Genomic DNA, 278,466 nt, shown 5'->3' with positions numbered 1-278,466 from the left:
CAGTGGGCAGGCTGAGACTGGAGTCCGGGGCTAGACTGTGGTGCGGGGCTCTCTCCACAGCAGGTGCTGCTCTAAGGGGAGGTGGAGACAGGCCCCTCTCTTCCAGCGAGAGGATGAGTGTGGGGCCGGCGAGGCTGCCATGACTAAGGGGAGACCCCGGTGGGATATGGCAGTACCTGCTTGTTGGAGGCAGCAGGGGAGGGTGGGAGGGGAGTGGGTGATGTCCATCTTGAGACTTCACGGGGAAAGCTCAAGTGGATGCTTGATGCCCTGGTAAGGACAGTTCCTCTGAGAGGGAAAAGGGGTTCTCTTTTGAGCTGGGAAGGTCAGTTTCAGTGATCTAAAGCCTATTGTCCTTCCTTTCTCAACTCAGAGACAAAGGGGAAAAAGAGAAGTACTGTGAATGAGGACAAAATAGAAAGAGCCAATGAGACCCACTTATCATACTCAGGACTACAAACTCCTGGAACTGTTGCTTGGGGTGGCGGGGTGGGCAGTGGTCAAAGCCTTTGGCAAGAAGAAATGTCCCACTTAATTCTCAAGGAAATAGGGACCAGGCCTATTGATTGGAGAGACTTGAGAGGGAGGAAGGTCTGATTTAAAATTTTCCTCTAGAAACATATATTTAACCTTAGTGTCTTTGGTTTTAAAAGGGCATTCTGACTTCTGGGAAGAACATAGCTGAATGGGAAGGACGTGAACACCAGAGAAATCCCTGCCGCTGGGACCTGGCTGTGGAGGGCAATAAGCTGAGTTCCTCCTGGGGTCTGTCCTGGAGAAATGAGAGGGGCAACTGAATGAAACATCCTGGAGGCGCAGGCTTGTCCTCCTCCTAAGGCCGGAGAGAGAACGGGAGGCCGGGGAGATGGAGAGCTGGCTACAGAAACACTAAGGAGGTGGGAAATGGCTTTCTGGGCCTAGGGGGCATCTTGAGTAAGAAAGCATGACTTACATTTACTACTTTGAAAAGGCATCAAACTGAAAACAGGAGGGAGAAAACAAACTCACATATCTGGATACGTGAAATGAACTGTCATAGCGTGGGCCTGGTGAGCTGAATGTGCACATGGCCCTAATTACCCAAACAGGACCCAAGGGGAAGGGAGTGTGGGCCCTCACCTGCCATGGAGGAGGAGAGGAGAACAGGGAGACGAGAGGGGCTCACCTGCGGGCAGGCGAGGGGGGCCGCAGCGGCACCAGCACAAAGCCCATGCTCTGCAGATACTGCACGTACTGCTGCAGGAAGGCCAAGCTCAGCTCCTTCAACCAAGGCTCCTCCCGGGCGCCCAGCGGAGGCCCGTCCGAGGAGTCGCAGTTGGCAGGGGATTCTCGACTTCCAGAGGCCGACTCAGGGCGATGGCGCCGCTGTGGGAGTGGAGGTTAAGAGAGACTCTACCCGCCGGCAACCACCCTATCAGGGGTGAAGGAAGAGAGGTCCTCCTGGAGAAATCCAGAGTCTGGAGCCTCACCTGTCCCTCCAGGGGCCCCGAGGTCTCTGCGGGCCCATGCAGCCAGGCTGCAGGGTCAAAGAGCAGGGCCGTCGCACAGTAATGCACCAGGCGGGATGACTGTTTCAGGGTCTCCAGCTCCCCAGCCTGGAGAAATAGAGTGAGCGCTGGGCGGGGGGCCAGGGCAAGGGTCACGGGGCGGTCCGGAGGACGTGGGCGGGGCACTCACACTGATGGGCATGCTGGCTGGGGCAGAGCGCTGCTGCCACGTGACAAACAGGTTCTCCATCTTCATCTGGCGCTCCAGCTCTAGGGGTTGGAGGCTTTTACTGGCAGACCCCAGGAGCAGCCACCCCTCTTCCTGCCGGGCTCCACAGCTGGCCCTGCCTGCCGCCCGGCCCAGCACACTCACCTCTGCGCTCTGCCATCTTGATCTCCAGGAACTGTTGTCCATGGTAGGTGACGGGATCGGGCGGTCTGGGCACAGGGCCGAGGGAGGAGGTGGGGCGGGCGGCCGTGATATCCCGCAGGGCCTCATCGAAGGGGAATGTGTCCAGGGGAAGGGGGCCCCCGCCCCGCGAGGACCCACTCAGCCGGCCCTGCTCACGGCTCAGCGGGGGACTTGCACTCCGGATGAGGGTCTCTGCTTCTACGGTCGGCAGCAGGAATGGGTTTGGCTCCTGAGAGAGACGAAGTCTCACAATGGGTCCAGGGCCTCTGCCCTCAGACCTCCTCTCCTACCCCGTGGCTGCCTCTCTGACTCGCCCTCCCTGCGACCTCTGCTCTCAGTCTGTCCCCTCTCCTGTTTCCGGACGGCAGCTTCCTTTAGCTGACCACCCAGGAGAGGAGGGGCCCAGACGGCAGGCACCTTTTCATCCCGCACTGGGAAGTCCAACTGGCCGTAGTGGTGGAAGAGCCCCAGCTTCTGGCTGAGGAGGCAGAAGATGAGGTGGGCGCGTGCGTTCTGCCACTGCACGAGGCGAACCAGAGCACGGCCCAAGGCTGCGCCCAGGTCTGGAGCCCAGTTGTAGGTCAGTAGCTGGAGCTGGAAGTCAGGGCTCAGCGTCAGTGGGATCACAGAGCCCCTCCTACCACCCAGCCCCTGGCCCCACGCCTACCTTTTTGTCCACGACCTCTAGCAGCAGGAACCTCTGCCGGGGAGCATTTCGCCCCATGCTCCCGTCACCTCCCGGCTCAAAGCGCTGCATGGCTTTGGCAGCTATGGGGTCAAGGGACAAAATGAAGGTCTTGGGACTGATCCCTCTCAATCCCTCACTGACCCCCAGAGGGTCAGAGGCTACAGGATCAGTCATTCTGAGACCCCCCCCACCCCTACTGCAGGCTGTGGCCTCACCCTGCTGGGTGGGTCTCCTCCACTGTGAGAAGTTCCTGCCCAGAAGCAGCAGGTGCCGCTCAGCTGCCGGGCGGGGCGGTGGGCCCAGCTGTCCAAGGGAACACGGACTGAAGAGCTCTGGCTCAGGAGTCCTAGTGGGAGGGAGGGACAGACAGAAAGCAGACCATCCACGGCCCCATTCCCTGGCCATCGCCTCTCCCACCTCAGCTTCCGTGAGATCCCAAACTCACAAATGTTGCTCAAAGATGCGGACACTGGTGTCGCCAGCCATTGAGGTGACCAGAGTGGTGAACTCAGACAGGACGGATGGGAGGAGGAAGCGGGACACCATGTGAGTGGAGCTCCTGGACACCGAGGCGCATCCTGGATCCCGGGCACAGAGGTTGTGGTGGGGCTTGGGGCTGGGGGCTGGGGACTGGGCCACAGGCTCGGGGGTGGGAGAAGGGTCTCACCAATCTGAACCATGAACTCCATCCAGCGCTGAGCAACACGAGCAAACACAGGCTGCAGGGTGCCCGCCTCACCCTCTTCCAGCTGTGTGGTCCTCCGTCTGAAGACACAGCAGGAGTAAGAGCCTCGCACCCACACACAAGACCTGCGTGGTCACACGCACTCAACAACCCCTGTGACCTCACAGCACATTTGCCATGACAACACACATACCTTTGTCTCTGGGCCCCAGACTCTGGGCCCGCTGCCCGCTCAGTCCCACCCGGAGTCCGAACGCTTTCCGTTTTGTGACGCCTCCGGCCCCGAGTGTCTTCTGGCCGATCCAGGACAATGTCGTCAGTTGTTTTGGGGGAACCCAAGTCCCCACATTCTGTTTTACTCTGGGGGCAATGCAGTGAATGAGGAGGGGCTACTGGGAAGGGGAATGTGGTGGAGGATGGAGGCACCCAAGAATAGTTACAAGAACCCAGAAGAGCTGGAGGCTAACCGAGCAGCCTTGAGCAGGCTACTCAACTTTCCAGATCCTCAGTGGCCTCGCTAGTAACAGGCCTGCTGAAATCTTGCAGGCTGTGAGGATCTGACAAGGAAAGTGGAAATGAAAACATTTAAGCTGAGGCTATCTGTGTATAAGTGGGAACGTGCCATGTTCTGTATACTCCTGTCTAAGGGACAGAGCTCTGAGGCAGGGCCTCCAGGGAGTAGAGAGGGGAGACAGGAGGCAGGCAAGAAGGCAGAGGTCAACCTCACTACCTCCCTTTATTCCATTACCAGCATATCCCAGAAGCTACGCCGGCCAGCTTTGCTGGGGGGAGTCACAGGTTCGCCAGGGCCAGGGCTGGGGGGAAAGGTGCTGGCTCGGCCTGCAGGGCTCTTGGTGTCCAGCGACCCACTCCTGAGACTCCCTGTGAGCAGCAGGCATTACAGACTCTTGTCACTGACCGTCAACCCTCTTTCAGACAACCCAGCCAGCCCCAAGACTGGTAAGAGACAGACATGCCATTTACTTACTCTACCTGTTCCTGCAACCCAGCCAGCCCCAAGACTGGTAAGAGACAGATATGTATTTACATACTATACCTGTTTTTGAATGGCAGGGTGTGTGTGTGTGTGTGTGTGTATGTGTGTGTGTGTGTGTGTATGGAGTTCCTGGTTGTGTGTGTGTGTGTGTGTGTGTGTATGGAGTTCCTGGTTGTGTGTGTGTGTGTGTGTGTGTGTGTGTATGGAGTTCCTGGTTGTGTGTGTGTGTGTGTGTGTGTATGGAGTTCCTGGTTGTGTGTGTGTGTGTGTGTGTGTGTGTGTATGGAGTTCCTGGTCGTGTGTGTGTGTAGGGAGTTCCTGGTGGTGAGTGTGTGTAGGGAGTTCCTGGTCGTCTGTGTGTGTGTGTGTGTGTAGGGAGTTCCTGGTTGTGTATGTGTGTGTAGGGAGTTCCTGGTCGTGTGTGTGTGTAGGGAGTTCCTGGTGGTGAGTGTGTGTGTGTGTGTGTGTATGGAGTTCCTGGTTGTGTGTGTGTGTGTGTGTATGGAGTTCCTGGTTGTGTGTGTGTGTATGGAGTTCCTGGTTGTGTGTGTGTGTGTGTGTGTGTGTATGGAGTTCCTGGTCGTGTGTGTGTGTAGGGAGTTCCTGGTGGTGAGTGTGTGTAGGGAGTTCCTGGTCGTGTGTGTGTGTGTGTGTGTGTGTGTGTGTGTGCAGGGAGTTCCTGGGTGTGTGTGTGTAGGGAGTTCCTGGTTGTGTGTGTATGTAGGGAGTTCCTGGTCGTGTGTGTGTAGGGAGTTCCTGGTCGTGTGTGTGTGTAGGGAGTTCCTGGTCGTGAGTGTGTGTGTGTGTGTGTGTGTGTGTGTGTGTAGGGAGTTCCTGGTGGTGAGTGTGTGTAGGAGTTCCTGGTCCTGTGTGTAGGGAGTTCCTGTGAGTGTGTGTGTGTGTGTGTGTGTGTGTGTGTGTGTGTGCAGGGAGTTCCTGGTCGTGTGTGTGTGTAGGGAGTTCCTGGTCGTGTGTGTGTAGGGAGTTCCTGGTCGTGAGTGTGTGTGTGTGTGTGTGTGTGTGCAAGGAGTTCCTGGTCGTGTGTGTGTGTAGGGAGTTCCTGGTCCTGTGTGTGTAGGGAGTTCCTGGTCGTGAGTGTGTGTGTGTGTGTGTGTGTGTGTGTGTGTGTGTGTGTGTGTGCAGGGAGTTCCTGGTCGTGTGTGTGTGTAGGGAGTTCCTGGTCGTGTGTGTGTGTAGGGAGTTCCTGGTCATGTGTGTGTGTAGGGAGTTCCTGGTCGTGAGTGTGTGTAGGGAGTTCCTGGTCGTGTGTGTGTGTAGGGAGTTCCTGGTCGTGTGTGTGTGTAGGGAGTTCCTGGTCGTGAGTGTGTGTAGGGAGTTCCTGGTCATGTGTGTGTGTAGGGAGTTCCTGGTCGTGAGTGTGTGCAGGGAGTTCCTGGTCGTGTGTGTGTGTAGGGAGTTCCTGGTTGTGTGTGTATGTAGGGAGTTCCTGGTCCTGTGTGTGTGTAGGGAGTTCCTGGTTGTGAGTGTGTGTAGGGAGTTCCTGGTGACAGACCCCCAATCTCAGCGAGTGACAGCCGCACACAGGCACTTCCATCAGGTGTGTCACCGTGCTGATGCAGAGAAGGTGATGGACAGCCGAGAATGTGTATCTTAGATGCAGCCTCCGCCACATCTCCCCAGACTCTCCTTGCACCCTGACCTGGAACACCATCTCACCTGGATCTCTGGGGTTCTCCCCTCAGCCCTGGCCCTGGCGAACCTGTGACTCCCCACAGCAGGACTCCATGTACCTGCGGATGTATCCTCTGTACACAGCGGCGCTGGCAGCAGCCAGAGCTCCATGATGGCATCCGCCAGGGCCTGGCGAGCTGCTGTTCGGAGCTTCTCCTCCAGCTGCACAATGCTGATGTTGCCCTTTTCCCACACATCCAGTCGAAGCCGTGGGGCCCCGCTTGGAGCTGGAAGAACAGGGGCCACTTGAGTGTGTCCCTGGTTTCCACAGCATTAAATGAACACCCCCTCCTCTGACCAAGCCGCCCCACCTGAAGAACTGCCCGGCAGGACTGGGCAGCGAGTGACTTGAGTCAGCTGCTCGAACTCTTCCTGCTGCAGTGGGTCTGGGGGCCCCGGAGAAGAAGTGGGCCACGATGCCAGCGAGATGGGGGCTCCCTCCTCATCCATGAAAGCTAGAGTGATGCAGGCGACCCCTGGGTAGAAATCCAAAAGGAAAGCTCAGCTCTGCGACTTCTGGGCCCTGCCCTCCCCACCCCCCACCCAGCTTCGGGACAGGAACAGGCTTTCCCACACCCCGTGGCACCACGGGCCCAGGGGCTGCGCTGTACCTTTGCCCCCAGTGCCCTGTCCTCCAGGCTTGTTGTACAAGTAGATGTCCAAGTCGGGGAGGCCACCCTGCGGCGGGAGTGGATGCTGCGGAGAGAAGAGCCTCTGAGCACTAAGACCAGGCAGATGGACACAGGCTTCAGGGAACAGGTATCCACGGGGAGAGTGGGGAACAGGCACACGCAAGAGCAAAGGGAGACACAGGTAGGTGTTACGGGCCGGGTGTACAGAGGTCCACGGGCGCACAAAGGTACCCGGGTGGGGATCTGCAGAAAACAGCTACTTCAGCAAGCATGCACGCAAGTGTGGACGGGGCGTGCAGCCTCACCTGGAAGTGGTTCCGGCTGTTGCTGTCCGTGTACTTGGGGGAGTGCAGGAAGATGAGTAGGTTCTGCCGCAGGTACCAGGCCAGGGCGGGAAGCCAGGGCCGGCAGCAGGGTGGCAGGCCCAGCTGCAGCACCTCTGAGGGCAGACTCCCTGGGGGCTGGATGAACTGCAGAGAGGGAAGGAAGGGGAGTCAGAGCTGAAGAAAGAGGTTCTGGCTGCGACTGTCCCGGCGGCTGCGGTGGAGTCACGCAGGGAGCCTGGGAGGGAGCTGACCTCCACGTCAGCTGGCGTCAGCTTGCAGTTCCGCACGAGCATGACCGTGATGACGTCTAGTGTGGCCTCATCCAGGCGCCGACGCAGAACCCGTACGAGCTCATCCGTGATCTCAGGACCTGGACACGGCCACGGTGGGGAGGTGGAGACACTGGCAGAAGATCCAGCCACCCCATCTCATCCCTTAACCCCAGACTCAAACAGGCTGCCATACATCAGAAGCTGCCAGCACTAATTTCTAGTTCTGCCAAGCTACTCAGCGTTTGACAGGCGAGTCTTACCTCTCAAAGCCTCGGTGCCCCCCTCAATACAGTGGGAATAATAATAGCATCTATCTCATCAGTAACATTCTTAGCCCAAGGCTAGTATACATTTATTGAGCCATAAATAAATGAGCCAGTTGCCTACTGGATACCTTGGGTTCAGTGTATCCCAAACCCGCCCCAGTATCTGGCCAATGGGACCACCATCTATCCACATATTCAGTCAGTTTAGACGTCTGGCTGCATTTTAGCCAGCTATAGGTCCTACCCTTCAACATCCCAGGAGCCTGTCCTTTCCCACCCAGCTCCTGCTCGAGAGATGCCCGGAGCTAGTGTAAGAAGTCCCAGACAACTGTGGAACCACATCTGGCCACTCCCCTCACCTGCCTGCCCCACGCCATGCACCAGCAGCTGGATATGTCTGTCCACTTGGCCCACAGGACGAGCAGCATCGGAACTGCGGCTGGACGCCATGTCCAGGGGAGAACGAGGACCCTGCAGGGACACTGTGGTCAGGGCCTGGCTCCAGGGAGCAAAGTCTGCAGGAGCACGGGGCAATCGGGGAGTGGGGGATACATGCCGAGGCTTCCTCGGAACAGATGGGCTCCTGGCTTCGGGACAGAGCAAGGGACGGGGGCAGGGCATCACTGTCCCATGGCCGCTCACTGCAGGACGTCTCCAGGAGCCTGGGAGAGAGTGGCACGGGAGGGCTTTGGACCACAGCTCCTCCACTGCCCCAGGCTGTAGCCCGGCTTCCCAGGACCCACATACCGCAGGTAGTACACAGCTTTTGTTGCTCGCTCCTGATAAACAAACATGTTCTTCCGGTTCACCACAGAGAAGGCATTAAGCACAGAGCGTAGGGCCTGGATGGCTGTAGGGGGAACCTGGGCTTAGAAAACTCTTTTCTCCAGATTCCCCACCCCCACCCCTGACCCTGCTACACTCCACCTGCCCTCTCATGCCAATCACATACCCCGAGAGACGCCCATGCTGGGTCCCATTTTGAGGCGTGAGTGGACTCGAATCACGGTTCCCCATACGACGTCACAGGAGAAATGGCCAGGGACAAACTGCATCGTGGCGGCCAGGTACCCTCGGGGCCCACAGCTCTCATCGGCAGCATAATCTGGGGGACGGGAGATGGTGGATCAGAAACAGGACACAGCCCTCTGCCCTCAGACTTCTCACCTGTGAACTGGCCTACCTGTCCTCAACCCACGACTCCTCTGGCCGATCGCTCTGTGGGGGGAAAGACGGTCACTTTGGGTATTAAGATAAGCTCTTAGGAAGACAGGTCATAGCACAGAGGTTTTCAGAACTATCTCAGGAAGACATGGAGAAGGAGCTAAGAAGAGGTATCAGGAAAGGCAAAGCATAGTCCTGGGGATGCTGCCAGGACACTCTGAGCCTGTCGGAATCTAATATAGAACATATCCTACTCATGTACTCATTGGGCAGTGCAATAATAATACACACCCCACTAAAACAGAACGTGTGTGACTGCTCACATACCCCTACGGCAGGGGCGACACTACGCCCTTTGCTCTGGAGGACAGCTAGCCCAGAAAACCCGAAGGGTTGGGTGGCTCTTTGCAAGACTGTGGCTGCAGCCCACGGCCTTGACCGACCCCTTCCAGGTTGATGAGGAACCTTCCAGTAGGTCAAGGTGGCAATCTGGTTTCCCACAGAAGCTGCTCTAAGATGTGAGCAGCGTACAGGACACCCAGGGGGCTGCACAGTCTGGACTGGAATGCTGGTTACTAAGGGTTTCAGCGAAACCATATGGAAAGACTAAAATGAGGAAGGGCTGGGTCTGGGCTCCGACTAGTCTCACATCCTGGGCTGCTGGGAGCCACTGGGAAGGAGTGCTTGGCGGTTGCAGCTCATACTCAATTTGCAGAAGATGTCTTCTAAACCCTGGGAAGTCCATCAATTACGGGGATTCTGCTTTGATATGGAACACATCCCAGGACGTGCTGAGAGACGCGCTCTCCCGTAGCTGTTAGCAACATTTGTCTACAGACTTGCCAAGCATGTTAAAGATAAGGAGTGATCTGACATGACTTTTAGAACTGAGGGAAAACGGCAAAGGAATGGCACAATCTGGCTTTTTCCTGTGAGCTGGGGTGAGAGGTCATGAGGAATAAGAGAAGGGAGCAGAAGTGTGGAGATTTTGATTCCCATCTCAAGTAGATGATCATGTGTTTTCTAACCCCAAAGGTTTCTGTGCCTGCCTGTCCGGAGGGACAGCCAATCAGAGGGAAAATCCTATGGGCACTCAGGTTCCACCCCTCCGGGCTTCTCGCCTGTGACCTGGCCTACTTGTCCACCATCCCCTGCCCTTTCCTTGGCCCCAGCCATCACCCAGCAGGGGCGAGATGGTCATTTCAGAAAACAAGGCAGGGCCAGTAGAGCATGCCCTTAGGAAGACAGGTCACAGCGGCGCCTGCTCCATGTCCCTTCTCTCCTGTATTCTTCAACGGTGCCCCCTCTGCTGGCTCTTTCCCATGGAACAGAAACATGTTCAAGTCTCCACCTTATTTTAAATTCCTGCCTTGCCTCCCACCTTCCTTTAGTTTCTGCCGGATCTATTTGCTTCTCCCTTCATTGCCAGGCGACTTGAAAGAGGAGTGCCTCCCGGCTCCTCCAGCTTAATATCCTTTCATGTTTCCACTTCCTCTGGTTTCCTACTCCTGTCTCCACTGAAAGCACTTTCACTAGCCACTGATGACCCCGTGGCAGCCAAACCTGGTGATCCTTTTCGGTCCTCTTCTCCACTGTATTACCTGGCACTGAGGACCAAGTAATGGTGAGTGACTCGGTCCTCCCCCAGCTTCTCAGCAGTCTTCGGTAAAGGAAGGCTCCTGAGTGGGACTCACCATCGCTGGGCAGTGGTACCCGCTGACGGGAGTGGAAGGGGGTCTCGCTACGCCACAGGTCTTCTTCGCTCTCAGCCACCAGAAGAGAGTTGCACACATGACTGTCGTGCAGGTCCTGAAGAAGCAGCCGCTGAGAGAAGAAGGAACCAGCTCTCAGGGAACTGAAATACTCCCGCATACACTGCTGGTGGTGGTGGAGGGGGTGATCAAAGGCTAGAGAGAATGCCCATTATCACTGGGGGTCGGAGGTCAAAAAGAGCATCAGTAATCACTGGGAGCTCAGAGATGGTGTCTGACAGTCACTGGGCTCTGGGTGCTACAGCCAGTGAGGGACATCTGTCCCTCCTCTTTGCCAGAATCTGTTTACTGCCCTTCAGATCTCAGCTTAAAAATCTCTTCTTCCCAGCTTTCCCTGACACTGCAGATGGTCAGATCCCTGTTAAGTGTTCTCACAGTCTCTGCTTTTCCTCTGCAGAAGCCTTCACAATTGCAGCGGAAATAATTTGTGTGCTTTAGTGGTTTCATATCCATCTCTCCCCATTTGACATAAGCTTCCCTCTGTCTTAATTCATTATCTCATCCCTAATGCTAGCTGAGTGCAATGAGAGGGAGCATCTCACAGTCACTGGAAGGGAATGAGAGAGTAACCCACTCTGGGGGTGGGTTGGGAGAGCTCCTCAGGTTGTAAGGACACTGGGGAGTAATAGCATCCCAGTAACTAAGGGTCAAAGAAAATGTCCAAGTTGGATCAACAGCCTCCGAAAGTCAAGTTCCTAGAAACTCCTTCCTTATCTGGGCTGCATCCCATGCCTGGAGAGCCCTGCCCCTTACCTGGTTGACCTCCCTGCAGATCTCCCCAACTCGCCTCACCAGGAGCTGCTGCAGGTGGCGACACTCGGTGCCTGGCCCCCCATCCTCCCGAATCAGGCTCCTGGGGAGGATACATCAGACACAGAATTGCAGTGGGGCAGGAGAGGCGGGAGGGGGTCATGGGAGGAAGGACCAAGAGGAGGGAAAGGAAGGAGGACTGGACAAGGGGAAGTAAACATGAAGGGAACTAGGAAAGATGGAATTCTCAACAGCAATTCTGGAAGTCTGGGCTCCAGGCTGGCCTCACAGCCTCCACGTAGGTACCACCTGAGGTTTCCCTCATGCAGTTCACCTCTTCTTTATCCTCCGATCTTCTTTGTCAGAATGGTGGGCCTCCCTTCTCTTAACATGCCCACCCCCATGATTAGAGATGCCTAAGTATGACGCTGCTGCTTACTAACTGGGACCTTGAGCAAGCATAATATAGCCTATGTGTGCTGGAGTTTCTTCATTCTGACCATAAGGATAATAACACTTCGCAGGTATGTTACAGATCAAATGAGTGATCCATATAACAAGCAGCACAGTGCCTGCCACATGGCAAGTACTTGTTAAATACTACCTATTATCCCTTATTTTTATATGCCTACAGCTCCTGAGCTGCTGTGAACTATAGATTCTCTTAATGCTTGGCTAGGAGCCAAAATCCTCATCAGCTTTTCAACTCCATTAGAAGAGCGGAGTGATACGCTTTGTTACAACCTGTGGGAAGTGGTCAGGAGCCCCCAACCTCAGAGCACAAGTCAGATCCCTACCCAAAACCTGAGTCCCAAGTCTAGCCTTCTAACAACACTGAAGAGGGGAGTTGTGGGACCAGGGAGAGGCTAACGTCGGCGTCAGGGTGCAGGCCCAGCTTTTCCTTACCTCGCATGTGCGTACACTTCCACACGGTCCTGCAGCACCCGGACAATGAGCCAGAAGTCAGGCAGGCAGGGTCCAGGGAGGCCTACGAGCGAAGGCTGTGGAGGTGGAGGCCCAGGCGGGGTCCGCAACATGAAAGGGGGCTTCTCACCTGGGGTCTCACTGGGACCCTCACTGTCTGAGCCACTGCTGCCACCATCGTAACCTGTGTCAAACATGCTCAAGTTCGACCTTACCCTTAGGCTCATGTGAGCCCCAAATGCATCAGCTTGGTGGGCCCCCCTGGGTTAGTCCCTACTGATGGACCTGCCCAGACCTTTCACTATGCGGCCCTGAGTCCACTTCCCATCAGCTTGGTCTTCCCTGCTCTGCTCCAACTTACCTAGGTGGTCCGAGTCCACACTGCCCTGACTGGACATGAGACTGAGTCCCCGGCTGGGCCCAGGCTGGCTCCCTGGGAAGAGAAGGGAAAGCCTGGAGCCTCTCTCAATCCTGCCAAGGACGCTTTCTGAACATGGGTGCAGGGCCAGGGAGGTGCAAGTCCTCTCTTACCTCCTTGGGGCAGGTTGGGCAGACTGATGAGCAGGGGGCTCTGAGAATCCTCTGGGGAGCCAGGGGCTTGGGGGCTGGCTGTCAGGGCCTGAGGGTCAGGAGGTCAGGTTGGAGCACAGCCCCATACTTCCACCACCACCCGCTCCTTTCGCAGGTCAGCCCAGGCAAGACTCACCTCCCCTTCAAGGCCTTCAGCCCTGTCCTCCTGGCTGCGCCAAGCCCAGGCCGGGGAAGTCCCAAGCTCCCTGTGGGACCCACCTGGCTGTTGGCCCACTGCCACAAAGAAGAAGCCACTGTCAGGGTCCTCAAGAAGAACGTGACCAGGGAGGTGGAGGCGGCGGAACTCCTAGGGAGCAGGAGCCAGGCAGAGGTTAGGCAGGAGCAGCTCTCCCTACTGGTGGGCCCCACACTTCCTCATCAGACCCCTCACAAGTAGCCGGTGAAGCACAAGCTAGCATCCCCGTTGTTATGAAAAGGCTCAGTGACTCGCCCAAGACTCAACAGGCCCGGGGGCAAGGGTGAGCTGCCAGGCATGGGGTCAGAGTCAGACCACAGGGTGAGGAGGTGGACTCCAACCGAGAGAGGGCCTTCTGGTTCTATCCATGCAGCCTGGGGAAGGACGGGCCCCAGGGTGACCAGGGAGCGTCTCGAGGGCAGCATACCTCCTTAAACTGTGTGAGAGAACGCTCTGGCCCAAACACAAAACTCAGGGGCAGCGTTTGGCGCAGGCAGGTGGAGCGTCCGGGTGAGCTGTGGATGTGGGCGGCTGCGCGGTGCAGGGCCGGGCTCTGGGGGATGCCCCCTCTTCGGAGCGCCCCCACCATCTCATCCTCCAGCAGCCAGCGGATCTACAGTCAGAGAGCGATGCAGGGAGTGGTGAGGGGCACCCCCCACGCCGACTGGGGCATCACTGTACTCCTCTATCAGAAGACACTGGAAGAGACTCTGCCTCACAGACTGGGACAGGCCTCACTGGACCCCAGAATAAAGGGGGTGTCTTATGTCACCATCTGATGGAAAGGGTGTCAGTTACAGTGCTGAGGGGTGGTTACTTAGGCTGGGGGAGGGAAGGCCCTCACCTCACTCATGGTCGTCTCAACAGCCAGTCTGTGGGGTGTGGCCAAATTAGACAGTCCTGGGTGCCTAATTGGAAGAAAGGTTTACATACTGGTTTCCAGAGGACAAAAACCAATGGGGAGCAAGGAAGTCTAAGAGGGAGATAGGAAATACCTGTCTTCTCCTGGAGGTGGAAGTGGGGGCCCCAGCCCATCATCGGATGGCTGCCCTGGGGACCGTGGGAAGGACGCACTGCTTTCAGAAGTTGACCTAAACAGAACAGGAGCAAAGATCAAAGGTCAGCACCTATCATCCTCCCAAGGCCTCCTCCGCAATCCTTTCTTGGAATCCTTAAGGTACCTTTGGTCCCCAGGCACCCCTAAACTCCTTAATGGTTCCCATTAAGGATCCCAAGGCCCCAGATCCCCCACCAAACTTGCTGCCACACCGGTGGTGCTGAGGATCTGAGGTCGGGGGAAGCTCCACTTCCAGGGGCAAGGTCAGCACAAAGACGTCCAGAGTGACACTGAGGTCCCGCAGAGCAACTCGGCCTCCAATAGGGGGGCCCTCCAGGCTAGAAAGCACCTGGCCTGGGAGAGGGGGGAGGTTAGGGGTCACTGGAGCCCTGGGACAAGCACAGATTCCAAGTGTCTAGGGCTAAAGAGTTATACCCAGAGGCTCTCTCCCACCCCCAGACAGGCAGGCAGGCTGGACCAGGTCCTATGGCCCTCCCCTGGGGATCTCTAGACTCACCCAGGCAGGTGGGCAGGCTGCACACAGGTACTGAGCTGTGCTGGCCACGCAGCCGCACGGAGCACGTGAGGTGCAGGAAGAGCGGCGGTAGGTCATGCGCCAGGCTCTCAGGCCCCGTGGGGGAGTCGCCCCCCAGGATACTGAAGGAGTCTTCGTCCGGGTTCACGGTGTCTGCATCTGACAGCGAGGCACAGTCCAGCCCAGCAGGCCCCAGGTCTGGTTCACGGCTCTCGCGGTACTCCACTTCCAGCTCTGGGTCACTCTCGGTGACCACGCAGCAGGCAGATGCGTCTCCTGGAGACACATGTCACGTGGTCAACAGGAGAGGCTGGCGGCGGAGGCCCTGGATGCTGGCTGGAAGCAGCCTTTACCTCGTACCCACTGGCCTATGTACCTTCCTCTCCCATGAGCTCAGCCTCTGAAAACTCCAAGTCACTGACTTTTCTGTCGACTGTGTCCCGGGGGCCCTCATCCTGGGCAAGAGAAAGGGACAGCTTGACCTGAGGTGGGGCCTCAGGGGACCAAGCATCAGGGATCAGGAGGATCTGGGTGGGCCAAGCAGGCTTTCAGGGGCTACAGGCTGTGGGGAGGGAGGGAGGGAGGTAAGGGAGATGGCCGCTCACCTCACGCCTGCTGGATGGAGGGCAATAGAAGAAGTAGTGGGGGTTGGAGGGCACGGTGCGGAAGTGGAGACTGCTGATCTCCAGGAACTTCTCCTGTTTGGGGTTAGAAGGCTACGATGTCAGCTGCTATTTGGCTGAGCCTACACACCCCCAACCATGAGGGACCACTGCCCAGCCAGGGCTCTGTCTCTCTGCCCTCACCTGGATGAGGCTGTGAAGAGCATCATGGGCCTCTCCTCTGAGCTGGCAGACATCTGTCAGAGAGATCTCAGGCCCGGGTCTGGATGCCCAGGGACACGGGTGCTCTGAAACTCAGGCTCGCTTAGGTCCTCGGTCTCTATGCTGAGCAGGGTGGGGGGTAGTGAAGTGTTAGGAAGCATTGCGTCCTAGAGGAGCCTGCTTCCCAAGTGGAAGCAGCACACGATGGTCTGCCTCCGCCTCTCAGAAGGGTGCTGAGCACAGGACACTCGCAGGAGAGGGCGGGAGAACCCACCCACCCGTCTCCGCTCTAACCGCCATATTGCTTGGTGGCTGGACATTTCTGTGCAACAGAGTGAGTAAGGCTGATTCCTGGCTTTCAGCAGGTGGAGGGAGAGGTCATTCATCGTGGAAGAGAGACCCAGGTGGAGAAGCAAGGTTTGGTGGGAAAAGTGCACTCATCTGGGGGGCATGAAAGGTGGGGGATGCAGACCTCCAGAGAGGGAACTGGGCACCACCAGTGTACTCAGCCCTCTGCTCCTTCCGTTCCCCCAGTGCTGACCCCTGCAGACACCAGACACACAGCTGTCTGCCTGCCTGCCTCTCTCACTCAACAGTTTCTGTCTGAGACTCAGCAGTTTAGGGGATTATCACTACAATCTGGATGTCCTCGGACAAGCTTCTGCTTTCTCTGATGGCCACTGGCAACTCCCCACCACTAACCTAGCTCAACACTCCACACCAAAACAGGAAAGCTGGGAGAACCAGGAGAGTAAGACGGGGAGACTGCTGCCCATGTTGAATGGGAGACAGAAGCCTGGGCAGGAGGTGGGAAACCAGTGACCAAGCATGCCTGGTCGCTTCCCCAGGGCAAGAGGCCCCGGGCTATAGGGGCTTCGTCTGTGTGCCCCCTTATACATCATTCAAGAACCATCCCAACCTGGACTCAGAAGCCAGGACAGCTCGTTCCCGAGGCTCGGGGCCCTCCTCCATGCTGCTGCTGAAGAGCCCTGGGCTGAGAGGACCAGGGCTTGGGGGTGCATGAGGCAAACCCCGAGTGTGGCCACACAGCGCGAGCAGAAAGGGGGTGATGTCTATTTCCTGCAGCAGCTCCTCACAGGCATCCACTGCTATCAGCAGGTCCTGCGAGGTCACGCTCTGTGCTTGCTGCAAGCTCCGGAACAGCCCTGGGGGAAGCAGAAGGGGCCACGAGGTCAAGCTCTGCGAGGACCTCTCCAGTCCCCATGGCCGTCATCTGCAAAGTGGGCTCCTCCTTGCCGCGGCGTCACGCTCACCGCGGACGTAGCATCGCTGTGCGTGCTCCTGTAGCAAGGCACAGTGGCTGGCTGCCCCCTTGTGCCTGGGCTCCATCCAGGCTGAGGAGAGGGAAGGCTGGTCGAGGAACTGAGTCCTAGGAAGGGAAGGAAAGAGAGGGCTTGGCCAGCTCCCCTCAGTGACAGCCCACACTCAACCATCCCCACCTTCCAGTGGATTGTCCCTAGGTCCCTACCAAAGGCAGTAACGGCCCAGAGACTTCAGCTGATGCACTGAAGGAAGTCTAGCACTGGGCAGGCAGGACATGGCCAAGAAGCTGAGCTCCTGACACTGATCATCAACTTGTGTGTCTCTCCCCTTGAGCCATGGCTGGGGGCCGTGGTTGGCTGGGGGCGGGGAAAGGACCCAGGTCAACACAGAGGGCACTCACCGGAAGACGAGATCTCGGGGTGGCTGAGGGGGCTGCATGCCAATCATCTGCTCCCTCAATGCTTCCAGAGAACAGCTATAGATGTAGACAGGACACCGGGTCCGGGGCCCATCTGCACCCTCTGTCTGTGAAGCCTGGCGCCCAGGGTAAGCTGGTACGTCCTGACGGAAGGGTGGGCTCAGCTCTCCTGGATTCTGGGCACTGTCTGTGGGCAAGAGGTAGCCCATGGCATCCAGCCCTCTGTTCCCGTTCCCGCTGCTGCTTAGCTGACTTAAGAGTCAGCAGACTTACCACTGGCTGGGGTGACACTGAGGGTGGGGACCTGGGACTTTGTCACCGTTACCCCAGTTCCCGCCAGATCTTTCGGGCTGGGGGCCCCGTTCCAATCTTCAAACTTAGGCCTCATCTCCTCTTGAGGGGGTCCCTCTAGGCCATATGAAGCCAGATGTAGGACATCTGCAGAAGAAAAGTGAGACATAACTCAGAGCCGCCTGGCGGGCCAGTGAGGGAGCTGAGGGGATGCGTGGGAGAGGTCAACAGTCAGTACCTGAGAAGGTCGCGGGGAGGAAAGTCAGAAAAACATGCTGGGGGGTCACAAGCCTTGCATAGCAGCGCCACTGAGGGGGCTGGGCAGAGCTGACGGGCCCGGGAGTTTCAGGAGGGCCTGGACTCTGTACAAGAGAAGCAAAATCAGAGCCGCCTGAAGGGACCACCCAGTGCCCACTTCCTTCCTCTGCCCGAGACTCCACGCTCAGGGACAGCTTGCAACACTGGCGACCAAGAGGAACGACGGCACCCTGTCAGTGGCGGGCGGCACTGAGCCTGCCCAGACTTAGAAAGCTGGGGAGGAACATGTGGGGACGGCAGGAGGTCACCATGATGAAAGGCCTGATGCACCAGTGCTGACCAGGTTGGGAAGACCGGGGTCTCCGATGGCCTGGGCGCTGCTGCCTGCTTGATCCTTTAGGATCCCAGGGTCCCCCACTGGTGGCCCCTCTGGACCTACAATGAAGGTAGAGGTGGATGGGAGAGCAGAGCTCTGAGATGCAGGAAACGGGAGGCCAGAACCCAGCCGGGAACCGCTCTGTAGAGTCTGGTGCCTGGAAAGAGGCGGGGGCTCACCTGGACTGTGGCGGGTCCGCCGAAGCACCTCGCGCAGGAAGGCCGCCTGGTCGGCGGCGGGCAGCGGGAGCTCCCGGTCACTCAGCTCCTGGCCCAGGCAGCCATGCAGCAGGCACAGCACCATGTCATTGGCGGGACAGGGCCCCTCGGCAGGAGGGACGCCCTCTGGCTCTGCCCAACACACACTCCACTCAGCACCCAGGGCCTCCTGCTGCCCAGCGCCCCCGGCTCCGCCCCGGCCAGCCCGGCCCTCCTGCAGCCGCCGCCCCTGACACCCTCTGCTCCTTCGCAGACTCATCTGCTTTCTGTGCTCTAATACCCCTTGGCTGGCCGGCTCTCTAGGCACAAGGTTCACCCACCTCTGGAAAGCAGGAGGAAGAACATCTGGAGCTGCTGGCACTGAGGCAACAGTCCCATGAGGTCAAAACGGAAAGGGATCTCGTGGACGCAGGCGTCTCTTCCCTGGTCCAATCCTGGGAGGGCAGTGAGGGTGGGGGAGACGAGTGCAGGGAGGCCTGGAGTTCCCGTCTGCAGCTGGCTTCTCCCCACTCCTCCCCTGCTCCTGCCCAGAGGCCCCTCCCCACTGACCGGCAGAGACCCTTGGCTCCAGGGGCAGGGGACTCCACTCCTTGCTCTGGCAGAGCTGTATCAGGTACTCGAAGCTCAGCATGGAGCCTATGCAGGCAGCGTCCCGAGGGTGGAGCTAGGGGAGGAGTAGCAGAGGGCAGGGGTGAACCCCAGCTTCCAGCTCTCAAGGAAGCCCCACCAACACAGACATTCAGAACACAGAGACTGAGAGGGACCAGGAAGCCATCAGGCTGTGCTACTCCCAGGGGACTAGGGAGCGGTGGGGTCCTCCGAGGCCACTCACAGCTCGAGGGATCTCACAGTACGTCAAGTCCTGGAGGTGCCTCCAGCTCTCAGGGCCGGGTCCCACCCGTCCATGCTGTGGCTCCACCCACACCTCGGTGACCAGGTTGAGTTCCGAGTCCCCCTCCAGGGCCTCCACCTCCACATCGTTGTCATCATCTGTTGAGAAGCTAAAGGAGGAAGGACTCTAAGCCTGGAAGAAAGGAGAGTCCAACCCACCACCACCTGGTCAGGAGTTGGTCCACAGAGGGTGGGAAGGCCAGGGCTCACGGGACAGCCACAATTCACACACGGCCTTCTGTCACTGTATCTGCCCCATGAAGCGTCTAAAGACAGTATCCCCTGCCCTGACTTTCAAGGTTGGGAGACAGACCTTCAGGGCGCAGTAGGGGGAAGGGGAACTGGAGCAAAGTGGCTCCGGGGGTCGGGCCTCACCTGTCCTTGGTGGAGGTTGAATGAGGCGGGAAGAGGATGTACTGGACCACGCACGTGTGCCTCTCCTCGGCCGCAGCCTGCCCCGGGGGCTCGTTCTGAGACAGGAGGGGAGAGTTTAGACCCACCCCCGCCCTGGCCTTCAGAACTTTAGGCCCCTCGCCACACTCCTGGGATTGGCCTCAGGCCACAGGGTCCCAGTGAGGCAGTGTTTCCATCAGCGCCGAACCCGCTCAGAGGTGAGTAGCCCTGAGATGACGATGGACCTTGGTGGGATGTGAGGGATGGCACGTACCTGAATCGGGAGCTCCAGGACCATGGTGATGATGCCTTCCCCACTGCAGGCGAAATGGAACCCTTCCGAGAGCCGAACTCTGAGGCCCCAGAGAAGCAGCAGTGGGATGGGATGAGATGGGGAGAGACATTCAGCATACAACCCTGGCTTCTGATGCCACTTAAGACGCCCACTTTCCAGTGGCCATCCAGGCAGACTTGTCTGCTGGTGGCCCTGTTCAAACCACTGGTCCTTTAGGGGCAGCAGGTCCAATGAGAACTAGGGGCCAAAGTCACCAAGTTGTGGGGAAAGATGGTGGGCAGGGGAGCAGCGTGCCAGCTCTGTGCTGGCTCTTCTGCAGAGCTGGGGCCTCAGAGATGAGGGCAGAGAGAGGGACCATGTCTGGCTTAGGCTTTCTGCCAGCATCCAAGCCCAGCATTGATGCTTGCTCCCTCCCTGCCCCCCGTGGCCCGGTAGGTTGAGTGACGTACTCAGTGAGGATGGAAAGGAGCTGGGCGATGGCGCTGAGCGGCAGCGCAGGGGCCAGTCCTGACGGGACGCTCCAGAGCCAGCGCTGGTGGTACAGGTAGCGGGACAGTGATGCCAGGCTAGAAGAGGCTGAGCGGCCCGACACCAAGGGCAGTGGCCCCGGTGGCTCCAGGGTCAGCAAGAAGGGTGCCCGGTAGTCCAGGGGCAGCTTCTCATACCTGGGCAACAAGGGCAATTCCCAATTGACCTCTACTCATGCCCAGCTCATGTTCCTGGCCTGTCCTCACCCTCTCTACCAACCTGATGAGCAGCTTGTCCAGTGGCTTATGCAGGACCACAAGGCAGGGCCGGTCAGACAGGGCCTGCTGTGGCCCCAGCGTTGGGGGGGACTTGGAGGGAGAGTTGCCTCCACCGGTGCCCCCCAGCCCTTTTCGTTTCACCTTGGGTGTTGGCTCCTTGCTTTGAACCCGGTGGGGGAAACGCAGGCGCAGGATTTCTTCCCGCAAGTCCGACACAATCTGAGGGGAAACTGTGATCACAACCTCCTGCTCCCATCTGCTATGGACATGCAGAAGGGGTCCACAGACGAGGCGGGAGAGCCTGGGGCCGCATGGCTTATTGGTCTGGGGGGCTCCTCCTTCGACTGGCCCCAGGAGTACTGGGGAGAAGGAGCCTGTTGACACTCTAGGGCTTGTGGGTCGGAGAGTGAGCTGGGGCCCCGCTCACCTTGTGCCGAGCCTGTGCTGGTGTGCCGATGAGGAAACCCAGGCGGAGCACCATGCACGGGGCCTTGGAGATGATGCGGACCATGTAGAAGGAGGAGGGGGGCTGGTCTGGGGCACTGGGGAGAAATGGAGGGTCCGTGAGCAGCCCTCGGCTGGGAGAAGATGGGTTTAGGAGGAAGGAGGGAGAGGGTCTGGGGTGAGAGGAAGAGACACGGGATGGGGGGAGGAGGGGACATCACCACGCCCACCTGGAGAGCAGCTTCACATAGGAATAGCCCTCAACTAGCACGAAGCTGCTCCAGTCACGGAGCAGGGAGGTCAGCGAGGAGTGCGAGATCCTGCACTGGACGGTGCTGTATCGGCCGTTGCTGCCCGGGGTGTGCAGGTGCTTGGGGATGGGCCTGGGGAGAGGGTGTGCGGTGAGGTCAGCCGGCCCGGCCCCAGGCTGGGGGAGGGGGACAGGCTGCTACTTCTCTCTTCCAGGCCCTGTCTGAGGGTCTGGAGGCTCAAGAGCAGGAGGGCTAGGACAGCTGGAGCTTTCCTTGGCCAAGTCAGTACGGGCTCATCCACTGCCTCCCTTCCCCATCACTCCGCGTCCCTCCCGTGCCCCGCTCCTCCACCCCAGCTGTGGCCCGACCAGGGATACCCACGTGTCGTGCTCCAGGACGAGCACCAGGCGATGCATGTGCAGCCAGCGCTGCCACGAGTTCGCATCCATGGACAGCACCGGCTTCCAGTAGGCAGCAAACTGGGCATGGGAGGAGTCGGAGCCACTGTGCTGAAGCGACAGCACCTGGGGCACGAAGAGGTCATGAATGACCTCTGCAGGGCATCAGAGCCTGGGGTGGCGGGGGGGGTCAGAGGCAGCAGTGGTGTAGGGCTAAAGGAACCTTCAGCCCCACCTGGGACAGAGGCAGAAACTGCTTCCAATAGGAAGGCTAGGTCAGGGGCCCCCAGCCTCTAGAATCTCATGCCTAAGGGTCTGAGCTGGAAATGTTGAAATAATAGTAAGAAATAAAACGCGCAATAAATGTAGTGCACTTGAATCATTCCAAAACGACTCCCTCAAACCCCAGTCTGTGGAAAAATTGTCCCACAAAACCAGTCCCTGGTGCCAGAAAGGTTGGGGACCACTGGCTAGATTAAGACAAATGGGCCCAGGGACAGGCAGTGTGGCCTCTTAAAGCTGAATCCAGACACAGGATGGAACTTCCATCACTGACTTTGGGGGAAAGCCTCTGAGTGATGGCAGGACCTCAGGAAGAGGGTATGATTCATACCCTCATGAGGGTAGAATAAGCCCCCAGCCCCTCAGTGCTAGGCTGACAGCTGGGGCCAAGTGTGGAGAAGGCAAAAGACAAACGGAGCCACAGTCCTTGAGAAGCACAGCAGTCGTGGTTGGCGGGAAGTGCGGGGCAGGCTGGAGGGAGCGTGTGGAGATGGCGAAAGGGCTTGTAGCTGGCTGGGAGACCACTTCTGAGGCATTCTGCTACTCTTGACCCTGGACTCCAGTGATCCGTGGAGGGTCAGCTTTCTCTAGAGACTCTTTCCTCCCCTGGGGCGGGGGGTGGGGGTGGGGAGGAGGGGGCTCTGACGGCTAAAGTTCAGGGTCCTGGTTTGGGGGCCTCAGATTTGAGAGGTGAGGAAAATGAACGTGGTTCTGGGCTCCAGAGGGAGAGCACAGGACAGGGAGAACACGTGTCAGGGCCCCCTCACCGGGGTGGTGGAGCCAGGTGGGATGTAGAAGAGAGGCACTCCACTCTTGGTGCTGTCGGGCAGCGTGAAGTGTTCCGGGACGGAGGAGAAGGACTGCAGGTGGGCGAGCATCTGGTCCGTCTGGTTAATGCTGCACAGCAAGGGCCACCCTGAGCCTCCCCGGCCTCTGGGGAGTCAGGGGAGGGGAGCCCCGGGCACGTGGGAGTCTGGACACAAGCCCGAGTGCTCAGGGTGACTCTCTCCAGCCCCGCTTTCACACCTCCGCCCCTCCACACAGTGAGTGGGGCCTCCGTCACTGAGCGGCGACCCTGCTTACCTCTGCAGCGTGTTCCAGAACCGCCGGATAACGTGGGTCCGATACAGCGAGCGAATGGGTTGTCTCAGCGCGCAGGACACGTCATGCAGGATGTCATAACCGCCTTCCATTGTCACTTCCACCCGGGTGCCTCGAGGGCCCTCAGGCTCCAGGGGCCAGGGTGCAGTAGCCACGTACTCAATGCGCATGTTGTGTTTCCACAGCAGCACCAGCTTCACCTCCAGCTGGGACCCACCTTCAGGGGAAGCAGGAGGGGAGGAGGGCCTGGGACTGGGTCCTGTCCGCAACCTCCACCTACAGCATGCAACTCTAGCCTGGCCAAAGGTTCCAAGCCTGGTTCCACAGAGTGCAGGCCAAGAGCCCGCCAACAGACACAAACTGAAGTTCGCAGGCAAAATCTGAAAACAAGCTAAGTCCAGGACACTACACCACTCTCAGCTGACTCACCTGGAACAGAAGGAGATGAAACTGGGAAGCTAAATGCGAAGAGAAGCCCAGCTCAACTGACAGGCAGAGTCTGCCACGCATGGTACACGGGGGTCTCCTGCTCTGTTTAGACATGTGGGATACAGCAGGGCCTAGACCTTACCTTTGGCCAGTGTGACCTCTCGGACGCTGTAGCCCTCTCGAAGCCGCACAGACACGGTGCTGACCAAGTCAGCGGGAACCTCCTTCTCAGTGTGCTTTTTCCGGCGCAGGGCCAAGGCAGGGTTGCTGCTTGCGGAGACCAGGTGCTCATTAAACAGGCGGTGCTGAGAGCCTAGGGGCCGAGGGGAGGGGCAGGGGACAGTGTTAACTGTCAGCTGATGGAGGAGAACAGGGTGAAGTCACCAGCCCAGTTACACTGCCCGGGGACTCGAGCCCTAGACAGATCCCTGTATCATCTCTGGGTCCACACTAGGATCCCCCGGTTCCCACACCTGCCCCAGTCTGCCCCTCACCGCAGTAATATTCAGGGTTCAGGGCTTCCCCGCTGCGCAGGAAGGAGTAGAGGAGAAATGCCCGGTGGTAGACAGTCAGACCCAGGTTGCCTGGTTCGGGCTCAGGACAAGTGGACAGGTAGGAGCCGAATGTTGCCATGGCGATAAACTTCATCAATTCCACGTTGGGTACGTGGCCAAAACTGCAGTCATAAGAGTAAACTCCTCCCACCTGAAGAAAGTGAGCAAGTAGAGACCTAGCTCCAGGAGAGGCAACGGAGAAGGTGGTGCAAGAAGAGACTGGGCTGGGTGGCAGCTCCCATCCCTGGCCCGCACAGCGGCAGCTTTCCTTCCCTGAGCCCTTCTGTCTGAAGCCAACGCCAGCTGGCCACACCCCTCTCACCCCACATCAAATACCAGCCTGACCCCATTCACTAAGATTTTGGCCAATGGCTCACCAAATTCCTATCATCATCTTAAGACTGCAGTGTCTGACAGGGTGCTTCTCAAACTTCAGGGTGCACACAAAGCACCTGAGGTCTGGGGTGGGAGCCTGAGATTTTGCATTTCTAACAAGCTCCCTGGCAATGCCAAGGCTGCTGGTCTGTGGACCGTAGTTTGAGCACTAAACCTATAGATCAGAGACTAGCAAACCACATACAACCTGCAGTCAACTCTAGTCTAGCATCTATTTTTGTAAATAAACTTTTATTGGAACACAGCACGCCCATTCATCTTCCTACTGTCCATGCCTGCTTTCAGGCTACGAGAGCACAGCTGAGTAGCTGGGACAACCATACGGCCCACAAAGCTGAAATGCTTACTACTTGGTCCTTTGCAGGTATACTCTAGAATTTAGTAGTCCCCAGCCTTTTTGGCACCAGCGACCAATTTCATGGAAGATGATTATCCCATGAACCAGGGTTGAGGGGGATGGTTTCAGGATGATTCAACTGTATTACATTTACTGTGCAAGTTATTTCTATTATTATTATTATTCCATCAGCTCTACCTCAGATCATCAGGCTTTAGGGATCAGAGATGGGGACACCTACAGATGGTTCATTCAATTTCCTGGCCACTCAGCTCCTTAACCCTCATCTCCAGGAACTTTATTCCACTCACCTGCCCCCTAGCTACACACTGGCCCCTGGCTTCACCTGGAACTACTTCCTCTTTGTGAACTCAATTGCCACATCCCTGATTACACATAACTCTGTCCCATTTTTAAGTTCCTTTCATCCTCCTCCTCCTGCTGCTCTCTGATCCCATTAAGACTCCCAGGCCTTGAACCTTTGCTCTTTTCAAATCTATCCACGTCCTCCTGGGCCTCTTTTTACAACCTAGCCTGGACCACATGTTCAAACAACTTCTTATGCAACATTCTTAACTCCCAGGCCCTCCTCACCATTTTTCTGCTTCCACCTGGAAACCCCAACTAAGATCACAAGCTCTATACCCAGATCCCAAATGAGATCTTCAGTTCAGTTCAGTCTCTCAGTCGTGTCCGACTCTTTGCAACACCATGAATCGCAGCACGCCAGGCCTCCCTGTCCATCACCAACTCCCAGAGTTCACCCAAACTCATGTTCATCAAGTTGGTGATGCCATCCAGCCATCTCATCCTCTGTCGTCCCCTTCTTCTCCTGCCCCCAATCCCTCCCAGCATCAGGGTCTTTTCCAATGAGTCAACTCTTCGCATGAGGTGGCCAAAGTATTGGAGTTTCAGCCTCAGCATCAGTCCTTCCAATGAACACCCGGGATGGCCTCCTTTAGGATGGACTGGTTGGATCCCAAATGGAAGAAAAACTGCACAGTTGTGTAGGGTGGCGCCACACCAAAACGTATGACACCCAATGCAGCTGGTCCTTCAGGCTGGTCTTCAGCGTCATTCCTCCTCCTCAGCTCTGCCTCCCTCTCTCACAGCACATGTCTTCACTTCTATCCTAGTCTCAGAGAAGCAAGGACACTCTTCTGCTCCAAGAATCCCTCAATTTATTTTTTGAGCCACCTCCCTCCTGTTAATTTAGGAACTTCAGCTTCCTTTCCTTTATTTTCAAACTCTGCTCCACCATGGCCCTTTGGAAACATGAAGTCTCTAGCTTAAAACACAAATCAGAACAGCCCTCTCTTTCCACACTGTCCTCCCCTCAGGCTGCCGTTCTCTCTCTCGAGCACGCTTGCTCCTCCCTTGTTCTGAACAACCAGATTCCACATGTCCCTTGTCTCTACATCCTTCCCTTCTATCCACTCTTCCACACACTGCAATCATTTCTCTCACCGCCTCTTGACTGTAGTAGCCTCGAAAAAAATTTCCATAACCTCCTAATTGCCAAACCCAAAGGGCACTTTTCATTCCTCATTGTACAAGATCTCTCTATTGCCTCATGCTGTGAAGTACTCCTTTTTCCCCCCAAACCCTGAAATTCTTGACACCAGAGCCTTCTGGTTTTTGTCTGATTATTTCCTCTTCATTCTTTGCTGGGCCCCCTCTCTATGAACGGTCTTAGCCCCCAGGTTCTTTGGGGACGCTTATCTATTCTCAAATGCCGTGTGTAGGCTGCCCAAATCCTAACTCCCTCTCAGTTAGTGTGGACTCCTGAGTGTCTGAGCTACATGTCCGACTGCTAACGGCTACGAATAGCAGTCATTCACTATGCAATTCTGCACTATGCTAAACCCTTCAAATGCATCACCTCACCCACTGAGGAAGGTACTGTTACAATCTCCGTTTACAAATGAATCCACCCAAGAAGTGAAATGATGTGTCCACATCACACAGCCAGTAAGTGGAGCCAGGATTCCGGCCAGGCATGCCTGACTCCAAAGGTGACACAGAGCCCCCTGGAACAATGTGCACACGCCTGGCCTCATCGTACTGTCCGCACTCTACCCCAGCTGCTGCTCTGTTGACTCTGCTGGCTCCCAGTCATCAGTGAAGTCAGAAACTTGGAGACACCCTTAGCCCCTCTTTCTTGTTCACCCCTCCCCCCTCGCTAATCATAAGTCATGTTGATGCCGCCCCTTCATTTCCTTAATGCTAACCCCCATTCTCTCTTACCCTGAATTCCCCTAGTTTAAGTCCTGATCCTCTCACCTGACCACTGCAATTAACAGCCTCCTCGCCTCCACTCTTGTCCCTCCCCCAGCAATGAGTGACATTTATAAAACATAAACCCAGTAAGTGACTTTCGTTCCCTCTATCAGCATCACCCACACAATTATGCTGGAACTCCTCTAACACAGCAGAAGCGCCTTTCCATGCTCTGGCCTATGCCTACCCTCTAGCCTCACTTTCCACAGCTCTCTGCCTTCTATCCTATAGCCTGTCAATCCAAACTGGCTGCAGGTCCCTGAATATATGCACTCCCTCCTCTGCTTAAGCTAGTTTGAGCTGGGTTTTCTGACCCTTGCAACTGCAACAGGAATAACTAATCTAATGAGGGAGGTGGGACTGGAACTGACTGCCAGACAGCAAATTCTGGATTCTTCTTACTATAACATGCTGTCTTTCACATCCTAAGGAAAGAACAAAGATGAGAATCCTCTCCCACCAATTTACTATCCTGTTCTAGACATGATGCTCCCTCCCCATCCCCCCCATCCCTCCAGAACTATGCTATTGGCTTTACCTGGGAAACCACTGCCTACAAGAAAGTAACCAGCGACATTCCACCTGGTAAGGTGTGATACTTTCCAATCCTCCTTCCCAGAAAGTCCTTACCTGCACAAAAGAACAGGCCACAGTGCCACTGCGAAGCTGGTTCAGCAGCGTCTCACAGACAGCAACATCGGGGACGCTGGTCACTCCATCCGTGATCACAATGATACCTGGAGCAGGAAGCATCAGACTCAGACCTGGGGTCCCTCCAGATCAGAGTCACAGGGAGGCGCCGAAGGGACAGGACCTCAGTGTCCACCAACCACTGTGTTTTATAATCCTCTAATACCTTTCCTTCTCCCCTTCCCTCCTGCTCCAACCTCTTGAGAGCTGGGTCCCAAACTCCTCCCAAGAGGTGATCTTGGAGCTCTGTTCCTTCCCACCAGGGTCCCTGCTGGTTGTCAGAGCTGGGGGTACTCGAGATACACACTACTGAACACTTACCTTTCACAAACAAGGAAACAGACGCACTTCCCTGCGGCCCACCAATCCTTTGGAACTTCTATCTTTGCTGATAATACCACCCACCCTTCCTGTATCCCCCTTTCCCCAATCTCACCAACATTCCTCCTACTGACCTGCACTGGAGTTGGAGGGCAGCAGCTGCAGTGCCAGGATGCCCTGACGAATCATACTGACCAGTCCAAGATCAGCTGTCACCATGGAAACGCCCACTTTCCGGCCTGAGGGCTCCCCTGAGTCTGGGGACTGGTCCTCGGTCTGGCCCAAGTTACAGAAAAGACTGAATGGGACAGATGGCGCTGCCACCCCATCCACAGCAAAGCCAGAATTGATAGTCTAGCATTGCCCAGGCCAGACAGGCCTAATCCCATGAGCCCTCCAGTTCCCCCACTGTGTGGCCAAGTCCTGACTGTGCTCCTTCCCCGGCTGTGTGCTTGGAGGCTGATCCTCAGATGAGCAGGGCGTCCAGCACCAGGTGAAGCACCTCACTGGCCTGGAGCAGGCCTTCCCCACCTTTTGCCAGTAAGGCCCCCTTTACGTATTCTTCCATTGCCATTACGATATATATTAATACATCAATCAGATTAAGTCTTCAGACACACAGACCTGCCATCTGCCTGGCTACTTCTCAGATATCTAAAAGAACAAGAGAGTGCACTGTGGTGAACCCAAGCAGCTTTATCCCAGATTATACAAAATAGTGGAAATCAAAGTCACCCATGATCACCTTCTCAGATCCACTGGGGGAGAAGATTCAGGACTGAAAAAACACAAGCAAACAGCCTCCACATTTTCTCCCAGCAGCAGTGTGTGTCTTGGGGAGTCTAATAAGCCCTCTTCCAACAGGGACCTGCTGTGTGCACTCACTGGCACTTCTTTCCTTGGCGCCCTCTGCCCCTGGCTTTTAGCCCTTTTTTCCTGCTGTCTCTTCCCTCTATGACATTTGGCTTGTCCTTCCTCTGTCCCTTAACAGCTCTTCCTTCTAAGTGGCCTCTACCTGCTTTCTCTCCCACATACCTGGTTCTGGGGGTCATACTGCTGCTGTAGCATGGTGGCCACCTTATCCTCAAAGAGACAGAGCTGCGCATACACCTGCTGCAAGAACACCTCCTGCTGGGAAGGGTCCAAAAGGCAGCCCTGGACCAGCACCTGAGAAGCACAAGGGCAAGAGCGAGACATGAAGGGCAGGGGGACGCCGGGCAGTACCCCTCTGGCCTCCCTATTTATTTGCCATACTGGGCTGCCCCAAGCTCGCGCATGTGGGCGCCACTAACGTCTTCCAGTTTCCTCCATCTTGGCCTCCAGGACATCGTCTACAAGCTGCCCTATCTGGCCAGGAATTTGACTCATACTTTCTTATTCTTGTTGATTTCCAAGCATTGCACACCAAGCTGCTCTGGATCTTTTCTATTTCTTAAGCTTAGAATCTTATTCCCCCAATGAGTGTTCCTTCCTTCTCTTTACCCTTAGCAGATAACTCCCACCCACCATTTTCACAGAGAAAGGAAACCAGTCAACAGGAACTCCCCACTCACCCTAACCTTCAGGGTGACTACTCTCTGACCCACCGAAAACGCCCTCAGCATTTGCCAGGCATTTGGATCTACCTGTGTTCTTGTTCTTCCTTTCAGGCTCCGAAGAAGATTCCTCTTCCTCTTTTTTCTCCCCAAAGCTAATATCTCCATCTAATCTTGGATCTTTTGTCTAACATCTTGGTTCTCTCTCCATGGGGTTTCCTTCCTTCTACTTTCAACGTGAGTAAGTTCTCCCATCCTAAAAATTTGATACAGACCTGGCAGCCCCTGTGGTGGCCTTGGGATCTCTCCTCTCTCCCTGTTCTCATCAGACTCCTACAATCTGCCCACTTCTCCCCAACCCCTGCCCTCCCACCCAACAGCTACTGCTTCACTCTCCATTCAGAACTGGGCCAGTGCGTGGGGACAGCCAGAAGAGGGCAGAGCGGGACTTAGGACGACTAAAGGCCTGACTGAGGAGAGGAAGACTGGGAACTGGGGCTGTGAAAAGATGAGCAAAATGTTCAGAGCTGTATTGTTCAGAAGAGTGAAAACTGAGTCAACCTAAGGATCCAACAACAAAAGTCTGGCTAAATATATAATGACAAAAACACGATAAAATATTAAGAGAGGCAGTCATTTAAAACTGCGCTTTCCAAAAATATTTAGTGATGTGGAAAAAATGCCCATATCATATGTTAAAAAAGCAGGGGTACCACTGGGTGTTTGGAATAAGCCTGATATTTCTTCTGTCTCTGGACTGAGTAGAGGTGATGAGGGAAATAAACGCATACTCAAAGAGAAGAAAGACATTCCATAACATGTCAAAAATAGCTATTTCTGAGAGGTTTATTATGAGCAAGTTCTGTAGGTTTTTAAAAAAAATATTTTATATATTTTCCAAATCTCCTTCAAAGGGCATATAGTATAAACGTGACAACTTTTTGTTTTGAAAAACAGCAGGATGCATCTTGAGGAAGTTGCCTCACTTCTTAGCTGACTTAGTAACAAGTGGCCCTGGAGGCTTACCTAAGCTCTCAGTCCTCATCTTCTCCACAGTGGTTGTCCTTGTTCAGAACTCACCTCCTCTGCCATGCTGCAATAATCTTCCGCCTGTTCTCCCTAGTCCAGAATTTGCCTGCAATTCTTCTCATTGGCCACAAACAAGTGTCATCTTCCTAATGTACACATCTGATCCTGTCACTGACATTCCAAACCTCCAAGAGTTCTCTACTACCTGTGACTAATAATTTCAGTAGCTAACATTTGCACGTTTTCTGTGTGACAGGCATTGTTTTATTAACAAATGCTTGATATGTATTAATTCAGTAACCATGCAATATTGGTGACATCCCCATTTTGGAGAAAAGACCCAGATGCACAGAGAGGTTAAGTAACTTGCATAAGAACACATAGCTGGGAAGGGGTACAGCCAGGAAGCACATGAGGCATCTGCAGATACAGATGCTCTTTACCACCAAACTCCCCTGTAGAATAAAGTGCAAGTTCTTAGCCATGACATCCAAGGCGTTTCCTAATTCTGCCCCCGCTTCTCTCTCTAGTCTCCCCTTTACCACCCTCCTAACCCTCCCATCACTCAATCTTCATTGTGGCCAGCTGAGTAACATGTGGCTCCCTAGAACCCCAGTGACTGACAGCACAGTTTCACAGCTCTATGTCTTTGCTTCTGCTGGCCCCTCTGCCTGGAAAGCCCATTTCCTCTGTTTTCAATAATTAACATCAATTCATCCTTCAAGACTCAGTTCAAATGTCTTGGTCCAAAAGTCTCTCCTGCTGCTACTCCAGGCTGGCTGGGTGCTCCCACAGCACCTGAGTCATAACTTATCAGTGCCCTTATCACTTTCAACTGAAATGATCTCTTTCAATATCTGTCTACCCCACTAAGCTCTCAACCCCTCCCAGTAGGACAGGAACAGGGTCTGATTCATCTAGGACCTAGCCCAGGCCTGGCATCGATTGGGCTTCACTAAGTGTTTATCAAAGTGAACCAAGTGTTGAGTGATTACCTAACATCTAAACTTTTCTCACCTTGACCATGAGTACCTGCAAAGCCTGATCTCTGCCTGGGGATGTAGTCCACCACCAACAGTCCTAACACCAGCACTAGGAGAATACTTTAATCCTGGGTAGAGGGCTGGGACCCAGGCATGTACCCAATGCCATATGCATATTTCAGCTCCTCAGATGCTGTTTCTTGCATCCTCCTCTCTCAAAGCCAGTTTGATAGCTAAGCTGACAATGCAGCCATCAGGAACAGTTTCAGGGTAAGCCCCTACCAATGAGTTAAGGGTGGTTACAAGCAGATGAGGGGAAACTGGGCCAATACTTATCTAAGCCCAAAACAGATATTCCAGTAACAGACTTGGCCATTCTCCAAAAGGAGTGCCTTCTGATAGCCTGTCTGGGTGTCTGATAAGCCTGTAATTATCTGTATGGTCAGCATTAACACCCGACAGCTCGCAGGGCTCAGAAGAAAAATGACCCTCCTCTCTCCTTGGAAGAAATTATGTTTCTGGGTCTTTGTTATATTTCAAAACCACAAAACTGTGCCAAAAGACCATCTCCTAGAGGCAGTGCAAGGAGTTAGGACAGTATCAAGTCTTCCGATGGAACTAAAAGGGGCAGGGGAGAGAAGAGACGTCCAGGAGCAGAACCAGAGGCTGACAGGAGCCATGAGAGAGGCATTTGTCCAGTCAGTGCCAACGCACCTGATGCTTGTGGGAAGGCCCTTTAAGGCCAGAGCAACAGACACTTTTAAAGAGGAGAGAGACTTGCAGAGATGACTAGGAATAGGTTTGAGGAGGGCTGGGGACTTTGGGCATGGAGAGTAGAGACAGGATAAGGACTTGGTCAGTGGACTACCCAAAATGAGGTCTGAGGATACAGACATGGAGAGAGGATGCAATACCTGATGGGACTGCAGGCCAATGATGGAGGAGTAGGCCTGGATAGTGACGTAGATCTCAGGCTGGAAGTCGATACAAGATCCAGGCACTCGGAAGGGCCGGAGCAGCCCGCCTAGGCAGCGGGAGAGGGCATGGAAAACTTCATCAAACAAGATCTCCCCTGTGGAATCATCCTGAGGGCAATGCAAAGAAAGGTCTCTCAAGGGTAACCAAACACAGCCCTGAGCAGAAGGCAGATATAAGCAGCTTCTGGGGTTGAGATTCTTAAGGTTGATCATACCCCCCAACACAGTGCACAGATGGGACGGGCTCTGTCTTCAAACACCCACCATTCCTTCACACACCTGTCTCCTTTTCACCGTGGTACCACTGTGGGATCATTCTTCACTTATCTCAGGCTACCTCTTCTTACTTCTCACTTCCTACCCAATCCTTTCTTCCCACTGCCTCCCCTCAACCAGCCCCTTACCACAATGCCGGTAGATGGGCTGAGGTCCAGCTCAATGACAAACCGATACTGCCAGGCCAGGAAGGTGACCCGGGTGGATGGTACAAGGAGGAAGGGCCTGGGGACCACCGGCTCATCTGGCTGCCACCCAGGAGGCAGGACACTGAGGACTTCCAGCTCCTGCTCAGACTGAAGCTGATGATGGAGAGAAGAGGGAAGAGTCAGGGAAGTCGCCCCTTTCTCTCCAGGACCTGACTTTCAGACCCAAAATGACACACCACTGGCTCAACCTCCCGCAACCCAACCAAGTACTTCTCCAAGCTGGAAAAATGACTAGACAAAATTTCCCCTGTGAAATTTTGTGGGCAAGGTCACTTGCCCCTCCTCGAATTGGACCCCTCAAGAGTTAGTCTCCCCTCCTGTTTCCAGCAGTCTCCTAAAAAAAAACCAGATCCTCGGGGTCAGCCCTCACGTTGCGCATGCTTCTGGGCCTCACCAGCGTCTCTTGGGGTGTGGCCTGCACAGTCTGGTGCAGGTGATTGAGGAACCAAGCCAGGCGAACATTTCGGGAGATTCGATAATCCTTTTTCATCAACAGGAACACCTGCCCAGCTTCTTCCACCTAGAGATAAAGAGATATTTTAAAAGTCTATAAAAACTCACTAGTCCCAGGGACTTCCCTGGTGGTACAGCAGCTAAGACTCCATGCTCCCCAAGCAGGCGGCCTGGGTCTGATCCCTGGTCAGGAAACTAGGGGCTTGCCAGGTGGCTCCATGGGTAAAGAATCTGCCTGCAATGCAGGAGACACAGGTTTGATCCCTGGGTCAGGAAGATCCCCTGGAGGAGGACATTGCAACCCTCTCCAGTATCCTTGCTGGGAGAATCCCATGGACAGAGGAGCCTGGTGGGCTACGGTTCATGGGGTCACAAAGAATTGGGCATGACTGAAGTGACTCAGCATGCACGCAGGGAACTGGATCCCATGTGTCTCAACTAAGGGTTCACATGCTGCAACTAAAGATTCGTGTGGCCACAACTGAGACCTGGCACAGCCAAATAAGTATTTTTTTAAAATCCACTAGTTGCCAGTACATATAGATCACAGTGCAAGTAACTTGTCCAAAAAGCTCGGAATCCATTACCGAGAGGCGAGGCAGCAGAGGTGAAATGGTTACCCCCACTTCAGTGCAATGGGCTTCCCAAGGATTCAATTCTCATCTCTTGGTTCCCATTTCTCCTCTAAAGACATCTATGCAGATCAAGTGACCTTTGTACACTTCAATGGATATGTGAGTTTCTCCTATAAACTCTAAGTTCTTTGAGGGCAGGGATTGCATCTTGCTCTATTTTTGTGTCCCTGTGCTTAGCAAATCGCTTAAAACAGAACAGACACTCAATAATGCCCGGCAGTTCCTCCTACTAAGTCTTGACAACAGCAGGGAGTGAGAGCTCTTCACTGGGTGAATGGCAAGCCTACTGAAGACCTCAAAGCCCAACTTCTGTGGGTCACAGTCTCCCTCCCCATCCTTCTCAGCTGTCAACGCTCCAGTTCCTTCCTTCCGTTGCCTCACAGGCAGTCAGTTCAACTGTGTCCTAACGACCATCTGTTCCGTTGCCTGTGTCCTCACCTGTCGCGACAAAAGCCCAGCCAACTCTTGACTTAGGATGAATTTAACTTTCTTCCTTATCCACACATACACTGCACCGGCTGTACACTCTGATGGAAAGAAGCTTCCCACCTTGCCAGTGGTGCCACTTCTAGAGAACGTCACCAATCATCTCACCTTTTCCTGCTCAGCAACCCTTCCTTAGTCCCCTCAGGTTTTACAATCTGCCTACTCCCGTGGTCCCAGCAGATGAACCTGCCTACAGTTTTGCAGAGAAATAAGGGTCAGCTGGCCTGAACTCTTCAATGTTTCCTCAAGATTAACCCTTATCAGTAACATCCTTTACTCCCTTACTCTTGCCTCAGATGAAAAGCTTACTCTCCTCTCCTACTTAGACAAACTGCAAATTTCTCTTCCCATGTTCCTAGTGAGGGGGGAAATGCCAGGCTACGAGGAAGTGAGCAGAAGTCAGTGATATCCTGTTGAGAAATGGGATGTTGAAATGAAGATTTTTTTTTTCTCCAATAATGGGGAAATACCCATGGAGAAGAGATGGAAAAAGTCCTGGAAAAGCAATAATGATGGATATCTGATGCTGGAGAAGAGTTTGGAGAGCAGAGATGCAACGACTAATGATGAAGAAAGACCTTTCTCTCCAAGACAGAAGGCAAGCATAAAGAGATACAGAAGCAACGGATACACGTACAAGTATATGGCTGAGTGCTTTCACTGTTCACCTGGAATTACCACAACATTTTTAATCAGCTATATCCCAATACAAAATAAAAAGTTTAAAGTTTGGGGAAAGAGATACAGAAAGGGACGCTGGAAAATGGCAGGGATGAGAGTAGGAGTAGGAAGAGGGAAGAAACACATATTTATTGAGTACCTAAAATACATTCAATAGAACACTGGAGAGGTTAAGTATAAGAACTTCAGATTCGGACAGCCTGGGTTTGAATCCCAATTCAGCCTCCTATTAGCAGTGAGATTGTGGAAAAGGTACTTAACCTATATAAGTCTTAGTGTCCTCATCTATAAAATGAAGATAGTACTGGTATTAGATTTACCAGCACCAATCCTAATACCAATTGAATTGCGCTGTTCTGCGGATGAAGGAAAACTATGTCTATGAAGTCGTCAGCAGAGTGCGTGGCACTTAGTTAGAACACAATAGAAGTTAACTACTACAGATTATGACCAGGCTCAACACTAGGCCCTTTACCTACGTAACCACATTCAGTCTTCACACAAAACATTTAACAGAAGTTAAGTGGAGATCCAAAAAAGTTAGGCGGCTTAGCAGAATTTGTAGTTCAGTTCAGTCGTTCAGTCGTGTCCACCTCTTTGCGACCCCATGGGCTGCAGCATGCCAGGCTTCCCTGTCCATCACCAACTCCCGGAGCTTGCTCAAACTCCCGTCCATCAAGTCAGTGATGCCATCCAACCATCTCATTCTCTGTCGTCCCCTTCTCCTCCTGCCTTCAATCTTTCCAAGCATCAGGGTCTCTTCCAATGAGTCAGTTCTTCGCATCAGGTGGCCAAAGTATTGGAGTTTCAGCATCAGTCCTTCCAATGAATATTCAGAATTTTCTTTAGGGTTGACTGGTTGGATCTCCTTGCAGTCCAAGGGACTTTCAAGAGTCTTCTCCAGCACCACAGTTCAAAAGCATCAATTCTTCGGTGCTCAGCTTTCTTTATAGTCCAACTCTCACATCCATATATGACTACTGGAAAAACCCTAGCTTTGACTTTTGTCAGACCTTTGTCAGCAAAGTAATGTCTCTGCTTTTTAGTATGCTGTATAGGTTGGTCATAGCTTTTCTTCCAAGGAGCAAGCATCTTTTAATTTCATGGCTATGGTCACCATCTGCAGTGATTTTGGAACCCCAAAAAAGTAGTCTCTCACTGTTTCCATTGTTTCCCCATCTATTTGCCATAAAGTGATGGGACCGGATGCCATGATCTTAGTTTTTTGAATGTTGAGCTTCAAGCTAGCTTTTTGACTTTCATTAAGAGGCTCTTTAGATCTTCTTTGCTTTCTGCCATAAGGGTGGTGTCATCTGCATATCTGAGGTTATTGACATTTCTCCTGGCAATCTTGATTCCAGCTTGTGCTTTACCCAGCCCAGCATTTTGCATTATGTACTCTGCATATAAGTTAAATAAGCAGGGTGACAACATACAGCCTTGACATACTCCTTTCCCTATTTGAAACCAGTCTGCTGTTCCATGCCCAGTTCTAACTGTTGCTTCTTGACCTGCATACAGATTTCTCAGGAGGGAGGTCAGGTGGTCTGCTATTCCCATCTCTTTCAGAATTTTCCACAGTTTGTTGTGATCCACACAGTCAAAGGCTTTGGCATAGTCAATAAAGCAGATGTTTTTCTACAACTCTCTTGCTTTTTCAATGATCCAATGGATGTTGGCAATTTGATCTCTGGTTCCTCTGCTTTTCCTAAATCCACCCTGAACATCTGGAAGTTCATGGTTCACATACTATTGAAGCTTGGCTTGGAGAATTTTGAGCATTACTTTGCTAGCATGTGAGATGAGCGCAATTGTGCAGTAGTTTGAACATTCTTTGGCATTGCCTTTCTTTGGAATTGGAATGAAAACTGATCTTTTCCAGTCCTGTGGCCGTTGCTAAGTTTTCCAAATTTGCTGGCATATTGAGTGCAGCACTTTCACAGCATCATCTTCTAGGATTTGAAATAGCTCAGCTGGAATTCCATCACCTCCACTAGCTTTGTTCATAGTGATGCTTTCTAAGGCCCACTTGACTTCACATTCCAGGATGTCTGGCTCTAGGTCAGTGATCACACCATCATGATTATCTGGGTCATGAAGATCTTTTTTGTACAGTTCTTCTGTGTATTCTTGCCACCTCTCTTAATATCTTCTGCTTCTGTTAAGTACACACCATTTCTGTCCTTTACTGTGCCCATCTTTGCATGAAATGTTCCCTTGGTATCTAATTTTCTTGAAGAGATCTCTAGTCTTTCCCATTCTATTGTTTTCCCCTACTTCTTTGCATTGATCACTGAGCAAGGCTTTCTTATCTCTCCTTGCTATTCTTTGGAACTCTGCATTCAGGTGGGTATTGGGTATATCTTTCCTGTTCTTTGCCTTTAGCTTCTCTTCTTTTCTCAGCTATTTGTAAGGCCTCTTCAGACAACCATTTTGCCTTTTTGCATTTCTTTTCCTTGGGGATGGTCTTGATCATTGCCTTCTGTACAATGTCATGAATTTCCATCCATAGTTCCTCAGGCACTCTATCAGATCTAATCCCTTGAATCTATTTGTCACCTCCACTGTATAATTGTAAGTGATTTGATTTAGGTCATACCTGAATGGTCTAGTGGTCTAGAATTTGTAGGCACAGGGTCAGAAGTCAAGCCCATGCCTGATGAGCTGAAAGCCCATCTACTGAGCTTAACATATGGATCAAACTGGGGCTTAGGAGCAGAAAAGTTTTAAAATGTTTACAAGAAGGAACATGATGGAGGTTTATAAAGGATGCTGTGACATAATTCAAAAAGACAATTTAAACATCAATGTGATGCGATTCAGTATTACTCTGTGTTGTCTCTATACTGTCTAAAATCACACTTTGGGAAATACCACTGTTATACTGTTATCCTGCATGGGCCTGAGGTAGGCCCTGGCTAGGAGTCTGGATTTTATCTAAGAATTAGGTCAAGCTACCTAAATCTTTTTTCAGCAGGGCAGTATTATTGTATCTGAATTTAAAAGAATCCCCCCCTGGCTACCACAGGATTTAGAAAGCTCTCCTAATAACCAGGGGAGATGACAATGGCCTACAGCACAGCTACTCAAAGTAGCCATTCTGTGAGTGTTTGAGCCTGTTCCCTGCTGAGACAAGGAGCTGTACTAGAATGTAAAACCACCACTGCCTTTCACTGACGGTCTTGGGAAAAGTCAGTTGAACTAACCTTTAAGACAAGTGAGCTCAGTTGCACTTTAAGGAATCTTTATATTAAGATGGACAAGAACTGATGATTAATCAAAGTAGGGAAGAGAAGTGAAGTCGCTCAGTGTCTCCAACTCTTTGTGACTCCATGGACTGTAGCCCGCCAGGCTCCTCCATCCATGGGATACTCTAGGCAAGAGTATTGCAGTGGGTTGCCATTTCCTTCTACAGGAGACCTTCCCAATCTAAGAGTCGAACTCAGGTCTCCCACACTGTGGGCAGACTCTTTTATCGTCTGAGTCACCAGGGAAGTCCAAAGTAACCAAAAAAAAAAAAAAAAAAAGGTGTCAAGGATGCTTAAGGTAACACCACAAAAACCAGTAGGTTGCAGGATGATTTCTGGTAGCTAGAGAAATCAGGTATAGTTATTTCCTATCATTTCTAACCATCATTCCCCTCAGAAGGTCCCATCAAATCGAATGCTCTTATTGCCAAACTCTTAAAAAGGCAAACGGGGTCTAATTGGATTGAAAGGAAATAGCGGCAATTACATGCCCTCTTTCTCTGATCCCTGGTCTCAGAATGAGTTACTTTTACAAACTAGGCAACCTCTCCCTCTGGATTGGCTGTGTGGCCTTAGTGACCTCTCTTGTATACATGTTGACTGTGCCATGGTTCTTATCTTGAAAAAGGCTGGGTTGGGTTCAGAATTATCAGAATAAGAAGGATATCCCAGTTCAGCAGCCCTTTCTGTTTATCACTCTATCCCCGGAGTCTGGTGCACGGCCTGGCAATAGGATGCGCTATACAATTTTGCTGAGTAAGTGAATTCACTCTATGGTCTAAGCAAAGCAAATGCAACATTTAAAACCAATCATAGGCAGTACAACTCTTCTCAAGGTGAGGTCATCATAACACTAGTCTCCATGCTATTTTCCTTTTGTTCTTCTTTGGTGCCTGAGTAAAGATATTTTTTTTTTAAAATGCCAGTTTGTTTCAGCTGTGCAAGGAAATAGCCAGGAAAGGGTTTTGTGGCCCATACTGGGCCAGGGTTAAAGGAGGGAGAGCACAGGTCTATGTGTCAGCACCATAAGGAGAGTTGGGGACACCTGGTCACTTCATCTTCTAGGACTAAAATCTTGGCCACTCTGGGCTTAATAAACGAACCTTTCTTTCCATGATTCCCTGTACTGTTTGGTATCTTGTTAGGCATTCGCAAAGTGGCCTGGATTTCTTCATAGCACCCACCAGAGTTAATACTGAAAAATTTGTAAAAAATACTTTTAAATGTTGATTTCCCCAACAAGTGTAGACACCCCGGGGAGGCGGGGCTGTCTACATTGTATTGTTCTTTGCTGTCTCTCTGGCAACCAGCACAGTGCCAAGACACTAAGGGATGGAATATTTGTTGAATGAATGTATGAATGAGAGAAATACCTCCGACAAGTTATATTCACTCTCTTCTCTGTTTTAAGCTATGTTCTTAGTATCTTACCAGTGATTCCAAATTTTTCACCTTTATCAACATCTGGCTTTTGCTATTTAAGAACTCCTATCCTTCCTCATCTGCTTTGTCGAAAAACTACTGTTTGGATTTTTCCTTTGCCTCCATGAAAGTTGTTTTTACCAAGTTTTTTTTCCCCCCTACTAGTATGTTCTTTATTGATATTATGTTCTTCTGTACAATTCTGGAATGGGGGGGGGGTGGTTCTGGTGTAGACTCTTAATAGATTTGTTTTAGATGCAATGACAGTATTGACAGCTGAGACTCTGGCCTTGACCCTTAGTTTCCTCCTCTATAAAATATCATCACCTATCCCAACGATGGGTGAAAGCACATTGTAAAGTTAAAAGTGCCACATAAATGCATGTGTTAATGGTAACAAGGTGCTGCTGCTTTGAGTCTGGAGGAAGTCCTGCACAGCCACTCACTTCAGCTTTTTGTGCTCACCCTCACTTGGTTGGCAGAATTAGAAATTTCTTCACACTGAGCCAGAATCTGTCTTCTTGATATTACATTGACCTGCTCTGGAAATCTGCTCTCTTGAAAATACGTAAATCACTTTGGGTTTTACCTCCTGAGGCCATAGAGGGAAAATCTGACCCTCTGCCAAAGGAGAATCTATCAGATATCTGATGATGGTTCTGAGTCTTTGCTGCTCCACAATAATCATCTCCAGGTTCCTTAAGTGCATCTCTAACAGCATGGTTTGAGTTTCCTATTTTATATCTTAGATCACAAGCCCATGAACGAACTCTGGCTGGTCTACTTTTCAACTCAAAATGTGGACGCCAAAATGGAGTACAAGACCCAGGTGAAGGCACAGATTCAGAGTACCCCACATTCTACTTACTTTGCGGAAAGCTTTACCATGCTGTTGACCCAAGAGATCTCTATGACTTCCTTGCTTCTGCTGCTTAGACACATCCCCTATTCTGTCCTAATGCCGCTGGCTTTTTTTGGACACACACAATTATTCAATTTGTCCTATTACATTGGATAAACCCAGCCTATTATTCTATTGTGAAGCTTAGGCTGCTGTTTTGTCTTCTAGTAAATCTCTTTACAGCTAAATTTCCCTGCTGATTCAATCATGATGCCATCAAGTCCTTATCCAAGTCCAAAGAGGACAAAGGTAAGGTGAGTATGCATCCATCTGTCACTCAACAAATTTATGGAGAGTCTGCTATGTGCCAACATGGGGCTAGGTCCTAAGGATACGATGGAAAGCAAAAATTGGCATTCTCTGCTCTCACAGAATTTACCCTATAATGAAAAAAAAAACCAGTTAGATAATCACTCTAATTATTATATTAATACAAACTAGGTGTGCCTAAGGATAAGAATGTGGTTTTATGAGAGCATGTAACAAAGTAACCTGACTCAGAGGTGGGTCTTAAGAGAAAGTGACTCTGAAGGTTGAACAGAGTTGACTAAGTGAGGAGGAAAAGGGGGATACAGCAGATGGAGGGTACAGACAAGCATTGTCCCATTAGAAGACTTTCTTCAGACTATTTGTTAGTAAGCTGCTTAATTCGAGTACTGTGTAGCTTCCGTTTCTCCACCTTGTTTCAAAGGTTATTTTGAATGACGGACTAACTCTTCAAGGCCAAACTGAAGTCTAGTTCATTAATCGGTTCTTACAGAATCCACACTCTTGAAACCAGGAACATTTCCTAACTCGAGCCTTCTTGCAACATTCCCCCTTGTATGTATCCTTCAAAGTCAACAACTACATTTTCACAAACATCAGCTCTAAGTTTTCTTCACTTTCAAGATGCAATTTATCGAAACCAAAAGATTCAAGAATTCATTCAGGCAGCTAGAGTGGTATTTTTCCAAGTGTGATCCAAGGACCCAGTGGCATCAGAACCACCTGAGGTGCTTGTTAAACTGCAGACACCTGGGCACCACCTGCGACCACATGAATTAAGAGGTGAGAAGGCTCAGGAGTCTACACTTCATGAGCTCCCCCAAGTCACTCTTCCACTGCACTGGTTGAGAATTCCTGAGTTAGCTGTGTTCTCACAGCACTGACACTCACGTGGAGATTTAATCCCTGATACTGAATCCTCCTGCGGAGAAGGCAATGGCACCCACTCCAGTACTTTTGCCTGGAAAATCCCATGGATGGAGGAGCCTGGTAGGCTGCAGTCCATGGGATCGCTAAGAATCGGACAGGACTGAGCGACTTCGCTTTCACTTTTCACTTTCATGCATTGGAGAAGGAAATGGCAACCCACTCCAGTGTTCTTGCCTGGAGAATCCCAGGGACGGGGAGCCTGGTGGCTGCTGTCTATGGGGTCACACAGAGTCGGACACGACTGAAGTGACTTAGCATAGCATAGCATAGCACTGAATCCTCCTGAGTTTGAAGTACATTGGAGTTGTCTGGCAAAAAGAAAGCAGGGTTTTGAAGGCAGAGACCTGGATTCAAATACGCTCTACTACTTGGTATCCAACTGAGCTTGGACAAGTCAGTTTTTCCAGGCCTCAGTTTCTTCTGTAATATGTGAATAAGAATGTCTATTTCAGAAGGATGCTGTGGCAATTAACCAGGAGAATAAGACAATGACAGAGAAAGCCTATCATTCTGGAACATTCATTGACAGCAAGCTGAATAAGATATGAGGCATGTGCTGCACACTATGTACGCCAGCATGAAGGAAACCATGTCCATCTCATTAATTTGTTTTTTGTTTGTTGCCCCTGTCCCTTGGTGGTTAAGGTATAAATTATTCTTGAAGCCTTTTCCAACCCTGAGCTGTTTTCTGTTAACAGAGTTCCACAAGAATTTTCACCTGCCCTTGAACCACTGTACATATGCCAAAGTCTGAACCTCAAGCATGGCTTCAACCTGGATCTTCTTCACCAGTCTTATCTCTCACCCACCTCCCCCTGAGTCTGAGCACCTAAGATCACACACTGGTTCCACTGCTTATTAGAATAAGGCCTTGGTGAAGTTACTTAAACTCTCTGTGCCTGAGTTTCCTCACCTGTGAAAGAGGGATAATAACTGTGCCGATTTCACCGGGATTTCCCAAGTATTAGATGGTAACTCAGGAAGCACTTGTGTTAGCTATTCTGTCACCGAGCCCACATGAGCAGCTGCTTCCTCTAAGTTCTCTGAAGGCTCACAGCTCCTCCTTCTCTGCTGCTGCTGCTAAGTCGCTTCAGTCGTGTCCGACTCTGTGCGACCCCACAGACGGCAGCCCACCAGGCTCCCCCGTCCCTGGGATTCTCCAGGCAAGAACACTGGAGTGGGTTGCCATTTCCTTCTCCAGTGATGCATGAAAGTGAAAAGTGAAAGTGAAGTCGCTCAGTTGTGTCCGACTCTTGGCAACCCCATGGACTGCAGCCTACCAGGCTCCTCCATCCATGGGATTCTCCAGGCAAGAGTACTGGAGTGGGTTGCCATTGCCTTTTCCTCCTCCTTCCCTCCAGACTGTCAATTTCCCTTTGCCTGCAATGTATTCCGCCTCTCCTCACTGCCACCCTCCACTCCTCCATGCTTAAATGTCATTCCTCTGAGAAGGCTGTAGGATCCACCCACTTCACTTAACAACTAGGTTAAGAACCCTTGTTAAACATTCACTCGCTCTGTACTTTTCCTTTGAGGCACTTATTATCATAATCCAATGTTTGTTCACCCCATTAAAATAGGGAGTGTCTTACACTGCTTCCTATCCACCCTGATACTTAGCACAATTCCAAGTCCATAACAGCACACATCATTTAAGTATCTGAGGAATGATGACGTCTTAAATCTGACTAGGCTCAATCTTTCTCTCTTGGGATTATAATAACCTCTGTCAGTCACTTTTCTGCCAAGGGGCAGAACTCTTCATTCCCTTTACTTTCTGGGGTAAGATTTTCAGAAATGCAAATCAAGGATTTAACAAATGGACTTGTGGCTGAGTGAGACTGCCAGGAACGTGTGTTGATTCAAGTTATTTTAGGTTTGCATTGCTCAGTACGGTAGCCATTACCGTCTGTGGCTACTGAGCACTTGCGATACTGCTAGCACAAAGTGCCATATGCTTAAATGTAAAATACACTCTGGATTTTAAAGACTTGGTACAAAAGAACATTAAATATCTTGTAATTTTTAATATTCATCACATGTTGAAATGACACTATTTTGGAAATATGGGGTTAAAGAAAATATATTATTATAAATTAATTTTACCTATTTTTTTTAACCTCTTTAAGCAGCTACCAGAAAACTGGCATATACGGCCTGCCTTGGGTTTCCATTGGATAATGCTGTTTTAGACTATATGCATGAAAGGTCTGTTGTATTTCACAACATCCCTCCATGTCTTCTCATTTTAATCCACAAAACATGCTTCAAATCCCTTGAGTATTCCTCAGTAATGGTATTTCTGATGCATAGGCTACTCCACCAGCCCTGTGAGCACATTTGATCCTTTTTAATAGGGTAGTTTCCTATAGTTGTATTTAATCTTGGGTCTCATCACATCAAATCCTAATACTGGAGACTTACCATCCTGTGGCCACTTTCTTTTTGCACTGTAAACATTACGGCTAAGAACACAAGATCTACAAGAGACCACCTGTTTTGGAGTCCTGGCTCTGCCACTTACTAGCTGTGCAACTTTGTTATTCTTAAAATCTCTGTGCCTCAGTTTCCTCAACTAAAAAATGGGGATAACAGTGTCTACTTCGTAGGGTTGAGAGTACTCTTTGACACTGGTAAAGCGCTAAGATGGTGTCTGGCACACAGTAAGCATTCAATAGGTAAGGACTCATTTCATGATTATACACCTCTCACCTTTCCCATCCACTCACATGTTCTCCTGTAACATTGGGTACCTCTCCTAGTGATGTTTTCTTTCCAAATCTGACATTTTACACTTCTAATTCCAAAGCTCTGCTACTCCCCAGCTCAGAGTAGCACTTGGGTAAGGTACTTCACTTCTCTTGATTTTTAGTTTGTCTGTAAATGAAAATGGCTATTGTCATCTTCCTTGCACAAGTCTGAACCACACAATGTATACAAAAGTTCCTTGCATGGTCCTTCCTACTTAATGGATGCTTCATTTGCATTTTCCGATTTGAAACGTGTGATCCTCACAACAGACCAGAAGATAGGTATTTTACAAAGAAGAAAACAGGATCAGGGAAGTCAAGATTTGCCCAAAGTTGCACAGATAGCTACAGGGCAGCGCCAATACTAGAACGAGGTTTCACTCTGAATCCAACGTTTTTTCATGAAATCTAAGCTGCTCTCCAAAAGCGTGAGCGCTGCTGCTGCTGCTGCTAAGTCGCTGCAGTCGTGTCCGACTCCGTGCGACCCCAGAGACAGCAACCCACTAGGCTCCTCTGTCCCTGGGATTCCGCTAGAACCTAATTAATTTATGCTGTTTATGGCATTCCAATAATATTTGAAAGATGCAGCAACCGGCAAACCTGTCCACTGAAACTGCAACAGAAGATCAAAATACAGATTTTCTGAATGCCATTACGAGGTCAAAGAACCCAAGAGCCGTAGAGTTGAGAGTCGTGGATTAAATTTCGGCAAACAAAACTGAGCCACGAGTTCCTCCTCTAGCACCCGCAAGGAAAGTAGGGGTGAGGAAATGCTACTGTTGGGCCTTCAGGAGGGCCAGGCGGCCCCCAGACCCGGAGGAGGCCACGGCCACGCCTGGCCGCCGGACCCTCCCCCTCGGATCTCCAGGCCCAGCGCTGCGCCCGCCCGCCCCTCACCTCCGGCTCCGGGCGCTCCGAGGCCATCACACAGCCCTCCCGCGCCGGCCCGGGCCAGAGACGATGCTCCGCTCCTGACCCCTGACCCGGAGGTCTCGCGACTGGCGGGGCCGGAAGTAAGTGGGAGGGTCGAGTTCTGGCTTTCTAATTGGCTGACTTGGGAACCGGAAGAGGAAGTGATTGACACCGCCCCCCCGCCGCCGCAATGCAGGTGAGGACCGGTTTGGAGCTAGTGACCGCTAACTAGCTTTGGGTAACGAGACAGAAAGTGGGCTGGCCGAGGAGAGAGTGAGGAGTTAGGGCTGAGAGGACGGGGTCGAGACCGCGACTGTGAGATAAGGGGACGCGCGATGGGGGCGAGGACCTTTAGAGAGGGATGGGGTGGAGCCCGGCTGACAGGAGACAGAAACTGCAGTTAAGTTGGGACGGAGAAGGCAGCACTGTCTTGCTAGGGTGTGGAAAAGGATCAAGTTGTAATTTGGGAAGGTGCAGTCCAAGAAAGATGGCTGAAGAAAGAGGTGGATTGGGCTCGGGCTCAGGCCCCAGCCTAGGCTGTTGGATGTCGACAGAACAGAGAATCTGTAATTGGAGAGAAGCCCGGGGGTGGAAGGAATTGTGGGACCGTGGTGGCCAGAAGCCAGACTAGATAATGTGAGACCGTGGGTGGAACCCGGCTCCTGTCCTGCACGTTCGGGGTTTTGCAGTTTTGCTTCATTCTTCCTAGTGTGTACCCCTAGTAGTTAAAGGGTGAAATGAGATAAAACTGGAGATCGTAGACGTAAAGGAAATGCCATGAAGACCCCTCCGCTTTTAATATAGTTTGCCTAGTGCTTAGGGGCCTGTGCAGCTTTGTTGTTGTTTTGTTTCGGTTTTCATTTGTCACTGTTTGTTGCACAAGAGTAGTTGTCAGTACATCAGTGGCACCCCACTCCAGTACTCTTTGTCTGGAAAATCCCATGGACCGAGGAGCCTAGTAGGCTGCAGTCCATGGGGTCGCCAAGAGTCGGACACGACTGAGCGACTTCACTTTGACTTCTCACTTTCATGCATTGGAGAAGGAAATGGCAACCCACTCCAGTGTTCTTGCCTGGAGAATCCCAGGGACGGGGGAGCCCGGTGGGCTACCATCTATGGGGTCGCACAGAGTCAGACACGACTGAAGTGACTTAGCAGCAGCAGCAGCAAGCTTGAGAAAGGGGCACAGGAATATTGGTACAGCAATAAAGTGAGTGCAGGTTGATTTAGCAAGGAAGAGGTTGAAACAGCAAATGCTGAGGGAAGAGGAAGGTGGGGGTGGCAGAGGTGGTGACCGTGGCAGTATTCAGAGGAGCCTTCCTGTGTAGGTAGGTTTTCAGAGATTATGTCATTGCCAAGGAGAGCCAGGTTCACAAGGCAGGTTCTAGAACAGAGGACGCCAGAGGATGTATGCTGCTGAGGTGTCCCAAACATAATAAATCCCAGGTATTACATCTGGTGAAAATTGTCCAATGAGGGAGAACAGAGAAAAACCAAGCCTAATATAGGGAAACAGTCACGCCTGGATTAAAAGCAATGAGAGGAAGGAATCAGTAGGTAAGAGGAATTGCAGTCAGATGAATGGGTTTAAAGGTCTAAGGGTTGATGCTATCTGTGATCCTAACACCAAATACAGTAAACAACCTGACTCTCCCTGTGCCAATGAGATTCTGTGTCACTGTACTGGTGTTGCACACTGTCACCCTGGCTTTTCAGCCTTCTTCTATATGCATCATCCTTACACTTATCTGAGTAACCAACCTATTACTGTTGGCTCAGAGGGAGGAAAAACAGCTTGAGGCATCATTAGACGCACTGCTGAGTCAAGTGGCTGATCTGAAGAACTCACTGGGGAGTTTCATTTACAAGCTGGAGAACGAGTATGACCGGCTGACCTGGTAAGAGTTGCCAGGGCAAGCTGGGGAGGGCTCCATGGGTGGGCTAGGCCCCCTGCTGGATAGGGTATCTCCAGCATGTATCACTTTGCCAACATCTTTTGATTTAGAAAGAGCTGGGTTTCCCAACATTTAACACTGAAGTTGGCCTTGGGCCCCAATTGTATGGGAAGTAGAGAAATGCCCAATTTCTCAACCCAGGTTCTTTCTAGCTTTTGATTCTCCCTGTTTGACTTCTCCAGGATGAGGTCCTCCTGCAGTGGGTCCTCCCACTGCAGTATTCATACTGGATTTCTTGCATGGGTGTTGCCAAGTCTTTTAGGTCCAATCTACTCAGAAAGTTTGGATCTGGAAAGGGATCTTTTACCCAGTTTCTGAAGTTCTAGTGATTAATAGTGTAGCCATCATTCCTATTTTGCCATTGTCCAGGGATAAGTTCTAAGACGCACTGTGGGTTCCCGAAACTATGATAATACTGAATCCTTTTCTGTATATACTGTGGGTTTTTTCTTTTTTTTCCTATACTACTTGTGTGGGTAGCGTATACAATATGGATATGCTGGACAAAGGGATGATCAACATCCCGGGTGGGACAGAGTGGGATGAAGCAAGATCTCATCACGCTCCTCAGAACACCTCCCAGTTTAAAAACATGGATTGTTTATTTCCTGGATTTATCATTTAATATTTTTGGACTGTGGTTGACCACAGGTAGATGAAACCTCAGAAAGTGAAACTTAGGATAAGTGGGGACTGCTATAATAACCTGTCTTTTTTCTGCATCTGTGTCAGAAATTCAAAGTGTATCCCTCTTTTTAACCCCATAATCCCTGTGAGCCAGTCTAGTTCTTGCCCAGGCCAGTGTAGGGCTGTGAGTGTTTTGGGGGTAAGTCTGGTTATTCCTAGTCCAAGGGACCCTTTTGAGGCTCCTTTACCAGGAACATTCTGACATCTTCTTACCACCACCAGGCCATCTGTCCTGGACAGCTTTGCCTTGCTTTCTGGACAGCTGAACACTCTGAACAAGGTCTTGAAGCATGAAAAGACACCACTGTTCCGCAACCAAGTCATCATCCCTCTGGTGTTGTCCCCAGACCGAGATGAAGATCTCATGGTAAGAGGAGGAGAGGGATGCAGCTTAGGAAACAACGTTCTTACGTGAGGACTGACAGCACAGTGGTTGGTTTCTATTCTAGAAATTTTGAATATGCAATAATGTATGGCAATAAGTGGGGGCTACATTTTGGAGGCCTTGCTTTTTGTCCTTCTGGAGTTTGGGAGAACCACTCCCAAAGAGTGCTAAATTAACCTGAGGCCTACAGCACCAAGATAAAGACCTTTTCCCTCTTTCCTCCACCTCCTGTCTCGAGCAAAACGTTTGTTTTTTGTAACCTTTCCTAGTTCAATCTTTGATTAAAATGTGGCAGAGAGGGGTTTATCCTTAGATCTGGTAGAGATGGGGTGTGAGTAGATAGAGTTGAAGGATGGAATGAGGGGAATGGTGTCTTAGGAAGCCAGATATTATTAGTCTCAGGTTGTGTTTTCCCTGAAAATGCAGTGTTTGCCTGTGGAAGGAACTATGTGTATATCAGGCCAGAATTGAATCTTCTTGGAGTCCACAGTAGGATCAATAAAATCTGTGTGTTACAGAGGCAGACTGAAGGACGGGTACCTGTTTTCAGCCACGAGGTGGTCCCTGACCATCTGAGAACCAAGCCTGACCCTGAGGTTGAAGAGCAAGAGAAGCAGCTGACCACAGATGCTGCTCGCATTGGTGCTGATGCAGCGCAGGTTGGACTGAGTCACTGCCCTGCTGCCCTACACCCTCGAGTTTTACCATGAGAAGCTGAGTATTCCCACTCCTGTATTGTAGGGTATGGCAGTTGGTTATGCCTCCATTGCCCCTGAAATAGCTCAAAGAAGAAACTTTCCTGTAATCATTTCTTGCTTGCCCTAATTTCTGTACAAACTTACATGTGTTACAGAAACAGATCCAGAGCTTGAACAAAATGTGCTCAAACCTTCTGGAGAAAATCAGCAAAGAGGAACGAGAATCAGAGAGTGGAGGTATGGAGGGATTGGTGGCAAAGTGGTGGGGGAATGAGGGATAAGATCATTGGAATAGGAAGGGTGGTGTAGGTAGTGGTGAAATGAGGATGCAGGGATGTGCTGTTTAGCCAAGGGTATGCATCTATTCTGTTGGCCTTCTATATTTCAGGCCAGCGCTGGGGCAGGTGGAGAAAGGAGCAAAGGGAGAAGGGCGAATTCTGAGATAGTCATGGGGGTCCTCTGGCTCTTCCTCTGGGTTGCCAGGAAGTCTGGATGCTACCGAAGTCAGAACTCCAAGCCCTGGCACTCATACTGGTGCTAAACGAAGTCCAGGGCCAGAGGCATACCTCAGGGTCTCCACTTACCTTGCCTTTCAGGTCTCCGGCCGAATAAGCAGACCTTTAACCCAGCAGATACCAACGCCTTAGTAGCAGCTGTTGCCTTTGGAAAGGGGCTTTCTAACTGGAGGCCTGCAGGCAGCAGTGGTCCTAGCCAGCCAGGCCAGCCGGGAGCTGGAACAGTCCTCGCAGGAGCCTCAGGATTACAGCAGGTGCAGATGGCAGGAGCTCCAAATCAGCAGCAGCCAATGCTCAGTGGGGTGCAGATGGCCCAAGCAGGTCAGCCAGGTAAGGTGACAAAGATTGGCTTGGTGACAGACCTTGAGCAGGGATGTGAAAATAAACTGGGTTATCTGCCACACTTCCCCCTTACCCCATCCCCAGGGCTGGAGAGATTCTCCTTTTCTCCCTTGGACTGTGACCTGGAAAAAAACTCTTGAGAGTGAAAGTCCCATTTGAGACTCTGTTAACAGACACCAGACAATGAGAAAGAACTTTGACTGAAATTGCCCTTAGCTACCCTTCTGTCCCCTTTAACTTTGGGTAGGTGTATTGTCAGTGTCTCACCCTAGGTATTAGGATCATTGGGTAGGTGTGTTAGGAATTGACAAGCAGGCAGGTTTTCCAGTGCTATGTGTATTCCTTGCTCTGTATACTGTCTCTTCTGCTCACTCTTAGTAATTATAAGAACAGTCTGGAGGAGTTTGGATATAAGCAGCTAGAAGAAATATTTTCTTCCAAGCTGTCTAGGCAAAGGGACAAGCTCTCTTTTTCTATTAGGGGAGGAGCAGGAACCTCCAGGGATGTGTTCCAGCCCTTCCCACTATTCCTCGTCCTGACCATCTTCAGGTAGAGGGCTGGGCAGGGACCCGTACCTCAGCCTTGTCACCCAAGGTCAGATGCCACAGATTCTGAGCTGATGGAGGAGGTGACAGAAGGGAACCTGGGAGGCAGCACTTCTGATTTATGATGAACATCTGACTATGCTTCAGGTATCTTTCTTCATGTTTTTTTTAGGGAAAATGCCAAGTGGGATAAAAACCAACATCAAGTCGGCTTCCATGCATCCCTACCAGCGGTGAGTGTGAGTGGCAACCTCCACTCCCAGGTGTTCTTTTCAGAGTTGGGCAGTGAAACTGCCTTTTGCCCAAAGCTGACCTGGATGGGTACAATGAAAAGAACACAGGCTTTCGGCCACAGACAGATCCCATCTCCACTGCCAACTAGCTGTGTCACCTTGGGCAAGTGACCTACTTTTTCTGAGCCTGTTTTCTGGTTTATAAATGATGATAATACCTACCTCATAGGGTTGTTGTGAGGATTAAAATGGGAAAACGATGTAAAACACTTAGCACAATCTATGAAATAATGAGTATTCAATAAATGAGAGTTTCTCCAGCCACTTCTTCCCACTGTCCCCTCCTCAGTCCTCGATCCAGAACTTGCCCTGATCTGAGACTGCTTCATGTCTGTGGTGAGCTGATGGACACAAGATCGTGGACCGCTCAGCTTTGTTTGAAATCCTGTGCTTATTCTGTGCTGCCAGAGATGGTGACAGCTTCTGTGTCCCTAGAGGCCCACTGCCTCCACAGGCCTGGCTTCCCAGATTCCAGCCTGGCCATCTCTCCAGGCTGCAGGTGACGAGGCCTCTGGGCTGAGACAGACCATCCACTTACAAGTCTGGAGAAGCTTGGGCCTGCTCTACTCTCCATCCTCTCAGAAGCCAGTTCAGCTCTCATCTGGGAAATAGTCAGAGTCCCCTATCCTTTACCCAACCCTGGGCCTGTGAGGGAAGATGTTGAAGTCCCAGTAGATGGGAGCTTCCTCAGGAAGTGGCTCTGCCAGGCAGGGCTACATGAGAAAGAGTTTTGTGAGCATGTGAAAATATCCCTTGTTCTCCAGACCTTTTTTTTTCTTTCATATTTTGGAGGGAAAGAGGAATTGCACCTCACACCGTCTCTCGTCATGGTTGAGTCATCCTCAAAGTATGCCTGGTTCCTGGGCTCAGTTAGCATGGCTTTTCTCCAGTCCATAGAGCCAGTAGTTCCAATAAGGGTCAAGTGGATGGTGGGAGGTGGCAGCCGCCAGCACTTTTGCCTGCTTCTATAAAGCTGGAGAGGAGAGTGGGCTTGGGTCACCAGCTTAAGCTGCCTTTCTTGGCTCTCCTTTGCAAGCAAGGGCAGGAGTTGAGTCAGCAGAAGTAGACCAAAGGATTGCTCTGAATAAAGTTATTTAAGTTGATGACCACTGTGTCAGGGTTATCTACAGCAGGTAAATTGAGAGAGCTATGTGGGGATTGGAGACTACATGTCAGAGACTTTCAAGGTTGCTGCAAGGCAATATTTGTAAAAATTTTACTTATTTATTTGGCTGTCCTGGGTCTTAGTTGCAGCCTGCAGGATTTTTGGTTGCAGCAGGTGAACTCTTAATTGCAGCATATCGGATCTAGTTCCCCAGCCAGGGAGCAAACCCAGGCCCCTTACAATGGGAGCTCAAAGTCTTAACCACTGGACCACCAAGTCCCAAGGCAATTCTTGTTTGTTCTCCAATAAAAAGTTTTCTTAGGTTTTTTGTTTTTTTTTTCTCTTATCTGTAGGTTTGATCTAAAAGTCCTGAGAGGTAATAAAATGGCCTGCTCATTCCTCCCAGCTGCCTTTTTTCTGTTCTCTTCTGTCACGTATTAGTACTTAGGTATTTGTTCAGTGCCAGGCAGGACTCTGCCAGGCTGTGGCAGCAAAGGACTGGAAAAGCAGTCACAGATGTCACATCCATTCTAGTTCCATCACGACCAGAAATGTGTCCACACATTTTCTCTCACTGATCATAGTACACAGAGCGTGGAGAGTCCTGCCGTCAGCTCTGAGGCAGTGTCAGGGGTTTTCCCCACTACAGCAGGGCTGCCTTAGCGATCTGTCAGCCTACTCACCTGTTCCTTCTCCTCTCTTCCGTTTGCACTGGAAATACCCGAGCTCACTGTCACATTGGATAGGATTCAAGGTGTGTGTCTCCAAAACCCCTGGAGTAGCTTGGTGACCACTGTCCTTTATTCCACCCAAAGATTCCTTCCTGTTGAAAGTTTCTTAAAAACTTTCAAACCTATTGAAACCAACCCCAAGTGTCTTTGTTGTCTCAGACTAATAGCAATGTCATTCCCAAAGTACTATTTGAAATGGATTCCTTGCCCTCCCAGAGTTGAAGTGCCCTCCTGTCCCAAGAGGAGCATACTCAGGACCCCACCTCCATCTCATGCCCTTAAGCAAACCGTCCTTACGTCTGTATTCCCTCTGAGAGGGCATGCTCTCGTTCCCAGCGTCCCAACCCCGGGTCCTCTGGAGTGCACAAACCTAGCAGCATCACCAACTGTGGGGCTCATACAGCCCAACAAGTGTCTCAGTGGAGAGCATCTCCCACCCCTAACACTCATCCCTAACGGAGGGTATAGAGAGAATACTACAGAGTTTCAAGAAGAGCACATTGACCTGCTGCCCCCCTTGCTCAGGTTTAAGATAAAAAGATGGCACTCTTCCTCCCTTCTGGTAGTGTTGTCCAGTTTCTGATGTTTCTGTTTTGCCTGGGGCCTGTGCTTGCTTCTACTCTTGGGGAACCAGGGAAAATGAAATTAGGACACACCATTGTCTCCCAGGTGTGTGTCTGGGATGGCGAAAGAAGCAGCAGCTGTTAAACTTAAGTGCAGCACAGAGGTCATCCTGTTGAAGGTGGAGGCTTACTGCATCGGTATTTGCATGACACCCATTGCTAGGACCGCCCCCTCTCCAGCTCTGCCCTGAGGCTGGGACTCTCATTGCTGAACCTCTCTTTTGCACGTTGCCCCAGTCACCCTGTTTTCTTCCTCTGCTGATGTCTATTGCTGCCCTACCTAGTTAGGTCATGTAACTTGACCTTGCACTTTCTTGGGAAACAGTCAAGGTAGATAGGTTTCAGCTAAGTGCTCCTTCAAACTCCATAATCAGTCCTGGTGTTTGGACTGAACCAGAGCCAGTATAGTGCCCACCTCCTGTCCTGCTGTTGAAGGGAAGAAGCTGATCTCTGCAGGAATGCCCTAGTGCAAGGCCAGTCCCTTTCCCACCCCCTTCCCACCTCCCCCAGGCAGCTGGGAACAACCTCTCCCTTTGTCTAAACTTCTTGTACAGAATAATCCTCCTTATGGACAATGTATTCTCTGTGCCTTGTGGACACAGGAGCCGTGTGAGCTGATCCCAGCACCAGGCAGGACGGGGGCGGAATCCATCCAAAGGCCACTTTAGATCAGCTCCTGATTACTGTCTAGAGAAACCGCCAAGGGATGTACGTTTTCTCCCATCTGTTCCAAGTTGTGGGGGTTAGCCTATTGAAGTTTAGCAGTGGGCCAGGAGTAAGGCTGGGGGCTGTGGTCCCTTTGTGATTCAGTCTGGAGGGTTCACTGTACCAACTTATGGAGGCTCAATGTGGCTCTGGCCTGACAGCCTTGAACACACAGAGGCTAACATTGGGAAAGAGTTTACCACCCTGCAGGTGGGGCTTTCTAACTGAAACTCCAGTCATTGCTTCAAGATGTATTTTGTCCTACGGGACAAATTTCCTCTCTTCTTCCCTTTAGCTTCTGTCTCTTACTTTCTACTGAGGCAGGTTCTGGCTCTCTGTTGTCACCTCTTGATCAGCTCACATGCTCTCAAGATATCACCTACCATATGTACATGGCAGTTCCCCCAAGTACACAATGGACAAGGCCCCTGACTTCCCTGGGCCTGTTTTCTCACCTGGGTGCTCCCAGTGATACTTCCTAGCTTTCAAGTCTCTGGCAGTGATTCTGAAGCCTGTATATCCCCAGGCATTTTTCATTTTCCTCATCACATGACTATGTTATGATAGGCAAAGTTTTTCTTAGACTGGCCTGCCAATCCCTTGAACCCCTCCAAACTGTTCCTAAAGTTCCCTGTCACCTGCAGCTTAAAATACAGACCTCCCTCTAGAGCACTTCCCTAAAATTATTTCCTAACTTGCACTAGTTCTTTATTAAAAGTTACAACAGAGATAAATGCATTGAATGCCAGAGGTCACCTTCCCACTCAGGCATCTCTTTCTCTCCTCTGGGCAAGATAAATGTACCAGAGATTCCCCCACCTAAAGACAGCAAATTATACTTTTCCACATGATAACCTTCCCCATGGAATTGAATCCAAGGCACCACGGGCTGCTCCCCTTCCTGTGTTTCCTCTGCCATGTCATTCCCTTCCCTGCTGTTGCCCAAATTTCCCTCCTTCATGGTCATTTTGATAATTAATCTTCCGTGGCCCACAACCCATGTGTAGACCATCCTTGTTCTTTTGTACTCATTTCTCTAGGCCGCACACATTTTCATGACCCTGGTTAGTATCCTTCCGTGTTAATCCTTGAGCCCACGTCACCACTCACTTGACTCTCGGCCATGCTCTTGAAATACAGAGGCTACCACCACCATCTTCCTTCACGCCCGTACTCACTCTTTAGCCCCACTTCCACTCTTCCTCAGGAACTAGCCTGTCTCAGATCACTGTTGACCTGAGAGCTAAATCCAGACTTTTTCCAGTCCTTCTGTCTCTTACTTATCTCCATGGTTTTAAACAGTGCTGGCCATTGCTCCTCCACCTTCTCCCCTTCACCGACTCCCACTTCTCTGACCATCCCTTCTCTGCAGGTTTTGGCCTTCTGTCCCTCTGTCTGCTTCTTGAATGTTGTTATTCTCCAGGACTCTGTTGTTAACCTTCTTTTCTAATTCTACTTGCTGTCTCTGTGACCACCACCTTTATGTACATAACTCAAACAAGTTTTATCAGACAGCCCAGACCTCTTTGCTGACCTGCAGATGCCTATTGCATATTTCTGCCCCTATGATCCACAAATACCTCAGGTTCTGAATGTGTCAGTCCAATCATCTTTCCCTTCCAACCTGTTTCTTTTCTAGTATCCTAGGTGTGACCTAAGCCAGGTCTATGGAAACTGTCCTAAACACTTCCCCACTCTGTGTCCCAGCACCGCCCCACCCCCCACTCAGTCAGATACAAATCCTGTCAATTCTGCCTCCCCAAGATCCATCCATCCTGCCTTGTAGTTTAGGCCTGGAGCCTCGCCTTAAAAGTATTGTTTGGATGCCCTGCATCCAGGCTTGCCCACTCCAACTCATCTTCCATGTGGCTGCCAGAGATTTGTGCAGATCTGATCACATTCAGTTCAGTTCAGTTCAGTCGCTCAGTCGTGTTTGACTCTTTGCGACCCCATGAATCGCAGCACGCCAGGCCTCCCTGTCCATCACCAACTCCGGAGTTCACTCAGACTCACATCCATCGAGTCAGTGATGCCATCCAGCCATCTCATCCTCTGTCGTCCCCTTCTCCTCCTGCCCCCAATCCTTCCCAGCTTCAGAGTCTTTTCCAATGAGTCAACTCTTTGCATGAGGTGGCCAAAGTACTGGAGTTTCAGCTTGAGCATCATTCCTTCCAAAGAAATCCCAGGGCTGATCTCCTTCAGAATGGACTGGTTGGATCTCCTTGCAGTCCAAGGGACTCTCAAGAGTCTTCTCCAACACCACAGGTCAAAAGCATCAATTCTTCGGCGCTCAGCCTTCTTCACAGTCCAACTCTCACATCCATACATGACCACAGGAAAAACCATAGCCTTGACTAGACGGACATTTGTTTGCAAAGTAATGTCTCTGCTTTTGAATATGCTGTTTAGGTTGGTCATAACTTTCCTTCCAAGGAGTAAGTGTCTTTTAGTTTCATGGCTGCAGTCACCATCTGCAGTGATTTTGGAGCCCCCAGAAATAAAGTTTGACACTGTTTCCACTGTTTCTCCATCTATTTCCCATGAAGTGATGGGACCAGATGCCATGATCTTCGTTTTCTGAATGTTGAGCTTTAAGCCAATTTTTTCACTCTTCACTTTCACTTTCATCAAGAGGCTTTTTAGTTCCTCTTCACTTTCTGCCATAAGGGTGGTGTCATCTGCATATCTGAGGTTATTGATATTTCTCCCGGCAATCTTGATTCCAGCTTGTGTTTCTTCCAGTCCAGCATTTCTCATGATGTACTCTGCATAGAAATTAAATAAGCAGGGTGACAATATACAGCCTTGACGTACTCCTTTTCCTATTTGGAACCAGTCTGTTGTTCCATGTCCAGTTCTAACTGTTGCTTCCTGACCTGCATACAGATTTCTCACATTACTGATCACATTACTCCCTTGATTAAAGTCCTTTTGATAGTTTCCTTCTTATGGTTCTCAAACTGGGGTCCACATACTGGGCAGGTTGGTAGGGGCAGTGAGCCAGGCATACTGAATGTTATAGGGTAGAGCTCATCCTAGCTGCCCATTTTACTCGAGGGTAAGTAACTTAAACAAAATGCAGAATTATCAGGCATGCAGTAAGGAGTAAGCAGACTTTGGGGAATTACCACTAGTCCGAAGGGTTTCATACTAAGCTGCTAAATTCTCTGGGGATATTTATTCTTTTTTTTACATTTATTGCAGCAGACAAGTTTGAAAAACAGCTTAAATTTCCTGGAAAAGCAAGTCGAGATTTTTGTCATCTAGCTCCCTGACTTCTCCCAACTTAATTTGTGTACTGTCCTGCCACCCAATCTATTCCCATGTTGTACAAATTGCTTGATGTTTCCTGAATGTAACTCTCTTTGGCCTCCCATACCTTTATTCCCACTGTTCCCTCCGCACAGAACATTTTATCCCATCGTTCGGTGATGAATATCCAATTTTCTTTCGAAATTCAGCTCACAGGTCACACTCTGAAGCTTTCCGAGAAAGCTGTCTGTCCATAGCCCAGTGCCATTTCCACTAGGTGTGGTCAATGACCTGCTCTTTTATGCTGTACATTTGTACCTTGTACAAACTTATCCTAGCTCCTGCTGCTCTTTATTGCCCCCCCAAGTTCAAGCACCCTGCACTGTCAAAGGGTGAATCCAGTTCTTCTATCTGAGAGCTATATTTTCTTCTGCAAGAAATGTGCATGCCTGGCATACATGGCATCTGGCCCACTGTAAACACTTTAAGTGGTCGCTGCTGCTATTACTGTTGTTATTTGGTTGACCTTGGAGAGAGAGTATAATCTAGCATTTTGGTTAAAAGAGCATTTTCTAGTGCCGGGTTGTTCAGTTGCTTAGTCGTGTCTGACTCTTTGCAACCCCATGGACTGCAGCATGCCAGGTTTCCCTGTCCTTCAGTATCTTCCAGAGTTTGCCCAAATTCATGTCCATTGAGTTAGTGATGCTATCTAACCATCTCATCTTCTACAGCCCCCTTCTCTTCCTACTCTCAATCTTTCCCAGAATCAGGGTCTTTTCCAGTGAATCAGCTCTTCACATCAGCTGGCCAAAGTGTTGGAGCTTCAGCTTCAGCATCAGTCCTTCCAATGAATATTCAGGGTTGATTTCCTTTAGGTTCAAATTCTAGCTGTGCCACCTACTAGCTGTGTGGCCTTCAGCGAGTTACTTTACCTCTCTCTGCCTCAGATTCCTTATTTCTAGGGATGATAATACTAGTGGCTATTTCACAAGGCTTCTGTGAAGTTTAAATATATTAATACATACAAAGCACTTAGGATAGTGTGCCTGACAATAGTAGAAGCTCAGTAAATATTAACTATCCTCAGGGTAGTGTCTGAAAGTCTGCTGTCAGCAATTGTTGCTTCAATCAATCATTGACCAGTCCCTCTGTGCGGAGGTAACTCTTCCTCCCTCTGTAGCTCATCTGTGCTCATAGCTACGTTCACACTAGGAGAGACTCTCCATGCACATTTAATCCCCCACTGTGTGCAGAGCAGACACTGGAACATTTCTGCATTGGCTTGCCTGAAGCAATGAGTCATTTCCAGATCTAGTTGTGCGAACTTTCTTTCTCCCTCTTAGTTGTCTATTAAAGCCCAGTTTGGTCTCCTAAACTGTGATTTTGAGTTGAGACCATATGACAGGCTTCCTCACTGGCAGTGTTCCTTTTCACCCCTTCTAAGTTCTATCTGTTCCCTGTCCACACCATTTGAAGACCCAGTTCCAGTCTGCCCACATCTCATCTAAAGGGGGGCCTTCACCATTCAGAGGTCTCCCTGTGCAGCTGGGATGTGTTCTTCTCTGTCCCTGCTCACTCAGTCCAGGCTTAGGTCTTCATCAGTGGCTGTGTGATCCACTGGTTATCGCACACCAGAGCTCCATGCTTGCTCTCTTCCCTTCACAGTCACCACCAGTCCTTCAGGCCTTGTTTTGCCATGGCAACTCCATGGTTCTTGTCACTATACTCTAAGCTATGGCCAATACCTGCGGACTAGGTGCTGTCTCACACCTCCATGCCTTAAACATGCTTTGCTCTCTCCTTGGTGTGTCTGCCCTCTCTTTTTCTTGCTCCAACCTCCTGTTCACCTAGGGAACAATTCGTCCTCCCAATAGCACCTACTCCTGTGAAGTCTTTATCACTTCCTCCCTTTTACAGTTGACCATTCTTAAATTATACCCGACCTGGAGATGGTGACTGCAGCCATGAAATTAAAAGACACTTACTCCTTGGAAGGAAAGTTATGACCAACCTAGACAGCATATTAAAAAGCAGAGACATTACTTTGCCAACAAAGGTCTGTCTAGACAAGGCTATGGTTTTTCCAATGATCATGTATGGATGTGAGAGTTGGACTGTAAAGAAAGCTGAGCGATGAAGAATTGACACTTTTGACCTGTGGTGTTGGAGAAGACTCTTGAGAGTCCCTTGGACTGCAAGGATATCGAACCAGTCCATCCTAAAGGAGATTGGTCCTGGGTGTTCATTGGAAGGACTGATGTTGAAGCTGAAACTCCAGTACTTTGGCCACCTGATGTGAAGAGCTGACTCATTTGAAAAGACCCTGATGCTGGGAAAGGCAGGAGGAGAAGGCGATGACAGGATGAGATGGTTGGATGGAATCACCGACTCAATGGACATGAGTTTGGGTAAACTCTGGGAGTTGGTGATGGACAGGAAGGCCTGGCGTGCTGCGGTCCATGGGGTCACAAAGAGTTGGACATGACTGAGTGACTGAACTGAACTGGACATTTATCCATTATGTGACCTTAGGCAGATTACTTTACTTCCAAGACCCTTGATTTCCACCTCCTAAATTGGTGCTATAATCCCATAATATGCTCAGTGAAAGGTACCTTCCACTTAGCATATTTAAAATTCAACTTAAGTAGCTCTTACTTTACTATAGGATAAAGTCCAAGCTTCTTAGAAGGGCATATACAAGGCCTGCCAGGCATATAGTCAGCACTGAAATGCCAACACTGTTCTCCTTCCCCTGAGCAATCCCTTACACTCTCCTGAGAAATCTTGTGTTTATCACATAGCATGTTAGACTATTTTGATTACAACATAGTACAATTAAACTAGCTTAACTGAAAAAAAAAGAGAGACCCAATGGATTTGGGTTATACAGATGGGGAGTTGAAGGGCGACTGGCTCCAGGCAGGTCAGGGGCTCGGTGTTGTCTCAGCTCTGTCTCTGCATTTCTCTACTCTACTACATATAGCTCATCTCGTGGAAGAACTCTCCTGTTGCTTGGATTCTGTGCCATTAGAAGCACTGAGGGAAATGGAGAGAACACCATGACTAAAGCACCAGTGGGGCTGGGCAGAAATTCCATAAAGGAAATGAAAGCAGGGGGATGGGAAAGTATCTGAATGCAACCGGACTTAAAGCTACAACAGTCCACTGTGTGTGGTTTTATCTCTGCAGACAATTCACAGATATCGTCCCCCACGCCCCAGCCCCCACCACAACCAAACCCCATCCTTTCTCCTAAACTTACAGTACTGTGTTTCAGATTGCCTGTGGAAGGGGCCATCTTTCCTCAAACTCAGGATATCCCAAACTGCATTCACTCCCTCCATCCTGCTCCACAGGGTTATCCAGCTTGCCAGCCTGGCTGTCAGTTCTGGTCCCATCCCCTCTTCTCCCTTCTTGCTCCATTGCCCTAGGTTAGGCCCTCACCGTGTCACACCTGTGCCTCTGAGCTGGTCTCTTTGCTGGCCTCCCTTCCTCTGCCTTCCTCTTGATAATCTCACTGTCACCAGGTTTTTCTTTGTAAATAACAATGGGGATCATACCAACCCCTTAAAAATCTCCAGGGACATCTCAGTACAAACAAAACTCCTCTTTCTTTCATTCAAAACACTTCATGATTTGGAGCCATCTACTTTTTAACCTAGCATATGAAGGCCTTTCATTCACTGGATCCTTTCACCAAATAGAACTGCTTCCAGTTCCCTGCTCCTGTCCTTTTCTTCCCTCCATCCACCCCTTTGTCCATGCTTTTTCCTCAGCTTGAACCATCTATGTTACTTCCACCTCACTTGCTGTGTCACCTTGAGAAAAAATCCTTCGCCCTTTCTGATTCCATCCTTTCCCCATCTGTTCAGCAGTGATCACAGTACTTGCCTTAGAGGACTGAACCATAAAAGCATATGGGAAGCAGCTGGCCCCATGCTTGCCAGAGAAAGTGTTGTATTTTCTCTCTCCCCCTTTTGGCCTTTCTCTCACATCTTCCAGATCTTGCTAACTCTCTTTCGTCCACCTTGATAACCTCCCCTGGTTTGTCCCCTCACCAAAAGCCTTCCCTTTTCTCTCTCCAGAACTCTTCTAGCACATTTTATCACAGCCCTTTCCCCCAAACTGAATTTTTTTTTAAACCTCAGTTCAGTGAACACTGAACAATACTCATAGGGTGTTGGCACTGGCTACCTACAACAGATCAGGCTTTGTCTCCCTGACCTCTCACGGGTTCAGGCAGCCCCCCAGTTCAGATAGTATGATGAGTGTTTGCATGCAGTCTCTCTCTTCTGCTGGCTGGATGTCCTTCCTTCAGCCAAGGTCCCAACCTTAGGCAGAGGACACCAGCGAGCTGACTGAGGCCCATGGACATGCAGAATCATTAACCGACAAGCCCTTCCCCTCATCTTCATTCCTCTGTCCTCAGGTTGCAGCCCTCCCCTCAGCTCCTCTGTGCGGATACAGTTAGAAAGTGCCCTTTGTCCCTTACAGGTGGGGAAGGGAGAAGCTCGACATAGGCCCCGGGAGACTGCTTCCATTTCTACCTGCTACTCCTGTGGCCTCTCAGCCTCTGACCCTCAGTACCTGTTGTTCTCAGCCATTTCGCCTGTCGCCCCCATACCCTGTTCCCTCCACTGCTCCACCGGCTCCCTTGCAGGCGCATACAGATAATACCTTTTACCATTTTTTTTTTTCCTGCTTCTTTGATCCGGTTTCCCTTTAGATTTTTTTTTCCCCAGAAACACATAAAACCACATGATCATGGAAATAAGAGTTGTTAGAGTTCAGTTCATACAGATGGTGGTTTTCAGACTGAACCCTTGGAGAAGGTAAATCAGTAGTTTATCTTCTGGGGAGAGAGAATGGAGAAAGGCCCATGTGAGTGAGGTGTGAGTCAGAGAGGGTGGGGCCCAGGGGAAGTTGTCACCTCACTTCCCTTTAGTCAGGAAGGCTCCATGAATTTCAGGGGGAGTTTCAGCTGTTGGACTTGGTATTCTTCCCTACCCACATACACATCTGGCCTTTATCCTTATCAAGAACGACTTCCTGGACTCTTTCAGCTTCTCCAGTTTATCAGCCTGCCTCCGGTGTAGGTAGCGTCCCATGGACCCTCTTACCTCCAAGATCTTCCACCAGCTTCCCTGCAGGTTCTAAGTGGTCCCATTTCCTAGCAGTGCATTGACAGACTTACCCTTCTTTTCTGTATATTTCAGCCTATAAGCTGTTTTCCTGAGCCAAAGTCTAAACCCTGTGTGTGCCGTATCTCATTGTCTTCTACACAGCACATAGACACGCTTAAGCCTCTTTCCATTAAAAACAACCCTTAGAGGAGCAGTGGATTACCCTGAGCCCAGCAAAATGGAGCTAGAGGCCATGAGTAGATATACCCGTCCAGTGAACCCAGCTATCTTTCCCCGTATGACTGTGGTGCTGTTGGCCGCTGACATGTTCTTCACCTCCTGGTTCTTTGTTTATAAGGTCACCTCCACCAAGTACACTTGGGATATCTACAAAGAACTCCTCATCTCTTTGGTGGCCTCACTCTTCATGGGCTTTGGAGTCCTCTGCCTGCTGCTCTGGGTCAGTGTCTTATGTCTGAGCTCCCAAGGGTTTCAACCAAGGGTCCTCACTGAGTCCTTCCTTTGGTAAATTAATTTTTGGTTTTTGTTTCTACTATTGCTGGAAGTATCCTACCTGCTGCTCACAGTAAAGGCATATATGTGAAAAAACAAAATCAAAACCTTTAGAATCAATCTGGAGGTGAGAGTCAGGCACTGATATTTTTAAAACTCTCCAGATGATTCTGGTGTGCAGCCAGGGCTAAAAAAGATAAACAGCTAAATCCAGACTTTGTAGCAGGCCATACAGAGCTCTTCATGACTGACTCCTGCCGACGTTCCCCCCTTACCCATTCGCCCTCTGGACTGGAGACTCCCCAGAACTCCCCATGCGGGCCATACCTCCTGCTTCCGTACCTTCACACACATGCTTCCATCCGCCTGAAAACGTCTCCCTGCCTTCTTTAACACCCAGCTTTGGTGTAATTTCTATGAAGCCTTCAAGAACTAACCCCCACCTTGGAGTAAGGTGCCCCCCCGCCCCCGCAACCCCTGCTGCTCTCTTAACCCTCTTGGTTTAACTCACCACTTGCTATTGTAACTGTTAATTTATCTATCTGTCTTCTTTTCTAGACTGTGAATATTTTTCAGGAACCCCAGTGCCTTGGAGAAGCCATTTGGTAGGACCTGGTTTGGTGGTCTATATCAGATATTTGAAGGTGTTTTCTCCTAGGACTAGGACTGGAACTGAAGGAAGTGAGTCTTTGGGCGTGTTCATGTCGTCAGTGGGCATTTCCTGAGGGCTTGCTATGGTCATTCATCAATACCAGTGTGGTCCAGGTGACTAATGGATAGTGGAAGAGCTCTCTCTGTGCCAGGTGGCACAGTGGTAAAGAATCCTCCTGCCAAGGCAAGAGATGCGAGAGATGTGGGTTTGAGTCCTGGGTTGGGAAGATCCCCTGGAGTAGGAAAGGGCAGCCCACTCCAGTTTTTTGTCTAGAAAGTCCCATGGACAGAGGAGCCTGGTGAGTGACAGTCCATGGGGTCGGAAAGAGTTGGACAGAATTGAGCACAGCACCCACACACACATCTCTACCATATTTAACCTCAGGAACTGTTTCATCATTTATAACAGTCTGCTTTGTTTGTCTCTAGATGGACACTTAGTCTAAACCTCTCAATAGTGCTCTCCAAACAGTGCTTTGCACAGTTTATTTAGGAAGTATTTGTTGAACGAATGCTCATTAATCGACATACAAGAATATACCTTCTTGCTTCACCCCTTGGCTATGAAATGTCGAGGTAGAAACAGTGCTGAGTACTTTACCTGGGTCATCTCCTTTAATCTTCACAATCTAATGAGATAGGTGCTGTTGGAGGTTCAGCCACTTAACATTAAGTCATGTAAGTACTAACTGGAGATTTAAAATCAGGTCTTTGGAGTTAGGTGTGACCCCCAGGGCTACTGAAGTATACCTAAAACAATAAATATTTATTGACTCAACTGATACTGTCATCCCAAGGCAAGTAGAAAAGCTTTTGAATTCTTACTGTCTTCCCCACTTGACTCTGGGTCCCTCGACCTCTCTTCCCCTTCTCATTTCTCATTCACTCTAATACTCTGCAAACACTGTGGAGGGGCAGATGAGTCCAACATTGGTCAGATACTAGAGGTACAGAGACAACCAAAATATTGGTCCTTGCTGAGAAGAACTTACAGTGAAGGGGTATGCAGATAATTGCATTGCAGGAGATTGTGAAAGCAAAGGGAGGGACTGCTTTATTGCCTGGAAAAGCTGCTTTTATCTTGAGTTAGGAGACAGGGCTTGGAGGTGTGGGTGTATATGAAAGATGCTGATATCCTTGGGGAACAGTTAAAGCATAGGATGTGGCCCAGGAGAATGCGGGGAGGCTGAGGACCAGATCAGATAGGCCTTCAGGTACAACGCTAATTAGTCTGAGCTTTTTGAATATCTGAATTCTCTTGCCATTTCCTTTCAAGGGTAGGTACTGGTAGGTACTCTGTGGACTGGATCAGAACTGTACTTTGGCTCTGACCTCTTAACTCTAAGACTACACTTCCACATAGCTTGTTGTTGTTCAGTGGCTAAGTGTCTGACTCTTGTGACCCCATGGACTGTAGCCCACCAGGCTTCTCTGTGCATGGGATTTCCCAGGCAGGAATACTGGAGTGGGTTGCCATTTCCTTCTCTAGGAGCTCTTTCCTAACCAAGGATCTCCTGCATTGGCAGGCAGGTTCTTTACTGCTGCAGCACCAGGGAAGCCCCTCCACAAAGCTGCATTCCACTGCTGATGAACACATTGTTTCTCCCAAACCGCCACCTCCTCTGAATTCCACGTGTACATCAGACAGTCCTGTGCACAGTTACTGATCACTGTGTGCAGTTATTAGCACTGATCCCGGAGCTGCTGGAGATACAGATTTCATTTTGCTGAAACCTAGTCCTCAGCCCCAGTGGTTCTGTAGAGTTGGTGAGTGTATGGCGTGAGGGGGGTTCAGGGAGCCGGATAGACAACTAAGTGTACAGAGTAAGACTAGCTGTCTCAGGGAAACCTCCAGTGTCTATTTTTCCAACCCTGTCAGTTTCCAGACCTTCTTGGGTGAGGGTGCTCTCTCACCTGCCCCCCCCCCCCCCACCACGCACCAAGTACCCTCTCTCACTGGCTGCCAGTGTGAAGTGATTTGGCTAGACAGTAAACCCCATGTGGGGACAGCATCTGCCTTGTTCATTGATGTGCCACCAGCAATTAAGCCCATCTTGCACGTGGTAGGTGGTCAGTAATAATGTGGATATTTACTAACACAGGTCTGATAGTAGCCTCCTCAAAACTCTTTGGTTTCTCCTCTGCTTCCAGAATAAACCAAACTGCTCCATTTGGCCTTCAACATTCAGCCACAGCTGGCTTCATTTCCCCTTTTTCCTTTCACAACCTTGAAGAGGCCAGCGTAGCCAGTGATTCATTAATTTCCCCTGCCCCGGGCTACTTGTATTCTCCCACCTCCGGTCCACACGGTCCTCTCAACAACTCCAAAGGCTGGGCTCACCCAAGTTTATAGGATGGTAAGGAAGCTTTCCCCACACAGCGGCTCCCTGGGCTGAGACCTTCCCACCGACCGAGTCCACTATCGGGGCATAGAGAGGCTGCCTGCACCCCTCGGGTCCCACTCTCTCGAGAGGGAGCTCTCTGAGGGGACGGCTGACCCCGGAACTTGCTCCCAGGTCCCAGGTTGGGTGGATCGGTTACGAATAGAAGCTGTCGTGCTGGTGGACGAATCCCAGAGGGTCCAGAAGGAGGCCACGCAGGGGCTAAACATTAGGAAGGCGCAGGGTACAGCCTGGGCGGGCAAGGGCCCGGGGCCAGGCCGCGCGAGCTGACCGAGGCGGGAGGCGATGCGGCGGAAAGGGGTGGGGAGCTGGGGCTGGGCGCGCTTCCTGCCAGGGGCCCAGCGGCCCGCCCCTGCCTCCGCCCTGCGGGCCCAGCAGAGCCGGGGCTGGCCGGCCCCTCCTGCCTCGACCAGAGGCCCAATCAGCGTGCGCCCCCTACCCGGCCCGCCCTCTCCCCCTCTGGTGACAGAAAGTCGGCCCAGCAGATGAGGAAGTGGCAGGCAGGCTGGCCCTGGGGACTGCTCTCCAGCCTTGCTCCATCCCAGCCCTCCACGACTGCCCGCCTGGCCCCCACTGGTGAGTCGGGACCTCCCAGGGCGGGCTCGCCACGTGCCCAGGCCCCTGACCCGCTGGGCCACCCGGCCCGGCCCGGCCCTGCCCTGCCCAGGCTGTGGGCGAGGCTGTGCCTGTGGAGAGTGGGTGGGAGGTCCCAGCTCTCCGGGGCTGGGCCTCCCCAGCAGCCTCCCTCGCGCCTGGCCCCCATTTGCTTGAACCTGGGCCTTCCTCCACCACCTCCTACTCTGGCCCCTCTCCGTCTCTTACTCCTCCCTCCCCTTGGCGCCCTTTTGCACCCCCGCTGCTCCCTTTGCCTGTCTCCTTTTCCCTTCCATCCATCTTAAAGCAAGGAAGGACCAGACCGAGTTTCCCTACTGGGGACACACCCAGACTCTCCTCAAACTTGGGGAGAGGGCCTTCCAGAAGCCCGGAGCCACCCCTGACCTCCAGGGTGCCTGCGTGTGTGGGGTGGGGGAGGTGAACTTGGGGATGGTGGCAGAGAGGGACTGGGAGATAACAAGCTGGCAAGCTCCCATGGGTCGAGGAGGAGCTGTGTGTTAGAGCACATGCTTCTGGGCAGGCCTTACCCTGGAATAAGCAGCCAGCAAAACTCTGTGAATGAATGAATGATGACTGCCATCGGTGAAAAGAGAGTTACGGGTGTGCATGACCCTGGGTAGGTCTATGTCTGCACATGGTGTGGGTGATGTTGGCTTCATTCACCTGCAGGTGGGCTGTGTGAGTTTATGTATGTGACCGCGCTCATCTGAGACTCACAGACGCGAGAGGAAACCTGCATGTGAGCACAAGCCCTTGCACATGGTAATGCGGCTCCTGTGAAGGAGCATGTGTGTTTAGGTGTGTTTGCCAGTGTGCGCGTAGCTAGGAGCAGGCCTGAGTATTAGAGACCGTGCATGTCAAAGTCCACAAAGACTTGTCCGGGTAGTGTGTCAGACAAGGGCAGTTGCAGCCGGCAGGAGGCAGGTGGGCTCTGTGTGTGCATGCGTGTGCTGCCACTGGCGAGTTGTCGCAGGGGCGGAGGGAGAGCTGTGGCAGGGGCTGTGTGTATGGGACGGCTGGGGGCCTGACCGAGGTGGGGCAGTTGTGGGTGGGCGTAGAGGTTGGGGGAGCGTCTGTGAGATGTGTGTGCAGCCCCCGTGACTGTCAGAAGTTGTGTTCTTTACTTGGTACCTGCAGGGTTGCTTCTCTGGGTGGAGGGAACCTGGCCAACCCAAGTTAACACAGCTCGCAGAGCACCTGCTGTGCTGGCTGTTTGGGGAGCGCCTTGCCCCTTGGGGGCTGTCTGTCTGGAGTCCCGGGCTCTCCTCCTGGCCAAGGCTTTTGTGTCCCTTTGAGCCCTCCCCCGACATTCCTTCAGGCTTGGAGAGGGAGAGGGCCTAGTCAATTATGAGCCCTCCTTGAGGGAGGGGAAGATTCCTGAGACCTCTCCCACCCGCCACCTCCTCACATGCCACTGGCTCCCGGCCCCTCCCTGGGAGAGGGGGTGATGGTACCCATTCTGAAGTAGGACAGCCTGAGAATTTATCGTTCATTTAGGAGAGGATGCCCGGGTATGGGTTTTCAGCAGTTCTCTTTGGGCAGAGGCTAGGCCTGTGGCAGGAGTCCAAGTTTTTGTCTCAAAACCTAGAGTTCATCTGACTGATCCGGGGTGGCTGGGTGGGTGGTGAGTCCTGCGCTTTACTTGGCTTTCTCAATCCTGGTGGGTCCTCCAAGCACTGACCTGTGACCTGGACCCACCCTCCACCTCGGATGCTGTGCTGTGGGGGTGGGCAGAGGGCGGGGCTGCTGCCAGATCTAGTCAGACAGGTGGAGCCGCCAGGGCAGGAGTCTCAAAGAGCCAGGCTTCTGGAAAGGAAGGGTGAGAGGAGAGCGTCTGAGACAGAGGAGAGGCTGGAGGTGAGAGCCCAGGAGGGCAGAGGAGAGCCCGAGGGAGTGTCTCAGCAGGGGGGAGGAGGGAGGGACAGTTCCTGAGAGGACAGGAGGGACCATCCTGGGAGCTGTGCATCCTAAAATGGGGCAAGAGAAATCAAAGGGGAGGACCTCTGGAGAGGTGAGAGACTGGTGAGGAAGGGAGAGGAGGGTCGTCCCGGAGATGAATTCCCTGGTGGTAGGAGGTAAGCCTCTATGGAAGGAGACCAGAAATTGAGAGTCCTCTTGTGGAAGAAAAAGGGAGTGGAAGTCAGAAAGTAGAAATCCCTGGAGAGGAGCAGAGTGTGAGGAGGGGAGAGGAAGGTGTGGAGAGAAAGGGCAGAACAGCCTTTCCCAGGCATGCAGGATGTGTGGGAAACAGATCCCCCACACACCCCATCCCTGCCCCCCATGGCCGCCTCCTCGCTCTGGTCCCCAGCAACTCCTTCCTCTCACTGCTCTGTCCTTTCTGCAGCAAGGTGTCTGGAACTGTCCTGTCTGGTCTGTGTTCTGTCTATGGGTCAAGGGTGAAATTGGGGGTGGGGGGGCGGTTGGGGGAACAGTCAGCCCTCTCTGACACCTATCCTGACCTCGCCAGAGCCCTTAGCGAGGATGGAGGCTATTGTGAACCTGTACCAGGAGATGATGAAGCATGCAGGTGAGATGCTGTCTACTAGCCCTTCCTCCTTACAGACCCCTTGACCCTTTGTGACCTGACCTCATGTCTGCAAACCTGGTGGGGCCTGTTTGGACTCTGTGACCCTTCCTTTTTTTACCCTTATTCCTAGATCCCCGGGTCCAGGGCTACCCTCTGATGGAGTCCCCCCTGCTAATGACCTCCATCCTCCTGACCTATGTATACTTCGTTCTCTCACTGGGCCCTCGCATCATGGCCAACCGGAAGCCCTTCCAGCTCCGTGGCTTCATGGTTGTCTACAACTTCTCACTGGTGGCACTTTCTCTCTACATTGTCTATGAGGTAGGCCCCTGGGATGCCTCAGCTTTATTCCTCCAGGATAATGGGTGGGCCCTCGGGCTAGAGGAGGCATCTTCTTTCCAGAGAGGCTCAGCTCTGTTTCTCCATCTAGAGCAGGGGTGCCCAACCTCCAGGCCATGATTGGGGACCGCTGGTCTAGAGAACAAAAGAGATTTGGAGGAGGGAGGGATGTCTAGCTCTCTAATCCACACTTCTTCATAGTTCCTGATGTCTGGCTGGCTAAGTTCCTACACCTGGCGCTGCGACCCAGTGGACTTTTCCAACAACCCGGAGGCACTGAGGGTAAGTGGCGGCAGAGGCCAGGCCCCAAACAGCCAGGGGTAAGAGCACTTTGGATGTGCCTTGTCTTATAGACACGTTTAGAGAGGCTCTTGGCAGTCCTAAGGATGTCCTGACTTCTTACAGATGGTTCGAGTGGCCTGGCTCTTCCTCTTCTCCAAGTTCATTGAGCTGATAGATACAGTGAGTAATTTCGTGAGATTTGAGAACGTGTGGGGAGAAAGATGTGAGAGGCCTTGGCTCTGAAACCCCTTCCCCATACAATTCTCTCAGCTGATCTTTGTTCTCCGGAAGAAAGACGGACAGGTGACCTTCCTACATGTCTTCCATCACTCAGTGCTTCCCTGGAGCTGGTGGTGGGGGGTAAAAATAGCCCCAGGTGAGTGGTGAAGGCCACTGGGGGAGGGACAGGTACTGGGGACCAGAGGCTTGACTCTCCTGACCCTGTTGTCCACTCACAGGAGGAATGGGCTCTTTCCACGCCATGATCAACTCCTCTGTGCACGTCGTCATGTACCTGTACTATGGATTGTCTGCCCTTGGGCCTGTGGCTCAGCCCTACCTTTGGTGGAAAAAGCACATGACAGCCATCCAGCTGGTGAGGGGCCCGAGCCTGACCCACAGTCGTCCCCCCGACATTCGGGTTTGGACCCTACCTTTATCCAGCCTACCTCACCTTTGACCCCAGCCCTCCCCACTGTGTTCTGTCCCCTTGCTCTCCAGTCCTCTCTCCCTGTGTCCTCTGACCCATGCCTTTTGGTCCCAGATCCAGTTTGTCCTGGTCTCGCTGCACATCTCCCAATACTACTTCCTGCCCAGTTGTAACTACCAGTACCCAGTCATCATCCACCTCATCTGGATGTACGGCACCATCTTCTTCGTGCTCTTCTCCAATTTCTGGTATCAGTCTTACACTAAAGGCAAGCGGCTGCCCCGTGTATCTCAGCAAAACGGAGTTCCAGGTACCACCAAAGTCAAGGCCAACTGAGAAACATGGCCTAGCTTGGTGCCCACCTAAGTGCCTCAGGACTGCACCTTAGGCAGCAGCTGTCATTGTCCTCCCCAGCTACACCTGTGACCAGGGCTATGTGGTCAGGACTGAGCAGCAGACAGCTCTCTGCTTCCCACAGCTGGTACACAGAGACCACCGCTTCCGTTCCTCCCTGACTTCTCCCGGCCAGCCCCAGGGATGTGGCCTCATTGCCCTCTGCCACTCCAGAGCCGGGGGCTGAAAGGGCTGGACACTTACTTCCCCCTCCCTGCCTTACACTTGGGAGAGGAGCACTCAGGGCTGGCCCCCACCAGGGTCTTGTGGCCTTTTTCCTCACACTGAAGAGGTCAGCAATAATCTGTCACTGTGGACCCAGGCTCCCCACTTCTCCACCCCACAATGAAGTAGGAGCTTCTTGGCCAAAGGTCAGGGTGGGTGAGGGGCCTGGGAATACAGCCTGTGGAGGCTGCTCACTCCTTTATGTCTTTATTAAAAGTGACAGAGGAAAGCATGGTGGCTGTGTGTGCACATGTGTCAATGGAAGAGTGGGTACAAAGCCTGCCAGCCTGTCTGCAAACAGGAGGGATGGTCAAGGTGCCCACAGGATGGATGTTTCTAGCTCTCTGATCATAGTAGGGAGGAGCCTCTGGGAAGGCTGCTGGCTGGGACAGAGGTCGTGCCAGAAGAGAGGGAGATGTGACTTTATTAGAAAAGTAAAAAACAACAAAAAACAAACCCCACAAAACACTGCGAGGAGTTGGTCCTCAGCGGATGCCTTGGTGGATGAGGCTGCTTTTGGCCGCGCTGGCCTTCTCCCGCTCCCGCCGCCGGGCAGGGTCCAGCTCAAAGCAGCGCCACAGTCGCAGGGTCTCATCTGCTGCTGCGGATGCCACTGTAGCCCCATCTGGGCTCATGGTCAGACTGAGCACCCGGGCTGTGTGACCTGGGATGTGAGGAGGAAAAAAGTGAGAGCAATACATAGGATGGTAGGTACCTACAAGCCCTCCAATTTTGAGAGTTTTTGTAACGTTAATTGAGATAATTAATAATTCACATACTATAAAATTCATCCTTTTAAAGCATATAATTTATTGGTTTATAGTATATTCACAAAGTTGTGCAACCATCACAATGATAATTCACTCCATAAAGACAGTCACTCCTCAGTACTCTCTCCTCCCAGCCTCTGGCAACCATTAATCCGTTTTCTGTCTCTGCATTGCTTCTACTGGACATTTCATACAAATAGTCATACAGTGTGTGCCCTTTTGAGTCTGTCACTTAGCACCTACCTTTCAGCTCAGCCACCTTGGCCATGGTTGGGTACTTCCAAATAACCAGCTGGTTCTGGGCAAAGCCGTGGCCTGAGATAAGCTCCTTGTAGTGGGGAGACCAGAGGATGGAGCACACCTGCGGACAGGAAATGGCACGGGCATGACACACACAGAGCCAGGACTACTCAAATCACAACCGCATCCACCGTGGTGTTAGGCACTCCCAGAGGCTACAGACTCAGACTTGAATGACTGTAGTCCTTACAAAACCCTTTTGAGAGTTAGAATTGTTAACCATTTTACAGATGAGGAATCAGTTGGAAGGACGTTCAGTACGTTGTCTAAGCTCACACACAAATTAAGTTGAACTCTGGCTCCAGAGCCTGAGGCTCGAATAAAGCAAAGTCTGCATGTACTGGGCAGGGGGGTGTCAGGAGAGGAAGCTGCAGCACTTGTAGGGAGACCCACCTTTGAGCTAGGGCCTCAAATATCATTCTAAAACATTTGGATTATACACTGTAGGTAATTGGGAGCCCTTGCAGGGCTTGCGGAGGACAAAAATAGACTACCCAGACCAATATAGAGGACAGACTGGAAGCGATAAAAGACCAGTGCTGTGAGTCTCCACAGGAAGAAGGATGAGGCCGAGGGGAGGGGACACATGTGAATGATACTCTGAGGGAAAACTGACTTATCTTGGTGACTAGGTGAGGAAGATGAAAGAGTCTTACTTGTTCTGATTTCTTAGTATCCTTTTCAAATAGCAGAGGAGGAACACACATTTCAGGGAGGCAAGGGGAAGCGACGAGTTTAATTTGGGACATACTAGTGTGGTGCCACGTTATAGAACATGGGGTTAGAGACAGGCTGGCTGTGGACTGTTGAAAATGTGTGTCTGGAGTTCAAGGGTGACATCTGAGCTTGGAGATCATGCCAGTATTGCGTCGGTGAAGCCATTGGAGGGGAGGAGGTTGCCCAGGAAAGCTATGCAGAATAACACATCTGGGAGTGAGGCTGGAATAATGAAAACTACCTGGGAATGGGCATCCACAGCACTCAGACAGGCCCCAGAGCAGACGTTCCAGATACGAATGTGTCGGTCACTTGTGCCCCCGCCAGTTGCCAGGACGTTGGACTGCCAGGGACACCAAGCTACAGCCTAGGTGGGATAAAGGTGAAGTCAGCAGGTACTAGAGCAAGACAAGGAGGTATCGGGCACACAGATTAACTCAGTCCACTTTCACCATCCCATGTCCTCTTAACAGTCCCCAGGTTCTAGGTGAGAGTGCAGAGGCCCGGCCCAGCCCCACTCTCACCTTGACAGCCCCTTGATGCTGGGTGAAGGTCTGCAGAGGAACCCAGCCGCCCTCTCCAGGAGCACTAGGCCACACGTTGACCAGATTGTCGTTGCCGCCACTGGCTAGATGCCTTCCATCCGGGGCCCAGCGCAACCCACACACTTCCTGGCTGTGGCCACTCAGCGTGGCCACATGGTGTTCCGCTACCCGAACGTCATGGTGGTGGATGTGGCCGGAGCGCGAGCCACTGCCGGAGGAGAGAAGGGAACCAGGTCCTGCAGCAGTGCCAAACAGGTGGCAGGCCAGAGCTGCTTCTGCACAGTGTACAGTCCAGGGAGAGGGGGCCAAAATATGATTTTTTAACAGATTAGCAAAGCCACTGACCTGGACAGGATATAGCTATTCCAACAGAGGGAGCCCACTCGGGCAGAATGACTGGTCATGTTTCGAAGCCGTTTCTGCTGTTGCACATCCCATAGCTACAGAGAGAGAAGACCATGAGGATCAGGACTTGGCATTAACATCGTCCTGCTGGGCAAGCCCCCTGGGTCTGGGGACAACAGAGCTGCAGCACCAGGACAAGTCTCACCTGCACCTCGGCACTGCTGGTGCCCACAGCCAGGTAGTTGCCCTCTTTGATCCAGGCCACAGAAGATATATAGTCCCCAGGCTGCTCCATTTGCAGCAGCTGCAAAATGTCACCAGTGCTAGCACTCCACAAGTATACACTGTTGTCCAAAGCCACAGCCAGCACATTCCCAGAGCTCCAATCCACAAGGTTCAGGTCTGCCAGAGGGGGAAGGGAAGAGCATGAGCTGTCTTGTTTGCCTTGTCCCTCTCTCTCCCTCTTTCTCCATCCGCCGGACAAGGAGAAGACTGCACTTACAGTAGTCATTCCGGATTTCAGGGGCATCCAGGATGCGGTCTGGCAGGGAAGGAATGTAACGGCAGGTCTTCCTGCTGGAGCCCGGCGTGGCCTTCTGGCTATAGAGTACTTTTAGTCTGTTCTGGTAACCTGTGGCAACAGAGTGGGTCTAGACACCGGGAGGATTGACACTTGCGCATGCCTTTAGCCAGGAAGGCCAGATAAGCACTTCCTTCCCCTCAATCTTAGGTGGAAAAGGCAGACAGCCATCTCACCCACCCTGAGCCCTGGGGATAGAATGACATCTTACCCTCTGGGGCATTTTGTGGTTTTCCACTGAGCCGAAGGATCTTGGCTTCCTCCATGTCAAAACCGTTCAGATTCAAAGCCCATGCTTTCTGATGTTCCTGGCACATAAGGGTGGGGATGAGGTGGCGGTATTATCTAGATTTCACAGACCAGTTTCCTGCCAGAAGTCCCCTGGGACACATACCTTCTTGGTGGGCGTCTCACTGTTGTCAGGCTGGTTCTCCTTGCTCAGGAGGAAGCTAGCCACCTCCATCTGGGAAGCATTGCGATGGGGGATATAGCGGTCACCGCCAGGTTTGCTGGGAGTGGTCTGAAGCTTGGAGCTGGATTTGCCTGGGACAGGGGGAGGGAAGCCAGACTGTCAGACCCGACTCAGGGGGAGGAGGCGTGAAGGCTGCTTCAAGCCCTTGCCCTCCCCTCCCCCGCGAACCGCCGCACCCTACTGACCGGGAGTTCGGCCTGGGGTCCTGCCGGCGCTGTGGGATCGGTTGGCTGCCCGCATAGGCGAGGGGGCCGGCCCCGCGGCTTCCTTCGCTTTGCGCTGCCAGCGCGCAGGGGGTGCATTGGGGATGGGTGTATCCAGCTGCAGCAGCGAGTGCAAGTCACTCTCGAACACGAACTGGGCCATGGGAACGTCTGGAGGGAGAGGGTTCCTTGCAGGGGCTGCCTGCTGAGCCCCAGAGTAAGATAGGCGACCGTGCTCTGGGGCGGCCGACCACAGTCAGGACCACCCTGGCCGCAGCCCTTCCCGGCGCAGCACCCTCGGCCGCGGTCCCAGACCGGTTCCCTTAGTCCAGCCGTCTCTCACCGTCAGTTTAGAGCAGGTTCCGATCCCAGACCGGCTTTAGCAGTGAGGACTGGGACAACTTAAACTCGCCGCTCCAAGCACTCATTGGCTCCTTCAAAACCCAACCGTCGCAACCGTCGCCCTAGCCCATTGGCCTCCACGGCACAGGGGGCGGGTCTTCCGGCGGAAGCTCCAGATCTCACGAGAGTCCAGCAGGCGAGCGGGATTTGAAGGCAGCTTCTACGCCACAAGGTGTCGGGAAACGCGGCGGGATGGGGCGCGCCTGGGGGCGGGGCCTGCGCTGGCTGCCTTCCCCTATTGGTTTCATTCATTCCTCAGTCTACCCCGCACCCGTCCTTCACGCTTCATGCTTGAGGATAGTTTTTATGATACGAAGTGCGGAACTTGGTGGAATGCCCTAAAGCACTTAGCCTGTTTAGAGAAGGCAGTGTAAGGCAGTGGCCGACCAGCCGGACCGAAGGCAGGCAGGCGGGTTGGGAGTGGGGTGCTGCAGGCGTTGATTGAGAAACTTAGACGAGAGAAGGCCGGAGCGTCCATTGTTAGCTTAGTGCTTGAGGGAACACTACTAGAAGGAAGAAGTGCCAGTGTTTGTTTTCAAAAACTGTTTTGTTTGCTGTTGTTTAGAAACAAGGAAAATGAGGCTGAAAGAGGGGTGAATTCCTTTTTTCTTATCAAGAAAAAAGATCAGGATTCAGACCTGCCCATCTGGGAGATAAGATTGGATAGCCCTGTGAGGGAAACTGGGGCTGACCCCTATGGAGCTCAAGAGATGTCAGGATTTTTAGAGATCCACGAGTCTAATCTGCGCATGGTGCATCTCCCCATCCCAGCAACGCACCTGTATTTTACAGATGAAGAAACCGCAGCCCCGAAGGATTTGTGCAAGGTCACATGCTGGTGGGAGTCCAGATCTGACTCCTGTTCAATAGAGTGCTCTAACAGTGACTTCAGTGAATTGTATGACATACTTAGAGGTGAAGCAGCAATCATAAAAATGATAATGGGCACCATTTACTGACCATCTGCTAACTATGATGTTTAAAGAGTTTACGTACATTACTGCAGGTAATCCTTAATCCCATAAGGCAGAAACTTTATTCCCTTTTTACAAAAAAAAAAAAAAAGAAACCAGATCAGGGAAATGTTCGAAACTTGCCCAAAGACACACAGCCAATAATAATTAGTGGAGCCAAACTAACTAACCTCAGAATCTAACCATATTCTACACTGTCCTAGAAAAAGGCTAGGGAAAAACAAAAATCAATTGTTAGCCTAAAATCAGTTCTGATGATGACAGAAAAAATTTTGGAGTTTTCACCCAAATGATATTGTTATTATCTTTAATTTTGAAGCATTCATGTTATCTCTTTCCAGTTACCTTGGAAAACAAGGATTTATGTGTCCTAGGGTTGGAAATGGGGCGTCCCTGAACCCTAGAGGACATAAAAGGAGTCAAGCTGGTCAGGGCCATAAATGTTAAGCTAAGGAGTTTGGACTTTTATCTGCTAGGCATTGTGGAGTCAATGAGAGTCTCTAAAGGCATGGCCAGCAATTTGCAGTTTCTGGAGGGTCACCGTAGAGGAAAAGAACAACAGGGTAAATAAGGGTACAACTTCAGGGAATTTGAACCTTGAAAAGTAAAGGAATGACAGGGCTTCTTTGGTGGCTCAGTGGTAAAGAATCAGCCTGCTGGTGCAGGAGACACTGGTTTGATCCCTGATGCAGGAAGACCTCACATGCCATGGAACAACTAAGCCTGTGCACCACAACTACTGAGCCTGTGCTCCAGAGCCCAGGAGCTGCAGCTACTGAGCCCACACGCCACACTACTGAAGCTTGAGTGTCCTAGAGCCTGTGCCACAATGAGCAGCCCGTGCACTGCAGCTAGAGTAGCCTCTCTGTGCAACTACACAAAAGCCCCCGCAGCAACAAAGACCCACCACAGCCCCAAAATTAAATAAAATTATTTTTTTAAAAGACAATTAAAAAAAGGACTTTAATTTAAAAAATAAAAACAAAGGAATGGCAGAAGCCAGTGGAAACTGTACTGACATGGACCTTGAAGTAGGAGGAATTCTAATATGCAAAATAGTCGAGTGGTGACAGAAAAGGTCAGAGTTGGCTATTGAGAAATAAATCATGGGTGACCTTGGAGAGAAAGGGATCAGGGGAGGGGGTGCTCGGGTTTCCTTTGGAAGGGGTTGCAGAAAGGAGGGTGGGGAGAATATGGAGGCAGCAAGCATGGGCTACTTGTATAAGAAATTTGAGAGTGGGAAAGAGGGCAGTTCATGGGAGCTGGAGGGAATGCCAGCACTAAGATCCTATGCATCTTTTATTTAAAATTTTTATTTTTGGCTATGCTGGGTCTTTGTTGTTGCCCAAGGGCTTTCTCTAGTTGTAGAGGAGGCTACACGTCGTTGGGTCACCTGAGCTTCTCATTGCAGTGGCTTCTCTTGCTGAAGAGCAGTCTTGCTAAAGAGCAGGGGCTCTAGGGTGCTTGGACTCAGCAGTTGTGGTGCACAGGCTTAGTTGCCTCGAGGCATGAGGGATCTTCCTGGACCAGGAATCGAATCAGTGTCAACTGCATTGGCAGGTGGGTTCTTATCCACTGGACTTACAGGGAAGTCCTGCCTATGAATCTTTGAAGGTGAAGGCAAAAGAGCCAGAGGAGATAGAAGAGGACAGGCAATGGCCTGTTGGTAGAGCAAAGTATCTGGATACCTGATGAGCTGCTTAGATAAGGGAACTCTTACCTAAAGGACCTGAGGGAGAGGGTATGGAGGGAATGAAATATAGGTAATATTCACGGTGGAACAGTCCAGTTGGGATAATAATAAAGATAACTCTGTAAATGCTGAGTATTTACTATGTGCTTGCCATTGTATTAACACTTTTAATTCTCACATAGCAAAATAGTAGAAGAGAATAAGATCGGTTCTAAAGAGCCAAACTAAAGATTTAGAGGTAAGGAGTGAGATGAACAGGAAGATCAATCTGGAGGCAACATACAGGCTGGATTTAGGGAGAGAGACTGGAGGCAGAGGCCGTTGGTAGAGGCTGTAATAATAGCTCAGTGAAGATGGAGAAGAGGATACAGAATTTGGTAAGTAAAAGGGGTTAAGGACATGATGGCTGAATTGGTGTAGAGGCGAGAGTTTCAGTGGTTTGGTTCTTAGTCCTAGTTTTGAGTCCCTAGGAGTCGAGTTGGAGCCTTGAATGTGGCTTGGGGAAGGAAATATGGAAAGTGAGTATACTAGGTGTCATCATTTGTCCCGTCCAGGGCCACATTCATCCTGCTCTGCTCTGTGCCCTGTGAGGCTGACTTATATGGCCTGCGTCAGTGGACTCCCCTGGGCTCTGGTTTCTGTTTGTATTTCACCAATAGGAGGATGTTATGGGTTAAATTGTGTCCCTCACCCCCAAATTTATATGTTGGATACTTAAGTCCCAGTACTTCAGAGTGTGACCTTATTTAGAAATAGAGTCACTCCAAAATATAATTAGTTAAGATGAGGTCATTTGGGTGGGTCCTAATCCAATATGACTTTCATCCTTATAAAATGAAGAAGTTTGGACATACACACAGGTAAAGGGAGAACGCCATATGAAGATGAAGGCAGAGATGGAGGAGAGGCCTAGGAACAAGTCTAGGAACACCAGGAAAGCCCCAGAAGCTAGGGGAGAGGAATGGAACAGATTCTTCCTTACAGCTTTCAGAGGCAACCAACCCTGCTAAAACCTTGAATTTCTAGCCTGCAAAACTATAAGACAATAAATGTCTGTTTGTGGTATTTTGTTAGGGGGGTGCTTGCAAACTAATACAGAGGGGGTCAAGGGGTGGTGTTGGAGGGAGGGGGAGAACAGGCAGGAGCTGTTTGTTCCCCGGGCTCCATTACTGTTGCATCCCCACAAGCTGGCTGCAGCTCTCTGCCACAGCTCCTGCCAGGCAGCCTTCTCTGTAACCACTCTCTCCCGGGACCTCTTGATACCCAGGGTGGGGAGGGGTGGGCCCCACCTCCCAGTTGTTGTTAGCCCCAGGACACTGCACTATTCCTTGATGTTTTTACTGAATCCTGCCCCATCTTTGTAAATATGCCCTATATTAAACTCTCATCCAGATACCCAGGTTGAGTGTGTGTGTGTCATCTATTTCTGCCAAGACTCTGACTGATACAGTGGGTATGTTTGGAGTCAGCAAAAAAATACCATTTGTTTGAGAATTTGAATGGGTCAGGGAATCCATAATCAGAATGGCCTAAGCATATTTACCACTGCATATGAATGGCATAGAGGATGAGAGAGGTTGGCATGGGATGAGGTGGCATTGTCCAGAAAGATTTCCTTCATTTAGAAAACATTTATTGGAGGCCTTCTATCGTGAATCAAGCACTACTCTAGGTGCTAGGGGGTAGGGGAGGTGGAAGGCAAATGAATCACAGCCCTTGCCCTGAAGGAGCTCACAATCTAGTAACAGGAGACAGACATGTAAACAGTTATTTGCATAAAGCATTACAGGTGCTATAGTATAAGTCTGGGCTGAAGATAAGAGCTTTAGAACGGTCAGCATGTAAGAAAGGCTATGAGAGCAGATGGGTTGGAGACTTAAGAACTGCCTCTTAAGTGACTGCAATAATTAAGGAGTGGAAGACATGCCAAGATAAGAGATTAGGAAGGAATAATTACTATAGTCTAGTCTAGATATCTCAAACACTATGTCTTAGTCGGCACTATGTTGGCAGTGCTGCTGACATCAATCCGGGACCCTCTTTCAGTATGCTTTACTTAGACTATCTCACTAAATACTCTTTACAACTCTATAGCATTCTGTATTATCCCTATTTTATAGATGAGAAAATTAAGGCTCAAAGACTTTGAGTTATTTATTCAAGGTCACACAGCTAGCAAGTGGGAAAGATAGGAATTGAACCTAGCTCTGACTCCACAAAGTTTATGCTGTCAACTATCAGTATACTCAGAGAAGCCCAAGCAGAGCCAGGAGAGATGGTGATGCATGCAAGCCATGGAGGAGAGAACTTAAAGGCGAAATAAGTAGTCACCATGACAAATGCCAACAGAGAGATTAAACACGTTGAGGATTAACAAGATCTGATTGGATCTTGTGATGAGAAAGCTTGAGGTGAGCTTTGCCTGAGTAGTTTCATTAGCAGAGTGGTAGCAGGGGAATAAATTGAAGCAGTCTGAAGAGCAAATGGGAGTTGGGAAGTGGAGACTCCTTTTCAAGGACTTTGGCATTAAAGAGCAGAGAGAAAGGAGGTGAAATTTAGAGGGGCTTAGTCAAGTAAGCCTTGCCTGAGGAGAAAGAGTCCCAGATGGATGCCAGCAGCAGTGGTGAAAGATCAGTGTTATGAAGTGCAGCCAGAAGGGCAGACAACAGGAAGGACGTGAGATCTGAGATGGTTGTTGGGATGGGATGGGTTAGGGAGTTCAGGAGGGAGAGCTAGAGAGTTTGGATCTGTCCAGGGTACTGGGAGCGAGGGACCTGCCAGCAGCTGAGTGGTAAGTAGGAATGGTTGGCGATGTGAGTGGCACAGTAGGACCCTGGCTCAGCCATTGGTGGGCACACAGACAGGGGCATGGTCCCCAGGCAAGAAGGCTGCAATCCTCGGTAGTCCAACTGGGCCTGGGAGGAACACAGGGGCAAGGGAGCCTTCTCTGAGGATCTAGGTAGAATTTCAAGGAGGCTGGGTTCCACTTCCTCATAGACATCTGAGACTGCAGCCTTGGGCTGGGAGAGATGGGGGGAAAGGGGTCTGGATTAGAGCAGGTCCTGTGGGAGCAGGACCTGGACTGTGCAGAAAGGAGGGTTGGGCTGGAGGTAGGGCCCAGGGATGGTATATTTGTGGGCCAAGGGCCTTGGAGAAGTTGTGTGATGGGACAAGGAGCTCTAAGCAGGGCTGGTGGTGGGCAGTGGTATGGGGAGGTGCACTCACCGGACTCAGGGCTGCAGTATCCCTAAGGTACTGGCCAAGGACCCGGTGTAGGTCTGGAAGTGAGGGCCACAGGGCATGCCTCAGGCTCCTTGAGGAGAAGGAAGAGAAGGACACTGGGCTGTGGGAGTGAATTAGGAGGTGGGAGAGACCACTGAGGTGTGTGGGGAGAGGCAGTGAGGTGCGGGAGTAAGCTTGAAGAGGTAAGAGGAAGGTAGAGGAGCCCTCAGGTGGTGGGGTGAAGTCAGTGGTGTGGAGGCTCAAAAAAGCAGTTTGAGTGTCCTCAAACATTCTTGCCTCAGGGTCTTTGCACTTTGTATTCTCTCTGCCTGGAACATCGACTCATTTCCTCATTTTACTTAGGTTTCTGCTCAGATGTCATCCCGACAGAGAGGCCTTCTCTGACTACCCTGTCTAAAATAGAACCACCTCCCTTCCCCATCACTCTTTGTCTCCTGCTCTGTTTATTATTCTTTATAGTACTTGACTTATTGTATATTTATTAGAATCTTATTTTATATATATATATATATAATGTAAATCCATGAGAGCAAAGAGTTTGTCTATTTGCTAACTCTTGGATCTAAAGGGTATAGAACAGTATCTGACCCATAATAGATTCTCAAGAAATTAGTTGAATGAAGAGAACTCGTGGGGGCTTTTATTAAGTTACTGGGGAAGATGCTCTCCCTAGAAGAATGTGGGTTAAGGTATGCCAGGGGAATCTCCAGTTCCTTAGGCTCATATTTCCACAAGGAAGGATTTTAGCTGAATGACCTTCGGGCCTCTTCTTTGTTTTTTTTTTAATTGAGCCTCTTCTGTGACCACATTTTTATCTCTCCAGGGGAGGAGGAGTGATGTATCTGGTAAACTGGGGGAAAGGAACTGGGTACACCCGGGCCAGCAGTGCAGCCTCCCTCTTCTCCCTCAACCTTTTAGCTGGATCCGGATACAGGCTACATCCCAGTCTGCTCCTACATTAGAGAGGATTAAAAGCTCAAAGACGAGTTCAAGGAGAGATGTGAGCCCCAAAGAGGGGCATCTAATCCAGCCTAGGGCCATCAGAAGAGGCCACCTGGAGGAGTCACCTTCTGAGCTGAGTCCTCAAGAATAAAGAGATGTTACCAAAGGACTGAGGTGGTATGGAATCTATCCTTTATGTTTATAACTTCCAGTGACATTTATCCTCAGCCTTAGTCTCTCCACATAAACAACTCATTTATTAACAGCATTTATTTAAGGGTGTGCTATCTGGCAGGCACTGTGCTGAAGATTTAAGGATGACCACGTAAGGCACAGGGAAGACATATAAAGAAATGAATGCAGTAAAATGCTTCCTGCACTATGAAAGAAGTCTGTATTGGGGCACGAAGAGAGTAGCCAATAGGGGAGGGTCAGGAAAGGTTTCCTAGGAGTTGGTGAAGAAAGTTATTTAAAGATAAATGGGTGTTAGTCATCCAGGGAGGATATTCCTGGCAGTGGGGACATTATGTTCAAAGGCACTGAGAAGTAAAACCACTGGACTTGTGGAGGAAATCACCGGCAGTGTGGCAAGGCTGATGCACAGGGTGGGAGCTGGAAACACTGGCAGGGGCACAGCCTTGCTTGTTTTCCTAGAGCCTGGACTTTATCCTGGGGAGCTAACAGTGAAACTTAAGGAAGTGGAGTGACAAGTTCATGTGCGCCGTTTTAGAAAGATTATTCTGGTGGCTGTGTGCGGCTAGATTGGAGGGAGAAGGGGCTCCCTTTTGGTGAGTCCGGTAGTTCCTGCAGGGCTAGAGAAAGGGTGCTGTTTTTGAGTGAGGTTTAGGAGGTGGAACGACAGGACCAGACTGGATAATGGGGAGGGAGGCGCCCAAGTGGTCTGGCTTGGGTGACAGGTGGACTTGTTACTGAGATGAGGAGCCAGAAGGCAGGGCTGTTTGAGGTGTCCCGCAGAGTGCACACGTTCGAGTGTAAGGAGGCGGTGGGACTCCCAGGGAAGACGTGCGGGGAGCGGCAGATACCACAGGTCTGGATGTGAGATTGTCTGGAGAGCGGGCGTCATAGAGTGACCAGAGGATGCTTCTTTAGGGGCCGCCGGCCTTGCCCGGATCACACCCCCGTCTCCCACCTGGCCGGAGCGGTACCTGTAGTGCTCAGGAAATTGCCACCTCAGCAGCAGCAGGCCCAGGAGGGCGCTGACGCTCAGGACCAGGAGCAGAGCAGTCACCAGGAAGATCCAGACTAAGGGACAAAAAGCAGTCAGCCCTCAGGGGGAGGCGCCTGGCCAGAGCTCTGCCCGCAGGTCCACCAGCCCCACCCACTTGCTGTCCCGGGGCGCCGGGTAGGTCTGCACAACCTCAGCCTGGTGAGGTCGGAGCCCCGCCCCTCCACTCGCGCAGCCGCAGAGAGCCTTTGCCCCTGCCCGGCCCTCACCCGTCTCCGAGGCCGTCTCCACCCTCACTGGGTCGGACCAAGAGCTCCAGGGACCTTGGAAGGTGGGGCCGTGGAGCCTGGCGCGCAGCTGTACGCGGTAGCGGGAGCGCGGGCGCAACTCCAAGGTCTCTCCCTGAGCCCCAAGAGGTGGCTCCAGCACCTACGCAAAGGTGCAAGCGGGTGGTCAGGTCCCCGTGGGACGGCGTTGGGGAGAACTCGGCCTCTGTTTGACCCCAATCCTACCGCCTTGAATCCCGGGGATTCCTCCAAAGCGCCTCACTGGCAGAAAACACGCATCCCCGGCGGAAACTGGCTGGAGAGAACACTCGGACGGAGAGCCTCGCCCTGCCTGGCGTGGTACACCCCTGACACACTGACTCATCTACACACAGAACTACTCATCCTGACACATACATATGATCTATCGGCAGACATCCGGTACACACACACTGACCAGGGGGTGGTGGAAACCCCGGACACACTCAGATACTCATAGCCGTGTAAGTGAAGTTGCTCAGTCGTGTCCGAGTCTTTGCTACCCCATGGACTGTAGCCGACCGGGCTCTTCGGTCCATGGGATTTTCCAGGCAAGAGTACTGGGGTGGGTTGCCATTTCCTTCAGCGGATCTTCCCGACCTAGAGATCGAACCCGGGTCTCCCACGCCCGAGCTACCAGAGAAGCCCATAGCCATGTAAATCAGGCCACAAATAACATCCTTTCAGTAAAGGATGCCAACACTGTGCTAGGTGCTGGGGGTACGAGGAGAGTCCAAGAAGAGGGAACAAACATCGCGTATACCAGCAGGAAGACATTATTAACTTGATCAGTAGTAAACATTTATGAATTGCTTGTGACAAGCCAAGCCTTGGGGTAGGCATTGGGGAAAAAGAAAAACAAGGTCTCACATGTCTTATGAAGAAGACATCCAAACAAGTAAATAGTTACAAGAAGTAATGAGTGCAGTAATAACAATATAAGTAAGGTACCACAGAGCCCTCAAAAGAGTGTTAAGCTGACTGAGTTGCTTGATTGTGGGTTACAGAGTGTTCTGTGTACCAAGAGCATGCATAGGTGGGCTAGAGGGTCAAAGATAAAACAGTAGTAGTAGAGACGTGAGGCCTACTAGTACAATAAACTCAACTAAATGGTTGATAGAGGGAAGGGGCAAGGGAGAAGGAGAGAAGAGTCAAGAATAATTCCAGGCTGAAGTAACTGGGTTAAGTGTTGGTGCCATTGTCACGGACAAGGAACAGGAGAAGTAAGTTTGAGGAAAAAATGCTGTATTTTTCGACTTTATTAAGTTCAACAATAGCCAGAACTTATGAATGGTAATGTCAGAATTGTAGTTACCCCGGAGGGTGTGTATGTGTGACCAGAGGGCATAAAATACTTCTGGGGTACCAGAAACAACCTTTCTCTTCATCTGGGTAGTGGTTACATGGATGTATACACATGTACAAATTAACCAATTGTATATTTAAGATTTGTGTTACTTTATGTAATGTATGCCTGAATAAAAATGTAAAAAAGTCTGGGGAAGAAAATGAGTTCAGTTTTGGATATACTGAGTCTGAAATGTTCTAGGGGGCTTTTAGGTAGAACTGTCTAGTAAGAAGTCATATATACATGTGGTCAATGAGAATAAAAGTAGAGAAAGAAACTAATATTTAATGTCTATTGAGTGCCTTCTATCTACCAGGCAATATGCTAAGTATCTATATATTTAATTTTTACTATAACTCTGGAAAGTACATAGCTTTATCCCCATTTCACCAGTGAGGAAACTTAGACTCTTCAGAAGTTTAGGTAATTCACCTATGGTATGGAAGTTATTTTCCACATAGGTGTTGGAATGAGTTTGGGATGGTTAATGTATAGTCATTGAAAACATGGAATCGAAGCACTCACCTAGGGAGAACATCTAGATGTCGGTAAAGAATCTCCTTCAATGCAGGAGACCTGGGTTCTATTCCTGGGTCAGGAAGATCCCCTGGAGAAGGGAATGGCTACCCATTCCAGTATTATTGCCTGGAGAATTCCATGGACAGAGGAGCCTGTCGGGCTACCGTTGTTGGGATTGCAAAGAGTTGGATACAACTGAGCGACTAACTCTTTCACAGAAGAAAAGAGTCTAGGATGGGACTGCAGGAAGCACAACCTATTAAGAAAGTGTGGAAAAGAACAACCCGGGAAAGAGTGAGGAGGTTCAGTCAGAGAAGTGGTAGGAGAATCAGGAGAGAATGATGTCCCAAAAGCAAAGGGAAGAGAACATTTTAAATGGGCATAGTCAGCAGTGTCACATGTCAAAGAGAGATTAAGATACCAGTTGAATCAGATAGAGATAAACAGCCCAGACACAGATACACATGAGTATACAGTGATATCTTGGTTATCACTCCTGATAACAAACATCCTGAAACTCAGAAATACCCCGAATATGAGGTCTGGGGTCATTTGTAACTTGACTGTACCTTCCAGTCCTGATGGCCTTCTGCTGTGTATCGGAGCTGATAGCAGGTTTCTTGGGCTGCCCAGGCTGATGGATGCTGCCATTCCAGTTCCAGCTGCCCGCTGGAGACTTCCCTCCAGTGCAAGTTTGGAGTAGGGATGAGCACTACAGGGATGTCACCAGGGACTGGCCTAAGCCCTTCTGTGCATGAGACATCATGTCACCGGGGCCATGGGTCAGAAGTATCAGAGCTGGTGATCCTGGGCATGGGGTCAGACAAGGTAGGGGTGGGAACTGTGTGGGAGGAGAAGGGAAGAAAGTCCTTACCAGCCTGGTGGATCCAGAAAGGGGAGCCCAGGTAGCTGTGAACAGCACCCTGGGCTGTGGTCACCTCCACAAGGATGTGAATAGCACTGTTATTTTGTGACTTGAAGTGGCAGCGGGAGAACTGGGAGGACTGTGATCCTGAGTTTTTCTCCTCTTCACACTTCTCCCAGACGGGGTCCCTACAAATCAGGCAAATAGAGTCATTTGATTCAATGCCTGCTTCAGAGACTAATCCAGTCTCACAGGGAATTCGATTATAATCTAACTTGTTCCTTGGACAGGCCTCCAGGGCTTTCTCTCTCATGCTATGTATTTTTTTCTGAGGTTTGCTTTGGAGTTCAGCCTCTTCTTTTTAATAAAGAGGTAGGGACTTCCCTCGTGGCCCAGTGGCTAAGAATCTGCTTTCCAATTCCGGGGGTGGGGGCGTTGATCCCTGGTTGGGGAACTAAGATCCCACATGCCACCCGGCAACTAAGCCTGTGAAGAGCAAATAGAGAAAAAGCCCAAGTGCTGCAACAGAGACCCAGTGCAGCCAAAAAAAAAAAAAAGCAAGAGCTAGATGAAATAGGGAAATTACATGGGCTATAGAGTTCAGGTCTTGGCTTATTGGTGTAAAACTCTGGGCAAATTACTTAATTTTCATCTTTTCCTCAGTTTCCTCATTTGTGAAATGTGTCAATAATACCTACTTTGAATGGGATTGTTTCAAAGAGTAAAGCAAAACATATTTATGTTCTGAATCTGTTCTCATTAGGCAGCCTTCTTAGTCACCTCTAAATGCTATTTTACTAACAAATTATTGCGACAGTCTCCTAACTAGCTTTTCTGCCTCTGTTTCTGTCACTCCCTTCAATTTGTTCTCCACACAGCAATCAGAATTTAGACCCAAAATGTTGATCTGATAATGTCCAGAATATATGTCAAAGCTATCCCTTTATTTTGACTTTTATTCTTGCCACATTAGATGAAACCATTATCTGCTGCCTGGATTAAGGCATATTTCTAAATGGTGATCCTGCTTCCACTCTTACTTCTTTTTAATTGCACAGAGAAACATCTTTTAAAAATGTAAACACTTCAGCAGCACATATGCTAAAATGGGAATGATACAGAGATTAGCATGGTCTCTGGGCAAGGATGACATGCAAATTCATGAAGCATTTCATATTTTTTAAAACGAACTTATGGTTGCCAGGGGCAAGGGATTGTTAGGGAGTTCGGGATGGTCATGTGTACACTGCTATGTTTAAAATGGGTAACCAACTAGGAACTGTAGTATACTGCATGGAACTCTGCTCAGTGTTACGGGGCAGCCTGGATGGGAGCAGGGTTTGGGGGAGAATGGATACTTGGATATACGTACGGCTGAGTCCCTTTGCTGTTCACCTGAAACTATCACAGCATTAGTAATTGGCTGTACCTCAATACAGAAGAAAAAGTTTAAAGTGAAAAAAACGTGAACTGTACGGCGTCACATTGCTGTTTAGTCGCTGTGGTGTCCGACTCTTTGCTGGCCCCATGGACTGCAGCCTACCCGGCCCTTCTGTCCAAAGGGTTTCCCAGGCAAGAATACTGGAGTGGGTTGCCATTTCCTTCTTCAGGGGATCTTCTTGACCCAGGGATTAAACCCGCATCTCCTGCATTGGAGCTGGATTCTTTACCTACTGAGCCACCTGGGAAGCTCATATCATATCACCCTTGCTTAAATCCTTCCATGGCTCCCCATCCCAAATAAAACCCAAACTCCACCCCAGAGCCTATAGGACTTCATATGGTTGAGTTCCTCCCTGCCTTGCCATTCTCATCTCCTACAAGTCTCACACAAGGTGATGACCCTTCACCCACACGGGCCTTCTCTCTGTGCTGCAAACATACCAGATCCACTGTCTGTGCAGTTCACCTTGCCCTGGATTGCCCTGCCTCTAGATCTCACGTGACTCGTTTCTTCTCACCACTTGGGTCTCAGCTCATCTGTCACCTCCTTGGCAAGGCTTTCTCCATCCACTCATGAAATTAACACCCACCCCCACCCTTCCACTTAGTTTTTATCATTTAACCTTGCTCCTTTCTTTCTTGGTGGCCTCCCCCCATTCCCCTCCCCCAACTAAAATGTAAGTCCCCACAATGCTGGAAGCTTCTCTGTTTTTTCACTCTATCCCTGGGGCCTGGTACATAGTCACCTTCAAGAGTTGTTTGTTGAACAAATAAATCCTGTCTCCTTCCTGGTTATAACCCCTAAATAGCTAGCTATTACTAAAATCATTTACCATTTTATGTATTTTTATGTTTACTAGGTTATTCAACAAATAATTTATACTATGTGCTAGGTACTATGATAGACCCTATGAATACACAGAGGAAGAATTTTCAAGGAGCTGTCATTTCATTGGGAAAGGGAGAAAACAAACAGATGATATTTTTCTGTGATGTGCACAGGCTGGCTTAGGAGTAGCGAGGAAGATCATCTAACCCAAACGCGGAGGGTCAGAAAATAGTTCTTGTACAAGGCAGTGCTGAGAATGAGTCTTGGACTATAAATAGGACAAGCAAAGGGTACAAACAGGCATCCCAGGCACATGCTTGTGCACAGATAAGAGATATGGTACTTTGGGGGAAACTCTAAGTGGTGCAGAACGTTTTTTAGCACAGAGGGCTTGGTGGGGAGCGGTAAGTGTGGGCAGATCAAGGTCACAGGTGGCCTTAATGCCTTTCTAAGGAGCTTGAACTGAATCTTGCAGCAATGATGGAGACATTCAAGGATTTTAAGCAGAGAATTGTCATCACTAGCTTCGTACTTTAGGAAAGTCTCTCTAACTGCAGTTTGTGAGAAAGGATCTGTGAGGATGGACTAGAAGCAGAGAAATTTATTAGGACAATGTCATGGAATTTTCCATGCAAAGTGATGAGGATCTGAAAGCAGGATTGTGGCAGTGGGGGTAGAGAGAAACAGATGGATTCAAAGAGGGTACTGAAAAGGTAGAAATGACCAGAGTTTCTGATTGGATGTGGAGGGTGTAGAAAAGGCAGAAGTTCAGGGTGGAAAAGTGAGTTGATGGCAGGATGGACAAGAAGAGGAGGAGCAGGTTTTGACAGAGAATATGTGAATTCAGTTTTGCCACCCTTTCATTCATGGCCCTCTTCATAGTATGGAAATCTATACAGTTATTAGAAAGAATCAGTTACATCATTACAGATGTCCAAGACATATTTTTAAGTAAAAAAGTAAGTTAAAAAGAAGTAAGTTAAAATGAATCATACATATAATGTGATCCAATTTATATTGAAAATTAAATATTATGTTTGCTGCTGCTAAGTCGCTTCAGTTGTGTCTGACTCTGTGCGACCCCATAGACGGCAGCCCATCAGGCTCCACCATCCCTGGGATTCTCCAGGCAAGAACACTGGAGTGGGTTGCCATTTCCTTCTCCAGTGCATGAAAGTGAAAAGTGAAAGTGAAGTCGCTCAGTCGTGTCCGACTTCGCGACCCCATGGACTGCAGCCTCCCAGGCTCCCCCGTCCATGGGATGTAAATGCATAGAAAACTGGAAGAATACACTAAAACTGTTAATGGTTTTTTTCATCATTCATTTTTTCTTTTTAACTGAGCACTTACTCTGTTCTAGGCCCCATGGTAAGTGAGAATACATTGGTGAGTAAAAGCAGACACTGACTTTGCCCTGATGGATCATGTTTAGTTAAGATCAGCCTTTCTCAACGGAGCTCTGAGAGAGAATTTTGTTATCAATCAAATAACCATGTAAGGTATAAATGTAAAATTATAACTATGTTAAGTATTTAAGAAGGAGAGGTACATGGTGCAACAAGGATATATAATAGTGCCACTGGATCTAAGAAGGCAGGTCAGGGGAGGTGACATTTGAGTTTCGATCTGAAGGATGAGTAGAGTTTAGGTCAAGATAAACAGGCTGGGTAAACAGCATGTGCAAAGATTCAGAGGCAGGAGGGATTGTGGTAGGTGAGAGGGAATGAAAGTAGGCCAGTATTGGAGCAAAGAGCACAGAAGGCAGCATGGAATAAGATAAAGTTGAAGGCACAGATACGGGCTGAGTCTTTTAGAACTTTACACAGTCACAATAGAATTCTTTTCTTTGTCCTAAGATCAGTGAAAGCTATGGATCTTGGATGAGTTTTAAGCAGAGAATGTTGCATTTATCTTTCTGCTTTTAAAAACTCACTTCAGCTCCTGTGTGGAGAATGTTTTGGAGGATCCAAGAGGTGATCAGTTAGTAAGTCTTCTCAGTAACCAAACTCAGAGAAGAAGACAGCTTGTACTAGGGTGATAGCTGTGATGAACAAACATGGACAGATCCTAGAGATGTTTAATAGGTAAAATCAACAAGCCTTGGTTATATATTAGATGTGAAGGAGGTGACGGATCAGTGAGGTGTTTGGTGGGAATGCTTGACGACCAGGTGAAGTTTTGATTGGATCCAACAGATAGTGAAAAGTTGCAGTACGTATTTGGAGAAGGAAATGGCAACCCACTCCAGTGTTTTGCCTGGAGAATCCCAGGGACAGGGGAGCCTGGTGGGCTGCCGTCTATGGGGTTGCACAGAGTTGGAAACAACTGAAGTGACTTAGTAGTAGCAGCAGAAATAGCAATACATATTTGAGTAGGAGAAAGCCATGCAACATTTAAGAAAGCTCAGTTTGTCAACAGCATGCAGGGGCGGGTAAATTGGAAGTAATAGAGAATGTAGGCTGTTGTAATGGTCCAGGTGATATGATTACACCGAATCAAACCAATGCATTCCCAGGGGGTGAAGAGATGTTGAAAGGATACAATACCCATTGGCGGATGAGAGCATGGAGGGCCTTTGGTTTGGAGAATAAGGAAGGGGACTGAAGAGGATCAAGAACAATCTCTCCTTTCTTTCTGCAGAGTTGTGCCTCTCTCCCATGACATCAATCAGCGGTTCACTTCTCACCTGTCTCTGGGGCAGCACCGTGCCCTGCTGTGGTAGAAGAAGCCTTGGGAGCTGGCATGGTCCTGTTGTTGCCACTGACAGGTAACATTCGTCAGGTCCAAGGTAAAGCATTGTAGTCCAATTTCCCCTGGGATCAGAGAAGGAGAGATCCCCTGGAGGAGGGTGTGGCAACCCACTCCAGTATTCTTGCTGGAGAATAGAGGAGCCGGGTGGGCTACAGTCCATAGGATCGCAAAGACTGAGCATGGATGTGGAGAAAGAAGCCCTATCAGAGCCCACGTGCTCCTACTCCATAGGGTATCCAGATCATCTTTACACACATAACTTGAATGTTTGCTCCTATCCTTTCTTCTCTCCTTGAATATAGTCCATCCTGCGCAGTAGCAAGTTTGAGATCATCAGGAAGGACCATGGTTCTCTGAGCTTCTATATCTAGCCCAGGCATCTCTAGAGATCTTTTCTATCTCCTCCTCTACTCCTCTGTTGACTCACCTGCATCACCAGGCAGGTCCACAGTCACTGGGAGGGACCAAGATCCCCAGGAACCACGGAGAGAGACCCCATCAGGTTGGCTGCGTAGCTGGAGCCAGTAGGAGTTACCAGGCTGGAGTCCTGAGATGAGGCAGCTGCCACCCTTCGTTGTCAGAGATGGAGCCTTGGGAGAAGAATCCCAGCCTCACAATCTAGGTCTGCCTCTCAGCCAAGATAGCCTCCATCTCTTATATTTGAAGCCCCACAACATGCCTGTGGAGAGACACTCAGTTCTTCACTGGATATGATACGTGCACAGACTGGGGGCCAGGTCTGTGGGTTTCAGGTGGAGTTCAGGGTTTTTTAGGTTTCCCTGGTGGCTCAGACAGTAAAGAATCTGCCTGCAAGGTGGGAGACTCAAGTTTGATCCCTGGGTCAGGGAAGATCCCCTGGAGAAGGAAATGGCAGCCCATTCCAGTATTCTTGCCTGGAGAATTCCACAGACAGTGGAGCCTGGTCGGCTATAGCCCACAGGGTTGCAAAGAGTCAGATACGACTGAGTGACTGATACTTTCACTTTCAGGGCTTTTTAGGGAAACCCCCACTAACTTGGGGACCTGAAGTGCTCAGTTGTGTTGGTCTGAATGACCTAAAGTGGGAGATTCCTAAATAAACATGGCTTCTGAGAACTAATCGGAGCCTATGCTAGCTCTCCAAGGACCAACCCAGTCTGGAATGCCCAAAGCATGGCCTGTCCTTTCTTGGGGCAAAATTGAGGGTAAGAGATAGGAGGTGGAGCAGAAGAAGGCCAGGTTACCTCTCTAGTTGGGGAGGTCTGCTCCGGTCCAGTCTGTTGAGGCATCATGGGCTGTGAACATGGAGACGGGTCCAGGGCTGCCGCTAGGTTTGGCCTCCGCCGAGCTGGGCAGCAGGTTTCTGCAGACAGCAGCTGTGTGACTGTGGCGCCACTGGAGTTCCTGGGGTCCTTGGGGCCATAGCGGAGTTCATGCCTCAGAAATTCATTGATTTCGGGAGCTGGGGCCTCCCAGCTGATCTGAAGTTCCCCTGGCTGGCTCCCACCCATGGCCTTGATGAGACTGGGGGGAGTTGGCAGGCCTAAGGGAGAGACAGAGCACATCAGAACTCTTTGGGTGCTGCAGTCTACAGCTCAGCCCGTGGACTGTGGAGAGGGGTGCTGGAGGCTGGGGTGAGGGCAGCCCCTGGGGCAGGGGCAGGGAGGCTCCTTATCCTGTTCTGTCCTCAGATGAGTAGTGGCCGCACCACCAGTGGGTAGGCTCAGTGCTCCTCAAGAGCAGGGACCCCTCCTCATCTGTGCGTCCTTGTCCTGATTTCCAGTGCCTAGCACAGGGCAGGAATTCTGTAAGTGATGAATGAGTAAGCCAATGAATAGGTTAATGATGGGAAGGTCAGGGTGTCTCTGGTGTGAAACGAAGTCTAGCTCTGGACGCCGAGGCTAAGAGGAATGAGAAAGGGGGGCTCGAGGTGCCTCTGGGAGTCTGGTAGTTGGGGGGCACCCGTGTCATCTTGAAAGAGCACAGCTCGGTCTGATTCCAAGAGCTGGCCCGAGGGCGGCAAACAGAGGGGCCAGGTTGACAGGAGGATGCTGCTTACCCACGGCATCCACAGAGAGCACCCGCTGGGTCAGATTCTGGTTCAGAAACACATTCTTCACCCAGAGGTGCAGTTGAGAGAAGAGGCGAACTTCAGCCTGGGCCGGAAACTGGCACACGTAGCGGGTTCTAAAGGGCATCACATGCTGGGAACTCAGGGGGCAGGTGCGGGGCTGCTCCCTGTGGGCACAGGAGAAGTCTGGGCTACCTACACGCTCACCTGTCCAGCCCTGAGGACCCAGGTCTGGGCCCAAGCCCGACTGCTGTTTCCATTACCGCCATTTCTCTTCTCAGCGCCTGGGATGGGTGGGATTAGGGGGTATGTAGGGGCTGGAGCTGGCTGTATCCAAAGCACCTCTGTTCATTAAGTGGCTACTTCGGTCTCGTACTTGGACTAGTCCTCTGACAGGGCCAAAGGCAAGGAAGCTGCTGGAACAGGGCTCAGCTGTAGTATGCACAGGACAAATACAGGGGAGTGGTATATACACGATACACATATATGATACATATGATACAACACATACCCCGGATAGGCATACAGCAGCTGATACATTTCACTGGGCGCTCCCTCTTCCTCATCCCAGAAGCAAGTGAGGTCCTCAAAGGTTCGAGAGAAACAGTTCAGGGACTCTGAGTCCGAGGCCAGCGAGGAGACATCTGAGGAACAGCTGGTGAGTTGGGCTCCTGGTCCTCCCCGGCATGTTTGTGGGCAAGAGTAGGGGACCAGTGGGGGCCTCCCACTTTGCACTTCCCTCCCCACTCCGCCCGCCCAGGGCTCCACCTTCCTGGGTATGGGTGTTTGCTACCCTCCACACACCTCACCTTGGCTGGTGACTTGTGCCAGGTATTGGGGGACCGGGAGGAGGTAGGAGATGACCGCCAAGAGGGCCCAGGAGGGCATCTTCTCCGGCACTGTGTGCCTGCCTCAGCCCATCCTCCCTTCAGGAAGCTGGGCCCCAGTCCCCTCCCAGGCCAGCCCCTCAGGTTCCTGTCAGATACAGCCCCACGTCCTGTCCCTGTCCCTGCCCTTGTGGGGCCCATCCAGACCACACTGGGGCTGGGGGCCAGGGGAGGGGGCGTGGGAGTGGGCAGGAGGGAAGGGGGAATTTGAAAGGGAGGATACAGGCCTTTCATCAAGAGAGAGATGGGGGATTGCGTTGGTTTTTTTTTGACCACGTACCAGAAGCAGAGTAAGCCTCCGTGTTGGTCCGCGTTCACTGCTGGAGAAGGCGTATTGTGAGCACGGAGAGCGACACTTACTGAGTGTTGTTCACTGCTGACACGTGTTAGGCACTTTTTATCCCCTGATTCAGCCTATCCTCATAATAGTCTTATTATTTCCATTACAGTGATGGGGAAGCTGGAGACGCAGATGAATTGCACATTTGCCTAAGGTGACGCACCTCCTAAGAGGCAAAACTCAGGACATCAAGCTTAGAACCTAAGTGTTTAACAACCATGCCAGTGCCTCTGGAAGGTGAAATCCACCAAGAAATGACTGTCTGCCTTGCAGTGGTGACAAGATGGTGGCTGTTTCCACTTTAATAGGTTCTGTCACTTTGTGCACAAATAAACACGTTCTCCTTGGAACTGGACAGCCCCCTCCACCGTGGGGAGCCTCCACAGCTACCTTTCATCCTGTTGCTACTCAGAGTGTGGTCCATGGACCATCAGCAAATGCACTACCTGGAAGTTTATTAAAATGCAGACTCTTGGGCCCCGCCCCAGAATCTGCACTGTCCCCAAATCCCCAGATGATATGAGTACATATTAAAGTTTGAGAAGCTCTGGGCTTCAGTGCGTTTATCTGGTTGGCTCCGAATCAAGGGATGGTTGGTCTCAGCTCTCCAACTCTAGCTCATCTTCACATTTGTGGTGGAAGAGTTGGTGGAATCCCTTCTCTGAAGCCCAAGTCCCCTCCTGCGACTATTGTAACTGTGGTGGCTTTTGCGCCGACTCTCAGGAGCTTTGACTCTGGCAGCGCGTGGGGCCAGTGCAGGCCATGGTAACTTCCCACATTTAGCCCCGCCGACCTCACCTGGGGCTCCCCTCATTGGCTTTACAGACTGAGTATCCTTCTTTCTTCCTCCTGAATTAATGTTATTAACAGAGTGCTGTAGGGAGGGGTAGGAGGATTGTAGTATGTGAAACCTTCAGCCTCACCTGTGAGGTCTTAGCTTCTCTGGCATCACTTCTCTGAAGAAGTCCCTGAGGCCAGATTTGCCCTGATTCCCATCCGTCTCTCAGGTTCCATGGGACCAGCTTCCTCTGCCCAATGGAGATGACGTTGGATGCCTCTCCCAGCCCCCAAGCAAGGGGCACCAAATTTGTCGGGTCAAGTGAGAGGGGAAATAACTGTAATGTTCATGGAGTCCCATGGCTTTGATGCTGCGGATGTGTTGATGATTTCAAAATTAATGTCTCTAGCTGTGACTCCCCCTCCTGGGCTCCAGATTTGGATCACCAACTGCCTACTTTGAATCTCTACTTCCACGTCTAATGGACATCTTATACTTATGATGGCCAAAATAAAACTCTTGAGTCTGGCTTCCTCCCTACACCTTTTTTGTTTCCTCTAGTCTTACCTACTCTGTAAGTGGTGTCACCATCTACTCAGTTGATTAAGCACCAAATCTCAGTACTCCTCGATTCCTATCTTCCTTTTACTCTACATTCAAGTCATTAGCAACTCTTGCCAGAAAGTCTTTCAAAATGTACCCTGAACCTGAATGCTTTTTACCACCTGTACCCCTACCATTTTAGTCCCAGTTTGAGTCACTGATAAGTTTCCTGACTGCCTCCACTATTAATCCCTCCAGCAAATCTTCCATAGAATGAAGTGAGATGTTCCAAATGCAAATCACATTTCTTCACTCCCTTGCTTAAAACCCCTATTGCTTCCTACTGCACTTAGCATACCTCCTAAAGACAAGATCCTGTCTGATCTGACCTCAGCCTACTTAGATCCTATCTCCTACCACTGTCTCCTTCTCTCTGTATTGGTCACAGTAACCTCATTGTATCTCTCATTTGAATTCTCATCATGCTCAACCTTTCTGCAATGCTTGGCACTCCTTTCCTTCCTTGGGTTCTGCAATATGTCACATTCACCAGGTTTCTTCCCACTCCTGTAATGTTCCCTTCCAGTTTCTTTCTTTCTTTGCTCCTTCTCTTAAATGTTATTGTTCTAAAGATCTCCTTGCTTCCCCCTTTTTGTTACTAGTTTCTGAGTAGCCTCATGGCTTCAGTTCCATTTATAAAATCTACCAGTAACTTTCCAAATCTTAACACTCTTGAACTTCAAGTTTTCAGTTACTTACTAGACATCTTGAGTTGTTGTCCCATGGGTGCTTCCAGCTCACCGGGTCCCAAACAGAGCTATTCCTACCTCCCTCCTATCTTCCCTTTCTAGGTTTGCATCTCCCCATAGGCAACCTGGGTGTGTAAGCTTGGAACCTGAATGTTACCCTCAAATTTTCATTTTGCCTCCACTCCTGCATGCAGGTCTTACCAAGTCCTGTGAATTCTACAGAGAGAGTTAGGGGTGCAGAGCCCACCAGACAAGGGGCTTGTTTATGACCATCAGAGAGTTGAGTTGGGGCCTGTTTGCTCCTTCATGGAAGGAGGTCCAATTATCTGTCCCTTTCATCTTCCCATTTTTTTCTGCTTCCACACAGCTGAAGAAAGATGCCTTCCTGGGCCCTCTGCTTTTGTAGAATATCAAACAAGGACTGGGGTAGCCCTCGGGGAAAGATCATTTAGGTCTGCTACTCTCTGGTCAGAGTCCAGTGGGTCCAGCCCAGGTCAGCAGGCCTAGACTTTCCTGTTGGGATATCAAGCCAAAGCCCTGGCCTACAAAACTCTGTATTTATTCTCTGTACAGCCGTTGCTGAGGGAACTCAAAGGGTTGCTGTGTGAGGATTGGCTCAGGCAGGTATGTGCTGTTGATCTGCTCTTTGGTGGGTGGTGGGAGTCCTGTTGTGTAGCATTTGCTGACCTTTGTGGTATAAGTGGGCTTCCCAGCTGGTGCTAGTGGTAAAAAACCCAGCTGCCAATGCAGGAGATGTAAGAGACTTAGGTTTAACCCCTGGGTTGGGAAGATCCCCTGGAGGAGGGAGGGGACAGCAATCCATTCCAGTATTCTTGTCTGAAGAATCCCATGGACAGAGGATCACAAAGTCCAGTGGGTCCAGTGGGTCACAAAGAGTTGGAGAAGACTGAAGCGACTTAGCACGCATGCACGTGGTATAAATACTCCAGGGATTTCCCTGGCGGTCCAGTGGTTACTTCCAATGCAGAGAGTGCGAGTTCAATCCCTGGTTGGGGAAATAAGGTCCCATGTGCCACATGGTTAAAAACAAACAAAAAACCCAAGACCTGCAAAACAGCTAATTTCAAGCTACTCCTGTGATGTGCTCCTGCCCTGTCCCTCCCAGATTTCCCAACATTGTCATTTTAATCCAGTCAGAAAGCCTGGGAGAGGCAGCTTTGGGCAGTTGGTTTCTCCATCTCCCTGCCTCTTTTGCAGCTTTGCCAAGCTTCTCTCTAGAATCCTTGTTGCACTGGCATCTGGGGCAGCGGGTCAGAGCAGTGTTTCCCCATATTTTCTTCAGTGTTACGTTTGCCCTTGCCGTTGTTAACAAATGATATCTCCTTACTCAGAACCTTTTCTGAAGCTCAAATTTGCTTTTATTCTTTCCCTGCTTAAAACCCTTTCATGATCCTTTGGATCAAGGCTCACCTCTCGATGCTGGAGCAGAAGCCCTTTGCCTCTCTTCGTCCCATTCCTGACTCTCTCCTTCGCGATGCCCGCCTCGCTCTTTCCCAAATGCGATCCCCTTTCCTGCCACAAGCCCTTGCTTCCCTGAGCACAAAACCCTTCAGAACCTCGCAACCTATTGGAACTGTCTTTGTGATTCAAGATTTGTCCTGAGTCATTACTTTTGGGGACTCTTCTCTCCCAACTAAATGTAATGGGTGGTGGCGGGGTTTGGGGGGAGTCTAACTGTAAAAGAAAAATGCAGTGTCACATTTCTTTCAGAGGCCTGGTAACTCTTCTGTGATCAGAAACAATGCGTGAGCCTTTGGGCCTGGGAAGGATTTAGAGAGCTAATTTGCCAAATATGAAATTCGTGAGAATTTTGAAGTGTATAGTAGTAACTCCAGAGAGGAAGAAGGAGGGCTAGTAAATGAAAGATAGCAGCCCGAGGAAAAGACGTCTTCACCAGGGAGAAATTTCAGTAGAATGGCTGTTGGAGGAAAATTTTAGAACAATGATGCCTAATACTCAGTTTTAAGTTTATACTCTCTCTTCTGTGAAAGCTTAGCTTCCCTAAAGCATACTATTGGTACAGGCATTCTATCCACGAAAACTTACATGGTGTTTTAGAAACAAAGGGAAAAAGGTGACAATATCTGAGGAATCAAGAGACAATGGCAGCCACATAAAGTGAGCAAAAAGTGATGAAAAATTTAGCAAGAGCAGGAATTCAGACTGAGAGGCAATCATGAGGATGTACTAAAGTCCTAGTCAAAATAGAGACAGGTATGGACTTTCCAGAGGATGTGGAGTAGGGACAGGGCTGTTCTGATCGGATGTAAAGGGAAAAGGTGACCTCAAAGGGTAGAACGCCTTGAGGATATTTGGGTTACACCCACATTCCTCCCTTCCTCTGAGTTTCCCCAGAATTTTGCGCCTCTATTGGGCTGTTTTATATATAAACAGCCATGCATACCTTTGCCTTTGCTAGACAAGATGTCAACCCTGCTTAGAGGGTACCATCATTTTATACTCGTGCTTCCTGGGGTAAAAGCTGGATGGGGTGGGCCAGCCTCTTCCTCTCTAATTCCCTGTCTCACCAGCTACCACTAAAGAGTGCTTGCTGTTTGCCAGCCCTGTCCTAACGCATTGTCTCATTACATCACATGAGGAATTGATTATATGCCCTTCTTCTTGGACTTCCCTGATAGCTCAGCTGGTAAAGAATGCACCTGCAATGCAGGAGATCCCGGTTCAATTCCTGGGTTGGGAAGATCCACTAAAGATGGGATAGGCTACCCACTCCAGTATTCTTGGGATTCCCTGGTGGCTCAGCTGGTAAAGAATCTGTCTGCAATGTGGGAGACCTGGGTTTGATCCCTAGTTTGGGAAGATCCCCTGGAGAAGGGAAATGCTACCCACTTCAATATTCTGGCCCGAATAATTCCATGGACTGTATAGTCCATGGGGTCACAAAGAGTCAGACACGACTGAGTGATTTTCACTTTCACGCTTTCTTACCTGGCAGAAGAGAAAACCAAAACTGAAATGGATTAACTGAGTTGTCCAAAGTCATGATTCAGGGGTAGAGCTGAGATTTGAATTCAGGTCTGTCTGACTCCAAAGCCTGTTCTTATAACTTCTACATGGACACCTCTGACGAGGACTACTGTTTCCTTCACTTCATTCACTTACAGGAAGTCCCCTACATATGAAACTTCAACTTGAGGACTTTCAAAGACGCAAATGTGCATCTGGTGCCAGCAAGGGACCAGAACCTGTGCCATCAACGTCAGACGTGAGTGAAAGCGCAGCTTGCCATGTGTCTCCTATTGCTGACCATCCTTCAGCTCTGCCATCTCCCACCTCCTCTCCCTCCTCCAGTCAGTCACTCTTCTTGCCTGTTCACTTGATGCCAATCACTGCATCTTAGCTGTTGTACTGATTAAAGTACAACAAGGAACTGTGTTGTAAGATTAAACATGTTTATTTTTTGTGTTTTTATGTATTATTTGTGTGAAAAGTATTATAAACCTATTCTAGTACAGTGCTATATAGCTGGTTGCTTTAGTTGGGCACCTTGGCTAACTCTGTTGGACTTACAAACAAATTGGACTTCTGAATGTGTTCTCGGAAAGGAATTTGTTCATATGCAGGGGACTTACGGTATTTAATATTTTGTGCCTGGCACAGGGTCACACTAGGCCAGAATCTCCCACAGGATGAGGCTGGGTTGAAAATAGGCATCAGGAGAGACTTAATTCAAGTAAAGGGACAAATGATCCCTAGGTACCCACCAGTGACTCCAAGCGAGAGAGCTTCCAGAGACCCAGTTTGCTTAGCTCTCTGTTCTCCTGAGCTGCTGGGCTCTTGCTGAATCCATCTTTCCTGCTCAGGAAACATGAGGACCAGACCACTCCGGCCAGACTCTGGGAGAGCGCCTGGGGTGAGATAAGAGATGCACAGCCATGAGAGGCGCCTGAGCTGCCCAGAGGGCTAGGCAGGAAATCACCCTTTCCTTGGGGCTGAGAGGGGAATGACTCAGGGCTGACGGGTGGGAGTTCCATTTTTGCAGCCCAGGCAGGCTGCAGCGAAGACTGTTGGGCAAAGCGCTTGGGTTTGCCTTCCCCGTAGCCGCCAGCCTAATGAGGCTTTAAGAGGCATGCCTTGGCCTTCCTTCTTCTGCTTTCCATCATTTCCCTGGAAACAAGTTTGTGCTGCTGGTCTGGTCTCTTGCTCCAGTGCTTATCCAACCCCGGCCAGCCTCTGTGGGAATGCAGCTGCTGAGAGAGGTGGTGAGGACCACAGCTAGACAGGACTGGGGCAGGTGGGGCTGCGAAGCCAGGCACTTTGGCTTGAAGGTCTTATTTGCAGTGGCATCCTGGGTCCTATGGTACCAAGTGGACATGTGAGCTCTTCTGCTGGGGAGGATACCCTTGGGGCCTGCCCTTAGCCCAGGACCTGGCATGCAGTATGGAATCAAAGTATTGGTGTTGGATTTGCAAGCTTGTATTAGGGCACAGGGAAGGCCGGCATGCTGCATGCAGTCCATGGGATCGCAAAGAGTTGGAGATGACTTAGTTACTCAACAACAACAACAACAATCATACCTCGGCTGGGCCCTTTCTCCTGTGCCAGCGAAGCACCATAGCACTGTGGCTAACAGAAAGATTCTGGATCCAAAATTCTCAGTTGGAATCCTAACTCTGCCATTTACTAACTGCCAGACTCTGGTTAAGTTACTTAACCTCTCAGACTTGTCTTTTCTGTTAAATGGGAATGATAATAATAGTACCAACCTAATAGGGTTGTTGAAGATTAAAGGAATTAATATATGCCAAGTTCTTGGGACAGTGCCTGGCAACTAAGTATCATGTAAGTTGTTGTTCAATCAATAAGTTGTGTTGGACTCTTTGCGACCCCATGGACTGCAGCATGCTAGGCTCCTCTGTCCTCCACTGTCTCCCAGAGTTTGCTCAAATTCATGTCCATTGAGTCAGTGATGTTATCTAACCATCTCATCCTCTGCCAGCCCCTTCTCCTTCTGCTTTCTATCTTTCCCAGCATCAGAGTCTTTTCCAATGAGTTGGCTCTTTGCATCAAATAGTCAAAGTATGGGAGCTTCAGTTTGAGCATCAGTCCTTCCAATGAATATTCAGAGTTGATTTCCTTTAGGAGTGACTGGTTTAATCTCCTTGCAGTCCAAGGGACTCTCAAGAGTCTTCTCCAACACCACAGTTCAAAAGCATCAATTTTTCGACACTCAGCTTTCTTTATGTTTCAACACTCATATCCGTACATGACTACCAGAAAAAACATAGTTTTGACTATATGGACCTTTGCTGGCAAAGTCATATCTCTGCTTTTTTTTTAAATTTCTTTCTTTTTTTAAAAAATTAATTTATTTTTTAATTGAAGGATAATTGCTTTACAGAATTGTGTTGGTTTTTGCCAAACATCAATATAAGTATACATATGTCCCCTCCCTCCTGAACCTTCATCCCATTTCCCTTACCATCACACCCCTCTAGGTTGTTACAGAGCTCTGGTTTCAGTTCCTAGAGTCATACAGCAAATTCCCATTGGCTATCTATTTTACATATGGTAATGTAATTTCCTTCCTTGCTCCCCTGTGTGTCCGTAAGTCTGTTCTCTATGTCTATGTCTGCATTCAATTCAGTTCAGTCGCTCAGTTGTGTCCGACTCTGCGACCCCATGAATTGCAGCACACCAGGCCTCCCTGTCCATCACCAACTCCCAGAGTTCACTCAAACTCATGTCCATCGAGTCAGTGATGCCATCCAGCCATCTCATCCTCTGGTGTCCCCTTCTCCTCCTGCCCCCAATCCCTCCCAGCAACAGAGTCTTTTCCAATGAGTCAACTCTTTGTATGAGGTGGCCAAAGTACTGGAGTTTGAGCCTCAGCATCAGTCCTTCCAGTGAACACCCAGGACTGATCTCCTTTAAGATGGACTGGTTGGATCTCCTTGCAGTCCAAAGGACTCTCAAGAGTCTTCTCCAACACCACAGTTCAAAAGCATCAATTCTTCGGTGCTCAGCTTTCTTCACAGTCCAACTCTCACATCCATACATGACCACTGGAAAAACCATAGCCTTGACAAGACGGACCTTTGTTGGCAAAGTAATGTCTTTGCTTTTCAATATGCTATCTAGGTTGGTCATAACTTTTCTTCCAAGGAGTAAGCGTCTTTTCATTTCATGGCTGCAATCACCATCTGCAGTGATTTTGGAGCCCCCAAAAATAAAGTCTGATGCTGTTTCCACTGTTTCCCCATCTGTTTGCCATGAAGTGATGGGACCAGATGCCATGATCTTAGTTTTCTGAATGTTGAGCTTTAAGCCAACTTTTTCACTCTCCCGTTTCACTTTCATCAAGAGGCTTTTGAGTTCCTCTTCGCTTTCTGCCATAAGGGTGGTGTCATCTGCATATCTGAGGTTATTGATATTTCTCCTGGTAATCTTGATTCCATTGCTGCCCTGCAAATAATTTCATCAGTACCATCTTTCTAGATTCCATATATATGTGTTGCTGCTACTGCTGCTAAGTCGCTCAGTTGTGTCTGACTCTGTGCGGCCCTGTAGACGGCAGCCCACTAGGCTCCTCTGTCCCTGGGATTCTCCAGGCAAGAATACGGGAGTGGGTTGTGTTAGTATACAATATTTGTTTTTCTCTTTCTGACTTACTTTATCTGTATAATAAGATCCACCTCATTAGAACTGACTCAAATGTGTTTCTTTTTATGGCTGAGTAATATTCCATCATGTATATATATATATATACATATATATACACATACACCATAGCTTCTTTATCCATTCATCTGTTGATGGACATCTAGGTTGCTTCTGTGTTCTAGCTATTGTAAATAGTGCTGCGATGTACACTGGGGTACATGTGTCTTTTTCAATTTTGGTTTCCTCAGGGTATATGCCTAGTAGTGGGATTGCTGGGTCATATGGTGGTTTTATTCCTGGTTTTTAAAGGAATCTCCATACTGTCTTCCATACTAGCTGTATCAGTTACATTCCCACCAACAGTGCAAGAGAGTTCCCTTCTCTCCACACCCTCTCCAGCATTTATTATTTGTAGACTTTTAGGTGATGGCCATTCTGATTGGGTGTGAGGTGATATCTCATTGTAGTTTTGATTTGCATTTCTCTAATAATTAGTGATGTTGAGCATCTTTTCATGTGTTTGTTAGCCATCTGTATGTCTACTTTGGAAAAAGTCTGTTTAGGTCTTCCCCCCACTTTTTGATTGAGTGTACCTCTGCTTTTTAATACGCTGTCTAGGTTTGTTCTAGCTTTCCTTCTGAGCAGCAAGTGTCTTAATTTCATGGCTGCAGTCATCATCCATAGTGATTTTGGAGCCCAAGAAAATAAAATCTGTTGCTGCTTTTACTTTTCCCTCTTCTATTTGCCTTAAAGTGAAGGAGAGGATGCCATGATCTTAGTTATTTTTTAATGTTGAGTTTAAAGCTGTTTTTTGTTCTTTTAGTGACTGGCACTTCCAGTAACCCAATCATGTAAACAGAAGTGTGGCAACCATCCTAGACTCCTTCCCTTTCCTTCCACACCCTTATTCACCGCCTGCTCGGTCTTTCACCCGAGAATTTCTTCCAGCTCATCACCACACCATCACATCTCCACTCTCTCCCTCTCTTTTTTAATAGCTTTATTGGGATATAATTCACATACCATAAAATTTGCCCAACTAAGTGTGTAGTTCAATGACTTTTAGTATACTTTAGTGTTTATATGAAAGTGTAGTCAATTTTAGATCATTTTTATCTCCTCAAAAAGAAATTCTGTATCTTTTAGCTCTTGCCTTTATGTCCTTCCATCTTTCTCCCAGTCCTAAGCAACTTGCAATTTACTGACTGTCTCTAAAGACTTATCTGTTCTGGACTCTTCAAATAAATGGAATACAAACAAATACAATGTTAGTCTTTTTGTGACTGGTTTCTCTTAGTGTGGTATTTTCAACATTCATGCATGTTATAGAGTACATCAGTACTTCATTCCCTTTTAATGGCTGAATAATATTCAACTTTATGGATATATCATATTTTGTTTACCCTTTCATCAGCTGATAGGCATTTGGGTTGTTTCTACTTTGGGGCTAATATGAATAATGCTTCTACAAACATTCATGTACTGTTTCATGTAGGCCTGTGTTTCATTTCTCTTGGGTGTATACCTAGAAATGGAAGCGTCAGGTGCTATGGGAATTTTATGCTTAATTATTTGAGGAACTACTATTTTCCAAAGAGGCTGTACCATTTTACATTTCTACCAGCAATGTATGAGGGTTCTGATTTCTTCTTGCCAACTTGTTATTGTTTGACTTTTGATTATAGCCATCATAGTAGATATGAAGTGGTATCTCCTTATAGCTTTTAAAAAAAGGTTTATTGTCGTGTGGTTGATTTATAGTGTTGTGTTAATTTCTGCTGTAAAGTGACTCAGTTACACATATTCTTTTTCAAATTTTTCCATTATGGTTTTCACAGGATATTGAATATAGTTCCTTGCACTATACAGAAGATTTTATTGTTTATCTATCCTATATATTTATAATAGTTTACATCTGCTAATCCCAAACTCCTAATCCTTCTCTCCCCCTACCCCACCAACTCTCCTTATAGTTTTGATTTGAATTTTCCTGATGACTAATAATGTTGAATATATTTTCATGTGCAAATGTCCATTCAGAGCCTTTGCTCACTTAAAAAATTGAAATATTTGTCTTTATTGTTGAGTTGTAATACGTCTTTATGGGGCTGCCCAGGTGGCAGTGGTAAAGAAACTGCCTGCCAATGAACAAGACACAAAAGCCATGGGTCACTCCGTGAGTCAGGAAGAGCCCCTGGAGTAGGAAACAGCAACCCACTCCAGTATTCTTGCCTGGAAAATTCCATGGAGAGAGGAGCCTGGTGGGCTACAGTCCATGGGGTCACAAAGAGTTGGACATGACTGAGCGACTGAGCGTTCCACACTTCTTTATATTGGGTTGGCCAAAAAGTTCATTTGGGTTTTTCTATAAGAGCTTATGGAAATATCTGAGTGAACTTTTTGACCAAGCCGATGTATTTTAGATACAAGTTCCTTATCAGTTATGTGCTTTGCTAATATTTTTCACCATTGTGTGTGTTGTCTTCTTGATAACGTCCTTTGATACCCCAAGGTTTTCAACTTTGATAAAGTCTAATCTATTTATTTTTAATTTTGTTACTTATACTTTTTGGGGTAATGAAGATTTACCCCTATGTTTTCTTTTAAGGATTTTATAGTTTCAGCTCTTGCATTTAGGTATTTGATTCAGTTTAAGTTTGTTTATGGTGTTTGGGTATAGGTCCAATTCATTCTTTTGCATGTGGCTATCACTTGGAAGGAAAGTTATGACCAACCTAGATAGCATATTGAAAAGCAGAGACATTACTTTGCCAACAAAGGTCCGTCTAGTCAAGGTTATGGTTTTTCCAGTGGTCATGTATGGATGTGAGAGTTGGACTGTGAAGAAAGCTGAGCACCGAAGAATTGATGCTTTTGAACTGTGGTGTTGGAGAAGACTCTTGAGAGTTCCTTGGACTGCAAGGAGATCCAACCAGCCCATTCTGAAGGAGATCAGCCCTGGGATTTCTTTGGAAGGAATGATGCTAAAGCTGAAACTCCAGTACTTTGGCCACCTCATGCGAAGAGTTGACTCACTGGAAAAGACTCTGATGCTGGGAGGGATTGGGGGCAGGAGGAGAAGGGGACGACAGAGGATGAGATGGCTGGATGGCATCACTGACTCGATGGACGTGAGTCTGAGTGAACTCCGGGAGTTGGTGATGGACAGGGAGGCCTGGCATGCTGCGATTCATGAGGTGGCAAAGAGTCGGATACGACTGAGCGACTGATCTGATCTGATTCAGTTGTTCCAATGGTATTTGTTGAAGATTTTTCTTTCCCTATTGAATAGTTTCAGCACCTTTGTTAAAAAACTAGTTGAGAAAAAAAACCAAAAACAACAAAAAAAGAAAAAAAAAACCCCAAACTAGTTGACCATAGACACCTGAGTTACTTTCTAGACTCTCAATTCTATTCTGTTGATCTGTCTATCCTTACATCAGTACCATTAATTTTTCTTGCTTTGTAGTAATTTTTAGAAATTAGGAAGAATTATTCCTCCAAATTTGTTCTTTTTCAGCATTGTTTTTGCTAATCTGTGTCCCTTGCAGTTCTCATATGAATTTTAGAATCAGCTTGTCAATTTCTACTAAGAAGCCAGTTAGTATTCTGATGGGGATTGCATTGAATCTATAGATCAATTTGGGCAGTATTATTATCTTAACAATACTAAGTCTTCTAATTCATGAACATGAGATGTTTTTCCATTTATTTAGATGTGGCTTGATTTCTTTCAGTGATGTTTTATAGTTTTCAGGGTATGTTTTGCATGCCAAATTTACTCCTATGTATTTTATTCTTTTTAGTGCTAGTATAGGTGGAATTGTTTTCTTATTTTCATTTTCAGTTTGTTCATTGCAAGTGTATAAAATAAAACTGCATTTTGTATATAAATCTCGTGTTCTTCAACCTCACTGAACTCATTTATTGGTTCTAATAGTTTTTTTATTGGATTCCTTAGGATTTCCTGGATACATGATCATGTTATTCTCAAATAGGGACAGGTTTACTTCATCCTTTACAATTCGGATGCTGTTTATTTTTCTTGCACATCTGCTCTGGCTAGAACCTCCAGTACAGTGTTGAATAGAAGTAGGAAAAGAGATATATTTGTCTTGTTTCTTCCTTTTCTTAGGGGGAAAGCATTCATTAAGCATGACGTGGATTTTTGTAAATACCCTCTATAAGGTTGATGAGGTTTCTGTTTACTCTTAGTTTCTTTTTTTAAACATGAAAGTGTGTTGGATTTTGTCATATGCTTTTTCTGTGCCTATTAAGATGATCATGCATTCATATTATACTAACTAATTTTTGGATGCTAAACCAAGCTTGTAGACCTGGGATAAAGCCCATTTGGTTATGTTGTATAATCCTTTTTATATGTTGTTAGATTCTGTTTGCTACTATTTTCTTGAGAATTTTTGTGTCCATATTCATAAGCTATATTGGCTCACTGTTTTCTTGTGATATCTTTGTCTGCTTTGGGTATCAGGGTAACACTGGTCTTACAGAATGAATTGGGAGCTATTCTTTCTCCTATTTTTGAAGAGTTTGTGAATAGTTTGTATTTATTTTTAAAGCATTTGGTAGAATTTAGCAGTGAAGTTATCTGGGCACGGGCTTTTCTTTGTAGGTTGCTTTCTTATTACTAATTTAATCTCTTTACTTGTCCTCAGTTCAGTTCAGTTGCTTAGTCGTGTCCAACTCTTTGCGACCCCATGAATCGCAGCACGCCAGGCCTCCCTGTCCATCACCAACTTCCAGAGTTCACTCAGACTCAAGTCCATTGAGTCAGTGATGCCATCCAGCCATCTCATCCTCTGTCGTCCCCTTCTCCTCCTGCCCCCAATCCCCCCAAGCATCAGAGTCTTTTCCAATGAGTCAACTCTTTGCATGAGGTGGCCAAAGTACTGGAGTTTCAGCTTTAGCATCATTCCTTCCAAAGAACACCCAGGACTGATCTCCTTTAGGATGGACTGGTTGCATCTCCTTGCAGTCCAAGGGACTCTCAAGAGTCTTCTCTAACACCACAGTTCAAAAGCATCAATTCTTTGGCGGTCAGCTTTCTTCACAGTCCAACTCTCACATCCATACATGACTACTGGAAAAACCATAGCCTTGACTAGACGGACCTTTGTTGGCAAAGTAATGTCTCTGCTTTATTACTTGTCCTAAGTCTATTCAAAATGCCTATTTTTTCTTGAGTCAATTTTGGTAATTCCTGTCTTTCTAGGAGTTTGTGTATTTAAAAAAAATTATTTGTGTATGGCCTAACTGGTTCTTGATGCTGCGCGCACGGGCTTTCCTCAGTTGTGGTGAGTGGGGGCTACTCTCTAGTTGCGGTGCGGACTTCTCACTGCGGCGGCTTCTCTTGCTGTGAAGCACAGGCTCTTGCTGAGCAAGCTTCAGTAGGTGTGGCTCTCAGGCTTAGTTGCTCCACAACAAGTGGGATCTTCCTGGACCAGGACTGAACCCGTGTCCCCTACAGTAGAAACCTGGAATCTTAACTAACCACTGGGCCACAAGCGAAGTTCCATTTGTCTATTTTATTGAAGGTTTCTAATTTATAGGCATATCTTCACTGTGTTCCTCTATAATCCATTCTGTACATATTTGCTAGTGATCTTTTAAAAAATGCAAAACTGATCATGACACATCCCTACATCCAGTTCTTTTATGGCTGACGTTTGCCCTAAGGATAAAGATCCATATCCTTAATAGTGCTTATAAGGTTCAGCACAGGCTGGCTTGTGTCACCTCTCTGGGGTCATTACCCTCACAGAGCAATGTTCTCACTTTGTTCCAGCCACAGGGAACTCTTTGCAGCTCTTGAACATACCAGATATTACAGGTGTTGTTTCCTCTGCCAGAGGTTTTCTTCTGTCAAGTTCTTGCTTCTTCACGGCCCATATTAAAATGTCACTTTTTCTGGAAAAGCTTTCCTGACTGCATCTCCTTTCTATGTATCCCCCAGATCCCCCTCCTGCTCCTATAGCATACACCACTGTATTTTAGTTTGTTTACAGGATCTGTCATCCCACAAGGGCATCTTTGTCTATATGTTGGTCCCTATCAGAGATAACGTTTTAATCCTTCCACCCTGGACCTGGAAATAGCCCTGCAATAGATCAGAAATGGAATTTCATCTAAGTAAATGCCATCTCCCCTAGCATGCATAGCCTCCCATTTACTCCAGTGAATTTCTTCTTCTTAAAGTCTCTCTTAGCACTAAAGTCTTTTTGGAGTACACCCCTCCCCCAACCTCCTGTATTTGTATATAATGTTATCAGCCGACACTTACTGAATACTACTTCCAAGGTTCAGTGCTGTGATCATATTCAGTGCTGACAACAGGGAGGTACCTATTACTAACTCCATTTTTCAGAGGAGAGAGCTGAAGCTCAGAGAGATTAAGTGAGTTGACCAAGGTCACACGGATAGTAAGTGATAAAACCAGGGCTTGGACATGGTCTATGTGATTCCACAAACTATGCTGTTAACCACAATGTCATGCTATGTTATGGCTTCTTTGATTTTATCTGATTCTCTGAAAAAATGTGAGAAGCAAGACGTCTTGTTTTTTAAGGAGCAGTGGGAGAGAAACCTGAGGCCAGCAGTGACAGATCAGAAGGGTGGGCAAACCTGAAGCCCACACAGCAGAGGGTAGTGATGTGGGCCTAGCTTTCAGGACAGGGAGCACCTCCCCAAACACTGAGAGACTCTGAAGAAGGCACAGGCATCCTGCTATGATTGACTGACGCTGGAAATGACTTCTGCCTTCTTCCTTTGGGGCCCACAAGGTGGGCAGTACCAAGCCAGGGAAGGTTGCCTACAGACAAAAGTAATATGGGCGCACCAGACAGGCCAGACTCTGTCTGGTGCTCAGTCTGAACTGAGGCTGGGCTAGAGCCGATGCGGGGAGGGACTGTTTGGACACAGCAGAGAATCCTAGACTGGCAGCTGTTTAGGGAGACATATTGGTAGTATAGGCTGGAGAACAGGGAAGAGACTAGGGGAAAACTGGGCTTCTCATTATGATAGTGACGTGAGGGAGTGATTATGAAGTGAAAGTCACTCAGTCGTGTCTGACTCTTTGCAACCCCATGGACTATACAATCCATGGAATTCTCCAGGCCAGAACACTGGAGTGGGTAGCCTTTCCCTTCTCCAGAAGCTCTTCCCAATCCAGGGATTGAACCAGGGTCTCCTGCACTGCAGGCAGATTCTTTGCCAACTGAGCTATCAGGGAAGCCCGATGTGGGGGCAGTGTATGTGTAAAATGAGTCTTTCAGGACATCTCCCACCATGGAGAGCTTGAAATAATGACAGTATAACAAGGGAGAGCATTTCTTTTCTTGGAAAGTCCAGTTTCTCCCTCTTTGGTTTAAATTTTCCCTGGGGTTGACCAGCAGTAAAAGGTAGACATTGGATGGAGCTTCTTAGAGCATTTATTTTTCCTGATTATGAGGCTGGGAGTCGGGCGCAGCTGAAAACGGCACGTTAGTGGTGTGAGTGCTGGCTTGAATGGAGGGGTTGAAGCAGGGGTTTGAGTGGAGGGAGCAGAAGAGCGCAAACAGCTCTGGAGCAGCTGAGCCAGAAGGAAGGATGTGAGGGTAGCCATCAGTGATGCAGGAGGCACTGGGAGCAACTGCAAGGGATGAGGACCCACCCCACCCCTGAGCCCGCCCCATCCCTGGATCCCCATTTTTATTCCTTAAGTTAAAAACCAATTCCTTGAGGCAGCTCAGGCGACAAGGATCAGCAGTCACAGGTTGGAGAGCCGAGTGTGCTCTGGCCAGCAGAGCCAGGATCTGGTTGGACAGTCGCTCAGGCCTCCTCAGCTGTAGCGTCAATGCCTGCATATGTGAAGTTCTCAAACAGCGACATGTTCACATAGGCCTGGGGAGCAGAGAAAGCTTTAGTGGGGGGCCAGGGATGGGGTATGCCTGCCCTGGAGGTCCTCGACTTCCATATGGTTGGGGTACTGGAAGAGACACTGATCCGTACTGGAGACTCAAGATGACCCCATGGCCAAGGGTGGTGCTCACCAGCCCAGAGCAGCAAGAATATCAGACCACAGCTGGGAAGCTCACATGAGAGACCCTTGACACAATGTTGGATAGGTGTTTTTTCATGCCCTTAGCTAATGAATTGATGGATAGTGCATTCATCCATTCATTTACTTATTCTTGTACTCATAAGGCTATTTCTGCTGATTTACCCATTTTTATGGTTGCTTGACTATTCCTTCATTCTTAAGATAGTTTAATAATTTCTATAACTACTTAGCTCAGTTGGTAAAGAATCTGCCTGCAATGCAGGAGACCCCACTTCAATTCCTGGGTCAGGAAGATCCCCTGGAGAAGGGATAAGCCACCCACTCCAGTATTCTTGGGCTTCCCTGGTGGCTCAGCTGGTAAAGAATCCACCTGCAATGTGGGAGACCTGGTTCGATCCCTGGGTTGGGAAGATCCCCTGGTGAAGGAAATGGCTACTCACTCCAGGATTCTAGCCTGGAGAATTCCATGGAATGTAGTCCTTGGGATTGCAAAAAGTAGGACATGACTGAGCAACTTTTGCTTTCATGGTTATTTGATTATTCCTTCATTCTTAAGATAGTTTAATAATTTCCAAAACTATTTAGTCATTAATTGATATTTAAGAACTCTTTTCACATTACTCATTTTCATGTACTTCTTCACTTAGATTTATTTGATAATTCATTTACTTATATTATTATTATCATTTACTTATGATATTATTATATTAGATTTAGTTATTTAATTACACGTTTTTTTGTCATGTGGCTTACAGGATCTTAGTTCCCAGACGAGGGATCAAACCCGTGCCTCCTGTAGTGGAATCATGGAGTCCTAACCACTGGACCAGCAAGGAATTCAGGAATTCCCTTAATTAGTTTATTTGTATGATTATTATATCATTCATCCACTAATTCTATACATTCATTCATTCAGTTACTGTGTTACTCATCCATCCATCCATTTGGTGAGCTGACCATTCGTGCATTCCACCCTTGCTCTGTGCCAGGTGAGAAGAGGTGTCCATAAGATAAGATAAGAAAGGACTGATGACCCCAGCAGAGGAAAGCAGGGAGTCCTGGACATGGGATCTGGGACAGGGACTTGCTGCTGAAGCTAATCAGTGGTCTTGGAAGGCTTTAGAAAGGCCCAGTGTCCAACTCGGTGAGAGCTAGAAAGGGCGTTACGCCCCAGGGCCCAGTTTAGCTGTGGTGCAGCTGTTGGTGGGGACAGGGCCATGGAGACTGCTGCCTTCTGGCTCCTATGGGCACTGTGAGGGGCAATCCTGTGAGCTCAGTGAGCCCAGCTCTCCCCACACCCCGGTGCTCTCCTCACCTTCCTGGCTTCCAGCATTCGGCCCAGCTGTAGCGCAATCTGGGCAAAGGGGGGTCGCTCGTATGGACGGTCCCGCCAGCACTGCCGCATCAGCTCGTACCTGCGGGTGGGGATCGATGAGATGAGGGTCAGGGCCTGCTGGGGTGACTGACAGGGGGCCCAGGGCTCGAGGCTGAGGGACTCACACTTCATCGTCACAGTTGCGAGGCTGTTCCATGCGGTAGCCCTGCGGCAGCTTCTCATATAGCTCAGCACACGTCATGCCGCAGTATGGGGTGCCCCCTGTGGGAGGGCAATGCTCTCTTAGCCCAGGGCCCAGGAGGAGAGGGGTGGGGGTCAGGGAAAGGTGGGGGCCCTCTGGGGAACAGGGCTCAGGGACTCACCAAGGCTCACGATCTCCCAGAGGAGGACCCCAAAAGACCAACTGAAATGAGGAGGATGCACTGAGTTACCTTCTAGGCCCTGGGGCCCAGCAGCTTAATGTCTACCTACCCCAAGTGTGCAGCCCCTCCCAGCCCCTACCTATGTCTGCTTTGCAAGGGTCAGGCCTTGGCCAGGTGTGGTCTCTGCTACTGAAATTCCTTCACAGCCTCCCAGGCTCAACATAATCACAGCTAACATTTTTACTGTGTACTTGCTGTGGGCCAGGCACTCATCATTTAATGTATATGTTAATTCATCTACCCCTCACACCAACCCTATGATATAGGCACTATTATTATCCCCACTTTACAGAGACACTGAGGCACTGAGAGGTTAGCTAGCTCACCAAGGTCACACACTTAGCAAGTGGCAGAGCTGGGATTCAAACTCAGGCAGTCTGGTTCCAAAGCCCTTGCTCTTAGCTGCCTCTTATATTATAACAGCAGCTGAGCAGATGAGAGGTGGCTGAGGCCAGGGTAGGAGTTCTAGTCGGGGGAGGCATTTCAAGGGACCTGGGGCAGAAGTAGGAAGTAGGGGAGTAGTGGTTAGAGGGTGTTGGTGTGGTAGATAGTGAGCTGGGCAGGCCAGGCCAAAGAGCTTGGGGAAGGGCCAGGACCAGGGCTGGAGTGCTGGGCAGGCCAGGTTGAAGAGAGGGGCAGAGGTGTGCCAGGATGGCTGTCTGGAGGAGGGAGCACAGAAGCGGCCTCTGGGGGTCATGCTCTGGTTAGGTTCTCCAGTGGGGATGACCTGCCCCTCAGAGAGGAAGGTCAGAGCATTCTTTTGAGTGGTCTCTCCATTTACCCAGGCGTTATCCGCCAGCAGCCCCATACCTCTCCAAGGCATCCTCCAGTGTCTTAGTCAAACACAGCCCTAAACCATTCCTACTCCAATGCTACCCTGAAATACCTTCCAAGATGAAGCTTCCTTCCAGCTACTTTCCCCGCCGCCCAACCCCGCCTTCCCATTAAGATGCTGGGCATGACCAAGGCATGCTTAAGACACATCTGTCACATCTGTGTCATACCTGGAATATACCCTAGGGGCAGCCAAGTCATGCCTTGGACAACCTGACACATCTCTGAGGTGTGTCCAGGTCACACCTACATGCATCCTTAGAGGACCAAACCCTCCTGCTTGTCTGCACTCCCACACTCACACATCACTCTTGGTGGTGTAGACGCTGTAGTTCAGAGACTCAATGGCCATCCAGCGCACCGGGAGACGCCCCTGGGAGGGAGTGGGTTTGAGGGGTTGGGTAAGGAGAAAGGGCTGTTCAGCAGGTTTTGGGAGGCAGGGCGAGACACCGGCCCTGAAGGGGAGGATTGAAGGAGACTTACCATAGTCTTCTTTACATAAACCTCCTCCCCCCGAGAAAGGCCAAAATCTGCAATCTTGGAGGCCAGGTTCTCTCCGACCAGCACGTTTCGGGCAGCCAAGTCCCTGTGGATGAACTGCAGGCATGGTTAGAAGTCAGGGACGATGGAGGATGATGGAGCCTGGGACTCCAGGGCCAGGGAGGGGGTCCACCTCATGGCTGGCTTCCTGGGTCCTCTGGGCCTTTAGTAGCCCTTTACTCTTCTGCCCACCTACCCCAGGCCTCAACCTGAGGTAGGTTGAGACTCAGAGACTCAGAGCGACTCAGAGACTCGTGCCTGGGAAAAACCACAGTGGGGACTGTCATCCCTTCCTACTTGTGATCTGGGCCATGGCCAAGTTCAGGCTGTATCCTTCTCCTGGGACAACGGTTGACTTTCCCCCAGTGACCACACTGCATCTTCTCCTCTTTGAATGCTCCCTGACCCCGTCTCTCCCTGACCTCTCCCTGACCCCTGCTCCACTGATGAGAGTGGAAAGGCCCTTCTCTTGCCCAAAGCGATCTCTCCCTTGAGTTTCAGATCCTCCTCACTGGGCCCTCCACCTTCCTCAGAGACCTTGCTCTATCATCCCTCCCTCTGCCCTGGCCCCCTGCCCTCTACTTTCAAAGATACTCAATACATTAACAACTTCAAAATGCCTCCCTTAGTCTCACATCCCTTCCTCCAACTGTCCCCTCCCTCCTTTCATTCAAGCGGGGTGTCCTTGGACTTGGGCTCAGGCTTCCCGTCTGTTCCACCCTTCTCCTGGTGAGTCTCACCCACTCCCTGGCCACCAGCACCCCTATTTATGAAGTGACAGCTTCCAGACTGTTGTCCCTGGTCCAGGCCTCCCTCCTTGGTTCTAGGCTGACAGTTGCAAAATGCTAAGCCACATCCCCAAACACAGACCTGCTTTGGGGGTGGTCTCACCCACTCACCCAGGCCAGCAACTTGGGGTCACATCCTCTCTATCCTCAATTCCATATTCAATTAGAGCCTGCTGATTTGATGTTCTGAAGTGCTTGATGGTCTCCCCTCATCCCGCTAGCCCACCTTCCCCAAAGACACACACACACACACACACACACACCTGCTTCTCACTCAGGTACTGCATGCCATTGGCAGCATCACTGGCAAAACGCAGCAGCTGCCGGGAGCTGAGGGTGGAGGCTGTTCCGTGTTCCCGGGCAAAAGCTGGGTCAGTTTCCAGGACCCGGCTTTTGCGCAGAAAATCCAGCAGATTCCCATAGGGGGCATATTCAATGGCGATATACAAGTAACCTGGGAGGTGAGGAATACAGGGTGGTGATTTATACTCAGACAACCTGGGATGGCAGCAGGCACCTTACGGTACTAGATAGAGAACCTGGCGCATGAAGGAGAACCAACAGTGATGTTTTGGTGTCCTGAAGCTTCCTATAAGCTACTAGAGGTCTTGGCTGATGATGAGGGTTTGGAAGAAGGGGTAGGTGATGAGTTGGGGACTCACCTCGGTTCTCACAGGCCCCCAAGAGGTTGATGATGTTCGGATGATGCCCCAATTTGCACAGAACTTCCAGTTCTCCCGCAAAGTCACGATGGTCATTTTCAGAGGCATACTCTGTGTAAAGAATCCAATATCACTTTTGCCGGAAATAATCCTGGAGAAAGGGTGTGGGCTGTTGAGGGCTGGGGTCAGTTGCTGGTGGAAGCTAGGTGGGGCCTAGGGTTGAGGAAGAAAGGAGAGGGTCAGGGCTGGGGCAGGGGTTGCTCTCAGCGGACCTTTCAGCATCTTGATAGCGGCGTTCATCTTGAGTCCATCCTTCTTGATCATGGCCCGGATGACCTGGCCAAAGTTACCCTCTCCAATGAGATCCTCAAAGGTGATGTCCTCCCACTCCAGCACTGGGTAATTTAGGGGCTCGGGCTGAGGTTTTGGCCGCCGGGTCAGTGTCAAGGTGCCTGAGCTGAACTGCAGGATGGTCTCCTCGCCCTTCACAGGATGGGACAAGTAGGCAGACAGTCCACACAAGAGACAGGGACAGGCAGACAAAACAGTGATCAGACAAACAAACAGAGACCCAGACAGAGGGCACCCTGGTGGCCAGCCAGGCATGGACAGACACAGGACACATACTGAGACAGAATCATATGAGATGGAGCCACAGGTGGGCCAGTGGGTAGACAGATGTCCAGAGAGAAATGCAGAGACCACAGGCTGGAGATCTAGTGTGTGGGCTCTGAAGGAACAAGGAGTAGGTAAAATTGCTGGAAGCCACGGCATGAGTCAACGGAAGGTTGATACTCCTAACCCTAAAACCAAGAGGCACTGGAGTGAGCTGTGGTGCGAGCAACGAGCGTCCCCTTATTCTTCCAATCCCCCAACCAGGCTGTGCTGTCACCAGGGAGGTTCTGGAGTGGATTCTGGCCTTGGGCAGTGGATCGGGGTGTGTTTAGTGAGCACCTACTCCATGCTGAGCCTAGAGCAGCGGGCAGCCAGTGGAGTGGTTTTCTTCTCCATAGCAGAGAAGCAGAGATGACCCCTGTCCACCCACTTGGCAGCTCCCATAGCTCTCAAACCACCCAGGACCTGAAGACAGAAAGAACATAACACAGAAGACCATCCATTTGCCCTAGCCAAGTAGGCCCTGGGCCACCTGGGCAGGGCTGAGAGCAGGGAAAGGAAATAGCTGAGCGGGACCATGGGCACCGTCAATATGAGAATACAAAGAATGGTTAAGATAGACCTGTTGGGGTGTGGGTCCCCATATGAGCCGCAGCCCAGCTTGATGGGAGAGATCTGAGGACACAGGTCACACGGATTCACATGAAACGTAGACAACTGAAAGCGCACACCTGCACGCACACACGCGTGTTCTAGTGGAGGCCAGTAGGCAGGGCATCCATGAGAGGTACATGTGGACATGTGCTCGTACAGGAGAACAAGCAGAGGGACACATATGTCAGGGATACAGGTGCATGCTGATGGGGGCATTCACAGATGGGCACACGCACGCCCAGCACACGCGTTCATGCACACAGATACCCGCACATAGGCGCCTGGGGCAGGGGAATGTCTTGATATATGTTAGGATGCTACATCCATTTAAGACTACTTTCCTGCTCCTTCCCTTCACATGCATACCCCTGACCCTCCCCCACCACAGCCAGGCCGCTTTTTGCACACACTGACCTCAGAGGGAGGCCAACGCAGCCTGGAACAAAGAAGCCGATTGAATCTCTGAAGGGAGTATTTTAGAGGCATGGTAGAGACAACAGCCTTGGACACTAGGCTTTCTATCACAAGGATCAGCCCTTGAGAGAGAAGAGGGTTTTTTTTTTTTTGAAATGCCAAAACTTCTTTGTAAATACCGAGTCCAGGCACAGAGGACCAGGGCAGAGTTCGGATCATAAGTGACAACAGTGGGGAAGATTCCAGAGGAGAGAGAGGTGGAGGAGGGTGACAGATGGGGTGATGCTGGGGTCCCTGAAGGGGAGTTAGCACCCTCCCCCAGTCCTTACCCCCTCAGTGGGGTCCTGGTGCTCAGGTTTACAGGGAAGACAAGAGTAGGGAGGCCTGTGCTTCTCGCAAGGAGTGACAGGTGAGGCTGCAGGCTCGGCTCAACTCGAGAGCAGTAGAAACAGTTGTAGGAGGAGCTGCAGCAATGGGTCTGAGGGCTGCAGAATATGCTGCCCTCTGCAGGATCAGGGAAGGCCCTTGGAGTTCTTAAGTCCAAGGAGGCCCTGGGATTTGCAAAGATGGAGATTGGGATGAGGAACTCATAGTGCAAATGCCCTTCTGGCCCAAAGGAGGTCACAGAAGGGCTGAGGACATGAGCCACAGATGCATGCAGGACGGCCTGGCCAGAGAGAGGTCCTCATGGAGCCCAGGCATTCTCCATGTTCTCATCAGGCTTCCCAAGCATCCATCACCCCTCATGGGAAGGGGGAGAACCCCGAATTGACCCTGGTGCAATATGGACATAACTGAATGATTCTGAACTGGGAATACTAAATATTTCATCACTAATATACCTGGGCTCATGAGCTGCATTCAATTCTGTAGAAATGGATAAAATTACAGATTGTGCCCTTGTATGCTTTTGAGTATAGTCTTACACCTAAACATCCATGCGTGCACACATACACACTCACAGTGAACAAATACTTGTGTGTATACAGGGACACATATATACGCAGGGTCTGCACACATATGCCTGGTGGCGGGTACAGGTGACTGACCGATCCTGACTGGTAGGTGAAGGTGCGTCTGCGATGCAGGCAGCTTTTGCGGATGCACGCCAAGGTGAGAAGGGCAGCCAGGATGGTGAGGCAGGTGGCAGACACAGAGCCCACCACAGCCAGGACCAGCTGTTGATCCAGGCCCTCTTCAGCTGCATGGATCTCTTGGACTGGGCCCTCAATCTGCAGCCCTGGACACCAGAAGAGGGGCAAATCACAGAGATGCCTGGGTCAGGGAACCTGGAGGCCACCACGGGGTCACACAGAGGTGGAGGTCAGAGATCCCAGTACCAGGGAGGGAGCGGGGATGTCAGGCCTAGGACCAGCAGGTTGCTGGAATGTCATGAGTTTCCCAGCACTCGGACAATGGGTCATAAGAAGGGAAGGGTCGGACTCCCCTGGTGATCCAGTGGTTAAGAATCCGCCTGCCAATGCAGGGGACAGGGGTTCGATCCCTGGTTCTGGAAGATTCCACATACCTCGGGGCAACAAAGCCTGTGTGCTACAACTACTGAGCCTGCACATCAGAGCCCTCGAACCACAACTTCTAAAGCCTGCGCTCCACAACAAGAGAGAGAAGCCACTGCAATAAGAAGCCTGAGCACGGCAACTAGAGAGTCATCCCCCTCACCACAACTAGAGGAAGCCTGCACACAGCAAAGACGACCCAGTGCAGCCAAAAATAAACAAATTAATTTAAAAAAAAGAAAGAAGAAGAGCCACATCAAAGAAAAACGGAAAAAATGAAAGAAGGGAAGGGTCAGGGCCCTCACTGCCAGGTGTCATATCACTCTCTGGGAGGGGCCTAGGAGGCCCTGGAGCCAAGGCAGGGGATCACGTGCCAGGGAGAGCACCTGAGACCGACCCCGCGGCCCGGGCAGCCCCTCATCTCACCATTGCCCAAGGTGGACTGTTCTACCACGTTGCTCCAGTCGCCAGGGCCCTGGACACTGGCCCGCACGCGGAAGAGGTAGCGCGTGCTGGCGTTAAGGCCACGGACGATGGTGCTCGTCTCCTCGGGCCTGTCCACGTCCATCCACAGCGGGTCTCCGGAGCCCCCTGCCACCTGCACCTCCACGATGTACTTGGATATAGGCCCGGCTGCAGCCTCGGGGCGCTGCCACATCAGCTGGATCTCAGAGTCTGAAAGGGCCTGGGCATGGAGGTGTCGGGGGGCTGGGGGCCCTGGGGAGATTGGGGTGGGAAGGTGGGGCTCAGATGGGACCAGGCTGTGTGACTGTGGGGTCAGACAGATCCGCTCTAGCTGTGCCCGCAGCTCTACCGACCCCAAAATGGGAGATCCGCTGCCGACTTCTGTTTCTTCCTGGGCTGTATATTCCTCTCGCTGTGGCCTCCTTCACCAACGAGCTTCTGCTTCCCCTTACATCCCAAGTCTTCCTCACAGTATCCCCATGTCCCCCAGGCCCCATGTCCTCCTCACGCCCCACCCCCTCCCTTGACCTCCCTGGGCTTGCCTCTGTCCTAGTCACTCCTGGAGGTCCTGGCATCCTGGATCCTCCCGTGTCCTGTCCTCCCTGTGCTCCTGTCTGCCTGACATCCAGATCCTCCCTGCGCCCATTTCCACGTCCTGTGGTCTCTGCCTGTCCATCCAGGCTCCTGTAACCTCCCATGTCCTTTCGGGCCCCGTGTGTTCCCTGCATGCTCTGCCCTCCCTCGTCACGAGCCCGCCACCCCCTCCCAAGCGTACCGCTGGGGGGCAGAAGCACACGCGCTGCGGGCGAGGCCGGGCCCAGGAGGGTGCAGTGGTAGAGCCGCACGTCCAGCTGGTAGTAGGTGCCAGGCGTGAGTCCGGTCAGGAGGGCGGTGCGGGCCTGGGGGGACGAGACGTTCTCCCGCCGCTCCTGTCCCCGGGCCCCGTCCCACAGGCGCAGCAGGAAACCATCGCCCACCAGCGGCCCCGGCACGGGGGGTAAGGACCAGCTCACTCGCAACCGGTCGGGGCCCTCCACATGCCAGCCCTCCAGCCACGGCTTCAACAAGGGCTCTGGGGCCAGAGGTAGAGGTCAGAACTGTCTGGTAGGTCCTGGGGCCCGGACGGGATGCTGAACCCCCAGGGACAACCTCCAGTGGGAAAGGCAGGGACCCCCGGGGCTGACAAGCTGAGACAACCCCAGAGCGCACGGGACAGTGACCCCTGGGGGACAGAAAGGGGTGACTCTGGGCCTCTCACCAGGACAGTCTGTGGTCATGAGGGTGGGAGGCCCCCAGGCCCCCTCCCCCCCTTCCCCGGGCCGGCTCAGCTGCACACGGACACTGTATCCCGTCTTCGGCCTCAGGTTCATTAACGTCACGTTCTCACTGGGGTCCACTGGGGGCAGGGTGCACAGCACACAGCATTCAGTCCCAACTCCGTCCAGAAGCCTCTGCTCTCCCTCAGCCCCTCTCTTCTCCGCACACTCCCCACTCCCTTCCATTCCTCCGACCCCCTCATTGTCCGGCACCCCATCCTGCCCCTAGCTCTTGCCCCCTCACCCACGATGGTAGACCAGGCCATGGTGCTGTCCTGGGGCCTGTAGTGCAGGCGAACGGAGGCGATGGGTCCGTCCCCAGAGAAGGAGACCAGCGGGGAGACCACGAGCTGGCGGCTCTGCTTGGCCAGAAGCCTCGGGGCAGTCAGGGGCACTGGTGGCACTGCCAGGAGACTTAGGGTAAGGCGTGGCCCACACAGCCCACCCAGCCCTCAGACACAGAGGCAGACTCTGTGCTCTGGGCGTTAAAGATAACTCTGGGTCTCAGGTTGGGCCTGGGGACTCCCCTGGGCTGGGGAGAGACCAGGTGCAACAGATGATCAAAGTGGCCAGGGCCTAGGGAGGACAATTCAGGGCATAGGGACTCGGAAACAAGGAGATGAGGGTGTCCCAGAAGATGTTAAGTGAGGAAGTGACATGGCCAGACAGGGGTTTGGGGGAGGGCACTCCACCATACAATGTGCGGGAGGACAAAGAAGGCTAAAGCCCAAGGCAGTGTCACCCTGCTCTCTGCCCCTCCCCCATCATTCATCACTCTCTTAATTAAAAAAAAAGTAGCAGGTGATGAAGCACCTGCTCAACCCAGATGCTTCACGTGCATGGCCTCCAATTCTGACAACTGCCTTCAGGCAGGGCTCATCATCCCTATCTTAAGAATGAAGAAACTGAGGCTCAGAGACATGGAATGACCTGCTTAAGGACATGCAGCCAGGGTTTAAACAAAGTCTGTCTGACCAGGCCATCTAAAATCAGCCCATCTTATCCCAAACAGCTTTTGTGCTCCTGCTTAGCTTCCTCACCCCATGGTCACTGTCTTTCCTGCCTTAGCTCTTCTGTCCAGATTATTGCATTAATGTCTCAACTGGTTCCCTGGCCTCGTCCAAACATTTCCCAGATGGATTTTCTAAGGAAAATGGATATATGTATGGATGACTGCAAGCATGGATAAATGGAGGGATGGGGGAAGGGAGGAGGGTCAAGGAGGATGCAGGGGTGTGGTAGAAGGGGTGGGAAAGAACAATGTTGCCAGGCAGGAACACACATGTACAGAAGAAGTGCTGGCCTGGAGGGAGAGGAAGGTCCAGTTTGGATCCTATGGAGCCCCTGGGCCTGCGGCTCACGCAGAGGATTAGGTGACCTGGAGTGGGGCCCCTGAGTCGTGCACCGGGTGACTTCCCCACTGACTTCAGAACCAGACCCCCATTACACAGAGGTCTGGAACCCAGGAGAGGGGTCCAGGCTGCAGATCGTTATCTGGGAGTTGCCAGGGAACGGCTGAAATCTTAGGAATAGGTGACATTATAACTACTAATAGCAATAAATGTCAATATACATTGACCACATACCCTGCGTCAGGCACTGTGCCAAATGCTTAAACGCATCATCTAATTTAATCTTCACAGCAATCCTATCAAGGGAGTGCTGATATCCTCATTTTACAGAGAGAGAAACAAGCTATGAGGGGCAAGGTAACTCGCTTAGATGATGGAGCTAGAATTTGTAGTGAAGATTCAAAGCCAAGTGGCCTGGGGAGAGTGAGAAGAGGAAGGCTGGAGGTGGGACCCTGGGGTGGTGGAGGGGGCGACAGAGAAGTAGAGATAGGATGGGAAGCAGAGTCGTACAATGAGAAAGAGGGAGAGGGACAAGAGATCTGGGCTCATGTCAGGGGAGGTGGTGGCGGGGTCAGGAGCACAGGGAAAGAGGACCAGGGGGCGGGAGGGGGTGTGAACGTCTGATGCTTATGATGCTGCAGAAGGTGGGGGACACCTAGATGGGGGTGGGGGTGCTCGGCTCTCAGCAGTCCTGGGCACTGGCAGCTGCCTCCTTATTCACCAGGAAGCACTTCTGGGAAATGAAACAGGTCCACAGCCCCAGGCACTCCCCTGTTGTAGCACTGGGTGCCCGGTGGTGTGACTTGGGGCTGGAGGGAACACAGCATCGCAGAAGTGGAAAGAAAGGCACCGTGTGTCTGTGGGGCGGGGGAGATAGAAAGGAAGCATTGCCCGGGGCAAGGCTGGAGAGTGCCCCATTTCTGGGGCATGGGTTCCCTTTTCAGGGGGGACTGAGCTACGCTCCAGCCTGGAGAGTGCCCGGTCCAGGCCTCAGGCTGACCACAAGCCCTCTTCTCTGCCTGGTGCTGGGCTGTGACCTTACATGCTCTTGCCCTTCCTGCTCCTATCTGAGCAGCCTTGGCTAGCACCCACTCTGTCTGCCATCTATCCTCCATGGACCCGGGACATCACTGACCTTTGACATTGATCCTGAAGCGTCGACTATCCTGGCCACCAGACGTGGACACGCGGCATTCCCAGAGTCCACTGTCCCCAAGAGCCAAGCGGGGCACCTCAAACTCGGCTGTGGTTCTATCTGGCTCCACAATGGCCTTGGTGGACTGAGAGAGGCAGGGGAGAGGGGCAGGCCTCAGAGAAAGTGTGCCATGCGGCAGAGGTTTGTGTGTTTGTCCAAGTTGACAAGGGGACAGAGACTGGGAGGTGGTCCCTCAACAATCAGCCTGACCCAATTTGAGCTGTGATCAGGCCAGTAGGCAGAGCCTGCAGAAAGCCCCGAGGGGTGGAGAAGCCTGAGGGTGGGCAGAGGCCCCGGACCGCCAGAGGCCCTGGGGTCATGGGGCTCACCAGGAGCACCGTGCCATCCGGCTTGCGGAGCTCCATGCTGCCCCGGACTGGGAAGGGGTTCCCCGCTGCGGCACAGTTGATCCGGGGCATTGTGTCTAAGTTGAACTCCAGTTCTGAGACCATGTCCAAGATCTGGGGGATCCGGTCTGGGGAAAGAGGGGACACTCATCCTGGAGGCCCTGTAAGGGCAGACACACAACTGCCACAGAGCCCCCTGCCTCCACCCCCCTGCCCCCTGAGTCTTTCATCTTAGAGGAGGCACCACCAGCATCCCAGTCATGCAGGCCTGCAAGCTAGGAAAGTCTGGGCAACACCTCCAGGCCCTCGTGCCCACCTCTACAGGCCCCCGAATCTGCCTCTTGTGCCCTCCGCCTCCTCAGACCCTCCCACACCGAGACCAGACCCCTCGCCAGCCTCACCGCCAGAACCCTGGTTCAGTCCTCTATCATTTCTGGGCCCCGTGACAGATCCTCTGGGCTCTCCTGCTCCCGCTCCCTCCCCAGCAGCTGGGGTCCTCTCTCAAACCCACAGCTGACAGCAGTTCTGATGGACCTCTTCAACCCTTCCCTGCAGGGCTAGCATATTCAGCGCAAACCCTACAGCCTGTCATTCAAACGCCCCGAGAGCTGACCTCTTCTGAACACTTCCAGAGCCTCTCCTCATGCCACTGTCCTGGTATTAAAGCTTGAGTCCTCAATCCCCCGGCCTTTGCCCTGCTCTCTCCCTAGCCATCTTTCTCCCGTCCTTCATACCCCATCTGAGATCACACCTCTTTCCAGAAGCCCTTCCTGAATCTCTTGGCTTGGTCAGGGTCCCCTTGGGGCTCCCACCCACCCTGGGCTGCTGCCCATCCCCAGGGGGAGGAGGGGCTTTGAGCCAGGGGGATGCATCTGGTGAAGCTGACCTGTTCCTCAGAGCCACCCCCCGTGCTCATACCTGACTTCTCACAGTGCATCCCATGCCACCCGGAGGGACAGACACAGCCGCTGAAGCGGTCACAAGTACCACCATTCTGACACTGGCACTGGAGGTGGCAGTCAGCTCCAAAACGACCTGGGGCGCAGGCTGGGCACAGAGGGGGTATAGTTAGAGGGGCACAGGTCGGGGGGCAACAAGGGCACAGCTGGGGCCTGGGGAATGCCAGGCTTGGTGGAGAGGGCACTGGTCAAGTGAGCAGGGGACGGTGGAGGGCTTGGTGTGTGAAGCAGGGCCAGAAGGAAGAGTTGGGGCCAGGCTTGCAGCCAGCTGTCTGGTCAGAGACTACAGAGGGTGGGTTAGTCCGTACCTTCCTGGCACTGGCTTCCTCTCCATCCAGATCCACAAGAACAGCCATAGGGGTCTGGGAGGCAGAAGGTGAGGCCCCGGCAGCCTGATGTGCCTGGGCACTGCTCCTGGCAGCTCTGCCCAAAACGGCCTTCTCTGCAGGCTAGAAGGAGGGCATGTGGGTATAGAAGCCTCTGTTGGGTCTCAGCGTTCAAGACCTACTGGAACATCCTCACCCTCCAAGTCCATCCTCGTGGTTTGCGAGTCTTCTCCCAGCCAGGCATCCTCTCCTGCCCAGGTCCTGGTGCCCCCTCCTCCTTACCCTGCTCACAGCGGGTCCCAGTGAATCCAGGGGGGCACACACACTCGCCGTCCTGGTCATGGCAGACACCTCCATGCAGGCAGCCTGGGCATTCCTTGGTACAGTCTTGTCCCCAGCGCCCTGCCTCACAGCCTGCAGGAATGTACTCTCAGCAGCTGACCCTAACCCACTGGACCACTGCCTCTGAGGACTGGGGCGGCCCTGGGGGCTCAGGGGGATCCACAGGAAGTATGCACAGGGGTCCCAACCTCCCATATCACCCACCACCTCTGCCCTCTGCTCCTGACCCCGCACGATGAGTCGAAAGAAGGCACTGCCCAGTGGGCTGGCTTCCAGGTATGTGGCACTGTAGATGCCGCTCGACGATGGCTGCACGTTTGGGAGCTGCAGCAAGAACTGCCCGTCCTGGGCCTCGTGCCGGTCCAGGGTGTAGAAATAGGATCCTGCGGGCATACACGGGATAGGGGCCTCAGCATCACACAAGAGCTGGTGTCCCCTCCCTCTGCCCACCTTATCCCGAGTCACATTAGTGTGGGTCAGGCAGAGTGAACAGACCGGGGGAAGGCACCAGCGAGTGTCTGGACCTGAACCAGGAATGTGGGAGGCAGCGTCTTTTCCATGTTCCACCAACCACTCAGTAAATCACCAAGCCCTGTTCAGTCCACGTCCTCCTTGTCTCCTACAGCTGCCAGCTTCTCTCCACGCTCACTGCCACTACCCTGCTCCCAGCCTCCCACAGCCTTCCAAGCTGTCTCTCTGCCTCCAGTCCCCCTGCTTCCTGTCTGTCCTCCACTCAGGGTGACCAGTGAGATTTTCCTCCAATAGACCCCACCATAGCTCCCTTGCTTAAGCTCTTCAATAGTTCTTTACTGCTCCAGGGACAGCATCGGACTCCTCAACACATCAGTTTCACCAGTCTGGCTACAGTGCAGCCCTTTAGCCCCACACCTCTTCACATCTTGACTTCTAGCATTCCTGAACTGCTCTATCTCTTCCAGAAACAATGTGGTGTCTCACAGCTTCCTGCCTTTGCTCTTATCAATCCTCCTGGAATGCTTCTCCCCTCTTCTTTGTGCAGTTAATTCCCAGGAGCCTCTACCTCCAGGATCTGTGAACCCTAATATTAGGGTTCTCGTCTCTGCACCCCTCTCCACTTCCTCTTTGCTCAGGATGGAAGAGAGATTCTAGAGAACACAGGTCTACCTGACTCCACGTCTCTTATTAGTTCAGGGACCCTGGAGCTCAAGAGGCAAAACCTTTGGCACAAGAGTCCAGGGATACAAGAGGCAGCCAAAGGGCTGTGGGTGTGAAAGCTGAAGCAGGAATCTTTGGGGCCATACAGAAAACTGGCTTCCTCCTCTGCGGTGGCCAGAGGAGCTGACAGGGCCAGGTGGGGGCAGGCCCGGACTAAGATCCCCAGGCCTGCCCTGGCCCCTGCTCCCGTCTGGACAGCTCTCTGGAAGAGGCCAAATATCCCTTGCCTGTGCTGGGGCTTTGTTACCCCTTCTTTTCAGCAGGGGGGGTTTCTGCTCCCTGCCAGACCTGCTGTGATAGTACTTGCTAACTTCTGGGAGAGCCCAACTGGGAGGGGTTAACACAGCTAACTGGGGGGTGACAGGGAAGGAGGCAGCTGCCCATGAGGCCGCTGGTCCTCCAGGCACAGTAGGGGGACATCTCACAGCCAGAGACGAGTTGGATGCAGGCGCTTCCCATGCATCTGGTGCAGGAGAAAGGATACGCCCGGGGAGGCTGGCCAGAGCGGGTAACAGGTGTATGGAGTCATGGCTGTGTCAGGGGTCAGCACTAGGAGCTTCGAGGGCCATGGAGGTGCTGGGGTGTCAGAAATAAGGGTTTACCTGCCCACCCAGTTCAGACCCCTCCCCCCTTACCGTTGCTCTTCCAGATCACATCTGTCTGTTTCTCCTTGCGCACTCGCGCGGAAAGTACAGCCGTGTCGCCCTTGTTCACTGTGTGTGTGACCTTGTCCGGGAGCAGGTGGGCTGCGAGGCGAATGGAGGGCGGGGTCAGGGGTCAAGGGCAGCCCCTCCTCCCCTCCCCCACCCCCACCCTCACCGGCGGCCGGACTCACCCCCGGGGCTGTTGTGCACATAGAGGACGCGCGTGCGCCGCGTCCCCGCGCCGCCCACGCAGGAGAAGACGCCCACCAGGTCGGAGGGCTGCGAGAAGCCGCGCACGGTCACTCGGCTCGAGCCGTTGCGGGCGATGTGCGGGGGCTGCCAGGGCCGCGGCGTGCGCACGATGCGGTCGTCCTTCTCCAGCAGCAGTGGGGGCCCCCAGGCGTCCGAGCCCCTGCCCGCCCCCGCCTCCCCGGACACGCAGGTCAGGAAGAAGCGCTGGGGCTCGGTCAGACGCAGGTCGGCCAGCAGCGTCAGGTCCACCGCCGCCCCTGGGCCGGGACACCGGGCTCCGATCTGGCAGGGTCCCGGCCCTCCCCCTGCCCCGCCCTCCACCTCTCGCCCCTCTCCCCACAGCCTCTCCCCTCTTCTTCCCTCCCCCCCAGGCACTGCACTTCATCAGGCACGTCCATCCGCCTCCCTTCCTGTCTCTATCCCCTTCCCGGTGCACCGGCCCCTTTCCCTCGAGTCTCTTCATCCTAACAGAACAAAAACAAAAACAAAGCCCCTTCCCTAGCTTCCCCATCCCCTCCTTTCTCCAGCCAGATGGCTTCCCTTTACAGCCCAGCCTTCGGAAAGAAAGAATGATCTATGCGCCCCATCACCGTTTCCTCACTCTATTCCTGGCAGTGCCCTTTCCTGACCTGTCTCTACAGCTGCTCCGCAAAGGGGAGCCGCTCTCCCCGCCCCCCTCCACTCTGCCCCCCGCAACACCAGATTGCCGGCTAGGAGAGTGCTAAAGATCAGAAGTGTCTTGGAGGGACCCCTCTGGTTGCTCTGGTCCCCAGGTCGCTCCGGAATCTGGACCGGTTTGCTGTGCTGGGATTGAAGGCGGGAGAGGCTGCATTCTGCAGCCAGGTGGTTATGGGGCAGAAGGGAAGAGAGCTCTGGTCCCAGCAAAAGGCCAGAAGCAGGGAGGGCAGGCCCTAGGGCCCACTTGGGGCTGAAACATGCAGGGACACCAGGTGGGCCTTGACCTTTGCCTTTTACAGAGCTTCCTCTGGACACATCTATCAAATGCATGAAACTGTAGAGAGCACAGAGAAGGGTCAGCTGACCTAGCAGGGGGGAGATAGGGGCTGGAGCGGTGCCTCCTGGAAGATACAGCTTGAGGGTCTTAAAGCTGAGCAGGATACAGGGTGGGGATTGAGGATGAGGACAGGGAGAGGTCATTGGTGGGAAGGACCTTCTAGGCAGAGGACAACGCCTTGTTGCATGCTGTTGCTTCAGTCGTGTCCGACTCTTTGCGACCCCTGGACTGTAGCCCGCCAGGCTCCTCTGTCCTTGGAGATTCTCCAGCAAGAACACTGTCCTTGCCAAGTGGTTAGTTGGTTTAGATGCTGCTTTGCTTGTCAATGGATATTCTTTGAAAGCTTGCCACAAGTAAGCGAACTGACTGTCCTGTGCTGAGCACCTGTTTTCCTTTGGATCCTCACACTCTGCAGAAGTTGGTGTCTTTCCAGAGGAGGGTCATAAAAATTGTTCTCCAGGCTTCCTCTAGCAAGCTCATCCCCTCTCCAGGCTTTCACCATCACTTCTGAGTCAATAACCCTGGGCAGGCCTCTTGGCTCTCCCCAGACTTGCTCCTCTCTGGACTTCCTGCCTCAGTAGACTGCAAAACCCACCTGAGATACAAACTTCCGAGACATTTCATACTGCTGCTATCATAATGAATGTCTATCGGAGATCAGTTATATGCCACATCCTTTACTTATGTTCTCTTGTTTTATCATCCCAGCTCTCCTGGGAGGTGGGTATTATTACCCCAGTTTTATAGCTGGAAAATTAAGGCTCAGAGAAATAACTTACCCAAGGGCATACAATTAGTAACTGGCAGAGCCCGGTTGTCTGACTCTAAAGTCCACACTTTGAAGCACTATCCTGACTGCCCCAATTAGTCACAAAATAATTCTGTTTCCTCAGAACCTCTATAGACTTCATCGCCACCCTCAAGTCTCCCTTGCTAACCCTCATCCTTGCTTCCATGGACCATCCTGATAGCCACACTCTTCCCTCAGCTTGTCCTCCAAACTGACCCATCCAAGACCTTGTGACTCTCTGGCCTACACCTTCCATGGCTCCCTATTGCCCTTCAGGATGCAGAGCTTGCTGTAGAGCCCCCTTGCTGTTCCCACTGCCCCTCCTGCTGTGCGTTCCCTCCCGAATCCCTCACTCCCCTGTACTTCCATGCCTCTGAGACTTGTGTCTATTGTTCTGATTGCCCTGGAATGAAGACTACTCCTCTGAGTGAAGTCTGTCCTGATCCCTTTTCATCTCCTACCCTGAAGTAGAGTAGGCTGACTCTTCAGTGCTCCTCTGTGTCTGTTCCGTGCTCACCCAGTGTCCCGGGTCTCCCACTAGACTGCAAGCCTCTCAAGGTGGACTTTGTGTTCTAATCCTCTTTGGGCAGCACGCTGAAGGAATTGGCTACCACATATTCAGAAACTCTTAGCAAGTGCTCTTTGTAAATTACCTCATTGAAACCCAATTACAGCCATAGGAGGTCAGCGTCATTCAATCTGTTGTACAGCTCTAGAAGCGCTCTGCCTCTTAAAGCTCTTGGAATATTGTTGGTACTCGATAAATGTTTGTCAAATGAATAACTGATTTGAGTCCCACACACTGACCGTATGAGCACCCCTGAAAACTTCAGGGGGCCCGGAGACTCTGCTGCTCCCCAGTGATGTTCAAATCCAACACAGTCTGTGGCTGCTTCCCTCCCCCAGTCCCTAGCTTCTGCCTGGGTTTTCCAGGCCCCAATCCCACTTTCTAGTGAATCAGGGTGTGGAGGAAAGAGATAGCAATGATGCTAGGGTTTTCGGGGGCAGGGGTAGTCAAGACCCTGGGCAGGGAGGTTCAGGGGAGACTTACCAACATGAGAAGCCAGGAAGAAGATGGGGAGTAGCAAAGGGGGCTCCAGCCAGACCATGCTCCGGAGGCTGACTGCGCCAGCCAGCACAAGCGGGGCCCGGGGCCACTCACTGGGTCTGGTTGCTCAGCCTGTGCAGTCGGTGTGTTGGTGTTTGGGAGGAAGAGGAAATGAGTTAGCTTGGGTGGGAGGGGTGGCTGGGGAGAGGGGTGGGGAGGACTTATCCTGCTTCTGGGCCTCTAGGCCCCCCTAGTCTGGGGATGGGTGTGGCCTGGAAGGTCCTGGAGTGGGGTCACTTAGGGTGGGGGAAGGGTTGTGGTAAGGACGGACCTGGGGACTGTTGGGCCGTTTCCCTTCCCCTCCTCTCCCCGTGGTCCTCAGTCCTGCCAGCGGGCAGGAGGCAGGAGACAGGAAAGGGAGGAAGTCGGTGGCTTCCTCCTATTGAGAAGGGATGGGGAGGATATTGTTCTGGGGTCTCTCCTCCCCCAGCACAAACACACGATTCCTTATGTTTGCACCCCAGGACACAGTTACATGGGTGTTCTAGAGAGCAGTTCATGCATGTAACACAAGGATCCGGAATGTACACAAAGGAACAAAACAACACTCTCAGGATAAAAGCCCTTTGTTTCAATCTTGTGTTATTCTCTCAATTTACAGGTAGCAAAACTGAGGCCTGAGCCTGCAGGGCCTGAGGGCTCTCTGAGGTTAGGGTGAGGCTGGGACCTGAGCTTCTGACTTAGCCATTCCTCAGGGCTCATGCTAAGCCAACCCACAGAGTGCACAGGGGGTGAATATCCTGCATTTACAATCCTTGGCTTAAGCCACTAACAGAGGCTTCAGCACACTGTCTGACTGATGTCATTATCCTTGGACACTGGGGCAGCAGAAGCCCCGCCCAGAGAGTGCCTGTAGCCTGACAGCAGCCTGGAGGCAGTCCTAGCCCTTGACAAAGGCTCTGAAGTCCCATGGATCTGCTGTGCCCCTCATCTCTCCCTGCTCTGGTGCCAGCTCTCCACTGGCAGTTGCCAGAGCAGAACATCATCCACGGGCATAGAATGCCTGCCAGGCTGGGGGTGGGGTCTGTCCTGGAGCCATTGGATGGCTGGGTGCGCGTGTGAAATCTGTGACTCCTCTGGCCTCGAATGGAGTGGTTGGGGTGGGGTGAGACCTGGTGCTAGGTTAGGGGACTGGTTTGGAAGTCCATACCCTCCCTCTGGGGCTGGGACATCAACCTTCCCTTTGGGGCTGGGACATCTTCCAGAATCTGTTACCAGGTGAAAGCTGGACTCCCTTTTGGACCCACAAGGCTAATTCACTGTCTGGGGGAAGCTGGGCCTCTGCAGTCTAGCTGAGCTGGTTTAGGCATGGGACTCTTCTGAAAATCCCTGAAAACTCCCAAGAGAGACGTTGACTCCTGGTGTAGTTTGAAAAATGGATCAGGGAAGACCCCCCACCCCACCCCCACCATGTTGGCCCCCAGATTCCTCATTCCTAGGTATGAGGCTGGGAAGGGCTTTTTGTGGATAAGACACTAGTGGGAATAGGGGTGGTTGATGCTTTAGTCTTCAGCTTATCTTGGTGTCAAGACGTTTGACTCTGGCATAAGAAAGGAGATGGGAAATGCTGGGGCAGTTTGTCTGGCAGGGTTGTAGGCAGAACTTTTCTCTTGTTTCTGGAAAGGCCTAATGTCATTTTGTATATATACAGAGAGCACTTGGGCAGCATCTGTTGTGGAAAATGACAGCTACTGGCACAGGTGCTTGCTCTGAATGAGGTTTAAGGCTCTGTGACTCTATAACATGGCAAAGACTACAGGTCCATCTGGCCGCCCCACTTTCAACTGAGAAACAGAACTCAGTAGTAATGATCTGTAGATGAACACAATGCACATCTTGCAGAGTTTGTATACAAGAATTTGTATTATAAAACAATGTCCTATAAGTGTAAAAGTGTATTTTTACATGTGTTGAGATTACGTTGCAAGCAACTTAAATACCATCTGTTTACAAACAGAATGTCACTAATGAACTATCTGTGCACCAACAAATTTTGAGTGGGTTGTGTGTACATCTGCTCTTGCAATAGGAATACTTAAACCATAATGCATGCCTTAAAGTCTCAGTCACTGGAAAGTTACAGACCAAGAATAATGTTAATGCAGATACGCAGTTCTACATATTGTGAGGTCAACCTTCCAATCCAGAACAAAGCTGATAATAATAGAGCTAAAGATAACTTATTTTTTAAAAAAGCAAGAATAGCAGCATGACCAACTCCACACAAGGCTGATGATTCACTGCTACAAAAGCCACCTTCCTGCAAATAGTGGGAATGCCAGCTCTTGTCACATGGTCACATATAGGGGTTTTGCCAGGTCACCAGGTGTTAAGGGCAACCAGGCCTCCTGTGGAACTCTGAAGCAGAGATTTTTGGTAAACAACCTATGCCAATTTACTTTCCCAATGCCAGATTTTACTTACCTTCAGTTAGAATGTTGCTAGTAAGAAGCCTGCAGTTGGACCTGAAAAGGTAATGAAAGTAATTATCCTTTGCCCATAAGAACTGAAAAAGGACGTGAAATTGTGGAACTGTCCAAGGTCCATGGGGGCAGCCTCATGTTCCACTGTGGGGCTGTGGAGCTAGAGTTCTGTGTTTGCATGATTGTGTCAACTGTTGGTATCAACTGAGTGCTACTGAAAATGGTCGTGTATTTTTTCATAGCTAATCTGAGCTTTGGGGCTGCTACTTTTGTAGAAGTAGTCTGTTGTGGTCCCTTTGGGATGCCATAACAAAATACCATAGACTGGCTAGCTACTAAACAGTAAACATTTATTTCTCACAGTTCCAGAGGCTAGAAGTCCAAGATCAGGATGCCAGCGTGGTCCAGTCCTTTCAGGTCACAGGTCCTCACAGGGTGAAAAGGCAAAGGAGCTCTCTCAGTTCTCTTTTATAAATGTATTACAGGCATCCCTAAGAGATAGTGTGAGCTCTATTCTAACGTCTCCGATAAAGCAAATAATACAATAAAGCAAGTCACATATTTTTGGGTTTCCCAGCGTATATAAAAGTTAGGCTTACTGTACTGTATCTATTAAGTGTACAATACCATCATGTCTAAAATATATATGTACTTTAATTAAAAAATACATGGGACTTCCCTGGTGGTCCAGTGACTAAGATTCTTCACTCCCAGGGCAGGGGGCCCAGGTTCAATCCCTGGTCAGGGAACTAGATCCCGCATGCAACTAAGACCTGGTGCAGCCAAGTAAATAAAGATAAATATTTAAAATATTTTATTGCTAAAAAATGCTAACCATTATCCGAACCTTCGGCAAGTTGTAATTTTTTGCTGGTGGAGGGTCTTGCCTTGATGTTGATGGTTGCTACAGGAAGGGGTGGCTGTGGCAGTTTCTTAAAGTAAGACAGCAGTTGAGTCTGTATCAGTTAACTCTTTCTTTCCTTTGAACACTTAGAGGCCATTGTAGGGTTATTAACTGACCTAATTTCAATATTATTGTGTCTCAGAGAAACCCGAGGAGATGGGGAGTGACAGGGGACTGACCAATGGGTGGAGCAGTCAGAACACACATTTATCGTTTAATTTCGCTATCTTATATGGACACCTGCCCCCAAACAATTACAATAACATCAAAGATCACTGATCACAGACCATCATAACAAATGTAATAATAATAAAAACGTTTGAAATATGAGAATTACCTAAATGCAACACAGAGGCAGGAAGTGAGCAAATACTGTTGGAGAAATGGCACTGATAGCTTTGCTCAATGCAGAATTGCCACAAACCTTCAATCTGTAAAAAAAAAAAAGCATGGTCTGCAAAGCATGATAACGCAAAGCACCATAAGATGAAGTATGCCCATAATTTCACCCTCATGATCTAATCACCCAAAGGCCTCCACCTCCTAAGACCATCACATTGGACAGTAAGATTTAAATGTATGGATTTTGGAGGGGGACAGACATTCAGACCATACTGTCATCCTTTGCTAGGAGCAGATTCATGAAACTAAGGTTCTAGCCCTTGTCTCTGTAACAGTTGGCAGACTTCTGGGCCACTGGCCACATTTTGAGTAGCATTAGTCTAATGGGTAACAGACAAAGAGGGTCGAGGGATAGATGGCTCAAGTCATAAATGTCTGAATTTGAGAGTTACAGGGATCCTCCACTTTTTCTCTTTTATGAGATACCTGCCTTAGTACCTGTTTTTGCTGACCAAAAGAGATCCGAGGAGCATTTTCAATTTTATGAAAAAAGGTGAAAAGTGAAAATAGCATTCATCGTTTGTTTTGCAGGGAGTTGTTACAGAGGCAGCTTGTACCCTGAGCTGCTAGAGAGGTAGACCGCCAAGCTCCTTCCCAGAAACTATACTCAACATCTCAGCGTCAAGCTGATCTGTGTCTGTGAGCATCTGTGCTTAATCTTGATTTATTTTGTGCAACCGTTAGTTAACGAGATGTGTCCTAAGTAATTGCTTCTTTGCTTTATGCCATCTCAGCTTAAAGGTTTCATGGGAACGCTGTGATGGTGGGGAGACCCGTAGAGCATTTCTGGCTTATGGTGGAGTCTGTGGTACTGTAGGAGTGGCAAGGAGGTGATGGCCACAGGAGACGAAGAAGTCCAAGCGGGGTTTGGAAACGTCATCTATAAGGATATGGTCCTTTTCACCCTTGTCATTCAGAACACACTGTATTTTTACATAGATGCAGGCGTGTAAAAACTCTGCACTGAACATTTCCAGTACAGGCCTTCTTGATTTGTGTACCTTCTGCACATTGTTTGTAATGCATCAATTCTGTTTTTCCTACAAGTGGTTCTAAACTCTGTGAGTGGAGATGGGAAGGACAAATCTCCTCTAAAACAATGGGACAGGACAGACCAATCCCAAACTCTGAAATTGAAACCATGGTTAAAAACCTCCCAACAAGCAAAAGTTCAGGATCTGACAGCTTCACAGGCGAATTTTATCAAACATTTAGAGAAGAGTTAACACCTGTCCTGAAACTGTTCCCAAAAAATTGCAGAGGAAAGAACACTTCCAAACATTTTATGGGGCTTCCCTGGTGGCTCAGACAGTAAAGAATCTGCCTGCAATGTGAGAGGCCCCAGGTTTGACTTCTGGGTTGGGAAGATACTCTAGAGAAGGGAATGGCAACCCACTCCAGTATTCTTGTCTAAAAAATTCCATGGATAGAGGAACCTGGCAGGCTACAGTCCATAGGGTGGCAAACAAATGAAAGTTCAGGACCCGATGGCTTCACAGGCTAATTTTATCAAACATTTAGAGAAGTTAACACCTATCCTGAAACTGTTCCAAAACATTGCAGAGGAAGGAAAACTTCCAACTTCACTTTATGAGGCAACCATCACCCTGATAACCAAACCAGACAAAGATAACACAAAAAAAGAAAAATACAATATCAACTGATGAACATAGATGCAAAAATCCTCAACAAAATACTAGCAATTCTTATCCAACAATACATTTAAAAGGTCATACACTGTGACCAAGTGGGATTCATCCCAGGGAAGCAAGGATTTTTCAACATCCAGAAATCAATCAATGTGATATACCATATCAACAAGTTGAAGAATAAAATTATGGGACAGAATTAGGGTTGGAGAAGGAAATGGCAACCTACTCCAGTATTCTTGCCTGGAGAATCCCATGGACTGTAGCCTGCCAGGCTCCTCTGTCCATGGGGTCGCAAGAGTTGGATGCGACTTAGGGACTAAACCACAGAATTAGGGTGGTATGCTGGCCTCCTCCGACCAATGGGTGTCCTACTTGATCCCAGGGTGTTCCGAGGAACCCAAACCCTGGAAGACCTGCTGTATTGCTTATTTGGGTCTGGGGACTGCTTTTCTCCATGTTGAACTATCCCCCATCTTCCATGAGTGAAGGCTCAGGAAGCGGAAGGGGGAGAATTGGGGGACTAGGGAGCAGCGGACCATGTGGGGTAGAGGGCTTGAGGCTAGGTGGGAACTTACTCTAGGGATGAGCTCTGACTTGCCAAGGCCCCATTTAGTCTGTGCTTTGGTTGGAGGTGGTCTTGGGGGAAACATCCCTTTCTGTCATCTTAGAGACTGCCTGATTTTTCACTTTGAGTCTAAAGAAAAGTCCTGAATGGGGCTGGAGGTGCCTGGCTGGCACCTCAGTCCCCAGGCATTGGTGGGGGAGGAGGAGGGGCAGGGAGTGGGCTATAGCTGGTACTGCTTACAGTTCCAGCTCATGGGGACCTGTGAATCTTTTCTCCTGAGCTGGAGCGGGGCAGTGTTTTTTGTTTTTGATTTTCATTTTGGGTTTTTTGTTTGTTTTATTTTTTGTGATTTTATTTCTTAGAACAATTTTAGATTTATAGGAAAATTGATATTATAGTAATCAGAGTTCCCATATACCCCATAGCCAGTTTCCCCTCTTGTTAACATCTTATATTAATAGGGTATATTAGCTATAATTAAGAAACCTTACTTAGTACATTATTATTAGCTAAAGACTATGGTTTATTTAAAAATCTTCAGTTTTTACTTTTCTGCTCCAGCATCCCATCCATGATACTATATTACATTTAGTTTTGTGTCTCCTTAGGCTCTTGCCTGGAAAATCCCATGGACGGAGGAGCCTGGTAGGCTGCAGTCCATGGGGTCGCTAAGAGTCGGCACGACTGAGCGACTTCACTTTCACTTTTCACTTTCACGCATTGGGGGAGGAAATGGCAACCCACTCCAGTGTTCTTGCCTAGAGAATCCCAGGGACGGCAGGGCCTGGTGGGCTGCCGTCTATGGGGTCGCACAGAGTCGGACATGACTGAAGCGACTTAGCAGCAGCAGCAGCAGCAGCAGCAGGCTCTTCTTGGTATGATAATGTCTCAGACTTTTCTTCTTTTTGGTGACCTTGACAATTTTGAGGAGTCTACTGGTCACGTATTTTGTGGGATGTCCCTCTATTGGAATTTGTCTGATGTTTTCTTACTATTAGACTGAGGTTCTAGATGCTAGGGAGGAAGACCAAAGAGGTCTTAACAAGGATACACATCACCGATATGTTCCGTCACTGTTGATATTGAACGTGATCACCTACCTGAGGTGGTATTTGTCACATTTTCCCACTGTAAAGTCACTATTTTCCCCCCTGTTTTATAGCCACACTGCATGGCATGTGGGATCTTAGTTCCTTGACCAGAGATTGAACCTGTGTCCCCTGAAGTGGAAGCATGATGTGTTAACCTCTGGACTGTCAGGGAAGTCCCAAAAGTTACTACTTTTTCCCTCCCTTTCCAGACACTCCTCTTTGAAGTCACTACATATAGCTTACACTTAAGGAGGACTCTTCCCCTCTGGGAGACTTTTTAATTAGAATTCTTCTGAAATGGAGATATGTCCCTTTTCTCTTCCGTTTCTCTATCTAGTCAATTATTTGTTTACGACAACATGCCCTCATGGGTATTTATTTCATATTTTGGGTTATTGTAATCCAATTCTGCTTTATTTATTTTGTTGCTCAGTTGTTCCAGCTTTGACTGTTGGCAGTGCTTCAGTTGGCTTCTATGTCCCTTTGATATATTCCCACCAATATAGGGCTTTGTATGTTTTTGGTTATTATTTGTTTGTTCTTTTCCACTTCCTTACTTCCTGGCTCTAACAAGATGCTTCAGGTTCATCTCATATATTTCCTGCTCCAGTTCTAGAATGAGTCACCTCTCTGAGGAGCCCTGGGTCTTTTTAATTTTTTTAATATTTTATTTAAGAATGGCATTAGAAAACAAAATCTGGGTGCCAGGTGTGCTTATCACTCCTGGCATATCATTGCTTCTGGGCCCTCTCAGCTGGCAGAACAAGGAAATATATGTGTTTATGCCAGTAAATGCATGTATACATATCTACAAATATTTCTATGTTTAGCAATTTATATTTATATTAAACTAAGCATCAGGAGAAGACTCTTGAGAGCCCCTTGGACTGCAAGGAGATCCAACTGCGAGGATACAACTCCATCCTAAAGGAGACAAGTCCTGGGTGTTCATTGGAAGGACTGATGTTGAAGCTGAAACTCCTATACTTTGGCCACCTGATGCGAAGAGCTGACTCATTGGAAAAGACCCTGATGCTGGGAAAGATTGAGGGCAGGAGGAGAAGGGGACGACAGAGGATGAGATGGTTGGATGGCATCACCGACTCAATGGACATGAATTTGGGTAAACTCTGGAAGTTGGTGATGGACAGGGAGGCCTGGTGTGCTGCAGTCCATGGGGCCGCAAAGAGTCAGACACGACTGAGCGACTGAACTGAACTGAAGCATCAGTTCATAAGGATGTCTCCAATTCTCCATTATTACATGAGTCAAGAGCAGTGCTTTTTATTTTACACACACCCTCTCTCTGACCAAACACAATATTCATCTCTATTATTTAATTTTTAAAAGCGTATTTTCAGAGAACTTATTTATAGTTAGAACTAAATGTATATTATGAAAATGATAAAACTTTAAGACATGATTATCAGTGTATTCACCTCAAGCATCAGATTTCTAAAAATGCTCCTTAGGGACTTCCCTGGTGGTCCAGTGGTTATGATTCCCACACTTCCATTGCAGAGGGCCAGGGTTTGATCCCTGGTCGAGAACTAGGATCCCACAAGTTGCATGGTGGCACAGCCTGGTAAGAACAGCCAGAAAAACTCTGAAATAGAAGATTAATGAAGGGTATTCCAGTCTGATCAGAAAGTAAAATGGGGTAGATTGTATTTTCCCCAATTGACCACAGTATTTTCGCCCACTCCATCTGTTTTTCTTACAGTGTGACCTTGACATTTGTCCCACTGAGAGATGGGGTCATTTCACCTCTCTGGATTTGGATGAGATTGACCCACTTGTAATAAAAGGATTGCAGAGAATATGATGCTGCCTGGGTCAGAAAGATGAGGCAGCTTCTAGTTTGTTCTTGGAAGCACTTCACTATAATTCTAGTTGCCATGTAAACAGCCTGTCTTCTCTTCTCTGAAGCCACCATGCTGTGAGGAAGATTGAACTACCTCTCACAGAGAGACCACATAAAGAAAGCTTGAAAGAAAAAAAACCCAGAAAATTTGAATGAATGGGTAAGTTCAGTTCAGTTCAGTCGCTCAGTCGTGTCCAGCTCTTTGTAACCCCATGAACCATAGCACGCCAGGCCTCCCTGTCCATCACCAACTCCTGGAGTCCACCCAAACCCATGTCCATTGAGTCAGTGATGCCATGCAACCATCTCATCCTCTGTCGTCCCCTTCTCCTGCCCTCAATCATTCCCAGCATCAGGGTCTTTTCCAGTGAATCAGCTCTTTGCATCAGGTGGCCAAAGTATTGGAGTTTCAGCTTCAACATCAGTCCTTCCAATGAACACCCAGGACTGATCTCCTTTAGGATGGACTGGTTGCATCTCCTTGCAGTCCAAGGGACTCTCAAGAGTCTTCTCCAACACCACAGTTCAAAAACATCAATTCTTTGGTGCTCAGCTTTCTTTATAGTCCAACTCTCACATCCATACATGACCACTGGAAAAACCATAGCCTTGACTAGACGGACCTTTGTTGGCAAAGTAATGTCTCTGCTTTTGAATATGCTGTCTAGGTTGAATGGGTAAAGCAGTGGTGATACATATATACATGGACTATTACTGAGCTATAAAAACGAATGCATTGAGTCAGTTCTAATGAGGCGGATGAATCCAGAGCCTATTATACAGAGTGAAGTAAGTCAGAAAGAGAAAAACAAATATCGTATATTAACGAAAGATAGTACTTATAACGGAGAAGGCAATGGCACCCCACTCCAGTACTCTTGCCTGGAAAATCCCATGGACGGAGGAGCCTGGTAGGCTGCAGTTCATGGGGTCGCTAAGAGTCGGACATGACTGAGTGACTTCACTTTCACTTTTCACTTTCATGCATTGGAGAAGGAAATGGCAACCCACTCCAGTTGTTCTTGCCTGCAGAATCCCAGGGAGAGAGGAGCCTGTTGGGCTGCCATCTATGGGGTCGCACAGAGTTGGACACGATGGACACGACTTAGCAGCAGCAGCAGCAGTACTGATAAACCTATTTGCAGGGCAGCAATGGAGACACAGACATAGAGAACAAACCTGTGGAGGTGGAGGGTGGGTAGGCAGGAGACAGTGGGATGAACAGAGAGAATAGCATGGGAGCATACACACTACCATGTGTAAAATTGATAACCAATGGAAATTTGCTGTTGGACTCTGGGAACTGCAGCCAGGGCTCTGTAACAACCTACTGCGGTGGGAAGGGGTGGGATGTGGGAGGCAGGTTCAAGAGGGACGGGACATGTATACCTATAACTGATTCATGTTGAGGTATGGCAGAAACCAATGAAATATTGTAAAGCAATTATCCTTCCATTAAAAATAAATATATTAATTTTTTAATTAAATAAAAGAGAAGGCTTGAAGCTGCATGAGAAAAAGATGGCTGACCAGCTCCCAGTTGCTCTAGCTCCTCCCCTCCAACACGTCCAGTTCTGGCTACTTTCTGATAACTGAATGAGCCAGAACCACCCAGTCAACACTTTCCCAAATTCCTAACTTATAGACTGCAAGATATAATAAAACAGTTGTTTTAAATGACTAAGTTTAGGGATGATTTGCTTCACATCAATATTTTCTATTTATATGTAACATATAATATATTGTGTTGTCTGTTCAGTCACTCAGGCATGACCAACTCTTCGCAACATGCCAGCCTCCCTGTCCATCACCAACTTCCAGAGTTTACCCAAACTCATGTCCATTGAGTTGGTGATGCCATCCAACCATCTCATCCTCTGTCATCCCCTTCTCCTCCTGCCTTCTATCTTTCCCAGCATCAGGGTCTTTTCCAATGAATTGGCTCTTTGCCTCAGGTGGTCAAAGTATTGGAGTTTCAGCTTCAGCATCAGTCCTTTCAATGAATATTCAGGATTGATTTCCTTTGGGATCGACTGGTTGGATCTCCTTGCAGTTCAAGGAACCCTCAAGAGTCTTTTCCAAAACCACAGTTCAAAAGCATCAGTTCTTCGGTGCTCAGCTGTCTTCACGGTCCAATGGTCTTTATGGTCTCACATCCATACATGACTAGTGGAAAAATTATAGCTTTGACTAAACAAACCTTTGTTATATACATAAGTCTCAGTAATTAAAACAATGTGTTGTCAGCACACAAATAGACCAAAAGAAGACAAAATCCAGGAATGACCCAAATACAAACAGGAAATTAGTATGCATAAAAAGTGGCATTTCAGAAAGAAGTGCTGTTACGGGGAATTCTCTGCTGGCCTAGAGTTTAGGACCCTGTGTGCCCACTGCAGGGGGCACAGGTTCGATCCCTGGTCAGGGAACTAAGATTCCCCCATGCTGAGCAGTGCAGCCAAAATAGATAAATTTTAAGAAGTGGAATTTCGAATCACTGGGAAAACTTATTTCCTTTTAATAAATGATGTTGCAATAACAGATAACTGTCTGGAAAAATAAAGTTGGATTTATGATTAATATCATATATCAAAATAAACTCCAAATAGGCCTAAGATTTAAACATAAAAAATCAAACCCACAAAATAACTAAAAGAAAACATGGGTAAATTCTCTTATAACTTTGGATTGGGTAACTTTTATAACTAAGCTTTAAAAATCTTCAGACCTTAAAAGAAAACATTAATCAAATTTACTAAATATAAAAGAACCTGAAAAGCAAAAATAAGACAAATGTCAAAAATATTTTAAACTCATTATTACAGATTGGAAATCAATAAAGACACATAAAATATATAAATGGGCAGAGATTACGAAAAGGATAACATGTTAACACACAATTTCATGATTATGAAAGTTTATAGAGAAGTAAATACAAATGGCCCTTTAATTTATGAGGGCATGCTCAACCTCATTCATAGTAAAAGTAATACAAAATAAAAGTCTCGCTAACTACTATTTTCTTTGGCACTCAGCTGTCTTTATGGTCCAACTCTCACATCCATACATGACTACTGGAAAAACCATAGCCTTGACTAGATGGACCTTTGTTGGCTAAGTAATGTCTCTGCTTTTGAATATGCTGTCTAGGTTGGTCATAATTTTCTTTCCAAGGAGTAAGTGTCTTTTAATTTCATGGCTGCAGTCACCATCTGCAGTGATTTTGGAGCCCCCAAAATGAAGTCAGCCACTGTCTCCCCATCTATTTGTCATGAAGTGATGGGACCGGATGCCATGATCTTGGTTTTCTGAATGTTGAGCTTTCAGTTCAGTTCAGTTCAGTCGCTCAGTCATGTCCGACTCTTTGCAACCCCATGAATCGCAGCATGCCAGACCTCCCTATCCATCACCATCTCCCAGAGTTCACTCAAACTCACGTCCATCGAGTCAGTGATGCCATCCAGCCATCTCATCCTCTGGTATCCCCTTCTCCTCCTGCCCCCAATCCCTCCCGGCATCAGAGTCTTTTCCAATGAGTCAACTCTTCGCATGAGGTGGCCAAAGAACTGGAGTTTCAGCTTTAGCATCATTCCTTCCAAAGAGCACCCAGGGCTGATGTCCTTTAGAATGGACTGGTTGGATTTCCTTGCAGTTCAAGGGACTCCCAAGAGTCTTCTCCAACACTAGAGTTCAAAGGCATCAATTCTTTGGTGCTCAGCTTTCTTCACAGTCTAACTCTCACATCCATACATGACCACTGGAAAAACCATAGCCTTGACTAAACAGACCTTTGTTGGCAAAGTAATGTCTCTGCTTTTGAATATGCTATCTAAATTGGTCATAACTTTTCTTCCAAGGAGTAAGCGTCTTTTAATTTCATGGCTGCAGTCATCATCTGCAGTGATTTTGGAGCCCCAAAAGATAAAGTCTGGCACTGTTTCCACTGTTTCCCCATCTATTTCCCATGAAGTGATGGGACCAGATGCCATGATCTTAGTTTTCTGAATGTTGAGCTTTAAGCCAACTTTTTCACTCTCCTCTTTTACTTTCATCAAGAGGCTCTTTAGTTCCTCTTTGCTTTCTGCCATGAGGGTGGTGTCATCTGCATATCTGAGGTTATTGATATTTCTCCCGGCAATCATGATTCCAGCTTGTGCTTCATCCAGCGCAGTGTTTCTCATGATGTACTCTGCATAGAAGTTAAATAAGCAGGGTGACAATATACAGCCTTGATGTACTCCTTTCCCGATTTGGAACCAGTCTGTTGTTCTATGTCCAGTTCTAACTGTTGCTTCCTGACCTGCATACAGGTTTCTCAAGAGGCAGGTCAGGTGGTCTGGTACTCCCATCTCTTTCAGAATTTTCCACAGTTTATTATGATCCACACAGTCAAAGGCTTTGGCATAGTCAATAAAGCAGAAATAGATGTTTTTCTGGAACTCTCTTGCTTTTTCGATGATCCCGTGGATGTTGGCAATTTGATCTCTGGTTCCTCTGCCTTTTCTAAATCCAGCTTGAACATCTGGGACTTCAGGGTTCACGTATTGTTGAAGCCTGGCTTGGAGAATTTTGAGCATTACTTTGCTAGTGTGAGATGAATACAATTGTATGGTAGTTTGAACATTCTTTAGCATTGCCTTTCTTTGGGATTGGACCGAAAACTGACTTTTTCCAGTCCTGTGGCCACTGCTGAGTTTTCCAAATTTGCTGGCATATTGAGTGCAGCACTTTCACAGCATCATCTTTCAGGATTTGAAATAGCTCAACTGGAATTCCATCACCTCCACTAGCTTTGTTCGTAGTGATGCTTTCTAAGCCCCACTTGACTTCACATTCCAGGATGTCTGGCTCTAGGTGAATGATCACACCATCGTGATTATCTGGGTCATGAAGATCTTTTTTGTACAGTTCTTCTGTGTATTCTCGCCACCTCTTCTTAATATCTTCTGCTTCTGTTAGGTCCATACCATTTCTGTCCTTTATTGAGCCCTTTATCTTTTCATGAAATGTTCCCTTGGTGTCTCTAATTTTCTTGAAGAGATCTCTAGTCTTTCCCATTCTATTATTTTCCTCTATTTCTTTGCACTGATTGCTGAGGAAGGCGTTCTTATCTCTCCTTGTTATTCTTTGGAACTCTGCATTGAAATGGGTATACTTTTCCTTTTCTCCTTTGCTTTTTGCTTCTCTTCTTTTCACAGCTATTTGTAAGGCCTCCTCAGACAGCCATTTTGCTTTTTTGCATTTCTTTTTCTTGGGGATGGTCTTGATCCCTGTTTCCTGTACAATGTCCATAGTTCATCAGGCACTCTGTCTATCAGATCTAATCCTTTGAATCTATTTGTCACTTCCACTGTATAATCATAAGGGATTTGATTTAGGTCATACCTGAATGGTCTAGTGGTTTTCCCTACTTTCTTCAATTTAAGTCTGAATTTGGCAATAAGGAGTTCACGATGCTTTTGAACTGTGGTGTTGGAGAAGACTCTTCAGAGTCCCTTGGACTGCAAGGAGACCCAACCAATCCATCCTAAAGAAGATCAGTCCTGAGTGTTCATTGGAAGGACTGATGTTGAAGCTGAAACTCCAATACTTTGGCCACCTGATGCGAAGAGCTGATTCATTGGAAAAGAGCCTGATGCTGGGAAAGACTGAAGGCAGGAGGAGAAGGGGATGACAGAGGATGAGATGGTTGGATGGCATCACCGACTCAATGGACATGAGTCTGGGTAAACTCTGGTAGTTGGTGATGGACAGGGAGGCCTGGCGTGCCGCAGTCCATGGGGTCACAAAGAGTTGGTCATTGCTGAGCTACTGAACTACTATTTTCACCCATTATTTGGCAAGAAATCCACAAATTTTACAAGACACATTCTTGATGGAATTGTGGGGAAACAGGTATGCTCACATATAATGCATGTTAGTCTAACTCCCATGAAGGGCAATTTGGGAATATTTTCAAGTTCACAAATGCATTTATTCTTTGACTCACATTCTTGGGAATTTATCCTGTAGATATACCTGCACAGCATAAAATGTTTCATTGCAGCGCTGTATCTTATGGTAGAAGATTGGAAATCGCCCAAGTGTCAATCAACACAGGACTGGTTACATAAATTTTGATGTAACCACATAAGGGAATACTGTGCAGCCATAAAAATGATTGGAGAAAATCTCTAAGTCTATATATTGATTTTAAAAAGCTCTTTGCTGCTGCTAAGTCGCTTCAGTCGTGTCTGACTCTGTGCGACCCCATAGATGGCAGCCGACCAGGCTCCCCTGTCCCTGGGATTCTCCAGGCAAGAACACTGGAGTGGGTTGCCATTTCCTTCAATGCATGAAAGTGAAAAGTGAAAGTGAAGTCACTCAGTCACGTCTGACTGTTTGCGACCCCATGGACTGCAGCCTACCAGGCCCCTCCATCCATGGGATTTTCCAGGCAAGAGTACTGGAGTGGGGTGCCATTGCTTTCTCTGAAAAAGCTCTTTAAGACACACTAATTAATAAGTGAAAGAACGATGATGCAGAACAGTACGTTGGCTTTTGCTTAAGAAAGGAGAAAATAAGAATATATATTGATAGCACTTGTATTTGTATAAGGAAAGTAAAAAATTACAACAGGAATTCGTGCAAGTATGTTATTACTTGGGGTGAGAAGAATAAGGTAGATAGGAATGGGGCAGTGAGAGTGAGAACTTTCACTGTATATCTTTTTTCTGTTCTCTGACTCATACTATCTTTTTGAGAATAAAATAAAATAAGTTTGAAATAATGGTAATTCAGCTCTTCATATTTATGTCCTTGGTTTAAAAAAGGCAAGTGAAGACTTCCCTGGTGGCCCAGTGGATAAGAATCCACCTGCCAATGCAGGGGACACGGGTTCAATCCCTGGTCCAGGAAGATTCCACAAGCCATGGAGTAACTAAGGCCATGGGCCACAACTACTGATCCAGCCCTCTAGGGCCCATGTGCTGCAACTACAGGAGCCCATTTGCATAGAGCCTGTACTCCGCAACGAGAGAGGCTACTGCAGTGAGAAGCCTGTGCACTGCAATGAAGCGTAGGACCCCACTTGCCACAACTAGAGAAAGCCCTCACAAAGCAAGGCAGACCCAGTGCAGCCAAAAATAAAGAAATAATTTTTTTTTAAAGGCAAGGGACTTCCCAGTGGCTCAGAATCTGCCTTCCAATGCAGGTTTGTTCCCTGGTTGGGGAACTAAGATCCCAAGTGCCACTGGGAGGTGAGGCCATGCGTAGCAATGCTGAGCCTGAGCAACACCGAAACAAGAGCAACACCCCCCGCCTTCCGCCCGCCCCTGCACTGCAACAAAGCCCCAGCACAGTCAAAAAGAAAAAAAGGCAAAAAACATTCCACTACCCTTCAGAGAGGGCTTCCCAGGTTGCTCAGTGGTAAAGAATTCACCTGCCAATACAGGAGATGCAAGAGACTTGGGTTCAATCCCTGAGTCAGGAAGATCCCTTGGAATAAGAAATGGCAACCCATCCCAGTACTCTTGACTGGAGAATTCCATGGACAGAGGAGCCAGGCGGGCTACAGTCCATGGGGTCACCAAAAGTCAGACATGACTGAGCATACACACATCGGTGAGAGAACTCAGGAGCATGAATGGTTGTGGTATTAAGTACCGCTTTGGAGGGAGTACTCAGCTGCAAATCAGCCAAAACACTGTTTTCTTGATTATTCTTTTGTTTTATGAAAGTAAAATCCCATTGTCTGTGGTCACCCTACTGGGTCTGGGTTCACCTTTATCCAAGTGATCCTCACATTTAAGAGGAACAGAAAAACTAGACTGTCCAAGCTGCATCAGTCTTCCTTGAGAAGTGGCTCAGACACTGAACTGAGTTATACCCCTTCCATGGTCTTCCATGATTTTAGCTTGCAGGTAAATATTTGTGGAAACACTTGACAGGCTCTTTTGAAAATGCCCATGGATTTGATTTAATGTTTTATGTAGACAAGTTCCACTGTCTTCTTGCAGAAATGGTGGCAGAGTTGAGACCCATCTGGGTGAAATTGTTATGTAAATTATGTGCACACACACACACACACACACACACAATTGCTTGAGAAATTTAGGGATGGATCAACAGAGAGGGAAGAAAATGAATCTCTTCAGTTTGCCTCTCAAAATTGATTCTTTGCCATCTAAGCTACCAGGGAAACCCTTGTCAAAATTGATACCAAGGTCATCTAAATAAGGGTGCTAAATTGGTACTTTCCTAAGTAACAGAGACAGACTTCTCCCAAGGAAACCTGTCAGACAAGGGGGGATAACCTGAGTGTCCATGCAATTATTTTTCAAAATAAACAGAGCGCTCCATCTTTGCTTCTTGGATTAAAGTCAAACCATTATATATAAGCTGTGTCAAGTCAGTATGCAAGGCTGAATGCTGCTTTGTTTTCCTCATTGATTTGAAAGGAAACGGGTAGCTCCAATATGCGCTGCCGCCCCCCCTCCCCCCGCCACATTCCTATGTGCTCTTAAAGCGTGTCCTTGTGTCTTGGCTTCTAGACTATTTTGAAAAATATTTCAGATGTTTCTTTGTTGGGTGCAACCCCAAATGCTGGTGTCTATCTATTCCATAAACGCTTTAACTCTCTCTACTATTCATCACAATTGCTCTTTGAAGGAGCAAGCAAACTGGTGTCCAACCAACATTATGAAATTTCCTTTTTTTGAAATAACACATTAACCCAATTCCTAAGTCCTGTCTTTGCTTGAAAATGACTTACCAGTAAATCATTCTTCATGTTGATCAGTAAAGAAAAAAAAAAAGAAAGTAATTCTTGAAAGTTTTTTTTTTTTAGGTAAATAATTGGTAACAATGGTAATTTCACTTAGCTTCTGCAGCAACTAAAGCCATACTGTTAATTCAAAACCAGTTTTTGCTATTCTTCCAGGAAATAACTTTAGTGAGCGGAAGTTTGTCAGCAAATGCTTTGGGGGACAGGCTGGGGCTAGGTTCCTGAAGTTAGCAAGTGAGGGAGCTGCCTGTTTGCACTCTGGGCTGAAAAGATGTTCCAGGTGTCTGTGACAAGCTGTGATGAGGTCTGTAGATTACTTGGAATCCATTGTGTTCTTTTCCTTGTTAGAAAGAAGAAACCTTCTGAAAACAAGCCCTTATTTAAAGGAAGCCCCAGTTAATCCAACAAGGCTTGAATGAAGTTCCTTTTATACAAACTGCTTGACAAAGGCCATTTGGCCCTGAGGAGCCCTGGGAGAACAGAAGCTGAAATCAACACCGCATACAGGGTTCAGATAGTGCAAAGCTCAGGACCCTCTTAAAGCATATCTGACCTTGGTTAGAACAAAATTTATCTAGTACTGCAAGTAGAGGTCTTACATAGAACAGCAACAAACCTCCATTAGAGTGACAAATGGTTATTGAACATTTACGAGTGCCAGGAAAATACACTGACACCTCCCCATTAGCTCCTTATCTCTTGAATCAGGTTTAATTATAATTACCCCATTTAACAGATGAAGAAACTGAGGCTTCCTAAGAGTGTCATGTGGTGGAACTCAGCTCTGATCCCAGACAATTTGATCTAGAACCAGAGAGCTTAACTCTGGATCAGGTCTGCTAAATGGTCCCATCCAGATGGCAAGCAGGGTAAAAGTAAGTCTCTGCCAGCATTTACAGGGAGGTGGCTACCATCTGCATGCATCATCTCCAAAGTCTTAAAAATGATTTTAAAAAGTCAACCCTTGATGTATGGCAAAACCAATATAATATTGTAAAGTAACTAACCTCCAATTAAAATAAATAAATTTATATTAAAAAAATAAAAATAAAACAGAAAAAAAAAAAGTCAACCCTTAAGCACTCAGAAGGGCCTCCTAGGTGGCGCTAGTGGTAAAGAACCTGACTGCACCGCAGGAGACACAAGAGATGCAGGTTCGATCCTCAGTCAGGAAGATCCTCTGGAGGAAGGCATGGCAACCCACTCCAGTATTCTTGCCTGGAGAATCCCATGGACAGAGGAGCCTGGCAGGCTATAGTCCATAGGGTCGCAGAGTCGGACACAATTGAAATGACTTGGCACTCACACATGCATGTACTCAGAAAGCATTAGATGTTTTACTCCAGAAAAATAATTTGTCTTCTCTGTGCTGTGTCACAATTGAGTAGGGGCCCTTTAAAAGGCAAGCGTGACTGGTAGAGCTGGGCAGGCACGAATTTTCAGAGCATCTTGCCTTTAAGGTACACCAGGTCCTTACTTCATCTCCACTCTGAAATCCTAGAACCACTGGCTCGGGACACAAATGACTCATTGTCCTTGGCCTCAAACAACAGCAAGGCTACTTAGAATACAAAGCACATTTCATGGGAGAAAGCTGCCACCACCGGCCACAGTCACAATTTCCTGCGAGATCCACAGCCTGGCTGAAGCATGGGGATAGCTTCCCGGCTGTTCAATCTCACTTCGAATGTTATTTGAGAATAAGGAGTAGTGACGACACAGCCCATTCATTCACTATGTCACAGGGACATCCCCTGCTTTTTAAAATCCTTTTCCCCTGAAGACATGTTGGTGCTCAATCCTTGCCCCCACCCTGAGGAAGGGACGTTTGTTCTGCTGTGAGTGCAACAGCAGGCAGGAGTGGGCTTCATGCCATTGTGGGAAGAGTTGCCTTTCCCCAGGCATGAGTGGTGTTGACTACCAGAGGATTTCCACTTGGGAATGACCCAACACTCCCAGGAGCTCAGATAGGACCAACTCTCCTCCTTTCCAGCCCCCAGGAGAAAGCAAGAATGTGGAAAAGATGACTATTCCTATTGCAAGGAGCCCACGGAGGTGGGGCTGGGAGGCACAGCCTGTGGGGCCACTCTGTCCAGCTGTCCTGTCACCTCTTGCCACTTGCCTGGGTGTAACATCCCTCAGGAGAGGGAATGGTTATCCTCTGGCAGGTCTGCTGAGTTTTATTCTTCCCAATCCAGTTACTAGAGAGAGCTGATGACAGGGGATCCCAGACTGCTGCTTCATTGTTCTGGACACCTGTGATGTCTAATTATAAATCCAGCCTGGCAAGGTGGAGCTGGTAGCTTGGGAAGAAGCTGTCCTGTGAACCTGGATGTTGGCTGTGGCAACCATCCGAGGCAACTACGCTGGAGTTTCATGGTGGTGTGGTTGGGATAGAGGAGGTTTAGTAGGCTCTTGCTCAGGGCTTTGCGGAACACCATGGCCCCAGACAGGCTGGTCTGCCTTGAGGAAGTGGGGAAAGCCAAGAAGCTGTGCTCTCCGAGTGTTGCTGGGATGCACCACTTTGATCTTACTTCACTGATGACCAGGTCAGAGAGCTCAATCCCTGCTGGGACCACATCAGGGATGCTCTGAATGTTGGGGCATGTCCAGGAAGTCAGCCCTGGCTGAGCAGGAATAAGGAGGGGCCAGCCTCCAGGGAAGATGGGGGTTGAATGAGGGCGGAAGGGTGCAGGGTGGGGCCTCCACCTCCTCTGGGATGCTGGGTGTGACTGGGAGCAGGAAATGGGCAGTCACCCTCCAGAGGCTTACAAGGAAAAAGATGTCCTCTGCCTAGTCAAAGGCGGTACCTGTTTATAATAGAATAGAGGTTCCTGCACACTCTGTTAATTCCAGGCTTTCACCCCAAGAGAGCAAGTGAGCTCCCCAAATTCTGACCATTCAGTCATTTGACAAACTTTTATTGAGCAGCTCTTACCTGTCAGGCCTGTGAGCATATTTGTGACTGAGCGTGCACGTGCATTTTCTGGCTTTCATCAACCTCATCACCTTTTTATTTGTTAAAGAGACAGCTTTTAGTTTAAGGATTTTTATATTGAAGAATTCAAAAAGTGGTAGGTTTTTGGAACTTAGTGATTTGTATTTAAAAGGAACTATTGGTTGTTAATCAGCTATACCCCAATGCAAAATAAAAAGTTTAAAATTTGGGAAACAAATAAAAGGAACTGTTGACAAAGATTCACTGGAAAGAATCTGAACAAGTGGGAAAATACAGTTAGTACTACTGAAACCTACTAAAATAATTCCAGGATGTATGGTTTATCTGACATAATGATACCTCTCAGAGCTGTCACTGGTCTGAAACTGACTGCTTCTTACTTTTCTAAACACAGTGGTGCCGATGGACAATGTTCTATCACTTCTGTTCTTTCCCGAATGTGTAAAAGTTAAAATACCAATTCAAAAACGAATAAATTCTTTTCTTTAAATGTTTCTTACAGATACAACTTCAATATTTTCATTCAATAGTGGTACAGTTTAAGAGATTTTTTTATTCATGAGTCAAACAACAATTTACCCAAAGGGAAATGATAGTTTACAGGCTCATAGTGCAAATAAAGAGTTCAGGAATGCAGTAACTAATATTTCTAAAATACAAAATAGATACAATTCTTAGAAGACACATGCAATAATAAACTACTAAGCAGCTGGTCACAGAACTAGAACATTTGATGATTTTACTGGTGATATCAATGGGACACTAGCTGTTTCCAAATTCAACTGGAACTCTCATCTTAGGCTTTGTATTTTGCTTTTCCAGTTTCACTAATGACACAAACATGATTCAAATCCCTGAAGTGTTCATTGTAGTCAAGGGCATATCCCACAACAAACTTGTCTGGAATTTCAAATCCAACAAAGTCCGGTCTATAGCTAACACTTCGAGGGGTCCTTTTCACAAGCAAGCTGGCAACCTTGACCATCTTTGGATTACGCCGCTTAACCAGGGAAAGCAAGGCTTGCATCGTTTTGCCGGTGTCAATGATATCTTCCACAATCAAGACATTCTTTCCAGTCAGAGTTGAGAGATCATCTCCACCAATCACTTTTATGTCGCCTGTTGACTGGTCATTATAGTAGCTCTTCAGTCGGATGAAATCTACAGTCATAGGAATGGACCTGTCACTATTTCTGTTCAGTACTTTGATGTAGTCCAGTAGGTCTGCAAAGAACTTATAGCCCCCCTTCAGCACACAGAGGGCCACGATGTGATGGCCTCCCATCACATGCATCATGTCTCGAGCGAGCCGTTCGGTTCTGTCCATAATCAGTCCATGAGGGATAAACACCTTTTCCAAATCCTCTGCATAATGATTAGGTATACAGAATAAATCCAGGTCATAACCTGGTTCATCATCACTAATCACGATGCTGGAGCTGCAGGTCGCCATAATGGAGCTGGCTGGAAATATGTTGGACCTAGAGGCAAAAGACCTAGGTTCAATCCTGCCTCTGCCATTTACTTATTGAACTATAGTACATAATCATTTGACCTCTGTTTCAGGAGTTAATATGCCGCAGGCAATAGTAAAACCACTATCAGTCTGTAGATCCTACCTCAGGACCACTCCATGGTTCATGTCCTAGGACTTCCCTGTATCAAGAACGGCACCCCCTGGGTAACCTCCACTTCTATATGCTGTCATCTGCCCACTACTTCTATTTTTTCACCTTACTACTCTAGCCAGTAATCACTGCTAAAATCCATCAATTCTGCCACTTTTTGAGTCCCTCCCACCTCCTCAGCTCTGTCCACACTTCCCTTTTTACCTGGCCCCATCTCAGGCCTTGTCTACAGCTCAGTCCCCTTTATCAGACTTGCCTGGTGTGTCTCCCAACCCTGATTAAGTTGCAGGCTCCATCTTCTTTCCACCTGCACTTGGAGGGGCTAGAAAACAAAACACTCGGCCATCCTGACTGACCTCACTATAAACTCATGCTGCTCACTTCAAGGGGGTCCTGATGCTGCCTGGCAAGCCTGCCACATGCAGTTCTCTCTCCAAAGCCCCAGGATGATAAACTCACGTCTTCTCTCCTCAAACCTCAGCACCCCTTCCCCACTCTCAGCTGAGGACACTGCTTCTTATTTCTCTGGAAAAGCAGAAGCCATGGGAAGAAAACCCCCTGACTCCCATCACTCACCTGACACTCTGCCTTCCTTTGCTCCTGCCCAAGGCCAGCCCTTCACCTGCCACTCAACTCCCACACCCCTTGATTCTAGAAGGATGCCCCCCCTCCACTGTCTCTTCTCTCTTCCTTCTGCATCATCACTTTCCTCCCTCTCCTGGATTATTCTGACCAGTATACGCACATGGTCTAAAAGCTCCTAGCCATGAAAAAAGTCTTGAAAAAATCCTTTCACACCTGCTCCCATGTCTGCCCCATTTCTCTGCTCCTTTTATAGAAAATTCCTTGAAGGAGTTGTCCCTACCTCCTCTGCTCCCATGCCCAGGCATGGATCCAGTTGGGCATTTGTCTCTGATTTAGCAGTGAAACTGTGCTTGTCAAGGTCACCAGTGCCTCCACATGGCCAAGTTCAATGTCAATTTTCAGTTCATATTCATCTTAGCGGACCTATCCTCAGCATTTGATGTAGCTGGTCAAGCTCTTGCCTTTGAAACACTTTCTTCTCTGACCTCCAGGACACCTCTCTCCCATCATGCTGGTCACTCCCCAGTCCCTTTGCCTGCTTCTCCTCTGCTCCTTCACCTCTGCTCCCTGAGGGCTCCAGGGCTCAGCCCTCAGCCCTCTTTTCTCTCTGCACTTCTCTATGGGGTCTCATCTAGATGACCAGCTTTTTTAAAAAAGTCTGTCTTTTGCTGGTTCCCCAGTTTATATATCTAGCCTCTACCTTCTGCTGCCTTTAGGCTAGTTTATCTACTGCCTACTTAGTATGTTACTTGGATGAATCATGGGTATCTCACAAGTCACATGTTGAAAACTGAGGTCCAGATTGCCCTCCCATATCTGTCCCCTCCAGAGTCTCCCCACAGCTACATCCTTCTAGTTGCTCAGGTCAACGGTTTGGAGCTATCCTTGCTCCCTTTCTTTTTCTCAACTCCCATATCCAATCAGCAAATTGTGTTGGCTTCACCCTCAAATTACATCCAGAATGGAGCACTTTTCTCCATTTCTACCTAACTACTCTAATGCCACATCCCTTCTCCTGGGTGATAGCCATGGCTCTCTAACTGGCCTACCTACCTCTTCCTTGGCCTCCTCTCATCCATTCCTCACATAGAAGCTGAAGAAGGTCAGTCCCTGGGTGCCCAACTCTGATCACCAATGGCTCCCCATCTCACAGGAAGGACCTGGCACGGCATCGCCAGGTCTTCTCCCATCTCCCCTGACTTAATGGACTCCATTAGCCCGCCTCCATCTGTTTCTTGAACAAGCCAGTCCTGCTTTTGCTTTGTCCTGGCTGTTCCCTTTTTCTGGAATGTTCTTCCCCCAGATATAGGCATGACTGCTGTCTCTCTCTTATACAGATCTCAGCTCAAATACCTCCCCTTCAGTCAACCTCCCTTTTCCGACCATCTCATATAAAATAGGAGCCCCTTCCACAGCTCCATGACTCGAAGCTATTTTACTTTCTTCATAGCACTAACCATTATCTGAAATGATCACATTCATGTCTTTACTTGTGTATTGTCTATCTTCACCACCAGAATGAAAGCTGTATGGCAGCAGGAACTCTCCGCAGTAGCTAGCACAGAGCTGACCACACGGCTGCCAGGGCTGCCACGGAAGGTTGGAAAGGTTGTTCCCTGCACCAAAGCTTCTGGCTGAGAGGCTGGTAGGTGCTAATATCCAGCCAGCTCTCTGCTCTCCGTGCTGTGGGGGCATTTAGCAGGTTGCCTTCTGCTATTTTACAATGCTTGCCTATGGGCTGGCTGTGGCTCTGTGGTGGGCATTTAGGAAATATTCATTGAATAAATGGCTGACTGATGGATGGGCAGACTTTTACTTGTTTTCTTCTGTGGGACTTCATGGAAATTACCTTCTTAAGGCCTCATTTTATTCATCTGTTAAGAGGGTAATTAACATAAATTTCATAGTACAGTTAGGAGGATTAAATAAAGCAGTTCATTAAAAAGCTGACACAAATATGATTACACTTGTAGGACATATCCAGGATAGGCAGATCCATAGAGACAAGAGAAGATTAGAGGTTGCTGGAAGCTAGGGATCAGGAAACGAAGTGTGATTATTTAACAAGCAGGGGGAATTCTCTTGGTGTGATGAAAAGGTTTTAGAACTACACTGCATGATGGTTGCCCAACATTCTGAATGTACTAAAAGCCACTGAATTGTGTGCTGAAATGGATGAATAGAGTGATATTTGTTGTAGATGTTATGTGAACTAAGTTACGCTATGTGAATACCTCAATGAAAACAACAACATCAAAACCATATGTACCATGTGCTGGCACAGTGTCCAGCATATGGTAGGTGTTCAATGAATATCTTTTGAATCCTGTGAAATTTCCCTGCTTCAAAACTTCTAAACCTTCCTTGGATCTTCACTGCCTCATCCAGGATAATATTCACTTTCCTCTCATTTGTTTATTTCAGGGGTGCGGATTGTTGTCATTCTAGATGTTAGGGATTTGAAGGGGAACAAGACAGACACAGACCCTATCCTCAGAGTTTATAGACTCATAGGGGACTCTGCCAAGTAAAGAGAAAATCACAATACTGTGTGGTCAGGGCCATGAGGGAGAAGGGCCAGGGTCTTCTAGGGGCACAGAGTGGGGAGGAGGGACCTAGGCTAGGGTACATTTAGATCAAGAGGACCTCACCTAGGACCTACATGATGGGAGGCCTGGGAGGAACAGTCAGCCAGGTGGGAGGTGGATATGTTGGGGGAGAGGATTAAGGTTGGAGGAAAGCAGGGGTCCCAGGAACAGCACATGCAAAGCCGGGGAGATGAGCACATGGTGAATTCTAGGAATGGAAAATCGTTTGGCATGACTGCAGCAGAGAACATGAGGTGTGGGTGGGAGACTGAGGAATGGGCCACTGGCAGCAGGAGTTCAGACTCCGTGCCAAGATCTTCAACGTCCTGCATTAACTGGTCATCCGCTTTCCACCCGCGTTTCTAATCGTGCCCCATTCACAAGCCCAGACCGCAGCCGTTGCTCCCTCTCTGCCCTGTGGGTCCCTGTGAACTGCTATGCCTGCATGACTTAGCTCATGGAACCCTTCCTCCCTTAGTTATTTCCTGAGAGCCTGCCCTGTGTCAGGTGCTGGGAACCTAGAGACTGTCAAACTTGTTTCCACCCTGGGAGAGCTCCCCAACTAGTCTAGCTGGGGAGAGAGCTGAGGAAGAAATGATTACAAAATAATGACGGAAATGCTCTGATAGGCGGAGCTCTGGGCATAGAGGAGGCGGGGCTTTCCGGGTGGAGGCGGGGCCTGTCAAGGTAGGGGCGGGGCTTGCTAGGGTAGACTGGGGACTCGGGGAAGGTGACTCCCTGAGGGTCTGAAAGGACAAGGAGGTACACTAAGCCTGGGGAGCCTAGCTTTGTGGGGGTCACAGAACCCTTGAGATCCAGATAGAGGCTTGTACCCTCTGTTCAGGTAAACACACAAACACAGGATAAACCCCCAGGGCACATCACATTCCCAAAAGGCCTCTAAACTCACACTCTCCATCGACTTCCACATCCGCACACACACACACACACACACACACACACACACACACACACGCTTACATCCACTTTTGCAGGCAGTTTTGATTGTGCTTGGTCCCTCTGGATTTGCCTGGAGAATGCCCACCCCTCTCCCCTTTGGTTCTGGCTCACCGCCTTCACAGGCCTGCAGAGCACCCTCTTCAACTCTGGACTTTGTACCTGTCACCGGAAATTCACTTGTTTATCAGGCCGCCAGCTTGAGCAGCCGCCCGCTGAAGACTGTCCCCTCTCTGGATCCCAGCTGCACCAACCCCCCACCCGCTCAGCACTGGGGGTGGGGGTGAGACCTGTGCCTGAAGGTTCTCTGCAAAAGCTTGGGAAGATGTAGAATTAGTCGTCCCTGTTGGCGGCGCTGCCCTCCTCTCACCCGCGCCTCCGGCCCCGCCTGCCCTCAGCGTCCCCAGGTGAGTCATGGGACAGCTCGGGCCCGCCCACCTGGCCCGGTCCTGCTGTCTGTAACCGGAAGCTCCTCTGCGGACAGGGCACAGTTCCTACAGGTGGGGTGCAAATGGGAAGGCATTGGGGGGCCTGGGCGGGGAAGTCACAGATCCCTGAAGGTTCCTGGGAGCAGGAAAGGAGCTACAAATTGGGGTGGAGTGTGTGTTTGTCGTTGGAAGAAATTTAACCAGAAGGGGTGGGGTGATAGCCTGAGGGTGTGTGTGTGTGTGTGTGTGTGTGTGTGTGTGTGTGTGTGTCCCTGGGGATAGGGCAGGAAGGAAAGGAATAGGAGTAAAATCTTAGAAACATCAGGTTGAATTGAACTCATTTCAGTTTTGTTTTTTTTTTTTTAATTGCAGGCAAATTCCTTTACAATTTTGTGCTGGTTTCTGCCATAATCAACATGAATTAGCCATATTTGTGCATATGTTCCTTCCCTCTTGAACAACTCATTTCAACTGAACAAAACATGTTTTTTTGAGAACCCAAGACTTAGTATGGGGCCCAGATAGGCACGCAGTGGACTTTTGCTGCTGAATGGATGAGTGAATGATTTACTTCTCCTTTCTAATGACTCCCCCACTCCACCCCCTATATCACTCATCTCACAAACATGCACTGAACCGCTGACTGCCAAGCTCTCTCTCTGCCTACGGCAGGGTGCACATTTGTCAGCCTAGTCCCTGCCTAGGGAGCTGCACATTTAGTAACTGGCAAATTCTGACTGGTGGCCGAGTGGGCAGGGCAGTGAAGGGGATGATGAGAGGGGTCTTGGGACAGCCTCACAGGCAGGTATGGTCAGATTTGGCCTTGAGGGATGAGGGACTGGAAAAACTGAGGAGGAAGTGGCTGAGAAACAAGAGTGCAAGGCAGGACGTGTGTGTGTGTGTGTGTGTGTGTGTGTAGCATGGGGAGGGAATTGAGGGCCGTGTGTTGAATTGCAAAGCCTTGAAGCATCTGCACAAAGCTGTAGGGGCCTAGGGAGCTTGGGCAGGACTTTTAAGCTGGAGGGTAATGGGGTCAGATTTGGTCCATAGGCCCATCACTGACATGGATGAGAGGTAAGGAGAGATCTCAGGAGGTTATTGCGAGTTGAGGAACCAGATGACGGTGGCTCGAACTGGGGCAGAGGAGGGATGTCAGCATTCTAGGGTTACTGAGAGGAAGAACTCATGGGGCCTGGTGGCAGTGCAGTGGTGTTGAGGAGGGAAGGCGTCTTTAAGGTATCGATACTAAAGACGATGGCCGAGTGCTCCCTAAACCAGGTGCTTCTCTCCTAGGTGCTTTTCTGCCTGGACACTCCTCCCAGGGCCTCTTCTGATTCAGATACCTCCAGCCCCAGCTCCTGTTCCTCCAGGTACTTCTCTAACCCAGATGCTCTTCCCTTAGCTCCTCCCCTAGCTGTCCCCTGACCCCAGACATTCCTTTGGCCCAGATGCTCTCTCTACAGGTATCCTGAGCCTAGCTGATCTTGCTCCAGATAGTCCCTTACTTCAGATGCTCTTACTCCTCTAGACCCTTCCCAGCCTTAGGGTCTCAGCCTGGTAATTTCCTGATCCAGTTGATTTACATTCGGCTACTCCCCCAAAACAGCTCCCCGCCCCCTGAGGCAGAGGTGAATGAACAAGGAATGTGCCTGAAGGGCTGAGGGTAGAGGACACAGGGTAGGGACACAGGGCTCCTGACTCCAGAGCTGAGGGCCAGGGCTGTTCTGGCAGTATCTAGGGCCTCCGATCCTGGATGGGGACCAGCACCATCCTCCATCGTGGTCTCCGCTTTGCCCATTAGCTTCAAGGAATTGCTGTTGTCCATCCTCTGGAAGGTGAGACTGCTTCTGCCCCACTTCCCACCCTCAGCTTACGGAGCAGGGGAGCAGCCTGGGCTCTGGGCCCTGGCATCTGAGACCTGGGTTCAAGTCCTGGGTCTTTGGCTGAGTTAGTTCACCTTTCTGGGCTGTAATGTCCTCACCTGAAGAGTGGGGATAATGCTTATGCTCACATTATGGGTGAATCATAAGTTGTGCTCAGTAAATTCCATCACTGAGTTATGTTTCCAGCGACTTCCTGGTGTTCCCTTATAAACAGCCCATGTCCATGGCTCAGCTTGTTTTGCTCCCGTGGATAGCTAGTTATGGCCAGTTGTCCAGTCTCCAGAGTTCGCGCAGTGCCCTCCTGTGGCTGTGAGTGTGGCCCGGAACAAGTGTCTGTGGCTGTCCCTGACCCCCATCTGCGTGTGTATATTCCAGGACTCTGTCCCAGGGCTGCCTGGCATCCGGGGGTCTCCTTAGAACCAGGGCTCTTCTGGCAGAGGCTGAGGCTCACCAGTGTCTTCTGGCCCCTCCATGAGTGAGGCGAACCAAAGTGAGTGACAGTGGGAGGGAGACTGAGGAGGGGGTTGGGTTCCCCTTGGATTGTGGGGAGGACCTTGCGCTCATGTCTCTCAGTTTCCCCTGGGAGCCGATCCTGGGCCCCATCCATAACACTGTCCCTTTCTCTGCAGCCATCGTGGGGTCCTCCGAGGTCCCCACAACATCTACCGTATCCTCTGGACCAGGCAGCGGGATCCAGACATGGCTTGTGCTGGTAGGGGTCGTCCTGGGGGCTGTGGTCCTCTCTATCCTCATCGCGGTTGCTGCCAAATGCCATCTCTGCCGCAAACACCGTGCCAGCTACCAGCACCACCCACTGCCTGAAACAGGGAAGGGAGGTCGCCCCGAGGTGGTTGAAGATGAGGATGATGATGGCTTCATTGAGGACAATTACATTCAGCCTGGGTTTGGTGGGCTGGAGACAGGGGCAAGCAGGGACCACTTCTCCCTTTGAGTCTTCATCTTTGGACTGCCCCACCCCCCATCCCTATGCTTGACAGCTTAAGGAGAGCAGATATTTCATGGGAACCACAAGCCTCAGGGACTTGGTAGTTAGGGCTTAAGGGCTGACCAGGGGTGGAGCAATCCTCCCTTACTCGACTCTAGTCACCAAAGTGATCATGACCCTCTTTTACTCAATGACTCTCAATGACTCCCTCCTGTTCTCAGAATAAAGCTTATCAAGGGCCTGACTTTGAAATCGTGCCTCTGTTGGCCTTTGGTTTCCCTTCTTGACTGTCCCTTCTTTACTTCCTGCTTAGCTAATTCTTTGTTATTCCTCACTCTCCTACCATGCTGTTTCTCCCTGGACCTTTGCTCACACTCCTCTTTTGCCTCGATGCCTTTCTCTTCTCCCAAGTCCTGTCTGACAGTGATGAAAATCACCGGCCAGGAGACTCCAGGTGGTCTGCCTACCTGCCAGCATTTCAGATGTGACCTGATGATAACATTTTAGCAGGGGAAATGCAATGTGCCAAATTTCTTACTGAGATTTTTTTCCTGTCAATAAAGTGGAAATCTAAATAGTTCTATTATGTTTTTCACAGATATTAATACATCTGTTTTCATTTTAATTAAAACTAAAGTCTCTCATTTTTTATTTTCCTGAACTGAGGCTTGTGCATAAAAATGTCCCTTGTCACTGAATGCTATTACAGTGCTCAGACATCCCCTCCTTTGGACACCTGAGAGCTGCTGCCTCCTATAAGACCTGTGAGTTTCTCTAGTGGTCTCTTACCACGTTTGGTTTTCATCTTTGTTACAGTTTGCACGTACCCTTACTGGGCCAGACTGTGTATTCTCTGAGGCCACAGTCTGCACTTTGTTCTGTGTACTCAGAGTCTCTCTACATAGCAGATGCTCAATAAATATTTATTGACTTCGTTGAATTATCATGGGCCTAGGGGTGAGTGGATGAGAGATGATGGAGTGGAGTTGACTGTGGAACCTTGATGGAGAGGAGAAAGACAGGGTCATGATTGCTAGTGGTGAGTCTGGGGAAAGGGAGACAGTTTCAAGATAGCAGAGGCTTGAGTTAAGCTTTTTGGTTGCAAGCAATGGAAAGGAGTTTGGGGGGTGAATTAAAGGGGGATAGCTAATTCAGAAGGGCAGGAAGCAGGTGGTCCCAGCTGCCTGAGGTCGAGCATGGGACCTCTAGTGCTCTGTCATTTATGGGCACTTATGAGGTTCCATGCCTGGGACTCCCAAACTCTTGATTCTGGGTTTCAAGTACCCAGTTGATAGAATCTGATAGGTCCAGCTTGGGTCAAGTATCTACTACTGGTCTGATTAGCTCCGGCCAGTGGGGGCAGGCTCCTGTAGTCCTCTTGTGATTTGAGAAGCCCACCCATTTGCTCCGGTTCAGCCCCAGCCAAGCAGGGGGAAGTTGGGAACCAGGCAGCTGCCAAGATGTATCCACCACATGCAGTGTTAGCCTTTGAGGAAAGAGCCAGGGGAGAAAGGTGAGTGCTGACTAATGTGAGGGCTGACTAATGTGTGACTAATGTGCCTAATGAGAAAAGGCCAGAGGTCAAGGATGGCTGGGTTGAGGGTGCCCATGCCAGGGATGAAGCTGAAGAGGGGATGCTGTGCAGGGATGGACGGAAGGGGAGAGACCAAGATGTGACTAAAGTGTGGCACAGGGAACAGAGATCCCAGGGGTGTGATAGAACGGGGGTGAGGTGGGGGGAATGGGGAGATGGTTGACAGGACTTTTGGCCACTGGACATGCGGAGTAGGGAGTCAGGCCCTGGTTTCTGACTGACTGGCTGGGCACTTGAGGAAGAGCAGGTTTTCGGGGAGCAAGGATTCAATGCTGGACATGGGGTTTCCAGTGGGTAGATGCCTGGGGCAGCTGCATTTACAGAGTGAAGTCCGGTTGGTCTGTAGATGTGGCCTTGGGAGTCCTTGACAATAGGGTCTCTGAGGCCCTCCAGAGTGAATCAGCTCACCAGGGCCGGGGTGGCATAGAGGAGGCACTGAGGACAGAGCAGGGAAACACTGACCTCTAAGGGTTTGTCTGTGGAGGAGGAGGAGACAGGAGAGACTGGGGACGAGCCAGGGAGGAGGGGAGCCAACCCTATTCATTGTTCCTCAGCCCCCAGACCCTCGAAGGCGGGGAAGGCCCTGTGTGGGAGGCAGCAACGCTGGCTGCCCCAGCCTGAGACCCCGGAGAGGATGCTGAGTAGCAGAGCATGTCCTGGCCTCCGGAGGGAGGAGCCGGTTGGTCTTTCCTCTGCCCCTCATACATCCCCAGGGCCCACCCAGAGGGGCTGCCCTGGCTTGCACTTCTGGGCCAGGAAGCATCTCAGCTTCTCAGGGCCTTGATTGAACCTCTGAGAAATGTGGGCAGAGGTGAGCACCCAACCCCAGATTAGAAGTTTGGAGAAGGAAATGGCAACCCATTCCAGTATTGTTGCCTGGAGAACCCCATGGACAGAGGAACCTGGCTGCTATAGTCCATGGTGTCACAAAGAGTTGGACATGACTGAAGTGACCTAACACACACATTTCTGAGCCCAGCACCAAGAAGGGTTGATAGGGGAGGCTTCCCCTCAGAACCTACTGTTCAGTTCAGTTCAGTCGCTCAGTCGTGTCCGACTCTTTGCGACCCCATGGACTGCAGCACAACAGGCTTCCCTGTTCATCACCAGCTCCTGGAGTTTACTCAAATTCATGTCCATGGAGTCGGTGATGCCATCCAACCATCTCATCTTCTGTTGTCCCCTTATCCTCCTGCCTTCAGTCTTTCCCAGCATCAGGGGCTTTTCCAGTGAGTCAGCTCTTCACCTCAGGTGGCCAAAGTATTGGAGTTTCAGCTTCAGCATCAGTCCTTCCAATGAATACTCAGGACTGATTTCCTTTAGGATGGTCTAGTTGGATCTCCTTGCAGTCCAAGGGACTCTCAAGAGTCTTCTCCAACACCACAGTTCAAAAGCATCAATTCTTTTGTTCTCAGCTTTCTTTATAGTCCAACTCTCACATCCATACATGACTACTGGAAAAACTAGAAACTATCCCACAATTGCACTCATCTCACACGCTAGTAAAGTAATGCTCAAAACTCTCCAAGCCAGGCTTCAACAGCACGTGAACCATGAACTTCCAGATGTTCAAGCTGGATTTAGAAAAGGCAGAAGAACCAGAGATCAAATTGCCAACATCTGTTGGATCATCGAAAAAGCAAGAGAGTTCCAGAACCTGCTGTGGGTGGTGGGAAATCTGGACCTAGAGAGCGGCCCTGCTGGATTTCCCAGAGAGATGGTTCCCAGCAGGCTCGCATGCCTGGCCCCAGGCACGAAGAGGAAACACCATTCGGGTCCACAGGTTCAAGGGCACGGGGATGCCGGAACTGCTGGGAGGCCGGGGACTCAGCCAGGCTTCTCTCTGGTCTGCCCTCCTGTGGCTTCAGACCACGATCCCAGCCCACCTCTGCCCTTCGCGTGCAACCTGTCCTCATCCCTCAGTAGCTGTCACTACCTTCTCTCCCCTGTGAGCGCCAACCCAGACTGCAAAGGATAGCCCAGTTTCTTGGCAGCCTCATCCTTCTGACCCCAGAGCAAAGCCACAACCCTTGTCCTTGTGTGGAGGCCAAAAACAGGGGTCACACAAGTCAGGGATGTGAAGTTGAAGAAGGCTGGCAGAACAACAAACTGAGTTGAGAGTACAGATGTGAAAGTGAAAGTGTGAGTCACTCAGTCATGTCGGACTCTTTGCCACCCCAGGTTTGTAGCCCGTCAGGCTTCTCTGTCCATGGAATTCTCCAGGCAAGAATACTGGAGTGGATTGCCATTCCCTTCTCCAGGGGATCTTCCTGACCCAGGGATTGAACCCCAGTCTCCTACATCGCAGGCAGATTCTTTGCCATCTGAGCCACCAGGAAGATCTGGATTCAAATCCCAGCTCTGCCATTTATCTGCTGTGTGACCTTGGGGAAGTTACTTACCCCCTCAGTGCTCCAATTTCTTCTCAGTAGAATAACGATCGTAGTAGCACTTGCCTCACATGGTTTTAGAAGGCTTAAATGAGTGACATGTGTAAAATAGAATAGAGCAAGCATCTGCAAGTATTAGCCATATCTGTAGGGGCACCACCAGGGCAATCTCTCCCCACGACAGATCATCCTGAAGAAGGAGCTTGCCATGCCTCCTTCCTCCTCATTCTCTCTAGACTGGGATTTGAACATGTTTGTTTCCCAGGACTCAGGTCAGAAGATCTAGTTCAAAGCTGCAAAAGACTAGAATTAGATGTTCTGATGCTCTCTCTTGGTAAATGTCACATTGCACTTAAAAATACATGGGTTGTTTTCAAATACCTTTTGCTATTGATTTCTAACATAATTCCACAGTGATCAAGAGAACTGACTCAGGACGATTTCAGTACCTTTAGACCATGAAGTATTTGTGACTTGTGGTAAAGCGTCTGCCTGCAATTCGGGAGACCTGGGTTCGATCCCTGGGTCGGGAAGATCCCCTGGAGAAGGAAAAGGCAACCCACTCTGGTACTCTTGCCTGGAAAATTCCATGGACAGAGAAGCCTGGTAAGCTACAGTCCATAGGGTCACAAAGAGTCAGACACAACTGAGCGACTTCACTTTTACTTTCACTTTACATTCCTGGATATATTCCAATGTCTCTTGGTTTATAGTCAATGGAAACTTGAATCTGTATCCTGCTGTTTTAATTGTGTTGAATTGGTTCACAGTGCTTTTCATGTCTACTATATCCTTCTTGGAGAAGGCAATGGCACCCCACTCCAGTACTCTTGCCTGGCAAATCCCATGGACAGAGGAGCCTGGTGGGCTGCAGTCCATGGGGTCACTAGGAGTCGAACACGACTGATCGGCTTCACTTTCACTTTTCACTTTCATGCATTGGAGAAGGAAATGGCAACGCACTCCAGTGTTCTTGCCTGGAGGATCCCAGGGATGGGGGAGCCTGGTGGGCTGCTGTCCATGGGGTCGCTGAAGTCAGACACAACTGAAGCGACTTAGCAGCAGCAGCAGCAGCAGCAGCAGCATATCCTTCTACTTTTCTGTCCATTCATTCTATTAATTTTTCAGAGTTTGATATTGAAACTGCAACTAAACATCTTAATTTATACACTTAAAAATAATTCTAATATATAGTAGAACTATATGTAATTTTGTTCTGTATTTTCTGTTTCCTGTAAATGTGTTATCATACTGTCATAATTAAAGGAGAAGGCAATGGCAACCCACTCCAGTACTCTTGCCTGGAAAGTCCCATGGATGGAGGAGCCTGGTGGGCTGCCATCTATGGGGTTGCACAGAGTCGAACACGACTGAAGTGACTTAGCAGCAGCAGCATAATTAAAAGGAAAAAAAGGGGGTGAAAAGTTCTGATGCTGTAGGATATAATGATAGCAACAATAATAACACTGATGTGCTGGACAGGCAGCCCATTTGATAGACTGAGAAGTTGAGGCTCAAACAGGTTAACTACAACTTGCCTGCTTCACTCAGCAATAACACTATTATCTTACCTCTAAGTCATGATCAAACAGACCCAGAGAAAGAATCTCCTGGTAGTTGAATTCACCCCCATCCTTCCTTGGTTGGCACCCCTTGCCCGTGAATCAGGGCCAAGAAGTTCCAGGTTTGGGAGAGCAGGCTGGGAGGGTAGAAGTGGTGTGTCCCATCCCTGACTGGGGAGGGGACCAGAGCAGGCTGTTCTCTGCTGTGCCCAGGGCAGGTCCTGGGCAACAGTCCAGGAGGCAGACTGGTCAGTGTGCACACACTGAGGCCCGACTGGTCCCCTGGTCCCTTGAGGAAGCTCCTCAAGGGGAGCCTGAGGACTCCTGTGGGGTGTGACTGGATATGATGGAAGGACCACCTGAACTAGAACAGAGTTGGAGATTTCTGGAACATATTCTTCTAGGATCCAGGCATCCAGGAGACCCAGAAGGAACTCTTCATCTTGCCTGCTGCCAGTGGGAGCTTTTAGGAGGTCCTGACCACTCTATGCTGTCTTTATCAGCTCCCCTTGTCCCTGACACTTGTTTAGATTACAGGACCTTTATGTTAACCTCTCTCTTGCCACTACCTGCCCCATCATGTCACCATTGCACACTCCAGGTGACACTCCAACCTGAGGCCTGCATCTTAACCTCTGCATGCTGTTGAAGAACCCTCCTTCCCACCCCCTCACTGCTACCTGCATCGCCCAATCCATGCTTCTGTTCCTGCCCATTCTCCAGCTTCCCATGGGCTCTCAAAGCCTCCATTTTCTAGCCTCCTTTGGGCTTTCAAAGTCTCCACTCTCCAACATTCTCCAGGCTCTCAAAGCCTCTGGCAACCTTGCTGTTTCCTTGTTCATTTTCCCTAAAAGTTCTTTAAAATGGTCTCAATCTGCCTGCGATGCAGGAGACCTGGGTTTGATTCCTGGGTTGGGAAGATCCCCTGGAGAAGGAAATGGCAACCCACTCCAGTATTCTTGCCTGGAGAATCCCATGGGCAGAGGAGCGTGGCAAGGTACAGTCCATGGGGTCACAAGAGTTGGACATGACTTAGCGACTAAACCACCATCACCACTGCCTCACAGAAAGAATGGGTGTTGGCCAGTTTCCTGTTATAAAATTCACAAACTTACCTGTGTCCACATTCTTCCTTCTCTCCTATCAAAATAGCATCGTGAGCCCAATCACTCCACTGTGGGCTCCAGTCACTCCATTGTGGGCTCTGATCCACTCTCCCTACCTTTCTGCTCAGGGACTTAAAGACCTACTTCTTCTCTATCAATGTGGACCCATCACACCTGTCTGGTCCTAAAGAAGCTCCTCCAGGTAGATAGTCAAAGACCTGTGAGTCCTACCTTCTGAGCATCCATAGAACCTAACCTATAAGACTGTCCCAGCAGACACCTCCTTGTCCAAGCCCCGTCATCTGGTTGCTGCTAAGTCACTTCAGTTGTGTCCGACTCTGTGCGACCCCATAGACGGAAGCCCACCAGGCTCCCCGGTCCCTGGGATTCTCCAGGCAAGAACACTGGAGTGGGTTGCCATTTCCTTCTCCAATGAATGAAAGTGAAAAGTGAAAGTGAAGTCGCTCAGTCGTGTCCGACTCCCAGCGACCCCATGGACTGCAGCCTACCAGGCTCCTCCGTCCATGCGATTTTCCAGGCAAGAGTACTGGAGTGGGGTGCCATTGCCTTCTCCACCGTCATCTGGAGATGGCATCAATCTACCACTGGCGTCTCCGCCTCCACCCAGCTGATACCATCCTTCCCATGTTATAGTCGGGTGTATGGAAGATGACTTCTGCTCCCTTTGGAACAAGTCCTCTGTGAGCAGAGGCAGAGGCTTTCCCTGCCTCCATTTTTGCCTCTTCCAATGAATTCTAAATTACAATTTCAGCCAGGCCATTGTTTTCCTTACAGTCCATCACTGGGTTCCTCTTGACCTCAAGAAACTGTGCTACCTGCTAAGGAGACTCTGAAGCCCGGGAGGAGCCCAGGGCTCCACTCAGGTATGCCCTGGCCTCTTGTCCGCTAATGCTCCATGTTTCCATCACGCACAATCTCTGTGGTTCCTCAAAGGGCCAGTTCTCTCATCTCTGGGTACTTTTGCTCTTTCTTCTTTCTGGGATTCTCTTCCCAACCTCCCTATCTTGGCCAACTGCTTCCCATCCCTCAGGAGCTAGCTGAGATGGCACTTCTGGGGCTGTTTAGTCATTTTTTCTTACTCTTTTTCTCCTTAGACCAGTCTGGGCTTCAGAGGGCAGCCAGGTGAGTCCCCAGTCCCATTCTGGTCAGGGTACCACCCTAATTAAAACCTTCCCAGGTTTCTCAGTGTCCTGAGGACAAAAGCCAAATTCCTCAGCTTGGCTTATAAGACCATCTGACGGGCAGGAGTTAAGAAGGAGCAATTTCATGGGAGCAGGGTGGAGGTTTCCTGCCCCATGACTCTCATTTTATCATAATGAGGGAGGCCAAGTTGTCTGCAGAGAGCAGTGCTGGGGGCTGCGAGCGGAATGATGCTGGGGTGTGAAGGGAGTGGAGGGACCTTGAGGGCTGTGTGGGAGCAGGAGCTGGCCTGGGAAACAGGGTAACTTGTGAGGTGAGTTTAAGACCAGGCTGGGATTAGTGATGGGGAATCACGGTGACACCAGGCTGCCTGGCTCTTCAGATTTCTCTAGTAGCCACTTGCTGTGAGTGTTCATCCACAGAGGGGATTTTTTCTGGGAGGGAGGGACCAAGGGTCAGGCAGCTAAGTTGTTGAGGAGTCTGTCAAGGAGTGAGTGAGAGGATGAGTCACAGAATCTTAACCAGATGGAATGAGAAGACAGAATGGACTGCTTTAAGAGAGGGAGAGAGCAGAGGTGGTCAGTGGATAACTGGTGGTGATGGAGATCAAGATGGGGTTTAGTGAGATGCTTTGAGCACACGAGCTGGAAGTGGGAGGTTGTGGGGCTGCTTTAGTGAATAAGGAAGGATCAGCATTTTCACCGCGCCTGGGCCTCCGCCCAGCTGTTACTGTCCTTCCTGTGTTATAGTTGGGTGTATAGATGATGACTTACACTGCCCTTTGAAATAGGTCCTCTGTGGGCAGGAACCATGCTCCTCGTGTAGCGTCCTTCCCAGGAGAGTCTGACACGGCCTGACCTACGGTAACTGCTCATCCAGACATTTTCATATGTAACTCTCCCCCCTCCCAATTTTCTGTGTTTCTGTTTTCCTTTAGTTTCTTGAAAGAAATTTTGTGAAAGTATCTAATCTCGTCTCAGCTGAAAAAAACCCAGGATGTAACCCCCGTTTTACAGGATGGGGAGGCATTCGGTGGGTCTCTGATGGGCCAGGAATTGGGTGAGAGTGAGAGCTCCCTCTTGTGAGCCCTGGAAGAATGAGTTACTGGGGCAGATGGTGTGGGGCCTCAGGAGGGAAAGATTCAGGGCCAACAGCAGACAGCGGTATAACCTCCCACCCTTCCCAGTTCTAGGAGGGTCTCAATGAGCTGAGTCTTTAGTCCACACATCCATACCCTACTACATGCTGGGCCAGTGTGGGGGGCTAGGAACACATGGATGAGCAGGACACAGACCCTGCCAGAAGGAGATCACTGTCTGGTTAAGGGAATAGATTCACAGAGAAAGAACTGCAGGCTGGTGTCTACAATGGAGGGTTTGGCCATAGCAAAGGGGTAATTTGCTAGTGTAGGGGGAGAGGGTCAGGAAAGACTCCCCAAGAACGTGGCTTCTTAGGGCCCAGGGTCTTGAAAAGTGCCATGGCAGGGGAAGGGAGCCATGAAGCCTGGGAGAAGGGAGAGAACATGTTGGAGTCACGCTGATGCTGCACCGTGGGTACGTTGAGGAGAGGGAGGCCAGTCCTGTCGGGGAGTCTGCACGTTAGCCTGCAAAAGCGGGGGGCACCTTGGCACCTGAGGTCTTTAACCTGGATGCTGGGTGAAGGGGGAGACCGGAAGCTAGTTCAAGGTAGAGAGGAGAGGGGCTCACATTTGAATATGTGGAGTCTGAGATGCCCATGGAATTCCTGGTGCTCCTCAACTTGCCTATTCTCTGCTCACGTTGCTCCCTGCCATGGCTGGCAACACCCTTCCCCTCATCCATCAGCTCAGCGTTTTCTCCAGGAAACTGCCTTGATCTTGGCAGCTGAAAGTGATTTTCCTGTCAGAGCCTCAGTAGTTCCACATTTAACACCTCTTAGGCAGCACGTCTGCTCGGCTTCCCCGCCGCTCCTGGTTTCCTCAGTGGGGTATCCCACGGTCTTCACCTTGTGAAGCAGGAAGTGATGAAACAATAGCTCACGCAACGAGTGTCCCTGCACCCGCAGAGGGAGAGCCCTTTCAGGGCTGACCTTAAGCAGGAAGAGACTCTTATGCCCCAGCGGGCATCCAACACTCCTCCCATGCCTGGGAACCCAGAGGCAGGCCAGCCGGTGCTGCGATTACACAGACCAGGATGTTCTGGTTTCAGAGGTGGGGTTGGGAGCTGCAGCCTCTGGAGAAACCAGCCAATAAAACCTAAATACTCAGGCTTCATGTGGAACCAGCACCTAAGCAGATGAGGACTCATCAGCCTCCCCACCCACGCTGCCTTCTCCCTGGGACCAGACGCCCACCACCTTCCTGAGGGTGAGCAGCCCCTCACCCGACCCCTCTCCAGCTTCCTAGTACTTATGAGGAGAAGCCACAGGCCCGGCTGAGGACACCTTCAAGGTACCTCTGTCAGCCTGAGAGAGGCACAAAGTGTCCCTTTTGGGAGGGATGGCTGTGCGGGAAGGGGCAGGGCCAGGGGAAGGGATGGTCTCTGAGGGAGATGCTTAAAGACAATACTAGTGACAGCGGCCACCACTTTTATTGCACACCTGCCACGGGCCCGGCCCTTCCACACATCATGTCACTGGATCCTAACAATCGATGACCATGACTGTTTCTCTTCAGAGACTGGGACTCAGAGAGGTTAAGCCACTTGCCCAAGGCCCTTGGCTGGTGAGTGGTGGAGGGGGCACTGCCACCCCGGCCTGTCATGCCAGAGCCCGTGTTCTGTCCACTTTGCCGCCACAGTCTCCTCGATGAAGAGGGCTCACTTTGCAGTCTCTGGGGGTGGGCAGCGTCCTCTCCTGGGCAAATAGGTGATGGGTGTTACAGGCAGAGCTGGCTCTCAGAGGTGTTAGGAACAGGGGTCAAGAATCTTCAGGGATCCCAGACCCTACTCTGCCGAGAGGCTCGGGACACCAACAGGCAGACCGTGACAGCTCCATGAGCTCCAAGGAGAAGCAGCCCTCTCCTTGGGATGTGACCTGTGGGCGCATGCTGGCTCCTCGTCACAGGTTAGCCACACAGTCCTGAGGGCTGGGCAGTCCTGGGGATACATGCGCTGTCACTATCCCCTTGGTACGTGTATGCACACACGCTTGCACACACACTCACTCACGCTCGGGCACGGTTCTGTGGAGGCTGAGGGCAGGTCGGGGGAAGGAGGGCCCGGGCTCGGTCAGATGAGGCTGGCGATGCTGGACGTGGTCTCGTGATGCTGACCGGCCGACAGCTGTCCTGAGATGCTGAAGACGCTGCCGTTGCCGCTGCGGTCACTGCGGGTGGTGGGGGCGGCCGTGCGGGTTGGGGGGCAGTGTCCACTCACAGCCACCTGATAGAGCAGCAGGCCCAGCAGCAAGAGCGCCCCAGAGGCAGCCAGGGTGATGCCCACGGACAGCATGGCAGCCAGCGGCCGGGCTGGGGCGGGGGCGGCAGCCAGCCCGGCCAGCGTCAGGCCGGTGACCAGCAGCACCAGGCCGCTGAGCAGCACCACCAGGGCGTCCGCACCTCCTCCGCTGCGCAGCAGGGCCACGTGGTGAGGCTGGAGGATGCAGTTCATGTCCTGCACGGCCGAGCTCATCAGCTGCTTAACCAGGACCAGCAGGGCCAGCAGGCAGAGCGCCGTGCCCACTGCCAGGCGCCACTCCCCCGAGCGGCTGCTGGTGGAGGACAGCAGGGCCACGCCGCCCGCCCCACAGCCGGCCACGAGGCCCACGGCCACAGCGAAGCAGAGCGCCGAGCGCCGCGGCTGCTGGGACCACCACAGCTCCACCTGCTCCGCCAGCACATCAGGGGGCAGCCCCCGGCCCCGCGGGGCCTGAGCCTCTCCTTCAGACATGGCTGATCTGGCACGAGTGAGGGCGGAGGGCAGCGTCAGGGGGCAGAGGTGCAGGTCATGGCCTGGAGCCCCCACCACCTGCGTGGCAGCTAGAGGCCCAGAGTCTCATTCCTCGCACAGTCCAGGATCTGGTCACCATCACCTGCCAGGGAAGAATCACACTTGCTATCTCCCCAGCCCACCTTCCCCTCATGGTCTCTCCTGGGAGCCTTGGGGATGCTCCCGTGTCCCCTGGGAATCCTCCCGTGCGTGTCCCCTGCAATCCTCCCGGGCACCCAAGTCCCTCCCTAGCACTTTCCTTTGGAAATGCCTCTCCAGAGACCCTAGGAGAGCTCCTCCACCCAAAACACCCCCAGCCCTCTAGGGAACCCCCTGTCCAACCCCTGACCTCTCTGGCTCTCGCTGTCTCAGTTGCCTGTCCCATTCCGGCTGGCCGATGGAGCTGGTGTCACGGTGGATGATGGGACTGGATGAAGACTCTCAGATAAAGCCTCATTCAGGATCTGACTCACATGGCCTCAGCTGTCACCGCTGGCTCCTGGGGGGAGGGTTATGGGGAGGGAGGGGGCTTATGATTTAACCCTTCTGGAACCAGCAGCCTGACCCTGCATCTTCTCTCTTGGGGCTGCGGCTCCTTCTCTGTGAGTGAGGATCTGACCCCGTAATACCCTCCTTCCCCTTGAGGTCCCATCCAATCTCATAGCCACAGCTACTGGCTCCCGAATCCCACTCTCTGCCAAACCCAGATCTCCCTCCCAAGCTCCAGACCTGTAAGATGGTAGTCACTTTGACGTCCCATAGGCACCTTTGACACAACAGGTCCCAACCCAAGCTTGTCATCTCACCCGAACCTGCTCCTCCTTTGTGCTCCTCCCGTGGGCACGTCCTGGGGATGCCACCTCTGAACATTTTTCCATCTCAGCCCTGCCCTCATCCCCCTGCTCCTGCACTTCAGCTTCTGTCCCCCCACAACTCCATCACTGCTCTTCCTGCCTCCCCCATGCTTCTCCTCTCACCGCCCCCCACGCCACAATTTCTCTAACGTGGTACAAAGGGAAGGAGGGCTCTGGACTGGTCCCCCGACTGCATCCCTCCACCGTGGGTATGTGGGCGAGGGATCCTGCAGGGGTTCCTCATCGAACACGTCCTCCAGAGGCCAGTCAGAGTGACTCCCACAGGGCAAAGTACAGCATTCCAGGCCCTGCCACAGGAGCCCCAGTTTACAGCATGGGTGCTGCTGTGATGAGTGCTGGGCTGTGAGTCAGTCAGAGAGGGAGGTCTGACCCCCTCTGCAGGAGGTCAGAAAAGCCCCCATGAGTTCACCTCTTGGACCTCAGGCTCCTAATCTGAAAAGTGAGGCCAATAACCTTTATCTGGGGGGAGGGGGCATTAAAAATCAGGTCAGAATTTCAGTGGGAATTCTAGGGCCTGCAAAGATGCCCAGAGTGTGCTTTCTGAATAAAAGAACCCAGAATTCTTTCATCCAATTCAGGACGAAGACTACTGCTTTATATGGAGGACGCAGGCCCTAGGTCATTCTGGGAACGTGACTTCATGACTGTACGTGTGTTACACCCCTGATGAGGTATCTGTTGTCCCAATCCCTCAGCAGGGGCTGCCTGGCACATGAGGTAGGAGGGGGAGCTGCAGGTGTCCCCAAGGGAGGTGGGGGAGGGGCCGAGGAGGGGGCCCTGGAATCAGTCCCAGCTTCCCCAGGACTGTGACTTCACTGGTCTGAAAGTGCTGCACAGGTGTGCTGGGACCGCAGACGCGAGGTTGGGGGTTCTCAAGGGAAGAGCCAGTGGGAGAAGGTGGGCTGGCAGGGGTAGGGGATCATGGGGCACTCACAAGAAGCCTGGAGTGGTTGGATCCAATCCCGAGCAGTCAGGGCAGGCAGGTGGGGCATTCCAGCTCCGTTTCCGGGGAGGCGCTTCACCTGCCTAACCTGCACCTAGGTGAGCTGAGGTGGGGGAAGGGGAGGAGGATCAACAGGTGTTTCCAAGGCAGAGCCTGAGCCAATTGGCTGACGTGGCACTGCTCCTTCTGCTGGGCTGAGGCATTCCAGGGAAGGGAGGGGCTTCTGTTTGCTGCTGTTAGGGCTCAAACACAATTCCTAGACCTGGACAGCAGGAGGAATGTTGTCCATCTGCCCCAGAGCCTGGGCCTGAGCCCATCCCCCAGCTCCAACCTCTGTTTAGCTTTAACTCCAGCCTGTAACCCAACCCCAAAACCCAGCTGCAGTTTTAAACCCTACCTAGAACTCCTGGATCTAACTGAGGCCCCTACCTCACATCTCAGCCCCAACTCAATCTCAAATCCCAATCTTAACCCCAGCCTCATTTCCAAATCCAATTCCAGTCCCAGCCCCAGATTCCAACCCCAAATCTGGCTTGAAACCTCAGTCCCAAATTCTGGAATTAGGTCTTGGACTGCAACCTCATCCTTGGCCCCAAACTTGACCCGTTTCTGAATGTAGCCCCCAAATTCTAACTCCAAACTCAAATCCTGCCTCTGCCCCAAATTCCAAAACCAGCTGTCCCACAAACCCAGCCCCACCACTTCCTTGTCACTTTCCCCTAGGCAGGAGCCCTCCCAAGACCCTTGCCCACTTTCCTTCTAAGCCTCAAGGGCCTGACCAAGGTAGCTTTGCCCCACGTCTTGGTCCCGCTGAGGAGGCAGGGTTTGAGTGGACAGGAAGTGGGTAATGGCTCTTCAGGTAGAAATCAAGGGTTCCCTTGCTTAAAACACTTGCAGAATAAACACTTGGGGATAAATGCCTTTCTCCTTCACAGGCTCACAAAACCCACCAGCACCGGCCAGTCATTTTCCTCTGGCCCCTGCCTTGCAGCCAGAATGCCTTTCTTTCAGTTATGCATGCTCTGCATTGCTCTGCCCTTTTGCTTGGTTTTTGAACTCAGAGTTCCTTCTCCCTGGGATATTTACAACACCCTCGACTTCAGTCTGACCAACTAGAATTCTTCAGCTGAGATGTCACCTCCTCCAGGAAGCTCTCCTTGACCTCCAGGCTGGTTCAGGTGCCTCCCTGGGGTGCCCATGGTTCTGGGGCTTCCCCTGCCACTGCTCTCACTATATGTACTAAGAGTGCCCTTATTTACTAACCTGTCACCACTCACTAGAAAAGACCCTGATGCTGGGAAAGACGGAAGGCAGGAGGAGAAGGGGATGACAGAGGGCGAGATGGTTGGATGGCATCACTGACGCAATGGACATGAGTTTGAGCAAGCCCTGAGAAATGGTGAAGGACAGGGAAGCCTGGCATGCTGTAGTTCATGGGGTCACAAGGAGTCAGACACGACTGAGTGACTGAACAACAGCAATACCCCTCAATACACGTTCCCAGTGCATACAGGTTTAGTGCCTGTTTTGCTAACTGTGGTGACCTCAGCAGCCAGCACTGTGCCTGGCACCTGGGAAGTAATCAGTAAACACTTGCTGAATGAATGAATGTGCGAACTGCCGGATGTGGAGTTTTTACGCAGGGAGCTTGTAAGATGAAGCTGGAAAGACAAGTTTGGCTCAGGGGCACAAAGCCTTGAATGCCCTGGCGAGGCATTTGGACTTACTCGAGGTACTCACAGAGGGTTCTGAAGTATAACAAGAACTTTGGCAGGGCTCTGCTTCTGATGGGCGAATCTGGCACCACACACCACATAATGGGTGAGGGGGGCTGGTTGGAAGTGGCTTTAGACTGGATTGAACCCCCTGTAATACCTCCCGCTCTCTCTTCCTTCTGGTGTGTATGAAACACACAAGAAAGACAAAATCAACATTTTCTTTCCATCATCAGCTCACAAAGTCATTATGCTGGACCCGTCCATTGCTTTGTCTGTAGAGATCATGGTCATAACTATACAGCAGCATCGTCCAGTAGAAATATAACACAAGCCACATACGTAATTTAAAATTATCTAGTAACCACGTGAAAAAATTAAAAAGAAATGTGAAATGAACACATTAAAATTTTTATTGAAGCCCCAGATATTTTCATTTTACTACACAAGTGATTGAGCTATTTTAATCTTTTGTCTGTGTATTTTATACTTATAGTGCACCTCAGCTCAGACTAGCCATCTGTCTAAAGCTTTCCAGGTATGGCTTGCAGATATTTTACTGGATGACTTCCCTTCAAGGAAAAAGGGGAAGGGGCAGGCTGGACCTTGGGACAAATATGTGGTTTTACTACTTCGCAAAACATTACAGAGTTTCCTGCCCTGGGGCGGGCATGCAGCAAGGGCCTGGCAGGACTCAGTGGCTGTGTATTCCTCTTGTTCCTCTGACATTCCTTTTCTTCCTGGTTCCAGCGAGGGGCCAGTTCCAGCCAGACCCATGGTCTAGCTGTCCTGAATAGAGCTAGACAGGGTAAGTCATGAGATTCGCCCCCTGCCCAACACCCTCCCCCCCGTCCCTGCCCCGCTTCCTCTGGGGATTTGAAGGGAATTTTTCTGGGCGGAGGGAGCAAAGCCTAAAAGCTTCTTCAGTTTAAACATTGGTCAAGTGACACTCTGTTCTCATTATGGGTCTATCGAATAACTTGGAGTTAAGGTGGATAGGCAGGCTCCTCGAAGGGCTGTTGAACTCTGTCCCCAAAGCAGAGGCCGCTGGGACAGCTCAGATGGGTGGTAACTGAAGGCAGGGGAAGGAGGTGACAGTGGGCAGAGAGTGCAGGTGTAGATCCTAACTGATCCCTTAGCCAGTGGGAGGACCCAGGAGAAGGCAGAGGCCCTGCAGCCCAGCCTCCCTGCTTGGGCCAAGCTCCCACCTCAGACTATTCTTCACCAGTAAGCTGCAGTGATACTGTTATGGTTCGAGCAGATAATGTCACTGGTGTGCCTCCAATGTCACCCCTCCAATGGCCTATCTTACCCAGAGAAATAGCCCGAGTGATGACTTCCCTTCAAGGAAAAAGGGGAGAGGCAGGCTGGATCTTGGGACCATCTCTAACACCTTCTCTGACTTCACCATCTCTAACACCTTCTCTGATTTCATCCCCTGCTGTCTCTCTTCTGCCTGTGCTTGTTCAGAGCCTTTGCACTAACTGTTCCCTCTGCCTGGAACACTTTCCTCCTTTGGGCTCCCTCCCTCACCTTTCTTCAGGAAGGTGCTCAAATGCTCCTTCTCAGGGAGCTTTCCCCCCCTGCTATCCTGTCTAACAGCACAGCCTTCCCACCTGGGGACTGTTGTACTGAGGGAAGTAAGACAGAGAAGGAGAAATATTGTATGACACCCCTTAAATGGGGAATCTAAAAAGTGATACAAATAACTTATTTACAAAACAGATACAGACTCACAGACTTAGAGGAGGAACTTATGGTTGCCAGGGGAAAAAGAGGGAGGGAAAGGATAGTGAGGGAGTTATGCACCTTATGAACAGTTATATTTAAAGTGGATGATCAACAAGGACCTACTATATAGCACAGGGACCTCTGTTCAATGTCAGGTGGCAGCCAGGATGGGAGGGGAGTTTGGGGGAGAATGGACACATGTACATGTTTGGTTGAGTCCCTTTGCTGTCCACTTGAAACGATCACAATATTGTTAATTGGCTATATTCCAATACAAAATTAAAAAGTAAAAAAAAAAAAGAAATCACAGCCTTTCACATACTTCCTATCTCCCTGCCCTTAGTTCTCTGATTTCCTTTATTCTCTCATGTTTCTCCTTAGCTTTTTGCTGTCTAATATGCCATATATTCTTCTTATCTGTCTGGAATATTGTCTGTCTACCCCACTAGAAGATAAGTTTCATGAAGAGAGAGATTTGTGTAGAGAGATCCTAGCCCCTAGAACAGGCCTGGCAAATATAGGTGTTTAGAAAACACATGGACAGTAGAGAAAATTCTGGTTTCAAAATTAGATTGACCTTGAAGGTCCCAGTCCCAGCTCTAGTTGTGCAACCTTAGAAAAATGGCTTAACCTCCGTGTGTCCCAATCTCTTCATTTACAAGACTGCAAAAAGCGGACAATAGTACTTAGTCTAAACAGCTGTGGGTGAGAATGAAGAATATAATTCATCCAGCAAACATTTACTGTTCCCCTTCTCTGGATCAGGGATTGTGTAGGTGCTGGAGCCAGCAGTGAGCAAAAGCAGTCCTGTCCCTGTTACCCTGAAAGGCGGTGGGAGGACGAGGGGCTCAAAGCACAGGTCCAACAGTAGGTCTTTGATGGCTCCATCCCCTCTGCCCTTACTCCAGATGCCATGACTGACAGTTGCCCCAGATAGACATTTTTTGGAGTATCTACCCTGCTCACAATGACCAACTTCACTCTGGGAATGAACCCCAGTAACCAGGATTCCATTCTGTGACCCAGCACTACGGGTACAGTTGATTGGATAGAAGTGAACTCCAGACTCAAGCTGTGTGTGTGCGCTAAGTCGCTTCAGTTGGGTCCAATTCTTTGCGACCCTATGGACATTTGCAACCCCATGGACTGTATCCTGCCAGGCTCCTCTGTCCATGGGATTCTCCAGGCAAGAATACTGGAGTGGGTTGCCAGTCCTCCTCCAGGGGATCTTCCCGGCCCAGGGATCAAACACTAGTCTCTTGCGTCTCCTGCACTGGCAGGTGGGCTCTTTACCACTAGTGCCACCTGGGAAGCCAAACAGTCTCCTTTGGCAATTTGAAGTCAGAGTAGAGACTCCATGTCAGCTTTATGGCATGTACTCACAGGATGCTAAGGGTTCCCTTCTGCCAGCTGAACTGGCAATACGAGGCAGGTCTGCAAAGAGTCGAGAATAAGAGAGGGGGTGATTTTAGCTACGTCCCAGGTCTTAGTTCAAGTCCTTCTCAAGACCTGATTGTATTTCAGCCCTGAGATTCCATGACACACCCCCAGGGCTAGACAATAAACTCTCCTTTTTGCTTAAACTGGCTAGAGTTGGTTTCTGTTTTTTGTGAACAAAGAAGTGCACTCATAAGTTGTCTGTTCAGAACTATAATCTCATGGTCCCAATTTTACTACGTTTAATACATTAGGGCATACATTTTAATACATTAGCAATACTAGTCTACACATGCTGCCCCACCAAATCCCACCATGTGACGTATACTAGATGAGCAATAAATACAGATTCTTTTACGTGACTGGTCATCATAGGTGATCAAGAATGCTAGCCCTTCCTGCTGCCTGGCACACAGCACATTTCCTTCCTTGAGAATCTGCTCCCCAGTTTTGCTCAGCTGTGGGGAGTTTGATGGCATCTCAGACATGCCCTGAGCATAAGCAGGCCCCAGAGCCTCCAAGGCCTAAGGAAGCTCACCCCAACAGAGCTCAGGGAGAATGAGCCCTAGAACCCTTGGGGTTCATTCATGTTCAACCCTGAAATGCCTCCTCTCTCATCTCTCACTCCAGATCCTGAACAGTGAATGTTGGGGGTCCAAGCTGAACATGCAGATATTCCCAGGCTCCCCAGTCCCCCTTCCACACTTGCTGGGACCTGCTGGTTGGTAATGGCTTGTTACACTTTGTAAGAAGCAATGGAGAGTCTGTGCCTCCTCTCTTTGGATCTGAGTGGGTCTTTGGCCACTTTGACCACTTTGATCAACAACATGGAAGAAGTTATAATAATGCCAGTTTCCAAGCCCAGGACTAAAAAGAAATAAAATGTACATTTCTTAGGTGTTGAAACCAGCTTCCATTATGAGAAGGTCCACACATTTCAGCGTAGAGGTCCTTGAGTTTCCCAAATGAGCTTGGGGCTGACAGACAACATAGTAAGTCCTCTACATGCCAACGTCAAGTTGCAAACTTTCAAAGATGCAAACGTGCATTTGGTTTCAGCAAGGAACCAGAACCTGTGCCATCAACGTCACCCGTGAGTGAAAGTGCGGTTTGCCCTCTGTCTCCCATTGCTGACCATCCTTCAGCTTTACTATCGCCCACCGCCTCTCCCTCCTCCAGTCAGTAACTCTTCTTGCCTATTGACTCAATGCCAGCCTCTGTATGCCAGCTGTTATACTGTACTACTGTACTTTTCAAGGTATTGTAGATTCAGTTCAGTTCAGTCGCTCAGTCATGTCTGACTCTTCGCAACCCCATGGACCGCAGCACGCCAGGCCTCCCTGTCCATCACCCTCCCAGAGTTTACCCAAACTCATGTCCACTGAGTCAGTGATGCCATCCAACCATCTCATCCTCTGTCATCCCCTTCTCCTCCCACCTCCAATCTTTCCTAGCATCAGGGTCTTTTCAAATAAGTCAGCTCTTCGCATCAGGTGGCCAAAGTATTGGAGTTTCAGCTTCAACATCAGTTCTTCCAATGAACACTCAGGACTGATGTCCTTTAAGATGGACTGATTGGATCTCCTTGCAGTCCAAGGGACTCTCAAGAGTCTTCTCCAACACCACAGTTCAAGAGCATCAATTCTTTGGCACTCAGCTTTCTTCACAGTCCAACTCTCACATCCATACATGACTACTAGAAAAGCCATAGCCTTGACTAGACAGACCTTTGTTGGCAAAGTAATGTCTCTGCTTTTCAATATGCTATCTAGGTAGGTCATAGCTTTTCTTCCAAGGACCAAACGTCTTTTAATTTCATAGCTGCAGTCACCATCTCCAGTGATTTTCGAGCTCCCCAAAATGAAGTCAGCCACTGTTTCCCCATCTATTTGCCATGAAGTGATGGGACCAGATGCCATGATCTTCGTTTTCTGAATGTTGAGCTTTAAGCCAACTTTTTCACTCTCCTCTTTCACTTTCATCAAGAGGGTCTTTCTTCTTCATTTTCTGCCATAAGGGTGGTGTCATCTGCATATCTGAGGTTATTGATATTTCTCCCAGCAATCTTGATTCTAGCTTGTGCTTCATTTAGCCTAGTGTTTCTCATGATGTACTCTGCATAGAAGTTAAATAAGCAGGGTGACAATATACAGCCTTGACATACTCCTTTTCCTATTTGGAACCAGTCTGTTGTTCCATGTCCAGTTCTAACTGTTGCTTCCTGACCTGCATACAGATTTCTCAAGAGGCAGGTCAGGTGGTCTGGTATTCTCATCTCTTTCAGAATTTTCCACAGTTTATTGTGATCCACACAGTCAAAGGCTTTGGCATAGTCAATAAAGCAGAAATAGATGTTTTTCTGGAACTCTCTTGCTTTTTCCATGATCCAGCAGATGTTGGCAGTTTGATCTCTGGTTCCTCTGCCTTTTCTAAAACCAGCTTGAACATCTGAAATTTCACAGTCCATGTATTGTTGAAGCCTGGCTTGGAGAATTTTGAGCATTACTTTGCTAGCATGTGAGATGACTGCAATTGTGGGGTAGTTTGTGCATTCTTTGGCATTGTCTTTCTTAGGGATTGGAATGAAAACTGACCTTTTCCAGTCCTGTGGCCACTGGTGAGTTTTCCACGTTTGTTGGCATATTGAGTGCAGCACTTTCACAGCATCATCTTTCAGGATTTGAAATAGTTCAACTGGAATTCCATCACCTCCACTATTGTAGATTAAAAATGTTTATTTTTAATTTTTTCTGTATTATTTGTGTGAAAACTATTATAAACCTATTAAAGTAAAGTACTGGATAGTTGATTGTGTTAGTTGGATACCTAGGCTAACTTTGTAGGACTTACAAACAAATCGGACTTTTGAACCTGCTCTCAGAATGGAACTTGTCTATATGAAGGGGACTTACTGTACAAACACTTGCCAGCCATGTAAGTGAGCCATATTCCAGCCTCAGTCACCTTTCCTAGCTGATACCACTTAGAGCAGAGACAAGATATCCAGGGAAGTCCTTCTTGAACTTCTGACCCATAAAGTGATAAACAAAATAAAGCTGTTGCTTTAAGCTGCAAAGTTTTGGTGTAGCTTTAGATATAACAATAAATAACCAAAACAATTGATGATCCACAATTTTCTAAATAAGGTGAGGGGATTTCATTCTCGCAAAGGAAGGGACTGTTGAAAAGAGGAAAAAAAAACCAGACTAGAAAACTATTCTAGGCTTAAAACCAGTCACACTATCAAACACCTGCAAATATTTTCATAGCATAGTACTTGCTGTGAAATATTGATGATATTTATTAATAATTGATAAGCAATAATGACTATAAATATCTAATATAATGCAACTTTTATGATTTTGGGAGTAATAATTTTAGAATATTTAATCCTACATTATAAGAGACAAATACAAGTAATTTAAATCTCATTCTTGTAAATCGGTTAAAAATTCTAACATGGCAAGTAGTAAATAACCTATGACTATTTGCATCGCTGAGATGAATTTTAATAGAAGAGCAAAATAATAAATATTATCTTTGAGGGAAAGTGGGAGGTTAAATTCAGCAAATCCTCATATTTTCCTACAGAAAAACCTTTTAGAAAACAGGTTTTTAATCACCAAAAATAAACGTATTCCTTGAGTGGGCAATATGTAGGAGGTCAGCTATTCCTTTATCACACTGGTTTTTTAATTTTGAGAATAACAACAGGAATTCTGAGAAGCCCATCCTTTCCCTTTGTTCTGAAGCAACATTTGGTTTCTGTGATGACTCCATCCTTAATGGCAATCTTCCTCTCTCTGACTCTGCAAGAGCGACCCTCAGGTTTTTCCATTTTTCTCAAATGTGTTTTTCTAGCAACTCCATGTTACTGAAATATTTTTATGCCTCTAGGGTTGCATTTCCATTAATTGCCATGTTTGTGTGTCTTCTCCCAAGACCAGGTTCAGTGAATATAGAAGTGCCTATGAATGCTGCAGTGTATCTCTTGCCCCATCCCCGCGCTGCCTGAGACTCTAATAAAGCCTAATGTTAATTTGTAAAACAAGCAAACGAAGCAGTAGGGAGAGGCAGACACCGATGTATGAGCTCCTACAGGGCAGCGTCTTCAGTGTTGGGAGAAGAGGATGGCAGAGGTGTCTCAGCTGAGCAGCTCACCCTGTCTGGCCACCACTGACGCTAAGACTCCAGATGAAGGGGAGGAGAGCCAAAGGATGTCTGGGATCCAGAAAGAGGGTAGCCCCCAAAGGCACAGCTGTCACACCAGCATTGAGTGGATCCCCAGTAGACTGTAACCAGAAGAACAAAAGCAGAGTCCATATGCTAATGCCTAGGCGCTTGGGTGACCAGCAGAGGTGACTGCCAGGCCCATTCCATCAGTGAGAGCTCAACTGGCTCAAGGGAGCCTGTGAAGGAGAAGGTGGCACCAGTGGGGTGGGAACCTCCCCATGGAGTCAGCTTAGGCAAAGTGAAGGGAAGTCTCAGCAGCAGCAGCAGCCACTCAGCAATGCCACCTAACCAATGCCACCCAACAGTCTGGTATAGAAACATGGAAGACAGAACAGAGAGACGTTGGAAACGACGTCTGCCAACAGACGAAAGGATAAAGAAGATGTAGTATGTGTATATACACAATAGAATACTACTTAATCATAAAAAAGAATGAAGTAATGCAGTTTGCAGCAACATGGATGGAGCTAGAGGTTATCATACTAAGTGAAGTATTTCAGGAAGAGAAAGAAGTATCATGTGATATCATTTATAGGTGGAATATAAAATATGACACAGATGAACTTATTTACAAAATAGAAGTAGACTCACAGGCATAGAAAACAAACTTATGGTTTCCAAAGGGGAAAGAGGCTGGGGGAGGAATAAATTAGGAGTTTGAGACTGGTTGATATGAACTGTTATATATAAAACAGATAAACAATGAGGTCCTACTGTATAGCACTGGAAATTATATTTAATATCCTGTAATAAACTATAATGGAAAAGAATAAGAAGAAGAATATGTATATATATGGCTTCCCAGGTGGTACTAGTGGTAAAGAACATAACTACCAATGCAGGAGACTTAAGAGACGTGGGTTTGATCCCTGGGTCGGGAATATCCCCTGAAGGAGGGCATGGCAACCCACTCCAGTATTCTTGCCTGGAGAATCCTGTGGACAGAGGAGCCTGGCGGGCTATGGTCCATGGGGTCGCAAAGAGTCGGACACGACTCAAGTGGCTTGGCAGGCACACACACATGTATAACTAAATCATTATGTTATACAGTGGAAACCAATGCAACACTTTAAATCAACTGTACATCGATCAGAGAACAACATGGAGACATAAACAAGATTGTCCTTTTGGTCCCAAATTTGCCAGCAGGAAGCTGTGCTCACCCCTGTGCAGCTGAGAAAGTGCCCTGCTGACTTGGTGGCCGAGGTGCCAGGCTCTGCGTGTGGGTGGGGCTCTCCCTCGGCCTGGGATTTCCCCACCTCTTCCTTCCCCAGTGGACCACAGCCAGCCACGGGCTTAGGTGAGTTTAGCGTCAGAGTCGTCTGCTCCTTTGACTTCCGCGTTAGACGCTATGGGCCTCAAACTCTGAAACCTCCACCGCTTGGCCCAGTGTTCTGTTTGGGCACCTCTCCAGTCCCAGGTTAAGAGCATGGGATGTGGATGCCTCTGGGCAAACCAGGCTGTAATCCTGACCCCGTGCCAGCTACTTCATCAGTAACATAAGACCCATCTTGTAGGTGAAATGTGACATCTTCATCCTAAGCCATTTTTAAGGTGAAAAAATTGTCACCTGAACGTTGGGACACTCTAGCCAGTGACTTTCCTTCTGGCCCTCAGAAGAGCCCCAGTTACCCCTGCAGGGTCCTTCTCCCTCCTGCTTTGCCTGGATAACTCCCTTTAGTCCTCAAGTCAAAAGAACTCTCTTCTCTGAATGTCCATGGTCACCATCTTGGTCCCAGCAGCTGTCCTCTCGGTTGGTCATGGAGCCCTCCTAATGGTCCCTGCCACCACAGTTGGGTCCCTTAGCCAAAGCTCTGCTCTGGAGTGAACTTTGAAAACAGACAGCCCCTGCCCCATGAAATGGAGAGCCTGGGGAGGCAGCATCACACTGAAGGGATATGTCATAGGGAGGGCTAGGGGGCCTTCCCTAGCGGCTCAGATGATCAAGAGTCTGTCTGCAATGCAAGAGACTGGGGTTGGATCCCTGGAGGAGGGCATGGCAATGCACTGCAGTATTCTTGCCTGAAGAATCCCATGGACAGAGGAGCCTGGTGAGCTACAGTCCACGGGGTCACAAAGAGGGCACATTGGAAGAGGACACAACTGAGCAACTAACACTTTTCTCACTTTCACTAGGAGGGAAGACAATGGAGTGGGGGAGGAAGGGATCAGGGAAGGTCTTTCTCAGGTGGTGACATTTCAGCTATGACCTGATAGATGAGGAGAGGCTCACTGAGCGAGGGGTGGAGGTGGCAAGATATCAGGCAGAGCAAACAGTATGTGGAAAGACCCAGAGGCAAGAAAGAATTTGGCAGGGACTGAAAGGAGGCCTATTTGGCAAAGCTTGGGAAGCAGTGGGGAGTGACTCTCAGTGGCTCAGCGGTGGCCTCTGGATGGTCCCCGACCTGTAAGGTGCCTTCATGATCCCCACCATCTGGCCCTACTGACCTCCCCAACCTCATTCCGAGTCAGTTTCTTTGGAAGAGGGTAAAGCTAGTTTGGGATGGAGAAGTCTGAGTTCCCAGAAGAGCCCGTCTTCTCGGCATGATAATGTTCTGGGCCTGGTCTCCCTGTGGGCAGGGGACATTGCTGGGTGAACCCTGGTCTGGAGGGAATAAGCTGGCCCCTGCAAAACGGTGTGGGCTAGGGGTGGGGGTGGGGAGTCGCTCAGGAGAGAGAGAGATCCATGCAGACTTTGCTTTGGGGCCTCTGCTCTGCATCTCCTTTTGTTGTTCTCAACCTTCGGGAGAGCCTCGGCAAGCTTCACAGTTCTGTCTCAGCTCTTACTTAGGAAACTAACTCAAGAGCAGTGCCCAGAGTTGGGGTAAAGCAGATTGGGAAAGATGGGAAGATGCCTTGGAGATGCCAGATTTAAGACAACCAGTGGGGCAGCAGAGACTGGGGGCTTCATATTTGTTATTTGGGTATTAGAAGGGTGTCTTCTCCAGGTGGGAGAAGACATATGGGTTCTTAGTGCACAAAAACCCACCTTTCCTGGTGCGTGCGGCTGGACCAGCCAGTGTAGGGTTGTGGGGAAAAGGCATCCCCCAGAAATGGAGGAGCGGGGCAGGGCCCTGCAGACTGAGGATGACAAGTGCAGAGAGGCATGGGGGGTAAGAGAAGGAAGGGCAGAGCTCTGCGTATGGTCCTACCACCGGGGTCTGCAGGTGATGGAAGACGTCGGGGAACGCTACCAACGGCGCCGTGCTCCTAATGCTACTCTTTCACACAGATGTGAAAATCCTCAGAAAACCTCGCTAAGTTTCATAAGTGAGAAGAAAACATAGGAAGGTTTGTCTGACCCTGATGCATCTGGCAGAGGAAAAAGCAGGTCAGAAGTAACAGATAGCCCTGCCCTTGAGGCGTGGTGCGGGGAGGGGTATGGGATCTCTGCAGGGGTGGGCAGCCAGGTGCCTGGACAGGGGTTGGCAGCGGCAGCTTTGGGTGAGCAGAAGCCCCCTGGGCCTCAGGGTCCCTCTTTCCTTTCCCCCCTCCCTGGCTCCGTGGCTAAGCGGAGAGTTGGACGTGCTTGTGGGCTAACACCTTTATTCTGCCTGTGTCCCAGATTCCCCAGGGCCTGGGGAAGAGGCTCGTGTGGTCTGGGTTGCAGCCCAGAGTCAGTCCAGGACAGGCACATGGAGCACCTTCTGGAGAGGCTGGAGACGTCTCACCAGAGGGTGTCACTTGGTCTGGGCCTTTAAATCTGCTTCTTCACTGAGGGACGGCAGCTGCATCCCGGCCAAGGGGTGGAAGCCGGGGACCTGCTCTTGCTCTTGGATCTGGTCTCTCAGGCGCTGGATCTCCAGGCGCTGCATCTCGATGATTCTCCCAGTTTCTTCCTGCACATTCAACCTCATGGTGGGAGGGACACTGGGCAAGTCCTCGCTGGACACTGCAGGGGACAGGGCAGGGTTAAGGTTGGGAGGTCTGTCCCCGGACTGCTGTAAAGGTTTTCAGACACAGCTTATCCTTCCTTCCCCCACCAGCCCCGACCCCCACCCCTATACTTGTTCATGGAGCACCTATTATGGGGTAGACATACCATCCCAGACACTAGGAATAAAGAGAGGAGCCATTTCACCCTCTAGCAGTGGAGAAGTGAAGAGACATGCTTTGGAGTGATACGGCAAATGCGGAGCCTGACCTCAGCCCGGCCCCTCTTCTGATCCCCCCAGTCTGCCTGCTCTGAGGTCCCTCCATGCGCGCTGCTCATCCCCCACACCCCCACAGAGAGAGGGTGCTGCTCTCCTTGTTGACACAGCTTGGCCTCGAAGCTGCCCGTCCTCATGTAAACCTGCTCCTGGAGATGCCTCCTGCTGTGGTCACCCACGCATGTTCCCTGAGGACATCCCTGGAGACCCTCAGCCCTCCTCCTGCCTCTGTGCTGCCATCCTCCTGCGCAATGCCGGTGTCCATGGCTCATCCTACTGCCGGGCCTCACAAGGTCCAACTCTCACCATTAACGTGCTTGGCCTGCCCGCCAGCTCTGTGCCTTCCCTTCCCTCGCCACGTCCAGGGTGTTTCAGTCCAGTGCTCCATTCACCTCTTCTTTGGCTGAATTTAGAGCTCATCTTCTTGGACAGCTCCATGTTTTACCCACCAAATGGGCTCCTCTTAGATTCACTCCCTTTTCTGTCCAGTTAGACCCACGGTGAGTTTCTTCTGTCATCATGACAGCAACTTTGATATACTAGATGCCTTGTTGCTCTGCTCCCAGGTACCCTGCCTAGCACAAACCCGAGATAACCCGACCATCCAGGGTCTCCACTTTCACATCTGGCCTGCTGCACACTACCTGTAAAAGTAACATATGAGATTCGAATTCTTGGTTTCCAAAAGACGGACTTTATGTACATCAGCAAACTCTCATATCCTACAGTGGCACTCAGGAACTTCAATCCCTACTCCAACTCCTTTCTCCCACTTAGAAAGAAAATTGTGATAAAGTCTATATGACATCACATTTACTCTCTTAACCATTCCTAAATGTACTGTTTAGTAGTGTTAAGTACATCCACACTGTTGTGCAACAAGTCTCTAAAATTCTTCTCATCTTGAAAAACTCAAACCTCATACCCATTATATAGCTCCGCGACTTCCTTGCTTGCAGCCTCAGCAGCTACCACGCTGCTTCCTGTCTTTCTGAATCTGACGACCCTAGGTACCTCAGATCAGTGGAATCATGTGGTACTTGTTCTTTAGGGTCTGGCTTAGCATAATGTCCTCAGCTTCATCTATATTACATGTCAGAATTTCCTTCCTTCTTAAGGCTGAATAATATTTCATTGCATTCTATACCACATTTTGGGAGAAGGCGATGGCACCGCACTCCAGTACTCTTGCCTGGAAAATCCCATAGACGGAGGAGCCTCGTAGGCTGTAGTCCATGGGGTCACTAAGAGTTGGACACAACTGAGCGACTTCACTTTCACTTTTCACTTTCATGCATTGGAGAAGGAAATGGCAACCCACTCCAGTGTTCTTGCCTGGAGAATCCCAGGGACGGGGGAGCCTGGTGGGCTGCCGTCTGTGGGGTCGCACAGAGTCGGGCACGACTGAAGCGACTTAGCAGCAGCAGCAGCAGTATACCACATTTTAGGGCTTCCCCAATGGATTAGCAGTAAAGAATCTGCCTGCAGTGTAGGAGCCATAGGAGACTCGGGTTCGATTCCTGGGTTGGGAAGATCCCCTGGAGGAGGGCATGGCAACCCACTCCAGTATTCTTGCCTGGAGAATCCCATGGACAGAGGAGCCTGGTGGGCTACAGTCAAAAGGGTTGCACTGAGTCGGACACGACTGAAGCGACTTAGCATGTACGCACCATATTTATTTATCCATTCCATCTATTGATGGAAATTTGGGCCGCTTCCACCTTTTGGCAGTGAATAACACCACTGTGAACTTGAGTTTACAAATATCTCTTTGAGACCCTGCTTTCACTTCTTTTGGGTATAAACCCAGAAGTGCAATTTCTGGTTCAGATGGTAGTTCTATTTTTAATTTTCTGAGGAAAACACCTTACTGTTTCCTATGGTGGCTGTACTGCTTTACGTTCAGATCAACAGTACACCAGTGTTTCGGTTTCTCTAGACCCTTGTCAGCACTTAGTCTTTTCCAGGTTTGTTTGTTTGTTTGTTTGGTTCTTTCTTTTTGGTTTGGTTTGGTTGACAGTAGCCATCCAAGTGAGTGTGAGGCAGTATCTCACTGTGGCTTTGATTTCATTTCCCCGATTGTTAATGATACGGAGCATTTTTCATGTGCTTGTTGGCCATCTGTGTATCTTCTTTGGGGAAAAAAGTGTCTGTTTAAATCCTTTGCCCATTTTTCAGTCAGGTGATTTTTTTTTTTTTTGAGTTGTAGGGGTTCTTTATATATCCTGGACATTGCCCCTTATTAGACTTATGATTTGTAAATGTTTTCTCTCATGCCATAGGTTGCCTATTCACTCTGTTGATTGTGTCCTTTGATGCCCAGAAGTTTTAAATTTTGACAGTCTCGTTTATTATATTTTTTTCTTTTGTTGCCTGTGCTTTTGGCATCATATCCAAGAAATTATTGTCAAATCCACCCTCTCCTCTGCCCTTAACGAATGACTTTGCCACCTTCTTAACTGAGAAATGATGTCTCCAGCTCCCGTACCGCAGTCAAGCTTCTCCCTCTCAGTGGGAGAGGGGTCTCCTTCCTATCCACTGCCGACCCCTTCCCTGGAGGAAAAACTAGAAATGAACAGATGATGATGGCCAAGGAAGAGAGAGATTGCTAACCAAAGAGGAAGTGGTTGGCAATGGCCAGTGGGCAGCCTCGCCTTGGACCTCTAATTGGTCTGATGGGGCCAGCATTCGGCATTCATCCTTTCCAGGTGAAGTCTGGCTGCTTCTCTTTCTGCCTCTGCTCCTTCTGTCTTCTCTTTGCTGCAGTTCTTAGGTTCTTGATCTTTCTAGGCTCTCTATTTCTTCTAGACTCTTGACCTTTTATCCTCCCTGTGTTACTCAGTGTTCCTGGTAACCATTTCCTCAGTCAAGCCCTGGAGCCCTGGGGAGAGTAGCAACCCTGCGAAGGTACCGCACACAAAGGCCTATCAGCCTATCCACCTTCTTGGGCCTGCACCGCTTGCCTTTGCCTAGTTTAAAACTATTAATAAATGAACTGGTTAATTTTAAACAACTTGGGAATGTGTATTTGGGGCTAACTTGTTTTGCTGGCCTCATGTTCAAAATCAGAAGCCAGCCTTCTTCATTTCAAGGCAGACAATTGGTAATACCTGTCTTCAACTAGGAGAGATGAAATCTCCCTTGAGTAAAGCTCTATGAAACAAGTGACATGATGTTTGATTTGCTCCAGAAAAACCTACTGTGGAAAAGGCAGGAAATAAGTGGGTTGGGGCTGGAGAGACCAAGGAAGCAAGAGTGACAGGAGCTGACCCTTGTTTGAGTTGGGGAATGGATTTGTGGAAATTCATTAGACTTTTCTCTCAATTTCTGTCTATGTCTGACAGTTTCTACTGTATTGGGTTCGCCAAAATTTTGTTAAGAGTTTTCTGAAGCGCTTATGGAAAAACCCCCGAAAAACTTTTTGGCCAACCCAGCAGCAATAAGAAGAACCTGGCTGTATCATACAGCATCCTGAGGAGGTCTCAAGTGGTTATTTGCTAGACTGCGCGGGCGTATTTGAAATATTTTTTAAAAGAGAAGTTTTGCAATTATTCACAGACGCATCTATGCATCACTTCTAACTGAAGATGGGTTCACCTCCAAGAAGTCAGGTTCTCAGCCATGTTGACACATGTGGTACGCTCATGTCAGTTCTTTACAGTTGATACTGTTCTTCCTGTACTACTCACAGAGTTGACCCTCTCAACTTCTCTCCAACTCGAACAAAAATGGCATGTGAGACAAGTCTATACATATGATCATATATATGGGCTTCCCTGGTGGCTCAATGGTAGAGAATCTGCCTGCAATGCAGGAGCTGTGGGAGACATAGGTTCGATCCCTGGGTAGGGAAGATTCCCCAGAGGAGGGCATGGCAATCCACTCCAGTATTTTTGCCTGGAGAATCCCATGGACAGAGGAGCCTGGCAGGCTATACAGTCCATAGGCTCACAAAGAGTCAGTCATGACTGAAGTGACTTAGCATGCACACACAATTTTATATCTATTATAAGGCTTATGTATTATATATAAGGCTTATGTATTATATATAATACATAAGGCTCCATGTATTAAGTTTCTCATAGAATTTTGTACCAGAGAAAGGTTTGCTTCTCTAGAAAAAACGTCCTTTCTCCATACAAGAGGTATATAAAGTATAATATTTTTCCCCTTTTTGTCTTGGCTATCAGAAATTCAGAGGAACTTTATAACTGCAATAACTAACTTGTTTAACATTTCTAGGGTCATTCTTCCTGCTCTCCCTTTAAATAGTTTCTGGTCCTTCTTTTTGCCTTTATTTTCTTTGTACAGATCCACAGTCCCTTACCCACAATTGTAAAATGCTAAAAACTTTAAAAATGGAAAGCATTAAAGATTCATGAACTTGAGTGTGAATATTCATATGTTTCTCTACAGAAAGACTAATATGTTTGATTTCAGGGCACTGCCCCAGACTCCTCTAGGGACGTTATATAATGTATAGTATACTTACGTATAGTATATATAGTACGTTCTTCCTAAGATCTCAAAGATCCTGAATTCTGAAACCTTATCTAACCCCAAGGATTTTGGGTTTGTGAGTGTTTGAATGCAGTAGGGTCCTCACAAAGCCTTTGGGGAGCAGGCACGTGGCATGCAGAGGTGCCCAGAAGGCCGTGGGGTGGGTGTGGCCTGATGCAGGAGGAAGCTTGGGAGAGGCAGCTTTGGAAGCCAAGAGGAGACCTGTTTGTGGCTGCCTCTGTCCCCTGGATCCCAGTGCCTGTCTTTCTTGGCCACTGATGATATTACCTGTCTCTGAAACCTCTGGTCGAATTTTCTTGGTCAGTTTCAGAGCTGCTTCAAGGTCATAGACTTGGGAGCGGGTGAACTTCAGCTCTCTGCGGAGCTCATTAATCTCCTTGATCAGGGAGACATTTTCCTATTGAAAAGGAGGAGGAGAGAGTGAGTATAGATGGATAAGTGATCAGTGGGCACAGGAGCTCCCCTGGCCTGGGGCTGAGGGTGTAGGGGAAGGTCAGGGTTGGTCCTGGCTCTAGATTACATCTCTGGTTCCTCTGGTGGCATGAGTCTTTATTCTGGCTCGTGGATTGGTCTCTTGAGGTTATCAGTTGACTCACCTTCAGGTGGACTCTGGCAGTCTAAGATACAGACAGTATGCACCATTCCCATCCATCCAGGCTCTTCCCATCAGCAGCAACAACAATGCTTTTCATGGGTTCGATGCACTGAAGTTTCATAATAACCCAATGCGTAGATTCTGTTATGACCACAGAATGCCGAGAAAACCAAGGCACAGGGAGGTGCTATAATTTACCCAAACTATATAGATAATATGTGGCAGAGCCAGGATTCTGACCCAGTTTGGCCCCAGAGCTCAGAGCTCTTCAGTGCTGTACTACACTTTGCTTTTTTCCATTCATTACTTGAAGAGCTTAGGGTCTGGTGAGGGGTCTGGGCACACTTTAGTGAGATGGCCACCTTACTGGGATGGAGGAGCGGGACGCAGCAAAGGCACTTAGCCCTGCCTGAGTGACCAGGATGGATTCCTAGGAACTGAACTGAACTGACGCAGCAAACACTGGCCAAATCTACCTAGGATGGACCAGTTCTGGAAATGCTCTGTGCTTCAGCTGGGGAGTCCATCTTCAGAGTGGCGAGTGGGGAGTCCGAGCCCAGAGGACAGGGTGATCCTGAGCCAGTGGGATAAGCCTTCTCTGTTAGGAGGATGTGAACGGCAGACACTCTGGCAGGCCCTCCCTCCAGCGCCTCTTCATCTAAGCAGGTCAGATCTGCCTTCAGAGTTATAGTATATCACTTAATTTCACTATTCCTCATTTAAAAAAAAAATGTTCTTTCTCTTGGATGAAATGCCCAATTATTGCCACTTCTTTGTTCTCTCAGGCTCAGCTTTGTGCCTATTTTTCGATAAAGTCAGCAGGTTTTCTCCTCATTTTTAACCCCTTTAAACAGCCCAAACCTTGGAGATGCACAGCCCACATTTTCTTTCCGATGCTCTGTTTCTTCCCTGCTGACTTTATATCATGACATAATGAATTAAATATGTATTCATTGGATTCTAAGACCTTGGACTCTGCCTGACCCATAAGGGGTTCTTAATAAATATTTGTGGAAGGGATAAGCAAATGAATAACTAATGCAAGATGCCAAGTTGAATAAGATGAATGTTCCTAATGAGGAAATTACAAATCAAGGGGTAAAGTCAGGGGACACCAGGTAGAAAGGAGTCTTCAGAGAGCCCCAGGGAACCCCTGGGGACACCAGCCTGCTCAGGGGCTCTCTCCACACCTCCTCTTAGTTGAGGTCACTTAGTTTCACGTCCTCTGCCTCATTCAATAAAGTAATAGTTATCAGAATAAAGATCAGAGACTAAAAGTGCCATTTCCACAGTTCTCTTCAGAAACATTTTAAGGTACTTCTTCCCAGGCAATCTCTATTCATCATGTCACTCAATCCTGTTGACTTTGTGTTTGAACTGAATTTCGTGTTCATTCATCACCAGCTCTCAGCATGTCTCCTCTGCCACTGTGGTGGCCCCACATGGAGCCCCTGCCATTCCCTCCACCCTGACAACCTTGTGGCCATGACTGGGACCTCTGGCTGCAACCTTTTGATATACGCATTTCTGACCCCACTGCCATCCCTGGACAGCTCTATGGCCTCCTAGACGGGTCTCCAGAACATGGCTCAGTCCTCACTAGAGCATCACTGAGGCCCAGGACTCAGCGCAACCTGATTCCTCTGCTCTGTTCATTCATTCACAAAAATGGGAAGCCTATTAGGTGCTTATTATGCCAGACGTGGGGGTCCAGCGTGGACCAATGTAGAGAAGTGAGGGGGGGGTCACCAGTGTAAGGAAGCCTCCTTGTGGAGGCAGGGGATAGGGAAGAGTATTTCAGGCCCAGAGCTAAGAGGGAGCAAGCACTGAGCCACCCAATTCTTTACCAGCTGAGCCACGAGGGAAGCCCAAGAATACTGGAGTGGGTAGCACATCCCTTCTCCAGCAGATCCTCCCGACCCAGGAATCGAACTTGGGTCTCCTGCATTGAAGGTGGATTCTTTGCCAACTGAGCTATCAGAGAAGCCCTTGATGATGATAACAACAAGATAATAACTTCAGGGCTGACTAGATTCCTGCACCATATCAGATACTTTGCATACATGACATCATTTGATCTATCTAACCACCTTAAGAGAAAGTTGTAATGAGATTCAGTTTCAGAAGAGGAATCCAAGGCTGTGCATGGAGGGCAGAGCTGGGATTCAGATTTGGTTGTGTCTACCCACAGGCGCCTCCCAGGCTCTGCTGCTCTCACCACTGATGTACATCACCTCCAGCCACACCTCACACAGGATGATGGCCAAGGAAGCTCACAAAAGTACAAGTGGGGCTGTCTTAGTATAAAAGTACCAGAGGGCTTTCTGGTGTGGCCCATGTTCTGAGGAGTCCAGAGGTCACACTGAGGTCAACTGTATATACCTTGAGTAGTTTTGTGAAATTACAATGTGAATGCAACAGACTTCCTGAGCCTTCTGTTCCGGATCCCTCCTTGGTCAGGATGGTCTATAAAAACTCCTATAATCCTTCAGAGCTTTCCCCCTCCCCCACCTCCCACAGCTCCTCTGGCAGGGAAAATCTAACCCTGATTCCCTGAGCACCAGGATTTGGGCTATGTGAAAGAGACACACTCAGGGATGCCAAGGTCTGTTTAGATAGAAAGCCTTCTGAATGAAGAAGCTATGCCAAGCTGTCCAGGACTGCCTTTGGTTGAGGACAACGCCAGAAAGCTCCAGATGGGAATGACATTGAACTCCAGACTCCCAGGAAGAAGGGCATGGAGAGGAAATACCTAGAGCACCCCCTACTGGCCTACCTTGGGTTGACATCTTTAAGAATACAGCAGCGTCTGGTTAGCGTGCAAAAAGTAGGCAACAGATTTATTCCAGAAACTTGGGAGCCCCGCATCCAGTGGTGTCCTTCCTGAGCCCACAAACTGGTGGGGTCACCACTTGCCTAAATGCACAAGTGAACCATTTCTTTGTTTCTCTTTCAGCCTTCCTCTCACATCCAACCTGACATTTCTACGCATCATCTCTACTCTGAAATGTCTTCTGACATCACAACCTTCCCTCCCAAGGCCTGGCATCTCTCTTTAACACGAGAGTCATCTTCTTAAGGGTTTTCCTGCCACCTGCCTTTCCCTACCGGTATTTCCCTTCTGCCCATAGAGGTAACATTTCCAGAACAGATAACACCCCTACCTACTTAATAAAACTTGGGTGGCACCAGCTTATAAGATAAACTGCGTGCTTCTTGGTGTGACACAAAAAGCCCCTTCAACGCGACCCTAAGCTACCCACCATTCCAGCAGGCCCCCATGCTCTAGTATAAAGTTAGGTCAGAGGATTCCAGGGTCCCCAAACACCCCAAAGGTCTCACTCTTCTCTGACTGTTCTCAGGTTGTATCCTTGGCCTGGAAGGTTCTTCCTCCATTGCTCCCTGACTCCCTCTACTCACCATTCAAGGCCTAGCTCAAATGCCACACCCCCTAGCTAAAGCCCGCTTCTCCAGTGCGCTGGCCAGACTACATGCCTGGTGTGGAGCAGTGATTGCTTGTGTCGGGCTCCACTCCCCTAGGTGAGCCCCATGAGAGTAGGCAAGTCTTCACATTCATCTGGGAATCCTCCATGGTCAGCTTGTAGCTTGGCATGTGAGAAGCTCGCAAAACATGTGCCCTGAATGAATAAAGTATGTTTCCTAGATATTTGTTTTCTATTGCAAATCTTATTTTCATATCTGCAAGCATGCATGAGAATAAGTGACAAGTGCTCCTGTCTGAACATACAGATGAAACAGTGACTTCATTCTCCGTGTCTTCTAACAAGTTTCGCTCAGATGCCATATCTGCCCCAGCCTTCCTCGGCCCTTTGAGACTTCAGTGTCAGGGCCTTGGTTCCTGTAGATGCAGTTCCTTACAAACATGTATCAAGGCAGCGGGTGCCCCAGGCCACCAGCTGGGAGATCTGGAATTGGCTGCACCATCCTATCTCCATGCCCCCAGCTCACGGGTACCCCCAGTCCATGCTGTGATGGACTCCTAGGCTCTCCTACTGGATTTTGCCTTGGTTTTTGAGTAAGTCTTTTGCTCAGGAGAAGGGAAGGAAAACTGCCTTTTTAGAACCCCTGTTCTGTACAGGGCCAGTGCCTGATGCTTTACGTTAGTTAGCTCATTCAATCCTCACAGTCACTGGCTGAGGTTGGCATCTTCTCCTCTTTGTACAGATAGAAAGGTGGTTCCTGGAGAACTTGAAGTCATCTCCCCTCCCCCGAACCTGCCAGCAAGAGTGGCTAGCAGGAGGATAAACGGGCTCTGAACTCAGGCAAGGCTATGCTTCGCCGCCCCAACACCTTGCCTGGCCCTTAAGATCAAAGAAGGAAACAATTTTTATCATCTAGAATAGAGGTTTTCAAAGTTTCTTTTATGTCCTCCAAACAAAATCCTACACAGAGCCCACTGAAATAAGCAAGGCGTCTTCCTGGTTGAGGGGATGGTGGGGCCCCAGAGCCTTGTATCCTGACCCCTCTCTTGCCCCCTGTGGTTGTCTGCAGCACTTCTATGCATCTGCAGGGCTCTGCAGCACGCAGGTTTACGATGCCGCTGCAGCCAACACTCTCCAAGGAGCTCCTTGTTGACGGCTTCTTCTGCCTGCTGTCAGAGTCCCCTGCTTGGGTCAACTCTGCTTCTGCTCCCCTGACTCTCACCCTGGCTCAGCAGGAGTGGGCAGGCAGTCCCTGGGGGATGGGGGAGCCAAAGGGGGACCTTCTGCCAGCCCTGAGCAGCCTCCTGCTGATACTCTTACTCTTATCTATCCTGTAGTCTCCGCCCTCTTTCCTTTTCCTTCTTCTCCTGGGATTGATACTTGCTTTGGGGGCCTGGTTGGCACAGAGAGAGGAACACAGCCCCTGGAGGACCCCTTAGGCCTGTGCTCTGGCGGTAAATCACAGACGAGAGTTCAGCAGTGTCTCTAGCTGACAACCTCTCCTGTAGTCACCTGGTCCCCCTGCCCTGCATGCTGCATTGCAGCATCCACGGGGCCTCTCCAAGCTAGGGAATACTCAAGACCCCTAGCAATGGCTCCTACCCCTAGCAATGGCTCAATACCCCTAGTGTATCAGCTGCTGTGAAGAGTCCCATCTGTTGGATCCGCTTCCATCTCTGGGCCTCTGGCTGCTTTCAGGACTCAGGAGCTGGGCCATGGGCAGGGGCATGGTGGCATGAGGCCCACCATGCCTGGGTCTGGCCTAGATGGCACCGTGCTCTTCCCAGCTGTGTTCGGAACTGATTTGTTATAGTCCAACTGCAGTTCATTCCCATTCTGGTATTTAAATTATAGCATTAAGGAAATACAAATGTTAAAAGATATGTGCCTTATAAACGTAATTCTGATGTTTTCTCTTACTATTAATTCACATTAACTGCCTCAGATGATACTGATACCCAGATAGAAATTGGCAGCAGAATCCTGCCTGGCAGTCCTGATAGTGTACTTGAGTGGAAGCGGTAGTAATGGGGTTAGGCTCTCTGAATAGCCAGAGGAAGGGTCCTGGGAGGCCTCATTAAATCAGGGGGAGGACAACCCTTAGGGTTGGTGTAGTTGGCTCTGGACCCAAGAGAAGAGTTGGGACCTGAGGCATCAGAAAAGCCAGAGGAGATGGGAGGCGACAGGCATGCTCCCGGGAGAGGACAAAAGACTTGGCCATGCTCCCCGGAGAGGACTTGGCCAGCAGGGATCATATGATACAGGTAGCAGACTAAAAACAGCAAGGCAAAGTAAGGTGAAACAAGAGTTGGAAACAGAAAAGAGGAGATGGAAGGGAGTGACTTGGAGAGCTAAAGTCATGTGGATGCAGGTCCAGAGGAAACGGGGTCAAGGAGAGGCCTGAGGCAGGGTGCAGGAGTGCTCTGCATGAAGATGAGGGGGTTGAAAAAGGAAACAGGTGCCTGGTGAAGAGAGATGGGGCAGAAACGAATGGGCCTTGGAAGTGCAGGAGTAGGCATGAAAATGCTGAGAAAACCTCCTTGGGTGGGGTTCTGGGCCATGGTCACCGCCAGGATGAGCTCTGGGAGGTTCGAGGAGATGAGTCAAAGAAGGAACTTTGGAGAAAGCTAGTGGCTCCCTCGGACACTGGGGGAGCCCTGAGGACAGTGGTCTCGGAGGGGCCCTTGGCAGACTTTCTCATCTCTGATGGCTTGGTCTCCGAGGGCGCGTGTGGGTACCTGCATGATGCGGACATAATCTGTGCGGTGCAGCTCACTCTCCTTGACCACCTTCTTCTTGAGAGTGGCCAGGTTCCTCTCCAGGTGTTCCCGCTGACGGGCGTACTCCTGCTGCAGGTCTGAGTTCAGCCCCGCGATCTCCACCTGACAGGGCAGAAGGGGTTAGCCACGAGGGAGGGGAGAGCCCAGAGGACAGGGGAGGGCAGGGGTGGGAGGCAGAGCTCACCATATCTGCCCGCTGCACGTACTTCTCAAAGAGAGCGCGGACCTTCTCCTTCAGCTGCCGCGGTTCCTGGATGTAGGCCACGCAGTTGTGGAGGTCCGTCTTGAACCGTTTGACCAGCGCCTCCAAGTCCCACTCCTGTGAGCAGAGGCATTTACTTCTGGCCCTGCAGGGACTCTCCAGGGACAGGGGCTGCAGCCTCGTGGCTGCTTAAAGGGACAAGAAACAGCTCATCTGGGACTCATCACTGACTGCCAGGGGCCACATGGGGCCCAGAGATCAGGAGGGGCACACGAGCCCTCGGGGAGGCACTGAACTCCCATGCCCCTGGCCTGAATAGTTTCGCGTCTTTAAGAGGCTGCACACATGGATTTCTTTATTGGCTCTGGATTTCTTCCAGGACCACAGGCCTTAAAAGACTAAAGGAGGTACCACTGGTCACCTACTCCTTTCAGAGCCAGGACGGAGAGCACTAATTCCCTCATGCGGATCCCAGGCCAGGGCTTCCCTGCCCCCTAGTTAGCTCATCCAGTGCTTCTCCTTCCTAAGGGTTGCTATGAATGAGTGGGTAGGGAAGAGAATGACAAAATTGGGCAGAATGGTTCATCTGTAAATTTGGGCTCTTCCACCATACTGTCTCAGGTACCCATCTTCCCCTACCCATGACCTAGAGAGCCTCTTTTCTCTCTTTGCTCCTACAGCCCATTTAATCATGCTCCATAATTTTCTACCTTGCACAGTTAATTATTATGCACACATCATAAATCACCTGTTAACCTCTTCAGTTTGGAAAGGGCAGGATCTGTGTCAGTTCACGGTGATAGCTCTGCAGCTTCTAGTATTATCAAGTCCAGAGTCAAGGCTTGATGTGGGAGATGGAAAAGTTCCATCTGATTCTACCAACACTATGAGGTGCTCTATGCCAGGGGGTGAAAGTGAAGTGAAAGTGAAGTCGCTCAGTTAGGTCCGACTCTTTGCGACCCTATGGACTGTAGCCTACCAGGTTCCACCGTCCATGGGATTTTCCAGGCAAGAATACTGGAGTGGGTTGCCATTTCCTTCTCCAGGAGATCTTCCCGACCCAGGGATTGAACCCAGGTCTCCCTCATTGTAAGCAGACGCTTTACCGTCTGAACCACCAGGGGGTAGGGGTGCAGCCAAGTCCTGGCCTAGGACCAGAAGACTGGGTTTCCAGCACTGGCCTCTATGTGCTAAATAGCTATGAGTTCTGGGTGAAGTTTCTAATCTCATAATCTCTCTGACCTTGCTTTCCTTGTTTATTACAGAGAGACCAGAACAGGTGATCTCTGAGGTCCCTTAAACTCACACTGTTTTGGTAGTCAAGCCTTTAAAAACCTACTACAGAGGACCTCTCTGAGCATGCTCCTTCCCAGGATGCACAAGCCAGTGTTGCAAGCATCCTTATAACCCTGCCTTCCACCTCCTTGATTGCTCTACCCAAAGCCATTTTATAGTCTCAGATGGATTCAGTCACGTAAATTTACATGAGCCTCAAATAGGCCAGGGTTGTGAGCAAGTAAAGAATGCGAGTTAAAATGGGAATGTATCTTAGCGATGGGCTGGCTCTGTCTCTTGGAAGCCAGCTGCCCATTGCAGACAGGTGCCAGCTCTTGCATCCAAGAGCTGCCAGACTCTGAAAATCCTCATACCTTCTGTCTCTCTCTGCGCATCTCCTGATCAGTGGCTCTTAATTTCTGCCACAGTTCTGTGATGTTCAGCTCTAGCTGTGTGTTCTGTTTATGGAAACGCTCCAGTTCAGCTTCCATCTATAGAAAGCAGCGGGGAAAGAGTCAAGAATAAGAAAGTAAGCCACAGAAGACATACAGATGGCCAATGAGCATGGTAAAAGATGTTCAACACCACTAATTGTTCAGTTCAATTCAGTTCAGTTCAGTCGCTCAGTCGTGTCCAACTCTTTGCGACCCCATGAATTGCAGCACGCCAGGCCTCCCTGTCCACCACCAACTCCCGGAGTTCACCCAAACTCTTGTCCATCGAGTCAGTGATGCCATCCAGCCATCTCATCCTCTGTCGTCCCCTTCTCCTCCTGCCCCCAATCCCTCCCAGCATCAGAGTCTTTTCCAATGAGCCAACTCTTCGCATGAAGTGGCCAAAGTATTGGAGTTTCAGCTTTAGCATCAGTCCTTCCAAAGAACACCCAGGACTGATCACTAATTGTTAGGGAAATGCAAATCAAAACCACAATGAGATATCACCTCATGCCTGTTAGAATGCTTATTATCAAAAAGGCAAGAAACTATAAGGATTAACAAAGATGTGGAGAAAAGGAACTTCTTGTGCAGTATTCATTGGAATGTAAATTGGTGCAGCCGCTATGCAACATGGTATGGAGATCCCTCAAAAAATTAGGAATAGAAGTATTAAAAGAGGGCCCAGCTATCCTACTTCTGGGTACTCATCCAAAAAATACCAAAACAGTAATTAGAAAAGATATGCATCCCTATGTTTACTGTAGCATTATTTATAATAGCCAAGATATGGAAGCAATCTAAGTGTTCATCAGCAGATGAATGGATAAAGAAGATATATATATTATATATATATATACACACATACACACACACACACACATACACACACACACACACACACACACACACAATGGAATACTATTCAGCCATAAAAAGAATGAAAATTTGCCATTTGCAATAACATGGATGGACCTTTAGGGTATTATGCTAAGTGAAACAAGTCTGACAGAGGAAGACAAATACTGTATGATTTCACTCGTCTTTGGAATATAAAAGACATGGACGCAACTTAAATGTCTATTGACAGATGAATGGATAAGGAAGATGTGGTGCATATGTAAAATGGAATATTAGCCATAAAAAAGAATGAAGTAATGTCATTTGTAGCAACATGGATGGACATAGAGATTATCGTGTTAAGTGAAGTAAGTCAAACACAAATACCGTATGATATTGCTTATATGTGGGATCTAAAAAGAATGATACACATGAACTTACTTATAAAACAGAAATAGACTCACAGACATAAAAAACTTACGGTTACCAGAGGGGATATTAAGGGTTGGGGGGGGATAAATTAGGAGTTTGGGCTTAACACATAAACACCACTATGTATAAAATAGGTAAACAAGTATGTATTGTGTAGCACGAGCAATTATACTCAGTATCTTATACTGTGCTGTGCTCAGTCGTGTCCAATTCTTTATGATGCTATGGACTGTAGCCCACCAGGCTTCACTGTCCATGGGATTTTCCAGGCAAGAATACTGGAGTGGGTAGCCTATCCCTTCTCCAGAGGATCTTCCCAACCCAGGGACTGAACCCAGGTCTTCCACATGGCAGGCAGATTCTTTACCATCTGAGCCACCAGGGAAGCCCAAGAATACTGGAGTGGGTAGCCTATCCGTTCTCCAGAGGATTTTCCTGACCCAGGAATTGAACCAGGGTTTCCTGCATTGCAGGTAGATTCTTTACCAGCTGAGCTACCAGGGAAACCCATGCATGTGTGTGTGTGTGTACACACACACACACACACACACACACACATCATTGAATGACTTAAAGTATACACTTGAAACTAATAGAACATTGTAAATTAACTATTCTTCAATTGAAAAAAAGCAAAAAACAAAGTAAATGGACAAACCAAGCACAGGATACAGAAAGCAGAGGAGTGGTTACCAGAGGGGGAAGGACAGGGGAGGGCAACATGAATAAAGGGGAGCAGCTGTGTGCTGATGGGTGGAAACCAAGTCTACATGCTGTAGTGCACGCAGAGGTAGAGATACAGTGTGGTAACATGAAACTTACATGACGTTACAAACCAACGGTGCCTCCACGAAGAAAGTAAGGGAATGAAAATTATATTTGAGAACTGAAGTCTTTCAGTGGGAGTATTTCCCCTACTACCAGGGCACCTCCCTTCTAGTTCCCTCTTTGGAACGAACCTTTCCTTTTATTCCTGGCCATCCTCGAAGCCCCCGACCCCCTTGGCTGATATGGTAGCCCAGATCATGTGTTTCTATAGCCAGGCTATGAATTTTTTTTTTTTTTTTGAGATTCGAGTTTTATGTACAAGTAAATGAAGACTGTCCCCTGTAGCCGCTCATTTGGGGTGAGAAGAGCAATGTAAAGAAGTAGCTGTTGGCTCCACAGTGATGAGCGAGAGGAGTCCATGCCACTATTTCTTTAAACGATGATTTTGTAATTAAAATGAAAAAAAACAAAAACAAAAACAGAACACATGATTTCTTCATGTTGCATCTGTGAAAGAATTAAAAATAAAAATGACTTTTCAAAACTCTATAGAGTTTCTCATCACATGTGTGAGGTGACCAGGCTGTCACTTCGTTTAGTGACAGCCCTGCTCCCCAAGAGCGACAGTCTCTGCGCAGAAGACTTAATACTCCTCGAGAGTTTCTGCCCGAGGGATGGACAGGCCTCGATCCTTCAGGGCCTGGACTTTCAGCTTCTCGGCTTCCAGCTTGGTCTGCTGTTCCACCCTCTGTTCTTCTAAGATTTCTTCAATAGACACTTGCTGGAGAGGTGTGTCACTCTCCTTTTCTATTTCTCCTAGCAGGACCACATTTTCTCCTCTGACCACAAAAATCCCTCGAGGAATATCACCGTATTTTTTGCCCACATGAATACGCTCCACAGTCTGATGTAGCACTAAGTTAGTAAATTGATCAATGCTTCTCAAAAAGCCTATAAGTGTCCTTCCATCTCGAAGCAGGACCAAGTGCTTTTTCACTGTCGATGTCCTCGATGAGGCTGGTGGTGCCAGGCATATAGTTCATTTTGAGTCGAGATGGAGCTGCAGCGTATAGCGGCGGTGGGCCAGCGCGTCCCACACCTCCTTCCTCCCACCGCGGTCGCCGCCTCTGCGGGACCGGGACAGGAACCCGGACCCGGACCAACGCCGCCCCCGCGGCTTTCAGCAGCCGGGGCCTCTGGGCTATGAATTTTTTTCCCCTTAGTTTCTCTGTTCCTTCAACCTTCTTTTCTTGAGTTCCTTATAAATTGATGACTCCTGACTACTGGAACCTGGAGCCTGAGGCAAGGTTCTGCAGACAAGCCCCTTCCTTGTCTACTCTGTGAAGTCGCGTGAGTGAATCTTGACTCTTTGCGGCCACAAGTCAGCAGGGCCGACTGTAAGGCAGAAAGTTTTGACGGGACCAGCAGGTAGGCATCCCCAGTCTAAAGCATCAAATAGGAAAGAGGAGGCTGAGAAGGCACCTTTCCCTCATCCTTCTGTTGAAAAATTCTTGAAAAGTACAACTCAAGAGTGTCTTATTTTCAAAAGAAAAAGAAGCTATCCGCATGCTTCTGAAAGACTATTCACTGTTGCGTTGCTATTAACCAAAGACCTGTGAGTGACGATCAGACCTTCTAATTAGGAGGAGACCAGCTGTAGGTGAGCGCTTCACAGATTTAATTCCTGCCAAAAGCAATGGAGTGCAGTCTGATTGACAGGCCAAATCTGATGGACACCAGCATTCCTGTCAGAGAAGGAAATGGCAACCCACTCCAGTATTCTTGCCTGGAGAATCCTGTGGACAGAGGAGCCTGGAGGGCTGCTGTCCATAGCGTCGCACAGAGTCGGACACGACTGAAGTTACTTAGCAGCAGCAGCAGCATTCCTGTTATTAGAGAGGTTTGCTGACTATTATTTTTGGAGGGGGGAGGTTGGGGTTTTTTCATGACTGAATGGAGTAGCCCCTTTCCTCTAACCCAGGCCCTTTGGTCAGATTTCAAGGCTCCCCAGTCATGTTCTAGAGTACCAGCAAGCCCTAAGGAACCACATCCTGGACAGGGAGGGGCAACGTTTAGAAGAATGTCAGCCTAATTACTGGAAGCATTTTGTATGGACAGAGGAGTCCTTTGACCCAATGCCTGGCATAAAGGTGGTACTTGGTAAATATTCATGTGAATGAATGAATGCATCGCAGATGTAGAAGGGCAAAGGGGAGCGAAAGAGGGGGAAGGGAGGGGGGCCTGAAACAACCTGCCTCTGGAAGAAGAATGATAAGATAAACATTCAATGTTTGCAGAGCTCTGTGGAGCTGCCTCATGGAGGACACAGAGCAAGTGTGGTTATTTGCACAGCTAACCAAAGAATGTATCTGTTAGAAAGGACTGGCCGGCTGTCAAGGGCATAGGGGATACGGGCCTGATTGAGAGGCAGTTTCTGTCTTCAAGAAGCCCTGGGTCTAGGGGGATTAGTGGGAAGTCAATGAGAAGTTCAGGTGGAGCAGGATAAACATCGTCTGCAGTCAGGATAGAAAGAGCCCTGTGTGTGCACAGTGGAGAGTGGGGGTGGCCCCCAAGGAAGGGATGCTCAGTCGGGCTTTGTAGGAGGAATAGGGTTTAGAGGGCAAGTTGGGAAGGAGAATGTCAGGCAGGGAGAACAGCCGTGCACAGAAAGGACCTAAAGCATGGGAGTCTGGCCCATCTCTGCAGGCTGCGAGTGGTTCAGACACCCTTGGACCTTGGAGGGGTGCATGTGAGGAAGGGGGAGAGGGGGCTGGACAGGTCAGCTGAGCTGGGTCATCCAGGGCTCTAGGGCTCAGGCTCAAATGGCGAGAAGCTCAGACTCTATCCTGGCCAGAAGTTTAAACTGGTCAGAAGCATGGCCTCTATCCTGAGAGTTCAGGGAGCTGCTGACAGGTCTCACCCAAGGTGTGGCATGGCCTGATGTGTACCTTAGAAGGTTTGATGGCGAGAGCTAGACTGGAACCAGGCAGCCAGTCAGGAGGCCGCCACTGTGGCCCAGGTGGGAGGCTGCTGCCCCAGACCAAGGAGATGGCCGCTGCGGGAGTGAAAGGGGACGCTTCCCTGGTGGGCCAGTGGTTAAGAGTCTGCCCTGCCATGCAAGGGACACGAGTTCAATCCCTAGTCAAGGAACTAAGATCCCACATGCCTCAGGGCAACTAAGCCCATATGCCCCGACTACTGAGCCTACACCCTGCACCTGAGACCCGAAATAGCTAAATAAATACTTTTTAAAAAGAGAGAGAGAAAGGGGCTTCTCCAAGGTCTATCTGAGTGCCTGTAGCTGGCTGTGCCTCTTTCTCTACAATCTTAAAGTCAGCAATGGCAGATTAGGTTAGAAAGGAAGTGATATGAACAAAGCCTCAAACCACGCTGAGAAAAAAAATATAGCACACGGAAAAATTGTGAAATATGTTAAATTTGAGTCACTGGCTGGACAGCCAGGAGACTAGCTGGTATAGCGGAGCAAGCATCCTGTTCCTGGTGGGGAAATTCCATCTCCTTGTCATGTGTTACTCATCCAGTTCAGAGATTCTCAATGGGGTGGGGCGCTGGGGAGAGGCAGCTTGCCTCCTCAGGGGACATGTGGCAAAACATCTAGAGACATTTTTGGTGTCACATCTTGGAGGGGGGGGCATGCGGGCTGCTACTGGTATCTAGCTGCTAAATATCCTACGAGGCACAGGATAGCCCCCTTCCCCCCCAACAAAGACTTATCCACCCCAGAGTGTAATTAGTGCCGAGGAGAAAAAACCCTGCACTAGATGAAGAAACAAATATATGAAGGAAAATAAGGTTCTGGAAACTCCTGCCCTAGGAAGGAGATAGTCATGACTCATCAAAGAGAAGCTGGAAAAGCATTTGGGGTGGAGGAGGGGTAGTATTCTCCTTCCACGCACAGGTCTCAGCTCTACAAAGGCACCAAGGACTTGCAGCTTCCTTCTTGCAGGGAAAGGAACTTCCAGGCAGGGCTGCAGCAGGTGGGCCAGAGGTATCTGACCCCCGGATGGAAGCCCCTGGGTCATGGGCCCCTGGAGAAGGAACTGGGCCCAGATATCAGCCGTGGCAGAGACTGGCACCTGTGGTGGGGCTGAAGGGGTCCTGTTTGACTCATTCCCAAAGTGAGGGGGGCATATTCCCTGCTGAGGATCAAAGTCATGGTTGGTCCAGGTACTGAAGGGAAAGTGAATAATCTTTCAGGTGTGTGGCAGTGCAAGACAACTGACCCAACCTGAAATGCACTTAACAAATGTCAGATGAAGTGGGGGGAGAAGGGAGGCAGTGATGGTCTGGGGCCTGCGGCACATCGACCTTCCAGGCAGGTGGGGCCCCTGCTCTGTCTTATCTGCTCAGGCTGCCATTCTTGGGGCCTGAGGTCATTCAAGAATGGCAGGAGGGCACCAGGAAGCCACTCTGTGGCCAGCTGGGAACACTCTTCCTTATCCCGGAGGCCAGGGAGAAAGTCACCGTCACAAGGACAAGTCCTCTCTGGATGCATCAGCCCTGGACCTGTCACACCATCTGGCCTCTTTTCTGGGCCTCCTGGAGAAGAGGCTTTGCTTTTCTCCACCACAGCTGTTGTGGAGCCAGTCCTAATGGGGCTGTCGGTACATCCTATACCTTTTACGTTTAGCTTTGCTCAGCACAGTTAGAGAAGACGGAGGGGGAGCAGGAGGCTGTTTTGGATAGGATGGTCAGGGAAGGCCTCCTTGAGGAGGTGACACAGGAGCGGAGATGTGAACAACTCAAAGCGGCCAGTTAGGTGATGGTCATCCTGAGAGCCTTCCGGTCAGGGGGAACAGATCTGCAAAGGTTCTGGATGGGGAAAGCGTGGCTCGTCCGCGGAACCGCCAGAAAGCCTGCAGGCTGGAGCTGGAGAAGGAGCCTGGAGATACGGCTGGAGGGGCAGGTAGAGAGGGGATCACGCGGGGCCTCAGGGGCCTCGGCAGAGTCTGAATTTTATTCTAGGTGGGATGGGATACCACTGGGAGTTTGCTGTGGTGTCAATGCAGGGACCAGACTGGAGGCTGGGGTCAAGTCCGGAAGAGAGAGGAGGGAGGTGTGGACTGGAGTGGTGGGTGGCAGCAGAGGGCAAGGAGGGTTGGATCTGAAATATCATTTGGAGATCAATCAGACAGGCATCAGTGATTTGGATACGGGGGTTAACAAGGGAAGACCTTAGAAAGTGCCCAGAGTTCTACCTTAAGCACCTTGGTGTGGGTCTTGGTGCCACTGACTGAGAAATGGGGGAACTGGACTAGGGGGATGTTGCTGCTGCTGCTGCTGCTGCTAAGTCGCTTCAGTCGTGTCCGACTCTGTGCGACCCCATAGACGGCAGCCCACCAGGCTCCCCCGTCCCTGGGATTCTCCAGGCAAGAACACTGGAGTGGGTTGCCATTTCCTTCTCCAGTGCATGAAAGTGGGAAGTGAAAGTGAAGTCGATCAGTCGTGTCCGACTCTTCGCGACCCCATGGACTGCAGCCCACCAGGCTCCTCCGTCCATGGGATTTTCCAGGCAAAAGTACTGGAGTGGGGTGCCATCACCTTCTCCTAGGGGGATGTTAGGAGTTCAGTTTCAGATCAGCCATGGACCCCAGGCAGCTGCTCTCTGCCCAGCATGGGCAGGCTTCCGGGTAAACACTGCCATAAGGAAAGGCAGAGGGGCTGAAGGGGAATACTTGTACCCCACTGGACTCTCAGAAGCCCTCTCTTTTCTCTGCCTTCATCCTGTTTGTTTCCCAGAACACACACTTCATTTTGCCATTCTCTTGCTCAAGAGCCTCTGAGGATTTCCTGCTCCTTATCAGATGAAGTCCAAACACCGCCGCCTCCTGTAGGGCCCCCACCAACATGTTTAGTCCAAGAAAAAAATGTTGAATCCCAGAGGGATGTACTTTCTGGTGGACAAGCTGGTTGCTGAGTTGACATCGCCCCCTGGTGGCTGAAGCCTCAAAGGCTGCGGTTTCCCTTTGAGGGCTCAGAACATGGGCACAGAAGGGAGTCGGGGGAGGAGCAGGGTTAAATCCCACCCAAGGGCCCGGGGAAGCCAAATCTCAAAGCATTTTGCTTCTGCACCACTGGACCCCTCCTCAGGCCTTCCCTTTGACTTCCTGTGCGGAGTGGAGGCTGGTGTGGACCTTGGGAGCAGAGAGAGGCTGTGAGGAGAGCTTGCTTTCACCTTTGCAACACCAACCCCAGCCAGGAATGGTCGGGACAAAGGCCAGGGTGTCCAGATGGCCTCTTACCTCTTGAATCTGTTCCTTCATCACCTTGATCTCATTCTCTCGAGGTTCTATTTGCTTCTTCAGCTCCTTTATCTTGTAGTCGAGCACAAACTTGAATTTCTCTAGTTCCTGATTTTTCTTTTTCAGATCATAGATTCGCTTCTCCTGTGGGTGAGAGCAGGGAGGCGTGAAAAAGCTATCCGGAGGCCCTGGTATGGAATCCCTTTAGGCACAGAACACAAATCCTGTGACCTCCTGAGGGGACACAAACAGGGGCTCCCCCACCAGGGGCACCACTGACTCCCCAGCTTCTGTGCCAGACTTCAGTCATTTACTCACCCATCCGGACAGGTTGTGGTCGATTGCGTGGAAGAAAGCTCACCTGGACAGCACCTCTCATCCTAAGCGTTCTTTTACAATATGACCTTACGCTTCTCCATCAGGAGGCAGGGTCTAATCCCTTCCCTTTGCGTCTGGCTGGATTTATGGTCTCCTTGTAACCCAAAGAACTCAGCTCAAGTGATGCCATGTGGCTTCCCAGGCTATCTCGGAAAAGACCGAGCGGCTTCCACCTGGTTCTCTTGGAACACATGCTCTGGGGGAGGACACCTGTTATATCAAAAGTCCCACCACTCTGAGACCTGTAGGCTGGAGAGCTGCTCTGTCAACAGTCCCAGCTAAGCCCAGCATTCCAGTCATGCTGGCCAAGGGGCTGGATAGGGGGCTAAAGAAGCCACATTGGCTGTTGGTCTTCAAGCCCACCGCTGCTGGAGTCACCCAACTGAGGGCCCACTAGGACCCAGACATCAAGGACAAGGACAAGCCATCCCATTGTACCCTGTGTGGATTCTAGACCTACACAACCTGCAAGCATAATAAAACGGTTGTTTTTCACCACTAAGTCTTGGGGCGATGTGTTGCAAGGCAATGACAACTGGAGTGTAGATCTATCTGTTATTGCTAAACAGAGATCTTTTGCCAAGGTTACAAATTCCAAATAGAAATATGCACAGTCCCTACCCTTAAGAGAAAACATACTAGCTGGGAGAGCAGATGTGCCAACAAGTGTAAAGCTACACTGTGACAGGTGTCATAGAAGAGGTTGGCACACAGAAGGCATGGTGTGTACTGAGGGTGCTGGGAAGAACTCACATGAGTTAGGGTGGTGGTAGATGGAGGCAGTGAGAAATAGGGCTGGAGGGGAAGCAGGGAGGAAGGCAAGGGTCTAAATAGTTGAGAATTTATCCAGGAGGCCAGGAGCTGGTTAGCTACAGCCCTCAGGTCAAATCTGACCTTCTGCCTATTTTCATAAAGTTTTATTGGAACATAGCCAAGCCCATTCATTGATGTCTTGTCTATGACTGATTTTATGCTACTGGAGCGGAACTGAGCAACTGTGGCAGAGAGACCACACTGCCAGCAAAGACAAAAATACTTACTACCTTGCCCTTCACAGAAAAAAAGGTTGCTGACCCTTGCCACATGCAGTTGAGAGTTGTGAAAGAATTTAAAGTGGGAGACTGAAATGATTACAGAGTGTGGAGGCAGGGAGCCTGGATGGGAAGTGGGATGGAAGGCTGTTAGACCCGTTAGGCTGGTGCAATTTTCTAGAGGTCTTAACCTCTTTCTTGTCAAACCCCCCTTTAAGTAGTGGGGGGGGGAGACAAAAAATCAGTAGATTGGGGTTAATATATATACACCACTCTATGTAAAAATAGCTAACTAGTAAGGACCTACTTATGGCACAGGGAATTTTACTCAATACTCTGTAATGACCTATATGTGAAAAGGATCTAAAAAAGAGTGGACACATGCATATGGATAACTGATTCACTTTGCTGCACACATGAAACTAACACAACATTGTAAATCAACTATACACAAATAAAAATTAATAAAAAAAACACTTTAAGAATCTGCAGAGAGCTTTGGCTCCTACCTAAAAAAATGCCCAGATATAAATGCAAATGCTCACCTGCAGAAATGACATGCAGGCATGGTCTCATTTTGTCTTTGTCAGACCCCCTGAGCGCCCCATTCACAGGTGAGAAAACAAGGCTTGGATCAGTTGCCGGAGGCTGCCATGTGGCCAGCGGAAGAGGCTGCCCGGGAACCTAGCTCACTAGGCGGAAACCCAGGTCCTCAACCACCTGGGAGTTGCATCCAGCTAAGGCAACAAGGGCAGAGGGGACGAGAGGAGGGCGAGGAGCCTGGATTTGCTCAGGAGGAGGAGATGCGATGTTGGATACGGAGGTGGTGTACCTCACAACAGGTGATGTGTCTCTTACTGTTTTGTGAGAAAGCTATCCAGAAAAGTGATTTCACTTTCTGCGGTCCCCAGTGGTTACAGGGCTCACCGCAGGGGAGTTCCTCTCTGATCAGGGGGACCACACGGGCGATGCGCTGGGCGAGCTGCCCCCAGTCCATGAGATGGTCACCCTGGGATGCCTGGCACAGAGGCGAGCCGGGGCCTGGCAGTCAGCACTCAGGTTCTTACCACAAATCTGTCACCTATAAACTGTTACGACCCTGGGTGAGACACTTCACCCTGGGAACCAGCTTCCTGAGCTATATAACTGGGTTGCTCACGGTCCCTGGCGTTTTGAGGGGAACTGAATGGGATGAATTGACAGCACTTAGCCCCGTGCCACCCACACAGTAGGCACTTCACTGACAGCTCATCCCCCATTGAGGTCAAAAGGCAGGGAGTCTGCCTAGAGCTGTGTCCTCATGGCCTGTGTCCAGCTGGGCTGGAGCTGAGGAGGGACAGAGGATGTGCCTTTACCTTATCTTGAATCGTCTCGTCTCTCTCCTGGATCTCCCGCTTGAGGCCCATGATGTCCTTCTCCAGGGACTTGATGACCCCTTGCAGCTTCACCTGCTCCCCCTTCAGGAGCTCAATGTCGTTGGTTCGCTCTTCAATCTCCTTCTGCAGGCTGCTGAACTAGGGGAACAAACAGCAACAGCAGAGAACCCCAGAGCCTGTGAATGCACCTCCATTCCTCCCCACTGCCTGAGGATTTTAGGAGCGCCTCATCGGAATTTGGGACTATCAGGAATTTCCCAGGCCAAATGGGCGATGTGGGCTTCTGGGCAAGAAGATCCAGTCCCATCCCTTATGTGAGGAAGGACCAGCTGCCGTGAGAGCCTCCAGAGACCAGTTCCCCTGGCGGATCCAGAGTTTCCCATGACTGCACAGACTTCGAAAGGTTGGGCTCCATGCTCCATCAAGGTCACAGATGAGTGACCTAAGTGATGAGCCATCTTAGTCATGTCCAAGAAGGGAAGGCATGACTGCCCCTGGATTGGGTAGTAGTGTGATTTCTAATAGGAAAGAATGTGAACTGGCTTTGCATTTGGCTTCTTTCAAACTGTGGTGCTGGAGAAGACTTTTGAGAGTCCCTTGGACTGTGAGGAGATCAAAGAAGTCAATCCTAAAGAAAGTCAACCCTGAATATTCATTGGAAGGATTGATGCTGAAGCTGAAGCTCCAATACTTTGGCCACCTGATGCAAAGAACTGACTCACTGGAAAAGACCCTGATGCTGGGAAAGACTGAGGGCAGAAGAAGGGGATGACAGAGGATGAGATGGTTGGATGGCATCACCAACTCAATGGACATGAGTTTGAGCAAACTCTGGGAGATAGTGAAGGACAGGGAAGCCTGGCATGCTGCAGTCCCTGGGGTCGAAAAGAGTCAGACATGATTGAGCAACTGAACGACAACAAAGGCTAAATGTTTGGGGGGGAATTGGCAATTCTGTAAGGATCTGTGAACTGAATGCCTCCTTGCCTGGCCGTCAGTGACTACAAACATCTCCCCCACCTTGTAAACTAAGTACTCTCTACTCCCAATCCTTCTCCCACCCACAGTGTGCGACCAGGAACACCCCTGACTCCCTACACTGAGAGCCTGAGGACACCTCCAGGAGCAGACTTTATCTATCTCACGTCCAAAGACCTCATTTCCACTTTAAGGTTTAACTCTGAAAACTCTAAATCCCACTTGCCAATACAGGAAAGCCCAAAGGGTTCACCAGGGCCATGGTGAACCTCCCTGTCTCCTGTAAACAGGAGAGAGGAGGACGAGCCCCAGTGGTTACCCCATCAGAGGGTGTGGTAAGGATCTGTCTGCCTGTCTGTGCAGGGGGAACCTTCACACTGGCTGGCGTTGCTTTCCAAACCCACTTGCTGGAGATGAGGACATTCAGGTGGGAATTCTGCCAGTCGCCCCACTCCCCACCGGCCCCTACCCTGGGCAGAGCCACTGTTCGCTGACTCCACGTCTGTCCACCCACCCCATGCTTTCTCTGCAGTGCGGTCCAGGCCTGCCCCCCACGCCTCTCAGAGACCAGCCTGGTACCTTCTTCCTCATGATGCCTGTTTCTCCTTTGAGTCTCAGGTTTGATTCCTTTTCATCCCGAAGCTTCTTCTCATATTTAGTCTTGATGTCTTGGATCTCACGGTCTTCATCTTCTTCAATCTGCTTCTTGGTCTCTTCAAACTCCCGTAGCTGCTGCCTGACATCCTCCTGTGCCTGGCATGGAAAGAAGAGAAGAAGAGTGTGAGCCTGGGGAGGTGGGGACAGGTGGCACTTTGGAGCTCAGAGAGCCCAGGGCAAGGTGAGCATCGAAGGCCATCACGGGGATGAAAGACCGAGTGTTAGCACAGAAATGGAAAACAAGGCCATGGGTCCCTTGGCCCTTCCACTTTCTTCCTGTCCTGTTTGTCCCTCTCTCCCTACCAGATCAGGCCTCACGCTCCATTGCTTTGATCACTGTCCCATCAGAACACTCGCCATTCCACCCCTGGCTTTCTTCACACTGACACCAGCAACCCCCTCTATCTTCCTTTCACTAAACTTGTGATACTTACAACTTTATATTTATTTCTAGAATTACTTGATTGTCTCTCCCATTAGATGTTAAGTTCCCTGAGGGTAAAAACCTAGCCTATCATGCCCACCATGAGTTCCCAGTGTACAATGCACACTGGCCCACAGCAGGTACTCAAATACTGAATGAATGAGTGGCTCTTTAATTTCTCCCCCTTCCCTAATCCAATCAGTACCACCCTTTCCACCTCTTGAATCCAGCCACTTCTCTATGCCTCTGCCTCTGCCCAGGCCATTATCTCTTGCCTGGACTGTTCTCAGCCTCCTAGCTGGCCTCCTGCCTCTGGTCATGCTTCCCTCCAGTCTGATCTCATCCTCTAGTCTAGGGGAGCTTTCAAAACCACACACCTGGTCATGCCGCCCCTAACTTGAGAGCCTTCTCTGCCTCACCCTTGTCCTCAGGGTAGAGCCTGGACTCTTGAACCCGGTCCACAGACCCTCAGAAGGCAGGCCTGGCTCACCTCTCCAGCCTCAGCCATCACTCCCGCCCTGAGCTCTTGCCAGTGTGAACTAACTGCAGTTCCCCCAATGTGCCTGGTCCTCAGCTACAGGTGGTACTCACTGTACCTCTGGTTCTAGCCTCTTCCCGTGGCTTTCTCTGACATTTCCTCCAGCTCTTGGTTGAGGTATCATTTCCTGTGTGAAGCCTGTATATCCCCCATCACATAATAAATGCCTGTTTGACATGGAGGCTCCATGATGGCAGGGCCACATCTCTCTACCGCAGTGAATACCCAGCACAGCATATGGTATAGAGTTGGTGCTGAATGAGTAAAAGCCTAGAGCTCAGATGCTGGGAGAACAAGCTCTGCCTGGTGGAGCATGGGGCAGGACCCCTCCTTGCTCACTGCTGCCTGGGGGTAGACACTGTAGATCTCAGCAGAATCAGTGGCTTTCTTCCGATTCTGACCCTGGCATTCTCCCAGGTTGCATATACCATCCCTTGACCGAGTGTGTTGGAGATTGAGAGAGGCAGGTGTTTTAAAACTGAGCTCAGTGACTTCCTGACAAAGGCTTCTCTTTGCCAGACTCTTGCTGGATGGAAGTCTGGCCAGTGGACTCCGTCTGTAACCTAGAGGGGCCCACAAGCCCCTGCTCTTGACCTAAGAGATGTTGCTAAAAAGTAGAAGAATCCCAGTCAGCTTAGTAAGATGACATTTGGGAGGCATCTCTCTAGCAAAGTTCTGAGTTGAAATCCTGCTGACTCAAAAGAAAAAAAGCCTTGTCATCACTATGAGAGGTCTGGGGAGGAAGGCTGGCCTTTCACTACTCTGGGAGGATCCATTCACCCTAAAAGCAGAGCCCGGCAGACTGAGATGTTGTTGTATAAGCCACAAGGACAAAAGGGGTCTGGGGCCCTTGAGAACACAGAGGGATGCTTAGCCCTGTAAAAGGGGGAGGAGGACGGTGAGTGGTTGGGGAAAAATTGTCAAGGAGTTGGCTCTTGTCCTGAGTCCCTGAGGGTGCACACCAGCAGCCAAGTGAAGAAGCATCATCCTGAGCAGGGGCTCAGAGGTTGGTATAGAAGAATTCCAGAGGCTCCACATCACTGGATGTGGGAAGCTGGATGGGGCAACCGGAAATGGGGCTGGGCAGGTAGGCAGGGCAGCTGTAGAACTGGAATCAGGTGGGCTTGGGTCGGGGTGGAATTCTCTTGGCTCTCTGCTCTCTGAGCTCAGCCTCTGCCGAGTAGAGGGCCTCCACCCTCTACTTCCCACTGAGTCCACCCCCACCACCTGGGCAGTGTCCCAGTTCACCGAGGACTTCTGGATGCCGACTCAGCAGCTTCCCTGCCATCATCAGGGTGGTTACAGAGGACCCTAGGATGTCTCCTGATGCTGTGACCCTTATCTTCCTGCATCCACTCTCAGGCCCACCCCCTGGAACGGTGCCACCTCTGAGTCTTAAAATACAGGCCCTGTTCCCTGAGCACAGGTGACTTTTCTGTTGGATCCCAGGTATGCCACCCTGGCTCTCAACCTCACCACGTTCCCTGGCCCAGTCTTGATTCATCCACTGTCTCTTGGTTCCTTACTGACTTTCTCTGGCCTGGACCCAGTGGCTGGTTCCCAGCCGACCATTATTTTCACCAGTTGGTAAAGCCCTGGCTCTGGGTCAGGGCTGCCCTGTGCCTTCCTTGCTCACACATTTTCTTGCAGAGCCCTGCTGTGGAAAAGCACACAGCCTGGTGGGTCACTGCAGCCAGAATTAGCCTCAGGCAGCTAGGCCTTCAGCTACAGACCTGCCCATCCTCTTCTTGGTCATTCCCTTCAAAAATCACTCCATATGGGACTTCCCTGGTGGTCCAGTGGTTAAGAATGGGCCTTCCAAAGTGGGTTCGATCCCTGGTTGGTGAACTAAGATCCCATATGCTATGAGGCAACTAAGACCAGGCACCATAATGAAGATCCAGAGCAGCCAAAAAAACACAAAAAACAAAAACTAAAATCACTCCACACCTTCATGACTCTCCTGCCCCGTCACTCTCAGAAGAACACCATCTGCCAGAATTTTGTGCCAAAAAGGAGACCATCTGGCCTCTCTCAATTTTCTCTTCATCTCAGGAAATGAGATATTGCGGCAACTCCATCTGCTGGAACATTCTATGACTTTGCTCTGCCTGGATGCTCTCTCTTAACCTCCTGCATTTCCCTGTCTCCTGGTTAATTCCAGCTTCCATGCCTCCAGGATCTCTGTAGCTCCTACCAGTCTTTCCCGACCTTGCAGGCCAGTGGCAGGGGATGTGGGGGGCGGGTGGTGGGTTAGCAGGTGGAGGGGGCAGGTGCTCTGCGTCTGTGTCCCCCACTGTCCCGTCTACATTTTGATGAACATTAGTCTGTGTGACCGCCTCTCTCACCCAACCGAGAACCTGGCCCCACATTCACTTTGCTTGACCACCCAGCACTTATGCTGGTAAACCTGTAAGGCAGGTCTGCTTGTTCAGTCCGTGAAGGAATGATTTCATCTTGTGAGACATGAGAAGCTACGAAGGGTTTCAGGCAACCACCTTCCCCATGGCTCAGGTACCTTGTTCGTCTCCAGGTTCTACAGGCTTCTGCTAGAAAGCTCTCCCCAGAGAAGATACAGTTAGAAGAGAACAGTGGGGATGAACTTAGTCAAGCCAAGGAACTTCAGTCTGAAAAGCTGAGCACCTCCCCCCTCAGGGAGGCCCCTAGCTGCCAGGGACACAAACACAGAAACAGCGCAAAACAAGGCCACGAAACATACTCAGGAAGGAAGGTGGGGAAGGAAAAGGAGGCCAAGCGGGGCTCCCCACGGCTCTCAGCGCTGTTCCCAGGCCAGGGCTGCAGGATGGCACTGTCAACAGGAGGCACAGCTCGGCTTCCTGTGAGTACCTCTTCCAGGAGGGTGGTTTTCTCCTGCAGTTTGGCCTCGTAAAACTCAGTCAGCTCCTCCAGGGCCTGGCTCTTGGTCTCATCGTTATCCCGAAGCTGCTTCTCGTACTCCTCTTGCATCCTCTGGGACTTGAGCTGCAACTCCTGGTACTTCTCATATTCCAGAAGCAACTTTTGGTTGTTGCAACATTCTGGAGAGAAGCAAGAAAGGTTACTTCAGGAGAGACGGTAGCACCAGCCCCGGGGACACTCAGGAGCCTTGGCTGCTTTTCCGTTCCCTTCCAGCACCAGCTAGAGCCTCTGCTTCGACAGGCCAGATTCAAATGCACACCCATCTTCCTTACAGGGCCCCCACGCTATCGTCTTATAAGGCAACCTGATTCCCTCCCTTCGATGTTAGGCAGAAAGGTTTCCAGGAAAGTGCAGAGGGATGTTTGGAGGTTCAGGGCCAAGAAGAATGTCCTGAGTATGCAAAACAGGCGCCAGTACCCCCATCTTATGGAAGAGTAAAGTAAGGCTGGGGGAGGTTTGGTGACTCCCTAGCGCACCCAGCAAGTCAGGGTGAGTCTGGAACTCAATGCAGTCTGTTAGGTTCCAGACCCACACTTTTTTGTATCTCCTACTAGCATGCAGTAGGTATTTAACCTGTGTTTAAAGAATGAGTAAATACACAGGAATAAAAACCACAGTGAGCTCTAGGGGATAAAGGCAGGCTGTTTATAGACGGGGTTGAATCCAGAGGGCTGTCGGACTTTGCCCCCAACCAACGGCCCTCTGCCCAGGGCCCTGCACGGGTGGCCTCACCTAGGTCCTGCAGTTCCCGGCTCTGTTTGTCCAGGAGGTCGTCCATGCGTTCGCGATGGAGTACATCCTGCTTTTCTTTTTCCGTTTTTAAAACCTAAGACACAGAGTCAAATATTCGCATTTCTACACGTCTGCTGAAAGCACCACTGTGACAGCACCCATTGTATAAGTAATAGCCTCCTTCACTCACAAACATTTCCCAAGCCCTTACTTTGCACTCTTACTTTGTTCTATGAACAACATTCAAGCTATCATTTTTATTTGTATGATAGTCTGCTCTGAGAGTTCTATATTATCTCTATACAGATCCCTTCTGTGAAATGGATCTTGTCAATCATGAGTTCAGTTTCGGACAGGCACCAAATGGATTTTTGGGTGGAAAAGGTAAGGATTGATTTGAATCCTCTGTTGTTAGCACGTTGCTCTCAAAGGAAATCCTTGGATATGTTAATGTGTCAGCTTCTGAGAAAGTGTTTTCTTTAATGGAGCAGCAAAGCTCCTTGCAGACAGGGGAGGGACCTAACTTTGTACTCTGTGTACAGAGGGCGCCGATGTTTGTTGATTAAATGAATGAAATACTAAAATTAACTGCCAGGGTGTTTTTAGACCCATAGAGATAACATAAAAGAACCAAATATCACTTGAGCAAAAAATTGGCAGCATTGAAAGAAGGGCCAGGCAGGTTTGTATGGAATAGAGGAATCATTCCAGGAGAATCTTGGACCAATGTTAATGACAGAGAGGTCATTTAGACTAATTTTACTTAACTTACTGACAATCTGGAGATCAATATTCTGTACGCTTTCTCTTTACATACTTTATTTTTCTTGTTACTTTTCATTTTGCTATTAAGTAAGTTTCTCTTGATCAGAAAGGTAATATATTCTCCTCGTGGAGAATCTGGATATTATAGAAAAGCCTAAAGAACTAAATTCAAACTATCCACAATTTCAACTTCCAGAGATGATCATATCATTATCTATTTTCTTAAAAATTGTTCTAGGTGTGTCTGTTTTACCTCATTAGTAGCATTCACCATAAAGAGTTTTTTATATTCTGCTTTTTTCTCTTTTTTCACTTAGCACTTTGCTGTAAGCATTTATGGTGTTATCAACATGATCATATGTCTTATTGTTTGAGCGAGTGCTGGTTGTTTTGAGTGAATAGGAAATTTCTTATTTGCGGCTGTTGATTCAACAGACCTGGTTTTTTGTTTTCAAGGACTCCATTTCCTGGAGGAACTTGTCTGTTAGCTCCTTAATCTTCTCAGAATAGTTCATATCCTTTAGTCGAAGCTGATACTCATTCTCCATTTTTAATTCTTCCACACGAGTCTTCAGCTCCAACATAACCTGAGCCTTTGAAAGGAGGACACAGAATCAAGAACATTCACAGTGCGGCTGAATCGGACTATTTAAACCCCGTGGCCTTGAGCTCTCTGGGGCCTGCAGCTCTGCTCAGAGCATGCGTCATCTTTCCACATAAGACACAGATCAGACACTTGGAGACACATGAGCTTCTTCCTCTATCTCCAAAACACCTATTCAGTGTGGCGCTCCACTGAGCGACAGGCATTATGCTGATAACTCACATCTCTCCCGCAGATACGCCTAAATGTCACCTGCTCAGTCAGGTCTACATGGACCTGATTTTCCTTCCCCTTGCTATTCCCATTCCCAGCACTCTGACTCCCCACCTCTTACCCTGCTCTATTTTTCATTATCCCATTAGATCTTGGCACTTTCAAATGTTATGTATTATTTTGTTTATTGCCTTTTGGCTTCATCCCCGCCCCAGAATTCAATCTCCAAGAAGGCTGAGATCTTTGTTGGTCTTGTACACTGATGTATTTCAGGTACCTAGAATGGTGCTGAACACACAGTAGGCACTCGAAAAGTATTTGTTGAATCAGGATTCCTGCCTCCATGGAACTTACAGCCTACTGAATCAGCCAGGTAGACACATCATTACCAATTGTGAGAAGTGCCCAAAGATAGGCAGTGTGCACCCAGGCTGGGTCAGAGAAGGACTGAGGGCAGATGCATTGGTTGAGGGGCCCTGCATGGTCCTGCTGCGGGATGGTAAGAGCCTGGCCAGAGGTCGGGGAGCAGAGCAGAGTGGAAAGATGTCGGAGAGGTTTTAGGGAATGGTACCTGATGTGGTGAAGATGAGTGAGAGGACTATGGGTGAAGCTCACCTCCCCTGACCAGACCTTCCCTGAGGGTTGCCCTGGCCTGGCTTGCTTCCCTGCACGATCCTGGGAGCCCAGCACAGGACCAGCAACAGAGTCAGCACCAAATAAACACTTATCAGATGAACACGTGGCCCTGGCGGTCTGCCGGGGACGAGTGGGATATGTTTATTGGCCGGAACCCCCGGTTCTGACGCGCTGCACTGGAAGCATTTGCTCATCCTCCTGCCTCTGTCCTACTCCACGTGGCTGCTGCAGAGAAGTCTCTCCAGATGCAAGTCTACCAAGTCACTGCCTAACTCAGATCATCAATGGGGCCTTAGGAACCGTCTCCAAAGTCTGAAACCTGCTATAGAAGCCCCCTCAGCACCTCTCTCTGCTTCACCTCCAAACTTTCTCTCCAGCACCCCCTCCACTCCAGCCCCACTAGCTAGGGGCATCCTCCTCAGAGCACCTTCCCTCACCCATCTGCACACACTCATGTTCTGGAGGCTCTGTTCAAGGCTCACTTCCTCAGACACCAGTCTGCCTGGGTCAGGGTCCCTTCCCTGGGCTCCCACAGCACCGTTTCCTTCATAACACTCACTACACATTTGATTCCCTTTAAGATTTTACCTAGGGAATCCCCTGGCTGTCTAGTGACTAGGACTCCATGCTTTCACTGCCAAGGGTATGGGTGCAATTGCTGGCTGGAGAACCAAGTTCCTGCAAGCCATGTGGCAGGGCCAAATAAATAAATAAAATTTTAACCACACCTTCTCCTGTGATATAAACTCCAGGACTGTCTATGTCCTTCATTTCTGTAATCCCAGATCTAGCACAGTGTCTGGCACGTGGCAGATCCCTCTGCAAGTACCAGTTGGATGCATGAATAAATGAATGACTAAGTGGCTGGGTGAATCACAGAGTTACATACAATGTCATAAAGAGTATAAAGACAAAGAAAGAGTTGGGAATTCTGGGCAATGTGACTTTTAAGGCCGGGTGAAGGAAGGGCCAGGAAGGTTGCTGGGGAGGAACAGTCAGTGGCTTACAGGCAATGATAAGAGTGTGGGCGCATGGAGCCCGAGAAACAAGGGAATTTCAAGAAGCGAGGGGAACACACACTGGTCACTTCCGGTTGGCAGCAGCGCTGTCAGGCCTAGCTGGGGGCGGGGTCAGGAGGCAGCCCAGACACCTCAGGCTTCGGTGCAGCCTGGTGTATTCTGCTCGGGGAAGAAGAGAGAAGAGGGAGGAGGAGGAGACACAGGTGCCTGCCTGCAGGAGGTTAGACCCCAACTGTCACAGGCTCTCCCTCAGCCTTTCCTCCCACTTCCCTTTCCTGCAGGAAGTTCCAGGGAGCTCGCGGAGTGATCTCCGGGAATCCTCTGGGGACTATCATCCTACTACGGGGCCCTTCTGGCATTGCGGTCCCGCTGCTTTCACTTGTCGCTGTTCCTTGCGTGACCGGGAGTTTCCTGATCACAGGGCCCCGCCTGTCTTTCCACATATGCAGCCCCAGTGACCAGCAAACAGCAGGTACTCAGCGAATGCACAGTAAACTCTGCATGAACGGCAGTGAGTGCATAGCTGTGCACGCTCTGTACGTCCTGAGAGAATACTACCCACTGGGCTTCTTCCTCGGGGAGCACAGGGCTCAGAGCTCTCCAAACACATGTGATTGGACTCTTGGCTGCCTCAACAGGAGGAAAGGTGCTCTGAGGTCATGATGATGGAGTGGGCTGTGGACGAAGTCTGGATTGGTGCTCTGGGCCTTCTCCTAACTGTAATACTCTATGTGTAGTAGCACTATGGACATGCCACTCGACCTCTCCAAAAGTACTTCCTGAAACATGGGGGAAAACAATAGTATCTTCTCCAGTTGTGAGATTCAAATGAGAAAATACTTATAAAGTAATTAGCACAGTGTTTGATTTGTGGCAAACCTAAAAAAAAGGTTTGCTGTTGTTTAGTCGTGAAGTCGTGTCCACCTCTTTTGCAATGCCATGGACTGTAGCCCACAAGGCTCCTCTGTCCATTGAATTTCTCCAAGGCAAAAATATTGGAGTGGGTGCCATTTCCTCCTCCAGGGGATCTTCCCAACCCGCGGACCAAACCTGTATCTCCTGTATTGGTAATTAGCACAGTGTTTGGTTTGTGGCAAACCTAAATAAAAGGTTTGTTGTTGTTTAGTCACTCAGTTGTATCCAACTCTTTTGTGACCCCAAGGACTGTAGCTACCAGGCTCCTCTGTTCATGGGATTCTCCCAGCAAGAATACTGGAGTAGGTTGCCATTTCCTCCTCCAGGGGATCTTCCTGATCCAGGGATCGAACTTATGATTCCTGCATTGGTAGGCCACTTCTTTACCACTGAGCCACCAGGGAAGTCCACCCCCCCCCCCAAAAAAAAAAACGGTTGGTTACTGGATATTATTACTTTTATTGTTTTATTATTGAAAGCAGTGAATTTCAGGACTGTTTTATAAATATCTTTTTCTTTTTTTTTTTTTAAAAAAAAGGTTCCAGATACCAGCTGTTATTTAAGTTTCACAGATACAACTGGAATACTCAGTGTGTCACATTAATTTTGTAAGTATTTACTGACTGTCTCCCGCATGCCTGGCATGTGCTGGAAACTGCTGGTCATTAATTATGTCACAATAATTATGCGAATTATTTCACAGTCCCTGCTTTCAAGGAGAAGGCAATGGCACCCCACTCCAGTACTCTTGCCTGGAAACTCCCATGGACGGAGGAGCCTGGTGGGCTGCAGTCCATGGGGTCGAGAAGAGTCGGACACAACTGAGTGACTTCACTTTCACTTTTCACTTTCATGCATTGGAGAAGGAAATGGCAACCCACTCCAATGTTCTTGCCTGGAGAATCCCAAGGACGGGGGAGCCTGGTGGGCTGCCGTCTAGGAGGTTGCACAGAGTTGGACACAACTGAAGCGACTTAGCAGCAGCAGCACCTGCTTGCAAAGAGTAGGAGAGGAGAGCTAGGTAACAGGCTGAGAGCACAGCTCAGTGTAAGTCAGAATGACTACATGGCAGAAGCGCAGGCGGGTGGGAAGGACACAGGATGCAGTGGAGGTGGGGGGTGGTCTGCACTGGGCACAGGTGAAGCCAGGCTGGGGAGGGGCTTTATGCCGGTCCCAGGACACTGGACGCGGCCTGACAGGCAATTTCCCTGTTGCTCTTCGTCAGGTCCAATTCTTACCTTCTCTTCCATGTCTGTCTTGGTAACGAGCACCTCTTCAGCAAAGCCCACCTCCCTCTCTCGCTTGATTCCCCGACCATCCTTATCAAAGACCTTCCAGGTGAACAGGCAGCCATCCTCGGCAATGCTCAGCAGGAACTGGTCGTCAAAGGTGATCGACATCTGAGGAGAACGAGCATGGTGAGGAGGCTTTCATTCTCAGGCCGTGCAGACCAGGACTGAGTCAGTGGTTGTGCAAGATCCCCACCCCATGCAAGCCCAGGCACAGCCTCCCTGGGAGGAAAATTTGATCTTAGAAAAGAGTGAGACAGAAACCCTCACGGGCTTCTGGGAATGAATGAAAAGACAAGGCTATGTATATGTTCTCTGTGGATTTGGAATATTTAGAGTCAATTATTAGGTACACAAAAGAATCAACAGTTAAAAAAAAAAACAAACCAATAATCCAATTACGAAGTGGGCAAAAGATACAGAGACATCTCATTGGAGAAGTAATACAGATGGCAAATAAGCACATGAAAAGATTCAACATTATTAATCATTCAGTTCAGTTCAGTTCAGTTCAGTAGCTCAGTCATATCCAACTCTTTGTGACCCCATGAACTGCCGCACGCCAGGCCTCCTGGTCCATCACCAACTCCCGGAGTTCACTCAAATTCACGTCCATCGAGTCGGTGATGCCATCCAGCCATCTCATCCTCTGTCGTCCCCTTCTCCTCCTGCCCCCAATCCCTCCCAGCATCAGGGTCTTTTCCAATGAGTCAACTTTTCGCATGAGGTGGCCAAAGTATTGGAGTTTCAGCCTTAGCATCATTCCTTCCAAAGAACACCCAGGACCTTTAGAATGGACTGGTTGGATCTCCTTGCAGTCCAAGGGATGCTCAAGAGTCTTCTCCAGCACCACAGTTCAAAAGCATCAATTCTTTGGCGCTCAGCTTTCTTCACAGTCCAACTCTCACATCCATACATGACTACTGGAAAAACCATAGCCTTGACTAGATGGACCTTTGTTGGCAAAGTAATGTCTCTGCTTTTTAATATGCTGTCTAGGTTGGTCATAACTTTCCTTCAAAGAAATGCAAATGAAGACTATGATGAGATGTCACTATATACCTATTAGAACAGCTAAAATAAAAAAATAGTGATAATACTAAACGCTGGCAATGATGCAGAGAAACTGGATCTTTTGTGTATTGCTGAAAGGAATAGAAAAGAACCTGGCAGTTTCTTGAAAAACTAAATAAATATACTTGCAATATATGATTCAGCAACAGTATTCCTGGGCATTTACCCCAGAGAAATGAACTTATGTTAACATAAAAGCCAGTATGGAATTGTTCATAGCAGTTTTATTTGTAGCAGCCCAAAACCTATGGGGAAAAATCAAATATCTTACAAGGGGTAGACAGTTAAACAAATCACGGCACACCCTTACCGTGGAATTCTACTCAGAGAAAACAGAATAAAGTATTGATATATGAAATAACTGACATGGAGATCAAAGGTATTACACTGAGTGAAAAAAAGCTCCTCGCAAATGGTCATATACTGTATGACTGTGTGTTAGTCGCTTAGTCGTGTCTGACTCTTTGTGACCCCATGGACTGTAGCCCGCCACGCTCCTCTGTCCATGGAATTCTCCAGGCAAGAATACTGGAGTGGGTCGCCATTTCCTTCTCCAGGTACTGTATGATTATTTTCCACTTCTATAACTTTGACATTTTGATAATTTCATATTCATACTGTTAGGATTATTTACATAAAATGATCAAGATGTCAAAGTTATAGAAAAGGAAGATAAATTAGTGGTTGCTGAGGACTAGGCATGGTGGTGGGACTGTGGTGATGGACCAGGAGGCCTGGTGTGCTGCAATTCATGGGGTCACAAAGAGTCGGACACAACTGAACGACTGAACTGAACTGAACTGAACTGATTAGGATTTTTATTCCTAAAATAAACATGTCCTGCTTTTATAATCAGAAAAGTAAACATCCACAAAATTTAGTGGTTCTAAAGCAAAGCGGGGAGATATGTGATAGTAATTTACTTTGGACCCAAGACTCAGGTTCAGTACAGGAATGTTCTGGTTTATAATGAAAAAATCCTTTCCTAATAAGGATGTGTCTGCAGGCAAGCCAATTTAAAGTTTGGGACTTAATGAAAAACCTCAGAGGCTGGTATTGTTCAATTGGAGTTGAGAGAGGGAGGAGGGAGAGAGAACACATTTCCCAGAGGCTGTTCTTCAGGATCCCATTGTAAACAGGGACACTGCTTTTTTAGAAGGGGGGATGGAAGGACAGTTTACAAAAGTGTGCTCAGGTTATTGCCCCTGGGGAGGGATGGGGGCTCATCTCCCAGGCTGTCTCCTTTTAGTCCAGAACAACCCGGTGGAGAAGGACAGCTGTGAGCCATTAGCAGCCGGGACAGGAGGGTGCTGGCCTGTAGAGAACAGCTGAGCAGGGCCCTTCAGCATCTCTCAAATGGCCCATGTTTTATTATGCAAAATAATATGATGAACAACCTTGTACATACATCTTCAGGAGCACCTCTGACCACTTCCTAGGACAAATTCCTGGGAGTAGTTCAAACAAAGAGCATTAAGAGCCAGTGAGTGTTTACTGAACGCTTGGCTGGATTAATAAATAAGGGGAGAGACAAGGTGCTGGGAGGGGGAAGGGATGAACCAGGTACGCCGCAGGCAGGACCAGGTGGATCGCTCAAGACCTGAATCTGGGACTGAACCCCAGGGAAAGTCCCCCTCACCTTGGTGACAGGACCTGCGTGGGCCTGGTACTCATTGAATTCTTTCTGCAGAGGGAGCGGGTACTTCATCGCTCGGATGGTCCCCACCGAGGTGCCCACAAACATCATGCGCCCGGAGTGGGAGATGACGACGGCCGTGTAGGTGACGTCAAATGCTGACATCTCTCGAATTACCTGAAACACAGCCAGCTCTGTTCAGGGCGAGGGGCTGAAGCGCATCCCCAGTGTCCCCAGGTCACTCTCCTTGCTTTTAATAGCAACATTAGGGCAACTTCTGGATTTTAAAATGTGTGTTTTCCATCCCTTTTAGCATCTGGCTTAGTGTCTAGCACATAAAAGGGCACAAACTAAATATTTCTTGGCGGCTTGACTGGTGAGTAAACAGTTCTAGGAGTTAGGAGTTTCCTAAGGGAAACTAATCTAGGGAAATCTAGGGAAAGTTTCCTAAGATACCCAGAAGCGCTCTCCCGCTTTTACAGGTTGTGACTCATTTAACCCTCACAAAACCCCTTAAGGTAGTTACTGCCATCCTTATTTTAAAGATGATGAAACACAGGCACAGAGACACAGGGAGGCTAGGTCAGTTACCTCAACTCACCCACTGCACTCAGGCTCCCGAGAGTATGCTCTCAACTGCTACTCTTATCATGTATCTCAAACTAATAATGGGATGTGGATCATAAATCTATCCAGCAAATAGTTATTAATGTCCATTATAGGAACAAAACTACACTCTCGGGGAATTACTTCACTCCTTCACTCTTTAATTCACTCATCCACCCACCCATCCACCTAGCCACCAATTATTACTGGGTGTTTTCTGTGGGCCATGTGTTGTGCCACCTAGTAGGGATACCATGAGATGTGAACCATGGCCCTCCCCTTAAGAAGCTTTGTTCTGGTGCAGCACCGTGGAAACCACCACGCTGGGGGCTACCTGGGGGTATACTGGAGAGATACCCTCCTCTCGGTTGGACTCGTGGAGGAGGACACTGCTCCTTTTCCAGGAAGTGTCCTTGCCAAGCTCTTCTTTCCTCCCTTAACTATTTGGGAGCCAAGGTGCATAATTTTAAAATTTCAGAGTTTGGGGATTTCCAAACAATTATGGAGGCAAGCTTAGGTGATAGCAATAACTACGGTTCTGTTTTTAGCCCACGAAAGTACATGCAAATCACGGGTTAGAGCGCCATTTAGAGATGCTGCTGACCTCCTTCCCTCCAGGGTGAGAGACAAGTTACAGTCAGCAAGCAAAGGAGGAATGGAAAAGAGCCCCACAACTTAAACGAGTCAGGTGGGCACTGGGCAGGAAATTCCAGAAGTAACAACTACTGAGCTGATCCTCTAGGGATGAGGAGGCAGGTGTTCTCCCAAGAAGAAGGGCCCTGTTCTCAGAGAAGCCCTTTCTGCTGTAAACACAGGAAGCTGTCTTCTGCAGATCGAGGCAGCAGCCCAGAGGAGGGACAGGGGCAGACTCACTGAGGAATCTGCAATCTCCTTGAGAGTCTGGTCTGACCCAACAGCAAAGATGATTTTGCCGTCAGGGGAGATGGTGACGCAGTTGTAGCTGCAGGACTTGAGCACGCACTCGGTCTCTCTCTTTCCTGTGGACAGACTCCATTCGTACACAGCACCGTCTGTGCCACAGGAAATCAGCTTGCTGTCATCGGTATTCCACGCAACTGAACGAATCTACGGGGGATGAAGATGCGCCCAGTTGGGAGTGCGCATGTACATTCACACACACACACACACACACACACACACACCTTTCAAGGAGAGAAGGAGAACCCCTTATGTGATTCACTATGCTGAGGCAGAGTGTCCTTTCCTGGAACATACCCTTCAGTAAACACAAATCATAGCTTTGTAGGAAAGTTAGCATTCTATTTCCTCAGACGTTTGCAAAATACTGAAGATTAAATATTCTCATTTCTGTCTCGCTTTATGAATGTAAAGACTGAATCATAATAATTCCTATAATGCTGCAATCAATCACTGCTATGTTTTACAAAAGTTTTTTATTTTGAAATAATTATACATATATATATATATATATATATATATATCAAAGGAGTTGCAAAAATTGCATAGAGAGAGTACTTCCAAATGGCAGAGTAAGAACTTCAGCTGGCCTATCCCTTACATAATAGGTAACTTAAAAATCATAAAAAGTTATTTAGGGACTTCCCTGGTAGTCCTGAGAATCCACGCTTTCACTGCAGGGGGTGCAGGTTTGATCGTTGGTTGGGGAACTAAGATCCTGCATGCCTCGTGGTGTGGCCAAAAAGTTTATAAAAACAGTTATTTAAAGTCTCTGGCAATTGTCTTAAGGGCATAGAGAAAATGCAGAAACATTCACTCAAGAAAATCTACTCAATCTCAGGAAGAACAGAGACTGGGGGAGATAAGCACTGTTCCGCTGCTTTACCCTCCTCATCCTCAAACACTTTATTCCAGTGTACTCTGGGCAGCTGTAGCCAAAAGGTGGGGCTCCCTCTCTCCCCCAGAGCTTAGTCATTGGCTATGGTTTCATCCTGGGAAACCTGCTGGCATTTCTTATCCCCACCCAGAAGCTCTATTCCAGGCAAGCGTGGCCAAGAGGGCCTCATCTCCCTTCCCCTAGCCAGTCCCCACCTGCTGGGGAAGCTCTACTCCAAGTGCAGAAGCCTGAGAATACTGGTACCCCAGTTGCCCCTGCCCCAGTTAACTCAATGGGTGGGGGTTCTACACCATGAGGGGAGAGCTGAAGAGACGAGGGATCCCACCCCCTTTCCACGCACAGAGTAGGGAGGTCACTCTTGGGAAAGAAAGTCGATACCCCTCACCCTCCACTCAGTGCAGTGGAGCAGAACTTCTTCCCAGGGGGATGTTGGTCATAAGACAATGAGCTCCACAGCTCTGCTGGAGGAGACTGACTTATTTGGAACAGAGCATGGAGAATTTCATCCTATGGACATCATCTAAATTGGTGGAGATCTAGGTGGAGGGCAGTTAAGAGAAGGCTGGAAACTCCCTGATAGAAGCAAAATGGCAGAGCAGTAACAGAATTAGAACAGGAAGAAGAAGGGAAGGGGACAGTTGAGAGAGCCCTTCCGGGATGAGAGGCAACTGTGGGGATCGGGAAGGCTGATGTGTGTGCTGTGCTGCACACACTCAGGAGAAATCAGAGCAGGATGTGGGGACACTTGAAAGCATCTCCTGTGCTGTACAAAACCCCACTGACACAGGGTGGAAGCTTCACAGGCATGAAGGGTTTAAATACAACATCTGACCAACACCAACTGAATAATAAGCTTCTGACCCAGGGGCATTTCCCAGGAAGTCAGGCTTAGAAATAACATCATGCTTATGCCTGGCAGCCTGGAAGGTGGGGTGCATGGCTGAGGCTGCACCCTCTCAGGTATAGTCAGAAAGGGAACCTCAAAACTACTAGTTTCTGGCTAAACATGGAGCAAAAGCATAAACTCCATGAACTGTGACAGGAAAATCACAGTTTTCTGTTTTCTAAACAAAAATCCAACAGTGAAGGGTGAAAATATAACTGGGGAAGGGGGCTTAAGCATAATCTATGACTAATTAAGTGGCTTAGGTCAACCCAGGGACAAGCCCTAGGTAACCAGGCTAAAAGATCAAGAAAGAAAAACATCCGAGCAGCGACATCTGAGGCTGCCCACTGCAGGAGAAAAAAAGACTTCTCAGAATTAGGTTACCAAGTCACTGAACAAAACTGCCAAATAAAAACAACATTCTAACTTTTTCCCTTTTCCATATTTGTAACTCCGTTCTCCAGTAGAGCGACTGGCTCCCATAATCTCCAATACATTAATACCTCCGACACATTTTCTCAATCTCCTCCTACGTAGCCAACCTCCTGACCAACTGGACACCTTTTTGGGTGTTTCCATGACTCCAGTTCTGCCAGCCACATCCTTAGCCATGTCTTAGCCCGAGCTCTACCTTTTAAATGACATTTTTTGATCGTTTGTCACTATTATGTAAAAAGGGACTTAAATATAATAATTTCCAACAATATTCCCAGATTCACGAATTTTAATAGTTTATCTGCAAATTCTCTAAATTTTCTACAAACTCAGTTATGCTGTCCGTGGCAATAGCTTTATTTCTTCCTTTCCAACCCTCATGCCTCTTATTTTGCTATGGTCTGAATGTTTCTGTCTCTCATCAGCCCCACCTCAATTCATGTTGAAATCCTGACATCCCAAGGTGATGGTATTAGGAAGTGGTGCCTTTGGGAAGTGATTAGGTCCTGAGTTCTCCCCTCATGAATGGGATGAGCACTCTTAGGAAAGGCCCCCGAGTGCTAGCTCGCCCCTTCCACCATGGGAGGCTACAGGAAGTCTGAAACCAGGAAGAGGGCCCTCTTCTAATTGTGCTGGCACTTTGATCTTGGACTCCCCACCCTCCGAACTATGAGGAAAAATTTCTGCTCTTCATAAGCCATCCAGTCTGGGCTATTTTGTTATGGCAGCCCCATGGACCAATGTTGGGCTTCCCTGGTGTCTCAGATGGTAAAGAATCTGCCGGTAATGTGGGAGACCTGGGTTCGATCCCTGGGTTGGGAAGATCCTTTGGAGGAGGGCATGGCAACCCACTCCAGTATTCTTGCCTGGAGAATTCCCATGGGCAGATGAGCCTGGCAGGCTACAGTCAATGAGGTCGCAAAGAGCTGGACATGACTGAGGAGCCAACTAAGCATGGACTAATGTATATTTCCGTTTTGTACCTTATTGCACTGGATAGAACTCAGTACAAGGCTAACAGAAGGCATCATGTTTTGTTCTCTTTCACAATTTCATAATCAAGTGTGCTGATTGTTGTAGGTTTTTAAAATAAATGTCTTATATAAGATTTTTTTATAATAAAGTACATTCCCCATTATTTTAAGTGCTTTTTAAATCTGTTATGTTATTGATACACTGTCAATGTTATTGATTATTATATTTGGATTTATAGAGATAAGCATATGCTTTTTAATCCTTACTATATTAATGTTGTATACACTAATGATTTCAAAATCTAAAACAATGTTGTATCTATGGGGTCGTACAGAGTCGGACACGACTGAAGTGACTTAGCAGTAGCAGCAGCAGAATGAATCAACATGGTCATGTTGTATTATCCTTTTAACATATTGCTGGATTGGTTTGATGACAATTTATTTAGGACATCTTTATGTTCACACACAAGACTGGCTTGCCATTTTCCTTTCTTGTGATGTCTTTGATAGGTTTTGGTATCACAACTATGCTGGCCTCCTAGAACAATGTTGGAAGTATTTACTTTAAAAAAAAAATTCTCTAGAAGAGTTTCCCCCCCCAAGATTAGTGTCATGCTTTCCTTAAAATTTGATCTACTTCTCCAGTGATAGTTTTCCTTGTCAGGTTTTAAATTACAGATTCAATTTTTCTAGGAATTTGTCAGTTCATATATGGGAATACCAGACTACCTGATCTGCCTCTTGAGAAATTTGTGTGCTGGTCAGGAAGCAACAGTTAGAACTGGACATGGAACAACAGACTGGTTACAAATAGGAAAAGGAGTTCGTCAAGGCTGTATATTGTCACCCTGTTTATTTAACTTATATGCAGAGTACATCATGAGAAACGCTGGACTGGAAGAAACACAAGCTGGAATCAAGATTGCCGGGAGAAATATCAGTAACCTCAGATATGCAGATGACACCACCTTATGGCAGAAAGTGAAGAGGAACTAAAAAGCCTCTTGATGAAAGTGAAAGTGGAGAGTGAGAAAGTTGGCTTAAAGCTCAACATTCAGAAAACGAAGATCATGGCATCCAGTCCCATTGCTTCATGGGAAATAGATGGAGAAACAGTGGAAACAGTGTCAGACTTTATTTTTCTGGGCTCCAAAATCACTACAGATGGTGACTGCAGCCATGAAATGAAAAGACGCTTACTCCTTGGAAGGAAAGTTATGACCAACCTAGATAGCATATTCAAAAGCAGAGACATTACTCTGCCAACAAAGGTTCGTCTAGTCAAGGCTATGGTTTTTCCTGTGGTCATGTATGGATGTGAGAGTTGGACTGTGAAGAAGGCTGAGCGCCAAAGAATTGATGCTTTTGAACTGTGGTGTTGGAGAAGACTCTTTGAGAGTCCCTTGGACTGCAAGGAGATCCAATCAGTCCATTCTGAAGATCGGCCCTGGGATTTCTTTGGAAGGAATGATGCTAAAGCTGAAACTCCAGTACTTTGGCCACCTCATGTGACGAGCTGACTCATTGGAAAAGCCTCTGATGCTGGGAGGGATTAGGGGCAGGAGGAGAAGGGGACGACAGAGGATGAGATGGCTGGATGGCATCACTGACTCGATGGACGTGAGTCTGAGTGAACTCCGGAAGTTGGCGATGGACAGGGAGGCCTAGCATGCTTCGATTCATGGGGTCGAAAAGAGTCGGACACGACTGAGCGACTGATCTGATCTGATATTTATTCAAATTTAATTACATAAAGTTGTTCATAATACTCTCTTATAATCTTTTAAAATGTCTATCAGACCTGTAGTAATAACTCCTTTTTGTTACTCATGTTGGTTACTTGTATCTTCTCTCTCTCTTTTTTCCCTTAAACAATTGTGCTAAAGGTTTGTCCATTTTGGGCTTTCAAAAAACAAAGTTTGGGTTTGATGATCTTCTATCGTGTAAATGTTCTCTGTTCCATCCTGCTCTTATCCTTATGATGTCTTTCAATTTGTTTTCTTCGAATTAATTTGCTGTTCTACTTCTTATCTTTTTCAATGGATGGTTGTATCACTGATTTTCATCTTTATCATTTTTCCAATACATGTTTAATGTTAAAAATTTCCCTATATGCATGGTTTTGGCTGCATGCTCCATCTATATTTTTTGTTTGTTTTTGTATTTTCTTTTAATAGCACACCTGTAAACCTAACATATATCCCTGATTAGAGACAAGTGTTATAGATTCTGGTAAAGTGATGGAACAAATGGCTGCTCCCCGGGTTGGTGAGGTGGGGCTTCCTATGGGGATGTGCACGGGTCTAGAAAGAGTATCACATTCACCTGGTATGCTTTCCTCTAAATTTCTGCAACACCCTGTTGGAGTGGAGGACGCTCAGTAGCTCTCAATACACTTGTTCTTAATAGCACTTACACTTATGACCTGTTAGTTGTTGAAGTCAATGGTCACTGACTTCTTTATCTGTCTGGAAACTAGTTCCCTGGCTGCTTTGATACAATTCCTTGATTCCAGGTTCTCTCTGCACCTTCATTTGCAGTCTCTCTCTTCTTACCAGTCCCTTACATGTTGCTCACCTGTCTCCTGACCATGATCTCAGATTCTGCACGAGTGCTTAGTGATCTAATCTACACCTCTGACTTCCACTAACTACCACCTCATTCCCTGAATTGAAATTTTTAGCCCAGACTTCTTTCTGACGTCTAGTCTCACATACCACACTCATGGACACAGCAAACATAACAAGTCCAAAATAGAGCGTAATAGGTTTCTTCTCTCTGTCCCTACTATGAAAGCCATGGTTTAGTTCCTAGTTCCTCGCTCACCCTCACTTTCTAGCTGACCTCTTTCATTCCAGCTTCCCTTCCCTCTAAACCATTTTCAGTACTGTCTGGAAAATTCTCTTTCTGATCCCATTACTTGTTTTCTTAAATCCTTTCAGTTATTTCTCATCCCCTACAGACTAATGTCCAATTCCTTGGCACGGCACACACACACTCCATGATGCAACAAACTTCTCCAGCTCCTCTTTGTATCACTTCTCAGATGTGCTCAGTGTTCCAGCCTATAAACCACAGACCACCGTCCTGTTCCATACTCCCATCCCCTTACCTGTAACATGTCCTGCTGCCTAGAATGCCTTTCTTTTCCCACTGCTTTTTCTATCTAAATTCATCTGCTGACTTCTTACCCTTTCAGTCTTTGGTGTCTCCCTTTTCTTCATGCTCCATATCCACTTTACCTTCAGGTGCTACTGGTTTAATTTCCTAAATATCTTTTGAATGCATACATTTCTTCCTATTGGTACCAGCCCCATCCTGCTCCAAAATACTATCATTACGTAGACAACAATCTCCTTACCACTTCTACCCTCATCCCTTTCAATACAGTCTTTACTCTGAAGCCAAAGTAATCTTGTAAAATGCAAATATGGTCATATCATTTCTTGGTCTGAGAGTCTTCAGTGATTTCAAGGAAAAAGGAGGATAAAGTATATGCTGTGCTTAGTCACTCAGTGGTGTCTGACTCTTTGTGATCCCACTGATTGTAACCCTCCAGGCTCCTCGGTCCATGGGGATTCTCCAGGCAAGAATACTGGAATGGGTTGCCATGCCCTCCTCCAGGGGATCTTCCCAATCCAGGGATCCTGCATTACAGGTGGATTCTTTACTGACTTAGCCACCGGGGAAGCCCAAGAATACTGGAGGTGGGTAGCCTATCTCTTCTCCAGGGGATCTTCCCGACCCAGGAATGGAACCAGGGTCTCCACCTGCATTGCAGGTGGATTCTTTACCAGCTGAGCTACCAGGGCCTATAAGGTTCCATGAACAAGATTTCAAGAACTCAGGCCCTGCTAACCTCACCAATCTTAGCTCACGCCAAGTTTCATTCTTGATACCTATGTTTCAGTACCACAGATAGTTCCTCCTCTACCCCTAGCCATCTCCATCTCAGGGTCTTTGGATCCCTGTCGGCAATTACTTGACCTATTAGGTCTGTCTGGTTAATTCTGACTCACTCCTTAGGACTATGCCTTTGTGAACATCCCAATCTCCACCATGTCAACTCCTCATCACTTCCTCTTCTAACAACCCATATTTTTCTTTCATTGAGTTTTCTGCAGTTAGTACTTAAATCTGTATGTGCATTTGTTTTATTGTCTTTTCCCTCAACTAGACAGGGACCTCCGAGAAGAAAAGAATCACCTCTCTTTGGTTCTCTTTTATCCCATTGGCCAGCAGGATGTTTGACTCTGTGCCCTTGTTTCCCTGGACACTGCTCACTCACTCACCTTCCCTGTGTGTCCTTTAAGGTTTGAGATATTCTCTAGGCTTGTGGTGGAAAAAATGTGAATCACGTTCCCATTGACTGCAGCAAACAGGTGACCTCCATTGCTAAAGGAACACTGCAAAGAAATATAGGGAGAGCCCAATAGTGAAAGAAAGAGCGGTTTACCTGGAGGTTGTAGTTGAGAGCTTCTTTTCCCAAAGAGTTCATGCTGATACCACGTGCAGGACTGGGAATTGGGGGAAGGTGTAAATAGGACTCAGAATTGGCCTATTTGATGTAACTATTCCTATAGCTCATACTGGCCAAGATGCTGACACTACCATGCGCATGAATCATGAAGCTGTTTGGATCAGAGAATGGAATACTCATTTTGCCTGTAGAAGTTTCAGAGTGGGACAGTGATCTTTAAAACTCTGTCTTGTTTCTGTAAGTCATCTTCGGGATGGGGATGGGGGAAATCAGATAGGCTGCTACTGTCTTTTTGGAGAAGGCAATGGCACCCCACTCCAGTACTCTTGCCTGGAAAATTCCATGGACGGAGGAGCCTGGAAGGCTGCAGTCCATGGGGTCGCTGAGGGTCAGACACGACTGAGCTACTTCACTTTCACGCATTGGAGAAGGAAATGGCAACCCACTCCAGTGTTCTTGCCTGGAGAATCCCAGGGATGGGGGAGCCTGGTGAGCTGCCGTCTATGGGGTCACACAGAGTCGGACACGACTGAAGCGACTTAGCAGCAGCAGCAGCTACTGTATTTCACTGTTGCTCATTTTCCCTGATCCCTCCCAATTGCCAACCCTGTCCTCCCAACTGTGACTCTGAATATGTGATAACTTCCTTTTCAATGCTTAAAAAAAATTACTCCACAGTCACAGAGAGGACAGATTGCAGGTGGGATCTCACACGGTTTGGTTCAAAGGTGAGCAAAAAAGAAAAGGGACAGGACCAATACACTCAGTAACTTTGGTGGAAAAATTGGATTTTTTTAAGCCACTAAAATTCTCTAAGACATTCTCTGGTCTACCTCTTCAGCTGTGTTAGTTCATGATATTTCAACTCTGACTTTCCAAGATACTTACCTCCAGAAGCTCTTACCTCTTTGCACCCTCTGACGGAGTATTCCTTGAAAGAACGTATATCATCAATAAGTAGGTTCATAATGCGTAGTTTGTCAGCAAACCCTACTACAATGTAGTGTCCAGATGGGTGAAGGCTGATTGTATAAGCTTCTTCTTGGTATTCCTTAAATAGTTCCAAAGAACTGTGAAAAAGATACATTACTGAATAAAAGTCTAGCCCACTAAGTCCCTTGAGCATTCCATTGTATCTGGTATGTATTTTTATAACGGCATTTGAGATACTTTATTACTTGTAATTACTGGTACCTCTTTTTCTAGATTTTTGTTATTTGAGGATAGTGTTCAGCAATGAGTATGGCATGTGAAGGGACTGATCAAGGGGTGTTTAGGGATGTGGAAGATACAGCTCCATTCAGATCTCCAACTCAGAAGTATTGCACAGTTTTTTCCCTAGCAGCCCCAGCAGCTATATGTAAAAGCAAAGAAGTTATGTTCTGGGGCCAATTGAAGCTGGAGATTCTCAGGGATTCTGTGCCCGGAGGATAAAATCGCTGGAAGTTGAGGGTTGTTGGGGAAGTGATCAGGATTGAAAGGAGGAAACAGTGATCTGGACAGCTCCATGAGACAAAGAACTGATCCAGTGGTGGGGCAGTGGTGGTGAGGGGACAGGAAAGGCCGAAGGACACAGGAGGGTATGGAAGGAGGTGAGATATTGGTTCCTTTCTGTCCCCAGGGCCAAGCATATGTATGGCACATGGTAAACACTTAATAAAGTACAAAGTGATTTTCTAGCTCATGCAAGAGTGAAAAGAGAAAAAGGAAGTCTGACGGACTTGATTTTTTTATAAACGGTTTCCAGCTGAAAGCTTCTAAGTAATTAAAATTGAAAACTCTCTAAAATAATTTGCATGGAAAAATTTAACAACCAGAATCTTGCATACCGCAGTAGCAAAGCCTTTCATTTCTTACTTTGATTCGTAATTCCAGATGCGGACGGACCGATCCACAGAGCAGGTGGCAATGAGGGGTTTGCGGATGCAAGTATCTAGACCAGTGATAGACGCCGAGTGTAACGGGTACATCAGATACTCAAAGTGGGCAGGCTCCCCCTAGAGAAGTCACACAGAATCAGACTGAGCAGAGGAAGCAAAAGACTGGCCAGGCACGCCAGCTCTCATTACTGCTTATGGATGTTAATTAGCCCAGATGCACAGCAATCAGGCTGTGGGCAAGTTGTTTTAACATAATGCATATTTTCCCATGCTATTATTATTTTAAAACATTTTAATGGCAATAAAATATTTTATTCTATAAATATACCAGGATTTACTTTATCCATTCTTCTACTGTGGGAACATTTAGGTGGTCTCCAATTTTTTTCTTTTTATTTTTTTTCCAATTTTTTTCTATCAAGGCGTAACATGGACTAAATATTCTTGCAAGTATGTCTGTGTACCTCTCTGATTACTTCTTTAGATATTGTAGAGTAAGTGCCTGACAGTAAGTTTTTGAATCTCAAGGCATCTATCTCAAAGGACCTCCAGCTTGAATAAACATATTGCAGTTGTATGACGCAGTTACCAGCAAAACAATCAGCTAAAGAATTGTTGCTCCCACCCTTGAAGATCCCTTTCGTAGAAAGTCCCGGATACTTAAATAACTGACTTCTTGAATGATCCCACTCTTCCTGTACCCTAATTCCCACACTCATGGCTAAATGAGCATTAAACAAATAGTGAACTCTCGAAACCCTGACACCCCATCCTCAAACACTGATAAAGGCAGAGCCCCCAGTCCACCTCTCTCTTTACGCATGGCCTCACTGCATATGGCCCTTGGGCAGCTATGTGCCCTCCAGGACCTGTGAGTAAGAAATCTTGTTCCTCAAAGTTCCCTCATGGATTTTGCTCAAGTGCATCCTTCAATTGTAATAAGAACCAAAAGGGCCTATCTGGCCCCAGCACTGGCCCTGGTCGGGGAAAGTGTGTGTGGGGCTTGCTGGGAGAGACGCAGCCGTGGGTGAGTGCCTCCAGCATTCCTAGCTGATGGCTTCACTTCCAATAGTTTGGGCCCCACACAACAGATACATTTCTAGAAATAGAATACAGGGCAAAATGATCTGAATGGTGTTAAGGATCTTAATGAGTACTCCCAAATTTCTCTGCAGAGAGACTGTATGACTCTGTCAGCTGCAGCTAGGAGAACTGGGTGAATGATTTAAGTTAAAATGTATCCTATTGCACTGGTCTGCATGTTATGTGTAGATTTCAGGTGTTTGTCATCAGAAGCATTATACCTGGGACTTCTGCATGAGAAGTGATGATTGGGAAACTCAATGAGGTGTATATACTTTGCTCACAAGCCAAGACAAAGGCTGAACTGTCAACTCCCTCAAATTCAGACCCTTCCCCACTTAGAAACTACCTGCATATTCTACCCGCCTCTGCTATATCAGAATGAGGTGCTGGGCTGTCAGAAAGAGGGGGTGAAAAGTGAAAGTGAAAGTCACTCAGTTGTGTCCAACTCTGCGATCCCCATGGACTGTAGCCTGACAGGCTCCTCTGTCCATGGGATTTCCCAGGCAAGAATACTGGAGTGGGTAGCCAGTTCCTTCTCCAGAGGAATCTTCTCGACCCAGGAATCGAACCGAGGTCTCCCACATAGCAGGCAGATTCTTTACCGTCTGAGCCAACAGGGGGTAGGCACAGATTATTCCCATTCTCCGCTTGCTTCCCATACTTTCTCTAATATCTTCAACGACCCTGTCTCTACTAGCACATTCCTGGTAGCTTTCTTCCCCTCGAAGGCTGAGCAAGAACTAACAAGAACTAATGTGGGGGAGAGGAGGGTACGAGTGTCCCAGGCAGAGGCAGGAGCGCTGATGCCTTTTGGCAGAAGGAACATGCAGACTCCCAGTGATCAAAGGGTCCATTCTATCGGATGGAGTGATGGGATGGGGCTGCAGAGAGCAGCCCGGGCCAGACATCACCCAGCCCCATGTCCTAGCTCAGTTCTTCTCAGAGCACCAGAGGGTCACCGAGGGTTTGAGGCTGTGACAGTGGTGGAGGTGGTGGAACATGTGAATTTTGTGACAACCACATCTGGGTTTTGAAAAGATCACTCTGGCAGTCGAACCGAGTATAATTCGGGGGCCTAAGGGCAGAGTGTACATGTGGAGACAGGCAGGGGACTTACACGTCCTGGAAGTGAGAGTGAAAACACCCCACTCTACGGAAGATCCCGCTCTCTGGTCTGGTTCTCTCCTTTCCAGGCAACCTTCCCTCTGAGAGGCACACCTAACAGCAGGGAGAGAAGCTCTATGCAGTGAGCTCACCCCTCTCCATGGAGAAAGAGGACAGACTGGAGATCCAGCCATCAAATAAGTCCTTTCTGAGTCCTTGTGAATGAGGTCCCCCCATGTGAAATGATAACAATGTCTTAGTCTGGGGTATATGACAGAATGATTTACATATTAGCCTACAAGCTTTTAAATACACTCAAATCTCCCTTGTGTTGAAACAAAAGCAACTCTCTCTTTTCCACCTTATCTCTTCACCTCATTCTGTGAGGTCAGTATTACCCCAATACCAAATGCATCACAAGAAAACTACAGACCAACCGCTGTTATGAATGTAAATTTAAAATCAGATAAGAATAAGTGCTGACAAAAATACGGAGAGATTAGAACACTCGTACACAGCTGATGGGAATATAAAACAGTTCAGCACTTTGGGAAAGCTATCTGGCTGTTCCTTAAGTGGTTAAATATGGAGTTCCTACTTGACTCAGGAATTCCACTTCTAGATACATACCCAAGAAGAATAAAAACATATTTCCACACAAAAACTTGTACATAGATGTTTATAGCAGCAATATTTATAATATTCAAAAGGTGGAAGCAACCCAAATGTTCATTAACTGATAATTAGACCAACAAAAATGGTATATCCATGCAATGGACTATTATTTGGTTATGAAAAGGAATGGAGTACTGATACAAGCTCGAACATGAATGAAACTTGAAAACATTGTGCTAAGTGAGGGAAGCCAGTCACAAGAGTCTACATATTGCTATGAAACATTCAGAAAAGGCAAATCTATAGAGACACAGACATTAGTGACTGGCTAGAGCTGGGGGGTAGAGAAGGCAATGGCACCCCACTCCAGTACTCTTGCCTGGAGAATCCCATGGACGGAGGAACCTGGTAGGCTGCAGTCTTTGGGGTTGCTAAAAGTTGGACACAACTGAGAGACTTCACTTTCACTATTCACTTTCATGCATTGGAGGAGGAAATGGCAACCCACTCCAGTGTTCTTGCCTGGAGAATCCCAGGGATGGGGGAGCCTGGTGGGCTGCCATCTATGGGGTCACACAGAGTCGGACACAACTGAAGCAACTTAGCAGCAGCAGCAGCAGAGCTGGGGGGAGGCAGATGGGATGATGGGAGCATAATAGCAGGTTTTTTTTTTTTTTTGAGTGAAGAAATGCTCTAAAATTGATGGTGGTAATGGCTGCATAACTCTATGAATATACTAAAAACCATTGAATTGTACACCTTAAGTAGGTGAATTGTATAGTGTATGAATAACTCAATAGTGTTATTATTTTAAAAACCATCATTGCTGAGAAAGATATATTAAAACCTCCTGTGATTGTAGGTGGTTTATTTTCCTTGTTGTTCTGCCAAAGTTTGCAGGCTATATTTTGAGTCCATGCTATTATCTGCATACAAATTTAAAACTGTAATGTCTGCTTGATAAAATGAACCTTTTCTAAGTACAAAGTGCTTTTTTTTATCCTTTTTGCTGCAATATCTACAGTGTATTCATACTGGCTTTCTTTATTATTTAAAAACAAAAGCAATGATAAATCTTTACACATAAACATCTTTGTGCACAGGAGCAGGTACTGCAGTACATTAAATACCTGAAGTACACTTGCTTGCTGAGGAAAAGATAGGTACAATTTAAATCTGAGAGAGACCTTCAAGGTGTTCTTCAAAGAGGCTCAGTTCAGTCATTCAGTCGTGTCTGACTCTGCGACCCCATGGACTGTAGCACGCCAGGCTTCCCTGTCCATCACCAACTTCTGGAGCTTGCTCAAACTCATGTCCATTGAGTCGGTGATGCCATCCAAAGAGGCTACAACAATCAGATTCTGGTGTCCCCCACCCCGGCCCCCTGCAGGTGTTGGAGTGCTCCTACAAGGACACCTTGAAATCAGTTTCTTTTGCTTTATTATGAAGGGGTGCATGGGCCTATTCTCACGAATTGGATTAAAATTTGCCCAGTGGTGACCCGTCCCCAGGCTGGCAGGAAGCGCTGCTGGCGAGACTCACCTTGCTGATCTCCGTCAGGGACATGGTGATGCTGTAGAGCTGGTTCTTGCTGGTGCTGGCGATCAGCGTCTCCTCGGAGGGGCTGAAGCACATGCAGAGCACGTCCTGTTTGTCCGACTGACTTGGGTCATTGCTCTGTGGATCCACAGGAATCTGCCCGAGACACAGGACAGCGGTCAGCAGGCCTCTGCATTGTCAGGTGTCCTTGGGCTTTAAGATGCTCTTGGATACTTGCAGCTTCCAGACTCCTGATCAGCCTGCGTCCTGGATCTCCTCAGATGCAGAGAAGGGAGGGCTTGAGGTGTCTCAGTTTCTGTGGGTTTCCTACGCACCTTTAAGTGACTAGCGGCTGAATAATAAGCAGCGGCACAGGTGAAACTGATCCATCTGTACATCTGCTTGAGATCCCCCCTCAGAACAAGCGTTAGTCTAACCCCACGCTCGCCCAGCGGGTGGGAGCTCAGTGCAGGCGCCTATCTGCACCAGGTACACAGTGCTTCAGGGCAGCGGAGGGGAAGGTTGAGGTCTTTCTATCACGTGGGGAGGGTGACAGGGCAGAGAGAAGGGGTCCCGCAGCTCCTGCAGCAGTCTCAGGGGCCTGGAGTTCCCAGTGGACAGTATTAAACGAGGTTTCCTTCTCCCTGTTTTTCCTCTCCTTCCACGAACAACCAAACTTACTGAAATCTGGTCTGCATATACCACCTTTGCATCCTCACTACCCACTCAGTTCTTAATTCCTTATAACGTGGCCTCCACTGCCTCATTTACTGAAACTGTCCTCCTGAACATCAGAACTTCCCTTATCACCAAAGCCCGACGCCCTGCTCAGCCCTCATCTTCTGGGCTTTCCTAGAGCCTTCAGCCATGACCTGGGCACCTTCCTCCCCTGAACATCCTGGAATCTTGTGCTGCCCTCCCACTGTGTGGAGCTGTCTTCCTCGGCACCTCCTAGCCAGTCCTCATGAAGTCTACTCCCTCTGCTCTCTCTGGGCAGCGAGGGCTCTGGGAAGCCTTCCCTGACTGCCCTGGGCTGAGTGGGCCCTGACAGTCCCTCAATGTGCCCACAGTACCCAGGAGTTCCCTCTGTTGTCCCAGGTGTCACACTGCATAAAGGGGAACAGGAGCCTGCAGACTGGGGACCTTGTCTGTGTCCCCTGGTGCTTGGAGCAGGGCCTGGCACACGGCAGGTGCTCAGTGACTGCGTGGTGTGGCCTCACACCCTCCCCCAGGCAGTGAGGTCCGTGGGGGAAGCGCCACATCCGATGTGCCCACCGCAGGTCCCACCCTGGAGCCTGGCCCCTGACAGGTGACCGACAGACATTTGTTGACTGAATGAGTGAATGACCTCGCCTTCTCAGTGTCCTGCTGGGCTGTCATCCTGTCTCAGTCTTGAAATTGGGAAACACTAAGTAGTCATGTATGGATGTGAGAGTTGGACCATAAAGAAAGCTGAGCGCTGAAGAATTGATGCTTTTGAACTGTGGTGTTGGAGAAGACTCTTCAGAGTCCTTTGGACTGCAAGGAGATCCAACCAGTCAATCCTAAAGGAAATCGGTCCTGACTATTCATTGGAAGGACTGATACTGAAACTGAAGCTCCAATCCTTTGGCCACCTGATGTGAAGAGCTGACTCATTGGAAAAGACCCTGATGCTGGGAAAGATTGAAGGTGGGAGGAAAAGGGGACAACAGAGGATGAGATGGTTGGATGCCATCACCAACGTGATAGAACATGAGTTTGAGTAAACTCCAGGAGTTGGTGATGGACAGGGAAGCCTGGCATGCTGCAATCCATGGGGTAGCAAAGAGTTGGACACAACTGAGCAACTGAACTGAACTGAACTGAACCGCATCCAGTGATCACACAGATGTTTAATCCTTTCGATAACCACCAGGGTGAGCTGTTTCCTTAATGAAGAGACACAGGTTTGTTACATTCAGCAACTCATGTGAAGTCACTCAGCCAGGAAACCTTAAGAGTCAAGTCTCATTTAATGTGTGTTTACCACTCCATATCCAATACCTTCAAATCGCCCACACTGTGTGTTAATATCACAGGCAGATCACTTTTCTGAAGCATAGTGCTTCTCCACTGAAAACAGGATGCCTTGCCCGTTTACATACTCACTCTTCAGGCTGGCGTTTGCCATCTTTTCACCAGCCTTAGTCTTCTCGTTCCCTTCAAGTGACTTAAGGCCCCTCCACTGGGGAACAGATATCTCCCCAAAACACCACTGCTCCCTGTCAGCGGTACCTTTGCTTAATTTCCTCCCTTCACCTGGACTTCCTGATCTGTTTCTTCCTGTCTAATGTTATCCATCCTCTATAACCCTTCTTCAATGATGACCTTCAAACACTTTGAAACCTTCCTGGTTCTTCCCCAACCAGGTGAAATCTCTCTCCACAAAAGTCTGTATCATTTCTTCCCCAAATATTTACTGAATGCCTGCTGCATACCAGGTGAAAGTGAAAGTGAAGTTGCTCAGTTGTGTCCGACTCTTTGCAACCCCATGGACTGTAGCCTACCAGACTTCTCTGTCCATAGGATTTTCCAGGCAAGAGTACTAGAGTGGGTTGCCTTTTCCTTCTCCAGGGGATCTTCCTGACCCAGGGATCGAACCCAGGTCTCCCGAATTGCAGGCAGACGCTTTAACCTCTGAGCCACCAGGGAAGCCCAGGTAGTTTTCTTTCCTTTTTTTTTAAAAAAGATGTTTATTTACCTATTTGGCTGTGCCGGGTCTTAGTTGTGGCCCACGAGATCTTAGCTGTAGCATGCAAACTCTTAGCTGTGGCAAGTGGGATCTAGTTCCCTGACGAAGGATCTAGAAGCCAGGTCCCCTGTATTGAAAGTGCTGCTGCTGCTGCTGTGTCGCTTCAGTTGGGGGCCAACTCTGTGTGACCCTATAGACGGCAGCCCACCAGGCTCCCCTGTCCCTGGGATTTTCCAGGCAAGAACAATGGAGTGGGTTGCCATTTCCTTCTTCAATGCATGAAAGTGAAAGTGAAGTCGCTCAGTCGTGTCTAACTCTTAGCGACCCCATGGACCACAGCCCACCAGGCTCCTCCATCCATGGGATTCTCCAGGCAAGAGTACTGGAGTGGGGTGCCACTGCCTTCTCCATTGGAAGTGCAGAGGCTAGCAACTGGGCCACCTGAGAAGTCCCATATCAGGTGGTGTTCTTGATGTTAAAATATCCATATACATTATGGGAACACTGAACTTGAAGAGAAAACAATTTGCCCAAGTTCTCCCCCAGGATTCAGATCCTGAGCTCCCTATTTCTATACCACAACTCTGTCCAATCCATCCTAAAACTGCCCTCAGGACAAATGGCTCGAGTCCCTTTGTGCTCTGCGCTCAGCCCCCTTCCCTGGTCGAACGTTGCGTCAGTGCTCTGCTCCTGGAGGATAGTTGCCAGTTGGACCCCAGCATTGCTGCTTCCTCCCCTCCTTACCCGGATCTCCCTGCTCTCACGGTAAAACTCCTTGTCTTCCATCTTCTCAAACAGCAGAACTCTCCCTGGCCCAGCAGAACAGGCAAATCCCTTTGAATAGGCTGCGATGGCAAACACCTGGGGCAGCGACAGCTGGCTGTGGCTGCTGGTCATCATGACCTGCTCGTAGGAAGGGACTGGGGAAGTGACTGCTGGAAATTCGATCAGGCTGGAAAAGAAAATAGCACATACAGATAACGGAGATGATTCCAAGGAGATGAACTGTGCCAGGGATGAGAAAGAAGGACTGTCCTTGGGCGTGGGAGTGTGGCTCAGATGGTAAAGAACCTGCCTGCAATGCGGGAGACCCAGGTTCCATCCCTGGGTCAGGAAGATCCCTTGGAGAAGGGCATGGCAACCCACTCCTGTATTCTTGCCCAAGAATCCCATGGACAGAGGAGCCTGGCAGGCTATAGTCAATGGTGTCACAAAGAGTTGGACACAACCGAAGTGACTTAGCATGCATGCACATGGGAGAAACCACTCAGTGTGAGCCCCTTCCCACGGCCTAAATGTGCCCCTTTGGCTGGGAGTGCTACTGGGGCTCCATGGGAGATGGAAGGTTATACACTTATATGGAAATCTGTAATCCTCTGTGGTCACTGTTTTTATTATCATACTCATTTTGTTGTTTAGAAAAAAGTGGCTCAGAGGGGTTGTTTCCAAGATCACACAATTAGTAAGGGGAAGAGCTGAGATTTAAATCCAGGTTTCTGCTTCCTTCCCTCTCTTCCATCCCTTTCCCTTTCTTTCCTTCCTTCCTTCTCTTCTTCTTCCCCTTCCCCCTCCCTTCCTTTCTTTCTCTTTCATTCATTTATGCATATTTGCATTCACTCATTCATTTATACAACATTTACCAGAGTTATGTTAACGACTCTGTGAAACAATGATAAATAAGTTGACCCAGTTCCTAAGCTAGGGGGCATGTGATAAGGACTGTCAGGGACTGCTGAGTAGGATGGCAGTGGCCAGTTATCAGCTAACAAGAAAACCTAAGGACAGATATAGAAGAACACCTGTCTGAGATGAGCAGAGCCTGGGGGCTCCCAGCTGAGACCGGAAGGACAAAGAGGGATGTGGCAGTGTCCAGAGGAGTGGGGTCAGTGTAGGGGCAGACTGAGCCCAGAAGTAGGAGAGTGCATGAGGGATATGCGGTAGACAGAGGCAAGAGCTGCTGCTGCAGATATAGAGAAGTGTCAGAGTAGCAAGGACATGTGGGCTAAGTTCGAGAGTCTGAGCTTTATCCTTGGAGTCCTGGACTCACTCAAAGATGGTGAACACAGCAAACTGGAGGGAAATGGCCTTATTAGGAAGTTCTCAACATAATCATGACAAAAAGGAAATGCCATTGGCATGGGGGTGGTACAAACGGGTGAATCCAAAGACATTGAAGAAGAGGAATCTACAGGGTGCTGTTTTGATTGCAGGCTCGGGTATTGGGATCAGACATCTGGCTTTGAATCCTGGCCCGTTACTTAACAGTGCTGTGATCCTGGGTGAGGCATTTAACCTCTTAGAGTCTACGATATGGGTGTGATAATAATATGTACTATGTAGGGTGGGTAAGGCTCAAATGAGGTTATACACAGAGTGTTTAAGGCAGTGTCTAGACCACACAATGGTACTGTCCAATATGAGTGAGATGACTATGATTGGCTGCAATAGAGGTAAAATCGGCAGCTTCACCCTGAGCCCCTTCTCCGGTCCATACACTTCTGTCACCCTGACTGACATTTCCTTGTATTTCCTTATTAGTCTGCTGCTTCCTATCGAATTATAAGGTCCTGAGGATGGTGTCCCCAGCATTTAGCAAGATGCCTTGCACACTGCAAAGGCTTGGTGGACATTTATTTAATAGATTTAGTAAACTGGGAAGCCATATTTTCGAAAATAGGTAGTTTTGAAGACTAAGTCATACCAGTCTGTGAAACTGTTAGTTGTTCAATTGTGTCTGACTTTTTGTGACCCTCATGGACTCTAGCCCACCAGGATCCTCTGTCCATGGAATTCTCCAGGCAAGGATACTGGAGTGGGTAGTCATTCCCTTCTCCAGGGGATCTTCCTGGAAATTGAACCTGGGTCTCCTGCATTGCAGATGGATTCTTTACTGTCTGAGCCACCAGGGAAACACTTATAAAATACGGTTAGGTATAAAAATAAAAATAGTTGTACCTAGGTTATGGTTATAAACATCAAATTTGACCCTGCATATGGATGAACACTAGAAAAGATAAAGGAATGATTTTTAAAGAGTGCTGTTTTAGGGGTGTTGCTATTGGCAAGATGAGTGTGTTTGTCTAAGAACTCCAGCCCAGATGGCATTGTTACCTCTCTGATTCCTGGATCACCCCCAGGTTCTTTGTCTCGCTGGTGGGCTCCTTGACCACGATACTTGTCTCCCAGCGTTGATCTCCAGATTCAAAGAGGAAGAGTCTGCCTGTATCAGTGCCAGCAATAATCTTGTCATCGGACACCCAGGTGTGGGCGAGATAGTTTTGGGGTTCTCCCCTCTGAAAATTAGTTTGCTTCAGGGTTCCCTCAGCAAAACGGAGAAGCTTAAACATCCCATTTCCAGTGATACAAATCTGAGTGTTATCCTGGGGATTGAAGCTCACCTGTAAAATATGAAAGAATGAAAGAAAAAGAGACATAAAACTAAACTTGATGGAATTATTTCCCATTTAACTAATTATTAGTTAGTCCAAGTAGTTCACAGGATCCTTTAAACATCACTAAATCATATAATTTTAAGACATATTTGATAAGAGGACAGATCTATGTCCATTATATTTGTAGGGTCCATGAGTCAAATTAGGAAACCTTCAAAAGTCATCTGATGAAGACCAAAAAGCAGGATGAGCAGGTCTTGACAATCACCAAACTCTGTGTTAGCAAAACAGAATGAAAGCTCAGCTAAAAACAGACAAACGAGGGTCAGGCAGGTTTATGTGGCCTGTCCAGGGAGAAGGAGCCACATGTCAGGGACTAGCCTCCGTTACCTTTACCCTCATCCCCATTTGCAGTCACAGTCAATCTGGCACCCACACTGGATGGTGGGCACCTGGAGGGGCTGCGGCTTTATCTCTGTATCCCCAGGGGCAGGTTCAGAGCAGGCATCCGGTGAACGCTTCCTGAATCTGTTTGAGACAAGGTGCTCCCTGCTCCGAATAGGATGCTGTAGCATGTCTTACTATGACCTAGATGAAATAATCCTCAGGCTCTACTTGTCTTGGCTCTGATTCTGTAATCACCAAGCAACCTGTTGATTAACAATTTCACTTCTCAAGGGAGGAAACACACTGGATAGATGATGTGTGTTCTGGTTGTGACATGCTGGTTCACACACCAGCCTCTTGTGAGAATAACAGAGTCTGTGCCCAAGATGCTGATTAGCCAGTATCTCTGAACCTGAACAGAATTGTGCATGGACCTGTAAAACTGAGCATTAGATCTCAGACCAGGTTGACTGCTCCAAGCAAAGTCTCCTTGGGACCCGACCAGCCTCCTGACACGGCCTCTGCATTTTACCCTCAAAGCACAATAGAAACTTCTGCTCCTCACATAACGGCAATTTCATGGATAGCTTCCTAAACATTTACGACCTCACACCACTTTCCTGAAGTCTTCCCACTGCCCAGAAACGCTTCCCAGTAGAGGCCAGGTCTGGGGAGAGAGCAAATTGATCAAACTGCCTCTGAACCTGACTTGTGACCAGCAAGCAGTTCTGGGCCAAAATAAAGAACATAGGCCCTGGGGTCAGGGAGTCCTGGTTCTGCTAAATTGTTGGAGCCTCAGTTCCTTCATCTTTAAAACAGAGACAATAAATATGTATACTTTATATGGTGTTGTGTGGCAAATTTCCAAATGCATTTTAAGAAATCAGCACTATTCCTGGCATATAGAAAGTATTCAGTGAGGGACAGCTTGTACTATTTTTAAATAATTTGCATAATATTTGTTATTCTGGGCAGTACCTGGAAGACAGCATTGTTCTGAGTGTCGATTCTAACAATGGCCATGACTTTCTGTTTTTCCCACAGCCAATAGACAAGGTTTGATTCTGGAGGTGAAGTCTGAGTCAAGAGGTATTTGGAGTCTGGAGAAAAAGCCATGCAAATAAACTTCTGAACTGGGAAGTCAAAATTATTAAGGATTTTGCGCTTCCGGCAGGGGATGGCTGACAGTTCATAAATGGTGATGACAGGTTTATCTTGCACAGTCTCCGAGACAGCGAGGTAGCGCCGGTTGGGACTGATGGCCAAGGCCAACATGCCCTGACTCTTGTCTGAGCCTGCAAACAGAGGAGAGGGGCTGATGAGGGGTGACCATGCATTCACCAAGATTCAGCACAAACCAGGCACCGTGGTGGGTGCTGCCAAGGCAAGAGGAGAAAAGTGCAGAAACAGGTAACCGCTGATCCTTGTATCCTTCAGTACAACTGTGCCTTGGCTATTTTGAAAATAACTAGGATGGGCCCCTCACTGAGGCCGTGGTGGGAGGAGAAGTCAGGGAAGGATTCCTAAAAGAGGACAAAGAGAGAACAGGATGGGGGTGGGGCAGGTCAGGAAGGGCAAAGGTGTGGACGTGAGAAAGGGTGTAGATGGTGGGGGAACTACACACAGTGGCCAATGGCTGAGCACCCTCTGTGAGCCAGGGATGACCTAGATGGGTCTAGAAGGTGCAGCAGGGTCAGATAACAGGCCATTATGCCCTAAACAGCCAGCACTCCATACTCTTCCTCCACTTTTCGCTCAGTCGTGTCCGACTCTTTGCGACCCTATGGACTGTAGCCTCCTAGGCTTCTCTGTCCATGGGATTTTCCAGGCAAGAATACTGGAGTGGGTTGCCATGAGTTTGGGTAAACTGCAGGAGTTGGTGATGGACAGGGAGGCCTGGTGTGCTGCGGTTCATGGGGTCGCAAAGAGTCAGATACGACTGAGCGACTGAACTGAACTGAAACTCATTTATGTATTTCTTTATCCACTGTATTGATTTATTTGTGTATTATTGGGTTTCTGAGATATTTATACTAGGACTAGCTTATTTTTGTAATCATATCTTCATCATGTGTTTGAATACCTTGCAAAGTAGAGTCTCAAGGAAAGAGGGAGAAAAAAGGAAATGATAAATTCTATTCTGGATATATATTGTGTGAGATACATACTGTGGAACTTTCAAGTAAAGAGGTCTTAGCAGACAGCTTGATATGATGAAAGCTAGAGGAGATGTTTGGACTGAAATACAGATTGGAGGTAAAAGTCATGGTGGGGCGTTGAAAGTGTGAGTGTAGACAAGACTGCCAGGAGAAGGCAGAGGACAACAGGTGACTCCCCTCCTCTGTGCTTCTGTACCAGGGCTGTGCCTGGCCTAGCAGGTGTCCTGCTCGTTTACATAGTCCCAGTGCTCATTTGAATACACACCTGTCCCCATTACAATGCTCAGAGCTCCTGGAGGCCAGGGGCCCTGGCTTTCTGGCTTATTCATTCTTTTAATCACTAGTGCCTGACTCCCAGTGGGTGCTTAACATGTGCTGACTGATCGCAGTTTGTAAATACTTTCCTGTTGTTTTAACCTAGTTGATGACTGACTTCTCCTTGAAATATGTTCACCTTCTATATGGATTTCCTCTTTTTGGCTACTCCTCCAAAGACTCTTTTCCAGGTTCTTCCTCATTTACTGGCACTAAATGTAGGAAGGCCCCGTAGCCCAATCTTTATCCTTCTTTTCTTTCACAAATACATTTATTCCCTGGGTGATCTAATCCATTCAAAGGATTTTTTTTTTTAATTATTTTTTGGCCATGCTGCAAGCATGTAGGATCTTAAGTTCCCTGACCAGGGGTTGAACCCATGTCCCCAGCATTGAACGTGCAGAATTAACCACTAGACCACCAGGGAAGTCCTCATACTAAGGACTTTGTATTTCACCTCTATGCTGCTGCTGCTAAGTCACTTCAGTCGTGTCCGACTCTGTGCGACCCCATAGATGGCAACCCACCAGGCTCCCCCGTCCCTCGGATTAAGAACACTGGAGTGGATTGCCATTTCCTTCTCCAATGCATGAAAGTGAAAAGTGAAAGTGAATTCGCTCAGTCGTGTCCGATTCTTCGTGACCCCATGGACTGCAGCCTACCAGGCTCCTCCATCCATGGGATTTTCCAGGCAAGAGTACTGGAGTGGGGTGCCATTGCCTTCTCCCACCTCTATGCTAACAACCTTCAAATTTTTGTCACCAGCCAGGGCCTCTTTCTCTTGAATCCACAATCGACATCAATTGAAATTGAAAAAGTGCTAGTTGCTGAGTCGAGTCTGACTCTTTGCTACCCCATGGACTGTAGCCTGCCAGGCTCCTCTGTCCATGGAACTCTCCAGGCAAGAATTGACATCAAAGTGCTCACTTAAGATCCTATTTGCATCTCTAGCAGGCATCTCAGTCTTCCCATGTCAAACACTAACATTCCACACAAAACCTGCTCCTTCTGCAGTCTTTCCTGTCTCTATTAGCAGCAACTCCATCCTTTCAGTTGCTCAGGCCAGAACCCTTGCTTCTTCCTTTTCTCTCCCAACTACATCAGGTCGATGAGGAAACCTGTCACCCTCACCTTCAAAATAGAGCCAGGCTTTGATCTCTTTTCACCATCCCTATTACCTGCTACCTGCTCCATGCCACTATGTTCTCCCAGCTGGATTACAGCAATAGTCCTTCAGCTGGTCTCCTATTTCTTCTCTTGTCCCTCCTTAAATCTATTCTCTGAACAGTAGCCAGAAAGAACCTTTTGAAACATAAGTCAGATCATGTCACTCTGCTCAGAATCCTCCATCCCAGCTTCTCATTTTCCTCAGAGTAGGAGCCCTTGATCTCAAAGCCCATGTGATGTTGCTCTGCTTACTTCTCTGCTTCACCTTTCGCTCCTGCTCCTCTATTCACTCTGCTCCAGGCATACTGGATTCCTCACTATTCCCCTAACACACTCAGCACCCTCCTAACCCAGAGCCTAAAAGACGAAAGGTAAATGTGGAGTGCATCAAAGAGATAATATAGGAGAATATATTAATAAGCTTGAGTAAGGTTGATAAATTTGACTTCATTAAAACCAAGAATTTCTGTCCATCAAGATACCATAAGGAGGAAGAAAACACAAGCCCCAAACCGGGAGAAATTATTTGTAGTATGTATACGTCTGACAGAGGATTAGCATACAGAAAATATAAGAAAGAAAGAAAGTGAAGTCACTCAGTCGTGTCCGACTCTTTGCGACCCCATGGACTGTAGCCTACCAGGCTTCTCTGTCCATGGGATTTTCCAGGTAAGAATACTGGAGCGGGTTGCCATTTCCTTCTCCAGGGGATTGTCCCAACTCAGGGATCGAACCTGGGTCTCCCACATTGCAGGCAGACGCTTTACCATCTGAGCCACCAGGGAAGCTGGCTTCCCTGGCTGACAGAAAATATAGTGTGACCATAAATCAGTAAGAAAATTACCCCCCAAAACATAGAAAATGGATAAAAGATTTAAACAAGACATTTCACAGAAGATTAAACAGGAGTAGCCCCTTAATCATGTGAAAAGATATTCATCCTCATTGTGAAGTGAAGTCGATCAGTTGTATCCGACTCTTTGTGACCCCATGGACAGTTGCCTGCACCAGGCTCCTCCGTCCATGGGATTTTCTGGGCAAGAGTACTGGAGTGTGTTGCCATTTCTTTCTCTAGGGAATCTTTCCGACCCAGGGATCGAACCCAGGTCTCCCACATTGTAGACAGATGCTTTACCATCTGAGCCACCAGGGAAGTCATCCTCATTAGTAGTAGGTAAATGCACAAAACGTTAGAAGTAGAACAATAGCAAGGGGTGGTGAGGTTGTTGGGTAACAGCAGTGTGAACTAGTACTGCCACACTACTGTTTTGGTGTGTGCCCTGGAGAATCTCTGCACAAGTAGATGAGAACACTTGAATGCAAGAATGCTTATAGCAGCATGGTTTGAAATAGCAAAAAAAAAAAAAAAAAAAAACAAAGTGAAAGTCACTCGGTTGTGTTCAACTCTTTGCAACCCCATGGACTGTAGCCTGCCAGGCTCCTCTGTCCATGGAATTCTCCAGGCCAGAACACTGGATTGGGTAGTTGTTCCCTTCTCCACGGGATCTTCCCAACCCAGGGGTCAAACCCAAGTCGAACCCAATGTGATCGAACCCTCATTGCAGGCGGATCCTTTACCATTTGAGCCAACAGAGAAGCAAAAAAAAATGTTGGTTCTCAAATATCCATCAACACTAGAATGGATAAATATATTTGAGACATTAGAGTCATATGAGGGAATACTGCATAGTAATAAAAAGAACTCAGTTAACATGTACAAAATGCATGAATCTCAGAGTATGTTGTTAAACAAGAGAAGCACGTCACAGAATATATACACTACCATTACATTTATACGAAGTTGGAAAGCAGCACAAACAAAAACAATATCTTACATAAGGCCACACAGATAAATATGTGGTAAAACTATACAGAGAAATAAGGGAATAATTACAAATTCCAGGATGGAGTGAGAGTGGGCACATGTGAGATGAATGAAGTCAGGGAGAAACACTGGAAATAGTACATTATTTGCTCTCCTTTTGGCAGACTTTCAAAGCTTCATTTTACTATAGTTCTTTAAATACTACACATATGTAGTATACAGTCTTTTGTATGCATGTCACAATAAAACAAGTTGAGCGTAGAAAACAGTGGGAAAGAGTGGCTAAGGTGTGAAAATCATGTATATCATTAGCAGGACCAATGTGAACAAAACCAAATGTTACAGTATACAAATGGTTATTTCTGACCTGGGGTAAAATCTCTAGTGTCTTCGTCATAAATGGATTCAAAAGGTCTGTAATGAAAGTGGTGTACTCTAGAAAACTGTTAGAGAAGTCAAAAAGCAGCCCTGGTGATGACAAAGAGAGTGATACTGAAGATGCATGAAACTCTTCAAAAGAATTTTTTTCCATTAGATCACAGTGAAAATAAGTACCTTTGAATTAACAGGATTTTACATGTGACTTTATGTATGATTCATTAATCTATACATTAAAATAAGGCAAGTAGACATGTATTTCTTCTACATTTATAAAACTATACGTATATTCAAGTTGTCCAAAAAAGTTTTCTTTCAATCATCGTATTGGGATTATGGTGTTATATTTGGTTCACATGGTTACCTAGGTGTCAGACTGGAAACAGTTTTACCTGGAATGAATTTTTGCCATTTCTGATCCACATTGTACTTCACACAGTGATTTCCTGAAGGAAATATAATGATCTGTTCATCGAAGAAGAAGACATTGTTGGACACGTGGGATCGAAGACCAAAAACATGCAGCGACTGAGCTACCACAGTGGACATGGTCCCGGTAGTTCCGCTAAAGATGCAACGCAGCTGGTGAGCACCGAGAAGCGCGAAACCCCGCCCACTCTGCCGCACCCGCCCCGCGACACGCCCGTGGCTCCGCCTCCGAACTGCTCCTTAGCCCCTCTCCTTAGCAATCTCCTCCGGTGCCCCAGACCCAGCTCCTGCGTCTGCTCGTTCCTTTCGCCCTTGCGGCTTCCTGCTCCTCTGGACGACCCCCAGGGATCTCTCCCACCTGTAAGCTTCTGCTCTCTGGATCACCAGACCACGCGTGTGTCCAGGGTACTACCCCTACGAATCCGAAGCAACCCGGCACTCACCGACGCCGGAGCGTTCCTATAGCAACGGCAAACCGGAAGTATGTCAGCACCCGGAAGCGGAAGTCCTTTGCTCAGAGAGCTGAGGAGCAGCTGTTTGCTTCAGTGCGGTTCGAGTCCACGTGGGTCCGCTGCAGGAGGACAGGGGGCTGCAAACCGGCAGCGGCGAGGGGCGCCCTTTTCCAGGCGCTGGGGGTCTCGGGCTACTCCGCTTCCTCCGGTAGGTGTGGACTCGCGCGCGGTGAGATGGACACCCCCCCGCTCTCAGGTTCGGACTCCGATTCTGATGACTCTCTTGTCACAGACAGAGAGGTAGGTATCATCCGAGCTCGCGGGGCTGCGCGAGGGAGAGGGTTCCTCACTCTCCCGTTCTTACCGCGGAACGTGCCCTGTAGTTGCAGGAGGCGTTTTCCCGAGGGCTTCTGAAGCCAGGCCTCAACGTGGTGCTAGAGGGGCCGAAGAAGGCCGTGAACGACGTGGTGAGTTCGGGCGCCCGGTCGGAGGATGCTAGACTTGGGATGCGCGCGAGGCACTGTTGTGCTCCAGAGACTGCATTCTAGTTCTAGGAAAGACACAACCCGAGCATTGCCAAGAGTGTCAACTACCTGTCGGGGTTTTGGAGGCTGGCTCTTCGTTTGTTGGTCTGTTACCATTTTGTGAGCTTGGTGTCTGAATTTCCTAGAATGGCCTGAAGCAGTGTTTGGCTGAATTCAAGCGGGATCTGGAATGGGTTGAAAGGCTTGATGTGACCCTGGGTCCGGTACCAGAAATCAGTGGACCTCAGTCAACATCTCAGAACCAGGATCCGAAAGCTGTTGATCCAGAAGATGACTTTAAGCGTGAGATGAGCTTGTATGTATGTTTTTAAGTGTGGGAAAAGTTGTAGGTCCCTGTGCTAGAGAGTGGGGAGAGGGTGGAAGCCGTGAGCATGTGTTCCTCCGAGGTGTCCTGAGCCTGGGAGTAGGGAGGAAAGCTTCTTTGGACTAAAGAGTAGGAGATGCTCCGTGGTTGAGAGAAAGGCCCCGTGGTCCAGCAGTCACAATTTAAAGTCCAGTTTATTTTCAAATATTAAGTTTTAAATTTTTTTGTGCAGTTGATTATGAGAACAAAAAGTTGCTTATGTGGGATCCTTATATGGACTTTTTTTAGTGACTAAGTAAGAATGTGTAATTCGCATTTGTAAGCTAGTGAGCACTTCTAAAGTGGTCATTCTATTAAACTACTAATTCATTTTAAGCAATACTCCCCACCCCTTTTAAAAGCGTGTACATCTAAATTTCTCCTGAGTTAATGAGGTTTTATTACCATTTTGTTTGTGTGTGTGTTCTTGCTGGTGGAGGTCAGGTGTTGCGGGCTCTTCCGACCTTGGATACCTTATGAGAGGCAATCAGAAGGATGTAATAAGACCTCTCTGCCTTAGCTTATTTCACACTTTGTCCTACTTCCGCAGCTACCGTCAAGCCCAGGCAGCAGTGCTTGCAGTATTGCCCCGCCTCCATCAGCTCAAAGTGCCTACCAAGCGGCCTACGGATTATTTTGCAGAGATGGCCAAGTCTGATCAGCAGATGCAGAAGGTAAGAAATGGAAAAGGTTTTCTATGGAAGACTGAAGCTTTGGACTTAAGTCTATACAGCTGGCTTGTCTCCCTTAATGTTCAAACAAACAAAGGCATAAGCACATTAAAAGGGAGCCAGTTGTCAGAGGAAAATTATTATCTCAGTTATCTATGTCAGATTCATGCTAATCAACACCAGGTAGACAAATGTAAGGTTGACTTTTTCCTAATATAAACAGTTAAGGGAGGAAGATAATGTAAGAAGTGTGGTCCCTAAGGTAAAGATGATCTTTATGCATCTTCTAGCCGGCATGGTCATGGCATGGTGTGTGGAAGAGAGAACAGTTCTTTACTGCCATTGCCTGGGCAGCATTATAACTTGTAGACAGTTACCTTTCTCTGAGCCTCAGTTTTTCTCTGCTGTAAAATGAAGGATTAATATATGGCTCAGATTTGGCATAATTTACAGTTAGGTAAGTTAAGGCTAGTCAAGGCTATGGTTTTTCCAGTGGTCATGTATGGATGTGAGAGTTGGACTACAAAGAAAACAGAGCACTGAAGAATTGATGCTTTTGAACTGTGGTGTTGGAGAAGACTCTTGAGAGTCCCTCGGACTGCAGGAAGATCCAACCAGTCCATCCTAAAGGAAATCAGTCCTGAATATTCATTGGAAGGACTGATGCTGAAGCTGAAACTCCAATCCTTTGGCCACCTGATGTGAAGAGCTGACTCATTGGAAAAGACCCTTATGCTGGGAAAGATTGAAGGCGGGAGGAGAAGGGGATGACAGAGGATGAGATGGTTGGATGGCATCACCGACTCAATGGACATGAATTTGAGTAAACTCCAGGAGTTGGTGATGGACAGGGAGGCCTGGCGTGCTGCAGTCCATGGGGTCACAAAGAGTTGGACACGACTGAGTGATTGAACTGAACTGAACTGAACAGTTAGGTAGAATTTGGTCCTTATTCAACTTTGGGAGGCAGAGAATTACTAATGTCTAATGCAAGATATACCTAAATAGTTCCCTTGGGTCTCAAGCTGGATTTTCTCGTCTCAGTGGTACTCAGGGAAGCTAATCTAGAGATGAACCCAGACCCATTTCTGCACATTCAAATTCATAACTGTTCATTCTTTAATGGAAATGTATATGTTTAATGCCAACGGCTAGGTACCTGATATCTGTTTGAGTTTTTATAGTGCAGATGGTATACTGGAGAAGGAGGCTAAAGCTGCATACTGGTTTCACCACAGTCTGCAGATGGTATGGATGGAGAGAAGTTAGTCTTTTCTCCTGATTCAGTGGCAAGCAAGCTGTTTTGTTTATCAGAGCAAATAGCACACTGGGAATAAGGTCACCCTGATGTTGTGGTTCCAAGGCTGAGACTTTTGGTGTCTTGGATAAAGGTGTTAGCCTTTGGGCCTTATTATCCTTGTGTGTGAAACACAGGGCTTGGAGTAGATGATTCACAAGGTTCCTCTGAGCTCCAGAGTATGTCCGCTCCCTGCTGCAGTGCACCCTAAGCAGCTTCCATGCCATTTTCAATTAACGTAAGCTGACAACATTTTGTGTTTTAGATTCGACAGAAACTGCAGGCTAAACAGGCCGCCATGGAGAAGTCGGAAAAGGCTAAGCAGCTGCGAGCACTTAGAAAATATGGAAAGAAGGTGGGAAGGACAACAGACAGGGATGGGGCCAAGGGTGTTTGTCCATAGATTGCCTGGTCTGGGTTGGTTCTGTGCCTGGTGTGTGTTCCATTGTGTGTTTACTATCTCATAGCAGTGTGGGTTGCTAGTGTCCACAAACACAGTCCCTCCTGGACACCTCTGTGTCACCAGAAGTAGTATGGTCACTACAAGCGAGTCAGGCACTTCTCTGGGCTGTACTTTACACACCTGTACAGTGAAGCGCTGGGTCCAGATCAGTGGTTTCCAAACCCAACCTCCCAGCACAGTCTGATGGGGGGTAATTTTGTTTGACCAGGGAACATTTGGCAATGTCTGGAGGCATTTTTGGTTGTCACACCTTGGTGGGGAGTGTGCAGTTGGCAGCTTGTGGGTGGAGAGCAGGGAGGCTTCTAAACATCCTGCAGTGCGTAGGACAGGCCATGCTCCCCCCTGACAAAGGATGATCCTGTCCAAACTGTCATCGTGCTGGGATGCAGAAACCCTGCCTTAGAGTTTAAGCATCTCTTGTTATCCTTAAAGGTTGTTTTGGTTTGTTTTTTGGGGAGATTGTTTTCTCTGTTGGTATTTTCATGCCTAGCAACAGTGGTTTAGGTATTTAATCTGCCCAGATATAATCAGGGAGAGAATTGGATGTTGACATAAACATGATTTGTGCAGTTTTGTAGCAGGTTGTGTCATAGGTAAGAATGCAGACTGCTTGGGTGTGAATCTCAGGTCCACGCTTGCTGTGTGACTTCGGCAAATTATAGCGTCTCTCTGTGCTTCGTTTTGGGGTCATAAGAATTTCTGCTTCACTGGGTTGTTGGGATGAGAAATTGAGAATATACTTAGGGCCTTAACGTGGTTGTGGCACACAGTCAGTGTTCAAGGATGGTCACAGCCTGGTCACTGAGAGACACTTAGACATTTGGAGTGCTGGTTTGGAGTAGGTGTAACAGTCCTGTGTCCACATCCAGGTGCAAACAGAGGTTCTTCAGAAGCGGCAGAAGGAGAAGTCACACATGATGAGTGCCATTAAGAAATATCAGAAAGGTGAGTGTGTTCTCTCATAAGGCTGCAGGGGAGCAGGGGTACCTGCTGATTCCATCAAACACATCTGAAGGCTTGATTGATTTGGAACTATTGGACCTCACATTTGGGAATGGCATGGGGAGCAAGATGTGCCTCTTAATACCAATTCCATAAGTAACAGCCTTCTTTTGAAGTTGAATCTTTTTTTTAAAGCACTGTGGTGCTGATCAAAGTGCTTCACTCCCAGGTTTCTCTGATAAACTGGACTTCCTTGAGGGAGATCAGAAGCCTGCTGCACGGAGCACAAAAGAAGGAGCCAAAGGCCAGCAAATGAGGAAGGGGTGAGTGCTGCGTTCGTTTTGGTGGTGGTGCATGCAGGGCCGCAGTTCCTGGTGTGGCCTCGGTGCATGGAATGCGGCTGTGCTGCGGCCAGAACTGTGGGCCACGTGATGGGCCTGTTCAACCACATCGGTCTTTGAAGGTTCAAGTGAGGTGATTTCAGTGAATACGCAGTAGAAGTTGATTCCTCGTGTGTGAGGGTTGTGTGCAGACCTAGGGTTCTGGTTTGGTTTCTGTCTCATTAGGAGGGTAGTTTTGAGCAAGTTACTTCACCTTCCTAAATGTTAATTTCCTCATCTGTGAAAATGAAAAAAAAAATGTAAGTACCTTTTATATTAGAAAGATTAAAAGGGATAATGTTGGATATTATTATTGGTTCTTTTTGTTCATCTTTATGCATTCCTGGACACCCATCCTGAGGAGAATGATCATATCTGTATAATATAGTCCATGCTGTGATAGAGGCATTGAGGGAGAAGTCTGGAAGCCCATGTTAGAAATATGTGACATGATCCAGGGGTCAGAGTCTGGGGATGGCTTCCTGGAGAAGCGTTCACCAGAGCTTAGTCTGAAAGATGAGTAGGAATTAACCAGGAGAACAGGAGAGACATGGATTTGGGGAAGATGGAAGAACATGAATGAGCAGAAGTGTAGAGATGAGAACAGCAGGTTTGTGTGTGAGGAACAGCCAGCATTTGGTGTCATGGGGGTTACCATGAGGCAAGGAGTGGTGAGGTGTAGCTGGGAGGACGTGGGCTGATTGCAGGGCAGTGTTGTGAGGAGCCTGGGCTGTTTCCAGTAGTCAGTAGGGAGGTGCTCATGGGCTTTACTCAAAGTGGTGAGCAGGTCATGTTCATGTTTTCAATATTACAGTGGTACTTGTGTAAGTGAGGGAGGCAGGGGAATTGATCAGGGGACCGTTAAAGTCCAGAGAACAAGGATAATGACCTGAAAGTGGTAATAGGGGTAAAGAAGAGAAAATTGGTTGAAGAAATACTCAAGAGGTCAAATTAGCAGGACTCAGTAATTGAGCTGGGTGCAGAAAATGAAAGAAGGAATTATAATCCACTCTAGGTTCATAGCGTGGACAGCTGAGTATATGGTAGGACCACCAACCTCAAGTTAGGCTGTAGATACAGGAGGTGAAACCAGTCTAGGAGGGAGGTGACTATGACTTCGGATATGGTGAATTGAGATTCCTGTGGGATGATCAGTTTTAACATGTATTACACTCAAACATTAACTGCATTTAATATCCTTGAGAGGACTAGGAAGAACTGAGGGTGATTTAATAAGATTTAGTTTAAAAATGGGGCTTCCCAGGTGGCTCAAATGGTAAAGAGTCTGCCTGAAATGCAGAAGACCTGGGTTTGATCCCTGAGTGCAGAAGATCCCTTGGAGAAGGGAATGGCAACCCACTCCAGTATTCTTGCCTGGAAAATTCCATGGACAGAGGAGCCTGGTGGGCTACAGTCCATGGGCTCTGAAGATAAATGATGAGCCACATTGATAGATCTTTTCCTGATTCTCACTTTGTTTTCCTGCTTTGGTGGTTAAGGCTGTAGGTAGATGATCTTGTCTGGGGAGTTTATAGAGTAGAAATATTGGGTCAAGGATGAGATTTTGGGTACAGTAGTATCTACAGGCTTCGTTTACAGAGAGGAAACAGGGTATGGTTGGATCGTAACATTCGTCAGGATTTGCAGTGTTGAAGGTAACCTGTAAGACTGCTTTTTTCCAGGCCTAATGCCAAGCGACGCTATAAAAACCAGAAGTTTGGTTATGGTGGGAAGAAGAAAGGCTCCAAGTGGAACACTCGTGAGAGCTATGATGATGTATCCAGCTTCCGGGCCAAGACAGCTCATGGCAGGGGCCTCAAGAGGCCTGGAAAGAAAGGATCGAATGTGAGTATGGAGTGAGGGGGCTGGAGCAGCCTCCACTGCCACCCCTCCCTTCTCCCTCCCTTTCTTTCCTTGTGTCCGGATCCTGGGGCAGAAGGCCAACTGCTGTGTGAACACATGTCATATTTCCTTTTCTGCAGAAAAGACCTGGAAAACGGACAAGAGAGAAAATGAAGAGCAGAAGACACTAAACAAGCCACATCTTTGTATACAAACACCAGGAAAAAGAGATGGAGACTTGGGATTTCACAAGGCAGTTGGATCCCTTCTGTTAGCTTCTTTTTGTAAAAATTCTTTCAATAAACTAAAGAAAAAATTTCAGAGAAATATATATTCTTGGTTAAAAACTCAGGACTAAAAGATTTAGAAGTTACTTTTACATATTAAATAATATTGCCATTTATTGATAATAAATAAACGAGCCCTGTGGAGGTTAAAAGCATGGACTCTAGGGCCAGACTGCCAGGTTTGACACCTGGCTCTGCTGTGTACTTGCTGTTTGACCCTGGGCACGTTGATTTTTCTGTGCTCTGTCATCTCTATATAGACATGATAATAGAATCTACCAAAGACGGTTCCTGTCAGCAGTGAGTTAATATGTGCAAAACGCTTAGCACACTGCCTGCCGTATAATGAAGCGTACATGCCTTGGTGGGATGATTTTGCTGGGTGAGGTGGTTCTCCATAATGTGTGCTGAGCCGTGTGGTGTGTGTGTATTTGAAGTTCTCCCGTGCCGGCTTGGAGCTGTGTGCAGGTTGAACATTGTGAGCAGGCCGTGTTTTGTGTTGGGATTTTCTCTGTCTTGAGAGGTAGGAAGGGAAGACAGCTTCCCCCACCGCACCACACCCACCCCCGCCCCCATTCCAGTTTAGAAATTTTGAGTCTACAAATATCTGAGAACTCTAGATGCTTAAGCAGAAAAAACAACTCACTTTTGCATGGTTTTCTTATAGCATCATTGGTACCTAAAAGATCTCTCTGGTTTCCTATGGTACTGTTTCTAGAACAAAAAGAATGAATTTAGTTTGTGTGAACTAATTTCAATGAACAAAAGTCTAAGCACATGGGTCATATTCTCAGAAGACCACAATGTTTTACCCCAGCCTATTTTGACAATTTGTACAATAGTAGTGAATAGGGTAATGAATAGTAATTCCAGTTAGAGCCTTAGCTTAAGAAACTTTGAATTATGAGTGGAACATAGGAGAGTTTTAACATTGATAGAGTTTACCCTAGTAGGGACAAAAGTAACTTACTGACTTGAATACTTCTGTAGGGTTTGGATGATGTACCTTCTTTCCTTTTTTTTTCTTTTTATAGCAAATGGAATCACTTAATTTCAGAGATATACTTTATAGAGCTTATTTATATCACTTTATCATCCCACTCTTAAAGTATAATTGGGCTACATTCAGTATTAGCTCTCACATTGCTTTAAGATGTAATTCCGTGCATTGAAGGATGGGTAGGTTGCTAGTAGTTGCCATGACCAAGTCCAGGCTGTTCTTGCTTTGTACCGATATGTGTGGACTTCAGCTGTCAAGGTGCCTGGACAACACTGTTCACCTTTCAGTTACCAAAGTATTGTTAACCGAGTAACTGTGGAAAGTAGAGATTTTGCTGCTGGCTCTTCAGTCCATAAAACCACTGCCTAAAAGATACATAATGGTTACTGACCCCAAATTGCTTCTTTCAAAGTCTGTGGGTGATTGGTCACTGCACGTGTTACTTAGTTCACACGCAGGTGGCAAAGAGTGCAGTTGTGTTGCCTCCTCATCTTCAGCAATAAACCCACATGGCATTTTATGAAAGTAAATAACTGAAAGAGGGAATTGACCAAACAAATGGAAAGTGATAAAATTGGAAGTAAAGTTGAATAGGATGCAAATGGAGTTACGGGAGGAATATGTTGCCAGGGAATGGAGACATGGCTGCTGTTCTAGGACTCAAAAGAGATGCAGCTAGAGAGCTAGTGAATGTGAACTGAAACAGAATGAGGAAAATGGTGGAGAGGATGGTGTCCCAGAGGAAGTCACCCTGGCAGAAAACTTCACACTAAAGGGACTCTTGGAGGTATTTTGTGACATTGAAAGTACAAATGATACAATGTTGAAAGCGAATCTGATAGGCATAGAGTAGGATAATTAGTTTAGAAATCCCAATAGAGCATTAAAAATAGGTAATTCTTAAAGGGGTTTGGGAGATTTGTAAGTTAATGACCACTCAAGAAAATCCAGGGATCTAGCAACAATCTGTCCTTTATTGTGCCTATCTTTGCATGAAATGCAATAAAGGACAGAACTGGTGTATACCTAACAGAAGCAGAAGATGCTAAGAAGAGGTGGGAAAAATACACAGAAGAACTGTACAGAACAGATCTTCATGACCCAGATAACCATGATGGTGTGATCACTCACCTAGAGTCAGACATCCTGGAATGCCTTAGTCAAGTGGGCCTTATGAAGCATCACTAAGAACAAAGCTAGTGGAGGTGATGGAATTCCAGTTGAGCTATTTCAAACCCTAAAAGATAATGCTGTTAAAGTGCTGCACTCAATATGCCAGCAAATTTGGAAAACTCAGCAGTGGCCACAGAACTGGAAAATGTCAGTTTTCATTGCAATCCCAAAGAAGGGCAATGCCAAGGAATGTTCAAACTTGTGCTTATTTCAGATGCTAGCAAGAAAATGCTCAAAATTCTCCAAGCCAGGCTTCAATAGTACGTGAACAGTGAACTTCCAGATGTTCAAGCTGGATTTAGAAAAGGCAGAGGAACCAGAGATCAAATTGCCAGCATCTGTTGGAGTATCAAAAAAGCAAGAGAATTCCATAAAAACGTCTACTTCTGCTTTATTGATTATGCCAAAGCCTTTGAATGTGTAGATCACAACAAACTGTGAAAAATTTTTCAAAAGATGGGAATACCAGACCACCTTACCTGCCTCCTGAGAAATCTGTATGCAGGTCAAGAAGCAACAGTTAGAACCAGACATAGAACGAAAGACTGGTTCCAAATAGGGAAAGGAGTACATCAAGGCTGTATATTGTCACCCTGCTTATTTAACTTCTATGCACAGTACATCATGTGAAATGCTGGGCTGGATGAAGCACAAGCTGGAATCAAGATTGCTGGGAGAAATATCAATAACCTCAGATATGCAGATGATACCACCCTTATGGCAGAAAGTGAAGAGGAACTAAAAGCCTCTTAACGAAAGTGAAAGAGGAAAGTGAAAAAGTTGGCTTAAAACTCAACATACAGAAAACTAAGATCATGGCATCTAGTCCCATCACTTCATGGCAACTAGAAGGGGAAACAATGGAAACAGTGACAGACTATTTTCTCGGGCTCCAGAATCACTGCAGATGGTGACTGCAGCCATGAAATTGAAAGATGCTTGCTTCTAGGAAGAAAAGCTATGACCAACCTAGATAGCATATTAAAAAGTGGAAATATTACTTTGCCGACAAAGGCCCATCTAGTCAAGGCTATGGTTTTTCCAGTAGTCATGTATGGATGTGAGAGTTGGACTACAGAGAAAGCTGAGCATTGAATAATTGATTCTTTTGAACTGTGTTGTTAAAGAAGACTCTTGAGAGTCCCTTGGACTTCAAGGAGATCAAACCAGTCAATCCTAAAGGAAATCAGTCCTGAATATTCATTGGAAGGGCTGATGCTGAAGCTGAAACTCCAGTCTTTTGGCCACCTGATGCAAAGAACTGACTCATTTGAAAAGACCCTGATGTTGGGAAAGATTGAAGGCTGGAGAAGTAGGTGACAGAGGATGAGATTGTTGGATGGCATCAGCAACTTGATGGACATGAGTTTGAGCAAGCTCTGGGAATTGGTGATGAACAGGAAAGCCTGGCATGCTGCAGTCCATGGGGTCACAAAGAATCGGACACAACTGAGTGACTGAAAGGAACTGAGCAACAATCTACACTACCTTGAAGGAAGACCAGGTGCATCCAAGTGCCAGGCACACTCAAGCCACAAGTCCTGATAGTTAAATCTCTGCCCCTTTCCCCCACCAGTGCCTTAATGTGTACCTACCTGGAGGCTCCCTAAACCTTATGGCCAACCTAGATAGCATATTAAAAAGCAGAGACGTTACTTTGCCAACAGAGGTCCGTCTAGTCAAGGCTATGGTTTTTCCAGTGGTCATGTATGGATGTGAGAGTTGGGCTGTGAAGAAAGCTGAGCATTGAAGAATTGATACTTTTGAACTGTGGTGTTGGAGAAGACTCTTGAGAGTCCCTTGGACTGCAAGGAGATCCAACCAGTCCATTCTAAAGGAGATCAGTCCTGGGTTCTCATTGGAAGGACTGATGCCGAAGCTGAAACTCCAATACTTGGGCCACCTCATGCGAAGAGTTGACTCATTGGAAAAGACCCTGATGCTGGGAGGCATTGGGGGCAGGAGGAGAAGGGGATGACAGAGGATGAGATGGCTGGATGGCACCACCAACTCGATAGACATGAGTTTGAGTAAACTCCGGGAGTTGGTGATGGACAGGGAGGCCTGGCGTGCTGCGATTCATGGGGTCACAAAGAGTCGGACACGACTATGCGACTGAATTGAACTGAACCTGGAAGCTCCCTAAACCCTGCAGTCTAGGGGCTTTATGGAGATTTCACCATGTGGGCATTATTGATGAAATCATGGGCCATCAGTAATTAGTTCAATCTTGAGCTCCTCCTCCCTCCCCAGATTTTGGGTGGTGGGGCTGGAAGTTTTAAGTTTCTAACCAAGGTTTGGTGTTCCTGGGGAGCAGCCCCCATCCTGAAACTATTAAGAAGCTGCCAAGACTCACTTCATTAGAACAAAAGACCCTTCTACCACCTCTATCACTTAAATTTCAAAGGATTTAGGAGTTCTGTGTTAGGAACCATGACAAAGACCAAATCTCTTTCTATGATATCACAAGTCACCCCCTGGTCATTGACCATGGATTCCTTACAGCAGATGCACTGTAACAGTCATGAGATACTGGCACACTTCTAGATCCCCATGTAGTCACTAATAATTTATCTGGGCCATCCTTGGATGAAAATGTCCATCAGGGTGGGGCCACTCAGGACTGCAGCTTCCATTCAGTCTTGGCAATTTCAAAAACAGGAGTGACCTCAGCAGTATATGGCTTCACTCTTCAAGGTATAAGTCAGGAACAGCCAGATGGAAGATACACAGAGAGCAAGGTATTGGGCGGGTGTGGGGGAAGTGATGAGGTGTGGTGCACAGAATGTCCGTGCACTCCTTGGGTGAGTGACTCTCCCAGCACTTCTGTGTGTTCAGCTGCCTGGATGGTCCCTAGTTCTTTATTCCCAGAACCTTCAAATGGTACCATGTGCGGGTCTTTGGGGGGCAGTTCTTTAGAGCTGGCTCATTTTCCCAAAAAGAAGCCCTCTAGCTTCAAACCCAGGGTAAAAATGCAGCCTGGTGGGCGAGGGGTTCATCCCTCCTTTCACAGATGTTCATTGATTGTTTTCAGGCTCACACCTACTCCTAGCCCATGTCTTAGTGTCTCCAAGCCCTGGCCTTTGCCCATTCCTGCAAGAGTAAACCTCCAGTGTGGGAGCTGTTAAGCATCTGGCGCTGGGGTGTGTGACGGGACTCCCAGCAGACTCCCTCCCTCCTTCAGTTCCCTGCCTCACACCCATTCTGTCCAGAATCCTGACCCCTCTCCAGAGACCTGGGGGGACCGGGCTCTGTGCTCAGAGGTGTCCCACTCAGCTCACATTTTGTGGTTTCCTCCACCCTCTTCCACCAGCTTTCCATCTTCTAAGCACTGGCTTCAGTTTTCTTGGTTGCTAATGTTTCTCATTTATCTTTTAAAAAATCAATTTATTGTCTTTTATTGGGGTCTAGAAGGCAGAGGAGATATTGTATACATTTAGTTTGCCATCTTTAACTGGAATTCTCTCGCTGGTTTATAAGATTAAGGATGTGGACTGGTGCACTTGGGCAGAAGGGAGAAACGTGAGACTCTGGACACAGAAATAGATCAAGGCTTAAAAGTGTCTTTATTTACCCGGGCAGCACACGCTTTGGGCATTAATGACAAGGATTGCCAGGGCTGAGGGATTACTACTTGTGGCGATCGTCTTCTCCCAAGCTCCACATTTTAGCCTTGTACAGAGTGATGTCTTTGTAGACCCTGAAGTGGTTCAGCCTGCGGTCGTCACGTTGCGGGTTGACCTAGAGAGGAGCAGGCAGATGTCAGAAAGAAGCCTGTGGGGAAGGGGGAAGACCTTGTCTTGTAGGGACCTGGACTTGACTCAGGTCCCAGTCTCCTGATGTGTGGCCCCTGGTGCTTTTTCTTGCTAAACCCTGTTTGTGAAATGAAGATGACATAATCAGAATTAAAAGACAAGTGCGACAGGAAGTTCTTCAAGTCTATTCAAAATCCTGTGTTTCTTTCTTAGGAACAGAAGCCCTATATCATTTAGGGAGATCATACTTTGCCAACAAAGGTCTGTCTAATCAAGGCTATAGTTTTTCCAGTGGTTCATGTATGGATGTAAGAGTTGGACTATAAAGAAAGCTGAGCGCCAAAGAATTGATGCTTTTGAACTGTGGTGTTGGAGAAGACTCTTGAGAGTCCCTTGGACTGCAACCAGTCCATCCTAAAGGAAATCAGTCCTGGGTGTTCATTGGAAGGACTGATGTTGAAGCTGAAACTCCAATACTTTGGCCACCTTATGTGAAGAGCTGACTCATTTGAAAAGACCCTGATGCTGGGAAAGGTTGAGGGCAGGAGGAGAAGGGGATGACAGAGGAGGAGATGGTTAGATGGCATCACCAACTTGATGGACATGAATTTGAGTGAACTCCGGGAGTTGGTGATGGACAGGGAGGCCTGGTGTGCTGCGGTTCATGAGGTCGCAAAGATTCGGACACGACTGAGTGACTGAACTGAACTGAACTGATGCTAAAGACTGCATTTCCAGGCTCCTTGCACTTAGTGGTGCTTTTCCAATCAATGACACAAATATGTTACTAGCATTCACATTTTCCAGAGAAGGGGACAGAACTTGGAGATGTAGGTGACATGCCCGAGACCACTCTACTAACAGCTGGGAGAGCAAACTCAGGCCATCTGTCATCAGCAAGCTTTGTTTAATCCACACTTGGCAATATTCACTTTGTACCAGGCACTGTGTTCTAAGCACTGTCTTATCTAATCCTTGGAACAATTTTATGAGAGACATACTGGATTATCTCCATTGTACTAAGAGGAATCTTAGTCACAAAAGAGCTTAGTCACTTCCCAGGGTCACACAGCTATTACATGGTAGCCAGAAAAGTCCAGGCATCTGGCTCCAAACTCTGTTTCCTTAACCACCGCTGGATTACCCCTGATCTTCCAAGTAAAGGAGACCCACTTACCAAAGGCTCAGAATCCCATCCAATCTCTTGACCTTCAGTCTGTGTCTCTGGGTATTTCTTTCTGGGTCCCTGGGCAGCGTGGTGGATAAGATTTAGAAACCTGGCTGGGAGATGAGGCAGGGGTTACAAAGGAGTCAGGTTTGGGGACCAATGAGAGATGCTGTGCCCTTGACTCTGGCACATCCTCCTGGCAGGCAGAGCACCAGCCTCAGAGGCTTGCCTAGACAAGACACAGGCATCTGGTTCTTCCACGCATCTCTCAACAAACATCTGTTGAGAACAAACTCTGTGCCAGGCACTGTTTGGGCCCTGGAGGCAGAGCAGAGTGAGATAGACATGGTTCCTGGTCTCCTGGTAATGTAGACTGGGTGAGGGGGTCAGGGGATGCAATATACAAGTATAAAAATAAACCCGACATGTACTCACTGCTGTATTTAAAGTGGGTAACCAACAAGGACCTACTGTATAGCACAGGGAACTCTGCTCAATGTCAGGTGACAGCCTGGGTGGGAGGGGAGTTTGGGGGATAATGGATACATGTATATGTGTGGCTGAGTTGCTCTGCTGTGCACCTGAAATACCACATTATTAATTGGTTATACTCCAATATAAAATGGAAAGTTAGAAATAAAAAGAAAAACAAACCGCGTAGAGGCAGGCAGTGATGGACACTGTGAAGACGGGAGTAGGCCGGGGGCAGGGGGAGGCAGGGCTGGCTACTTAGGATGACGAGGGGAGGCCTCTCTGGATGCCTTGCCGGTGCCAGCCCTGAGAGAGGCAGAGGAGGAGCACATCATAGGCAGAAAGAACAAAGGCCCTGGGGCATGAGCAAGTTTGGGCAATGAAGCTGCAGAAGAGACAGTGAGGAGCTGGACTATAAGAAGTGAGGTCAGATCCTTCTGGATTGAAATCAGCATGGCTGTCAACACCAGGTATATTTCTAACTCTACACCTTAAGTACTTAAGTAGATTTCATTTTCTACCTTATCCAGTCTCTGTTTGAGGGAGGTAGTCTGACAAGGGGAGGAAGCTGGCTTGTAGTCAGACATTCATGGCCCTTCTACTACTAGCTTGACAGGTGGTTTAACTTCTCTGGGCCTCACTTTGCTCATCTGTAAAATGGGAGGAAGATATCTACCTCAGCAAGATGTTCGAGAATGGAATTAAAAAATAAAGGACTGGGCACTGGGCCGATCTAATCCTGAATACAAGGCGGCTTGTAATGAAGTCCTTACCACCTGCTTTTTTCCTTATTGCTACAAGTCCCCAGCTGGTATACTTTGCTCTAGCCAGGCTGGTGTCTCCACTACAGATGGAAATCTCACTTCCTTGTTCTCTATCAGTCTATTTCCTTGTCTGTCTCCACGATGCTATGAAATCCTCACTCCTTCTGCCCACCCCCATTTCCCAACCCTTCCTCCATCAAACTCCACCCTAAGAAGGTAGAGGGGAAGGAGAAAAGCTTGTCAGCAGAGTTAGGCTTCCTATCAAGTATCTTCTTCTCCTATTCTTAAATGTGGCCCCACTTACCTGTATTATCACAGCCATGCCAAATACTCCCAGTTCTTGGCCATGCTGGTGTCTCATTTCTGTGCTTTCTCGTGTAACCAGAATGTCCTTCCACATTCTTCTGCACCTAACATACTCCACCTCACCTTCTCCAGGAGCAATTTCCAGAACTTTACTGTCTGAGGTGGGCACCTATTTCCCATGCTGCTGCCATCCCAATCTAGCTCTCTGTTTACCTGGGTATTTACATGTCTGTCTCTTTGCTTATGGTATGACATTCCCAGCCCCATTCTAGTGACTATCACCAGGTAATAATGAAAATAATATTAATAACATGTCCCGATCACTATGTACTAGATACTTTTTTTTTTAACGTAATACTATTTAACTTCAAAAACATTTCAGCATTCTAAACATACAAAAAAACAAACAAAAAACAGAACGTTGCAGATTAAGTTTAGTATAGAAGGTTCTTGAACTTTCACTGGTGCTGTGGCTCTTGGCTTTGCTGACAAGAGTTCTACAGTTTTTTTTTTTTTTTTTTTTAAACAGTTTAAAACTACCGCACTTCAACTACAAAGGATCCAAAACACTTCTCATGCCAGCTGACCCCTGCCCCCTTTTCCACAGCTAAGAATGGCAGCAGGATGCTATGTCACTATATACAAAAACAAGCCAACCTGAAGCTAAACGGATGCCCACTGCGGTGTTCACAGGTCCAGCCCCACAGTGCACACCCTGAGCCTGCCCCTCCAGAAGGCATCACCCGCACAGCCTCCACACCAAGCAAGGAGCTTGACGTCAAGAGTGTGCCTTGGTTGCTTCTTTTTACAAACTATAGATATGTACAGTTGAGAACTCGGGATTTCTAGCCAATGACCATAGAATTAACACACCACCTTACAGATTAAAAAAAAAAAAAGTGCGAGAAACATCTTTAAGCCTTGTCACACCAACAGCAAAGTGCACAGAGTGAGGAGAACATGAGACCTTTTCGTTTTAAAAATGTTTGGATATATGTACAACTTTGATACAGTTTCCAGGTGCTCCAGATACCCATGGCCACTTCCTGTAAACTGCTGGCAATTACTAGAGCACTTGGAGAGACTACGATACGATCATGATCCAATCGGGTAGTTAAACCTAACGAGGGCAACAGACACGTCTTGGATGAGAGGTGTGTCAATCACAGCGCTCCCTGCTCTAAGGTATTCACAAGGAGACAGATCAACAGCTTTTAAAATTTATCCTCCTCCTCCCCTTCTTCCTTCTCCTCCTCTTTGTCTTCCTTTTCCACTTTTTTCCAGGCAACTTTATCAGGACTTTTGGCGCCATCAACTTCCATTTAGACCTAGTCTGCGACATCCTTCTCATACTTCTCCTCCAGTTTTGCTGCCTGGTTGATGTATGGCTGCTTCTCCCTGACACTTAAGTTATTCCACATCTCGCCTAGCTTCCTTGCCACGTCTCTAATAGAGATGCCAGGGTTTATAGACTTGATCTTGGGGCAGAATTCAGAGCAGAATAGGAAAAATCCAGATGGTGGTCTCTTGGAGGCATTAGGGTCCCTCTTCTTCTTGCCTCCCTTAGCTGGTCCGTAATCCTTCATTTATCGATCATAGCACATTTTATCCACCTCTGCCATTTCATTGAATTTAGACTTCTCTTACCTCTCGGAGCATTTCTTGGAAAACACAGCAAATTTGACAGGGACCTCAAAATAGGGACAGGGTTTTTCTTATGTTCCTCTCTGCACGTCTGCACAAAGAAGACATAAGCAGTCATCTTGCCCTTTGATTTCTTGGGATCACGTTTAGCCATCTTGACTGTATTGTTTGCTAGTCTGGGCAGCGTGGGGCCCTAGATACTGTTTTAAACACTTGCAATATATTGTTTAATTCTCACAACATCTCTAAGAAATAGGTTCAGAAATGTTAAAAAAAAAAAAAAAGTGCCCAAAGTCACACAGTTAATGAATGGCAGAACCAGGATTTGAACTCAGTTAGTAGAACTCCAGAACCTGTGCTTGTTATCAGCTAAGTATTGGATGGATGAACAAATGTAATGTCAGGGCCATGAGGAGCATGTTTTTTGGTTTGACAGTTAATAAACTGGCAGTTTTGAAAATGCTGGTTTCTCGTGAGTTTTGTCAGTATGAGTTCAGCTTTCAGATGATCAAACAGAGGACTGAGGCCTGCCCTAAGGAACCACTACCCTGAGAGTCTCCCAGCCAGCTGCCTCGGTCTCTGTCTCAACATCATTCTCAAATCCTGGACTTACCATCTGCAGGTTCTTCCAGGTTATCATGCCAAGACATGGGCTTTCTGGCGATTGTGTGAACTGGAGAAAAACAGTATCATAGGTTTAAGTTAAAAAAGTTTCTCCCTGGCCTTTCTAAGACACTCCCTATGCTGGGTACCCATTTAGCATTTTTTGAGTGTCTGTCCAATGTCAGATATTACGCTGGGCACTAGGGCATAGGATCTACAAGGACCTCACAATCTGAGAGGCACTGTCCTGATGATGGCCACCAGCTATGTGTGGAGACTTGAATTTGAGTAATTTAAATTTAATACAATTAAAAATCAGTCCCACAGCTGCATTTCAAGTGATCAACAGCCACATATGGCTACTGGCTGCCATTCAGATCAGCACAGACAGAGAACATTTCCATTATCTCGGAATGGTCTCTTGGACAGACTGATCTATGGAGCTGCAGATGTATCAGGCAGCCAGACATAGTGATATATACCCAGGAGGCCATGTGGTACCAGGTGGAGGATGCACAGACATCTATTCAGCTCATAATTACTGATGCAGTGGAGGTAGGGCTGTGAACAAGACAGAGAAGGTCCCTGTTCTCCCCGAGCTTTCACTCTACTTGTGGTCATGCTCAATAAACAGATGTATAATATCAGGCAAATATAAGTAAGATGCGCAACCACATAGAGCACATTATATGGATAAACCCATGTTGATGGTGGGGCACAGTGTGGGTGATGTGTCTCTAAAGACAGACAGAGGAGCAGAGTCCTGAATAAACTTGCTGTGTGAGATACATGGGGAAGATCCAAGAGTGAGCTTGGTGAGTTAGAGAAATATCAAGAAGCAGAGTAATTCTGGTGGAGGGAGCTAGGTGGAATGGAGTAGTAAGTGAGCAGAGGCCAGAAGGAACCAGTGGTCTCCATGTGTTTTATCCTTATCTCCTACCAGTAAACAAAAACAAAAACTTCCACATGTGTATATTGATATAGTCTCTATGCACTATTGTCCTATATTAACAAAGCATCATTTCTTTCTTTATACATAAGTATAATGATAAGTAAAAATTCTAATATTTCCTCACTTAATCCCAATGGATCATATTAATCATGTGCCTGACGATTGTGAGCTGAGAGACCAAGCACCTTTCCTAGGAAGCCTGGACACTGCTGGAAGGGATTATGAAAATTGTTGAAATGGGCCAAGCTTAAACAGAATTGGATGTTAAGTGGTTTTCTTGAAATTAGTAGTTGGAGGATCCAGAGGAAAACCAGGTTATCATAAGCAAAATGAAGATATACATTTTCTGTACTCTCATCCCCCACCCCCAACCCCCAAAGGTAAGTATGTGAGGAGGTGGTTATGCTTAAATAAATGACTGTCCTAATTATTTCACTGTATAAATGTATATTTAAATGTCACATGGTATGCATTGGAGGAGGAAATGGCAACCCACCCCAGTATTCTTGCCTGGAGAATCCCAGGGATGGGGGAGCCTGGTGGGCTGCCTTCTACGGGGTTGCACAGAGTCTGACACGACTGAAGCGACTTAACAGCAGCAGCAGCAGCATACCTTAACTATATGCAAATCTTATTTTAAAATAATGACAATCCATTTCTTCTACACAGCTGGGCTGCAGTGGACTACAGCTAATCAGGTCCAGGACTGGGAGGTCTTTCCCATTGGAAAAGACCCTGATGCTAGGAAAGATTGAAGGCAGGAGGAGAAGGGGATGACAGAGGATAAGATGGTTGGATGGCATCCCTGACTCCACGGACATGAGTTTGAGCAAGCTCCAGGAGTTGGTGAAGGACAAGGAAGCCTGGTGTCGCAAAGAGTCGGACATGACTGAATGACAAACGACAAGGGCTGGAGGAGAATTCAGAAAGAAGAGAAAGTGAAGAGATGGGGGAATAGCATGGTGATTTAGGAATTCCACGCATTCAGATATGGTGGGACAGAAAAGAGCCTGTGCATGCTGCAGAATAGACACTAAAATGTTTATTAAAGGAACAGGGTGCGGGTAGAGGGGAGTTGGGATAAAGCTGAGTGAGCAGCAGAACCACATCCACAGGGGCCTTACGTTCTGATCAGGGTAAACCTCAGCTCAGAAGCTGTGGGGCCTCTGAGACAGCTCTCACCAGCCATGGTATAGGGGAGGGTTGGAGGGTTGGGCCTGGAGGGAGAAAGAGAGTTAGGAAAGCATCAGATCAATGCAGGCAGGAGTGAGGAGGGCCCTGCTGAGGCTTCGGAGGCCAGATGGAGAGAGGGCGGAGCTAAGTGAGGATTCGCAGTCTTGCGCGATGGCGTCTCCCATTGAGGCAGGAACGTGGGAACCGTCCTGTGAGAGAAACGCTAAGGAAAGGAACAGTACGGTGCCTACTGAGCTGTGTGGAGCGAGAGAGAGAGAGACTGCGGATGACTCCCAGGCTTCTAACTAGGGAGAGAAGAGTGGCTGTGGTGCCTTGTGCTTAAAACAAGATCTTCTGGAGTAGCCACAGGTGGGAGAGGGGTGCGGGATGAACCAGGGAAAGGGAGCTGGGAGGTGGTTGTGGACGTGGGTCTGGGTCTCCATTTGAGACTCAGTGGCCTTTAGAGGGAGCTGATGTTACAGGACCAGATGAAACTGGCCCAGGAATGTGCAAAGGGAGAAGAGTTGGGGTGGGGCCATTTAATTAGGGGGCATTTAACTAATTGGGCCTTGAGTCTGTGCCCCTTAAATTTTCTGAAGGTCCTCAGACAATATAAGAAGATGGAAAGAAATCCTTTAACTTATCAACAACAAACCAAAACACACGCAAAACACAAAACCCTGCAAAATATTTCAAAAGCAAATTTATAAAGAACCTTTCAAATTCGTTACAATAAAATATTTAATCAGGATGTGGATGCATTTTAATACATCTGTTTGACGTGATGGGGAATGAGACCCCCTCCCCAACCCCAAAGTCATAGTTCTGAAATGTTGAGAATAGGGGCGAGGTCAGAGGAGGTGTCTCTTACTGGGCTCCACCCTGCACCCCCTGCCCCGCACACCTGCCGGCTCCTTCCCTCTTTTCCTCCCTCCGTCTGGTAGCGCCCCTCACCCTTGCGGAGTGGATTCACGTGATACTGCGTGTAGAGTTTCTGGGTTCGTAGCTCTTTGAGGTACAGTTCCCGCAGGATCTGGTTCTGGTGGACCTCATCTGAGATCGCTTTCTCCTTCTGGTGTCCAGCCATGGCCTTGGCTCTGCTGTGTCCGGTCAGTACAGCGCCGCCTAACCTCGCCAGACGCTCACCAGGTGCTAGGCCAAAGGCTGTTTCCAGGCAACAGAGTCCCAAGCCGGCTCCAGGCAACCGGTCCTAGCTCACCCGCCTCCCTTAGACCTCGGTCCTGCTCGCCCATCCCCCAGCCCCAAATCTTAGAACGCCCTCTTTGGGCTCTCAACCCACCTCCCCCAGCTTCTCAGGACATATCTTAGCCTGGTTACAGAACCGCTGCCCGACACTTGCAGAAAACAGACTCGCCATGAAGTGACCAGTCAATCCTAGAGGAAATCAGTCCTGAGTATTCATTGGAAGGACTGATTCTGAAACTGAAACTCCAATCCTTTGGCCACCTGATGCCAGGAACTGACTCACTGGAAAAAACCCTGATGCTGGGAAAGATTGAAGGCAGGAGGAGAAGGGGATGACAGAGGATGAGATGGTTGGATGACATCACCGACTCAACAGACTTGAGTTTGAGGAAGCTCTGGGAGTTGATGGACAAGGAAGCCTGGCTGCTGCAGTCCATGGGGTTGCAAACAGCTGGACACAATGAGCGACTGAACTGAATGATAAAGTGACAGACCCAAGATGTAATGGGCTTAGGATTCAGCCTCACCTTGACTAGTCATTTCCTGAAAAATATTTTGGAAGGAGTAAGAAAACCTCTCTACATTAAAGCACATGTCCAAAATTGAGACCCTCTATGTTTATCTCTGCATATAAGTTAAATAAGCAGGGTGACAATATACAGCCTTGACGTACTCCTTTTCCTATTTGGAACCAGTCTGTTGTTCCATGTCCAGTTCTAACTGTTGCTTCCTGACCTGCATATAGGTTTCTCAAGAGGCAGGTCAGGTGGTCTGCTATTCCCATCTCTTTCAGAATTTTCCACAGTTTACTGTGATCCACACAGTCAAAGTCTTTGGCATAGTCAATAAAGCAGAAATATGTTTTTCTGGAACTCTCTTGCTTTTTCTATGATCCCGTGGATGTTGGCAATTTGATATCTGGTTCCTCTGCCTTTTCTAAAACCAGCTTGAACATCAGGAAGTTCACGGTTCATGTATTGCTGAAGCCTGGCTTAGAGAATTTTGAGCATTACTTTACTAGCATGTGAGATGAGTGCAATTGTGCAGTAGTTTGAGCATTCTTTGGCATTGCCTTTCTTTGGGATTGGAATGAAAACTGACCTTTTCCAGTCCTGTGGCCACTGCTGAGTTTTCCAAATTTGCTGGCATATTGAGTGCAGTGCATGATGCTTTCACAGCATCATCTTTCAGGATTTGAAATAGCTCAACTGGAATTCCATCACCTCCACTAGCTTTATTCATAGTGATGCTTTCTAAGGCCCAACTGACTTCACATTCCAGGATGTCTGGCTCTAGGTGAGTGATCACACCATCGTGATTATCTGGGTCGTGAAGATCTTTTTTGTACAGTTCTTCTGTGTATTCTTGCCACCTCTTCTTAACATCTGCTTCTGTTAGGTCCTTACCATTTCTGTCCTTTATCGAGCCCATCTTTGCATGAAATATTCCCTTGGTATCTCTGATTTTCTTGAAGAGATCTCTAGTCTTTCCCATTCTGTTGTTTTCCTCTATTTCTTTGCACTGATCCCTGATGAAGGCTTTCTTATCTCCCCTTGCTATTCTTTGGAACTCTGCATTCAAATGGGAATATCTTTCGTTTTCTCCTTTGCTTTTCACTTCTCTTCTTTTCACAGCTATTTGTAAGGCCTCCTCAGACAGCCATTTTGCTTTTTTGCATGTCTTTTCCATCAAGACAGGGTCTTGATCCTTGTCTCCTGTACAATGTCACGAACCTCCGTCCATAGTTCATCAGGCACTCTGTCTATCAGATCTAGTTCCTTAAATCTATTTCTCACTTGCACTGTATAATCATAAGGGATTTGATTTAGGTCATACCTGAATGGTCTAGTGGTTTTCCCTACTTTCTTCAATTTAAGTCTGAATTTGGCAATAAGGAGTTCATGATCTGAGCCACAGTCAGCTCCTGGTCAGACACGACTGAGCGACTGAACTAAACTGAACTGATGTTTATCTAAGAAACATGGAGAGGTTTCCCATGCATAAAGACATTCCTTCCCATATCACCCCTATGATAAATAACATAGACAGGATAACCCTTTCTTAACCCTAAAAGTAACTTAGGAACTTTACAGTTTATTTATTTAAATTTTTAAAGTTGTGGTAAAATACACATAGAATTTGCCATCTGAACCACTTTTAAGTATTGTAGTTCACCACTGTGAAGTATAGTCACACTGTGTGAAACTCATCTCCAGAAAGTTTTTATATCCATTAAACAACTCCCCATTGCCTCCCCCTTTAGCCCTTGGTGGCCACCATTTTACTTTTTCTATGAATTTTACTCCTTTAGATACCTTATTTAATACAGTTTATATTAAAAAAAAAAAGACTAAAAGTAGCCCTAGCATAAAGAAAGGAGCCACCCCTGGTTTTAGGAAGCACCTAAATGCTGACTCCAGAGACTGTGGTCTTCCCCCCAAGTACATTCCATCTATCCACTCATCCATCCCTCCATCCAGAATGGTGTGTTCCCGGTAAATTTAGGTTTGGAGACACAGTGCTGAACATGACAGATGGGTGGACATGTCTGCAGTTTCCTAAGCCCAGCAAGCAACATCATGATCCTTGCTTTAGCTCCTGCTGCTCCATCTCCTTGGCCTGGAAGGCTCTTTTCCCTGTTGTCTGTCTGGGGAACAATCGCCTAATGTTTATAATGAGCTCACATGTAATCTTCTTTCAAAAACCTTTCTGGACTGTATAGCCCCTAGTCCAATTTTTCTTCGAGCCATGCTCAACTTCAACTCTGTAGTTCTAGAATACTAAACTTATTTTATAGATCTAAGTTACTAGAGAACAAGAAATGTGTCTGGCCATCTCTGAATTACCAGTACCTGGCACAGTATGTACAGGTGCAGGCTTTTGGTAAATTTTTGCTGGCTGACCGGATGTCCAACC

The 278,466-nt window shown here is 48.9% G+C and overlaps 12 protein-coding genes, 1 non-coding gene and 1 pseudogene across 28 annotated transcripts in view; 5 read left to right on the top strand and 9 right to left on the bottom strand.

The window, feature by feature from the left end:
* The window catches only part of SZT2 (SZT2 subunit of KICSTOR complex), a 53,480-nt gene extending 7,798 nt beyond the window's left edge, over positions 1-45,682 (bottom strand). Inside the window, 63 exon segments of the mRNA XM_070368322.1 lie at positions 1,166-1,365; positions 1,470-1,595; positions 1,678-1,757; positions 1,861-2,128; positions 2,317-2,493; positions 2,567-2,667; positions 2,803-2,933; positions 3,033-3,165; positions 3,255-3,352; positions 3,466-3,632; positions 4,021-4,154; positions 6,021-6,188; positions 6,273-6,437; positions 6,573-6,657; positions 6,899-7,063; positions 7,171-7,289; positions 7,817-7,928; positions 8,014-8,119; positions 8,205-8,307; positions 8,410-8,562; positions 10,316-10,445; positions 11,147-11,246; positions 12,050-12,251; positions 12,429-12,500; positions 12,599-12,686; positions 12,774-12,944; positions 13,261-13,446; positions 13,678-13,741; positions 13,829-13,924; positions 14,103-14,244; positions 14,408-14,701; positions 14,802-14,880; positions 15,031-15,123; positions 15,232-15,311; positions 15,314-15,372; positions 16,169-16,415; positions 16,524-16,639; positions 16,934-17,138; positions 17,225-17,389; positions 17,481-17,604; positions 17,841-17,935; positions 18,056-18,226; positions 18,415-18,528; positions 18,644-18,758; positions 18,927-19,095; positions 19,361-19,455; positions 19,653-19,731; positions 20,123-20,338; positions 20,421-20,638; positions 20,847-20,961; positions 21,094-21,246; positions 21,496-21,638; positions 22,562-22,691; positions 22,878-23,112; positions 23,467-23,637; positions 23,819-24,029; positions 27,522-27,628; positions 28,037-28,178; positions 28,938-29,069; positions 32,364-32,534; positions 32,831-33,004; positions 33,306-33,431; positions 45,582-45,682. Of these exon segments, the coding sequence (XP_070224423.1) occupies positions 1,166-1,365; positions 1,470-1,595; positions 1,678-1,757; positions 1,861-2,128; positions 2,317-2,493; positions 2,567-2,667; positions 2,803-2,933; positions 3,033-3,165; positions 3,255-3,352; positions 3,466-3,632; positions 4,021-4,154; positions 6,021-6,188; positions 6,273-6,437; positions 6,573-6,657; positions 6,899-7,063; positions 7,171-7,289; positions 7,817-7,928; positions 8,014-8,119; positions 8,205-8,307; positions 8,410-8,562; positions 10,316-10,445; positions 11,147-11,246; positions 12,050-12,251; positions 12,429-12,500; positions 12,599-12,686; positions 12,774-12,944; positions 13,261-13,446; positions 13,678-13,741; positions 13,829-13,924; positions 14,103-14,244; positions 14,408-14,701; positions 14,802-14,880; positions 15,031-15,123; positions 15,232-15,311; positions 15,314-15,372; positions 16,169-16,415; positions 16,524-16,639; positions 16,934-17,138; positions 17,225-17,389; positions 17,481-17,604; positions 17,841-17,935; positions 18,056-18,226; positions 18,415-18,528; positions 18,644-18,758; positions 18,927-19,095; positions 19,361-19,455; positions 19,653-19,731; positions 20,123-20,338; positions 20,421-20,638; positions 20,847-20,961; positions 21,094-21,246; positions 21,496-21,638; positions 22,562-22,691; positions 22,878-23,112; positions 23,467-23,637; positions 23,819-24,029; positions 27,522-27,628; positions 28,037-28,178; positions 28,938-29,069; positions 32,364-32,534; positions 32,831-33,004; positions 33,306-33,431; positions 45,582-45,608 (8,813 nt within the window). The 5' untranslated portion in view covers positions 45,609-45,682.
* A 60-nt stretch (positions 45,683-45,742) lies between these two features.
* On the top strand, positions 45,743-71,386 carry LOC102285922 (very long chain fatty acid elongase 1). 4 transcript variants are annotated; one of them, XM_070368317.1, is made up of 15 exons: positions 45,743-45,792; positions 47,376-47,494; positions 48,461-48,605; positions 49,142-49,282; positions 49,477-49,558; positions 49,918-50,166; positions 50,896-50,956; positions 66,594-66,700; positions 69,207-69,266; positions 69,397-69,587; positions 69,807-69,887; positions 70,011-70,067; positions 70,158-70,263; positions 70,346-70,482; positions 70,651-71,386. In XM_070368317.1, the coding sequence occupies exons 1-15, from the start codon at positions 45,787-45,789 to the stop codon at positions 70,870-70,872; spliced, it is 1,764 nt and encodes a 587-aa protein (XP_070224418.1). In that variant the 5' UTR covers positions 45,743-45,786; the 3' UTR covers positions 70,873-71,386. The 4 variants fall into 4 exon arrangements, with proteins under 4 accessions (XP_070224418.1, XP_005898423.1, XP_014334487.1 ...); XM_005898361.3 differs by lacking the exons at positions 45,743-45,792; positions 47,376-47,494; positions 48,461-48,605; ... (2 more) ...; positions 49,918-50,166; positions 50,896-50,956 and adding an exon at positions 65,926-66,079; XM_014479001.2 differs by lacking the exons at positions 45,743-45,792; positions 47,376-47,494; positions 48,461-48,605; ... (2 more) ...; positions 49,918-50,166; positions 50,896-50,956 and adding an exon at positions 67,409-67,478 and having other exon boundaries at positions 66,630-66,700.
* Positions 51,521-66,012, top strand: LOC102264768 (transmembrane protein 258-like). Of its 2 annotated transcripts, XM_070368320.1 has the most exons (4): positions 56,431-63,018; positions 63,630-63,676; positions 65,249-65,489; positions 65,874-66,012. In XM_070368320.1, the coding sequence occupies exons 1-3, from the start codon at positions 62,797-62,799 to the stop codon at positions 65,346-65,348; spliced, it is 369 nt and encodes a 122-aa protein (XP_070224421.1). In that variant the 5' UTR covers positions 56,431-62,796; the 3' UTR covers positions 65,349-65,489; positions 65,874-66,012. The 2 variants fall into 2 exon arrangements, with proteins under 2 accessions (XP_070224422.1, XP_070224421.1); XM_070368321.1 differs by lacking the exon at positions 65,249-65,489 and having other exon boundaries at positions 51,521-63,018; positions 65,874-66,011.
* Positions 71,387-71,560: 174 nt separating the features above from the next.
* On the bottom strand, positions 71,561-75,573 carry CDC20 (cell division cycle 20). The gene is made up of 11 exons (XM_070368319.1): positions 75,430-75,573; positions 75,069-75,257; positions 74,806-74,954; positions 74,623-74,719; positions 74,334-74,462; positions 74,037-74,233; positions 73,832-73,926; positions 73,466-73,694; positions 73,183-73,308; positions 72,168-72,285; positions 71,561-71,818 (listed from the first exon to the last, which is right to left on the bottom strand). Exons 2-11 carry the CDS (start codon positions 75,247-75,249, stop codon positions 71,640-71,642), a joined length of 1,500 nt encoding a protein of 499 aa, XP_070224420.1. The 5' UTR covers positions 75,250-75,257; positions 75,430-75,573; the 3' UTR covers positions 71,561-71,639.
* Positions 75,574-79,885: 4,312 nt separating this feature from the next.
* On the bottom strand, positions 79,886-94,524 carry MPL (MPL proto-oncogene, thrombopoietin receptor). The gene is made up of 12 exons (XM_005898365.3): positions 94,446-94,524; positions 94,148-94,280; positions 93,625-93,803; positions 92,810-93,108; positions 92,014-92,176; positions 91,522-91,648; positions 86,573-86,751; positions 86,268-86,410; positions 83,796-83,955; positions 83,507-83,603; positions 81,381-81,468; positions 79,886-81,175 (listed from the first exon to the last, which is right to left on the bottom strand). Exons 1-12 carry the CDS (start codon positions 94,522-94,524, stop codon positions 80,888-80,890), a joined length of 1,935 nt encoding a protein of 644 aa, XP_005898427.2. The 3' UTR covers positions 79,886-80,887.
* On the top strand, positions 87,641-87,744 carry LOC138987306 (U6 spliceosomal RNA). Its single transcript, XR_011463797.1, has one exon. It is a non-coding gene; the product is annotated as a U6 spliceosomal RNA (small nuclear RNA).
* A 16,484-nt stretch (positions 94,525-111,008) lies between the features above and the next one.
* On the bottom strand, positions 111,009-131,014 carry TIE1 (tyrosine kinase with immunoglobulin like and EGF like domains 1). 2 transcript variants are annotated; one of them, XM_070368316.1, is made up of 24 exons: positions 130,996-131,014; positions 130,668-130,796; positions 127,751-128,068; positions 127,551-127,661; positions 125,949-126,104; positions 125,662-125,793; positions 125,362-125,502; positions 125,013-125,141; positions 124,077-124,222; positions 123,688-123,832; positions 121,445-121,603; positions 121,143-121,280; positions 120,660-120,956; positions 119,846-120,136; positions 118,952-119,142; positions 116,492-116,702; positions 116,220-116,330; positions 115,821-116,011; positions 114,713-114,826; positions 114,532-114,602; positions 113,336-113,376; positions 113,138-113,234; positions 112,953-113,052; positions 111,009-111,477 (listed from the first exon to the last, which is right to left on the bottom strand). In XM_070368316.1, the coding sequence occupies exons 2-24, from the start codon at positions 130,723-130,725 to the stop codon at positions 111,406-111,408; spliced, it is 3,420 nt and encodes a 1,139-aa protein (XP_070224417.1). In that variant the 5' UTR covers positions 130,726-130,796; positions 130,996-131,014; the 3' UTR covers positions 111,009-111,405. The 2 variants fall into 2 exon arrangements, with proteins under 2 accessions (XP_070224417.1, XP_070224416.1); XM_070368315.1 differs by lacking the exon at positions 130,996-131,014 and having other exon boundaries at positions 130,668-130,853.
* Positions 131,015-151,886: 20,872 nt separating this feature from the next.
* Positions 151,887-157,499, bottom strand: LOC102287153 (hypoxanthine-guanine phosphoribosyltransferase). 3 transcript variants are annotated; one of them, XM_070368312.1, is made up of 2 exons: positions 157,397-157,499; positions 151,887-152,829 (listed from the first exon to the last, which is right to left on the bottom strand). In XM_070368312.1, exon 2 carries the CDS (start codon positions 152,799-152,801, stop codon positions 152,145-152,147), a length of 657 nt encoding a protein of 218 aa, XP_070224413.1. In that variant the 5' UTR covers positions 152,802-152,829; positions 157,397-157,499; the 3' UTR covers positions 151,887-152,144. The 3 variants fall into 3 exon arrangements, with proteins under 3 accessions (XP_070224413.1, XP_005898428.1, XP_014334484.1); XM_005898366.3 differs by having other exon boundaries at positions 157,269-157,406; XM_014478998.2 differs by lacking the exon at positions 157,397-157,499 and adding an exon at positions 157,221-157,315.
* Positions 157,378-161,044, top strand: C3H1orf210 (chromosome 3 C1orf210 homolog). Of its 2 annotated transcripts, none has more exons than XM_070368314.1 (4): positions 157,378-157,513; positions 158,828-158,904; positions 159,793-159,907; positions 160,047-161,044. In XM_070368314.1, exons 3-4 carry the CDS (start codon positions 159,889-159,891, stop codon positions 160,367-160,369), a joined length of 342 nt encoding a protein of 113 aa, XP_070224415.1. In that variant the 5' UTR covers positions 157,378-157,513; positions 158,828-158,904; positions 159,793-159,888; the 3' UTR covers positions 160,370-161,044. The 2 variants fall into 2 exon arrangements, with proteins under 2 accessions (XP_070224415.1, XP_070224414.1); XM_070368313.1 differs by lacking the exon at positions 157,378-157,513 and adding an exon at positions 157,530-157,606.
* Positions 161,045-170,724: 9,680 nt separating this feature from the next.
* On the bottom strand, positions 170,725-174,680 carry TMEM125 (transmembrane protein 125). Its single transcript, XM_005898368.3, has 3 exons — positions 173,891-174,680; positions 172,431-172,580; positions 170,725-172,184 (listed from the first exon to the last, which is right to left on the bottom strand). Exon 3 carries the CDS (start codon positions 172,040-172,042, stop codon positions 171,383-171,385), a length of 660 nt encoding a protein of 219 aa, XP_005898430.2. The 5' UTR covers positions 172,043-172,184; positions 172,431-172,580; positions 173,891-174,680; the 3' UTR covers positions 170,725-171,382.
* Positions 174,681-176,040: 1,360 nt separating this feature from the next.
* On the bottom strand, positions 176,041-254,561 carry CFAP57 (cilia and flagella associated protein 57). 4 transcript variants are annotated; one of them, XM_070368308.1, is made up of 23 exons: positions 254,472-254,561; positions 254,077-254,249; positions 248,819-249,135; positions 247,173-247,459; positions 244,806-245,013; positions 241,352-241,504; positions 236,982-237,121; positions 236,029-236,194; positions 234,937-235,050; positions 227,383-227,595; positions 225,907-226,080; positions 223,143-223,304; positions 218,955-219,110; positions 217,753-217,846; positions 216,949-217,139; positions 213,062-213,235; positions 211,484-211,642; positions 208,720-208,863; positions 200,357-200,473; positions 198,690-198,824; positions 198,464-198,607; positions 191,955-192,084; positions 176,041-186,907 (listed from the first exon to the last, which is right to left on the bottom strand). In XM_070368308.1, the coding sequence occupies exons 2-23, from the start codon at positions 254,231-254,233 to the stop codon at positions 186,696-186,698; spliced, it is 3,747 nt and encodes a 1,248-aa protein (XP_070224409.1). In that variant the 5' UTR covers positions 254,234-254,249; positions 254,472-254,561; the 3' UTR covers positions 176,041-186,695. The 4 variants fall into 4 exon arrangements, 3 of the variants coding, with proteins under 3 accessions (XP_070224409.1, XP_070224410.1, XP_070224411.1); XM_070368309.1 differs by lacking the exon at positions 227,383-227,595; XR_011463749.1 differs by lacking the exon at positions 176,041-186,907 and having other exon boundaries at positions 198,712-198,824.
* On the bottom strand, positions 202,792-204,080 carry LOC138987257 (U6 snRNA-associated Sm-like protein LSm1 pseudogene; annotated as a pseudogene).
* Positions 254,562-254,602: 41 nt separating the features above from the next.
* On the top strand, positions 254,603-261,381 carry EBNA1BP2 (EBNA1 binding protein 2). The gene is made up of 9 exons (XM_005906855.3): positions 254,603-254,865; positions 254,949-255,032; positions 255,236-255,405; positions 256,004-256,127; positions 257,687-257,776; positions 258,754-258,829; positions 259,056-259,149; positions 260,889-261,051; positions 261,189-261,381. The coding sequence occupies exons 1-9, from the start codon at positions 254,800-254,802 to the stop codon at positions 261,237-261,239; spliced, it is 918 nt and encodes a 305-aa protein (XP_005906917.1). The 5' UTR covers positions 254,603-254,799; the 3' UTR covers positions 261,240-261,381.
* Positions 261,382-267,059: 5,678 nt separating this feature from the next.
* Positions 267,060-275,505, bottom strand: CFAP144 (cilia and flagella associated protein 144). 5 transcript variants are annotated; one of them, XM_070365180.1, is made up of 5 exons: positions 275,318-275,505; positions 272,230-272,289; positions 271,620-271,707; positions 268,441-268,544; positions 267,060-267,249 (listed from the first exon to the last, which is right to left on the bottom strand). In XM_070365180.1, exons 1-5 carry the CDS (start codon positions 275,429-275,431, stop codon positions 267,139-267,141), a joined length of 477 nt encoding a protein of 158 aa, XP_070221281.1. In that variant the 5' UTR covers positions 275,432-275,505; the 3' UTR covers positions 267,060-267,138. The 5 variants fall into 5 exon arrangements, with proteins under 5 accessions (XP_070221281.1, XP_014337340.1, XP_005906916.1 ...); XM_014481854.2 differs by having other exon boundaries at positions 275,299-275,365; XM_070365183.1 differs by having other exon boundaries at positions 267,245-267,381.
* Positions 275,506-278,466: the final 2,961 nt, after the last annotated feature.

Source organism: Bos mutus, chromosome 3 (genome assembly GCF_027580195.1).
Source record: "Bos mutus isolate GX-2022 chromosome 3, NWIPB_WYAK_1.1, whole genome shotgun sequence".
In the NCBI taxonomy this organism is placed as follows: domain Eukaryota; kingdom Metazoa; phylum Chordata; class Mammalia; order Artiodactyla; family Bovidae; genus Bos; species Bos mutus.
This window is presented reverse-complemented; position numbering and strand designations above follow the sequence as displayed.

Excerpts from the sequence above, each read along its gene's own strand:
- LOC102285922 (XM_070368317.1), top strand. Across the intron at positions 48,606-49,141 it reads ACCGAGATGAAGATCTCATG|AGGCAGACTGAAGGACGGGT; the intron begins GTAAGAGGAGGA and ends TGTGTGTTACAG. Across the intron at positions 50,957-66,593 it reads TCCATGCATCCCTACCAGCG|AAAGTCGGCCCAGCAGATGA; the intron begins GTGAGTGTGAGT and ends CTCTGGTGACAG.
- LOC102264768 (XM_070368320.1), top strand. The coding sequence starts at position 62,797 with ATGGAGCTAGAGGCCATGAGTAGATATACCCGTCCAGTGAACCCAGCT. Across the intron at positions 63,019-63,629 it reads TCCTCTGCCTGCTGCTCTGG|ACTGTGAATATTTTTCAGGA; the intron begins GTCAGTGTCTTA and ends CTTCTTTTCTAG. Across the intron at positions 63,677-65,248 it reads TGCCTTGGAGAAGCCATTTG|GCAGGTTCTTTACTGCTGCA; the intron begins GTAGGACCTGGT and ends CTGCATTGGCAG.
- CDC20 (XM_070368319.1), bottom strand. The coding sequence starts at position 75,249 with ATGGCCCAGTTCGTGTTCGAGAGTGACTTGCACTCGCTGCTGCAGCTG. Across the intron at positions 74,234-74,333 it reads TGAAATCCGGAATGACTACT|ACCTGAACCTTGTGGATTGG; the intron begins GTAAGTGCAGTC and ends CCCCTCTGGCAG. Across the intron at positions 71,819-72,167 it reads CAAGGTGGCTGAGCTGAAAG|GTCACACAGCCCGGGTGCTC; the intron begins GTAGGTGCTAAG and ends CTCACATCCCAG.
- MPL (XM_005898365.3), bottom strand. The coding sequence starts at position 94,524 with ATGCCCTCCTGGGCCCTCTTGGCGGTCATCTCCTACCTCCTCCCGGTC. Across the intron at positions 93,804-94,147 it reads CTGCTGTATGCCTATCCGGG|GGAGCAGCCCCGCACCTGCC; the intron begins GTATGTGTTGTA and ends CTGTGCCCACAG. Across the intron at positions 86,752-91,521 it reads CGGTGCTGCCCCAGAGACAG|GGACCCCGTCTGGGAGAAGT; the intron begins GTGAGAAGTGAA and ends CCTGATTTGTAG.
- TIE1 (XM_070368316.1), bottom strand. The coding sequence starts at position 130,725 with ATGGTCTGGCTGGAGCCCCCTTTGCTACTCCCCATCTTCTTCCTGGCT. Across the intron at positions 125,503-125,661 it reads TGGGACCCGCTGTGAGCAGG|CCTGCAGAGAAGGCCGTTTT; the intron begins GTAAGGAGGAGG and ends CCCTCCTTCTAG. Across the intron at positions 124,223-125,012 it reads GATGCACTGTGAGAAGTCAG|ACCGGATCCCCCAGATCTTG; the intron begins GTATGAGCACGG and ends CTCTTTCCCCAG.
- LOC102287153 (XM_070368312.1), bottom strand. The coding sequence starts at position 152,801 with ATGGCGACCTGCAGCTCCAGCATCGTGATTAGTGATGATGAACCAGGT.
- TMEM125 (XM_005898368.3), bottom strand. The coding sequence starts at position 172,042 with ATGTCTGAAGGAGAGGCTCAGGCCCCGCGGGGCCGGGGGCTGCCCCCT.
- CFAP57 (XM_070368308.1), bottom strand. The coding sequence starts at position 254,233 with ATGTCCACTGTGGTAGCTCAGTCGCTGCATGTTTTTGGTCTTCGATCC. Across the intron at positions 249,136-254,076 it reads ATGGCAAAAATTCATTCCAG|GCTCAGACAAGAGTCAGGGC; the intron begins GTAAAACTGTTT and ends CTCTGTTTGCAG. Across the intron at positions 192,085-198,463 it reads ATTATGTCCGCATCATGCAG|GAAAATGTCTCCCTGATCAA; the intron begins GTACCCACACGC and ends CCTTTTCAATAG.
- EBNA1BP2 (XM_005906855.3), top strand. The coding sequence starts at position 254,800 with ATGGACACCCCCCCGCTCTCAGGTTCGGACTCCGATTCTGATGACTCT. Across the intron at positions 257,777-258,753 it reads TTAGAAAATATGGAAAGAAG|GTGCAAACAGAGGTTCTTCA; the intron begins GTGGGAAGGACA and ends GTCCACATCCAG. Across the intron at positions 261,052-261,188 it reads CTGGAAAGAAAGGATCGAAT|AAAAGACCTGGAAAACGGAC; the intron begins GTGAGTATGGAG and ends CCTTTTCTGCAG.
- CFAP144 (XM_070365180.1), bottom strand. The coding sequence starts at position 275,431 with ATGGCTGGACACCAGAAGGAGAAAGCGATCTCAGATGAGGTCCACCAG. Across the intron at positions 271,708-272,229 it reads CCTGGAAGAACCTGCAGATG|ACGTGCAGAGAGGAACATAA; the intron begins GTAAGTCCAGGA and ends TTCTTTGTGCAG. Across the intron at positions 268,545-271,619 it reads TCCAAGAAATGCTCCGAGAG|CCAGGTTTCTAAATCTTATC; the intron begins GTAAGAGAAGTC and ends CTCATCTCCCAG.